Genomic DNA, 288,358 nt, shown 5'->3' with positions numbered 1-288,358 from the left:
GAAAACCTCAACAGGGAACCTCAGGGAATTGGGAGAGCTCTCTGGATCATAGTATTCAGTCATGGCCTCAAGATCAGAAGGGATCAGAAGAGATTTGCCAGCCTCTGCCAGATTGCTTGCATTGTGTTTTTCTTCTTCACAAAACAGGACAAATGTAGAAACTGCAGATACAGAAGAAAACTATTGGCTCTCCTTGGCCTGCATTGCTTCTTGAGATGAGCCAAATTGGCAATTGAGCCAAGTTTTAATGTAGCATCTGTATGAGCTGTGGATTCTTCCCTATGGGACCAGTGCTGTCCAAGGTACTGGAATGCAGGTAGGCCTTGACTCTCAATCATTTGTTGGTGATTGTTCAAAGTTACAACAACCCTGTAAAAAGTGACTTATGACAGTTTTTCATACTTCTGACCATGGCAAGACCCCCATGGTCATGTGATTAAAATTCAGACTCTTGGCAACTGATATATATCTGTGTTTTCCCCCAAAATAAGATCCAACTGTTGGGCTCCGACTGTGGCAATGCTTACCTCGGAGCCTGCCAGTTCACCAGAGGTCAGCAAGAGTCCCCTTCAGCAGCTCCTCGATGATGAGCCACCCTAGCTGCAGCTGAAATCGCTCTACATCTGACGTAGCAGATGCAACATGGCTCCACGCTCATGCCGACAGCTGAGGAGATGACAGCTGAGTGACTGATGGAGCGGAAGCTGCGACGAGAGCTGGTGTTTGTGACAGCTCAGCTCAGGACTCAACTGAGGGGCACATGGAAGTGGGTTGGAACGCAGGGTCACGCCGGGTGGACGGTGGAGGGTGCACGAGGTGGGGATCCATTAGGAAGAGGCAGTCTGAGACAGGGGGTTAGGTGATTACAATGATGTGATGATGAGATGGCAGCAATAGGGGATAATGGGCTAGGTGGGTGCACCACAGCTGCAAGTAGACGGGGCTGTGGTTGTTATACTAATAAAAAGAAACGGAGAACAAAAGCTCTCAGTGCTAACCTTACTTGGCTTTGAGCTATTCTTGCCAGGAGAGAGTGTTTGCTGTTTGCTTGTCATGGGATAAACCATCATTGGTCTACATAGAAGCTGGTGGCTTTATTCACTTTGGCGAGGCAAATCTTCAAGACTCAAGGGCCGGCTGAGACCAACTGGAAAATAAGCATCCCTTTTCAGGATGCTCATAATATAAGTCCTACCCTCCAAAATAAGCCCCAGTTAAGATCGTTGGATGCATTTAGTGCTATTTCCCCAAAATAAGACCTAACTGGAAAACAAGCCCTAATTTGTGTCTTTTGGAGCAAAAATTCATATAAGACCCAGTCTTATTTTCAGGAAAACACAGATATTTATGACAATCTCGGTGTTGTGTGACCTCCTTTTATGACCTTCTGACAAATAAAGTCAATGGGGAAGCCGTGTTTGCTGAACAACTGTGTTCTTAATGTAACAACTGCAATGATTTGCTTAGCAATTGTGGCAAGGAAGGGGCAAAACTCACTTTACAACTGTCTTGCTTAGTAACCTACAACTATCATTGTAAGTCAAAGATTAGCTATAGTTGTCAATCTTGGACCACAGCATTTAGAAACTTCAACACCTAAGTTTCTAATCCTTTTTTGTTCAGAATTTCCATGCCTGTATTGTTACTTCTGTTGAAATTGGTTTTTGTGAAGGCACAGTTGGATAGGATTCTTCTTCTCCAGTCTGGCTGGGATATTCTGAGAGCTGAAGTCCACAAGTCTTAAAATTGCTAAGTTTGGAGACTCATGTTCCAGAGAAAGCCAGTGTAGAATCCTGCTTCCATGTGAGAGACAAAGCTTTGGGTGATGACCCAGAGTGTACACAAACATAACAAAATCTAAAATGTAAATAAATGTCCTTTATTGCCTCCAATTTGGTTCCACTGTTCAAATAATTCTCAGTTGGAAATAAAACTTATTCAAAAATAGTCTTCAAAAGAAAGCAATACAGTCTGTACTTAATGAGAAGATAGAGGTGAAATAAAAAAACCAAAAAAATTACAATGATGAAATTTCCACAACAGACCAGGATAAGTAATTACCAACTTCAAGGAGATAACAAGGCACAGTCTGTTGGAAGGATGCCAACCAAGATAACGTCAGCCCAAAATAAAACACACTTTGCTTCTGACAACGCTGTGTTTTAACCGTCTCTCTTATATACTATTCTCCCCAGCTGCAACCAATGAGGAGGATCATGGCCGCTTCCTCTCTCGTAAGCCAATTTGTTTCTTTCTCCGTTCCTCCCTATATGTCCTCGGATGAAGAGGGGATGGGCCTGGTTCTTCCTCTGACTGCCCAGCCAGCTTCTGCCCTTCCCCAGCCTCCTCCACAACCTGTGGAGCCACACCTCCACATAACACAGAGCTTCTCTGCAGTCATTCCCATATACTGTTCCCAGATGTTGCATTTTCATCGCTGTGATTGTGCAAAAAAAAAAAAAAAGTAATAAATACATGGAAAGTGTGTATGCTAGGTTTCCAACTTTAGGAAATGGTTTTTTGTGTTGGAACAATGGAGGGTGGGAAATTCCTCCATTTTCTTTAAAAATTATGCTACGGGCCAGAGGAAAATGTAATCCTACAAAGGCACCATATAAAGAGTAAATTCCTTCAGCTGTTGGATGAAAAATGCCAGATGGACCCACCAGATGGTGCACTCACAATGCCAAGATCTTTTCTGTATGTTTTAAATGTTTCTGTAAAAGTGATATTGGTAAGTTTTCCCTATTCCAGTTTAGATGTAATCTAACTTATTTCCACCTTACTCAGCTGTGTCAGCCCAGCCAATTGCATGGGTTCGATTTATAGGTTTAAATAAACCATAGTTAGCTGAATGTTTTGGGTGCTGTTTGATTAAAACATGTGTTTATTTTTTTAGACTGCAAATGAAGGCAAATAGACATGTTCTAGCATAATGTTGCAAAATACAATATGGGTTAACCACTGGGACCAGTGGTTTAGTCTTTTGAGTTTTGGGTGTGGAATTGTGTCTTATGGCTGGAGCCCATCCTACACAACATGGATTTTCCTCATTCCTTGTGCTCCCATCTTCATCACGATACTATACTCTCTACACTCATCACGCTAATTCTGTAAGGACCTTTGATGGAAGTACATTTTTTGGAAATTAAGACCAGATCTTTAGCATCAATATTTAGTTTTCCTGAACTCTGTGAAACAGGGAAGACATGTCTTGAAAAATCTGTGCCTTGGCCTCGGAAAATCCTGCTAGTTCACTTAAGGCATGTGCGTATGTGTGCGTGTGTGTGTGTGTGTGTCCATTTGCTTTCACAAAGGGCTAAATTAAAAACTTGCTTTCTCAAAAGAAACCAAGTGGAAGAGTTTAGATACCGAAATGTGAGCTTTACGCACACAATCAACGCCTTCCTCCTTTTAAAAAATGGAGTTGTTTTGTTTTGTGAGCATAATTTGCTCATTTTGCAGAATGTTTAAACATCCTCCTACCTACTTTATGCAAATGTAAAGCTATGCACAACATTACCATGTTGTGCAGTAGCTGGCTTAATTTGGGAGAAAAATATGTTTGATTGTCGAGCATCTGTTTCCCATGTTTGAAATTCTGGGAGTCTATCACGATTGTTTTGTCCTTCTGGAAACCAATTCATACACCATCTCATTTCTCTTGCCTCCCTCTCTTACACATTGCTATCCTTTTTCCCCTCTTTAAAAAAAAAAATGTGCTGAGCGGAAGCAAAGCTAACTGATTCATAATAACTTTCTGTCTCTGAGCTACCTAGGAATGCAGCTGTGAGAAGCAAAAAGAAGGGGGGAAAACATACACACATCATTCAAAAGAAATCCTACCCTGAATTCAGTTTCCTAAATTTCACCAACTGGTCTTTTGTGCGTATTTGACTTTCAAATTCTCTCCAAAGTTCTGAATGATGGCAAGATCATTGCTCTGCTTTTGAACGTGTGGCTCACCTGTTGCTCATCCAACAAAATATTACGAATCTTGGTCACGTCACCCTGGGAATGCTTGCAATGTGTTCTGACCCAAACCCTTTTCCAATAAAACAAACAATAACCAAAGGGAACAGGAACCTTTTAATGAGTCTTATGACCCCCCGGTTAAAAAGCTGCTGCAAACTAATTAACTTTGATAAGCACAAACCTTGCCAAAACTGTACGAGACTGCCAAAAATCACAGATAAGAAATATTTCACAACACAAGACTCTTCAAATACCAAATTAAGATACTGTAATGTCCATGAGGTTGAGTTTCAAAACGTCTTTGCTTCCTGCAAAGAACGTTCGCTTCACAGCTGGCTTTTATCTTCTTGAAGGAGGGGCCATTACCTTGCAGCCTTACTCCCAAGTCACTCATGCTGTTGCAGCTGCTCTTTCCTGCGAGCAATCCTGCGTGCATGCACACTTGGCACAGGCTCCTTGGGAATCTCCTCATCGCTGCTGCCAGCCCCCACAATCTCTCAAGGCAGCAGTCCACTCCCTAATGGTCCTGGCCCCTCATCTGAGTCCTCACTCTCCTTAGCCATCTGCACCTGTTGCCGGCTAATCACAACAAAATGGTCCTAAGTGTGAACACTGCAAGTCACCTTTTTAGTGCCGTTACAACTTTGAACAGTGTTGGGCACAATGAACTGGGATCGTGTATTAAGTCCAAGCACAGAAGGTTTATTATTGCAATTGAATGGAACGTACCTCTCTAGGAATGTAACATACCTCCATTCGGAGGAATCTTTGAAGTATGCTGTTAATAGCCTCCTTAAGTGGTCAATTGTGACCAATTAGATGGACAATAGGAGAAGAGATAATGAAAGGTAAACAGAGAGAGATCTGTCTTTTGCAGGAAAGATGTAAATGTAAGAGAGTTTTACAATGCAGTTACTCAACTTCTAAGAATCTTAAAGATATAAAAAGGATAGGGCATCTTTCTGTATTTTGAAGAATTTTCCTCCCATGTCTCTTGGGATGTGCTAGGAACTTCTTCCCAGATCTTTAACTTTGATCAAAGAATAAAAGTCTGCTTTATTTAATTTGCAAGCCTCCATTTAAGTCTTGGTTTTGGTTCATTTTTGGCTTAAGCGTACTGCCAGAACTTACACCATCTTACAGTCATCCCACAATAGTTGCCATCAACATAGACCCAAGTATACGAAAAAATAGCTATTTTTTTTAAAAAAAAGAATAAACTGTTCGTTGCTTCTAGCGGTAACATCTAAATCCTCCCGTCATTCCATTTTCAGTAACAGTGCTATGCTGACCCCTGGGAGAAGGAATGTAACAGTTGGCAGGAGTTTGGCTTCTAATTGGGGATTTTTTCCCCCTCCTTTTTCTAATTCCTTCTGGAGGATGACAGAATCCGATGACACACGTTGATATTTGGGGATAAGAATACATAACGGAGCCAATTAGCACTTTCTATCGATGTCAGGTTTTATCCTCTGTAAAATAAATTAGGAAAGAGACACTGTGTTAAAATGCACAGTGAACACCAATCACACTCACTCCCCTAGCAAATTTTTCCTGGTGTGTGTGTGGGTATGTGTGCGTGTGTGCGTGCGTGCAATCTCTCTTCCAGGCTTGTGTAAGTGACAAAGCACTAGTGAACAGGCAGGAAATGAGAACAGCCACTTAGTGTCAATTGGCCCTCTAATATTGAAATCATCCTGTTGATGCAGAGCTAGTAAAATGTACGAGAACCAGTTTGCAAGTCAAGTGCACTTTGTATCCAGTGTCCTACTGCGAAAGATATCTCTTCCCTGCCTTTCGGAATAATTGGATTTTAAAAAGGATGTCTGCTTGTACTGAGTAGCTTTGACCTTTGAAGAAGGATGATGGAATGTGCGTGTCTTCAGTAGAATCTTGCTCCTAAAATGAATCTCAGTGAGTTTTAATAGCAACAGCACTTCGACTTATATATCGCTTCACAGTGTTTTTTACAGCCCTCTCTAAGCAGTTTACAGAGTCAGCCTATTGCCCTCAACAATCTAGGTCCTCATTTTACCCACCTCAGAAGGATGGAAGGCTGAGTCAGCCTTGAACCAGTCAGGATCGAACTCCTGGCTGTGGGCAGAGTTTGCTTGCAATACGGCACTCTAACCACTGTGCCACCACACCTAGCAGAAATAGAAAGCGGGGAAGGAAAAGGAAGAAGAAGTGGAAGAGGAAGGAGAAGGAGAAAGGGAAGAGGAAGGGGAGAGAGGGAAGGGAAGGCAAGAGAAGGAAGGAATGGAGGGGAGGAGGAGGAAGTGGGAAAGAAGAAGATGAAGAAGGCAAAAGAGAAGCGGAAAAAAGGGAAGGAAGGAAGGAAGGAAGTGGGAAAGGGAAGAGGAAGAGGAAGAAGAAGGAGAAAGGGAAAGGAAGGCGGGGGAAGGTGAAAGGGAAGGAAGAAAGGAAGAAATAGCAATAGCCCTTAGACTTATATACTGCTTCACAGTGCTTTATAGCCGTCTCTAAGCAGTTTACAGAGTCAGCCTATTGTCCCCAACAAACTGGGTCCTCAATTTACCAATCTCAAAAGGATGGAAGGCTGAGTCAACCTTGAGCCTGGTGAGATTTGAACTGCCAAATTGCAGGCAGCCGGCAGTCAGTAGAAGGAGCTTGCAATACTGCACTCTGACCACTGCGCCACCACAAATGAGACTCTCTTGTTGTTTATTACTAAATGATTAGCGTTCTGCTTGCTGGTGTTCAATTAAAAACCAATCAGGGAATGAAGCTCAAAAGATGTTTGGCCAAGAGAAATCCAGCTGTTAGCTGGAGAAGGAACATCTGCAGGGGACATACTTTGATCCTTCCTGTTAAAAAATAGACAAGAAGCGAATACGCTCTCAAACTGAGCTAAGATGTCTGATATCGGTGCCATCATTTTGACCGTGATGAAGAAATTGCTCTTTCGTTTTTCTGGATGCTTCTTAAAATTTGCAGGAGGACCACTTGACTTCCCTCTCCTGTTTTTTGGTGCTGGTCGTCCATGGCACGCTCCTCACTGCATGTGGAGTTTTGCATTCACCTTGGAAAGAGTTCATTGCCCTCTTTTACAGAACAACAGAGTTGGGAGGGACCTTGGAGATCATCTAGTCCAACCCCCTTCTCAAGGAGGAGATCCTACACCATTCTGGACAAATGGCTGTCCAAACTCTTCTTTAAAACTTCCAGTGTTGGAGCACCCACAATTTCTGGACAATGTCAGGAAATTTCTGCTTAATTCTAGGTTGGATCTCTTTGTGATACATTTCCAGTGGTGGGATTCTTTTTTTTTCTTTTACTACCAGTTCTGTGGGCATGGCTTGCTGTGCATGGCAGGGGAAGGATACTGCAAAATCCCCCTTCCCTCCCTACCTCACTAACCTGCTTTCCAGCTCCCTTCTCCTGTGCAGGGCAACGAAAGAAGACCCAGCCGATCAGCTGGGACTCAATGGGAGGCAGAGAATAGATGGGGGTGGGGCCAGTCAGAGGTGGGATTTGCTGGTTCTCCAAACTACTCAAAATTTCCACTATCGGATCTCCAGAACTGGTCAGAACTGGCTGAATACCACCTCTGTAACATTTCCATCCATCAATCTTTAATTCTGCCTCTGAATATTCCTTGATTAGGTTTGTAAGCTAAATAGAGTTGGGTCTAATTAGTACTTATATAGGATGTTGTGTAGGGAATCCTGAAATCAAGTATGGGTAAAAAAAACTACGTCTATAATGCTACCAGGAAGACTTTGTGGACCTACCCATAAAGCCCCCAAGGGCAGATCTTGTTTTGAAGGGCACTTTATCATCCTGGATTAATATTTGTTATTAGCCCTTTCTGCTTTTGAAATGTGGATTTACAGATGGCTGTTATGTATAAGTTGGGTAAGAAACTCAGAAAGGAGGAGGTGATAAGCCACCTGGGAAATCTAAGGGAAATCATCAAAACCATTAAAAAACAAAAATTAGATGGAGCAGGCCTGGAGAAAGTGGTGACTTTGGTCACATTAAAGATGAATGAGAAAACAACCGGAGTCTGTTACTGCAACCTTTGTGCTGATGACGTTAATACAAATTATTATATCTGACTTTATTTTAAAACATCGACACCGAAGCCGTAATCTTCCCCTCTAGGTTGCCTTGGCTATAATCTTCTGTTGTGGGATACAGAAATGATTTTAAACACCAGACTTAATGGGATTAAGGCTTGATTGGAGACGTGTCTTTAGATAATAATGCACTTGATTTCACTTATTTTAAAAATGCGGAAAGATAGCCCCGGTGCATTGCGAGGTGGGAATTTCTCCAGAGTGGGCCCTAGATTTCTTCTTGATAGTTTAACTGCTATTAGCGGACTGGAGGGTAAAACATGTGATGAACGGTTGCAGGAACTGGGCCTGGCTAGTCTAGAGAAGAGAAGAACAAGGGGAGACATGATAACAGTCTTCCAATATTTGAGGGGCTGCCACAGAGAGGAGGAAGGGGTCAAGCTATTTTCTAAAGCACCTGAAGGCAGGACAAGAATCAATGGGTGGAAACTAATCCAGGAGAGAAGCAACTTAGAACTAAGGAGAAATTTCTTGACAATTATAACAATTAACCGGTGGAACAACTATCCTCCAGAAGTTGTGAATGTTCCAACACTGGAAGTTTTTAAGAAGAGATTGGATAACCATTTGTCTGAAGTGGTGTAGGGTTTTCTGCCTTGGCAGGGGGTTGGACTAGAAGACCTCCAAAGTCCCTTCCAATTCTTATTTTTCTATTCTATTGCAGAAAGGTCTAATATTGTAATATTTTTCAAATGCAGTCACTCGCAATTTGAACCCTCTGCCCCCAGATATATCGTTGGAGCCTTGATTTTATTTTTCCTTCTTGCTTATTGTTGGCTTCTGGAAGAAAGTGTTATTGAACAAATAATAAACACATCTATCATTCCAAGGTGGCAATAAAAGCGTTTGGATCCAAAACCCCTGAAAAATGACAAGTTTCATGTAAGAGAAATTTATAACGGCACTAGAAAAGGCTATCTATTTTCTCAAAGCGTGGCACTCGGTCTGATGCCAACCACTATCCAGACAGAGAAACAAGATGCTATTTTTTGTTTTGTTTTTTGAGTTGTACATTTGTCTGGAACACAAAGAATGCCACGTTCTCTATTGAATTAGACCTCGTGCACATCAAAGTCAGAAATCTAGTGCCATTTAGCCAGAAGTGAGTAATCACATCATGGTCCTCGTCTCAGCTAACCTACATGGGAGGTGATCCTAATTGGGTAGGAAAATATATCTTGTTTTTGTTCTCTTCTCGAAAGAAAAAAAATGGCATAAAAATATTGAAATAAGTGGGTTTATTAGATTCGCGCTGCTTCCTTTTCTTCCCTCCAGGTACCGGGCAAGATTTCTATTTTTTTGGAATAAACTGAGAGCATCTACTGTTTAATTCAAAAGGAATAAGGCTGAGTTTCTGGCTTTTTCTTCAGAAGAATTGGGGGATGCATAATGGACCAGGTTCAGAGGTGGCATTCAGCAGGTTCTGACTAGTTCTGGAGAACCGGTAGCAGAAATTTTGAGTAGTTCAGAGAACCAGTAAATACTACCTCTGACTGGCCCCGCCCCCATCTATTCTCCGCTTCCCATCGAGTCCCAGATGATCGGCTGGGTCTTCTTTGGTTGCCCTGCATAGGAGAACGGAGCTGGAAAGCAGGTTCGTGGGGTGGGGAGGGAAAAGGATTTTGCAGTATCCTTCCCCTGCCACGCCCACCAAGCCACACCCACAGAGCTGATAGTAAAAAAAAAAAAAAACCGAATCTCACCACTGACCATGTTGCCAAGACTTTGTCTGAAATGATGTAGGAGGTAGAAGATCTCCAAGGTCCCATATGAGCCAGAAATGTGCGGCGGCAGCCAGAAAAGCCAATACAACCCTAAGTTGCATTAACAGAGGGATAGAATCAAGATCAAGAAAGGTACTAATGCCACTCTATAAAGCCTTAGTAAGACCACACCTAGAGTACTGCATCCAGTTTTGGTCACCACACTATAAAAAAGACGTTGAAGCTCTAAAAAGTGTGCAGAGAAGAGCAACCAGGATGATGAGGGGACTGAAGGCTAAAACATATGATGAACGGTTGCAGGAACTGGGCATGGCTAGTCTAGGAAAGAGAAGGACCAGGGGAGATATGATAACAGTCTTCAAGTATTTGAGGGGCTGCCACAGAGAGGAGGGGGTCAAGCTGTTTTCCAAAGCATTTGAAGACCAAACAAGGAATAATGGATGGAAACTGATCAAGGAGAGATTCAATCTCAAAATAAGGAGAAATTTTTTGATAGTGAGAACCATCAACCCATGGAACAGAAGTTGCCTTTGGAGCTTCATCCCTGGAAGCTTTTAAGAAGAGACTGGACTGCCATCTCTTAGGAATTGTGTGGGTCAGGGATCTTCAAACTTGGCAAGTTTAAGACTTCAACTCCAAGAATTCCTCCTCCAGTCATGTTAGCTCAGGAATTCTGGGAATTGAACTCCACAAGTCTTAAACTTGCCAAGTTTGAAGACCCTTGGTGTAGGGTCTCCTGCCTAGGGTGGGGAATTGGACTAGATGACTACAAGGTCCCTTTCAACTCTGTTAATCTATCTGTCTGTCTATCTATCTATCTATCTATCTATCTATCTATCTATCTATCTATCTATCTATCTATCTATCTATCTATCTATCTATCTATCTATCTATCTATCTATCTATCCATTCATCCATCCATCCATCTAACTGTCTGTCTGTCTGTCTGTCTGTCTGTCTGTCTCTCCTTAATGAACTGAAGAAGCTCCTAGGATGAGAAGTGAAACCTTTTCAAGGACTATAAACCAAGAAAGCCCAGTTGCCTTTTGGAAAAGCACTGCAGGGAAAGCCATGACCTGGAGGATGGAGAAACTCCATAGACCATTTGGAAAGTTCCCCAAACAAATGATGGGAACCGAATAGGAGAAGAAAAACGAACTAGCAAGCCTTTCTTCTTTTTCTTTTTTGCATTTAAGCCCATAAATCCAGCAGTGACCGTTCCTTTCTTTCTAGTGACAGTTATGTATTGTCATCCTGAAACACCTGAAATGCGATACTCTTTTGAGCAGTTGGAACAAATGGACTTCGTGGCCAAAGAAGCTGCTCCAATTGTCGGGTTGTGCTAACACTCTCACTCTGTCATAATTAAATCTCTCTCTCTCTCTCTCTCTCTCTCTCTCTCTCTCTCCCCCTCCCACCCCTTTCTTCCCTTCCTCCCTTGCGTTTCCTCCACCCTCCTCCCTTAGATAGGCGGATGAAAGTTTGCCTTCCCTAGCCGGCATCTTTCTAAGAATAGCTTCCCACTCAAACCTTATCAGGCTCGTTCCATGGAGATGCCGGGCTCCAAAAATAAAAAATAAAAAAATAAAATCACAAAAATCCACTTTACAGCTCCCTGTTGGTTTTGTTTCCTCGGATCGGGTTACTTAAAAGCTACGGCATCCTGGAAGGACGAGACATTTAGGGAGATGGATTGAAAGTTGATCTCCAGAGGTTGGGAAGACGCAGGCACCCCCCCCCACCCCCAGGCACACCACAACACACACACACACACACACACACACACACACACACACACACACACACACCACAGCTAGGACGGAGGGGGACAGGCTGCACTGCCTTGCTTCCCATAGTCAGCCGAGGGTTAATCCAGCGAAGAGCTTCTAGGCGTGAAGGTTGCTCTTGGCTGCGAAAGGTAGATCTCTGCCTGGATGTCAAGAGATCGGTCCTCTCTTCCAAGCACCAGAGGGGCTTCAGCGGATCCCTTCTAGGATAGTCTACAGAGAGCCAACTCTGTACCCTCCAGGGGATCTCTTTGTTCCTGCCCAGATGGGAATCCTCTCCCCTCTGCCTGGGATTTAACTCCGGGGAGGAAGAGGAGGAGGAGGAAGAGGAGGAGAAGCTCCTGCTGGGAAGGGTTTCCTGTGACCATTGTTGGATCTCCCCACCTGGCCTGGATTAATGAGCGCCTTTCTCAGCCACTCCAGGTAAGTCTCGGGCAGCAGGATTAGAAGCTTCCAGGTTAGCATCCCCAGGTCCCTTGTTGGCCAACCTGGTGGGAACGTCACCGAATCCAGTGGGCGTTTTCAAACTGGAGCAATGGGTGGATCCTTATCCTCACCCTGGCTGCGAAACCAGGAAGTCCTTACAACCTTACCACGACAACTGAGCCCCCAAACGTCCACTGGTAAATGAATTTGTCCCATTGGATGACCTTTTGGGGGGGCCACCGTTGTTAAGCGAATCAATGCCATTGCTAAGGACATCATGCGGTCATTAAGCAGAATCTGGCTTTCCCCATTTGGTTGTCGGAAGCCGGCTGGGAAGGTAACAAATGCAAATCACTCACCCCGGGGACAGTGCAACTGGCAGGAATACATGCCAGTTGCCAAGCCTTTGAATTTTTATGGTGAGACCATGGGGATACTGTAGCGGTCGTAAGTGTGAACCCCGATCACAAGTCCCCCATTTTCAGTCCTGTTGAAGGGTCCCTAAACAAATGATTGTAAGTCAAGGATTACCTGCTGATTCAGTGGTGGGATTCAATTTTTTTTTACTACTGGTTCTGTGGGCGTGGCTTGGTGGGTGTGGCAGGGGAAGGATATTGCAAAATCCCATTCCCTCTCCACCCCACTAACCTGCTTTCCAGCTCCGTTCTCCTGTGCAGGGCAACCAAAGGAGACCCAGCCGATCAGCTGGGACTCAATGGGAGGCAGAGAAGAGATGGGGTTGGCGGGGCCAGTCAGAGGTGGGATTGGCCGTTTCTCCAAACTACTCCAAATTTCCGCTACCGGTTCTCCAGAACTGGTCAGAACCTGCTGGATACCACCTCTGTGCTGATTGAGGGGTGGAATATAGGGATGATGTTGATAAGCATTGGTTAGGTGTTTTGAAAGGGACAGCAAAGCTCTGAACCTGGGTGCATGGCAAAGCCTGGGTGGAAGGAAATTGACGCCACTGTAGGACGTGGGCGACAGTAGCAAACAGGCACATCAAAAAAGAAAGTTTTAGCCTGAAAGTCTCACAAGGCAAACATTTTCCTCTTTGATGTTATCTGAGTGTGGCAGGACATTTCCTCCCACTGATGTCCTGATATGAGAAACCAAGCTTTCCATGCCTTGATCTGAGATAGAAACACACGCACACACGCACGCACACACGCACACACACAGACAGAGGGAGGGAGGGAGAGGGAGAGAAAGAGAAAGAGAGAGAGAAAGAGAAAGGGAAAGAGAGAAAGAGAGAGAGAGAAAGAAGAGAGAGAGAGAGAAAGAGAAGGAAGAGAGAGAGAGAGAGAAGAGAGAGAGAGAGAGAAGAGAAAAGAGAGAGAGAGAGAGAGAGAGAAAGAGAGAGAGAGAGAGAGAAAGAAAGAGAGAGAGAGAGAGAAAGAGAAAAGAGAGAAAGAAAAAGAGAAAGAGAGAGAGAGAAAAAGAGAGAGAGAGAAAGAGAGAGAAAGAAAAGAGAGAGAGAGAAAGAGAAAGAAAGAGAAAAAAGAGAAAGAGAGAGAAAGAGAAAAGAGAGAGAGAGGAGAAAGAGGCAGAGAAAGAAAAAAGAGAGAAAAAGAGAAAGAGAGAGAGAGAGAGAGAGAAAGGGAGAGAGTCAGAGAAAGAGAAAAGAGAGCATAGCTGGTGGAGTTCATGTTTTCTGTTGAGGCATTCACTGGTTGCTTTCGAACTATTCCATTCAGAGTAAGATATGCATCGATAGGCAGTCCTCAACTTATGACCACAACTGAGCCCAGAATTTTCTGTTGCTAAGTGAAGCCTTCGTGAAGTGTGTTCTGCCCCATTTTATGACTTTTCTTGCCACCCTTGTTAAGCGAATCGCTGCCGTTGGTTTTTCAGTCACACAGGGGATTCAGTGACTCTGGCTTCCCCCCGACACCCCCCCCCCCCCGTGTACTTTGCTGGTCAGAAGCTCATAAAAGAAGGTCATGTGACCTCTGGGACCCCGTAGCCCTCATAAATATGAGCCAGTGGCCAAGGGTCTGAATTGTGACCGTGGGGATGTGGCGACGGTCGTCCGTGTGAAAAATGGTCCTAAGTTGTTTTTTCCCCCAGTACCGTTGTAACTTCAAACAGTCGCTAAATGAAAGGCTGTAAGGTCTACCCGTACATCCAAATTAAGAACTGCGCAATCATGTCATCCTATGAAAAGACCGTTTGCTGTTTCCTCTCCTGCGTTCTTCTTCAGCTATTGTCCCACCCAAAACTGTCCTGTTGTGTCTTTGTCCCTTCCATACAACCTCTTTGAATCATCATCTCCTTTGAACACCCCATAATCCCTTGCGAGGTGGAGTCTGGGCAACTGAATGGAGCTAGCAGAGTGTTTTCTGGCCAGATGCCCTTCCTGTCACCAGCGCGGAGTTTTGTTCAGCAGATATATTCCCATTGTGCCCAGAGAGAGAAGAATATCTGCCTCTACCTAGGATTGAACTCACAACCTTCTGATTGTAAGGTGAGAGCTCCACTTCTAGGTCACCGCACCACTCCCATGCAATCTCTTTTGAATGCCCACCCCAAATTTAATTGCACCATCCTGATTCTCTTCCCACACTCTCCTGACCTCTGCTTTACGGCTCTGCAAGGTGAAACCACCAAGAAGGTTTTTCATTCCGATGATGAATCATTAGAGATAAAAGAGAAAGGAAATTCTGAGGTTTTCAAACGGCAACCTGTTGTGCTGTACAGGAGGCATCAGCGTTTCCTGATAAGGCAACCATTAGAAATTCTCTTGCATGTACAAAGCCCGGCCTTTTGATTCTATGAAAAGCTTTGGAAGGCCAGAAAAATGACATTCTCTGTCTCTCTCTCTCTCTCTCTCTATCCATCCATCCATCTCTCCATCCATCCATCCATCCATCTATCTATCATCTCTGCCTGCCTGCCTGCTGCCTGCCTGCCTGCCTGCCTGATTTTCTGCCTCCCTTCCTCCCTGCCTGCCTGCCTGCCTGCCTATCTATCTATCTATCTATCTATCTATCTATCTATCTATCTATCTATCTATCTATCTATCTATCTATCTATCCATCCATCCATCCATCTCAGTATCTGCTGCTGCCTGCCTGCCTGCCTGCCTGCCTTCTATCTATCTATCTATCTATCTATCTATCTATCTATCTATCTATCTATCTATCTATCCATCCATCCATCCATCCATCATCTATCTACCTACCATATGTCTGTCATCTGTCATCATCTATCTACCATTATCTGTCTGTCTGTCTGTCTGCCTGCCTGCCTGCCTGCCTGCCTGCCTGCCTGCCTGCCTGCCTATCTATCTATCTATCTATCTATCTATCTATCTATCTATCTATCTATCTATCTATCTATCTATCTATCTATCTATCTATCTATCTATCTATCTATCCATCCATCCATCTAATCTATCCATTCTGAATCCATCCATTGCAGGGAATTCTCTTCACTGAAGATTTGTCTGTTGTGATCCACTAAGCTGGCGCTTAGTTCATAGGTTTGTTTTCAACTTTTCAACTAAAACTTCCAGGGAACGACTGGCCCAAAGTCACCTCCTAGACAGCCCGTTGCCATTTATATCTCTGCCTGCCTGCCACTCTACGCCTCCCTCCTTCTCTTCTCTCTCTAAAGCCTTTTCTGCAGACCTGGGACGCAAACCTTTATTAGATGGTAAGCTAAGCCCTGCTCCTGCCTTTATTACTTTCCCTTTATTTAGCACTATCAGGAAATGAAAAAGAACCTTTTCGACCCCGGTTTAGACATAGTTCAGAATTAAAAATTAATCAACCCTCCCAGCTGCAGATTGTCCAGATTCTCAGGGGAACACAATGGACATCCTGCTATTTATTCCTTCACAAACAACTCTCCCCTTTTCTCCCGAGGGCTCCCCGTTTCCGTCATTAAACTGCTCATCACCTGAAAAAAAAATATAGTGGGAAGGAAAGGAAATGGACTGGCGCAAAGCATGGTAGGATAGCAAAGAGCTCTTCTTAGCCTGCATTAATCTTCCGATATTCCTATTTATGTATTTTTTTTTCAATTTATATAGCTTACCTGACTCACGTATGTAACTCTAGGTGGCTCACAAAGATATCGGGAAAGAATTGGGAAAATGGAAGGGGGAACATCACCCCTAGAAAACTGCATCCAGTTTTGGTCACCACACTATAAAAAAGATGTTGAGGCTCTAGAAAGAGTGCAGAGAAGAGCAACCAGGATGATTAGGGGACTGGAGACTAAAACATATGAAGAACGGTTACAGGAACTGGGCTTGGCTAGTCTAGTGTGGAGAAGAATCAGGGGAGACATAAGAGCGGTCTTCTAATATTTGAGGGTGGGGGAGTTGGACTAGATGACCTACAAGGTCCCTTCCAACTCTGTTAATATCAGTTTTGGTCACCACAGTATAAAAAGAGGTTGAGATTCTAGAAAGAGCGCAAGAGCAACCAGGATGATGAGGGGACTGGAGGCTAAAACATATGAAATATGGTTACAGGAACTGGGCCTGGCTAGTCTAGGGAAGAGAAGGACCAGGGGAGACAGGAGAGCAGTCTTCCAATATTTGAGGGGCTGCCACAGAGAGGAGGAAAGGGTCAAGCTATTTTCCAAAGCACCTGAAGGCCAGATAATGGATGGAAACTGATCAAGGAGAGATTCAACCTGGAAATAAGGAGACATTTTCTGACAGTGAGAACTACCAACCTATGGAACAGAAGTTGCCTTCAGAAGTTGTGGGAGCTTCATCACTGGAGGCTTTCAAGAAGAGACTGGACTGCCATCTGTCAGAAATGTTGTAGGGTCTCCTACTTGGATGGCGGGGTCTGGCTAGATGACCTACAAGGTCCCTTTTGCTGTTAATCTGCAATCTTTCTACAGTCATCCCATCCAGATCTAACTCTTGTCTGCCAGGAGTGGCTTCCCACAGCTTTTTCAAAGGCCATGCAGGTCACCCTCAACTTACAACCACAATGGAGCCCAATGTTTCTGTTGTTAAGTGAGACCATTGTTCAGTGACGTTCACTCCATTGCATGACCTTTCTTGCCACTGTTGTTAATAGGATCACTGCGTTTGTTAAGCTGCTAACCTAGTTGTTAAGTGAATCCAGCATCCCCATTGACTTTGAAGGTCGCCAATGGGGATCCCATGACCCTGGGACATTGCAACCGTCATAAGTATGAATCAGCATCCAAGCGTCCAAATTTTGATCACTTGATCACGGGGAATGCTACAAGGGTCGTAACTGCAAAAACTGGTCAGAAGTCCCTTTTTTGGAATGCCGTTGTAACTTTGAACTGTCGCTAAATGAACTGTTGTACGTCGAGGACTTCCTGTGTCCTGTTCCCTTCCCCCAATAGGACATTGCCCATCGAGATTCGTCTTAGAAAACTAGAAGTAGGTGTGGAGATGCATGAGTCACTCATGCCGGAAGAACTATTCCATCCGGTTCAGTTCCAAGCAGGAAGAAAGACACTGGAAACATGGAGGCTGACTGGAAAGATGGTTTAATGGTGGACAGGACCACCTGCAAGAGTAGGGCTCAAAAATCCCCACAACTGGTTCTCTGCCCGGTTGCTGGGTGAGCGTGGCCTACCAGAACTTCCGGGAGGGTCATTTTTTGCCTTCCCCAGTGTCCGAACACTTCCCTTGGGCTTCCGGGAGGGCAAAAACAGCCTCCCACACACTCCGGAGGCCCCCCCGGAAGCTGGAAACAGGTCCGTTTCTGGATTTGGGGAACTTCGGGAAGGGCTTTTTTTTTTTAACCTTCCCCAGAGTCCGGAGGCTTCCCTTGGGCCTCCAGGAGGGTGAAAATGGCCTTCCCCGGGCTTCAGAGACCCCCCGGAAGCTGGAAACAGGCCTGTTTCTGGACTTCCAGAACTTCTGGGAGGGGTTTTTTCACCTCCCCCAGAGTCCAGAGGCTTCCCTCGTGCCTCTGGGAGGGTGAAAACAGCCTCCCTTGGGCTCCAGAAACCTTCCAGAAGCCGGAAACAGGCCCGTTTCTGGACTTCCGGAACGTCCGAGAGGGCTTTTTCTCACCTTCCCCAGAATCCGGAGGCTTTGCTCAGGTTTCCAGGAGGGTGAAAATGGCCTCCCTTGGGCTTCAGAGGCCCTCCAGAAGCCGGAAACAGGCCTGTTTCCAGAGTTCTGGAACTTTCACCTTCCAGAGCCTCCATGCACTTACCTGCATCCAAAACGGGCCATGTGGAGACTCCTGGGGGTTCAGGGCCCCCCCAGCCAGTCGGTTCAACTACCAGTTCAGCGAACCAGGTGTAAATTTAATATCCGGTTCACCCAAACCCACCTGAACCGGCTGAATCCCACCCCTGACCACATGGGTTTGAGGTCCTGGGTCAGTTGACCAACTGGTTTGAGGAGTACATGGATTTTTGTACAGTTTTTTCCCCACAGCATTTTGTAATTTAGAGGTTTGTTTTGTATATTTTGTTATTTGGTTTTAATGAGTTTGTCTCGTGGCAATGAGTTGAGGTTTTTCACCTTGTTTAACAAATATAATGAATCCTAGATGCTGGCTTACTTTTGGGTTTTTAATTCTGTCTTGAATGGATTACCAAATCTCCATTTTTAAAAGGTGGCCTCCACAGTTTCTTTGAGGGGAGGGAGTCTGCTTTCTGCCTTTTAAGAGCAGGTTTCTCTATTTCTCAACTAGGGAAATATCATATTCTGCCTTTTTAATATTTCTCAACGTAGTTCATGCTCCTTGGAGGGGGGCTTCCCACACTAGAACATATTTTAGCTGGAAATTCTCCATTCCTGATTCTTACCACTGGGAGTCGGATTTAATATTCTGATGGAGGATTGATGGAGAGGTGAGGAAGGATGTTCTAAGCAGGAAAGGAAGGAGGGTAGGAGAGAAAGAGGAGGCTAAAGACTCAGAGAAATAACAGATCAAAGAGATCAAAGGGCCTCAGCTTCCTCATTTGGGTTTTGACTTGCTGATAAGTAAACTAGATAACCAAGATTAAGCTGGTGATAGGATATTCCTTATCTTTCAGCCGTCTAATGTTGATCCAGTTTGCAATTCTTTAAAGCAAGGATTAAAATCTCTTCTCAGTGCCTCTTGTGCAAGAGAAAACAGGTTTTTTTTAATCAAATGCAAAATATTCTTCAGAATCTACTACTGCAGGGAGCATTCTCAGAACTAGGAACCCCTGGAGAGGCTGATAGAATTTGTAGCCATTCAGGCAAGAGGCCGATGGGCTCTGTAGCCATCCAGGACTAAATCGTGAAGATTAGATTGGCCCAGCTGTACATGAAATGCTGTCACCAATTAGAAAAAACTGCCATTGTTTCTTTTTGCTTGTTGGTGCCCAGAATGAAATCATTTTCCACCCTGAAATTTAATTGAGTGAAAGAAGCTCAAGGCCAGAAGACAAACTTATTAAATTAATGGGGGACAATCCTATTAACTTAAAAGGGGTGCGGTGGCCTAGAGGCGGCGTTCTCGCTTCACAATCAGGAGGCTGTGAGTTCGATCCTAGGGAGAGGCAGATATTTCCAGGGGTGGGATTCAAAATTATTAACGAAGCAGTAAGACAGCGAGTAGGATCCTGGCACAGCTGATCATTGGAACAGCCGATCATCGGGGGGAAAATGAAATACCTTAAGGAATGATTAGGCGGGGGAGAATGCTGTCAATGATATTGAGCATGCACACGATGTCATGCAAGTGAGGTCAGGACTGACTGAGTGGGGAGGGGAGGGGCTGGCAGAGAGGGGCGGGGCCAGCCAGGGGCAGGATTTACCGGTTCTCCAAACTGTGCAGAATCATAACAACCGGTTCTATAGAACCGGTCTGAGCTGGTAGAATCCTACCCTTGGATATTTCTCTCTCTGGGCATACTGAAAAATATATCTGCTGAATAAAACTCCACATTGGTGACAGGAAGGGTATCCGGCCCGTAAACATTCAGCTCCATTCAGTTGCCCAGACTCCACCCCGCAAGGGATTATGGGGTCGTTAAAAGAGGATGAATCATATTAACTTGGATTTAACATAACATTAGCTAGTGCCACATTTATAGTAAGACAAATTAGCTTTCATCCACATCTGGCCCGTTTTTTTCTCACACTAAACCATTTATTTGTTTGTTTGTTTATTAAAGCAAAGCCCTTGGTGTGTCACTCAAATGCAACAAATGCTGTTTTTTGTCGGGAATACTTTTGGAAGAGAGTGATTAGATTCCCTGAAACTTTTTTTTTTTAAAGAAAGAACTTTAAAACACTTAAGCTGTCACCTTGAAAATATATAAATTCCGGAACAAAAGAAGATTTATGATTTTTAGGCCATAGAGATTATTCTCATTTTGTCTTAGGGCGCAGGATGATGGGCATATTCACTCCAGTGAGGGTCCTTACCTTACCCGCAAACAGAACTCTGAAATGAATTTCTTAAACCGTTAGCAACACGGAGATACCAAAATTATATATTTGCTCTGCAAAACAATCACATGCTTTCCACATTTTTCCAATAATATGTTTGGAAAGATCAAAGTTAGCTGAGCTCATTATTCATGGATGGATAATAAGTTCAGCTAACTTTGATCTTTCCAAACATGTTATTGGAAAAATGTGGACAGTGTGTGATTGTTTTGCATAGCAAATATGTAATTTAGGTATCTCCGGTGTTGCTAGCTCCCTAATCTGGAGAAGAAGGCAATTAAATTAAGAACTGTTTGCCTTGCTGTCAATAAACTGCAAACATAAAACTTTTAGACTCAATACGTTGAACGGAGAGCATTTTTCCCCCTCCACTAATGAGGCTTAACAGGATTGTAAAAACAACAATAACAACATATCCCTAAGGATTAACTAGAAACGATTTGAATGGCGAATGAAAAAAATAATAATAACCAGATGTATTATCTCGCTCTTTCTTTCTCCTCTGTTCAAATCTTCAAGGCTTTTTAAAGCAAAGTTTCATGCATTGTTGTAAAGTATTTGAGGTCCTTGACTTAATTATCACAACTGGATCAGAATGAGGGGATCCTTGGTGGTCTCTGAGCTTGCTCGATTTCTTGCAGGCATTTCATGACCCAACTAGGTAACATCATCAATGCTAGAGGGGAAAGGTTGCAAAGAGGAGGAGGAGGAGAAAGAGGAGATACAAGATAGCTAGATAGCTTTTTAAATTTTTTTTTATTTTTACAACAAAAACAACAAATAAAAACCATCTTTCAGATACTTTGTTTTCAATTATTATATTTTATTGAGTTTTCAAAATTTAAAAACATAAAATAAAACTTTATACTTCATTATATCAATGTCAAGACATATTTTACATTTCATTATCACCTTTCTATATACACATTTCTTTCATTATACAATTTCAACTTAATACATAAATAAATATAGATAGATATAAATATAGATATAAGTATTTTCATAGTTTCTTATTCTTCATATAATTGCCATTTTGATTTCTTTTTATTTTTAAACCGTTCATACCAGGCATCCCAGACATTCTAATATATCAACTCTTCTTTGTCTCTTAATTTCATTGTTAGTCTGTCCATCTCTGCACAGTCTAAAAAATGTTTTTATAACAACGTCCTCTGATGGTACATTTTCCTGCTCCCAAAATCTTTCAGTTATATAGTGTGTCATCTGGATACATATATCTTATGCACATAAAAATATTTGTATCCATTTCTCATTGAGTTTACATTCATATTATATTCTAGTCAACATTATATATCATATTTTATCATTATTACAATATCATTAGGTATTTTTATTTCAATTACCATCTATCTTTAACAGCAAATCCAACTCTTATTAAATTATGTTCATGTCATGACATATTCAAAATAATCATTTACAATATGTCATTATTACTACAGTATATCCTTTGATTTCTTACTCTACTTTCTAACCATCCATCAAATAAGTCCAAAATCTTATAATACTCCTTCTCTTCTTGCTCTCTAATTGCCAGTGTTAACCTACTCATCTCTGCACATTCTATTGTTTTCTTAATTACTTCCTCCTCCATTGGAATGTTTTAATTTTTCCAATTTTGAGCAAATACAAGTTCTAGATGCTGTTAATACATGAATAATCAAATCTACGGCTTATGGCCCTTAGGGAAAAATAGCATTTATTTGGGGCTAGTACCTAAAATATCCGCAAGATGGCATCTTCCCTTTTAAGCAAGAAGTCACCTGTTACTGTACATCTGGAGAGGTTTCGATGTTCCGCTACACTGGAAGGTTTTAAAAAGAGGTTGGATAACCATTTGTCTGAAAGTGGTGTGTAGGGTTTCCTGCCTAAGCAGCGGGTTGGACTAGAAGACCTCCAAAGTCCCTTCCAACTGTTATTCCTATTCTATTCTATTCTATTCTATTCTATTCTATTCTATTCTATTCTATTCTATTTAATATTCTATTCTATTCTATTCTTTTTATTTCTCTATTCTATTCTATTTAATATTCTATTCTATTCTATTTATTCTTCTATTATATTTTATTCCATTCTCTATTCCATTCCATTCCATTCTCTTCTCTTCTCTTCTCTTCTTCTTCTCTTCTCTTCTCTTCTCTTCTATTCTATTTAATATTCTATTCTATTTATTCCTTTATTCTATTCTATTTAATATTGTATTCTATTCTATTTATTCTTCTATTATATTTTATTCCATTCTCTATTCCATTCCATTCTCTTCTCTATTCTATTCTACTTATTCTTCTATTCTATTCTATTCTATTCTATTCTATTCTATTCTATTCTATTCTATTCTATTCTATTCTATTCTATTCTATTCAATATTCTATCCTATTCTATTCTATTTATTCTTCTATTTTATTTTATTCATTCTCCATTCCATTCCATTCCATTCCATCTTGCATTATTTCTTTGAGTTTTAATATGCACTGGCTGGTGTTAACTTTAATGAGTGTCCAGCCACCATGTTTTTTTTGACATCCTGCTTAATTTTACTTTCTCTCCCTTATATGTGCCAGGACTGCAAGGCAGTGTGGTAACTTGTAACCCACATGACCAATGCTGGATTGCTTTCCAGAGGTTACCGCCGCTTTGGGATGGGCACGGAAACTTTTCCAAGGTGACTTTAAATCTGAAAAGGAACATGATTTGATAAGACTTCTAATTACTCCGTACTAGAAATAGAACGCCAGAAAAGAACTTATGTCATCAATAGGAACCATTCTTCTTGGCACACTAATTTTCCAACTGAGGAAAGAAAAGCTTTGCCGCTTTAATCTCCTGAGCATTCTTCCTTCCATTGAATGGATAAGGTGATTGCTGAGTCAAAAAGAAATAATGGAATGGAATGGAATAGAATACAGAATGGAATAGAATATAAAATAGAATAGGAAATGGAAATGGAATGGAATGGAATAGAAAATAGAATAGAACAGAACAGAACAAGGAAGGGAATGTAACAGAGTAGAATAGAATAGAATAGAATAGAATAGAATAGAATAGAATAGAATAGAATAGGAAATGAATAGGAAATGTAAATAGGAAATGGAATAGGAAATGAATAGAAATGTAATAGAATAGAATAGAATAGAATAGAATACGGAATAGAATAGACAGGGTTAACTACCGGTTTGGGATTTACGAACTTTCCTGCAGGCTGCAAGCCGTGCTCCTGTAAATCGTCATCAGCAGCTGCCTGCAGAGAAGCAGCCTTTGGAACAGCCCTCTTTTCCTGCTTTTTTAACTGCAGCTGGGCCTTGCACGGCAGCTGAAGTTGAAAACGCAGGAAATAAAGGTCAGGTAAGAGCCCAGGTGGGTGGGTGGGCAAAAACATCAGCAGACATAGAACCAGTTCTATGTCTGCTGCTCTTCAGAGCTACCGGTTCTATAGAGATGGACAGAACCGGTAGAAACCCACCCCTGACCTGTGTGGCTGGATGGTTCATTGCAATCCCGTTTCTCTGTCGCCATTTGGCGCATCTTCTGCAGCCCTTAGAGTTGGACTCAGCAGGGTTATCTCTATTCCCACCAAAGCTTTTGTGAAGTGCTGGTCCTTTTTTTTTCTTTTTTTAATCCCCCCTGAGTGACAGCTAACTCTAGTGTGTGTGGTGCTAATTTCAAGGAACCAGATAATTACCCTCTCAGTTTCTTCCTACACAAAATCTCTTTCCTTCATCTCCTCTGACAGTAAGAACCAGTTTCCATGGAGCTGTGATATCCATACCTTAGGAAATTTTCTCCCTATAGAATGTAGGTAGTATCCATGGAAACCTCTGGAAAAGGGGACAAATTGAAATATCTCGAGAAAGGGAGGCTTGCTTGAGGATTCAAGGGGCTACACCTGGGGTGATTCCTCCTGTAGATAGTACTATGTCCAGGATAATTGTTTTAAGAGGTTGAATTGGATTAGCAAGTGTTGGTAGAATTCTCCTTCTGGGTTCAGTTCCAAGTGGGGAAAAAGACACTGGAAACATGGAGGCTGTTTGGAAAGATGGTTTAATGGTGGACAGGACCACATGGCTTGGGGCTCCAAAGTGAAAAGGACAACCACATGCTCCAAGATGTTGGGTGAAGGAAAAGAAGAAGGCCTGAGATGCTGAGAGACCCTTAGTTATATATCCTCTGTTGGGCCTCACCTTACTGTTTCCTGTTCCTGTGTAAGAAATGTATCCCATTGGCTGTCAGACTCCAAGGGGCTGGGGACTTAGCTGGACCACATGGCCTCACCTGAGTGCTGTCTGATGCAATCTTCCCAGGCCAGGTGGTAAGATGGGTAGAGGCCTTTGTTATGTAGAATACTCTGGCCCAGGCCTTAATGACCCACCCATTAACAAAGGAGGGAGGTGAGCTTCTGCCTCTCTGAGTTTCTACTTCCCTTTTAGGGGAAATATTTCATCTTTTTAATATTTCCTAGGATATTTCATTTTTCTAGGAGAGGGGTGGGTGTTAACTTCCTACACTAGAATATTTTATTTTTCTAGGAAAGGTTTGGGTGCTAACTTCCTACATAATGTGGACAGTTAACATTTAAGTTAATCTACATCTATCTATCTATATATATAAGAGCGAAATATCACTCATTCATCATCACAAAATCTCCAGAACGGTAAAGCCTAAAAACTTGAAATTTGACACGTATGTGGGTGTGGGATTCAAATTTTTAACAACCAGTTCTGTGGGCGTGGCTTGGTGGTCATGTGACTGGGTGGACATGGCTTGGTGGTCATGTTATTGTCTGGGCGTGGACAACTCAATATCACTCACATTGAGGCATCTCCTCACCTGGTGTAAGTGTGAAAAATGTTCATAAGTCACTTTTTTCAGTGCCATTGTAACTTTGAATGGTCCCTCCACACAAGCAAAGTACTAGCAAAGGAGGGGGAAAAAGCTCCAGAGAAGTTCCTGAGACAGGAAGTCTAGTCCTGCCAAGAATGTAATAAGGGTTAACAGAGAGGCAGTTTCTGTAAGCAACACCAGAATGTTTCCTTCCTGCCTTCCTTACAGGATTAGCCCAGTAATTTCTTCCAACAACTGGTTCTCCGAACTGCTTAGTATGTTAACAACCAGTTCTAGCGAATAGGTATGAACTGGTAGAATTCCACTCCTGCACGTATGTTCCTTTTGGCTTCTAGGTGCTTACCTAAGAAAGGATTTTTCAAAATGGCCATCAGAGCATTAGTATTTCCTATATTATTTTATTAACACACTCTGATGCTAAGGAGTTCTACTCCCCCTCCCCACCTGAAAAGAAATCTGTTCCAAATGCAAAACACAAGCAGAGGAGAAGAGTTTCAATTTCAGTTTTAGTTTCACAGCACCAAGCAGCTTTAGTACAGAACAGTTGAGCTAAGCCACGCCCAGGCTCCTTGCTGTCTCCTTTTTGCTCACACAGCAAACACAGTTTCAGTTTCCAAACGGTCCTCAACTCTCTCACACACTGACAGGACACTAGCCAGGTGAATACTGGTGGATGCTGGTAGGCAGAGCCAGAATTTCCCTTCCCCCCTTATTTTCCTCCCCCAAAACTAAGCCCGACCACATAGTTTCGTAGCAAAGCACGGGTATCGAGCTAGTAGTTTTATATTATCTAATTTGCAATTGTTTGGGGGTTGATATATTGAACCGAAGAGGCTTCCATACTCTCCAAAGTTGGGATAACACACGTTCTTTAACTATCGAGATTCTCAATCATCTAGTCAAGGTTGTCCCACAATTGTTTTTTTTCTAAAAGGCAACTGGACTTTCTCGTTTTTTGTTCTTTTCTTTGAAAACGTTTTGCTTCTCATCCAAAAAAAAGAAAAAAAGAATTGAAGTAGCTCATTCAATGAGAAATGAAACATTTTCAAAGGGGGAAAAAAAAAACCCAACCCAAAAAAGATTTTTGGAAAAAGCATCAAATTCTTTGAATCTCTCCTGGTGAACCAAATTTCTGAATATTTAGCCAACCCAGAGAAAAGCTTCATTGATGGTCTTCAAATCTCAGGTGTTGTGTCTCACGTGTATTGCAAAATACCAGCTGAAGACAGAACATAGAACATCAGAGTTGGAAGGGACCTTGGAGGTCATCTAGTCCAACCCCCTGCTCAAGCAGGAGACCCTATATCATTTTAGACAAATGGCTGTCCAGTCTCTTCTCAAAAGCCTCCAGCGATGGAGCTCTCACAACTTTTGAAGGCACTGGTTGATTGTTCTCAGTATTTCTCCTTAATTCTAGGTTGCTTCTCTCTTTGGTTAGTTTCCATCCATTGTTTCTTCTCTGCTTTCAGGTGCTTTGGAGAATAGCTTGACTCCCTCTTCTTTGGGGCAGCCCTTGAGATATTGGAGTCTTATCACCCCTAGTCCTTATTTCTCCTTTTAGGTCCTTCTCTTTTCAAAATGATTTCTCATTGTCATTTTTAGCTCTTCTTAGCTTTGCCCAGGAGTGATTTGTGAGTGAGATCAACCAACCAAGAGAATGATTGCAACCACCCAATCACACTTTACGCACACATTGTACACTTGAACCCATGTCTTTTTTGACACCCCACCCCACAACTGAGGTTGGCCCAGCCTTTGGTGCCCTTCTAACATGTTTTGATCATCATTTTGACCCTTTGTAAAAGGATTGGTTTGTAGAACTTTCTGGAGAAGCAAGAAGCACCTGAAGAACAGGCAAGGAATAACGGATGGAAACTGAACAAGGAGAGATTCAACCTAGAAATAAGGAGAATTATTCTGATAGGGAGAACAACCAATGGAGCAGAAGTTGCCTTGAGAAGTTGTGGGAGCTTCATCACTGGAGGCTTTCAAGAAGAGACTGGACTGCCGTTTGTCAAAAATGGTGTAGGGTCTGCTTGGCTGGGGGATTGGACTAGGTGACCGACAAGGTTCCTTCCAACTCTGTTCATCTGAGTCTATCTAAGATGATCAAAGGCCTGGAGACTAAAGCCTACAATAAATGGTTGCAGGAACTGGGCATGACTAGTCTAGTGAAGAGAAGGACCAGGGGAGACAGGATAGCATTTTTCCAATATTTGAAGGGCTGCCATAGAGAGGAGGGTGTGTGTGTCAAGCTATTTTCCAAGGCACCTATAGGCCAGATAAGGAATAATGGATAGAAACTGATCAAGGAGAGATTCAACCTGGGAATAAGGCAGAATTTTCTGTCAGGGAGAACAATTAACCAGTGGAACAGAAGTTGCCTTCAGAAGTTGTGGGAGCTTCATCACTGGATATCTGTCAGGAATGGTGTAGGGTCTCCTGTTTGGTCAGGGGGTTGGACTAGATGACCTACAAGGTCCCTTCCAACTCTGTTATTCTGTTATACTGTTAACTATATGCTGCTTCTATACATCCAACATATTTTCGCTTTAGGGAGTACCAAACTATCAGAAGAAAATTTCTTAGAAACAAAGCATGTCCCTATTTTCTCCGGAGAATTACTGACAATCCAGCACTGTTTCAAGTCAGATAAGGACTCAGGGGCCATTATTATGTTTATCGCTCTGACAAGCCAAAGGTGAAGAAGGATGTTTTAATGAGGTGGTGTGGTTTTACCAAAAATATCACACATCTTCTTTTATTGCCCTGGGGTGAACTCAAGGGAGGGTGGGAAAAAATGACAAACCCTTTCATTTCCTGAAGCAGACGCACAACTGATTTTAATCATTTCTGTAAACACACACACACACACACACACACACACACACACTCTGAGGTAATGTGAAGGAGAAACCATATGTATCTCCTTAAATTAAAAATAAAAATGCGAGTCTTCCAGTCCCAACCAATTCAAAAGCGCTGAGCCATTTCTTTGGAGAAAGGGACATCTTGTTTTAACCAAATGTTTGATGTGTTTTTGAGAACATCTGGAATTCAGCTTCCCAAACTGGGTTCCTGATTCTTTATTTCCTTTGAAAACTCCAACGCTCAACACATCTCCTCTCGTGATGACTGAGGATACACAATACACAAAGCCTGGTGACCGAATTGTTCTGCTTTCTTGGTTCACACAATACTTTGTACAATTCGTTTGTTTGCCTTCAAGTCAGTATTGGCTTCTGGTGATTACCTGGGCTATTCCTTATAGTTTTCTTGGCAATGCCTTTTTTTTTAGAAGTAGTTGTTATTGCAGTGGTGGTATTCAATTTTTTTTACTATCAGTTCTGTGGGCATGGCTTGGTGGGTTTGGTGTGGCTTGGTGGGCGTGGCAGGGGAAGGATATACTGCAAAATCCCCATTCCCTTCCCACCCCACTAACCTGCTTTCCAGCTCTGTTCTCCTATGCAGGGCAACAAAAGAAGACCAGCCAATCAGCTGAGACTCAGTGGGAGGCAGCAAATAGATGAAGACGGGGCCAGTCAGAGGTGGTATTTGCTGGTTCTCCGAACTACTCAAAATTTCCGCTACCAGTTCTCCAAAACCGGTCAGAACCTACTGAATACTACCTCTACATCATTGCCTTCTTCCCTGAGAGACACACACAGAGAGACTGGTCCAGGGTCGTTTAAGCTGGTTTTGTGGCTAAAGAGCACTAGATCTCATGATTTCCCAATTTCTAGCCTTGATACCTTGACCACTATACCAAACTGCCCCTCCCTTTGTACCATAAGTACAAGTGCTCTAGATTTGCACAGTAGCCAAAATCCAAGACCGTAAGCAAGAAGCTTTTGTAGCTGGACTTCAAAGGTTCCATGGTCAAACTGTTACCGTCGGAAGTTTACATTTTTCAGCTTATTTGGTTGAGGAAATAATCAAAAGAATAAGTAAATAAGTTGAGCCCAGAATAAACTTTTTTTATGACTCTATAACCTTTCCATCTACCCCGGGGTGGAGTCAGGGTGATATGAGCATTTACTGGCCGGATGCCCTTCCTGACGCCTACATGGAGTTCACAGCAGATATTTTCTCTTTCCGACCTGATAAAGAAACATCCGTCACTGCCTAGGACTGAACTCTGACCCAAGTGTGAGGTGAATGTTTTCATCTCTAGGCCCCCATGCCGTTCTTAAACAAAAGAACACGCTATTGGGTCCTGATTTTATTTTTTTAAAGGACTAAAAATATAATTCTACTGAAAATCGACAAATTATGATAGAATTTCAGTGATTTGATTTACAGTTCTAAAATCTGCAAAATAATAAGTTGCCGCTTACCTTTCCGTATCCTAGATTGTAGGGCCAGAACGGAGTGATATTGGTTAGTCCTGAGCAAACAATAGATAAACACAGCTTGTGTTTTTTTTTTTTTAAATGTTCCAAATATTTTCATTGTTATACCTCTAGAGACAAAGCAGGGAACATACTCTGTGTGCTTTTTTTAAAAAGCTTAAATTCTTTTCCAGGTGACATTTCAACAATACCAAGATAAGCAGCTCAGGAGGTTTAAGGAAGGGAAAGGGTGGGAGGGCAGATGAAGTGATTTATAATAGGTGAGTGGGAAGGCATATTTTGAGGTTTAAAATGAACAATCTGTGACAAGGTGGCACTGCAGGGCAGCAGCAGATGCTTCTGTAGGAAGTCATAAGGTAAGACAAGCATTGAAGTGATGTCTATTATAAAGCCACGTATGATCTGTTTTGCGCGCCGATTTTCCTATGCGACTGTCTTACTTTGAAGGGGTCTCGGAATACGTAGTATAAGTTCAGCAACTTTGCATTTAATTATCCCAAGCAAGCGTGTCTTTTTGTCTAAGAAAAAGAACAGGAAAGCTCCTGGGGAAAAAAAAGAACAGGTTTCCTTCACCTGGGAACCTTCAAACAGTGTTGGACCACAGACATCATTCCATGATTCTCAAACCCCATGATGGTTGCGTTGGCTGGAGATATCTTGTGATTTAATATACCTGGAGGTGCAAAGTTGGAGAACGTTGATTCTAGAGAACCTCTTGGAAGTGGAGTGGGCAGCCTGGTGGTCAGTGGTTCTTGAAGATTGATAGGTGGGCTCTAGGCCACCTTGAGGGATATTCCACACATGGATTTGACATCCATTTCAAAGCACCTTTCAGACCCTTCTCTCTTTAACTCAGCATTAACTCAGTACGATGTAGTCAAAATGGCCCTGAAATTGGTGCAAGGTGGCAGTTGTATTATTGTATGAGTTTCAGAACCTGTATATATACCTGGAGGTGCAAAGTTGGAGAACGTTGATTCTAGAGAACATCTTGGAAGTGGAGTGGGCAGCCTGGTGGTCAGTGGTTCTTGAAGATTGATAGGTGGACTCTGGGCCACCTTGAGGGATATTCCACACATGGATTTGACATCCATTTCAAAACACCTTTCAGATCCTTCTCTCTCCTACATTAATGGCATTAACTCAGTATGATGTAGTCAAAATGGCCCTGAAATTGGTGCAAGGTGGCAGTTGTATTATTGTATGAGTTTCAGAACCTGTATATATACCTGGAGGTGCAAAGTTGGAGAACGTTGATTTTAGAGAACATCTTGGAAGTGGAGTGGGCAGCCTGGTGGTCAGTGGTTCTTGAAGATTGATAGGTGGGTTCTAGGCCACCTTGAGGGATATTCCACACATGGATTTGACATCCATTTCAAAGCACCTTTCAGATCCTTTTCTCTCCTACATTAATGGCATTAACTCAGTACAAGGTGGTTGAAACGGCCCTGAAATTGGTGCGAGGTGGCAGTTTTATTATTTTATGAATTTCAGAACCTGTAAGGAAAAATGTAAATTTGATAGGTTTTTTTTTTTTTTAACTTCCCCTCAAGAGCCCAGACAGAACAAAGTTGACCCCAAACATCTGTTGGGTTGGTTTCCTCCTTCTCTTCAGCCATGAAACGATGTGCAAGCAAGCGTATTCCTCTCCCTTTGTAGAAGATTTTTGTTGCTACCAAGAGTAGTTAATCACCTGTGGGAGCAGGCGTCTACCTTCCTTTTTCTCAGTGTTTTAGTTCTGCAAAAGTTAGTCTGCTTCACTTGAAGTCACCGGAACCAGTAAAGTTTCACAAAGAATAGAATTTAATTTACCCTACAGGCAGTCCTAGTTACCCCAGTTGGTAACATGGTTGTTAAGTAAAGCCGGCTTCCCCATTGACGGTTGCAAAAGGGCATCAGGTGACTTTGGGAAACAGCAATGGTCGTAAGTATGAACCAGTTGCCAAGCGTCGAAATTTTGACCGCGTGATCATGGACACACCTAAAAAGGTTGTAACTGTGACAAAGGGTCACACATCACTTTGTTTGGTGCTGTTGTCATTTTGGTCACTAAATGAACGGTTGTAAGTCAAGGACTACCTGTATCATGTTTATATCATTTGGGTTTTCTGCCAAAGTTTTATCTTTAGGCATTGTAAGCCATCCAGGGTTACTATGTGGTAAGACGGGTGGCTAATACATTTTATAAATTAATTAATTAATTAAAAGGAGTCTGCTGTGGGTCAAAACCTTTTAAACCAAAGGACTTCCTGCCCCCCCCTTCCCCCCTTTTCCATCAATGGGAACACAAATTGTTCAGCCGGTGAGCAAACAAAGATTCAACGAGGCAATGCAGTTTCTACAAAGTCGTGATACAATTGTACAATCGATATTCCACTAGGAATATTACGCAGTGGCGCAGTGGTTAGAATGCAATATTGTCACCACGCTCAAGGTTGACTCAGCCTTCCGTCATTCCAAGGTGAGTAAAATGAGGACCCAGAATGTTGGGGGCAAATATGCTGACTCTATAAACTGCTTAGAGAGGGCTGTAAAAAAGCACTGTGTAGCGGTATATAAGTTTAAGCCTGATTGTTGTTGCTGTTTCCTTTCCAGAACAGCTTTGTCTGTGTGCGTTGTCAACAAAAATAGACCGAGGGTTGGTGTTTGCACAGGGACTCGGTTTGAAGAAGCTCAGTTTGCCAGAAGCTTGTGAGCAACTGTTGGGGTGTATTCATGCATATGCAAAGACATATGCAAATATAGACACATACTGGAAGTCTGGTTACGAGTACAGATGGATGGGGCCAATCAGTTATGGAGAGACAATCACAGTTACTGTAGAACTGAATCTGGAAACTATTCTACGCTGTGCTTCCATAGACATGAGCTGTGAGGAAATGATCCAGGTGTCTTTATGGCAGAGATTTTGGCTGCAGTTAACAGTTGTAGGAGACAGGTGATCAAGCAAGATGAAGGAAAGACAGGGCTGCTTTAAAGAGCCGCTACCAAGATTGATCCAAAACGTCTTTTTGGAAATCACACCTGACGGGAGGCGCTAATCTATAGACTTTCAGGGGTTCCCATCAATCTTGGCAACTGTATGACTGGTAGATTTCAACTCCCAGAATTCCATGCCCAGCACTGGTGGCTTGGAACTCTGGGAATTGAAGTCTAGAGGTCTTAAGACTGCCAAGATTCAGAATCCCTGTTCCAGAGAACCATTAGTTGGTGGCAAAAGTTTTAAGATTCAAGGATAATTCGTCTCTGCCATTTTACCGTTGTTTGGAGCTTTGCAGCCCAGATCTGATAGAGCTAGCTTAGCCCTTCTGGTCTTCATCCAGAAAATAAATTAATCCCATCACCTGGTTAAACGCGTCGTATGAATTCAACCAGTGATGGACTCCACATCTTCTTCTAAGTTGTGATTTGCGTCTCCAAACTTCATTGCATCAGCTATAGCAGCATTAGCAACAACAACCGATAAAGCTAGAAAAAGGAAGAGGGGAAGATCATCCCATCAATAGCAACAGCACTGACTTATATACCACTTCACCATGCTGTACAGCCCCCTCTAAGTGGTTTACAGGATCAGCCTATTGCCCCCAACAATCTGGGTCCTCATTTTACCGACCTTGGAAGGATAGAAGGCCGAGTCAACCTTGAGCTGATCAAAATCGAACTGCTGGTGGTTGGCAGAATTAGCCTGCAATATTGCATTCCAACCACTGCGCCACCAAGGCTCTTAGAAGACCATGGAACGGTCATAAGTCACCTTTCTCAATGTCATTATAGCAATAGCCCTTAGACTTATATACCTCTTCACGGTGATTTCTAGCCCTCTCTAAGAGGTTTACAGAGTCAGCATATTGGCCCCAACCATCTGAGTCCCCATTTTACCGACCTCGGAAGGAGGGAAGGCTGAGTCAACCTTGAGCTGGTCCAAATAGAATAGAATAGAATAGTTGGAAGGGACCTTGGAAGTCTTCTAGTCCAACCCCCTGCTTAGGCAGGAAACCCTACACCACTTCAGACAAATGATTGTCCAATCTCTTCTTAAAAACTTCCAGTGTTGGAGAATTCACAACTTCTAGAGGCAAGTTGTTCCACTGATTAATTGTTCTGACTATCAAGGAATTTCTCCTTAGTTCCAGATTGCTTCTTTGATTAGTTTCCACCCATTTCTTCTTGTCCTGCCCTCAGGTGCTTTGGAGAATAGCTTGACTCCCTCTTCTTTGGGGCAGCCCCTGAGATATCAGAAGACTGCTATCATGTCACCCCTAGTCTTTCTTTTCATTAGACTAGCCAAGCCCAGTTTCTGCAACAGTTCTTTATATGTTTTAGCCTCCAGTCCCCTAATCATCTTTGTTGCTCTTCTCTGCACTTTCTCTAGAGTCAGGATCGAACTGTTGGCAGTCGGCAGAATTAGCCTGCAATACTGCATTCTAACCACTGCGCCACCGCAGCTCTTAGTAGACTGGGTACTATTTCACTAAGCCACAATCTCAATCTCACACAACACATTAAACCTAAACAACACCCTCTCCCCCCTCCCCTCAAATCCTTATTATTTACTACAAATCAGGCAAAACTCTTGATTTACGAAGGCAGCCGTTGCGGAACATTTATGCACGCTCCCGTGCCTGAAATGGAAGGTAGCAACAGTTGTTTGTAGGGGGAAGTGAGCCCATTTTAATGGCTTCACTTTGCAAAATAATAATAATAATATTATTATTATTATTATTATTATTATTATTATTATTATTATTATTATTATTATTATTATTATTATTCCAGGGTTTTGCAAAGTTTCCACAGGAAGCCTGGGCTGCTTTGGGAAGGATAACCATCACGGGTCATCCCTGGAAGCTTTCAAGAAGAGATGGGACTGCCATTTGTCAGAAACGGTGTAGGCTCTCGTGCTTGGGCAGGGAGGGTTGGACTAGATGATCTACAAGGTCCCTTCCAACTCTTGTCATTCTGCATTCTGTATCGATAGAAAACTTTCAGTCCCTGTAGCATCCGGAGGAAAGGGCTCGCGCTCTGCAAGACCGCGTGGCCCCTTTAAGATACAGGGCATCCTGATGAGACGGCTGGGTGGGCTTCCTTGCAGTTGCGCTTTCCCCCTACATGCCTGGGCGCTACCCAACCTGGGTCGGGATGTCCCGACTGCAGCTTGCAGTCCTGGGGAAGAGGGGAGGTGGGGGCTGAAGTCCTTGCTGCAGGAGACTGGCCCTCTCTTTTCCCCTTGCAAGAAAAGCCGCAGTGAGCTGTGAGTGACTGCAGCTTCCAGCCAGATTAGCAGCAGTTTTTATTACCGCCCTCTCTTCTCCCTTCCAGCTGCACAAAATTCGGTGGCCAGCTAGGATGGTTGACACCAAGAACTTGATGCAAGAAGAATGGGCTGGGGAAAGCACCAGCGCAAGATTTTACCTATAACTCCTTTTTTTTCACAATTTGTTACTTTCCTTAGACCGCCCACCCAGTTCTTGTTCTCTCTTTCTCTCTCTCTCCCCCATTCCCATTTGCCCAGAGATAGTCTTTCATCTCAGTATCTCCTCCCTTTGATCATTGATTGTCAGCTCCTGCGAGGGCTGGGATGAACCCAATGCTCTGTTTTAGAGGCACCCCCGATGAAGACAGAAGACTTCCCGTCCTCCCAGCGGTTCATTTAACCCCGTAAGTGCCTCCCTTTATTTTGCTTCCTGGGCAGATAAGTTGTAGGGGTCTGGAAACCAAAGCCAACCTTGCAGGGTAGAAGGTAGGTCAAGTTGGAGGGCTTTTTGGGGAAGTGCATCCGAAGGGAAGGAGGGTTGTAGGAGGCTGCCTGCCCTTGGGGAGCTTTCCAGGCTGTGGTCTAGAGAGAGAAGGAGGGAGGGAGGGAGGAAGAGGGAGGCAGGCCTTATCAGGGTTACAGCCCATCCTTTCTATAAACCGTGGGGAGAATTGGTAGGCGTAGAGCTGAGCATGTGTGGAACGCTGTTGTCCTTTCTAAAAATGGTGTTCTGGTAAATTTGCCACTATTATTAGCCTGATCTTGGTAAATGGTAAATGCTGCGAGTTAATAGAGGGATAGATTAGCATTGGGAGGGATGGTTAATGAAGAGGTTAAGTGGCCGTCCAGTTGGGAGTCTCATGTAGGAATCATGTACTGGCAGTTTCCTCTTCTTGGAAACAAAAAATAAAATAAAATAAGAAATTCGACTTGCACATTGTCCAGGTTCGAACTGCTTAATCTCAGGCTGATAGGACCCAGTCTGAAGTGATGGAAGGTTTTGGATCTACCGGTCTGTCAGATATTGCTTCTCCGTTGTTTAGACAGATGCATGAATCAGCTTCCTTGGGGGTGGGGGTGTGGGGTGTGGTAGGGCCAGGTTAATGCAAGCACAATTCAGGATATGCTTAATTCAGTTAATGCAAACACAATTAAGAATGTACTTGGTGGCTAGCGATCCAAATTCTCCCTTTTAAGGTAATTCAAAGTTTGTTTGTTTGTTTGTTTTATGCAGAAAAGTGGAATGGTTTGCTTTTTTCAAATCACCCAAAGCAAATGAACTCCAAATGAGTTGATTTGAGCCACATTTTGTAATTCCTTATTACTTGTTTTGCTGGGATACCGTAATTTTACTTGTTTTGCTTGTTTTGCTGGGATACCGCGCGATTTTACTCTGCAAAACGCTAAGGCATCGCGTAGGTCTGTGTAATTGGCAGTTGGTATTGTGCATTTAAAGTTCCTGAAACTTCACAAAAGCTGCTTTTGTCTGGGCTGTATCTGTTGAGCAATGTGTTCATAAGTGTGGTTCTACCACACTTGGCGATGAATTTAATTGTGCTGCCAAGGAGCTTTTCAGATTATGACTGTCTGAGGTAACAGATAGACCATTATGGATTTTTCCTGCGCAGAGTCTAGAAATGTCTGAGTTTGTGTGAACCTGGGAAAAAGTTGCAGTGACTTGAGATACAGGTCAAGTCCAAAGTAATTTCTAAGGCAGTCTTTCTCAGCCTTGGCAATATTAAGAAGTATAGACTTTACTTCCCAGAATTCTCCAGCCTGGGAATTCTGGGAGTCAAAATCCACATTTTTAAAAAAGTTGGCAAGATCAAGAGACATTGCTCCAGAGCAAGGGTCACCAAACTTTTGGACCTCAGGGACCACCAAACTCATAATTTTAAATCCCATGGACCAGAGACCCTGAGAAAATCCCCCCAAAAGTCTGCAGGAAAATTCCCTACTCCATTTTCCTACCGATCAATCATTCTTTATTTGGGATCACAGGATACCAACTCCAGCTCCATTCTCAGGGGGGGAAGAGAGAGAGAGAGAGAGAGAGACTTTTGGCTTCATGCAAGGAAAGCAGCAGAAGCAGCAGAAGTCTTTTTTTTTTCTCTCCCCCAAACTCTGCCAGAAATGAGTCTTTGCCGGCGCAGCCTCTTGGAGCAGGAGGCCGTGCAGGGTCCCAAAGACTCATTTCTGGTGGAGTTTGAGGGAGAGAAAGAAAGACTTTTGCTGCTTTCTTTGCGTGCAGCCAAAAGCAGAAGAAGAAAGAAGCGGAAAGAAGCAACCTGGTGGCCAGGCCAGGCACATGGGGTGAGTGGGGCAAGTTCCCCACCTCTTCCCTTTCCCCCTCCCCTCACTATCTTGTGTTGCTCTCAATGCAAGCGATGCAAGCCTCGTGTTCCCGCGCCACCTGGATTATTTGATTTGGGAGGGTGACATTTCTCTGTAGACCACCAAAATTTTCTCGTGGACCACCAATGGTCCCTGGCCCACTGGTTGGCGACCACTGCTACAGAGTGTATTAACTCTGCATTTTTGAACTGCAACTGAGCGGTCCTACAAATTCAGGGAGCCGCTTAACTTTGGTCTAGACATCCGAGTCAATCCTAACTGGGTTTCTAAACAACTGCCATCAGCAATTACCCTCTTGATCTCATATACGGCATTGATATAATATGATAACTCTCAACTGGCCTGTACATCTATCTAACATTGTTAACTCTCCCTTTCTCTCTCTTTTTTTTTAACAAAAAGAAGCAAATCTGAACTTGCAAATCTGGCTTTGTTTTATTCTTTTGGCTTCACTTATTGGATGCTTTGGAACATCAACGAACTGTGGGAAAGCTGTGATCACATCCCATGTTAGGAAATCCTTCAGGGGCAGCGATGAATGAAAAGTCCAAAGGGTATTTGTGTATTTCTGTAGTATTCTGTTGACTGAAATCCTATGAAGCTGCCTGGTGTCCCCGGCTGAAATATTCGGCTATAGAAATCAAATCAATCAAATAATATAGGTGTAACTCTATTATAGGCAGTCTTCGATTTACAGCCATTCACTGAGTGACCATTCAAAGTTACAACGGCCCTGAAAAAAGGACCATTTTCCACACTTAGGACTGTTGTCATATAGTGTTCTGATCAAGGCTCCCTGAGACCCTAATTTAGCACACGCTTAGTTGAAACAACTGACTTTTTATTACAACGGCTGGGAATTATGTTCTTTCCTAGCTTGTAATGAGTCCCCAACAGTTTCTCAAAATAAGCACCCACCTTTATCTCCTTTGAATTGCTGCCAACAGCTAAAGTGCCAAATTAACTGTAAAAAGCCAAACAGAGTACAAAGTCCATACAGCTTCAAGATTTAATCTGAACAGAGTAAACAAAGTTGCTTCCTGCAAAGGCTCCTGTCCCTTTGCCCCTCCTTTATGTCTTATGGGCGGGGCCAATCTTCTCCAAGCCTTACTCCTGAGTTGTCCCTTTTGTCTTAGATGTTCTTGCCTTCTGGCAGCTCTGAGCATGCGCACACTGGGAACAGGCTCCCCTTGTTCCTCTGCCTCACTGATGTCAGATTCTGGAGGCTCTGGAGTCAGCACATAACTCCAGATGGCCCTGGCCCCATCTCTGCATTGGATGCAGGACCCTTGTCCGAGTCCTCCCCAGACTCCCGGCCTGCCCCATGTTCCTCCCCACGGTCCGACTCTGCTGCCAGCTCCCCAGGCTGCCAAACGCATAGTGTCACTTGATCAAAATTCGGGTACTTGGCAACTGGTTCACATTTATGATGGTTGCAGTGTCCCGGGGGTCACGTGATCCCCTTTGGTGACCTTCTGATGAGCAAAAGTCAATGGGAAATGGCTGAAGGTTGACTCAGCCTTCCATCTATCCAAGGTCAGTAAAATGAGGACCCAGATTGTTGGGGGGCAATATGCTGACTCTGTAAACTGCTTAGAGAGGGCTGTAAAGCACTGTAAAGCAATATATAAGTCTAAGTGCTATTGCTATTGCAGGAAACTCTTTCCACAACCACAGTTCGATTCTGACCAGTTGAAGGTTGACTCAGCCTTCCATCCTTCCAAGGTGGGTAAAATGAGGACCCAAATGGTTGGGGGCAAGAGGCTGATTCTGCAAACTACTTAGAGACAGCTGTAAAAGTACTGTAAAGCAGTCTATAAGTCCAAGTACTATGGCTATTTTCCTTCCTCCCTTCCCTTCTTTTCATTCCCATCTTCCTTCCTTCCTTCCTTCCTTCCCTCCCTCCCTCCCTCCCTCCTTCCTTCCTTCCTTCCTTCCTTCCTTCCTTCCTTCCTTCCTTCCTTCCTTCCTTCCTTGTGGTTAGAATGCAGCATTGCAGACTAATTCTGCCAATTGTCAGGAGTTTGATCCTGACTGCTTAAAGTTGACTCAGCCTTCCATCCTTCCAAGATCAGTGAAATGAGGACCCAGATTGTTGGAGGCAAAATGCTGACTCTGTAAACCACCTAGAAAGGGCTGTAAAAGCATAAGGGGTGGTATACAAATCTAGGGGCTTTTGCCAAGTACTATTAAGAAGTGCAGGATTGTAATTTTGAGGATTATGGTTGATTTGGTGTGTGTGAATCAAAGCCCATTTATTTTTGCGTCGTTGATTTAGCTAAATTACTGTATAATCAGCCTTTTTTAAAAAACCAAAAAAACCCAAAACGGATTTCCCTGTTTAGTCTGCCCCTTGTTCTAAGAGCTTCCGTCACCTTCACTGGTTTGAAAGGTGGGATTTAGGCAGAGTTAAATGTTCTTAGAAAAAGCCACACTTTGAAGGGCAGGACTGTCTCTTCAGATAAAATATAGGGTGCCACTAGAGAGCGCCACTGAGATGGTTTCATTATGTTTTGCAAAACAAACGGGCCCGAGTGCCAGGAAAGCAGCGGGTTGCTTTAAATCATGCAGATTAAACACTTTTGCATTTCTTGGTTTCTTTGACAGACTGCACTTTGCCCATTATTCGGTGTTTTTATATAAACATGGATCTATTTACATGGATGTAAATATTTGGTCTAAAATATGCGTATGAGTGAACCTCATCTAAATTTTGGACGATTCGCGTGAACTATTCGGTCTAAATATTTGTACGGAGAGCATAATTTTCTTTTTAAAATTCAGCTTTAATCTAAGCAGGCAAGGAAATCCCCTTGATTCAGAAGGTCCTACTTTTCATTTATGAAATCTCTATTATCTTCCTCCCACACCAGTAAAAAAAAAAAAAGGCAGAGATTATCACAGTTTCAAATTCTGTATCCACTGTTTTTCGATCAGCCGTAGCCGCCGAGATTCTGTTGCTATTGTGCAGCATTATACATGTGGTACCGACAGAAGAAATTATTCATAGCTCAAGGTTGAACTGGGGTCCGTGGTGCTCTCTGAGCTTGGTGGTTTTCTTGCAGACATTTCATTACCCAACTAGGTAACATCATCAATCCTAAGAAGGGGGTAGGGTTTGCTCTCTGTTTATATGTAGTTTGACATGCCAGTGTTGGTGGGAGTGTTTTTGGTGGTTCCCGATGAACACTTTTACCGACACTGACAGGGCAAGCCAAGATATATAAACAGCGAGAAAACAGTCCCCACTCCCTTCTAGCACTGATGATGTTACCTAGTTGGGTCATGAAACGTCTGCAACAAAAATGGCCAAGTGGGGATTTTGGAGAGGAGGAGGAGGAAGAAGAAAAGGAAGTGTGTGGTCTTCTTCCTCCTCTTTCTCCTCCCCCTCCTCTCCACAATCCCCACTCCTTTCTACTACGGAAGATATTACCTAGTTGGGTCATGCAAGGAAACCATCAAAAGAACAATAAGGACCTCATGGTCTTCTTTCTCCTCCTCCTCTTCCTCCTCCTCTCCGCAAACCCAACTCCCTTCTAGCACTGATGATGTTACCTAGTTGGGTCATGAAATATCTGCAAGAAAACTACCAAGCTCAGAGAACATTAAGGATCCCACAGTCTTCCTCCTCCCCCCCCTCCTCCTCCTCCTCCTCCTCCTCCTCCTCTCCACAAACCCAACTCCCTTCCAGCTCTGATGATGTTACCTAGTTGGGTCATGAAATATCTGCAAGAAAACTACCAAGCTCAGAGAACATTAAGGATCCCACAGTCTTCCTCCTCCCCCCTCCTCCTCCTCCTCCTCCTCCTCCTCCTCCTCCTCCTCCTCCTCCTCTTCCTCCTCTCCACAAACCCAACTCCCTTCCAGCTCTGACAATGTTACCTAGTTGGGTCATGAAATATCTGCAAGATAACTACCAAGCTCAGAGAATATTAAGGATCCCACAATCTTCCTCTTCCTCCTCCTCCTCCTCCTCCTCCTCCTCCTCCTCCTCCTCCTCCTCCTCCTCTTCTCCACAACCCCTACTCCCTTCTACCACTGATGATGTTACCTAGTGCGGGTCACGAAACATCTGCAAGAAAACCCCCAAGCTCAGAGAGCATCAAAGACCTCACATCACCCACGTGTGTTACACCTCTGTTACACCACGTGTGTAACACACACCTCCACGCTATATTTCCTTTTCTACTTCAGCAATAACATCCACCCCAATGGCTGGCCTCACGGGATATCTGGAAATGTTCTGTGTTGAGTTTTAGTTTGCTTTTCCGTCCGTCCTTCCATTTCAGCGCCCAACCCGCCTTCCTCGGACGAGACCCGAGACGTGAAAACGAGCATCACAAAAAATAGGCCTTCCCCCCCCCAAACGCGCATCCCGCGGCCGCGCATAGCGCGCGAGATGCTTTCCGTGCTCAACTCAAATTACATTGGCGATTGAATATTAGCTCTCCGTCTTGCCTTTTTCGGAGCCCATTCATAGAGTAGTCAAGGAAACCAACGCTCTGCTTGAATAAAATCTCCGTTAACAAAACTGTGAAAAATGAGCATCTGGCTTGGTTTTCCTTTGGCAGTTCACATTTTGGGGAGTCCCGTTTGGTTTTTGCTTGGTCCCAAAGGCCCAAAGAAGAGAAAGAATATTGAGACGAAGTTAAAGAACAGATGCTGGGAGATTAATCTAAATGACAGATTATCCATGGCCACAAAGGGGTCAGATTGTATTCAAGTTACTATGGACGTAACCCCCCCCCCCCACCTCATCCCCAAGGCTGCCTTTGATGCTGGTGATGTAGAAATAGATGTCTTTGTTTTGCCAAGGCTGACAGCCCAGGATATTAAATTGCTGGTTATTAATTGTGTTTGTTATTTGGATTGCAGATGGGAGATAGAAATGTGGATAGAACGTCAGACATCCCTGGCTGAGCCTTGGGGTGTTTGCATCCTTAATATGGTGAGAGAGTCCCAAGCATTGTTCTAAGGGTAAATAATTATTTTTACTAATAAATAAACAAACCTAGTCGGAAAAGAAGAAGTGTGGGATTATCGGATGGTCCATTTTGGCATCGTTTGTGCTGGGTTAGTGTTGCCTAAAAATACGTGCTTTGTGAAACAAGCGTCTTTTTTATTTTTCATTTTGGTCTTATCCGTTAATATCTTTTTTGAAAAATATAATTTGAACATTTTTATAACTTGAACACATGCCACAGAAGATTTCTGGGATAGCAGAGGGGCTGGACTAGAAGACCTCCAAGGTCCCTTCCAATTCTGTTGATTCTATTCCTATTCCTATTCTATTCTATTCTATTCTATTCTATTCTATTCTATTCTATTCTATTTCTATTCTATTCTATTCTATTCTATTTATTTCTATTCTATTCTATTTATTTCTGTTCTGTTCTGTTCTGATTTCTCTATTCTGTTCTGTTCTATTCTGATTTCTCAGTTCTGTTCTGTTCTATTATTCTATTCTATTCTGTTCTGTTCTAGTCTATTCTATTAATTTCTATTCTATTAATTCTGTTCTATTCTTTCTATTCTATTCTATTCTATTCTATTCTATTCTATTTAGTTCTGTTCTGTTCTATTATTCTATTCTATTCTGTTCTGTTCTAGTCTATTCTATTAATTTCTATTCTATTAATTTCTGTTCTATTCTATTCTATTCTATTCTATTCTATTCTATTCTATTCTATTCTATTCTATTCTATTCTATTTATTTCTATTCTATTCTATTTATTTCTATTCTATTTATTTCTGTTCTGTTCTGTTCTGATTTTTCTATTCTATTCTATTCTATTCTATTCTATTCTATTCTATTCTATTCTATTCTATTCTATTCTATTCTATTCTATTCTATTCTATTCTATTCTATCCTATCCTACCCTACCCTACCCTACCCTACTCTACTCTGCCCTATTAATATAGGGTCAATAAGGTCTTTCTAGCAGCTTTTTATCTTTATAGTGGTAAAAAAAATGGGACACAGTTTTACCGTTGGTGCAAGTTGTAGTAAAACAAACCACCCGTTTGGGTGGATTATTGCTGAAGCACAAATGAAATGTATATCATGGAGATGGCTTCGCTTTTTCAGGCAGAGAACACCTGAGTAGCTATGAACCTTCCTGCAGGATTTGGGTCTGGCTAGTCTAGTGAAAAGAAGAATTGGGGTGACATGATAGCAGTATTTGAGGGGCTGCCACAAAGAAGAGGGAGGGGGTCAAACTATTCTGCAAACCACCAGAAGACAGGACAAGAAACAAGGATTGGAGACTAATCAAAGAGGGAAGCAAGCTGGAATTAAGAAGTAACTTCCTGACAGTGAGAACAATTAACGATGGAACGGCTTGCCTTTGGAAACCGTGGGTGCTCCGTCACTGGAGGTTTTTAAGACTGGTGGGCTCATTTATCTGAGATGATATAAGTTCTCCTGCTTGAGCAGGAAGCTGGACTGGAAGACTTTTAAAGTCCCTTCCAGCTCTATTCTAATTCTCCTCATTATTAGTGAGACGCAACGGACGCAATTCTTCTTTAGAAATTGTGCTTAACCGCAGCTGACCGGTGTCACTTAAACTGACTAGCAAGAATGCTTACTGCAGATCCCCAGAGGCAAGGACAGTTTATCTCTACACAACCGTTTCTGAGTTCCCCCCTTCGAAGGGGTAGTTTGCATAATGGGCCAGAGGCCCCGAGAAAGCTTCAATTCTCACTCGGCCGTGAAGGCCGCTTGGAATCCTTGGGAGCAAGACCGGATGACCTTGGGACCGTGGCCATTCTCCTGGGCCGAAAGGTATCCAGTGGCTTCTGGGTTAGCGAATGCACGAAGAAGCTTTGAGAGCGGGGTGATAAATCGAGTGGCATGACATTGGTACATGATACGTCTGCGGCACAATGTGTTCTAGGAAGCCGAGTGCAGAGAATGAGGTCCTGATAACCCTCTCAGAGTGGGGACATCCGATCGGAAGAAAAGGTTGCCTTTGCAGGCTTGGCTTTTGTAGGGCTTCCTAGTTTACAAAAGATACTGATTAACAGAGTTGGAAAGAGCCTTGTAGGTCATCTAGTCCAACCTCCCCTCTGCCCAAGCAGAAGACCCTACACCATTTCTGACAGATGGCAGTCCAGTCTCTTCTTGAAAGGGATGAAGCTCCCACAACTTCTGAAGGCAACTTCTGTTCCAACAGTTGATTGTCTTCACTGTCAGAAAATGTCTCCGTATTTCCAGGTTGAAGCTCTCCTTGTTCAGTATCCATCCATTGTTCCTTGTCTGGCCTTTGGGTGCCTTGGAAAATAGCTTGACCCCTTCCTCCTCTCTGTGGCAGCCTTTCAAATATTGGCACACTGCTATCCTGTCTCCCCTGGTCCTTCTCTTCACTAGACTAGCCAAGCCCAGTTCCTGCAACTGTTCTTCGTATGTTTTAGTCTCTAGTCCCCTAATCGTCCAGGTTGCTCTGAATAGAATAGAATAGAATAGAATAGAATAGAATAGAATAGAATAGAATAGAATAGAACAGAATAACAGAGTTGGAAGGGACCTTGGAGGTCATCTAGTACAACCCCCCCCACCCCACCCAAGCAGGAGCCCCCACACCATTTTTGACAGATGGCAGTCCAATCTCTTCTTGAGAGCTTCCAGGAATGAAGCTCCCAGAACTTCTGAAGGCAACTTCCATGGGTTGATTGTCCTCACTGTCTGGAAGTTTCTCCTTATTTCCAGGTTGAATATCTCTGCTATGTCTCCAGTTCTCCTGCACTCTCCTTGTTCAGTTGCCATCCATTGTTCCTTGCCTGGCCTTTGGGTGCTTTGGAGAATAGCTTGACCCCCTTCCTCCTCTCTGTAGCAGCCCCTCAAATATTGGAAGGCTGCTCTCCTGTCTCCCCTGGTCCTTCTCTTCCCTAGACTAGCCAGGCCCAGTTCCTGCAACCGTTCATTGTATGTTTTAGCCTCTGGTTCCCTAATCATCCTGGTTGCTCTTTCTGGCATTCTTTCTAGAGCCTCAACATCTTTTTTTTTTATAGTGTGGTCACAAAGAAGTGAGCAGTCCGACATTTTTCTTAGAGGCACCACAAGCTAGAAGAGATTCATTTTAAAATCCCTGCTTAACTGCGAAGTTATTTGCCAAGTCGCTCCCTGCCAAAGGGAGAATTCAAAAGGGAAAATGGCACACATGTGTAGAATATACATTTGATTTTGGAAATTTTTCTCTTATGGCTCCTCTGCTGAGATTATGGGCAATCAAGCTCATAAGAGAAGCAAAGCTAAATTTGAGGAGCGATATCCGGATGCTTGTTATGAAATGAGTTTACCACGGGGACGGAAAGCGGTCGCTCTCTTTTGCTAAGTCTGTGATTCCAGGGGATTCAGAATGTGTTGGAAAAATTTATTCGCTTTTTCTATGTAAGGAAATCAAACCCACTATTTCTTTATGGATACAGTTTTCAGGGCTTAACACATTAAACATTTTTGCAAGGAAAGAGCGGTGCCAGGAGGGATTTTTTTGTTTCAGAAAGGCATTAAGGGTTGATTCACAGCCTTGCACGGTAACTAAATCTGTTTTTTCAAAGTGTTATTGATTCCAGAGGCGTGAAAATTCTGAAGATGTTACAACTGTGGAGGGAAGAGTCAAAAATTCAGATGCACACCTTTCCCTGCCAGGGGAGTGAAGCTCAATTGAAAAGAGAATTTAAAAAATTGAAAAAGAGACCAAAAGTTCTTCCCAAACTTATTTTTGATTTACAACTGTAAAAACAGGTAGTTCTTGACTTACAACCATTCATTTAGTGACTGTTTGAAATTAGAGCGGTGCAGAGCTGAAGAAACTTCTTGAATGAGAAGCAAAACGTCTTCAAAGAAAAACCAGGAAGCCCATTTGTCTCTTGGAAAAAGCACCTTAGAACCACACTGAAAAAGGTGACATGACCATTTCCCACATGTGTCATGTCCCTGTCAGAGTCTGAATCCGAGGAGGAAGCCAGACAGCTGACAGGGAGCCGGAATGTGGCTCCGTCGGCTGTGGAAGAAGCTGTGGAAGGGCAAAGTCTGGCTGGGCAGAGCAGGGGAGAGGTAGAACAAGGGAGAGGGAGTTCAGAGGAAGATCCAGGCCCACCCCCTCTTCATCCTAGGGCACGCAGAGAGGAATGGAGAAGAGAGCAATGTCGGTTGCATGGCTTACGGGGGAGGAAAGGGCCCTGATTCCCTTCATTAGCTGTGGCTAGGAACACAGTGTATAAAAAAGGCAAGCTGCGTGCAGCAGGCTGTTGGGAGCAAACGTGACTTTATCTTGTATGGTTGTGGCTTATCTGTGTTCTGGGGTCTTCCCGACCATGTGAGTTTTGCTGTGCCTTAATGTCTGGAATTCTTGCTCCTGTCCTGCCAAACTTATTACTTCAGTTTGGCTTGTTTGGACTTTAAGTTACAGTTTGTGTTGACCATGGTTGGGACTTGATTCTCTGCACCAAAGGCTGTTCCTGGGAGAGTTCTTCTCCAGCCAGAAGGCAACCTGGACATTGGGGGCAAAGTTGGAGATAAAGGGACTCTTATTGATTATCTGACTGTGTTGCCTTTGTGCCACATCCCGGGTCATCACGTTATGTATGACCTTTGCAGCATCCTCAAAATTTGGTTGCTTGGAAACTGACTCATATTTATGACGGTTGCATTGTTCCTGGGTCATGTGATCTCCTTTTGCGACCTTCTGACAAGCAAAATCAGAAACCCTTAACAACGACTGTTATGAACAACAGTTGTTACTAACTGAACCACTGCCGTAATTCAAAACAGCTGTGTCAAGAAAGGTTGTAAAATAGGAGCAAAACTCACTTAACAAGCGTCTCTCTTACCAACGTAACTTTTGGACTCAGTTATGGTCATAAGTCAAGGAAACAGATTGCCTCCAGAAGCTGTGGGAGCTTCATCCCTGGAAGCTTTCAAGAAGAGACTGCACTGGTATCTGTCAAAAATGGTGTAGGGTCTCCTGCTTGGGAGGGGGTTTGGACTATGTTCTGACCCAAACTCTCTTCCAATAAAACAAACACGAACCAAAGGGAACAGAAACCTTTTAATGATTCTTACGAATCCCCAGTTAAAAGGCTGCTGCAAACTAATTAACTCTGATAAGCATAAGCCTCACCAATACTGTGCGAGGCTGCCAAGAATAACAGATAAGGTTACCTAGAAATATTTTACAACACAAGAGTCTTCAAATACCAACTAAGATACTGGAATGTCCATGAGGCTCGAGGTTCAAAACGTTTTTGCTTCCTGCAAAGAACGTCTGATTCAACAGCTGGTTTTTATCTTCTTGAAGGAGGGGCCATTACCTTGCAGCCTTACTCCTGAGTCGCCCGTGCCGTTGCAGCTGCTCTTTCCAGCGAGCAATCCTGTGTGCACGCGCACTTGGCACAGGCTCCTCGGGAACCTCCTCATCGCTGCTGCCAGCCCGCACAATCTCTGAAGTTAGCAGTCCACTCCCTAATGGTCCTGGCTCCTCATCTGAATCCTCGCTGTGCTCAGCTGTCCGCACCTGCTGTCAGCTAACCACAACAGACTAGATGACCTACAAGGTCCCTTCCAACTCTGTTAATCTGTACCTGTAATCTGACTACTGGCAGAGGAGTAACCTAACCAAACGTACATTTGCTGTATCTCTGAAAGTTCATAGTACACCAGAGTAAAACTGGAGTTTATTGGAACCTGTGTTCTATAGAAACACCTTTAACAATACATTTTGAATTCTAGAAATGTCTTTCCATTAATTGCTTGTATGTTTCGCTTCCTAAACTGAATTCATTGAGAGCTTAATTATGTATAATTGGATTACAACTTTCATGTTTGTTTATTTATTTATGAAACTTTTTATCCCACCTTTATTATTTGAGGGTGGGTTGGGGGGGCGTTATTGGCTTTTTATACGTGAGGGCTCGCTTAGGTAGATATTTTCACAGAACAGGAAGAAAATGTGCCGTTGGAAGGTGTGCTGTTGTGTACATTGGATCCTGTGTGATTAATGACATAGGTAAAAATTACTTGCAAGCATGGGAGACAGATGAGGCTTCTGCATTCTCCAAACGGTTGGGAAATACTAATTGGTTAAAAAAGAAAAAAGAAACCCCTGGGAAACAATTACTGGAATTGCCATATAGCCTTTATTATAAATATTGTAAATGATGCTGTCTGGGTGGATACATCAATTCTGATTTATTGCGGAGTCTGGAGAAATACCCAGAGTCTGGAACTTCAAAGTGGATAGATGTGCCTCTCTTTGGTCTTTTACAAACAAGTCTTAAACTGCACTTCAGTTCCTTTCTTAGCTAATTATGCCATGAAAGAGAAAGCCAAAAAGGGAAAGCAATTACAATGCAAATAAACAAAACTTCTGATCGGCAGAGATTTTACCTGATGCATTTGTTCTGACTCGTAATTCACACCTTGTTGTTTTTTTTTTGCTTGGAAATATAGACATATATATACAGATGTACGCATACAAGCTCATTTTGTACAACTTGCAAAGTCAGGGTTTCACGAACCATGGTTGACCTATTGCTGAACCCCAGATAAACAAACCATGTTATGCAGTGATGGGATTCAAAAAAATTTACTACCGGTTCTGTGAGTGTGGCTTGGTGGGCAAGGCTTGGTGGGCATTGCGTGGCTTGGTGGGCGTGGCAGGGGAAGGATACTGTAAAGTCTCCATTTCCTCTTCACTCCAGGGGGCAGGTTACTGCAAAATCTCCATTCCCTCCCCCACCCCACTAACCTGCTTTCCAGCTCCGTTCTCCTGTGCAGGGCAACCAAAGAAGACCCAGCTGATCAGCTGGGACTCCATGGGAGACAGAGAATAGATGGGAGCGAGGCCAGTCAGAGGTGGGATTTGCTGGTTCTCCGAACTACTCAAAATTTCCGCTGTTGGTTCTGCAAAACCGGTCAGAACTGGCTGAATACCACCTCTGACACTGTGGCCTAGCAATATACTATCTCTCCTCTTTTTCTCTCTCTTTATCTCTCAATCTCAAATCACCTCTTCTTCAAGTAGACTTGTTTAAAATATTATTTGTCGGCGTGGGATGGTTTTCTGTCTTTTGCAGAAATGCTTGGGTGGTGGAATCGGCGTGGCTTGTATGGCGCTTCCTGGATATTTGCATGAACAGGTGGAAAGAGCTCAAAGAAAACCAAGGGCTTTTGTTTATCACCAGGTCTCTCTTCACAAAATAGGAATTGAGGTTCTCACAGTTTCTGCCAGCCTAACCAAAAAAAAAAGTGAGCTGCTATACAGGAAGTCTTCAATTTAGAAGGATTCAATTAATTAGTGGCACTTCCGAGTTCCATCGGCACTCAAAATAGTGACTTAGGCCAGTAGTGGGATTCAAATTTTTTTTTACTACTGGTTCTGTGGGTGTGGTGTGGTGGGCGTGGCAGGGGAAGGATACTGTAAAATCCCCATTCCCTCCCCACCCCACTAGCCTGCTTTCCAGCTCCGTTTTCCTGTGCAGGGCAACAAAAGAAAACCCAGCCAATCAGCTGGGACTCAGGAGGCAGAGAATAAATGGGGGTGGGGCCAGTCAGAGGTGGTATTTGCCGGTTCTCTGGACTACTCATAATTTCCGCGACTGGTTCTCCAGAACTGGTCAGAACTGGCTGAATGCCATCTCTGCTTAGCACTCTTTGTTGCGTCTGTTGAAGCATCCCCAGGATCACAGGATCAAATTTGGCCACTGACTCCTATTTATGATGCTTGCGTAAATATGACCTCCTGACAAGCAAAGTCACTGGGGAAGCCAGGTGCCAGCATTCCAATGAGCAAACTCCAACCCAACAAACTCCAAGACAAGCATCTTCTCAAAGTTCCGTTTTATTCGAGTTGTCATATTGGCACGTCTGGGAAAAGCCGAATTTGAGAGTTCCGTTTTTTTCCCTTCCCAAAAGAAAAATCAAAGATCCATCCCCTGAACCCATCAGTCCATCCCACGGCCCAATGAAATCATCGTCCCGTCTGGAGACCTTCCCTCAGATCAGGGGTCTGCCACTTTAAATACTCAAAGAGCCATTTGGACCCGATTCCCACAGAAAACACCAGGAGCCAATAATTTTAACAACTTGTGTGACTGGGTGGGTGTGGCCACCTCAACGTCACTCCCACCCAGTCACCTCCTACTCTGGAATATGGAGTGAGTCTCCATCTCCTGCCATAATCCTTACTGTCTCAGGCCAGGCGGGGAGTGATGGGGAGGGGACGGGCCAGCCAGTGGTGGGATCAGCTGACTGGGTAGGCCAAACGAGGGCTGAAGGAGCCGCATGTGGCTCCAGAGCTGCAGGTTGCTGACCCCTGCTCCAGACACTCCTCTCCAGGTACAGGGCCACATGTCCTTGACTCTCTGAGAAAGGATGTTGTTAAATCTAATCTTCCACCTCACAATGAAATCTCTCCCTCCCCCCCCAAATTCCCAGGCAGACAAATGTGGCCACCTCGAAGCGTCCAAGCAAAAAATGGCTTCCAAGGCTGATGGCAGTTCACTTGACAGCCATGTTACTAACTTAACAACTGCAGTGATTCCCTTAACAAGAAAAGTTGTAAAAGAAGGCAAAATTCAGTGAAGAATTGTCTCACATGGGACCGGAAAATTTGGGCTCAATTTGGGGTCATAAGTCGAGGACCACCTATGAAGAAAGGCATGAAGCTGGTCCTTTCCAGCTTTATTCTGATTAAACATCTCTCTCTCTCTCTCTCTCTCTCTCTCTCTCTCTCTCTCTCTCTCTCACACACACACACACACACACACACACACACACTGTAGAAATGGTGCAACTCACTTAACAGCCACCTCATTTAGCAATGGAAGTTTGGGCCCCAGTTGTCATCATGTTGAGAACTTGAGACGAGGCGGCGGCTGACTACGCCTGCAAGAATGCAACTTGGAAGCCGAGGATGTTTTTATGGTTGTAAGTCAAGGACTTCCTCTGTCCCAGCAGGAGTGTCAAGGTTTCAGTTTCAAGCAGGGGAAGAGAGATCTCAGAGGCATTTCTTGAAGTCTGCTCGCTCTCCTTTTGGAAGCAGAATCGATGGAAACTTCCGGAGTCCAGGAAGTTGAAGACCCGTCAATCTATTCCTGCTAAGCTTCTCTTTAGGGCACCAGCCCAAATTCCTTCCGGTCCAGATTCTTTGCCAAAATCTTGCCCTGCTCCATATCTGTGCACGAATGTCCTGTTTTTCATCATGCCATGATCTCTCTAGGAGTCAGAACAGAGCAGAATAACAGAGTTGAGAGCGGGGCCTTGTAGGTAATCTAGTCCAACCCTCCGCAGGAGACCTGACCCCATTTCTGACAGATCTATTTCCAAAGACAAATGCCGCTTAAGGTGGAAAACAGAAGGCCTCTGGTCCTCAGCTTGATAGGGCTCTTCATGGTAGTCCTTGACTTATGACTACAGTTGAACCCCGAATTTATGTTGCTAACCAAGACATTTGTTAAGCGGGTTCTGTCCCATTGTTATGACCTTTCTTGCAACAATTTAAAGGTCGCCAAAGGGGGTCCTGTGACCCTAGGACACTGCGACCATCGTAAATATGAGTCAGTTGCCAAGTATCTGAATTTGGATCATGTCACCACGGAGACGCTGCAACAGTTATAAGCGTGGGTGGGATTCAACTGGTTCTTTGGGCGTGGCTAGATGGGCGTGGCTAGATGGGCATGATCATGTGACTGGGTGGGCATGGTTTCCTCTTTTTTGCAGCAACCCCCCCCCCATTTTTTGTGCCTCTTGGGCCTCAGGGAAGCCTCCTTGGGGGGCATTCTTGCTCCCCAGGAAGCTTCTCTGGGGCCCAGAAAGGCAAAAAGGATTATTCAGGGTGGGGCCGCAGCTCCCCCCACCCCCTACACCCCTTTTTGCCTCCTGGGTCTCAGGGAAACCTCCTGGGTGAAGCAGTAAGACAGCGAGGGGGATGCTGGAACAGCTGATCATCGGAACAGCTGATCATTGGTAGGAAAAAAAAAGAAATACCTTAAGGAGTGACTGGGCGGGGGTGAACGCAGTCAGTGTTGTGCGATGTTGTACATGCGTGATAAGGACTGACTGGGTGGGGAGGGGAGGGGTGGGAGGAGAGGCGTGGGGCCAGCCAGGGACACGATTTGCCGGTTCTCTGAACTACGGCAGAATTCTACCAACCGATTCTATAGAACTGGTCCCAAGCGGTAGAATCCCGCCCCTGGTTATATGCATGAAAAATTTACAGCTCTGTTGTTGCTGAGTTACAAACGTGGCAAAAAAAAAGTCGTAAAATAGGACAAGACACAATGAACCAATTTCTCACTTAGCGACATAAATTCCGGGCTCGGTTGTAGTTGTATGTTGTAAAGTTGTAAATCTGAAATGAACTCGTGTAATACGGGAATAAACAACATACAGGTTGCCTTTGACTTCCAACGATTTGTTTCGCAACCGTTCAAAGTTACCACGGCACTGAAAAAAAGCTGACTTTCAACCAGTCGTCACACTTATAAGACCCTCGCAGCATCCCCAGGGTCACCTGAGCAAAATTTGTTGGTTGACAGTTGCAATATCCCGGGTTCCTGTGTATGTCATTTGCAAACTTTCCCAGCCGGTTTCCGACACGCAAAGACAATGGGGAAAGCAGAATTTGCTTACCGACTGTATGATTTGCTTAACTGCTGCCGTTTCGGTCAAAACCTGCATTAGGAAAGGTGATAAAATTGGGGGCAACTGAGTCAACAATGGCCTCACTTAGCAATGGAAATTCTGCTCCCAATTCTGGTCATAAGAGGAGGACTACCTATAATTGGGTTGGTGATGCGTCAGACGGCATATATTTCTTCTCTGGAACGATGGAGTTTCTCCTTGTCTCAACCAAAAACACATATCCAGATAAACAATCTAAAAAGGCTCATTGTTTCTTCTGATGAGCTTCTTGGCATCTGTGATTGATTGACGAGGCAAAATACATGTTGCCTAAGAAGACTCTCATCCAAGACTCTCATCTCCTTGCAGGACAATAAACCAAGCAGAACTTCCTTCTTTTGGGTTCTAAGGAAGGAACTTCATTTGGGTCCTTGGTCAAGAGTAGGGAGAGATGGTCGATACAAGTCGGCCTGTCTTCTTCTCACCCTCACCAAAACATCTCTTGAGCCAGCAGGAGAACCTCCCACCATCTTGAATCGATCCTTACCATATTTGGGACCTTGGGGAGGTCTTCTCCAGCTGTTCCATCCCATGGAACAGAAGAGATACCAGTCCAGGGATGGGCTGCTGGGGGTATGTAGGGTTTCTGGAGTGCCCTTAGCTAAGATTCTGTGCAGTTTGGAGAACCCACAAATCCCACTCTGGCTGGCCTTGCCCACCCCTCACTCCTCTCCCCTCCCAGGAGTCCCCATGTGGCCTGTTTTGGATGTAGATAAGTGTAGGGCATGTGTGGAGGCTCAGGAAGGGCAAAAAAACCGGGCTGCCCGGAAGTTCGGGAAGGCCGGAAATGGGCCCGTTTCTGGCTTCCAGGGAGCCTCCTGAGTCCGGGGAGGCCATTTTTGCCCTCTCAGAGGCTTGAGGAAAACCTCCAGAGTCCAGGGAGGGCAACCCCCTCCCGCCATGGTGCAGGAGGCTGACTAAGCCATGCCCACCACGGCCACGGCCATCTAGCAACCAGGCACAGAACCCATTGCTAAAATTTTTGAAGGCCACCCCTGGATACGACCTGAAAAAATATATGCCATTTTGGAAGCAGTTCTTTTCACCCTGAAATGTCTACCTCATCCCCCAGCATCCCCAGGCCCAACCTTTAGAAAAAACTCTGCCACGATGCATGTGGCACAATCTTGACCTTGCTTTCCGAGGTTCATGGAAACGCAAAAGGTTGACTCTCCGTTCTCTGCCAATTTTGCCTTCCATGGTTGGCCAGAAACAGGCTGACCTCGAAAGGCTATCGGGGGGGAGCCATCTGCTCCTCCTTTGGCTTGTCCCAACTTACGTCCTTTGAGTCCTTCACTCAAGGACCTGGGGGAGCCTTGAGACTCTAGTCAAACGTGGCGAGCCGGATAACATCTAGTCCTACTTACACTTAATTTTTTCCCCATGTGTTTTGACTCCTTCCTCCTTTGACCCGCCATCTGTGGTGGCTTTCAAGGAGAAACGAGAAAGGAAGAACTCAAATGTCATCGGATAAGGCTCAGGGTCATCTCGTGGCCTTCCTTCTACGGAGCGGGGCATCTAGCCATCAAGAGGCTGAGACAGACAGGGAATCCAGCCAATGGTTTTGTCGGGAAGGCTTGCTTCCAGAAAAACCCCCTCCAAACCTACCCCATGCTTGATTGGCACAACAGCAACAGCCTGCTTGGTAACCGAGACTTTTGTCACTTGGACTTCAGGGCATGGCTCCATTAGCAGCAGCTGTCTGAGCTCATCAGCCTGGGGCAGGAGCGGTGGTGGTGGGGAGAATCTACCCCTCCCACCTCTTCTCCTCCTTGGCTGATTTTATCATCTATCACTGCTTCCTTCCTCCCTTCCTCTCCTCCCTCCCTCGCTCTCTGTCTTTCTGTTTTCTTTTCTTTCCGTCCAACCTCCCCGCAGCTCCTCCACGATTCTCATTCGGTCCCTCCAGAAGGCACCCCAATGAGAGCTTTTCGCCAGAGCTCCAGAGCAGCCGTGCACCAGATCTGTGCACGCAGGCGAGGAAAGAGCGCAGCAGCGGAGGAGAGGAAAGAGGGAAACACCAGGCGACTGGCTTTTGTTGGTCCTCGGGGACAAACCAAGGGGGAGGGGCTGCTCCGGTAGAGAGGCAGGCGTGAGGTTTTTGGAAAGTTGTGCCTTGGAGTTCCTGGACTTGGCTGGGAAGCCAGGGAATAATAAAAAAAAAAAAAAAACAGACTTGCAGCTGGTCTTCTCCATGGACAGGAGGGCTTTTTCGGTTCGATGAGACCACCTGAGGAATATGCAAACTTCTCTCCGAGAGGAAGGCAGCATCGCAGCTCCCTAACCCAGAAGGGAAATAAGGTGGTTTGGGGTTTGGCTCTTCGGGTTTCTCTGAAGCTCTCCTGGAAGTGAGGGCTGAAGAAAGAAGGAGGGGAAGAGACCCAAGAACTCCATGCCGGTGGCCAAGATGAGTGAGACGCTTCAGCTGCCCTCCTTGCAGGTGTCCGAGCCACAGGTGGCGGAGGAGCAGGGAAAAGCCTGGTCCAGTTCCTCCACTCCGACCTTGCGCCGGAAGCGTTTCAGGATGCGCCGTGCCAGGAACGCCGAAGAGCTGAACCCAGAGGCCGCTTCTTCCTCCTCCTCGAAGGAGTTCCTTCAGCTTCCCTCCATCGAAATTACACCCTCCAGTGATGAGGACACCCCTCCTTGGTCCAACTGCTCCACGCCGAGCGCCTCTCCCCGGCGCAAACGCTTCCTCATTCGGAAGTGGTTGACCGTGAGGGAGAAGAGAGAGTGCGCTGAGAACAGGTAGGTGGGCCTCTGTTTATTCCCCTCTGCCCTGTTTCATGGTTTGCCTTCTCCAACAATGGTCCTTCAGGCAGACCTTTCTCTGAAGGTCCTGTAGTCCAGGTGTCCACCATGTTTATGTCGTTCTCTCCTGGTGAATCTAGATCAGAGGTTTCCAAACTTGGCAAGTTTAAGACTGGTGGACTTCAACTCCCAGAATTCCTCCTCTAGTCATCTTAGCTCAGGAATTCTGGGAGTTGAAGTCCACCAGTCTTAAACTTGCCAAGTTTGGGGGACTCCTGCCCTAGATCCATCTGATGTGTCTTTGGTCTTTTTTCGTGGTCTTGTTTCGCACCCAGGACAGCTAGGGTCCTCGACTTATGACCACAATTTGAGCTCCAAATTTCTACAGGTTAAGTGAGAGGCACTTGTTAAGCGAGTTTTGCTCCATGTCACGAGCTTTTTTGCCCTGGCTGTTGTTAAGTGAATCACCACCGTTGATCAGTTAGTAACCTGGTTGTTGAGTGAAGCTGGTTTCCCCCCTTGGACTTTACATGTCTGAAGGTTGCAGAAGGGGATCACGAGGCCCCGGGACATGGCAACGGTCGTAAATGTGAAGCAGTCACCAAGCGTTGTAGATTCTTACTTTCTAAGATCCTTAGAAAGTTTGGGAGGAAAATTGGATCTTGACAGACTTGAACACTGTGCTGTACCTAACAAAATGAAATTCAATGTAGAGAAAAGTAAAGGCTTATACTTAGGCAAAAAAACCCCAAAAGGATACATACAGACTGGGTGAAACCAGGTTTAATAGCAGTAACTGTGACAGGGATCTTGGAGTCTTAGTGGATAACCAGCTAAATATGAGCCAGCAGCCAAAAAAGCCAATGCAATCCTAAATTGCATTAACAGAAGGATAGGATCAAGATCACTGGAATACCACTCTATAAAGCCGTAGTAAGACCACACTTGGAGTACTGCATCCAGTTTTGGTCACCACAGTGTAAAAAGACATTGAGACTCTAGAAAAAGTGCAGAGAAAAGCAACCAGGATGATTGGGGGACTGGAGACTAAAACAGGAACTGGGCATGGCAAAGAGAAGGACCAGGGGAGACATGATAGCAGTCTTCCAATATTTGAGGGGCTGCTCCAGAGAGGAGGAGGAAGGGGTCAAGCTGTTTTCCAAGGCACCTGAAAGCCAGACAAGGAATAATGGAGGGAAAGAGGGAAAAGACATCACAAACCAGGCAAGATAAGGGCTGGAGGACTTCCACAGATAACAGAACACACACTGGGAAGGACGCCAAACTCAGAGAGGAATCATAAACTAGAGATATTTCCACGCTTTGTTCCTAGCACTCGTCCATACACATGTCGGTCCTCTTATTCAGTTGTCACAGCTGAAGAGGATCAAGGCCCTCTCCTTCCAAGTAGACCACATCTCTCCCTTATCCTTTCCTCCCTGTGTGCCCTAGGATGGAGACGGGATGGACCTGGGTCCTTCTCTGACTGCTCAGCCGGCCTCTGCCCTTCCCCAGCCTCCTCCACAACCTCCGGAGCCACACTTCCTCTCCCTGTCGGCTGTTCCTCCTCCTCTTCCTCAGAGTCAGTCTCCACCAGGGGCATGATAACTTGAGCTCAGAAGTTGTGGGAGCACCATCACGAAAGACCTTCAAGAAGAGACTGGACTGCCATTTGTCAGAATTGGTGTAAGGTCTCCTGCTTGGGCAGGGGGTTGGACTAGATGACCTACAAGGTCCTTTCCAACTCTGATTATCTGTTACCTGTAAACCTTTGTTATTTAGTCCACCCCTTTCTGTCTAACAGAAGTTCATCAGACGTCTTCAAGAAGCCCAGAGCGGTATCTGAAGCCAAAATGTTGTTGTCTTCCTGTTTGTATCTATCACCTGCTCTTTAGAAGTATCACATGTCTCAGAGCATTGTGCAACTGTCTTAACAGTTTCTTCTTCTTCTCCTTTTTGATTTTTCAGTTTTTTAGATTAGAGGCTCCCTTTAGTTACTTTTCTTTTTAGATATATGTATATACTTTCTCTTCTTTTTAAACCTCAATTGCGTTGATTTATATTTTTGAAACGGCATTCGGAAAAAGGTTAAGGCAAGGAGGCAGGGATTAGTGAGTATTAGCATACCAAGACCAGCATGCCGCTTGGGCTCTTCCAAATTCCTTCGGCGGTAGCCTTGGAAAATAAACACGTTGGACTTTTAACATGACATTCCTTCTGGGTTCATTCTTGATGCACGAAGTTGCTAGCTTCTCGGGCAGTGGGATGGAGAAAGGAACTCATTCACCCCTGGCGATGCTAAACCAGATGAATCACTACAGTGAGAAGGAAGGGACATGAACTGAAAAATAACAAGAGTTGGAGGGCACCTTGGAGGTCTTCTAGTCCAACCCCCTAGTCAGGCAGGAAACCCTATATCATTCCAGACACATGGCTCTCCAATCACTTCTTAAAATCCTTCAGTGTTGGAACAACTCTAACTTCAGAAGGAAAGTAATTCCTCTAATTAATTGTTTTGACTGTCAGAAAGTTTCTCCTTGGTTCTAAAGTTGCTTCTCTCCTTGATTAGTTTCCACCCTTTGCTTCTTGTCCTGCCTTCACTTCAGATGCTTTGGAGAATCGGTTGACTCCCTCTAAGCAGAGCTAGATGGGCTTGACTGGAAGACCATCTATTAAAGACACGTCAGTCAACCGTATCAATAATAGCGTATTGATGGCAGTTGGAGATCAGGAGGAATGTTGTTTTGGGACCTCCAAGGCATGGAATATCTAAATCAGTATTTCTCGACCTTGGCGGCTTTAAAATGGGTGGACTTCAATTTGCAGAATGCTGGCTGGGGAATTCTGGGAGTTGAAGTCCTCCAGGTTTAAAGTGGCCAAGGTTGGAGACCCCTGGTTTAGTCAGCCGCAGAGTTTTTAAATGAATCTGGATTCTCCCATTGACGTTGCTGGTTAGAAGGTCGCAAAAGCGAATCACGTGCCCCTTGGACATGGCAACCATCATAAGTGTGAAAAAAGGGTCATAGGTCACTTTTTTCAGGGCCATTGTAACTTTGAATGCTCACTAGGTGAACCGTTGTAAGTTGAGGACTACCAGTATGTGTGGTTGGAAGTTGTGATCTAAGCCAGAGTGTCAAGTCTTAAAACTCTTTTGCGGCTGCCCATGTTAGCTGATGCAAGCTAAAAACTCTGTTAGGAAAGAAATGTTTGTTGGATAAGAATGTAATTTAACAGATTAACAGAGTTGGAGAGGACCTTGGAGGTCATCTAGTCCAACCCCACCCCCTGCCCAAGCAGGAGACCCTACACCATTTGTAACCGATAGCTGTCCAGTCTCGTTTGAAAGCTTCCAGTGATGAAGCTCCCACAACTTCTGAATAACAGAATAATAACAGAATAATAGAGTTGGAAGGGACCTTGTAGGTCATCTAGTCCAACCTCCCCACCCAAACGGAAGATCCTACACCATTCCTGACAGTTGGCAGTCCAGTCTCTTCTTGAAAGCTTCTCTTCAGCCTCCAGTGATGAAGCTCCCACAACTTCCGAAGGCAACTTCTGTTCTGTTGCTTGATTGCTCACCGTCAGGAAATTTCTTCTTATTTCCAGGTTGAATCTCTCCTGGTTCAGTTTCCATCCATTATTTCTTTGGAAGGATCTTAGTTTGCCAAGGGAGTTAATAAGTAAACGCGCTGTTCACATAATCACCTGCATGAAACTCTTGCCAAGGGGCATCGCCAGAGCGGCAATCCAAGTCATTGTGGGGCATTGCAAAATTTTTAACACCTCGATCGTGGATTCTTTTCGGGCTCAGAAGGACAAGAGAGTTCACACCGCTACATTTCTCAAGTTGGTTAGATAATTCTTCCGCCACTTCTTTAAAAAGGAAAAATAAATAAAATTTACCTGGCAAGGAATCGCATTCTTTCCCTGCCATGGGTACTGAATAAAAAGACAACTTCTCACCAAGAATAATTGACAAGACCTCAGGGAAGAGATCAAGGGAATTAAAAACAAAAAAGAATGAGAGAATATTTCAGCATTCTGTCCCACCGTCTCGTACAATACAACACGTCTCACTGTTTCTTATTTTTCAGAGACCATCACTCACCCACTAGCTACTAATGAAAGGAAGCGGAGCTCTGAGTTTGCACACCACGTTTTCAGAGTTTCACAATTGGAATAATTCTAAGGCTTTGGTGTTGAGTTGTTAATTAACTTGAGGTGGAAAAGAGAGAGAGAGAGAGAGAGGGAGAGGGAGAGAGAGAGAGAATGGCTTATTAGAGGGAGGGGGAGCTAACCCAGAAGGCAGAAAGGTCATTATACATAACATCTGGATGCAAATTGTTCACATCACAATCCTACCTCTAACCTAGAAAGATGTTCCTTTAGATAAGCCCTTCTATTTATGATTTAGCAGAAGAGAATAGCATTAGCCCCTAAACTTATACATCGCTTCACAGGGCATTACAGCCCTCTCTAAGCAGTTTACAGAGTCAGCCTGTGGCCCCCCTAACAATCTGGGTCCTCATTTTACCCATCTCAGAAGGATGGAAGGCTGAGTCAACCTTGAACTAGTCAGAATCGAACTGTAACTGCGGGCAGAGTTTGCCTGCAATAACCATAGCAATAGCACTTCGACTTATATACTGCTTCACAGCCCTCCCTAAGCAGTTTACAGAGTCAGCATATTGCCCCCCCTCAACAATCTGGGGCCTCATTTTACCCACCTCGGAAGGATGGAAGGCTGAATCAACCTTGAGCTGGTCAGGATTGAGCGCATGGTTGTGGGCAGAGTTAATCTGCAAAACTGTATTCTAGCCACTGGGAAGGAAGGAAGGAAGGAAGGAAGGAAGGAAGGAAGGAAGGAAGGAAGGAAGGAAGGAAGGAAGGAAGGAAGGAAGGAAGGAAGGAAGATGGGAATGAAAAGAAGGGAAGGAAGGAAGGAAAATAGCCATAGCACTTAGGCTTATATACCGCTTTACAGTACTTTTACAGCCCTCTCTAAGCAGTTTGCAGAGTCAGCCTCTTGCCCCCAACCATTTGGGTCCTCATTTTACCCACCTCGGAAGGATGGAAGGCTGAGTCAACCTTGAGCTGGTCAGGATTGAACGCATGGTTGTGGGCAGAGTTAATCTGCAAAACTGTATTCTAGCCACTGGGAAGGAAGGAAGGAAGGAAGGGAGGGAGGAAGGAAGGAAGGAAGGAAGGAAGGAAGGAAGGAAGGAAGGAAGGAAGGAAGGAAGGAAGGAAGGAAGGAAGGAAGGAAGGAAAGAAGGAACATAGCAATAGCACTTAGACTTATATACCACTTCACAGTGCTTTACAGCCCCCTCTCAGCAGTTTACAGAATCAGCCTCTTGTCCCCAACAGTCTGGGTCTTCATTTTACCCACCTCGGAAGGATGGAAGGCTGAGTCAACCTTGAGCCGGTCAGGATTGAACACATGATTGTGGGCAGAGTTAATCTGCAAAACTGTATTCTAGCCACTGGGAAGGAAGGAAGGAAGGAAGGAAGGAAGGAAGGAAGGAAGGAAGGAAGGAAGGAAGGAAGGAAGGAAGGAAGGAAGGAAGGAAGGAAGGAAGGAAGGAAAATAGCCATAGCACTTAGATTTATATACTGCTTCACAGTGCTTTGCAGTCCTCTCTAATCGGTTAACAGAATCGGCATATTGCCCCCAACCATCTGGGTCCTCATAAATAGAGTTGGAAGGGACCTTAGAGGTCTTCTGGTCCCACCCTCTACTCAAGCAGGAGACCCTATACCCTTTGAGACAAATGGTTGTCCAATTTCTTCCTGAAAACCTACAGTTCAGAACTTATAAAGACAAGCCGTCCTACCAATTAATTGTTCTCACTGTCAGGAAATTCCTCCTTAGTGCTAGGTTGGTTCTCTCTTTGATTGTTATTGACCGATTGTTCCGCAGAAGAAACACAGAGTACCAGTTCTGTCTGGGTTGCAGCTTACCAACTCCATCATAAATCTGTTTTTCACACCTGAAAATGACAAAACAAAAAACAAAAACACCATGTGAATGGAAATTTTCTTGGCCCCGAATTAGCAAGGTTGTCTTCATCAGCTTTGCAAAGCCTAGAGTCATTTCTGATGCAGTTTTTCCTGGAACAGACCTTTTCAAATTTTCTTAGGCCATGGGACTTGTTAACTAAAACAATCAATTCCCCAAACTATGATATAGAAAATTGAAATTTTGAGAAAATGGAGGGTTTTTTTTTCCTTTTTGCCCTTGTCTCTCACAGAATCCTATCAAATTATTGTGTAACACAAGAATGCCATAGAATACTGTTGGAGGTTAAATCCGGTCTGTGTCTTATTCCAAGCTGGGAGAGAAATGCAGGCGGAGGAAAATAAGTTGGAGGCAGGCTGCAGTGGGAAAGGAGGTTTATTGGCCCAGTAACAGCAGTGACAACGGCAAAGAGTGCAACTAGCAAATTAGGGTTGTTAGTGTTCAGTTTTGCAGCGTTGATTCAGTGCCAGAAAAATAAACACAGATGGCTGATGCTTCATTTAACATCTTTATAAACATAATAAGTCGATTTTAGAAACCAGTTGTAGATTTCTCCAACATGGAGCAAACTCAGACCGAAACATGTTGCAAGTTCAGAGGAGAGCTCCAGTCTTCAGCAAGCAAGCAAGTTAGTTTCTCTTTTACTTTAGTTCAGCACAAGGAGAGAACAGGTTTCATTTTCAACAGACAAACTCAGAGCTCAACATAGCTGCAGAGTGACAGAGCTTTAATATAGAGCCACGCCTAGACTACTTATAGTTTCAGTTTCCAAACTGTCCTCATTGGCTGATTTAATTGCTATGGCTATTCATTGGCTGAACCTTGTTACCATGCTCTGTTCCAGTTTATTGAACATACTCTGACAGTTAGTGAGTTTTTATATGGTTTGGTCCTTTTGTGACTTACATGTCATCATCTGTATGAAAATGTGTTTGTTCTTTCTGGGTTTGTTTCTGGTTTAATTTCTACAATACCGTTTAAGAAAATCTTCTTTTTAGATAAGAGCAAAGGTTTTTAACCTCAGCATCTTCAATATTTGTGGACTTCAGTCCCCAAAGTTCCTCAGCCAGTTGCTGAGACGAAAATATATTGCTCTGGAGCGCCTAGTTTTGCCAGGCAGTGAAGGGGTTGAAATGGGCAAATTTCACTGGCGCAGGCAGATCAAAAGCGGAGAGCTGCAAGGTGCCAACCTTAATCCGAGGGAGAACAGAGAATATTTGCATCCAATGTTTTACGTCACTGATGCCTATCAAATCTATGTGTGAACATAGCAGATAATGGTCCCCTTGAGGCTGCAATTAATTTAAATTGCCATCAGGCAAATGCCAGTGTGATATTGAATCTGACCCTTGACCTGTCTTCCCTAAATAGTGACTTTAATTGGCCCATCTCAAATGGAAGTCAGCTGACCACAGAAGCATTTCTTTCCCCCCTGTGTGCTTCAGTGCCATCTTCTGACTCCCTTCAAGATATTATCACAGCCACAAACCATCCATCATGGTTAGAGTGCTAGTCAGCGGACTCACCGCTGTTATTTAAATGAATCAAGTTAAGCACAGGGGGGCGATGTCCTAGAGGTGGAGCTCTCGCCTCACAATCAGGAGGCTGTGAGTTCGATCCTTGGTAGATACAAATAGTTCACTCTCTGGGCACGACGAGAATGTATCCGCTGAACAAGACTCCTCATTGGCAACTGGAAAGGTATCCGGCCAGTAAACAACTCACCTCCATTCAGTGGCCTGGACTCTACCCTGCAAGGGATTCTTGGGGTTGTAAAAAGAAGAGGATGGATGTGATTATGCAAATCTGCAACCGCTAAGCAAATGCTTCGGTCATTAAGAGAAGCAACGGTTTGCTACGGGCAGTTTGGCTGGATCTAGAAGTGCTTTTTGACAAGCAAAATCAATTGGAAAGCCAGATTCGCTTAAAAACCATGTTCCTAATTTAGCACCTGCAGTGATTCACTTGGTAGCAAATAAGGTGGTAAAATGGGGCAAAATCCACTTAACGAATGTCTCACTTAGCGACAAAATATTGGGCTTAATTGCAGTCGTAATGGGAGGACTGCCTGTTCAAAACTTGGAGTTCTGCAAATACCTGCTTGGAAGTATCTTCCGAAAGTTTGGCGAGGCCCTTTGGGTTTGGATTGGCTTCTTGTAAAGGAGATTTACACATTTCTCTCTGTGGGTGTGCATACCTGTGCATGCATGCATGTGGGAATGCGAGTGTGTCACATACAAGGTGTATTTTGTATATTTGGCTCTGGTTGCATCAATCTGAAAGACTTATGTTGATTAACAGAGGGATAGAATTAAGATCAAGTGAGGTACTAATACCACTCTATAAAGCTTTAGTAAGACCACACCTAGAGTACGGCCTTCAGTTTTGTTCACCACATTATAAAAAAGATGTTGAGACTCTAGAAAGAGTGCAGAGAAGAGCAATCAGGATGATTAGGGGACTGGAGACTAAAACATACGAAGAATGGTTGCAGGAACTGGGCTTGGCTAGTCTAGTAAAGAGAAGGACCAGGGAAGACATGATAACGGTCTTCCAATATTTGAGGGGCTGCCCCAGAGAGGAGGGGGTCCAGCTATTTTCTAAAGCTCCTGTAGGCCAGACAAGAAATAATGGATGGAAACTGAACAAGGAGAGATTTGACTTGGAAATAAGGAGAAACTTTCTGAAACTGAGAACAATCAACCAATGGAACAGCTTGCCCTCAGAAGTTGTGGGAGTGCCATCACTTGAGATTTTCAAGAAGAGATTGGACTGCCATTTGTGTAGAGTGCCATTTGTGTAGAGTGGGTGGGGGATTGGACTAGATGACCTACAAGGTCCCTTCCAACCCTGATTATCTGTTATCTGATAATATTAACTTTTTTAAAAAAGGTCTAACAAACACATTTTCTCTAGTAGTCTATTAGGAGCAATTAATACAAAGCACCCATTTTGGTTCTTTTATTCACATGGCCTGAAGACAGCCGGGCCCGAGAAAAAAAAATAACTTTCTGGCAAATTCCCACAATAGCATTATGCAACAGATTTGCAGCCTCAAAAAGCTCTCATGGAATATGAGTATAATTTCTCATCTCGTAGGGAGAATATTTTGTGCATCTGTAATTGAATTGCCGTATAAAACGGGGCTCTTTTTGGTTCTCGGTGGAAGTAATTATTTTTCCCTCCCTTGTTGTTCTCTTGGCTGTCTATTGCTATACCCTGCGGAAGTTAGAACGGGTATGCAGAGGAAATAAATAATATATAAGTGTCTTTATATATTCCAAGAGGGAAAAATGATTGTTCCACGTAAGTCATGTATTCTTAAAAATATGCAAAAACCAGGAATGAGTTTGGTTGAGAAGAATTGGTTTTTCAGAGCTTTCTAATTGCCAATAAAATCTCATGGGCTAAAAACATCTTTCAAGCTAGACGGGAGATATTTTACAGCTTTTTCATTCTCATCACGTTAGAGGGACCACATGTCATGCCCCTCTCGAAGTCTGAATCTGAGGAGGAAGATGAACAGCTGACAGGGAGCGGGAGTGTGGCTCCGTCAGCTGTGGAGGAAACTGGAGAAGGGCAAAGTCCAACTGGGCAGAGCAGGGGAGAGGTAGAACAAGGGAGAGGGAGTTCAGAGGAAGAGTCAGGCCCACCTCCTCTTCATCCTAGGGCATGCAGAGAAGAATGGAGAAGAGAGCAATGTGGGTTGCATGGCTTACAGGGGAGAAAAGGGCCCTGATTCCCTTCATTAGCCACACCTGGGAATGGGAGTTTAAAAGAGATGCATGCTGAGTATGGCAGCTTGTGGGAGCAAACATGAGTTTATCTAGTGTTGACTTTGCTTATCTGTGTTCCTGGCATCTTTCCAAGTGTGTTGAATTACTGCCGTGCCTTCACATCTGGAATTCTTGCTCCTGCCCTGCCAGACTAATGACCTCATTTTGCCATGATTGGACTTATAGTTACAGTTGTGTTGACCATGTTTTGGACTTGATTCTCTGCAGCCAAAGGCTGTTCCTGGGAGAGTTTTTCTCTGGCCAGAAGGTAACCAGGACATTAGGGGCAAAGTTGGAGCTAATAAAGGGACTCCTACTGATTATCTGACTGTGTTGCCTTTGTGCCACACCTCGGGTCATCAAACCACACTTCCAAAAAAATCATGATGAGAGTTGACACGGTCATAAGGTCCAGTGGTGGGATTCATATAATTTAACAACCGGTTCACCCAGGGTCAGATTGGCTGTCACGGGTGGCGTGGCCTATCCCCATCCTCAAGCTCCACCACACATACAGGATGAGCCTCCTGCAATGGCCAACCTGACCCTGGGTGAGCTGGTTGTTAAATTGCTCCTCCGCTATGAAAATGGATCCTGGGTGCTGCACTGGAATGAAGAAACTGGCACTGGAGTGGTCAACATGAGGGAAGACAGAGGAGCAGGGGGAAAAAAGAGGAAAAGTGGCCTTCTCTGTCCCTCGTGCCAGCCTCTGTTGCTTATTTCTCCACTGCCGCGCTTAGCATCCACTTTGATAGCAGTGGTGGGTAATTTAACAACCAATTCATCTGAACCGGTGTGAACTGGCTGAATCCCATCATGGCATAAGGATAATGGTTTTATTTATGGATGGGATGTATGTGTGAGAAGGAGAAGGTGTCAACTCGTAAAGCATTCCTGCCCTGCTATTGAGTTGCCCTAAGAAGGAAGGGGAGGGAGAGATCTGATGAAGCAGTTCAGTTGCTATGGCCGGAAGCACATTCCATGCATACCTTTCTCCAGATTGTGTCCCAGGTTACCAGAGCCAGCCAGAGAGGCGTGTTTTCTACAGCCTGCGAAATGGCTATGGTTGGAGAATGTGATTTATGACACACCCTGGGAGGGAGGTAAACAGGGTCATAGGTGGGCAGTAAATGATGTAGGGCAGAGCCGACTGCACTTGGGAAAAGTGCCGACATGTTGTTCCTAATAAATAATTGGATTTCTTTTCTTTCTTTTTTTGTAAGTTTTATTTGAGTTTTCACAAAAAGAAAAGAAATACAAGTAAAACATCTTTTTTGAAAGCAGCATAATCCCAGGTTACATCTCTTCGTACAGACACAAATTCAAGTTCATGCTCATTTTTATATTCCGTTCCATATCTTATTGCTATTCTACATTTTCTACATAGCTTCTCCCCTCTTTTAATAATTGGATTTCTTTTGAAACTTGGCTCGAGGCTAATGAATTAATTAGGGCATCCATTGGAACCCTGACAGCCAGTCGGCTCTGCCCTACAGAACCCTGACAGAAAGTTTGCACATCTTGAACTTCTGTTTTCTCAAAGATAGCAATAGTCATTGCAAGACACAGAAAAGGATATTATTTCAAGCCACCATATTCCAAAATCACATCTGGCTTAATTTGTGTGGGTTTGACTTAGTGGGATGAATGTGCCAGGGGCGAAGAATCAGGGCCATGCGTTAAGTGCCAGTTGGTCCTCAACTTATGACAACAATTGAGCCCAAAATTTATGTTGCTAAGTGAGACGTTTGTCAAGTGAGTTTTGCCCCCATTTTATGACTGCTGCAGTTGTGAAGTGAATCATTGCAATGGATAAGTTAGGAACCCAGTTGTTAAGTGAACCTAGCTTCCTCAACGATTTCGCTTGTCATGTCGGCACTTTTCCCAAGTGCAGTTGGCTCTGCCCTACATAATTTACTGCCCACCTATGACCCTGTTTACCTCCCTCCCAGGGTGTGTCATAAATCACATTCTCCAACCATAGCCATTTCGCAGGCTGTAGAAAACACGCCTTGTCAACAGGAGATCCCATGATCTTGGGACATAGCAGCTGTCGTAAATATGAACCAGTTGGCCAGGCACCTGAATTTTGATCATGTGGTCATGGGAATGTTGCAAAGGTCACAACTGGGAAAAACGGTCATAAGTCACTTTTTTTCAGGGCTGTTGTAACTTTGAATGGTCACTAAATGAACTGTTGTGTGACGAGAACTACAGAGTACAGAGGAATCTAGTCCACTAACAGCCAACACTAAATTGGCGCTGGATAAGAGTTCATAGAATTTAAGCTGGGCTGGATTTAGACCATTTGTGGAAACAGAAAGATTCCAGGCTTATTCCTCTCTTGACTCCACCTCCAGTCTCTTCCTGTCCTTTCCTACAGAATGGGCTCATCCTTTTGGCTTGTAGGTGATGATGTATGAGGAATCAGGGGTGTCAAACTCAAGGCCATCCTGGAAAACATAAGGAGCCACCCCACATCGCTTTGGCCTGGTCTACCCAATGTGAAAAGGAAGCATGCCAGCAGTTTGAGGAGTGGCGTCAAATTGGCCATGTCCCCATCCAGTTGGCCACACCCACCCAGTCAGCCACGCCCAGTGAGTGGCATCAATCTGGCTATGCCCACCCAGTTGGCCACACCCACCCAATCTGAAACACCTCTAGGCCAGACAAGGAATAATGGATGGAAACTGAACAAGGAGAAATTCAACCTGGAAATAAGGAGGAATTTTCCCGACAGTGAGAACCATCAACCCATGGAACAGAAGTTGCCCTCGGAAGTTGTGGGAGCTTCATCCCTGGAGGCTTTCAAGAAGAGACTGGACGGGCATCTGTCAGAAATGGTGTAGGGTCTCCCACTTGGGCAGGAGGTTGGACTAGATGACCTACAAGGTCCCTTCCAACTCTGATTATCTGTTATCAGTCAGACACACACACACACACACACACACACCACACACACACACACACACACCTTGAAGTCAAGCACAACCCTGGTGCAGCCTCAATGAAATTAAGTTTGACACCCTGCCATAGGTCAACCAAGATTTTGTTACACCAAAGCAAGCTATTTCTAATTGTGTTTCTATCAGCGAATACTGGAGCATGAGTTTTCTTGAGAAAGAGATAGCAGCTGGAGAGAAATTGCCGCAGATCAACAATGATTGGGGTCTGGCTAGGGCTGGTGAAGGGGTGAAGGGGCCCTTTGAACTGAGAGACCAGGCAAATCGTCCCTTCTTTACGATAAGGAAGGCTTTATCTTATCTTAACTTGACTTCCAGAAAGGTAATCCTCTGGAAGGGAGAGAGGGGCTAGAACAGGCTATTCAGTAGGATTTTGTCCAGTCACCGGAATGACCTTTGCACCCGAATGGCTTTTGAATTGTGCTTGTTCAGCATCAATCCAAGAGGAAGCCAAAAGTGACCAAGGAAGGTCTGGTCGGAAAAGTTTAATCGTTAAATTTGAGTCAGTTAATTTTTACTCTTGCGTTTTTTGCACACCGCGGTTCCTTGCGGTCACGTGGAGAACATTGAGCGGTGAGCCAAGGAAGAGAATGGATAAACCTGGATGCCAAGCTGAGATTGAGTCAGAGGAGAAATCCCAGTTTGATGGGGTAGAATTTAGTCTCTGCTAGACCTGGGTCAGATTCTAGGTTCTTGCACGGCGTTGATTCTGCTGGGATTTGACAGATGAGGTAAGAATCCTTTGCGATCTCTTCCCTGTGAAAATGCTGGTTCTGTTTCAAGATCAGATCAGATTAACCATGTTGGGAGGGACCTTGTAGATCATCTAGCCCAACCCTCCACTCCCAAGCAGAAGTCCCTACACCATTTCTGATAGATGGCAGTCCACTCTCTTCTTCTTCATCTCCAGGGAAGAAGCTCCCACAACTTCTGATTAGGCAAGTCCTTCTGCTGATTAGAATAACAGAATAACAGAATTGGAAGGGACCTTGTAGGTCATCTAGTCCAACCCCCCACCCAAGCAGGAGACTCTAGACCATTTCTGACATATGGCTGTCCAGTCTCTTCTTGAAAGCCTCCAGGGATGAAACTGCCACAATTTTTGAAGGCAACTTCTGTTCCATGAGTTGATTGGTCTCCCTGTCAGAAAATTTCTCCTTATTTCCAAGTTGAATCTCTCCTTGTTCAATTTATCTCTCTTTATCTGAAGCAGTGGGAAGAAATTTTGCATTTGAAAAGGGGGGGGCGGGGAGGAGAAAAAAAAGGATGCATTAAAAGATTACAGCAGCTCTTGTTGAAAGTTAGTGCATTCCTCCACTATTTTTATCCAAAAGGTGAAATGGGACAGGAAATCCGAACAGCACAATTGATGAGGCAATAAACGGGAAGCACAGAAGCGGATCAAGAATAAGCATTTTTTTTAAAAAAAAAGAAAGAAAAGAAAAAAAATCTGCTTTTTGTGCATTTCTGAATAGATTCCCACAAAAACCAACCCTTGAGAGTAGGTGCTTCCCGCTCTACAATGGAATCTTTGCTTTCTGAAGATTAACAAGGCCGAAGTGGGCGAAAGCGATTACAAGATTACAACCAATTTTTTTTTGCAGAAGGCTAAAAACCAAAAGACAAAAAACAACAACATCCACCCAACAAACCCTGGTGGAGACCGACTTCTCTGTGATGGTAACCAGATGCTGGAGAGGAATACCAGAATTTCACTGTCTTAATTGCTGCTCTCTGGAGTGTGGAAATATATAGTGGATGCTGAAGCTAGAAAGTCTATTAATTACTGCCAAAACGTGGAGCTGTTGATAGAATAGATCCCCTTTCAAAATTTCTCCAGCTGCCTAAATGCATTGCTGAAATGCATCAGACTTTCTTCAGTAATGCCCCGCTGAAAAGTCCCTTCATAGAACAACAAGAGTTGGAAGGGACCTTGGAGATTATCTAGTCCAACCCCCTGCTCAAGCAGGAGGAGTCTACGCCATTTCAGGCAAATGTCCAGTCTCAATCAATCAATCAATCAATCAATCAGAATAGAGCAGGAGAACCTATACCATTTCTGACAAACGTCTCTCCAATCTCTTCTTGAAAACTTCCGGTGTTGGAGCATCCATAATTTCTGGAGGCAACCCACCCCACTGATTGATTATATTCAGAATATTTAGAATAGAACAGAGCTTGGAGGGACCTTGGAGGTCTTCTAGTCTAGCCCCCTGCTCAAGCAGGAGACCCTACACAATTTCAGTTAGGTGGCTGTCCGGTCTCTTCTTAAAAACCTCCAGGGATGTAGCCCGACAACTTCTAAAGGCCAGCTGTTCCGCCGCTTAATTGTCCTCACTGTTAGGAAGTTTCTCCTTAAAATTATTGCAGGGGGTGGCAGTGTGAATTAACTGTTAAAACAAAGGATAAAACAGAAGCAAGCATCCCCCAGCTTGGAAGAGGAGAATGCCAAATCACAGCCATTTCTCGCCCATCCCAAGAGATCTCTATAAATAGCATTGGCCAACCGATAGAAAATAACCCACCAGAATGGATTCCAGAGCAATAGAATCCCCACTAATTGTGTAATAATGACAGCAGGGAGCTTCGAATCACAAGCCATTGGCCTCAAATGTCCTCTTAAAGCCGTTCAGTAATTGCCAGCAAGGAAATGGTGACATCTCGTGGATGGAGGAGGCGATTCCTCCACTGGATTTCTCTTTGGCTCAGATTTTTGGAATGTCTTTCCAAATTTCCAAGGGTTTGAAATCCATTTTAAAAAGAAAAACACAAAGTCCATCTTCCAAGAAAAAATTCCTTTATTTAGGAAAGCAAAGTCCATGGTAATTCTGGATCTGACAGAATTCAGAATTACCCCACATATTAGAAGTTAGAAACAACCCCCCAAAGTCACATTCTCCAATAGAAGTAATTCAACGTTGCTTGATGTCATAAATCTCCACCTCCAGTGCCTGGGCATGGACAGCTCATTTCCCACGGGAAGAAGAACCACCTAGCCTAAACAACTCTCTCTATCTCCACTCCTCCCCCCTTAAGAATGTGGCAAGACTGAAACCCTTCCCCCCATGATTGCAGAGAAAGTAAGAAAAAGAATATATACTAAGCCTCACTAAAATGGCTACATATATGTCAATTTCAGGCCTGACATTGGCATTGCAATTAATTCCTCAGGTTCTCTCTCAAGACTTCAGAGCATTCAATAGTATAAATCTCACCCTATTCCCCTTGGATTCTGGAAGTCAGACGTAGAAAAAAGTGGCATATCTACAGCATTCATGGAATGACGGTTGTATAAAACTCTGTAGAGATTCTCAGTCCTCCAGGTCATGGTTGTCCCAAAGGTGCTTTTTCTGGAGGCAACTGGACTTTTTTTTTGAAGATGTTTCACTTCTCATCCAAGGAGCTTCTCCAGATCTGACTGGATGGTGGGAAGTGCTCCAGGTTCTTGTAATCTGCAATTTCTTTAAAAAAAAAAAGTTTAGCTATACTATTTAGGATGGAGACTCTTTGATTCAGGGGCAGGATTCTACCGGTTCAAAACGGTTCACATGAACTGGATGTTAAAGTTACCTCCGATTCCCCAAACCAGTATTCCAGTAAGTTCTGGTAGGCCACTCCCACCATGGCCATGCCCACCCAGCAACCAGTCAGCAAACTGGTTGCTGGGATTTTTGAATCCCACTCCTGCTTTGAATGGTGTGGGAGTAAGAATGGAATTCCAGAATAAAAATATTGCAGACTACAGGAATCATTTGCACCGCTCAGGTGACCCTGAGGACACAGATAAACCTCCAAGTGGCCTCAACGACCTTCTAAAAGGATGCAAACAACCAGCTGTCTGCAAGGAGTATAAATCCTTCCTTTCCCCACCATCTGGTCAGAGCTGGAGAAGCTTCTTGGATGAGAAGTGAAATGTTTTCAAAAGAAAAAAACAAAACAAGACAGCCCAGTTACCTCTTGAAAAAGCATCTTTGGGACATGATGGTTGTATAATTTTTGGAAATGTTTGTGGTTCTGTAGTAAGGAATTCACAACCCAGACTAAATGATGGTTTAGAATATTGTTGAAATAGCACATCACATATCTGTTTATAGGCATTACTGATCTATGCCTTTTTTTTTTAAAGTCAGGGAAATCAGACTTGTAGGATGCAGCTTGACTTCGATCGAGAGCAGTGAAATTGTGGATGTTCAGATGGGGCTGAACTACAACTCCCAGCATTCCTCCACACCAGGCTGCATTGAGCTTCTGGGAATTGTAGTTGCCACCTCTAGAGTATCTCCTCCTCCACTCTGACTTTCCTGTCCCTGCGGTGGAGAAAATGCAGGTGTGCATTCTTGAGTTGTGTGTCCTAAAAGGCTAAATCACCTTTGGGCAGACTGCAAGCATCCACCTACAGGGTTTATTTCTTGACAAGGTGATTTTGATGCCAGCAAGTGCTGTCATTCTGGGATGGTTTGAAAGCTAATTTTCCGGATTATGCGAGAAACCAGATACTCCCTATACGACTGCAGCTTCCAAATCTTAATGTATTTTAATCCAGTGATATTTTCAGCCTGAGGATCTGTTGCAGTGTGGCTTGAAGGATAGTTTCTGATTTTTTTTTTAAAGACCTGTTTCCCATCATTTCCCTGTTTTAATGGTGTTGTGTTGTGTTTATTTATTGATGCCTATTTTATCCTCCCAAATGGCTCTGGGCATAGTTAAAAAGAAAGGTTTGGTATTTAAAGAATGGGGCAGAGAGAAGGGGCATAATGTATTTGGGGTCCTAATAAAAATTGAGTGTATTGCAAAAATAATAATAATATTACGTTTGGAAAACAAGCTATCTGTGATGAAAAAAGTCTGATGTTTCATGTAAAACAGAGATATTCAGACTTGACAACTTTAAGACTTGTGAAGTTCAATTCCCAGAATTCCCTGGCCACCAATTCTGGCTGGGGAATTCTGGGAATTGAAGTCCACAAGTCTTAAAGTTACCAAGGTTGGACACCCCTGTTCTAAAATTAGTCTTGTAGAAAGAAAAACAAATTCAGGTAAGATTTCAGGAAAACTCTTCCTTACGGTCCGTTAAAATGAAAGACGGGGGCGTTGGAAGAAATATCCTTCTGAGTTCAGTTCCAAGACATTGGAAACATGGAGGCTGTTTGGAAATATGGTTTAATGATGGACAGGACCATATGCCTTGGCGCTCTTAGGTGAAGAAAAAAGGGAAGAGATGTGGAGTCCCTGCGTTTTATACCCATTCTGGCTTTGAACTTCCTGGGGCACAGGAAGAGTATCCTGATTGGTTACTGTCAGAGATCATAGCTAGTTTTGTAGGTTGTCTGTGTGCTAAGTTAGATTGAAACTTGGTGGGTGGTGCAGTGAAAGGCAATTGAATGGCTCTGCCTGAAAGAGGTCGATCTTTGTTATGTAGAATAGACTGGCCCAGGCCTTAATGGCCCATTAGCAAAGGTAGCGGGGCTGAATTTCTGCCTCTCTGAGTTTCTACTTCTCTTTTAGGGGAAATATTCTGCCTTTTTAATATACCCTAAAATATTTCATTTTTCTAGGAGAGGGGTGGGTTTTAACGGGGGTGGGAGGAATAAGAGAACAAGGACGTGCCATTTATAAATGAGCCTGATAAAGCTTTCATTTGTATGTACAGCCAAATGGCTTTACTATTCATTCCCTTTGTGCCTCATATTTTGCTTGTTTCTACAGCGGCCAACACAGCAGTCATGAAGATGACCCCTCCAGATTCCTGAGCCCCCGACTACGTGATGACAGGTAAGTAACCGGAAGAAGGGATTTGTTGACGGGTTGAATAATGCACAATTTGCCCCAACCTGGTACTCTCAGACACATCAAGATTCTTTCCATTCTAATCTGGAAAAGACCAGTTGAGGGTAACCTCTGTTTTCTTGGTGTGTTCTCTCTAGCCTTGGAGAGCTGCATGCAAAGCCTGTTTGCAGCCTAATTTCCAGGTTATAATAGAAGACTTAGACTAACTTAATCATCATTCTGAATGTACACAAATTGGCATTCATTAAAATGAAATTTCATTGCATACAGCTAGCTCTCAAAGGGTCTCCACCTCCAATATACACCACATAGCTAATGTTTTATGGTGAATGTATTGTACAATGACCATGCTAATGATCTATCACTATTGTTGTATGTATATTGAGAGTTTAGACACTGGAAAGAAATTCCTTGTGTATCCAATCATACTTGGCCAATAAAGAATTGTTCTGTTCTGTTCTACTCTACTCTACTCTACTCTACTCTACTCTACTCTACTCTACTCTACTCTCTACTCTATTCATTCTAATTCTATTATATTCTATTCTACTCAATTTGACTATTCTATTCTATTCTATTCTATTTTAAATCTTATTCTACTCTACTCTACTCTGCTCTATTCCAAATTTTCTATTCTGTTCTATTCCCTATTCTATTCTATTCTATTCTATTCTATTCTATTCTATTCTATTCTATTCTATTCTATTCTATTCTATTCTATTCTATTCTAAATCTTATTCTACTCTACTCTACTCTATTCTCCTCATGACAAAATAAATAAATACCCAATCGTGGTTTGAATGAGTGGATGGCAGTCCAACATTTCAGAAACAGACAAAAATAGCATACTAATAGAAGAGAATCTTTGTGACTCAGGGTTGAACTGTGGGATCCTTGGTGCTCTCTGAGCATGGCGATTTTCTTGCAGATGTTTCATTACCCAACTAGGTAACATCATCAGTGCTGAAAGGGGTGGGTGGGATTTTCTCTTTGTTTATGTACAAGTGGCTTTCCCTGTCAGTGTTGTTAGGAGTTGTCAGCTATCAACAGGCACACAGAGATAAACAATATCTACATACTAAGCAAAACATTTTTATATGTTATTTATGCATTGTTCTTTTGCATACATACGTGCTTAGTAAACAGTGTAGTGTCTGGGTCAATTTAGGTATACATAATAATAGTAATAATATTATAATAATAATATAATATTATTTTCTTGTATGTAATGATAATCTTCCAACTTCTAATTTCTACCTCTTTTATCTAGCCATTGGTAAAACAAATCCCATGTTAAAAAATATTCTGTATCTTCTATCTTTAATGTTAACCTATCAATTTCTGCACTATCTAATCATTTTTTAGTTATATTTTCATCTGTAGGAATGTCCTCATTTTTCCAGGGTTGTGCAAATACAATTCTCGCTGCTGTCAAAACATGTAGTATTAAATATATGTTCCCTTTGCCATATTTTTTTTCTGGTAATATACTTAACAGAAATATTTGGCTTTAAATCTCTGTGTTGCTAAATCTGTGTGTTACTAAGCAAGACATTTGTTAAGTGAATTTTGCCTGGGAATTTATGACCTTTCTTTTGACACAGTTGTTCAGAGAATTGTTGTGATTATGAAGTCGATGGTTAAATGAATCTGGTGCCTACTGACTTTGCTTCTCAGATGTTTGGCAAAGTTGATCACATGACCCCATGTTGTGGTTAGCTGGCAGCAGGTGCGGATGGCTGAGGAGAGCGAGAACTCAGATAAAGGGCCGGGACCATTAGAGAGTGGACTGCTGCCTTCAGAGATTGTGGGGGCTGGTAGCAGTGATGAGGAGGTTCCTGAGGAGCCTGTGCCAAGTGCATGTGCACGCAGGGTTGCTCGCAGGAAAGAGCAGCTACAACAGCACAGGTGACTTGGGAATAAGTCTGCAAGGTAACGGCCCTTCTTTCAAGAAGATAAAAGCCCGCTGTGAAACAAACATACTTTGCAGAAGGCAAAGGCGTTTTGAAACTCCAGCCTCATGGACATTCCAGTATCCTGAGTTTGTATTTGAAGGTTCTTGCATTGCAAATTATTTCTTGTCTATTATCTTTTGGCAAGTCTCGCACAGTTTGGCAAGGCTTGTGCTTATCACAGCTAATTATTTTGTAAAAGCATTACAAGGTTTCTGTTTCTTTTGGATTGTGTTTGATTTGTTGGAAAAGGGCATGGGTCAGGACACCCCGGAACACTGCAGCAGTCATAAAATATGAGTCCCTTGTCAAGCGTCTGAATTTTGATCACATGACCGTGAGGAATGCTGCAACGGTCATAAGCATGAAAACTGCCCATCAGTCCCTTTTTCATAAGTGTTGCTGTAACTTTGAACAGTCACTAAACAAACTGTTCTAAGTGGAGGACTAGCTGTAGTCTGTTTTGTTGTTGTTTTCCTTCTTAGCTTTTTCTTAGCTTTGCCTCTTTGGAATGGCATGTGAACAGGGGTGAGCTTCAAAAAATTTAGCAACGGGTTCTCTGCCAGGTTGCTGGGTGGGTGTGGCATGGTAGGTGTGGCCTAGTCGGCCTCCTTCACCATGGTGGGGGGGCAGTTTTCACCCTTCTGGAGGCTTTCCTTGAGTCTCTGAGAGGGTGAAAATGGCCTCCCTGGGCTCTGAAGGCCCTCCGGAGGCTGGAAATAGGCCCATTTCCAGTCTTCCAGAGCCACCGGAAGGCCTATTCCCCCCCCCCAAGCTCTGGAGGCTCCATGGAAGCTGGAAACAGGCCCATTTCCCACCCCCCAGGCTCTGGAGGCTGTCTAGAGACTGGAAACATGACTATTTCCGGCCTTCAGGAGCCTCTGGGAAGCCCATTATTCACCCTGACCGAGCCTCCGTGCAGGCCCTGCATTTAACTGGGATCCAAAATGGGCTGTGTGGAAACTCCCTAGGAGGGGCGGGGGAAACGAGGTCAGCCAGTCGGCCAAACTACCGGTTCGGCAAACCAGTTGTAAAATTAGCATCCGGTTTGCCTGAACCAGTGCGAACCGGTAGCAACCCCCCCACTGCCCTGCGTGTGAATGCCTACGAACCCCCCCAATTCTCCTAACAAAGGACTGGAGATAGAGAGAAAGAAGCAAAGAGAGAGAGAGAGAGAGAGAGAGTGTGTAATTCGAGTAGGAAACCTAATTCACACTCTGATTTATTACAGCCTCAAACTGCAGCGTCGGTAACAAAAGGGGTTAAAGGGGAAACGAAAAATATATATATATATAAGAAGTGAAAATAGTGCACATGACTTTCTTTTCCAGCCAGCTTAGCAAAATATGCTTTGCCTTTCCAGTCTTGAAGTGGTCTTTGAGATTTTCATAAGCAGAAAAAGACAATTGTTCTCCTCCCCGCACCCCATATATTTTACATTTGGACTGCAATTTTCCTTCTGCCACCAAATGCTCTTCCCGTCTGTTTTTTCAGTATTCTCCAATTGTTTTATTTGTTTAACTTCCTTACTGCGTCTTAACCCAAAGCTGTGATTTCCTGGAGGTGTGGGTGCTGGTGGAAATATGTGAGCCAGATGGTTGCGATCACCACACAGACACCATTTGACTTCCGGATACAACAATGGAGGAGGATGAGCCAGGAGGGATTAAATCGAATTTTTCTCTTAATATCCTCAGGCACAGGAGTAGATGATGAGGCTCTTCGTTTTCTACCAAGAGCCAGCTAGTCTTGCTGCAGCTATTCCAATTTTTTTTAAAAAAAATAAAAGTTTTATTTAAGTTTTCACAAAACATAAATACAAATAAAATATCTTTTTTTGAGAACAGCATGACCCTGGATTATCACTTCTCCATACAGACATAAACTCAGTACATATTTATTTTATACATTCTAATCCATATCTTATAACTATTTTCGCAATTTTTTCAGTAGCTTTTCCCTTTCTTTACTTCCTATAGCCTTATTTTAAATTATCTCATTCTTTTCTTAATTCAATTACATATCTTTTTCTAATTTTTAGAATCTTTCTAATCAATGTTTTTATACTTTCATCTGTCCTGTTTACAATTTCAAATTATCTTTTCTCATAAAACAAATTTTTCCCTGTAATTACTAGACTGAAGTGTAACACCTTTGCATCTTTTTTCAAATCTTGTTTAAAAATTTAAGTTATACCTTTACAGATATAACATTCATTTTTTAACCTCTATTTTATAACATATCTATTTTCAATCAAATTCTGCTTGTATCCTTAAAAATACACACTAAACTCTTAAAAAAAAGTATATATGTATATATATCTGTGTATATATGCATAACAATAGTAAATGAAATAATTATTCTATTCAGGTACAGCTCTGCCATTAATATTAATGACAATCTTTTACATTTCTATTTCTTTTAACAAACATTACCTAGTAATAGCAGTTGTTTTTCACTTTAATCATCTATATTTCACATTTTACTTATTAATGTCTTTAAATAAAAAAACAAAAGAATAGTTATTAACAGTAGTCAATAAAATTATTATTATTATTATTATTATTCAAATTCATCTTGTCAACTGATAAAAAACCTTCCATGTTTCTTTTCAGTTTTTTTTAACTTTCTTTTTAAATCATTGAGAACCTTATTCTCTTTACAAACAAATATTCCATTACATATCAATACAATTTTTTTCTATCACTTTAATCCTCTAAACATATTTTCTAACCCTTTTCTATTTCATGCACCTTGCAGAATCCTCTCCTTAAGTTAAATTTTAACCATTGTCTCTGTGTCTTTTAAATAGGTTTATACCTTTAATTCTTGTATGCTTTTCCTGTAAATTTATATCTTGTTTCTGTCCTTTGTAGCTTCTTTTCCTTTCCCTCTTCCCTCTCTTCTTTCCCTTCCCTTTTTATTCCCTTTTCTATCTGATTCTCCCTTCTGTGATCCTCATTTCTGCTTCTTCCTGATGTTATGATTGCTTTTCAAATTACTCTTTTTTTTGGTTGTTGCTTCAATGCTTAAGTTTTTAACTCCCTTTCCCCTCCAACCCTTTTTTACCCCACTTAAAGTTGCTCGGTCTTTAAAGTTGACTTCTTTTTTATCCCGCCCTTCTTGTTCTGCCAGCGTTTCTTGTTGTTTTTCATAGTTCAAAATCTCCATTTCTAAAAATTGAAATATAAAGCCAAAAGATCTTCTTCTCCCTTGTGCTTCTTCTTTTTGTTCTTTAAGTCTCATTTTTAACTCTTCAAGGATTGATGCCATTTAAAAAAATTTTTAAACTAATTTTGTTTCATTAGGACCCACCATCCAAAATTCCAGAAATCATCCAATAACCCAAAACTGTTTCTTGCTTCTTTTCTCACTTTCTCTTTCCAGAGGCTTTATTATCTTGTAACAAAGTTTCAGCTACAACGTATTTTTTGCAAGCCTTGTTAAAATTCCACTATCAATTTTTTTAAGTTCCAGGTGGTCTCCTCCATTTTCCAGATTCCACCCTCTTGTTTCCTTTTTCCCTCCTCTGCTTTCTTTTTTAAAGAAAGTTTTTAAATTATCCAAGAATCTTTATCCCTTTGACACTTTATCTTCAGCTAGAAATAGCCTATTAATGTCAAAGTGGATTAGTATCAATTTCTTATTCAAATATCTTGTTAATGTTCCAAGTCAATTAAAACTGTCAATATAAGAGGAAAAAAAGCCAATTCTGTTTCCTTTCCCTTTCTCTTTTTCCGCTTAAAATCTTTTTTAGGAATAGTATTAGTCTTTAAAATTCAGGTTCCAGGTACCTTAAAAAGATGTTCTCCATTCAACCTGGTCAGTCAAACTTTCTCCTTTAAACTTCCTCCTGTCCGGTCGGGTTCTTCTTTGAGGCGGCCATTTCTGACCGCTGCTGCAATCGCCTTTGGGAAAGGGAGTAATGGCCAGATGTGGCTCTCCTCAACCCCGCTGACAGCTCCCCCTTCTTCACCACCCCTATGGGGTGGCTTCAGCCCCGAATCCAGGCAGCTCGAGGCGCTTCCGCGGTGAGCACGGATCAAAACCGTGCACGATCGTGGATTTTGGTCCATCGCCGAAAAAGCCCGAACCGGAAGTCCTTGCTGCAGCTATTCCTTTGAAGCTCAGAACATAGACCTTAAAAGACCAAAAGGTTCTTAGCTTTTGGCCATTGTTGACCAAGTCAACATCACCATGGTTTAGGTACTTTCCTGGCTTTGCCCAACACCCTGAACCATAGCTAAGGGTTAGCTGGTTTGTGTTTCAGTATGTCATGTAAACCTGTCCTAAGCTTATCCTAGACCAGGGATGATGGTCTTCAGGCAGGTTCTGACCAATTCTGAACAACCTCAATAGAGGGGGGCGGAGCCAGTCAGGGGTAGGATTTGCCAATTCTCAGAACTACGGAAATTGTGAGTAGTTCTGAGAACCGACAAATCCCATCTCTGACTGGCTCCGCCCCCCTCTATTCTCTGCCTCCTGAGTCCCAGCTGATCAGCTGGGTCTTCTTTTGTTGCCCTGCACAGGAGAATGGAGCTGGAAAGCAGGTCAGTGGGGTGGGGAGCGAATGGGGATTTTGAAGTAGCCTTCGATCAGGAGAGGGGTGGGAATGGAGATTTTACTGTATCCTTCCCCTGCCATGCCCACTAAGCCACGCCCACCAAACCACACCACGCCCACCAAGCCACACCCACAGAACTGGTAGTGTCCAATCACACTTGGCCAATAAAGAATTCTACTTCTACTAGGGATAGATGCATGTAAACAGTTAGTAGGGTTGTTTCTTTTCTTTTTTCTTTTTTTAAAAAAAGATAATTACATTACTTAATTTTTAAAGTTAACTTTTGCTGAAGAATTTGAGAGTAGTTTCTTGGTGCATTTGAAAGCCATCTTGTATCACTGGAATTTATCTAACAACTAGATGAAATGGCCGTGAAGCTTCCACACTCATTGAAAACCAGCTATGGATTCAAAAATTGGGCTCTTGATATCAGTCAGGGCTCTTTTCTAACCGTCTCCATACTTTGGTTCTTCTCTCTTGGCTGCAACCCATTTCTGTTTCTTTATGTCTTTGTCACGATAACTCTACCGATGGTAGTAAAAGCTGGGAAGAAAAGTTCCTCAGTCTAAAGAGAACAACAAGTCCCTCTGCGGGCCAATTAATAACCCAAGAGAGAACCGAGTTGCTGAGAATTACTATTCAGTAGCTCAGCCTTTTCTTCCATATGCTTCCCTCCAATTATCCATGCCCCTGTAGAAATGGTTACCCTGGAGGAAATAATAGGGAACCAAGCAGATAAACCATACTCTGCTCTGGAAAGTCCATGTTTAAATCCCCACATCCCTTCCTCCCTCCCTCCCTCCCTCCCTTCCTTCCTCCTTTCCTCCCTCTCCTTCCTTCCTTCCTTCCTCCTTTCCTCACTCCCCTTCCTTTCTTCCTCACTCTTCTTCCTTCCTTTCTTCCTCATTGTCCTTCCCTTCTTCCCTCCCTCCCTCCTTTCCTTTCTCACTCTTCTCCCTTCCTCCTTCCCTCACTCCCCTTCCTTTCTTCCTCACTCCCCTTCCTTTCTTCCTAACTCCCCTTCCTTCCTTCCTTCCTTCCTTCCTTCCTTCCTTCCTTCCTTCCTTCCTTCCTTCCTTCCTTCCTTCCTTCCTTCCTTCCTTCCTTCCTCACTCTTCTCCCTTCCTCCTTTCTTCACTCCCTTTCCTTTCTTCCTAACTCCCCTTCCTTTCTTCCTCCTCCCCTTCCTTCCTTCCTTCCTTCCTTCCTTCCTTCCTTCCTTCCTTCCTTCCTTCCTCACTGCTCTTCCTTTCTTCCTCACTTTCCTTCCTTCCTTTCTCCTTTCCTCATTCTTCCTTCCTTCCTTCCTTCCTTCCTTCCTTCCTTCCTTCCTTCCTTCCTTCCTTCCTTCCTTCCTTCCTTCCTTTTCTCACTCTCTTTCCTTCCTTCCTCACTTCGGGAGAACCGGTTGTTAACTTTCTGAGCAGTTTGGTGAACTGCTTGTTGGAAGAAATCATTAGGGCAGAGAACCAGTGGTTCAATTATTTGAATCCCATCACTCCTCAGAACCTCTTGTTCCTGGAGGCTTGTGTTCATACACGTGTTTGCATGTCCCGAGTAGAACCTCAGTGTTCCCTTGTGCCACCTGCTTCAGTTGATCAGGTGCTCCTACCAACCCGTTTAATCTGCTGATGTTGGCAGGAGGGCGCAAGCTTCGGAGCTCCCTGGGGGGGTGGAAATGTTGTTTTCAGGTGCTGCGTTGGGATTTCAGGCGCCAGAGGCTCAACCCTTCTCTGGTAGCACACTTGCAGCTGACATCCTGCCCAGGTGGAGCTGGGCAGGCAGGGCTGGTTTGTGTCTTCAGAACTGGGACACAGAAGACTTGCTTATCCACCTCAAGACACAGGCACACAGAAGGAAGACTTGAGCATCAAGGGAAGACGGCACCGGAGTTTCCCCGAAAAGAAGCGATCAAAATATCCAGCCAAGATCGTTTTAGTCCTCAGAAGTGGGAGAAACACCCAAGAACGGTCATAATAAGGAGTCTGTTTGGGGAAATCTGGTGAAGATTGCGCCATCCAGGATCTCTTCTGTTCTGGAGACCTGAAACCTATGGAGTTATCCTCTAAGGAATCTTGACTCGAGAAGAAGAAGGCACATGCACCAAGCGTCTGATGCACACATTGCCTTTTGGACCTGTTTCTATGGCCTGGACTCTGAAGCAACGTTTCCTTCAGGACTAGACTGTCAGGGCACCTTGAGAACTTTGGCGAAGCTTTCTATGGGTGGTGGGCTCCTGTGTTACCCACCAGTGCTCCGCCAAGCCCAGTCATGGTCCAGAACCTTCCTTCCAAGAAGATCTCCTCCAACTTGGGTACAAAGCAGACTTGTCATCTCCGGTTAGCTTCCTTGAGGAAAAAACTCTCCCTTCTCAGGCTGATGTAAGTACTAACTCAATACCCGGGCTTCACTACGAAACTATGTGATCGGGCTTAGTTTTTGGGGAGGAAAATAAGGGAGGGAAATCTGCCTCTGCCTACCAGCATCCGTCGGTATTCATCTGGCAAGTGTCCTGTCAGTGTGTGAGAGAGTTGAGGGCTGTTTGGAAGCTGAAACAGTATTTGCTGTGTGAGCAAGAAGGAGACAGCGAGGAGCCTGGGCGTGGCTTAGCTGAACTGTTCTGTACTAAAGCTGCTTGGTGCTGTGAAACTAAAACCGAAATTCATCTCTGCTCGCGTTTTGCATTTGGAAGAGATTTCTTTTCAGGTGGGGAAGGGGAGTAGAACTCCTTAGCATCAGAGCGTGTGAATAATAATATAAGAAATACTAATGCTCTGATGGTCATTTTGAGAAATCCTTTCTTAGTGAGCCCCTAAGAGGAACCTACGTGCCAAATTTCAAGTTGGTAGGCTTTACGGTTCTGGAGATTTTGTGATGATGCATGAGGGGTATTTTGCTTTTATATATGTATAGATATCTGGTTTCTGGAGGAGCAAATATCCTTTGACGGCAGGGGCATCTCTGGCCAAGATAGGGGTGCAAGTGTGAGAAAGGAAGAATGGCTTGATGGGATGCTTTGGGGAAACAAACAGATCAACCAGCAGGTCGAAATGCAATTAGACTGTTTTTCAGACTTATTCTGCTTCCAAACGAAGGTTCCAGTAGCTGCCTTGAATACCCTTCAATGGACATGCTCTCTAGTCGTTTATCTAATCCTTTCTGAAACCATTAATCAGGGGAACAACTTCCTTCCAGAAGTCTGAAATGGTAATTGGGTTTCCTGCCTTAGCAGGGGTTGGACTAAAAGATCTCTAATGTCCCCTTCCGACTCTGTTATTTTATTTTTACATTTATTTAATCCTTTTTGAAGCCAGCTAAAATATGAGCTGCCTTTACAACTTCTGGTGGATGGATTCCGTAAATTGGAAGTAGCTTCTTTCTTTCTTTTCTCCCCATTTATAAATATTTTTATTGTTTTATATCACGAATTCCCTTTCTACATTGTGTAGTGTGTTTTCTAGATGTCCCAAAGTGTTAAAATATAAACATCATTACAATCATGTATATGATAATATCAATCATTATTAGAAAGTAGGCTATCTTCCCTATTGACATCGATTATATAACCGTCAAAATATTTACTAATCAATTTTTTTCTCATGTAGTCCATATTTCACATAAATCCACTCATTCTAACTTCTGTATCTATCCACTAGCCCTTTGTGGAAAAGTTCCCATGTTACAAAATATTCTGAATCTTCTTTTCCTTTAATTTTTAGAATTAACCTATCCATTTCTGCCCCCTCCAGAATCTTTTTAATTATATTATCATCCGTAGGTGTTTATTCATTTTTCCAGTATTGTGCATAAACAATCCTGGTTTTAGTTAGAATATGTAAAATTAAATAAGTATTACCTTTATTATAGTTCTCTGGAAGTAGGTTCTTTCTTTCTTTCTTTCTTTCTTTCTTTCTTTCTTTCTTTCTTTCTTTCTTTCTTTCTTTCTTTCTTTCTTTCTTTCTTTTATTTAAAAAAAATGCATATCTCTATTTACATGGTTAGCAGTATTGTGTCATTAAATAATACATATATTTACATTTATTCCTATACATGAATTCTTATTTCTGTGTTCTACCCATTTATACCATCTACCCCAAACCGCATAGTATTCCGATTCATCCTTGGCTTTTAATTCCGCTGTGAGATTATCCATCTCAACACTGCCCAGTATTTGTTTTATCAGGGTAGGGTAGGAAGTAGGTTCTTTCTCATCATCATAGGGCTGGAAGGAAGGGACCCTGAGGGGCTGAGCAGGGAGGGGGGGTCTGAAGGGGAGGGAAAGATCCCTGGGAGATGCAAAACAGTAAGAGGATGTCAAACTACTATTTTCCCTAAGCATTTGAAGGCAGGACAAGAAGCAACGGATGGAAGCTAACCAAGGGAAGGACCCACTTAGAATGAAGGAATTGATTTCCGGACAGTTAGAACAATTGCTTCCGTGGATTATCCCCAGAAGTTGTGGATTGCTCCATCACTGGAGGTTTTCAAGAAAAGACAGGAGATCCATTTGTCTGAATTGGTTCAAGGTTCCCTGCTTGAGCTGGGGTTGGACTAGAAGATCTCTAAAGGTCCCTTCCAACTCTGTTATTCTGTTATCTGAATCTCCAAAGGGGTGGGTGGGTGGAGGTTCATTTTTTTTCCCCCTTCAGAAAGGTTAATCCTGCCCAGTTTATCTGTTCATCTGGCTCTTAGACTGGGATAATGAAGAGGTGTTAAAAGCTCCGATTTCTCTCGTTCAGTGATGGAGCTTTGAAATTGGACCTTTTCTGGGATATGCAAGGACATTGAGTGGGTGCCTTCAATATTTCTAGGTGGTACAGAAGGTTGGGACAGAACTGTGTAATGCAATTTGGGGTTGTGAAAAAAGACCTTTTTGGTGAATTCCCAGGAGGAGAATTTTGGTGTGTGTGTGTGTGTGTTTGTTTTCTGATCTGTGCTAAGCCTATTTTAGGTCTTGTGCTATGGTATATTTGTGCCTTGGGTGGATGGGAGGACTTCTTTTGATTTTACTTGGGTAGGCAAGAGGCAGCATTCAGAGCAAAAGACCCAAAGGGGCTTTTTTTTTCAAAAGAAAACTGGATTTTCTTGGGTTGTTTTTTTTTCTTTGAAAATGTTTCGCTTCTCATCCAAGAAGCTTCTATAGTTCTGAAGAAAATTGAAAGATGCTTTTTCTAAAAGATAACTGGACTTCCTTGTTTTTTTTTCCCCTTGAAAACATTTCATTTCTGATCCAAGAAGCTTCTATAGTTCTGAATAAAACCAAAAGATGCTTTTTCCAAAAGAAAACTGGACTTCCTTGGTTTTGTTCCCCTTGAAAATGTTTCGCTTCTCCTCCAGATTAGTATTCAGATTAACAGAGTTGTAAGGGACCTGGTAGGTCATCTAGTCCAACCTCCCCCACCCAAGCAGGAGAAGCATCTATAGTTCTGAATGCCTAGTCCTTGATGTACGACCACAATTGAGCTCAATATTTATGTTGGTAAGCAAGATAGTTCTTTGGGGAATTTTATCCCGTTTTACAACCGTAGTTGTTAAATGAATCATTGCAGCTGTTAAGCCGGTTGTTAAGTGAACCTGGCTTCCCCATTGACTTGGCTGTCAGATGGTCGCCAAAGGGGATCATATGTCCCCAGGACATTGCAACCGTCATAAATATGAGCCAGTTACCAAGGGTCTGAATTTTGATCATGTGAGCATGGGGATGCAACGGTCATAAGTGTGAAAAATGGTCATAACTGGCTTTTTTCGATGACAATGTAGGTCAGAGGAAACCTGTAGATATCAGAGGAAGTGACTACGCATATAGAGAGACGATGTGGGAAAACGTCATGGCCCAGCAGTGGCCTTTTGCTGCCGTGAGTTTCTCCCCCTGACACACGGACTGAGTCAATTGTGGTTAAATATTTGCATTATATCTCTCCCACGCAGCGTGCTTCAAGGCAGCCATGCAGTTCACACTATACTTCTGGTAATAGTTGGTGATTTACGAATAGATGTGCCTGGAGAATTGTGGTTCAGAGGCACCTGACCTTGAGGGGGCTGGAGTTTGAGTTTTATCACAAATAAAGTTTGTGATAAAGTTTTTTTATCACAAATAAAGCGACCACAGTCATGAAAACACCTCTGGGATCGGCCCCCATTCAGTTTGTGGGAAGTCCCGGTGGGAGATTGTAAAGATCGGCACCCAGAGCTTCTGAGAAAATATTAAGTGAAGAAGCTCGAATGCTGAAGAACAGCCATGACTTCTCCCAGGGTGGTTGGATTTCCAGCGTTTGACAAACGGAGGAAAAGGTAAAAGGGCTACCAGGCAGAGGTGGGTATTCAGCCAGTTCTGATCAGTTCTGGAGAACCGGTAGCGGAAATTTTGAGTAGTTTGGAGAACCGGCAAATCCCACCCCTGACTGGCCCCGCCAACCCCATCTATTCTCTGCCTCCCATTGAGTCCCAGCTGATCGGCTGGGTCTTCTTTGGTTGCCCTGCACAGGAGAACGGAGCTGGAAAGCAGGCTAGTGGGCTGGGAAGGGAATGGGGATTTTACAGTATCCTTCCCCTGCCACGACTACCAAGCCATGCCCACTGAGCCACGCTCACAGAACCAGTAGTAATTTTTTTTTATTATTATTCCCACCACTGCTACCAAGATGGAGAAAGGACCACAAACCAAAAATCCTGACAAACAGTTGAAACGATCTAGGTATATTTAAGCTGTAGAGGTCCAGATAGTTGTCTTCATCTTATCTGTAGAACTGTCTTCATATATCCATACAACTATCACACTACAGGAGGTTTAGACTTATTCTTGTTTGTTCTAGCGGGGAAGATTAGAAGGACTAATTGGAAGATTGGACACTTCAAAGATCATTTTCATTTAACGACCCCCATAATCCCTTGCGGGATTGGAGTCTGGGCAACAGAAAGGAGCTAGCAGAGTGTTTTCGTGGCCGGGTGCCCTTCCTGTCACCAAAGTGGAGTTTTGTTCAGCAGATATATTCTCAGTGTGCCCAGAGAGAGAAATATCTGCCTCTACCTAGGATCGAACTCACAGCCTTCAAAGACATAGCTTCAAAGATGTAGAAACGTCAAAGAAGTAGCCCCATAACGGATGGATTTTAGGAATACCATAAGAACTGTCAATCAATGGAATGAGTCAACATTTGAAGGGGTTTCTTCCTCTTACAAACCAAGGCTGGATGACGATGATATATTGGAGATGGTGCAGTGAAGTCCACTTTCGGGATAAACCATGACCTGGATGATTGAATAGATCTGCTGATGATCCATAGACTTAATGGGTCACTTCCTCAGATCGGTGGATGGGATCAAAGGATTTGAAAAGGGTATTGAAAAGGGGGGATCAGGCAAAGGGGAGAGAAAGAATGGAGTCATTTGGATGCGGGGCATGTGAGGCTGATTACAAATACCTCATCAATTAGCAATTATAAGGTGCTAAAAACCCATTGTTTGGGTTAATACCTTTTGAGATTGTCAGGAACCTTTGAGTGTCTTTGAGCAGCAGTTTCCAGTTCATTAACACTGACATAGTTTTGCTCTGAAATAATTTTGAAACAGGTATAATTGAGTTTCCTGGAAATGTTAATATGCTTCAAGGTTCTTTGGTCCTTTATAAAAAAAAAAAACCAAAAAAACCAAACCCCTGATGTCAGACTTGTAACTGTTCATTATTTTGCTGGAAGATTGATCACAGAGGCAGATAGGAAAGCACTCCAGAGGGTGAACAGTCATTGCCCAAAAGATCATGGGTTGCCCTCTCCCCTCTTTGGAAGAGCTTTACAGCTCCCGCTGCCTTAAGAAAGTTCAAAACATTCTCAAAGATCCATCTCATTCTGGGCACCCTTTTTTTGAACTATTATTCTCTGGCAGATGGTACAGGATATTAAAAAAAAGGACAAATAGGCTGAAAAACAGGGCAGTAGCTCTTTTGAATTCTGCTGTATAGTGCAGTGTTGGTGTGGTGTTGGGTTTTCCAGTTCAATGTGTGAAGGGTGAAGGATGTGTGTTTGTGTTTATTTTCATGGTCACGATGTGCGCTGAAGATAGTGTGTGATTTCATTGTATGAGATGCAATGACAATAAAGTAAACTAAACTAAACCGTTCGATGGAATCCAGGGGGGCTTTCTTTGCTGGCAGATGATGGCATATGTCACATCCAACATGGGAAAGCATCTCCAATGTGCATGTGTGTTGGTACCTATGTGGGTGATGTAGATGTGCAAGCAAAATAGACCTTTGGCTTTGCAATAGAGTCTGGTTTCCTCCCCATTGTAATGTCATTGTTTCATTGGACTTCTGTGGTGGTTGTAGTTGGTTGTAAGAATCATTTTCCGAGTTGGGCTGGTCATACACAAGAATGAGCCGGCCATTTTCTGAGAAAGTGCAGCATCATTCCCTACTCATAATGTATTGGACTATTTTATTTTTATTTGATTTGTCAATCTCTTACAAGATAATCTAAGTCTAAGTATAAACATGAGTAAGAATACAGGAAATAGGTATGAATAAATGCGGACAATAGGACAGGGATGGTAGGCACGATGGTGCACTTATGTACGCCCCTTACAGACCTCTTAGGAATGGGATGAGGTCAACTATGTTGAGCTGAAGGGGCAATTGGTATTGTTCTGCTGACCTGTTTTTTTTTTTTAAAAAAATCTGTCTTTTAATAGGCCTTTTCTGGGTTTAAATCAGTCTGTATTGATTTGTTTATTGATTTCGTTCGGATGGGTAGTTGGGCCCCCTGAAATGCCTGGTTTAATTCCATCAAAGGAGCATCTCTGTTCAGCGGGTTAGAAGAAATATGGTTGTAGTGTAGGGCTTTAGGAATAAAAGATAGATTTAGTGGTGCAAACTGGGTGAAAGCTGGAAGCATATAGGTATACAGTACGTGGCAACCTCTGAGTTTCCTGACATGGTTTTCATGCATCCATGGTGTGGTTTTACGACAACATTAAGGAAATAGAGTTCTTTGGTGGTGTTGGAAGAATTCTCCTTCTGGGTTTAGTTTCAAGTGGGGAGGAAAGACACTGGAAACATGGTGACTACTTGGAAAGATGGTTTAATGGTGGACAGGATCACATGCCTTGGAGCTCCTGGGTGAAGAAAAAGGGAAGAGATGCTGAGAATCCCTTGGTTTTATGCCCTCTGTTGGGGTTTGAATTTCAGCTTGTATTCTGATTGGTTGTCAAACTCCCATGAGGCTATGCAGGGGCAACTCCGTAGGCCGTCCTGAGCCCCAGGCTTGGTTGAGCCTTGCTGCTTGATGATGTAATGAAAGGGCTTTGGGCAATTCCTATTATAACTCTACCTGGAGTAGATCTTTGTTATGTAAAATAGACTGGCTTAGGCCAGAGTAATGGTCCATTAGCAAAGTTGGAGATGGGAGGGCTGAGTTTCTGCCTCTCTGAGTTTCTGCTTTTCTTTTTAGGGGAAATATTCTGCCTTTTTAGTATATCCTAAAATATTTCATTTTCCTAAGAGTGAGGTAGGTTTTAACTTCCAACAGTGGAAAAGCCAAGAAAGAGGTTGATAGTAGGCTGGAAGCCATTCAGGTCAGGATACCGTGCAACAAAATGTCCTGGTTGGGAAAGGTGATATCCAACTCCTTCCTATTTAAGACTCTGTTATGTAATTGAATTTCATCAACATCAGCATCATCTTCTTTTTTTAAAAAAAATTATTTCGTTTTCAAAATTTAAAAACATAAAATAAAACTTTATACATCGTTACATCAACGTCAAGACATCTTTTACATTTCCTTATCTTCTTTCTATATACACATTTCTTTCGTTATACAATTTCAGCTTAATATATAAATATAGATAGATGGGAATATAGATATATGTATTTACATAGTTTCTTATTCTTTACCTCACTGCCATTTTGATTTCTTTTTATTCTTAAACCGTTCATACCAGGCACCCCAGACATTATAATATATCGACTCTTCTTTGTCTCTTAATTTCATGGTTAGTCTGTCCATCTCTGCACAGTCTAAATTTTTTTTATACCAATGTCCTCTGGTGATACATTTTCCTGCTTCCAAAATTGCGTGTAGGAAATCCTAGCAGCTGTTAAGATATGTAGCATAATATATTTATCTTTTTTTATTATATTCTTCTGTTAGGGTTAGGTTTAAGCATCATCTTTTAATGACCCCATAATACCTTGCAGGGTGGAATCTGGGCAACTGTTGTAGGGAGCCGAGTGTTTACTGGCTGGATGCCCTTCCTGTTGCCAATGCGGAGTTTTGCTCAGCAGATATATTCTCATTGTGCCCAGAGAGAGAAATATCTGCCTCTATGTAGGATCGAACTCAAAGCTGAAGAAGCTTCTGGGATGAGAAGCAAAGAAAATAACCAGAAAGTCCAGTTGCCTCTTGAAACAAGCACCTTTGGGATTTTTTTTTTTTTTTCAGTGATGTTGTAACTTTGAACGGTCACGGAAGGAATTATTGTATTGTACCCGTATAGGACAAATTGCCAGCTGCTAGCTTCCCTGGACCAAAGCTTAGCAACCTCTTTCGAAGCTCTTTCTAATCCTAGAAGAAAGATCAGCTAAGAAAACGGGGAAACTGTTTTTGCCCCAAAGATTTAATTCAACTGTTGGTTTCCTGCCTGAGCAGGAGGGTTGGACTAGAAGACCTCCAAGGGCCCTTCCAACTCTGTTATTCTGTTATCTTACTCAGTTATCTTAAAGAAGTGGGATATACCACGTACTCAGAAGATATCTACAGAGAGGAAAAAAAAACGTACTCTTTTGCTTCCGGAATCTCTCAATCTCCTCACAATGTCAAGATAATCTCTCCACAATAAGACATTTCTAGCTTCTTTTCCTTCCTTCCTCCTCCTCTGCATTTTCAGAAAGCGCCATATGTTTTTAATTATCTTGGGCTCCTGTTCTGACTCATGCCCTTTTCCAACAAATCAAACACAATTCAAAAAGAACAGAAACTTTGTAATGCTTTTACAAAATAATTAGCTATGATAAACACAAGCCTTGCCAAACTGTGCGAGACTTGCCAAAAGATAATGGACAAGAAATAATTTGCAAAATAAGAATCTTCAAGTACAAACTCGGGATACTGGAATATCCATGAGGCTCGAGGTTCAAAACGCCTTTGCTTCCTGCAAAGAACGTCTGATTCAACAGCTGGCTTTTATCTTCTTGAAGGAGGGGCCGTTACTTTGCAGTCTTATTCCAAAGTCACCCGTGCTGTTGCAGCTGCTCTTTCCTACGAGCAATCCTGTGTGCATGCGCACTTGGCACAGGCTCCTCGGGAACCTCCTCATTGCTGCTGCCAGCCCCCACAATCTCTGAAGGCAGCAGTCTACTCCCTATTGGTCCTGGCCCCTCATCTGAGTCCTCGCTCTCCTCAGCTGTCCACACCTGCTGCTGGCTAACCACAACAACTGCAGGTTTCAAACCTCTACTGCCCAGAGGTCAGAAAAGGCTGTAGGAGAGCAAACGTGATTCTTATAAATAAAAATTAAAAAAGAGAGAGAGATTTCAATGCATTGGGAGCCTGGAAGGGAGCACTAAAAATATGATAGAATTATAGGGTGGCTTCACAAGACTGGTTAACCACATCGGAAATTTAGCTTTGCTGAGACGGCAATAAGAGGAAAGCCTTCATTCAGACACATGTGTGGGAGAAGCAAGAAAGCCAATTGCTTCTCAGGATTGATGTGCCAATCTAATCTCCCCAAAACATTGTAAAGCTTTGATTGCATGGGTGCGGGCTCCATTTTAGAACAGAATAGAATAACATAGTTGGAAGGGAACTTAGAGGTCTTCCAGTCCAACCCCCTGCTTAGGCAGAAAACTCTATACCAATTGAGACAAATGGTTGTCCAATCTCTTCTTAAAAACCTCCGGCGTTGGAGCATTTACAACTTCTGGAGGCAAGTTGTTCCACTGATTAATTGTTCTAACTCTCAGGAAATTCCCCCTTAGTTCTAGGTTGCTTCTCTCCTTGATTAGTTTCCATCCATTTCTTCTTGTTTTGCCTTCAGGTGCTTTGAGAGAATAACTTGACTGCCTCTTCTTTGGGGCAACTTCTTAGATAGAGGAAAACTGCTATCATGTCATGCTTGTCCTTCTTTTCATCAAATTAGACATACCCAATTCCAGCAACTTTTCCTAATATGTTTTATCCAAGGGTGTGGGATTCAAAATTTTTAACAACTGGTTCTGTGGGAGTGGCTTAGGTGGTGGGCATGGCTTGGTGGTCATGTTATTGGCTGGACGTGGCCAACTCAACATCACTCACATCGAGGCACGCTTCTCCTCACCTAGCCTCCTATGACTGTGGGGAGGCTACAACAGTCGTAAGTGTGAAAAATGGTCATGTCACTTTTTTCAGTGCCATTGTAACTTTGAATGGTCACTCAACACAAGCAAAGTACCAGCAAAGGAGAGGGAAAAAACTCCAGAGAAGTTCCAGAGACAGGAAGTCTAATCCTGCCAAGAACGTAATAAGGGTTAACGGAGAGGCAATTTCTGTAAGCAAGACCAGAATGTTTCCTTCCTTACAGGATTATGCCAGTAATTTCTTCTAACAACCGGTTCTCTGAACTGCTTAGAATGTTAACAACCGGTTCTAGCAATAGGTGCGAACTGGTAGAATCCCACCCCTGGTTTTATCCTCCAGTCCCCTAATCCTCTTTGTTGCTCTTCTCTGCACTCTTTCCACATCTACATCTTTTTTACATCGTGGCGACCAAAACTGGATTCAGTATTCCAAGTGTGGCCTTACCGAGGCATTATAAAAGTGGTATTAACTCTTCACGTAATCTTGATTCCATCCCTCTGTTTATGCAGCCTAAAACCCTGTTGGCTTTTTTGGCTGCTGCAGCACACACTGCTGCTCATATTTAAATGATTCTCCACTAGGACTCTGAGATCCCTCTTGCAGTCACCACTATTGAGCCAGGTACCACTTATACCGTACCTGTGCATTTTGTTTACCTGTCGCATTTTGACTTATTTGCCCTTCCTCGTGCCTGATTTAGTCTTGGTGAGGCCCTAATTATACAATAAAAAAAGTTACCAAGAAATTATGGTGCAGACCAAACTATGACTTTGGATTGTGACATGCAATTGAAAACATGTATCTGCCTTTTTAATTATTTAATAGCAAGGGATTTAATGTGAAAAATACAAATTATTTTCAAACAAATGCATTTATTCATGACGTATGTATCATTTCTACGTTTTATGTTCTATCTGGCTGGCTTGGTCTACCTCACAGATTTTAAAACAGTATAACGCGGAAACAATGTTTTAATATGTTTTTTTTTTTAAATTTTAAAGTACATGATGGTGGCAAACTGCCATGAAATTAGGGGATTATATATATATATTTGCAGAGGTGGGAATTGGTTTGGCTGCCAGTTCCTTCTCAAGCTTTTCCGTTTGGCTGATGAAATTTTCTCCTGCGTCAGGTTTCACTAACGTTGCAATTGCCTCCTTGTGACTGTGTTTGTGTGGTTTTAAAGCAACTTTCACACTTCGGGAGGAGGGAGGATACATGGCATTTGTGCATGCTCGTTTTATTTTTAAAACTGCAACAGACTCTTTTCAAAAAAAACAAAAACCAAAGAAATGCAAGTTGCGTTGCTGTGCATTTCCCAAAAGACCATTCTGTAAGAAAAAAAAAAGTCATTTGGTGCAGCAAGTCCCAGAACAGGAGAGCCAGATATTTGATCTCTGCCTAGCAGCTTATAGAGCATCTCGTGACCCTGAACAGACAGATATTCCCCCTCTCCCTTACCCCTCACCCCTCCCACTTCCCCATCACTCAAGGGCAGAGCAAGCCCTTCATGTTGTGAGAAGCCTGCTGGTAAATCGCTCACACTTGACTTCATTCCGGTGAACACTCCCCCAACAGCTGCCTTCCTGTGATCAGTCCAGAGGTTGGGGAACCAACCAAGTGGCAATGGGTGAAGTGGCAGATGCCACAGTTTCTGGGAACCTGTGTTCACCCTCTGACATCTTCTAGCTTTGTGGACCGTTTTGCATTGTGCCCTCCTGCCAGCTTTTTCTAAAGGAGACCTTCTGCCCAGCCTTCATCCCTCCCTCCTTCCTCAAGATCGGGTACTGTCTCCTTCCTGCGCCCTCTTGCTGCCTGGAAGATGCCGTCTGCACGCGGCCCTTAAACTTAACCCTCTGGAGAGGGCTGTCAGCTCCGCGCTGATTTGGCCCGACGGGATGGAAGAGCATCCGTCTTCCAAGTGAGTCAGCAACCAGGAGATGGAAGGGAAGTGCCCGAGCGACCTGGCTTCCTCTAGCTCATCTGGACTTGCTTGAAGGAGAACCTGGCACCGTGAGATGGAAGACTGGACCAAGAGCCCTTCCCTTTTCCAAAGCGGCTTCCTCGTTTATTTTTATTTTCCAGACTGCTCTGTGAATTAGTTTTGCTGACAATCAAACCCTCCCTGAGGCTCCTCGGAGAGGCAAGAGTGTGGAAAAAGACGGTGGGTGCCAAACACCAAAACACGATTAAGGAAGGACATCATGACGGGGATTGGAGGAACCTCTCAAGGTGAACTTTTCCTCATTTGGCTGCTCTCGGTCCTGGATTTGATTCTGAACTTCCAACCCTTTTGGGGTTTTACTCCACAGTTCTTCTTTTGAACCTGTCTGCAACTCGGCCTTGGGTGTCTTTGGGACTCTCTTTCTGCAAATTTTAACCTGCGCCCATCAACAGCATCACTAGCAACGCTCCCGAAACAAAAAACCCCCAAAGGCAGCTGTTTCTTTAACATTGATCCTTCAGTGAAAGAGGCAAAGAGTGAGCAGAGGGGAAAAAATAAATGGACAAGGCCAGTTTTCAGAAGCTGTTTTCTCTGCCTTGCACAGGGGGCTGAAATGTGAGTGTCTTTTTTTTTTAAGTACTTCTCAAACTTCCAGAAAGAAAGAAAAAGAAAGAAAAAAAACAAAGAAGGAAGGAAGGAAAAAGAAAGAAACAAAGAAAAAGAAAGAAGGAAAGTAAGGAGAGAAAGAAAGAAAGAGAAAGAAGGAAAGAAAAAATAGAAAGAAAGAAAGAAAAAGAAGGAAGAAACATAAGGAAAGAAAGAAGGAACATAAGGAAAGAAAGGAAGAAATAGACAGAAAGAAAGTAGGAAAGAAAGAAAGAAAGAGAAAGAAAGAAAGAGAAAGAAAGTAAGGAAAAGAAAGAAAAAGAAAGAAAGAAAAAGAAAGAAGGAAAGTAAGTAAGGAGATAAAGAAAGAGAAAGAAGGAAAGAAATAGAAAGAAAGAAAAAGAAAGAAGAAACATAAGGAAAGAAAGAAGAGACATAAAGAAAGAAAGAAATAGACAGAAAGAAAGTAAGGATAAGAAAGAAAGAAAAAGAAAGAAAGAAAGAAAGAAAGAGAAAGAAAGTAAGGAAAAGAAAGAAAGAAAAAGAAAGAAAAACAAAGAAGGAAAGTAAGTAAGGAGAGAAAGAGAGAGAAAGAAGGAAAGAAAGGAAAGAAAGAAATAGAAAGAAAGAAAAAGAAAGAAGAAACATAAGGAAAGAAAGAAGAGACATAAGTAAAGAAGAAAGTAAGGATAAGAAAGAAAGAAAAAGAAAGAAAGAAAGAAAGAGAAAGAAAGTAAGGAAAAGAAAGAAAGAAAAAGAAAGAAAAAGAAAGAAGGAAAGTAAGTAAGGAGAGAAAGAGAGAGAAAGAAGGAAAGAAAGGAAAGAAAGAAATAGAAAGAAAGAAAAAGAAAGAAAAAGAAAGAAGGAAAGTAAGTAAGGAGAGAAAGAGAGAGAAAGAAGGAAAGAAAGGAAAGAAAGAAATAGAAAGAAAGAAAAAGAAAGAAGAAACATAAGGAAAGAAAGAAGAGACATAAGGAAAGAAAGAAAGAAATAGAAAGAAAGTAAGGATAAGAAAGAAAGAAAAAGAAAGAAAGAAAGAAAGAAAGAGAAAGAAAGTAAGGAAAAGAAAGAAAGAAAAAGAAAGAAAAAGAAAGAAGGAAAGTAAGTAAGGAGAGAAAGAGAGAGAAAGAAGGAAAGAAAGGAAAGAAAGAAATAGAAAGAAAGAAAAAGAAAGAAGAAACATAAGGAAAGAAAGAAGAGACATAAGGAAAGAAAGAAAGAAATAGAAAGAAAGTAAGGATAAGAAAGAAAGAAAAAGAAAGAAAGAAAGAGAAAGAAAGTAAGGAAAAGAAAGAAAGAAAAAGAAAGAAGGAATGTAAGGAAAGTAAGTAAAGAGAGAAAGAAAGAAAGAAAGAAAGAAAGAAAGAAAAAAGAAAGAAAGAAAGAAAGAAAAAGAAAGAAAGAAGGAATGTAAGGAAAGAAAGAGAAAGAAAGAAGGAATGTAAGGAAAATAAGTAAGGAAAGAAAGAGGGAAGGAAGGAAGAAGGAAGGAAGAAAAAGAAAGAAAGAAAGAAAGAAAGAAAGAAAGAAAGAAAGAAAGAAAGAAAGAAAGAAAGAAAGAAGGAAAGAAGGAAAGAAAGAAAGAAAGAACGAACAGCAGTTTAGATCTGGCTGGGAAGCCTTGCCTAGGAGGTGCGATCCAAGCTGTCTTTTGGATTTAAGAGGTTCTTTTCATTTTCTTTTCTTTTCTGGGGGTGTGTTTGTTGTGCTCCTGGGTGGATAGAAGGTTCCAGTTGCTCTTGTTTTGCAAAGGCAAGAAGCTTTGCACTTTCCACCACTGAGAACTTGGCACCCCTCTGCTTGCCGCCTCCTCCTCCTCCTCCTCCTCCTCCTCCTCCTCCTCTCCCATCTCCTTGCTTTCTGATCAGCCAGAAGCCTGTTGGGTGCTAACATGGCAGCATGTGCAACCTCACTACATCATGCGCTCTAACAAGGTCAGTCTTTCCCCATCGCCAGCAGTTCTCTTCTCCTTTGCACCGGCCTCCGGCTTTTCCCCTCTTCTCCTTGCCTACTATCTACAACACCCACCCCGCCACCCCCCACCCCCCAAGAGCATTGTGCCAAATCTGCAAATATTTATTTCCTTGGGCAGATTTATTGGCTGCCCGTCTTTCCAACGAGTAGGGTAAGATCTCCTCCTCCTTGGCTCTGGATGAACCTTTGCTGCGTGTCCCTTCTTCTGTCTCTTGAATATATATTTTTTGGGTGGGGAACGATCTCTCTCTCCTGCATTATTTGTCTCTCAAAATAATTGCAGGTCCAGCTAGAAATGGATGTTTTCTCTGCGGAGTGCTTAGTGCTGGCATTTTCTTGGTTGCTGCTAGCCCTGATGCTGTTGCCTAGTTGGGTAATGAAATGTCCGGGAGAAAACAACCAAGCTCAGAGAACACCGGGCACTCCAAAATTCAACCCTGACTTACAAATATTCTCTTCTGTTGAATTTTTCTCTTTTAAATGGTGGAATTTTTTTTGCCTTTTTGGATAGGATAAGCCAGCTCAGTGGGCTTTAACTAAAGGGTCTCACAAAATAATGGAATCCAGCTAGACTTTATTATTTGACAGAGGGGGCTTGTGTACCAGATGACTGACTAGCTTTCTTTTCCTTCCTTCCTTCCCTCCTTCCTTTCTTTTTCTTCCTTCCTCTTCTTTCTTCCCACCTTTCTTCCTTCCTTTTTTCCTATTCTCCCTCTCACTTCTTTCTCTGCCTTTCTTTCTTTCTCTCTTTCTTTCTTTCTCTCTGTCTTTCCCTCTTTCTTTCCTTTCTCTGTCTTTTCCTCCCTCCCTCTCTCCTTTTTCTTTCTTTCACTCGCATTTCTTTCTGTCCCTGTCTTTTCCTTCCTTCCTTCCCCCTCCCTCCCTCTCTCCTTTCTCTTTCTGTCTCTGTCACTCTCTTTTTTTCTGTCCCACTGTCTTTTCCTTCCTTCCTTCCTTCCTTCCTTCCTTCCTTCCTTCCTTCCTTCCTTCCTTCCTTCCTTCCTTCCTTCCTTCCTTCCTCAAGGACGAGTACATCTGTAGTTGACAGTAGAGTAACTCAGTGACAACAGAACATAGAATGTAGGTTTGATTAATAGGGCTGGGAAAAACAGGGCTCACCTGGCCCAGGGCTCTGTTTTGAGCACCAGAGGTGAGATGATTCTGCCTCAGGGCTTCACACCAAGTCTCTGAAGTGATGTGTCTATCAGGGCTTTGAAGCTGTGCTGCTTTACCTCTGCCAGTGGCTTTTGAGTATATCATGCCCAGTGAACCACTGAATGATGAGCTTTGTCTGAGCTAAAGTTTGGTTAAAGTTGCTGAGGGTGATGCAATGAAGGTGCATTGGGCAATTCCTACTTTGGCTGAGGGCTAATCCTACCTTTGTTGGATCTAGGCTGAGAGTATTTACTTAGGAATAGAGCTATCTATCTTTTTATCTCTTAAGTGCTGACATCTGCTGTGGGCTATTAAGGAAGATGAGGGCTGCTTTTTCAAGAGCATGTTTCTCCATTTCTCATCCGGGGAAATATAATATTCTGCCTTCTTAATATTTCTCAACATATTTCATTGTTCCAGGAGAGGGGTGGGTGCTAACTTTCTACTCGAGGCTCTAGAACTCTATGCAGCGGACCAAGTATAATTGCAAGCTGTTGCAGGTTCTTATTGAGGCTGTAAGATTCTGCACACTCATCAAGTCACTCAAAAGATGCATCATTTGGAAGGATCAGAATATCTGGGGTGGGGAGGAGCCTTTGCATCGTGATAATGCTCAAGGACAATTTCATACTCCTCCAGGAACGGAGCCAAGTTATGGCTCTTCATTATGCTTGCATGATTCAAGCCTTCCCAAACACATTTGTGCCCGGTGCACATTTGCAAAGTGTCTGGCAAACACTTTGAAATGTTCGGTGGGAAGTCCTACCTTCCTCTGAACTTAGAAGATACTTCTGATTTCAGATACAGGTACTACTCGATGTACGACGTGGTGGGATTCAAAAATTTTTTACTACCAGTTCTGAGGGCATGGCTTGGTGAGCATGGTGTGGCTTGATGGGTGTGGCAGGGGAAAGATATCTTGCAAAATCCCCATTCCCTCTCCACTAACCTGCTTTCCAGCTCCGTTCTCCTGTGCAGGGCAACAAAAGGAGACCCAGTCGATCAGCTGGGACTCAAAGGCAGGCAGAGAATAGATGGGGGCAGGGCCAGTCAGAAGTGGGATTTGCCGGTTCTCCAAACTACTCAAAATTTCCGCTACCGGTTCTCCAGAACTGGTCAGAACCGGCTGAATGCCACCTCTGGTACAACCGTTGCTGAGCCTGAAGTTTTGTTGCTAAGTGAGATCTTTGAGTTTTGCACCAAGCCACGCCCACCATGCCACCAAGCCACACCCACAGAACCGGTAGTAAAAAAAATTGAATCCCATCACTGGAACTGTTGTAAGTTGAGGACTTACCTGCATTTTGTTAAGAAGTATTGTTGCTTCACTGGGACTATATCTGTCCAGCTCAACAAATGGGAAAATAATAATGTTAGAGAAGACGTTATTGTCATCAGAATCAAATTTTCCCCGCTTATGTTGGTCAATTCCCCCTTCATGCTTAGGAAATTTGAAGTTCTGCAATTCTCCAGCATAAAGCCAACTCGGATAGAAATATTTGACTTTTGGGACTATCGTGTGAATCAATTTGGAGAAGCAATAAACACTGGCAGGCTAGCAACCCAAGTTGTGAATGATCTTTTAGCTGATATTTTAAGCGAACGTAGGTGGTGATGCTGATTGGGATCTTTGTTATAATACGATAGTAAAAGGGAAGTAAAGTTTGAATCCCTCCCTCGGTTTTCCAGCTCTTTATTGTCCAAAATTGGGAATTCTAAACTTTGAAACTAATGGGAGCCAAGAATGCATTGTTCCTAAATAGGGTTAACCGGGAATTGGGGGAAAAAATGGACGCGTATACTTATCTAACTCTGTATCTGGAAATATTTATAACTCATTATTTTTAGGATTTGGGTGTCCTATTTCCCGAGTCTTATGGGAACCTCAAACTGTGCCACCTCTGATTTGAATCTGTTTCCAGTAAATTTATCTGTTCACTCTTTTGGGGTAAAGATGTAGTGGAGATAGATAGAGATAGAGATAGAGAGAGAGAGAGAGAGAGAGAGAAAGAGAGAGAGAGAGAGAGAGAGAAAGAGAGAGAGCTTTTCTGAGAATTCTACACGAGGCATGTGAGATTTTCTCAAGAAACCCTCACACCAAATCAAGATGCATCTTGCAGATGTTCTTCAGGGCCAAACGTAGAGGATAATAACACCGAGTGTTATTTATGGCTCCAGATCGTTGAAGCTAAGTGCTCCCGCCTCATCCTTTCTCATCAGAAAAGCCTGCTTTGTAATTACCCTGTTCCCCCCCCCAAAATAAGACCTACCCTGAAAGTAAGCCTTAGCTTGATTTTTATACATCTGCCCAATAAAAGCCCTGCACTCTCCAAAATAAGCCTATAATTGCTATTTTCATATAATACAGCATGTCCAAATGTTCTGTCTAGAGGCTAAATTGGAATTGGAGGCTAAAACATATAAAGAATGATTGCTGGAATTGGGTATGTCTGGTTTAATGTAAATAAGGATTAGGGGTGATATGATAGCAGTCTTCCAATATCCCAGGGGCTGCCCCAAAGAAGAGGGAGTCAAGCTATTCTCCAAAGCACCTGAGGGCAGGACAAGAAGCAATGGGTGGAAACTAATCAAGGAGAGAAGCAACGTAGAACTAAGGAGGAATTTCCTGATAGATAAACAATTAATCAGTGCAATGACTTGCCTTCAGAAATTGTGAGTGCTCCAACACTGGAAGTTTTTAAGAAGAGATTAGATAACCATTTTTCTGAATGGTGTCAGGCTTGTTGCCTAAGCAGGGGGTTGGACTAGAAGACCTCCAAGGTCCCTTTCAACTCTGTCATTCTGTTATTTGTAATGGCCTGGCTTATACGACAAGCTAAAATGACGGCTACATTCTTACAACTGGCAAAGGAATTGGGAATTTGCAAATCCCTAAACCCCTTTTAATCTAATAGACAAAGTTGTGGGCATCTGACCCAGGACCGTGAAGAAAAGCCACTTCTGTCTGAACACGCCTATGATCTAGATCAGGGGTCTCCAACCTTGGCAACTTTATGACTTGTGGACTTCAGCTCCTAGAACTCCTCAGCCAGTATGTCCATTCCTGGCCCATTCTAGGAGTTGAAGTCCACAAAGTCGTCAAATTGTCAAGGTTGGAGACCCCCGAACTAGATCTTGAGAAAAGGAACTTGCCAGGCAACGTCTTCCAAATTGGGCCCCCTTCAATGTTTCAGGGAAAAGAAAAAAAAAGAACCCCAGGTTGTAGAAAAACCTGAATTGAGGGGGTGGTGGTGTTGGGCTAAGCCAGAGGTTTTTTTGAGAAGAGAAAAACAAAAGAATGAAGGGGGAAAAAATGTAGAAAACAGGCCAGCTGTTTACGTTTGCAGGAGAAAACTAAAGCGCAGTTCAAAGTATTCAAAGTGCAGCTGGCCGTTTCAACACCAACATACCCACAGACACACTTTAAGAGTTGTTGTGTTTTTTTTTTGCTCTCTGGGTTTTGTTTTGAAGAGTTGACCGCCTCCATTTCTGGAGCCCGGCTCTCTGTGAGCATCCTCTGTGAGCATCCTCTCTGAGCATCCTCGCTGGAAAGTAGGGCAGGAAGGGGAACTGCAGGCCACCAACCACGGAGAGATGCTGAATCCCCTGCTGGCCAGAGAAAAAACAAACAAACAAACCCAGGGATGATGACTAGGGCTGGGGGAAGTCAAGTTGGCTCCGCCAATGAGAGGCTCGGGCTGGCTGGCAAAGGCAGGGCTTCTGCTGCAGTGACGCTCCTCCTCCTCCTCCTCCAAGATTTTTTTTTAAAAAAAAACACCTGAAAGGATGACTTGATCTTTTCAGTGGCCAGGGGCAAGGCTGGTGGAAGGGAAGGACCAGTTAAGTAGGGGGTTTTTTTTTGGTGGAGGGGGTGGAGGGGAGGTGTGTTGGGGTTTTCTTCCCTCCCCTTGGCAGTATGGATGATCAAACTTCCTCCTCCTCCTCCTTTCTGCTCCGAGTCCCATTTTAAAAGCATCTCTGAGTTATGGTTATCTTTTCCTTCTGTGTTCTCCTGCACTGATGTGACTTTTCTCATGACCCACCCTTCCTTCCCTTCCTTCCTTCCTTCCTTCCTTCCTTCCTTCCTTCCTTCCTTCCTTCCTTCCTTCCTTCCTTCCTTCCCTTCTTACCTCCCACTGTCCCTTCTTTCCTTCCTTCTCCCTCCCTCCCTCCCTTTTCTTCCTTCCTTCTCTCTTCCTCCCTTCCTTCCTTTTCCCTCCCGTCTTTCCTCCCTCTGTCCCTTGTTTCCTTCCTTCTCCCTCCCTGCCTCCCTTTTCTTCCTTCCTTCTCCCTCCCTCCCTTCTTTTCTCCCTTCCTTCTCCCTTTCTTTCTTTCCTTCCTCCTCCCTCCCTCCCTTTTTCCCTTTCTTTCCCCTCCCTTCCTTCTTTTCTTCCTTCTCCATCCCTGCCTTTCTCTCCTTTCCTCCTTTCCTTCTCCCTCCCTCCCTTTTCTTCCTTCCTTCCTTTTCCCTTCCTCCCTTCTTTCCTTCCTTCCTTTCCCCCCTTCTTTCCTCCCTCTGTCCCTTCTTTCCTTCCTTCTCCCTCCCTAGTTTCTTACCTCCCTCCCTCCCTCCCTTTTCTCCCTTCCTTCTCCCTGCCTCCCTTTTCTCCCTTCCTTCTCCCTCCCTCCCTTTTTCCCTTTCTTTTCCCTCCCTTCCTCCCTTTGTCCCTTCCTTCTTTTCTTCCTTCTCCCTCCCTGCCTTTCTCTCCTTTCCTCCCTTCCTTCTCCCTCCCTCCCTCCCTTCCTTCTCTCCCTCCCTCCCTTCTTGGCTTCCTATCTACAAAGTCACCCTCTCACCTTCCCGCTCCCTATTCCTCCTCTTGATTCTGGAGCATTTCCACCCCTAAGCCGGGGTATTGATCTCTCTCCCTTTCCTAAGAAGGCAAACGATTCTTCCGTTTCCAAAAAAAGCCCCGTGGATGGAGAAGTTGAGACAAAAAGGAGGAGATGCTTCCTCTCTGGCATGTTAGAACTTTCCTCCCCCCTGCCCCCCCCAGGAAGCCCTGAGAAACATCTGTTTGCAGCTGGAACAGCGTCTCTCACGAGGCTCAGCCGCTGATCTTAGGAACCTCTGCTTCTTCCTGGCTCTTTTTAGCTCATGCAAGGCTTCCTTCCCACGCATCCTCTTCCCCCTGAATGACCAAATGGGTTGCTATTCCTCCCCCATCTTCCTCCCCCTCCTCCTTTTCCTTGTCCCCTTCCTCCTCCTCCTCCTCTTCCTCTTCCCTTCCTTCTCCCCGTCTCCCTCCAACTCTTTATCCCTCTGCACAACTCTCGTGTCTTATCCTTAACTGCCACCTCACCTCATGTTTTATTTTCCCTTCTTTTCCTCCCTTTTCTCCTTCCCCCGCTCCTGGTTGGCTGATAGGCCAAGCTGAAAGTATGGAGACATCCGATGGGGCGACAGCAAAGGTAGGATGGAAATGCTGCCGTCCTTGTGCGTAAGTGCCTTCCCTCGGCAAGTTCTTCCTTTTCTTGCATTTCTGAACCCTCCCCTACTGTCTCATCTCCCGCCTTCCCTCCCCCACTCACCCCCAAAAATATCCTTCGGGGACCAGAAAGTGTGCCATTCCAAAATCGGAGTTTTCCAAGAGAACTCTTCGCTCCCAGAAAGGCAGGAGGAAGCTCTTCCTGTCCCTCTCTTACTCCTCCAAGTTCTCCCTTTTGCACCCTACTTGTACATATTTCCCCTGGGGCAGGAGTCGGCAACCCGCAGCTCTGGAGCCGCATGCGGCTCTTTCCTCCCTCTGCTGTGGCTCCCTGTCACTCAAAATATGTGTCACAGCCGCCAATGTGCGACACCCGCCGGCACATGATTTATTGAGCTTTTCACAGGCCAACCATGGGTAAATCCAAGAAAAGCTTCAGAAGAAAAAAGAACATTTAATTCCGACTACATAGGCTAGTTTTGTGGCTGCTCAGGAAATAGTCAGGCATGGGAAGGGTTTCTGTGGCTCCCGGTGTTTTATTTTATGTGGGAAATGGGTCCACGTGGCTCTTTTGAGTGTTTAAGGTTACCGACCCCTGCCTTGGGGGTACCAAAGAGGTCTTCTTCTGCAGAAGTGGTATTCAGCAGGTTCTGACCAGTTCTGGAGAACCAATAGCAGAAATTTGGAGTAGTTTGGAGAAGCAGCAAATACCGCCTCTGACTGTCCCTAGCCCCATCTCTTCTCTGCCTCCCAACTGAGTCCCAGCTGATTGGCTGGGTCTTCTTTGGTTGTCCTGCACAGGAGAATGGAGCTGGAAAGCAGGTTAGTGGGGTGGGGAGGGAATGAGGATTTTGCAGTAACCTTCCCCTGCCATGCCCACCAAACCATGCCCGCAGAACTGGTAGTAAAAATTTTTGAATCCCACCACTGTTCTTCTGAGACAGAAAGAGAGAGAGAGAGAGAGAGCAGGAGGAAAGAAGAGAAAGGGAAAGAGACAAGAGAGAGCGGAGAAAGGGAGAGAGAGAGGGAGGGAAAGGAAGGAAGAGAAAGAGAGGGAGGGAGAGAAAGGGAGAGAGAGAGACAGAAAGAGGGAGAAAGGGAGAGAAAGTGAGGGAAGAAGAGAAAGGCAGAGAGGCAAGAGAGGAGAAAGGGAGAGACAGAAAGAGAGGAAGGGAGCGAAAGGGAGACACAGAGAGAGGGAGAAAGGGAGGAGGGAGGGAGAGGAAGGAAGAGAAAGAGAGGAAGGGAGAGAAAGGGGAGAGAGACAGAGAGAGGGAGAAAGGGAGAGAGAGGAGGGAAGGAGAGAAAGGAGAGAGACAAGAGAGAGCAGAGAAAGGGAGAGAGAGAGGGAGGGAGAGGAAGGAAGAGAAAGAGAGGAAGGGAGAGAAAGGGGAGAGAGACAGAGAGAGGGAGAAAGGGAGAGAGAGGGAGGGAAGGAGAGAAAGGGAGAGAGACAAGAGAGAGCAGAGAAAGGGAGAGAGAGAGGGAGGGAAAGGAAGGAAGAGAAAGAGAGGAAGGGAGAGAAAGGGGAGAGAGACAGAGAGAGGGAGAAAGGGAGAGAGGGAGGGAAGGAGAGAAAGGAGAGAGACAAGAGAGAGCAGAGAAAGGGAGAGAGAGAGGGAGGGAAAGGAAGGAAGAGAAAGAGAGGAAGGGAGAGAAAGGGGGAGAGAGACAGAGAGAGGGAGAAAGGGAGAGAGAGGGAGGGAAGAAGAGAAAGGCAGAGAGACAAGAGAGGAGAAAGGGAGAGATAGAAAGGGAGGAAGGGAGAGAAAGGGAGACACAGAGAGAGGGAGAAAGGGAGGGAGGGAGAGGAAGGAAGAGAAGCGCGTGCACACACACACACACACACACACACACAGAGAGAGAAAGAGAATTCTATGTATGCTGAACAGTCTTTGTAGATATGGGATCAAATTCTACCCACTTTGACTTGTTCACAGTTGCATCACCTAAGAAACCCCCGGCCTCACCTCTTCTCTTCAGCCCAGGTGCGCCTCAAGGGCTGAGTCTTCAGAAGAAGTTCTTTGAAGTCCCACAGGTGATCTTGTGTGGGTGATGGTGGGACGCCTTCAAAGCAACCACAGAGAACTCAACTGCTTAACCTGAATCACGGATATCAAACAAACCCTATGAACTTAGTTTATCCAACCTACCAAGTCCCAGATTCTGGTTTAGATATCACTGTGGTTGGGTTCAGACCATGTTTTCAAAGCCAGGAATTTTAAATTTAAATGATGCATTGTTGAATAAACCAAACTCACCTACTTTGCTTATCTCAATCCATAATGGGCAGGTTCACATTATATCACACTAGCCAATAATAAAGACAACTGCATTGTGTATGAATTTTCATAGGAAAAAAAAAAAAGTAAGTGAATTTTTTTCCCATTCAAAAAACAAAACAAAAAAACAGCACTTGGCCAAGCGAGAAATAAGATGGAAACTTGCACTCTTAATTGAAAGGGGCAAATCCTGAAATCCTAATTGACTTCCTTTGATTGTGGAGCATAAGAGGGAAAAGGATTCTAAAATGTTTAATTACTTCATATAATATGCTAAGTAAGTAACCTCGCAAGACCGGCTTTTCTGAGTAGAGTTAAGGTCAGCTCTTAGAAGCATTTCCCATCCAGTTTGCTTCATGGATCTGAAAGCATTTGTATTTTTTAAAGCATTTGTGCTGTGAGGTTCCCTATCCTTTCCATTACCTACTTACCTACCTACTTACCTATCTATCTATCATCAACTTAATTATTTTTCTCTTTGAACAAACTAAATGATTGACAGATTGATAGATAGAGAGCTAGACAGATATCTAGATAAACAATGATGGATGGATGGATGGATTGATAGATAAAAGCTAGATAGCTAGAAACCTAAACAGACAGATAATCATAGGGAGGGAGGGAGGGAGGGAGAGAGAGAAATCTAGATAAACAGACAAGGATGGATAGATAAATATAGATAGCTAAAAGCTAGCTAGCTAGCTAGACAGAAACTTAACAGACAGATAATGATAGATAAATAGATAGATAGCTCTCCAGGGAGGGAGCCTACTCAAGGGTGACTTTTGCTAAATGGCAAAGAGAGTTGGGTAAGGTTTTTTGAATTCCTCAGACCGTCCTGGCCCGGGATCCAGAGCCTGATCCTGACCCACGTTTTCCAAGCCACCAATTGTATTGAAAGGGCTTGTGCTGCAGTTCTGTCCATCAGTTGCCCGGGGGCAGATGGAGGGTTTCTTTTGGGAAGAAGAAAGGATGTGTGTGGAAAGGAGGGAGAGCAAGTGGCAAGCTTCCCTGCACCCCCCCTGCTTTGGGCTGAAGAATAATTGGAGAGGGGTTTTAGGTAGGAAATAAGACATCCTCCTTTGGGGGCAAAGACGCCCATTGCGAGTTAAAAATAAACTGAAAGAAAGAAAGAAAGAAAGAAAGAAAGAAAGAAAGAAAGAAAGAAAGAAAGAAAGAAAGGAAGGAGGAGAAAAGGAAGGAAGGAAGAAAAAGGAAGTAGAGAGGGAAGAAGAAAGAAAGAAAGAAAGGAAGGAAGGAAGAAGAAGGAGAATGACAGAAAGAAAGAAAGAAAGAAAGAAAGAAAGAAAGAAAGAAAGAAAGAAAGAGAGGGAAGAAGAAAGAAAGAAAGAAAGAGGAAGGAAGGAAGAAAGGAGAATGAGAGAAAGAAAGAAAGAAAGAAAGAAAGAAAGAAAGAAAGAAAGAAAGAAAGAAAGAAAGAAAGAAAGAAAGAAAGAAAGAAAGGAGAGAGAGAAGAAGGAAGAAAGGAAGGAAGGAAGAAAAAAGAAAGTAGAGAGGGAAGAAGAAAGAAAGAAAGAAAAAAGAAGGAGGAAGGAAGGAAGAAAGGGAGAATGAGAGAAAGGGAGAATGAGAGAAAGGGAGAGCGAGAGAAAGAAAGAAAGAAAAAAGAGGAAGGAAGAAAGAAAGAAAGAAAGAGAATGAGAGAAAGGGAGAATGAGAGAAAGAAAGAAAGAGGGAAGAAGGAAGGAAGAAAAAAGTAAGTAGAGAGGGAAGAAGAAAGAAAGAAAGAAAGAAAGAAAGAAAGAAAGAAAGAAAGAAATTTCCTAATAGTTTTAGAACAATTAACCAGTGGAACAACTTGCCCGCAGAAGTTGTGAATGCTCCAACACTGGAAGTTCTTAAGAAGAGACTGGACAGCCACTTGTCTGAAATGGTATAGGGCTTCCTGCCTGAGCAAGGGGTGGGACTAGAAGACCTCTAAGGTCCCTTCCAACTCTGTTATTTTACTTTTACATTTATTTAACCCTTTCTGAAGCCAGCTAAAATAAGAGCTGCCTTCGCAACCCCTGGTGATGGATTCCATACATTGGAAGTAGGTTCTTCCTTATCATCATAGGGCTGGAAGGAAGGGACCCCGAGGGGCTGAGCGGGGAGGGGGATCTGAAGGGGAGGGGAGGATCCCTGGGAGATGCAAAACAATCAGAGGGGATCAACCTACTATTTTCCCCCCAGCATTTGAAAGCAGGACAAGAAGCTACGGATGGAAGGAGGGAAACTAACCGAGGGAAGGACCCACTTAGAATGAAGGAATTAATTTCCGGACAGTTAGAACAATTGCTTGCACGGATTATCCCCAGTAGTTGTGGGTTGCTCCATCACTGGGAGGTTTTCAAGAAAAGATAGGAGATCCATTTGTCTGAATTGGTTTAAGGTTCCTTGCTTGAGCCGGGGTTGGACTAGAAGATCTCTAAAGGTCCCTTCCAACTCTGTTATTTTACCTCCGCCCCCATCTTAAAAAAAAATAAAACAAATGGCAGTCCAATCTCTTCTTGAATGTCATACGTTCAAGAAGAGATTGGGCGGCCATTTGTCAGAAACGGTGTAGGGTCTTCCGCTTGGGCGGCGGGGGTGGGGTGGGGTTGGACTAGATGACCTACAAGATCCCTTCCAACTCTGATGATCTGTTATCTGTAACACTTTCTGGACTTTTCCCCACTGGGCCATTTTTTCAAGGACAATCTTAAAAGTGACTTTTAAGCGGCTTCTCAAGATTTTTTTAAAAACCAAAACAAAACACATCATCGCAACGCCAGCCCCACCCCTCCTCCCCAATTTCTCTGAATTATTCATTCCGGGAAAGGCTACCCCCAGCTGGGGAGTGGGGGACGAGGAGACGGGGTGGCAACTAGCTGCAAGCCAAGGTTGGGGAGGAAGACCCTTTTTCGGAGCACGTGCTTGCATCCGAGTTACTAAGGGTTTATTTATCGAATTATTAAAGCGCCCCCACCCTTCTCCTTCCAAGAAGAGGGGCGGTGGGGGCCCCGCCGAGATGGGGAACCACACCTCCGAGAATGGAACTCAGGATCCGGAGCGAAATGCTTTTCACTCCCCTTTCCAGCCTTTGCCCCACGCAGGGGTCTTCAGCGCCCAGGCGTCCCCCTCCGCTTTCGACCCCTCCCCGACCCTCCCCTCCCATTTTGGCCAGGGAAACTCCAGCTCTCTCCCTGCACCCCCAAGGATAACATCGCAGCCGGTGGGGGGAAGTGCCGCCTGCGTCCCGATCCAAGCCGGCAAGCCTGGGGCCGAGCGCGGTTGGGCGGGCGCGCCAGGACGCAGCCCAATCCCGAGCGCATCCGGCGCGCATCTCCGGGCTCCAACCATTGCCGGCTAGGTTGCGCGCGTTTCTCTCTTTCTCATTTTCTCTCTCTCTCTTTCTCCCCCCGTCTCTTTTTCATTCTCTCATTTTTCTTTCATTCTCTCATTTCTCTCGTTGTCATTCTCTCTCTTTCTCATTCTCTCTCTCGTTCTCTCTCTCTTCTCATTCTCTCTCACTTTTCGTTTCTCTCTCTCATTCTCGTTTTCTATCTCATTCTCTCTCATTTTCTCTATATCTCTCATTCTCTCTCCCTCTTTCTTTCTCATTCTCTATCTCGTTCTTGCTCTCTCATTTTCTTTCTTTCTTTCTTTCTTTCTTTCTTTCTTTCTTTCTTTCTTTCTTTCTTTCTTTCTTTCTTTCTTTCTTTCTTTCTTTTTCTTTCTTTCTTTCTTTCTTTCTTTCTCATTCTCTCTTTTTCATTCTTTATCTCATTCCCTCCCGCCTCATTTTCTCTCCTTCTCTCGCTTCCTCCCCTCCCTCCCCGCCCGCTTTGGATCCCGGAATTGCCGGGCGCGCGCGCGCGCCCGCCGGTCCCGGACGGCCGCCGGGCTGGCAAGAGCAGCTCGGGCGGAGGCTGAGCCAGCGAGGCGGCGGCGGCGGCGGCCGCAGCAGCAGCAGCAGCAGCAGCGTCCCTCCCTCCGGCGGGGGCCAGTGCGGCTCGGCCCCATCTTCCTGGCCGGCTGGCGCCGGCTGCTGCCACTCCGGCTGGCTGCCTCGGCCGGGCGCCTTTAAAGGGCGGGCAGAGGGCTGGCCGGCCGGCCGGCCGGGTGAGTGGGCAGGCCAGCCGCGCTGCTCCGGGGCGCCCCGAGGAAGAAGAAGGAGAAGGAGAAGAGGAAGAGGAAGAGGAGGAGGAGGAGGAGGAGGTTGGGTAGCCCGACCAAGCGGCGTCCCGCGGGAGCTCGGTGGCGGCCCCCACCATGGCATGATCTCCGCCGCCTCCTCCTCGCTGGCCTGCCCGGGCTGCCCGCGCTCTGCCAAGCCCGTGCCCGGCCGCCGTCCACGCCTGCGCCCCAGCGGCCTCTCCTGGCCCGGCTCCACCGGCTCCTCCAGCCGCGGCGGGGTTGCGCGCATCTGCGGCGGCGGCGGCTGCGGGGGGAAGAGCGGCAACGGCAGCCTCCGCTTGCCCGGCCTGGTCCAGTATGTCTTGGGAGCCGCTCCGCCGGAGGCATCCGGGGCTGGCCAAGGAGCCGGGCAGCGCCTGCTCGTGACGGTCCTGATGAAAGGCTTCAAGCTCGCCTGGTAAAGCCGGAGGGGAAGGGGAGGGAGGGGAAGGGAAGGGAGGGGGTCGCCTTTCCCCACCCCCCAACCGCAGTAGTCCCGACCCTGCAGGGGAGAGGGAGGGAGGAGAGCTTCACCGCAGTGTGGGGAGATGCTCCCGGGCGGAGGGAGGAAGGAGGAGGTTGGGAGCCGGGGAGCCCGCAACGTTGGGCATGGATGCTCCTCCGGCTGGACGAAGTCTGCGTAAGGGATGCTGGCGCAGTGGCGCGCCTCGCCTCCCTCCCTCCCTATCCCCCTCTTCCTCCTCCTCCTCTTGAAGCTTGCTGCTTGCCACACCTCTCACGTGTCCCTCCCCCTCCCCGACCGTCGCCCTTCCACCCCATCCCTGGGCCCTTTTGGAAAGAGGTTGGGGAAGGTTGCTAGCTAGGTTAAAAGCCAGACTCTGCCGCCTTCCCACCCTCCCGCCCCGGGGGAAAGTTGCCCCATTTGCTGATGCGCCTTCTTGTTGCCTCCCCCCGCCCCCGCTTTACTCCTCGGAAGCCTTGCACAGATAGATGCCCTTCCTTGGACCCGTCCCAAGGCTGCGCTGGAGAGTAGGACGAGCTTCCACCGTCTCGCGTGGCACGTTTCGGTGGGTTGCGCTTTGGAGCGGTGGACGTCGGGGTTGAGCTGGGGGCAAAGGCCGGGTTGCGCGACGGATTGTGGAGGGTGAGAGGAGCGACTGACCAACTGGCTTGATGTTGATCTCTCTCGACGTTGTGCTTGGGAAAGCTTTTTCTTTTTTTAGAAAGAAAAGAAAGAAAGAGAGAGAGAGAAAGAAAGAAAGAGACAGAGAGAGAGAGAGAGAAAGAAAGAAAGAAAGAAAGAAAGAAAGAAAGAAAGAAAGAAAGAAAGAAAGAAAGAAAGAACGAACTTCGTAATTGCTCTTCTGGGTCTCTTGACGTTTTCTTCCTCCTCCTGCTTGCATAAGTTTGGAGAATTCAGATAGTCCTTTCCAATCCTTCCCTTCCCCCAAAGAAATCCTGATATGATATAATATAATAATTTCCCCGATTGCTTCAGAATCAGACATGTCTTCAATCTCTCTCCAGCCACATTTTCTGAGTCTGCCCCAAATTCCATTGGCATGTTGCAAAAAAGACGAGTGGGTGACCCTTGGCAGGCAATGCGTAAACACCCAGTTGTTGCAAGTTACTGCTTGGGTTGGTTTGTGCTTCTGTCATGAAGGGGTACAAGGACAACCACCCTTTGCGGGGTGGAATTAAATACATAAATACGGATTTTCTTAGCCCGTTAAAACATGCCCCAGGTGTTAATCAGAATATTATACGGTCTGGGATAAGTGGTATAGCTGGTTAGACAATAGAAATAAGAATTAAAAGTATACACAGATGTATTTATGTAGATATGTGAAAATGTTGTAAAGAACGCACGAGTGGTTTGTAACTGTGGAAAAGTACAATAAATTTTTTTTAAAAAACATGCCTCGGGTGCATGGACCTACAGACTTGTGCCCTAGGGTGCCCCCCGTCTTCTTATTATTATACAAGTCCTGATTTAGAGGAGGCGCCGTTTGCATCTCTGCCCTTATCAATGGAAAACCCCAAAATGCATCGGGCTCCAAGAGGAGTTGGTTGAGAGGAAAGGACTAAGTAAAATGCAATAAGTGTTGCCTATTTGTGTCCATGAATTAGAAGGCGGTGGAGTGAGATACTTCTATCATAGGAGGCAGGGATTTGAAAAAGAAAGGAAAAGGAAGGAAGGAAGGAAGGAAGGAAGGAAGGAAGGAAGGAAGGAAGGAAAGAAAGAAAGAAAGAAAGAAAGAAAGAAAGAAAGAAAGAAAGAAAGACTGTGCCATGTTGTTAAAATTACTCCAGAGTGTTATTTGCATATATCTTTTCTGTTTTATATGATATCTTTTCATATATCTTTTCTGTTTTATATGAAAAGGCCAGTGTAAGAGCCAAAAAGGTTCCTTCTCTTTGGAATCCCAGTTGGAAACTTTCCATCTTGAAATGGTCTTTGTGGCAAGGTTGAGATTTACTGGGCCTCTAGAATTAGTGACCTATAGAATTAGACTTTTATGCCTTTGTTAGAGGTAGATGCGCTGATGATGTACTCAGCGAGAAGAATAAAACGCAGGCCTTTTTGGAATGTGTCCTGATACAACTTTTTTGGGGTGAACAAGGGATGCTTTGAAAACACCCATGAACACCCATATACAGAGACACATGGACATACACACGCATGCATGGATAGACAGACGGACGGACTTGAATGAATGAAGCATTAGATACCGCTCGGGAATCAGGGAAAAAAAACGAAACACCTCTGGATAAACAAGACTTTTATTACACACCCCAAGTGTGTTTTGCATCGGGCTTGCAACCTTGTTCATTGAAAAAAAAAAAAAAAAGCACTTATTTATATAATAGCCTCATTTGCTCACATCGAAACCTGTATTGAAAGGGATTAGGATTGTGGAACAGTTGGGATTTAATTCCCCGGATCAGGGGGCCTGAGACGGAGACTGGAGAGAAATGGTACACGCATGCAGAATTTAGGGGATTTCTGGTCAAAGAGAGAGAAAAAAGAGAGAAAAGAAGAACAATTTTGGTGTCTGCTTGACGAGGACTCGGATCGAAGAATGCTAGAGGGCACTGTATTACTACTTAAGCCTCTTCACAGCACATTTTTGGGGGGTCTTGCGTGTCTCCCCTTCCCCACAATCTTTCTAGAACTAGAATCCCAAAACTTAGATGTCAGTTTTATGGGTTAAGTTTCTCCTTTTTCTGACTCTGATTTTCCCTTTTCACAAAGACAATGTCCTGATTAAATATCCGGCATATTGAAGGATGCAGCCAGCCTTCTTCTCTCTGGTTGATGGCAGGAGGATGAAGAGTGGTTGAGTTCAGCCAGGATGTTCTTGGAAAGCTCCATTGAAATAGACCCATCTTCGCTTTTGGGGATCTCTTGAGAATTTGGGGATGGCAAAAAGAGGAAAAGTGTGTGTGTGTGTGTGTGTGTGTGTGAGAGAGAGAGAGAGAGAGGGAAGGAGGGATGGAAAGGAGAGAGAGAGGGAAAGAGAAAGAGAGGGGAAAGAGGGGAGAAAGAGAAGGAGGAAGAGGGAGGGAAAGAGAGGGAGGGGAGAGGAAACAGAAAGAGAGAGGGAAAGAGAGGGGGGAGAGAGGGAAAAAGAGGGGAGAGGGAGGGAAAGAGAGGGAAGGAAACAGAAAGAGGAAAAGAGAGGGGGAGAGAGAGGGGAGAGAGAGAAGAGAGAGAGAGAGAGAGAGGGGAGGGAAAGATGGAGGGAAAGGAGCGAGACAGGGAAACAGAAATAGAGAGGGGGAAAGAGATGGGAGAAAGAGAGAAGGGGAAGAGAGAGGAGAAAAAGAGAGAGGGAGGGAGAGAGAGGGAAAGAGACAGAAACAGGAAAGAGGTGGAAGAGAGAGAGAGGGAGAGAAAAAGAGAGAGAGGGAGAAGGAGGGAGAGAGAGAGGGGAAGGAAAGAGAGAAAGAGAGAAGGAGGGAAACAGAAAGAGAGAAAGAGAAGGAGGGAAACAGAAAGAGAGGGGGAGAGAGGGAGAGAGGGGAGAGAGAAGAGGGGGGGAGGGAGGGAGGGAGAGAGAAAAGTTGTGCCAAAATAATTCCTAGTGATTTTGGAAGGTTCTTGTTGGATCAAGATGTTTCAAAGATTGGAATATAATTATTATATGTGATCAGGGTTTTTTTGGTGGTGGTTTTTTTTTTAATGAAAAGGGGGTTTGTAGTATGTGTGCAGAACTCACCAGAAAGATGGATTTGGGACATCCCTAAGTTTATTTATCATGTTCAGACACCATTGTATCTATTAGTTACTATATATACTATAATATAAATCTCTCTTCTCTCTCTCTCTCTCTCTCTCTAGAGAGAGAGAGAGAGAGAGAGAGAGAGAAGAGAGAGAGTGTTTATTTTGGAGATTATTGCTTTTGCTGTACATTGCCCATAGATGCACTGTGTGACCCTGTAAAATAATTAAACAAAAATGATCCCCCAACTATTGCAAATAACAGTTTAATTTATCCCATTGGAAGCTGTGAACGTGGAATAATCTAATTTTGTATCTGTACCCTGAACTTCAGGGAATCTCAGACCACAAACGGGATAGACCAATTGCTGTTCAAAAGAGTTACATCAAATGTTTCTTTCTTTCTAAAGGACTGTAAAGCGATACTTTTAATTTAATGTTGATTACTCTATGGTATCTTTTTTTCCCCTTTCTCAGCCTGACAGGTTAAAAACAATTACTTGCATTTATTGTTACTATCTAGTTAAGAGATTTCCACAGCAAGTTTTAAAAAAAGAAAAAAGAAAAAAAATAATTTGGGGAAAGTGAATTATAAGGAGCCAGACTTCTTCTTACCCTTTAAAACTAAAACAGATCACAGGGACACAATCGGTTTTCAGTTGACCCCTGATTCTGCTTTGTGCTGGTTAGTGGTAATTTACTTCTAATCCCTGGTTCTTTTTTTGTATGTGCAACTTCCTGCGTGAAACTACTTGTTTGCAAATTACAAACATTCGAAACTCATAAGCAGAATCTTCCTACTTTTGATATTAGAAATCCTTCTGGAGTTTAATAACTTGACTTGATGTCTGTGGGGATTCTCAGTCATCCAGGTCATAGTTGTCCCAAAGGTGCTTTTTTCAAGAGGCATCTGGACTTCCTGGTTTTTCCCTGAAGACGTTTTGCTTCTCATCCAAGAAGCTTCTTCAGCTCTGACTGCAGGGAGGGGCATGGAAGGATTTAAACTCCTTGCAGACAGCTGGACATTTGCACCCTTTTAGAGAGCCATTGAGGCCACCTATAAATGTCTGTGGAGATTCTTAGTAATCCAGGTCATGGTTGTCCCAAAGTTGCTTTATCTAGAGGTATTTGGAGTTTCTGGTTTGCTGGTGGGGGGTTTCTCTTCAGAGTCTCATACGTACCAATTCTGAAGATGGTTCACCTTGGCCTTGTAGTCATCTGTGTTCAGGATGACTGTACATCTTCCTTTATCAGCTGTAAGGACGGTGATGTTTAGGTCTCTTTCTACTGCTCTCCTTTCTTGAATGTGAGGTTGGAAGGGAGTGTGTTGGCCCTGAACGAGGGCTGCAGATACCTTCCTCCTGAATTGTTCTTCTGGTTCTGCCAGTTTCTCACAGACTTTTAAGAGTGGAGTGGGTAATAACAGATTAACAGAGTTGGAAGGGGCCTTGTAGGTCATCTAGTCCAACTTCCTGCCCAAGCAGGAGACCCTACACCATTTCTGACAGATGGCAGTCCAGTCTCTTCTTGAAAGCCTCCAATGATGAAGCTCCCACAACTTCTGAAGGCAACTTCTGTTCCATCGGTTGATGGTTCTCACTGTCAGAAAATTTCTCCTTATTTCCAGGTTGAATCTCTCCTTGTTCAGTTTCCATCCATTGTTCCTTGTCTGGCCTTCAGGTGCCTTGGAAAATAGCTTGACCCCTTCCTCCTCTCTGGGGCAGCTCCTCAAATACTGGAAGAAGGCTCTCATGTTTCCCCTGGTCTTTCTCTTCCCTAGACTAGCCAGGCCCAGCTCCTGCAACCGTTCATCGTATGTTTTAGCCTCCAGTCCCCTTAATCATCCTGGTTGCTCTTCCCTGCACTCTTTGTAGAGTCTCAACATCTTTTTTATAGTAAAAGATGTGGTAACCAAAACAGAATGCAACATTCTAGGTGTGGTCTTACTAAAGCTTTATAGAGTGGTATTAGCATCTCACTTGATCTTGATTGTATTCCTCTGTTAATGTAGTTTAGGATTACATTGGCTTTTTGGCTGCCACTGCACATGGTTGGCTCATATTTAGCTAGTTGTCCACTAAGACTCCAAGATCCCACTCACAGTTACTGCTATCAAGCCTGGTTTCACTCAGTCTATATGTACTTTTGGTTTTCTTGCCTAAGTTTATTATCCCTGATTCTGTGGCTGTGAGGAGATCTACAAATTGTAGCTGTTCTGGTGTTACTGCAAAATCCAGTCTTTTGGCCAAAACCACAAAGTCCAGTTGCCTCTTGAAAAAGCACCTTTGGGATAACTTAACTTGACTGATCCAGTTAGACTCCATTTACACATCCTAATGAGTTGTCACAGTTTCTTTAGTTTTGGCAGTGTATTGTGTGGACGCATCTGTTGTGCTTAGGAAACCATGGTTTCCTCATTGTACAAACCAACCAGTTGTCACTTGCTCAGCAAACCAGAAATATTTAAATTGTGTCTTAATGGACACTTGATTACGAACTTAGAAAACCAGGAATCCTCCATTTTCTAACCATGATAGATTTTAGAGGAGGTTGATATGGCACGTAAGTTGGCTTAGTGCATGCAGAAATATTGCTCAGATATTTATCAAATGCCTCTTACATATTGAAACCTAGTTGTCCCGTAGCTTCTGGACAATCTAAACCTAATCTAAAAATGATTGGATTTCAGTTTTTGTTTAGAAGAACCAAACCATTTGTTGAAGCAACTCTAGGCTGCAAAATTTGCTCCAGCCAGGGATAAATTTAATCTTAAATCACAGGTCTACGTCTTAATCCCACTCCCTGTTCAGTGATCTTTAAAGCAGAATTAATGTGTGAATTGTAATCCAGTGCCGAGAGCATATGGCTTAAATTTTGGAAGGAGTTAGAGAACAGTTCATAAGGTGATCCATACATGAATGCCGGCCTCTTGATCTCTTTCTAGAGTGAGCTGAATAGGGACTCTTGTCTCGGTTATTGATTTAAAAAAAACAGTAATTAAAGAGGGCAAAACTCCTCTGTAGGTCTTAGATGATTGGGGATAAAAATAATCTACTGGTTTGCATTAAACGGGGGGCATCTTGGGGGAAAAGAAATCCCCAATTACTGAAATTGACTAGCTCTTGACTAATTGAGCAAAAGAAAAGGAATAACCTCAAATGACTCCTGCCAGGAATTCCTGTCTGGAGAATAGGGTGGGTTTTTTTTTTAATGAACTGTCTTCATTGGTGCTCATATAAGTCGCTTTCATTTCCTCTTCCCATTGCTGATCTAAAAGGACCTTCATTGTCCTCAAGTGCCCTCAAAACTCCTTCTGATCTCAGGTCCAATGCAAATTATATTTGCTCTATGAAATGGATGTAGGCTGGTAGATTTTCCCTTCAGGTTTGAGATTCAAAACATGTTCACAGTCTTCATCCACCATTGTTGGGTGTATTTAAAGACTTATCTTTTAAACTTCTCTGGTTCCTCCTCCAACTAAGATAATGTGTCCTCCTTACACAGAGGAGCCCTTAAGTCCTCTTTAATGTGTTCAGCCTTAACAGGATAGGAGAATTATGTTGCTCTATAGTAGGGGTCTCCAGCCCTGGCAACGTTAAGACCTGTGTACTTCAACTCCCAGTATTCCCCAGCCAGCCATGGGATTCTGGGAGTTGAAGTCCACAAATCTGCCAAGGTTGGACACCCTGCAAATGTATAGGTGTGGAAATGTACAGCCTTGGAAACCATATTTTACTTGGAAGCTTGGAGGCTGCCAAATTCAGTGCCTGGGAATTTGGGAGGGAGGATTTCGTAGTGAGGTGGAAGATTAGACTCAACAACATTCTTTCTCGGAAAGTCAAGGACATGTTGCTCTGCACCTGGAAGGGAGTGTCTGGAGGAATGTCTCCAGTTGGGACAATTATTTGATTGGACTATGTGATGGACTGGTGGGTGCAGGGGATGGATCTTTGAAGTTCTTTTGCAGATGTGCCAAAATGACAACTCTAATAAAATGGAACTTTGAGAAATTCTTTTCTCAGAGTTTATTGGGTTAGAGTTTGTTAGTTGGAACGCTGTCAATAGGTTAGTTCCACTCATCAGATTCAATTCCAGAAAATGTGCTTTGGATCAATCTTGGCAACAGCTCATTAAAGCAGCCCTATCTTTCTTTGGGATCCTATTGGGCAGCTGAACGATCATTGAAAAAGATGCTAATACTTTAAAGAGCTGCACCCAGATTGCATCCCTACAGAAACATCTTTTCTAAATTATTTCTGAAGGTCCTTTTGGGGGGCACTTTGCATTAGCTTTCAGACAATGAATAAAACAACATTTATTTTCATCCAGAGATTGGGAATCTGGTGTGATGACCCGGGGCATGGCACAAAGGCAACACAGCCAGAATAAAGAGTAGGATCTCTTTATTAGCTCCAACTTTGCCCCCAATGTTCCGGTTACCTTCCTGTCTGGAGAAAAACTCTCCCAGGAACCTGCAACAGCCTTTGACTACAGATATTCCAGTCCAAAACATTATAAACAGAAAACTTTAAACTATGAATTTAGCAAGGCAAGATAAGGTAATAAATCCAGCAGAGCAAGGTAAGGAGTTCCAGAAGTGAAGTAACACGGTAGTAAATCAAATCTATTGGGAGGATGCCAGAAACTCACATAACAGCAGCCAATATCAGATAAACTCAATGTTTGTTTCCGACAAAAACACCTCCCAAACTGCGTCTTCTTTAAACTCCCTCCCCAGGTAGGCCTTATGAAGGGAATCAGGGCCCTTTCCTCCCTCATAAGCCACGCAACCCACATTGCTCCCTTCTCCGTTCCTCCCTGCGTGCCCTAGGATGAAGAGGGCGTGGGTCTTCCTCTGAATTCCCTCTCCCCTTTTCTACCTCTTCCCTGCTCTGCTCAACCTGACTTTGCCCTTCCCCAGTTTCCTCCACAGCCAATGGAGCTACACTCCCGCTTCAGACTCCGACGGGGACACCTGGCCTTTTAATTCTGCTGCATCTTTGTATGATTGCTTTTCCCATGGCTGTTCTGATCCCACTTTAAAAATGATAAGATGATAATATTCCATAATTAAACGTGTCCTGTCATGTCCCCCAGAAGCTTCACATTGAAATGCAGAACATTTCAATATGTGATAAAGTAGGCGTTAGCTTGTCAGCCAGGGAGAATGCAAGGATAAAAGTTGGCTGTCTATCATGATGGAAACCTTCAAGTGAACAAATCTATCCCCCCAAAAAGGGTTTGCGAGAGGATTTCCAATCCTCAGCGTCATTTTTGTAAAAAGCGGTGAGTTCTTACAATGCCTTTCTTCAACTCAGGGATTTTTTGGGATGTACGGAATCATAATTCCCTTCACTCCCAACCATGAGAATTAAGGTAGTTGAAATCTAACATATCTGAAGAACTTTGGTTTGGAGAAGTCTTAGCAATGAGATGGCCCAGGAAAATGTACAGTGGAAAAACTTTGGGGAAACAAACCAAGTAGGTAATGTTGGAAGAAAAATCCAGGTCTAGTTCCAATCCAGGAATAAAATGTAGGCTGATTGGAAAGAAAATGGGTTTATTGATGAAGCAGAACCACCAGCAGCGTGTGGTTCTGGGACAGCTGACAAAATGGAATTGAGAGTGGGTGGGTTTTATACCTTCTGGATTCCTATGGGGTCCTGTAGGGGTCATGGCTGGTGTATAGGCAAAAGGAGGGAAGTAAATCCTAGGTGTTTGTCTGAGCTAATCTTGTATTGCTTATCTGGAGTTTCTGCCTGACCCAGTATTTCTGAATGGCTGACCCAATCTCCATTTCTAAAAGCTGGCCTCCTCAGTTTCTGCTGGGGGCAGGAAGACTGGTGCTGGTTTCTGCCTCCCTTCAGATTTTGTTCTCCCAATTTCTCCTTTAGGGGAAATATTCTATCCTGCCTTTTTAATATACCCCAAAATATTTCATTCTCCTGAGGGATAGTTTCCCACAATAGGTAGGTAGGCAGGCAGGCAGGTAGGCGGGCAGGTAGGTGGGTTCATGAATGGATGGATGGATGGGAATGACAGACACAGGAACACAGAGACACATTTTTAAAATATGCTCATTTGTGGTGGAATCTCCAGCTAGAATGGAGGGAGGTGTTAAGAAGGGTGCCAGCTTAGAGTCCTTGCACTGCAGAAAGTGGCACAGGCCTGACCAACTTCAGAATCCCCGAAGCCTTACCTGGCCATTCCCAAATAAATGTAACCAGTTTGGCGAGATTCTGATAACACAGGTGACTAATAATAAAGCTTTTGTTTGTTCACAAGGGGTCCTGATTGTGTGCGCCTGTCATTTTTGCCTGATCTTTCGATTCCAGTTGTCTTGCTATCACGTTCTCTTTTTGTGAAATCCTGATATATTCCTCCCGCTACTAGAGAGATACTGTGGAATAAATTGAGATAATTGCCTGCAAAAGTCTTGACCTGGATTCTCTAACTGAAACTTCCCGGAGATATTATATAACATATTTTCTCAAATATCCACCCTTCCTTGAAGTTTCAGGTAGAACAGGATGCTACTCCTTCAAATAAATTGGGGGTATAAACCTCTCTGTAAACTTAGGGAGATGACCTTCTGTGATTTGAGTTGGAAGAAGAGGTATTTCTCCTTCCAAGGTTGGCCTGATATCGACCTTTTGTGAACCCGCCTCTTTCCTTTTGCTATCGGGATCAAGATGTTGAGCTCATTTGGTGAAGAACTTGCAAAGTTTAGCCTACGTTTGTCCTGCAATGTTTGGCTATTCCAAGCTCCTTTCCAAAGCTTTAAGACTTCCTGTATTGAGGGGGTCCTTGGTGCTCTCTAAGCTTGGTGGTGTTCTTGCGGACGTTTCACGACCCAAACTAGGCAACATCATCAGTGCTACAAGGGAGTGGAGTTTGCTCTCATTCAGGCTTCTTCTAGCCCTGATGATATTACCTAGTTTGGGTCATGAAACGTCCGCAAGAAAACCACCAAGCTCAGAGAGCACCAAGGACACCACAATTCTCCTCCCCTTCTTCTGCTTGTCCTCCTCCTCCCCATCTCCTCCTCCTTCACCACACAAGCCCCACTCCCTTTTAGCACTGATGATGTAACTCATTTGAGTCATGAAGAAAACCACCAAGCTCAGAGAGCACCAAGGAAGCCACAATTCTCCTCCTCCTCTTTTCCTTGTCCTCCTCTTCCCCTCCTCCTCCTCCTCTTCCTCCTCCTCCTCCACTACACAAGCCTCACTCCCTTTTAACACTGATGATGTTACTCATTTGGGTCATGAAACATCTGCAAGAAAACCACCAAGCTCAGAGGGCACCAACCCTCATTCCATCCCTGAGTGACAGATATTCTCCTTTATTGGTACTTCCTATACTTTTGATCAAATCTGCAAGAAGCTGAGAGAATTCTGGGAGTTGAAGTCCTCTAGGCTTAAAGTTGTCAAGGTTGGAGGCCCCTGCCTTCAACCACCAAAAGAGGTTCAGAAGAGGGCTGCAGGTTTCAAGTTGTTGGCAGGTTTCAGTTGTGAAAGGCAGCTGTGTTTACCCAATTTGGTGGTAAATTTGGGGCAGGAAAACTCTTTCCTTAACCATCAGATGAACTGCTTCTAAGAGTAAGCAGGACAGTTGATTTGATTTATTGCCAGAGGTAGGGAAAAGAATTCTGGGAGTTGAAGTCCACAAGTCGTAAAGGGGCTGTAGTTCCCTATTCCTGATTTAGGTCTCGTTGAGTTTGTGCAAACAGATCATCACGGATTCTAGAACATTGTTGTTGTTTCTTGCGTGCATGGTGCAATAGGGTAGACATTGGGAACACTCCTCTTCCATACTACATCCTGTCTCCATTAGTAGGAACCTGGCTTATTTAGGGATCTTGGTTTGTTGTCTCCTTTCTCGACCATGCTTGCAAAACTAAGGCTGTGTATTTGCACTGATTTCCAAGTGCAACTCAAGAGTGCTTGTTTTGAACTATAATGCCTCATGTTGTAGCCAAAATGGGGCTCACCTAAAACAACCCACTCATTTTGAAGATACAGTATAAATTTATTAGCGGTACAAACCATAAAACAGCATGCGCTGTGTTCCCCCGCAGAGCATTAGCCTCTTGCCAAGCAGTGCTAAACAAAAGCAAAATTTATAAATCTTTGGCCCCATGCATACAAAGAAAAGACTTAGGCAGAGATAGGGTAAGCAGTAGTATGATATTGGAATGTATTTGATAAGCCCATCTGGATGACCTTCTGAAATACGCCTTCCTACTAAGGTCAACACACTAGCCATACTATCTTTCAAACTTGGTCAGTGACTATCAACAGTTTGGTTTATCGGGTTATCACAAGTTTCTTGCTCCACTCTGGGTCAGGTCAACTTAACTGGCAGTGAATGTCTTCTTCACAAGGGCATTTTAAGCCGTTCTCAGGTTTGGAGGGCTATCTCAAGGTCTGCTCTCAACCTGTGGTGGTTGTAGAAGGAGGTCTTGGAGATGTCTCCACCACCCTTGACAGCCAGATGTCTCCAAGGCCATCTTCTACAATCAGAACAGGTCATCTGGGATGTTCTTTGCAGCAGGAACTTGCGGTAGCTCTCACATTCAACAAGGCAGGAGCTAAAGAGCAGCAAACTCATGGTGACGCAGTGGTTAGAGTGCAGTGCTGCAGGCTGCTTCTGCTGACTGCTGGCTGCCTGCAATTTGGCAGTTCGAATCTCACCAGGCTCAAGGTTGACTCAGCCTTCCATCCTTCCAAGGTGGGTAAAATGAGGACCCAGATTATTGGGGGCAAGAGGCTGACTGCAAACTGCTTACAGAGGGCTGAAAAGCACTATGAAGCAGTATATAAGTCTAAGGGCTATTGTTCTTCCTTCCCCCCTTCCTTCCTTCCTCCCTTCCTCCCTCCCTTCCTTCCTCCCTCCCCTCCCTCCCTCCCTCCCTTCTATAGTGTGCAATGGTTAGATTGCTGCATTTCAACCTAATTCTGCCAACTGCCAATAGTTTGATCCTGACTGGCTCAAGGTTGACTCAGCCTTCCATCCTTCTAAAGTTGGTAAAATGGGGACCCAGATTGTTGGGGGGCAAGAGGCTGACTCCGTAAACCGCTTAGCGAGGGCTGTAAAGCCCTATGAAGCAGTATATAAGTCTAAGTGCTATTGCTATTGCTATTTTCTAATTATGACACCAGTTCTGTGGGACAACCTCCCTTGGAAGTTAGATTATTCTCTCCACTTCTTTTTTATTAGATGTCGGCAAAGATAGGCCTCTTCCAGGGAGATTAGAGATAATGCTGCTTGCTGCTTTATTCATTTGGTTCTTTTTAAATTGAATTTATGGATTATATATTGTATATTTTGAATGTTGTGGGGGGGTTTAACCTGTTTTTTTAAAAAAATAACCTTTGTTTTAAAATTGTACCAAACAGAAGCAGCGTACCGCAGTAATAACAAACTGAAGCAATCCGTAAAAATGGAAGCGATACAAAATCTGAAGAAAAAAAACACAGAAAGAGAAACTAATAGATCTTTTCTTGTACGTTGAACATATGAATAACCTTGGTTTACAAATATTTACTAAGTAATATCATGACCAAATACATTTTATTCTAAAGTCATCCGCCTCAAAGATTTTGGGGTATATTTTTATTCGTGGGCAATGCAGACTCCCGAGGCCTGAAGTTAGAATAGGGCAGCCCCAAATTTGATGCAGATACACAGATAACACAAATAAATAAATAACTAATAGAAGCCACTGAGAAACCCAATTTTTATTTTTAGTGGAAAAACTGTTCTAAACTTTCAAACAGGCAGTAACTTTGGCCTATAGAAGGCCTCACTGAAGAAACGCTTCATTTCAAGGGTATCATTGATTAAATTCTAAATTCATTTAAAGCTGTTCTGAAATTTTTGCGAGGGTTTTTGATACCGCTTCATTCTTAAAAGAAGCTTTTTTTCCTCCTTTTTTCTTTTAGAAAAGAAAAAAAAAAAACCCCAACCCTGTGTTTATGAAATACTCTTCGCTGGCTTACCACGAGGGTTGCAAAAAGTAGATGTTTTCAGCTTCTTTTTTTTTTTAAACGTCTGCATTTGTGCATGGATGCTCGTGCTTCTGTTTTGTACAATTCTAAAGATACGCCAGAGAGGCTTACTCAGCAGTTTGTACCTCGCCAATACTACTATAAGCATTTTTTTTTTCACCCTGTCCTCTCCCCCACTCTCCATCTATCTGGACACAAAGCTGCACATGGTTGCAGAAATTCAGTGGGCCTTGCAGAACCCCTATCGGTTTCCTCTTTGGCGAGTGCCAAAACGACGTGCATTCGATGTTGCAGGAGAATATAGATATATACCCATTCAAGGGTCCAGCTTTGCTGCGTGCAAAGGCTGTTCTGGGAAGACGAAAAACGTGTAAAAATAATTTGCAATCCATTTACATGCCTAGAGAGAGAGAGAAGAAAAAAAATTGAATCAAATCAGGATTTCTGTTTGTGCACTCTGGCTAGGCCCTTGTCTCTTGCTAACCAGGCTTTGCTGCATGTTGGACCTAAGGTTAATTTTTAGACCATTTGCAAGATTCCTTCCTGTTTATGGAGCGTGTGCTGTTTTCTGATTATGCATCCGTTGGGGGAGTGGGGGGGTCGAGATGGATGTTTAAGGATCTTCTGTCAAGGAGCCCAATGTCATAAATGTGTAAAACGTGCTGTAGAACAGCATGCCAAAGGCAGGTTGGAAGAGCAGGAGATGTGGCTCAAAGGCCCTTGTGCAAACGTTCGCCTGCTTTCTGTGTCGGTGACAGGAATTGTGGCCTTGCAAACCAATGCCCGCCCCCCCCTCAAAACAAGCTTTCTAAGTAAGCTGCAGAGGGGCAACTGCCATTCAGGATTCAGATTTAGTTTGGTCTACTGTAGGGGTCTTCAGACGTGGCAAGGTTTAAGACTTGTGGACTTCAACTCCCTGAGTTCCTCCTCCAGTCATGTTAGCTCAGGAATTCTGGGAGTTGAAGTCCACCAGTCTTAAACCTTGCCACGTTTGAAGACCCTTGGTCTACTGGTGAAGGCTGTTGGTTAGAAGTGGGAGGCTGTGAGTTCTAGTCCCGCCTTAGCCATGAAAGACAGCTGTTGTGGCCTGTCGGCCGCCAGCCCCTCCAGCAGCCAAATCAAAGGAGGGGGAGGAGGCATGGAAGTCAGGGTCAGCTTCAGGGCAATCTGGGAGTTGGGGGAAGTTTTGAGGGGGAAAAGAGAATGGAGTTGTCAGAGAGAGAGAGAGAGAGAGAGAGACAGACAGAGGTGGAGCCTGGGCCATCCGTCAGCCCTCAAATGGAGAAACAACAGCCCCCAGGTCTGGAGGTGGCTGATGAGGAAGAGGAAGAACAGCTGGGTCCAGTGACTGATGGGAGGATGTGCAGGAGGCAGTGGAGAGGAGAGCAGTGGAAATCTATGGGCCGGTCCTTGGGAAGGATGAGCCACTGCTGCTAGCGAAGCTCCACCCTAGCTCTGGGGATAAAAGGCAGGAGATAAAGATGAATAGCTGTGGCAGACAACTATTCATCTTCCAGATGGACAGACTTGTTAGCCTGCGAGGTAAACTTTTTCCTGGGGCTGCCAGCATTCCTAATAAAGGAATCTTTTGAGTTCATATCAGAGGGTTTGTCGTGTTTGGGGAACTGGATCAGAACACCAGCCGGGTGACTTTGGACCATGTTGCTTTCTCAGCCCAATCCTCCTCACGGCGGAGGAAGGAGCATTGGGTACATTTGCCACCCAGAGTTATTTGTAAAAATAATAGTCGGGATACAAATGAATAAAGGAATAAAAATGTACCCATTGAACAAATAGGGCAGATGGAAAGTCACTGAAGGAATGAACCACGTTTGGATTTGTTCACCCACCCAAATTAAGTTAGAAGAAGAGGGCCACAGATGTTTTAAGTAGTTCCTAGTCCTCTATAACAGGGACGTGATGGCTCAGTGGCTAAGATGCTGAGCTTGTCAATCAGAAAGGTTAGTAGTTCGAATTCCTAGCACCGCATAATGGATTGAGCTCCCGTGACTTGTCCCAGCTCCTGTCAACTTAGTTCAAAAAGCATGTGAAAATGCAAGTAGAAAAATAGGGACCACTTTGGTGGGAAGTGTTGTGGTTCATCGGCAACAAATATGGACGGTTGAGGTCTCGGAGAGTGAGGACTCAGATGAGGAGCCTACCTGTGATGAAGGGATGGGGCCAGGACCATCAGGGAGTGGAGTGCTGCCTTCGGAGATTGTGGAGGCTGGCAGCAATGATGAAGAGGCCCCCAAGGAGCCTGTGCCCAGTGACTGTGCACACAGAGCTGCTTGAAGGAAAGAGCAGCTGCAGCAGCATGGGCGATTGAGGAGTAAGGCTGCAAGGTAATGGCCCCTCCCTTAAGAGATAAAAGCCAGCTGAGAAACTGGTGTTCTTTGCAGGAAGCAAAGAAGTTTTTGCACTCAAGCCTTGTGGACGTTCGGACTCTCTTAGTTTGTGTTTGGCAACTCTTTGTGTTTGAAATGTTTCTTGGCAACTTTATCTAGTGTTCTTGGCAGCCTTGCGCAACCTTGGCAAGGCTGTTTTTTATCAGAGACAATTACCATGTTTCTCATAAAATAAGGCCGGGTCTTATATTTTTTTGAGCCCCGAAAAAACGGCTAGGCTGTCTTTTGGGGGGTGACTTAATTCCCCCCCTTGCATCCTCATCTAGAACACCCCATGGGCAGCCTCGCCACCAGCTGCTCCTAACGGGTGATCATGGTGAAGCGCAGAGAGCTCCCTACTCCCACCAAACACCTTTGCTGCAGACCCAAGACCTTTGGCACCCACTGCTGTTGCTTTCCCTTCTGCCCATTCCGCCGCCACGTTTGGAGCTGCCGCTTCCGTGTTTGGAGTGCTGCCGCCATTTGGAGTGCTGCCGCCACGTTTGGAGCTGCCACTTCTGTGTTTGGAGCTGCCACCGTGTTTGGAGTGGCAGCGGTGCTCCAAAGAGCGGCAGTGCTCCAAATGTGGAAGCGGCAGCTCCAAACGCAGCGGCAGCTCCAAATGCGGACATGGTAACTCCAAACAGCGGCAGTGCTCCAAACAGCAGTGGGGTTCCAAACGCAGAAGCGGCAGCTCCAACGTGACGGCAGCTCCAAATGCAGAAGCGGCAGCTCCAAACAGCAGCAGCGCTCCAAACGTGGAAGCGGCAGCTCCAAGTGGCAGCAGTGCTCCATTTGACGCCCAAGGTAATGAGTCCCAAATCCTTTTCTGATTTTTGTGTCCTCCAAATCATTTGGGATTAAAGTCATCAGATGTTGGGTGAACTTTGTCACATGGGGAAATGGGGTGTACTGTTCTGGAATGAGAACATTTGCACTGGGAGTGTGTGGTTCCTGTAAGATGACTATATATGTTATGGTAGCGACGTGTGACTTAAATATATTAATTGTGCTTAGCTGTAAGAAAAAGGGAAGATAATCATTGCAGAAGAGGGGGGGTCAAAGTGTTTTTCAAAGCACCAGAAGGCAGGACAAGAAGCAATGGATGGAAACTGGTCAAGGAGAGAAACAACTTAGAACTACGGAGAAATTCCCTGACTGTGAGAACAATTAATCAGGGGAACAATTTGCCTCCAGAAATTTTGGGTGTTCCAACACTGGAGGTTTTTAAGAAGAGAGTTGACAGTCATTGGTCTGAAATGAGTATAGAGTTTCCTGCCTAAGCAGGAGGTTGGACTAGAAGACCACCAAGGTCCCTTTCCAAGTCTTCTATTCTATTCTATTCTATTCTATTCTATTCTATTCTATTCTATTCTATTCTATTCTATTCTATTCTATTCTATTCTCTGCTTCTATCCCTACCCTACCCTATTCTATTTTCTATTTTCTATTCTATTCTATTCTATTCTATTCTATTCTATTCTATTCTATTCTATTCTATTCTCTACTTCTATCCCTACCCTACCCTACCCTATTCTATTTTCTATTTTCTATTCTATTCTATGCTATGCTATGCTATGCTATGCTATGCTATGCTATGCTATGCTACGCTAACTACACTACGCTACGCTACGCTACGCTACGCCATGCCATGCCATGCCATGCCATGCCATTCCATTCTACATTCCTACTCCACTCTACTATAATTCTACTTGATACAGTGGATGGATCCCTGGAAGAGATTCCTCAATTTGCAACAGTTCATTTAGTGATTGTTCATATTTATGACAGTCACAATGTCCCGGGGCCATGGGATCCCCTTTTGTGACTTTCTGACAAGCAACATTACTGGACAAACAGGATTCACTTAACAACCAGGTTACTAACTTATCAACTGTGACTGATGATTCACTTAATAACGGTGGCAAGAAAGGTCCTACAATGAGGCAAAATTCACTGAACAACTGTCTCACTCAACGACAGAAATTTTGGACTCCATTGTGGTCGTATGTCGAGGAGTGTCTATAAGGAGGCCTGCATCTTTAACGAGAACTAATCAGTTTCTTTCTGTCTCCCTTCCCAGCAAAGAGGGAGCTGACCTTCGCTTAATCCTAGATTATGTTCTTAACCAGGAAGGGCCCTGTTGTGCTTTGCACTTAAGATGTCGATACGTGGCTTGTTTAGTTTAATTTAGTTTACTTTATTGTCATGGCTCCTGTACAATGAAATTAAATACCTTCTTCAGTGTACAATTTATGACTATGAAAATAAACACAAACACACATCCCTCACACGTCACACACTGAATTGAAAACCCCTGATATTGCATTAATATTGCACTATACAGTAGAATTCAACAGAGCTACTGCGCTGGGATAGAAGCTGTTTGTCCTTCTTTTTATTATCCTGTACCGTCTGCCAGATGGTAATAGTTCCCAAAAAGGGTTCTGAGGATGAGATGGATCTTTGAGATCATTTTGAACTTTCTTAAGGCAGCGGGAGCTAGAAAGCTCTTCCAAAGAGGGGAGAGGGCAACCCATGATCCTCTGGGCAATGACGTTCACCCTCTGGAGCACTGTCCTATCTGCCACTGTGCAATTAGCAAACCAGACACAAGTGTAGTAAGTTAAGATACTATCTATGGTGCAGCGAAAGTTACCAGCAGTTTTGCATTCCGGAAGTCTCAGGAGCATAATCTCTGCTGGACCGTTTTGACCAGGGCTGCAATGAGAGCACCACTTTGTTGCAGATGGTCCCGCTCTTTTCTGGCTTTTCTTAGCACCCCAGAAGCCTGGCTTCATTCCCTCTCTTTTCTGTGACCCACCACGGAAAGCCAGAAATCGGGGGTTTGTATACTTGTACTGCCCTTAGAGCCATAAGGGCCAAGGGCCGTTTGCTTGTTTGTTTTGAAAAAGCCTCATTAAATGATGAGGAAGCTGTCCACCTTCCTCATCCACGATAAACAATGATCCGTCATGGAGATTCCTTGCCAAAGAGGAATGAGCTATGTGTGCCTTAACCTCAGTGGTAGGATTCAAAAAGTTTTACCACCGGTTTGGTGGGCGTGGCTTGGTGGGCACGCGTTGTTTGTGTGTGCACACACTTTGTGGGCGTGCGTGCGCCAAACGCGCCCCTCGTGCAGGTGCAGAGGTGTTCCAACTCACCTCCTGCAAGCCTGCCCACTCCCGATCGCATAAGCAGCTGCTACGCAGCACTCTGCTGTGCCGCACAAAGCAGCTGCTGCACAGCACTCTGCTGTGCCGTGCAAAGCAGCCTCTGTGCAGCACTCTGCTGTGCCGTGCATAGCAGCTGCGCTTCAGAAGTAGGGGATAAAGTTGAGTATGGGAGCCTGGGAGGATGGGTGAGCCCAACAGCAGAACGGCGGAGAGAACTGGTTCGGTCTTTGGTGGTCATCGCTGCTACCGGTTCGGGACAACCTGGCCGAACTGGTAGAATACCCCACCGCTCAACCTTAACTGAGATGGATCATCTCTCCTAATCCCTGGAATCCCTTTCAGATAGAGGATTTGGGCTAGCCTTGGTGTCTGAAATCCATTGGAGACTCTACTTGAAGAGACTAGAAAGCCACAAAGAGACTAGAAGCATTTGAAACGTGGATTTACAGGTGGCCGTTACGTATAAGTTGGGTTGGGTTGATAAAATCGGAAACGAGGAGGTGATATGCCACCTGGGAAAGCCAAGGGAAATCATCGAAAACATAAAAGAAGCAAAAATTATAATATTTTGGACATGTGATGCAACCCCTGGAAAAAATAGGCCATACTTTACTTAATCCTCCAGGGAAAGATTGAAGGCCAACGAGGTCCGGGTAGAAGAAGAACATTATGGCTTCAAAATCTAAGGGACTGGATTGGACAAAACTCAGCAGCCCTTTTTCATGCGGCTGCTGATAAAAATAGGATCGCCAACATGATTGCCAACATCCGATGATGGATATGGCCCAAGAAGAAGAAGAGTCTCCAAACCCAGCCACTTTAAGACTTGTGGACTTCAACACCTGGAAATTCTTCTCCAGTTTTTGGGAGTTGAAGTCCAAAGTCACCCAGCTGCCTTTCAGGTCCTAAGGCCCTTGTTTCAGAGCCGTCGCAACTTTGAACGGTCATCTAAATTATCCGTTGTAAATTGAGGACTGCCTGCCTGAGCCAAGAGCCAGGGAGGGCCAGGGGCTTGTTGAAAAAAAAATCCTATCCTGAAGTTGGTGAGAGTCATCTGAAAACCGTGCCAAGAACTTTTTTGGCTTCTAAAAATTCTCTCTCTCTCTCTCTCTCTCTCTCTCTCTCTCTCCTTCTCTCCCTCTCCCCTTCTCTCTTTTGCATTTTCTTTTGGATTTCTTTTGAATGATTTGGACAGCCTGTCAGTTGCCTTGTTCACTTGGCCCTTTCACTCTCCAAGCTGCGTCGCAGCCGAAAACAGCCCAAGGGGAGAGAGAGAGAGAGAGAGGGAGGAATGGGGAGGTGTGTGTGTGTGTGGGGGGGTCTCCACCAAGCCCCCTTCTCCCCTCCCTCCCGATCAAAGCGTGGGTGCCTTATGTAAACAGGCAGGCCCAGGCCCCCTTGCCTGCTCGCGAAGTGTGTGAGCGAGCTTGTGCCTGACTGTGGGCGCGCATGCATGTGTGTGTGTGAGAGAGAGAGAGACAGAGAGAGAGAGAGAGAGCATCCGTGTAAGGCAGAGAGCCGAAGGAGAAAAGAGGGCAAGGAAAGAAGGAAGACTCTCTGCGGAGCCTGGGTCCCCCAAACCCCCCCCTGATCTGGGTGGGGGAAGGAGGTGGGGGGGCGCGACCAACCGGCCGCAGCTGTTGGGTTTTGGCGATGGCTGCTGAGGATAGGTGATGCTGCTTCCATCCTGCGGAGAGCAGGGGGTCCCTCCTGGTGTAAGAGCCCCCTTCCCTCTTCTTGGGGGAAGAAGGGCTTTGGCCATGGTGCAGGAGGGGCATGGCCCTCCTCACCGGTCCCCCCTCCCCGGAGGTCCCCCCTCCCCGGACTCCATCCCTACCACCCCCCCAACCGCATGAATGAATGGAGTGCCAAGGCTTGGCTGCAGGATCTTCTCCCCGATGGCTGCAAGGTTGGTGCAACTGGCTTCTCTCTTCCTTTCTCTTTCTCTTTCACTCTCTCTCTCTCTCTCTGGATGGGGCATGGAGGCTGCCTTCTTTTGCCCTGGGGTGGGGGGGGACGGAGGCTTTGCAGGGCAGCGCAAGAGCTGCCCGAAGGAGGAGGAGGAGGAGGAGGAAGGGGCAGTGAGTGGCATAAATCCGGAATCCATGTTGGCGGCAGCTGCTTCTTCCTTCTCCCTTCCAGCGCAAAAAAAAAAGGGAGTGTGGCGTTGGGATTGTGCGTTTGTAGCATGGGGGGGGAGGGAAGCAGCCAGTGTGCTATGACATCATGTTGCAGAGAGAGGCATAGACTCTCTCCTTCTCCTTGCGCCCCCCACCAGCCCCTTCAATCAGGAGGGGAGGGCTCCCTCCCCCCCCCCCCCCACCTTTGCCTGGCTGGCCCAGTAGTTTTCCTCTCCCCTCTGTTGCTGCTCTCACCTCGGCTCCCCCCATCCCTAGAATCGTTTAAAACAAAAACAAAAAAAAGGCAGATTTATTTTTTGTGTCCTCCTGAGGGAGGTGGATGGACAGAAGGACCGCGTGTGTGTGTGTGTGTGTGTGTGTGTGTGTGTGTGTGTGTGTGAAGAGAGCACATGGTTGTTTGGGTCTCGTTTCCTTTTCCTTGGGTCCTGAGGATGAGAAAAATGCCCAGCGTCCTCAGATGCTGTTTATTTTTATTTGATTTTGTTTGCATTTTGCAGGAGGGGTGGCAGCGTCTTCAGATGCTTTCTATTTTATATTTTATATTATTTTATTTTATTTGAATTTTGCAGGAGGGGTGGCAGTGTCCTCAGATGCTTTCTATTATTTATTATATTATATTATATTATATTATATTATATTATATTATATTATATTATATTATATTATATTATATTATATTATATTATATTATATTACATTATTTGCATTTTGCAGAGGAGGGCAGCGGCCTCAGATGCTTTCTATTTAATTTCTTTTATTTTATGATTTGCATTTTGCAAGGAGTGGGGCAGCCTCCTCAGAGGCTTTCTTTTCTTTTATTCTTTTATTTTATTTGCATTTTACAGGGGAGGGCAGCCTCCTCAGAGGCTTACTATTTAATGTATTTTATTTTATGATTTGCATTTTGCAAGGGGCGGGGCAGCGTCCTCAGATGCTTTCTTTTATTTATTTATATTTTATTTTGCATTTTGCCAGGGTGGGGGGGGGGGCAGGCAGATGGAGAGAAAGGGCAGCAGCCGGGCGCCGTGTCGGGGTTGAATTCTCAGTGCGTCATGCCACGGCGGTGTGTGGGAGACTTGTGGGGTGGCATTTGTGTACCCAGGCGCTGCTGGGCTATGAAATCCACAGCTTTGGTTTCTCTTCCCTTTTTTTTTTTTTTTTTGCCTAGACAAAGGAGGAGAAAACCCCCACCCACCCCACCCACAGTGGGAATCTTTGATTCCTTTGTGGGGTTGCGTGGATTTATGTGGGTCAAGGGTGGGTTGCAAATATGAAGAGAATGACCCAAGATGGCACAAGGCAGAAATCTGGGTTGTGAAATCCACGCCTGCTTCCCTTTCACCATTCCTCAACCGTGCCTTGAGTTGGTGACCGTCCTGTCTTCCTCTCCCAAAAATCGAGTGTGTGTTGCAGAAAAGGTGCTGCACACACACACCCCTTTTCCTTGAAACGGAGGAGGCAAGGTGGAAGGATAAATCTTTGCTCGAGCGGGTTTGAAGCGGGATGGGCTATGGAAGGGGGAGAATGCATTTTAACTCTGTGGAAGGAATGTCGGGGATAGCATCCTGAAGCTCAGAGTGACTTTATTGCCTTTCATTGATAAACTGTCCTCCCCTCCCAAATAAAAGACGCGTGGCATGAAAACGCAACGCCGGCCAGCTTTCCCGATTGGCTGGATCTGCCGCTCTGCCCACAGTGACAAGTCTGTACAAAATTAACTCATGACGACCCGCCGAAATGGCGTTGCGCTCCATGGGTGCGACGGGAATATGGAGGAGGCCTTGAAGGGGAGTGGGAAGGCGTGTTGGAGAGGAGACCTGGAATAGACTGAATCCATCTTACTTCAGGGACGGTGCTCTATGGTCTTCCATTGGTCATTTCACAAAGCTAGCAAGCATGACTGTCTTCACAGCATTATGGGCCCTTCTGGGCAAAGCAGTGTCCTGCTGCCTCTATGACAACTACTCACGGGAATAAAAATATCAATGGTTGATAAAGTGAAACACCTATTTGCATGTTAGTATTAATTTTAAAAAATGCAGTAAGATAAAGGTTCCCCTCGCACATACGTGCTACTCGTTTCCAGCTCTAGGGGGCGGTGCTCATCTCCGTTACCAAGCTGAAGAGTCAGCGCTGTTCGAAGACATCTCTGTGGTCATGTGGCTGGCAGGACTAAACGCTGAAGGCGCACTGAACGCTGCGTTTTTTACGTGCTTTCGAACTGCTAGGTTGGCAGAACCTGGGACAAGTAATGGGAGCTCACTCCGTTAACGCGGCGCTAGGGATTCGAACTGCCAAACTGCCGACCTTTCTGATTGACAAGCTCAGTGTCTTAGCCATTGAGCCCCCGCATCCCCCGCAAATGCAATACAATGTAATAAATATGTTGCTGTCTTTATATGATACAAGGTGCATTGAAGGGTTAATATACCAAGGTTAGTATGGGGCCCCCTATGCTTGTGGGGCCCACAGGCAAGTACGACCATTAAGACAGCTCTGCTGGCAAGGTGGTCAGAAGCTCCCTAGATCTTCTGTCTCTGAGAAGGACAACTTTCTTGTCCTCCCTTCTCCTTCCTGTACCGGGAGAGGCGAGGAGAGCTCCTTCAGCCTGCATCCAGGAAAGATGCCACTCTAGTGTTCAGTCCTGCATGGCGTGGAAACAGACGGAGAAAAAAAAGGTTCTTGAGAACAAGGATTTGCTTTCCTTAACGTGTACTGTAGCTGTCATTAGTGAGAGTAAAATAGGGAGGGAAGGAGGAAGGAAAGAAGGAGAAAAGAAGAAGGGGAAGGAAGGAAAGACAAAAGAAAGGAAAAGGGAGGGAAGGCAGAAAGGAAGGGAGGAAGAGAAAAGGAGAAAAGGGGGAGGAAGGAAAGACAACGGAAGGAGAAGAGGAGGAAAGAAGGAAAGGTGAAGGAAGGAAGGAAAGAAGGAAGGAAGGGGAAGGGAGGAAGGAGAAAAGGAAGGAATAAAAGGAGAAGGAAGGAAGGTGGAAAGGGAGGAAGGTAAGATGAAGGAGGGAGGAAAGGAAGGAGTAGGGAGGGAAAGAAGAAAGCAGAAAAGAAAGGAGAGGAAGGAAGGAGAAGGGACGAAGACACTTTGGCCTACTTGAGAAGATCAATATTTTAAAAATCCATAATAAGCTATGAGGCAGAATGCTTCAAGATTATTTATTTTACTCAGTCCTGTCTAGGGTAGCTTCTTCTGAATCCCTGCAGCTTCCGAGGGAATTCACACAAACTAGAGCTCTCTTCAAGCGTTGTCTTCCCCTTTAACACCTTTACTAAAAGCTGATAATTGCTGTGTAAATACTGAATCGCTCCACATTCCATGTGGAATGAAACAGTAAAGCCCATATAAAATGATAAATGTTATAACTGAGGTAGTTTATAGACCACAAGAAGAAAGAACTCAACTTTTAGATTGGGTAGGGCAGCTCCTACTTTGAGTATATTGTCCTACGCTGGGCACCCCCACTTACAGGAAAGCATTTGGAGAAAGGCGGCAAGGATCAGTAGAAGACTAAAAGTGTCTTCATAAAAAAGAAATTAAAGTTAAGATTGTTTAGAATTAGAACGATGGTCTCCAAAATCCTAAAAGTTTGTTGCACAGAAGATCAAAGCCTGTTATTTCTCAAACCACAGTGTAGGACGTGAAAGGAATGAAGTTGGCTCCTAAAAGTATATAATCCTAGGACGTAGGTTGGCCTCATGGCCTGGCTAACCACAGAATGCCATCATGTCATAGAAGAAAGTTGTCTTAAGTTGTCTTTGCGTTGGCGATATTTGAAAGCAGCTGAATTGGTTGTCTTAGACGAGTTCAGGTTAGTTGTCTGGACTTTGGAATTAAAACCCAGAAAATGACGGAAGAGCATCCCTTCGAATCGTTTGAATGTGGAATATTGGCTGGAAGAATTTCTTGTGGATATCTCAGAAGTAGCTTGTGGCTTGTATCCTTACTATTTATATTGACTGTTTCCTAGCATGATTTGATCGCTTATTGTAACCTTTGACTATTATTAAGTGTTGTATCTGATGATTCTTGATTCTTGACAAAAGTATCTTTTCTGTTATGTGCACTGAGAGCATTTGCACCAAGACAAATTCCTTGTGTGTCCAATCACGCTTGGCCAATAAAGAATTCTATTCTATTCCTATTCCTATTCCTATTCCTATTCCTATTCCTATTCCTATTCCTATTCCTATTCCTATTCTATTCTGTTCTGTTCTATTCTATTCTATTCTATCCTACCCTACCTACCCTACCCTACCCTACCCTACCCTACCCTACTCTACTCCATTCCCTTCTATTCTATTCTATATTGACTGTTTCCTAGTATGATTGGATCGCTTATTGTACCCTGTGACTATTATTAAGTGTTGTACCTGATGATTCTTGACTCTTGATGAAAGTATATTTTCTTTTATGTACACTGAGAGCATTTGCACCAAGACAAATTCCTTGTGTGCCCAATCACACTTGGCCAATAAAGAATTCTATTCTATTCTATTCTATTCTATTCTATTCTATTCTATTCTATTCTATTCTATTCTATTCTATTCTATTCATAGGAAACCCAAATTGTAAGCTTCCTCTCATGATCAAAATGGATGAAAATCAGGGGTGGGATTCAAAAATTTTAGCAATGGGTTCTCTGCCCAGTTACTGGGTGGGTGTGGCCATGGTGGGCTTGGCCTAGTCCTGTACTATGCCTGGGGGTGGGATCGTTTTTGCCCACCCCAGGCTCCGGAGGCTCCCTGGAAGCTGGAAACAGGAGGAACTTCCGGGAGGCCCTTTTTTCACCCTCCCCGAGCGTCTGCGCATGCCCTGCACTTACCTGCATCCAAAATGGGCCCCGTGGGGACTCCTGGGAGGAGAGAGGAGGGCCAGAGTGGGCGGGGCCAGCCAGGAGTGGGATTTGGGGGTTGTCTGAACTGCGCAGAACCTTAGCTAGGGGGTCTCTTGAACCCCTGTGTAACTCCAGCAGCCCACCCCTGGTGGAAATATTTGTGTCTCCTGCACACATGTCTGTGGGCATGCACAAACACACACACACACACAAACACAATTTTAAGATATTGCTTCCCCCACAAGGCCCTTGGTTGAAAATTCTCTCCGACTACCTATTGCCCGTCTCCTGGGCTGGTATATATCTGAGGCAACTTCTCCCGAAAGCTTAGAGGGAGGGTCTCGCGAGGTTCTGAATTGCCGCTGGTCAGTTAGTTCCATCAAGCATTATTGTTATGATTATTTTCAAAGTGGGTCAAGTTGTTTTGTCATTGCAAGCGGGGATTCCTGGTCCTTTTTGCAAGCCCTGGTTGCTATGGAGACCACGGAAGACATTGGCCATGCCTGTTCCTTGGTCTGGGTCCAAAAAAAACAACGCTGGGGGCTGAGCAGGAACAGTCAAAAGTTTCAGAAGTCTGGAGTGGAGAGTTGTCGAGAAGGACAACCAGTGGTCATAGGTCCCCGAATAGCACTAGCAACAGCACTTAGACTTACGTACCACTCCACAGTGCTTTACAGCCCTCTCTAAGCGGTTTATGGAGTCAGCCTATTGCCCCAAACTATCCGGGTCTTCATTTTACGAACCTCGGAAAGATGGAACGCCGAGTTAACCTTGAGATGGTCAGGATTGAACTGCAGGCAGTGGGCAGAATTCGTCTGCAAAACTGCATTCTAACTACTGTGTCACCATAGCCCTTCCTTCCTTCCTTCCTTCTCTCCCTCCCTCCCTCCCTCCCTCCTCCTTCCTTCCTTCCTTCCTTCCTTCCTTCCCTTCCTTTCCTTCCTTCCTTCCTTTCCTTCCTTCCTTCTCTTCCTCCTCCTCCTCCCTCCTCCTTCCTTCCTTCCTTCCTTCCTTCCTTCCTTCCTCCTTCCTTCCTTCCTTCTCTTCTCCTCCTCCCTCTTCCTCCTTCCTCCCCTCCCTCCTCCCTCCCTTCCTTCCTTCCTTTCCTTCCTCTTCCTTCCTTCCCTCCCCTCCTCCTTCCTTCCTTCCTTCCTTCCTTCCTTCCTTCCTTCCTTCCTTCCTTCCTTCCTTCCTTCCTTCCTTCCTTCCTCCTCCCCCCTCCTCCTCCTCCTCCCTCCTCCTCCTCCTTCCTTCCTTCCTTCCTTCCTTCCTTCCTCCTCCTCCCTCCCTCCCTCCCTCCTCCTCCTCCTTCCTTCCTTCCTTCCTTCCTTCCTTCCTTCCTTCCTTCCTTCTTCTCCCTCCCTCCCTCCCTATTGCAGGCCCTGCTCAAACAGCACTTCTATGACATGTCCCGGATAGAAGGAAGTCCACTTCCAATGATTTTTTTTTTCTGTCGAAAGAAAGATTTAGGAGATCAGGGATCCATAGTCCCTGAGTTAAATGTCTTCACTCGCTACCAGGGGTGGCCTTCAAAAGCTTTAGCAAGGGGTTCTCTGCATAGTTGTTGGGTAGGCGTAGCCATGGTGGGCGTGGCCTAGTCAGCCTCCTGCACCATGGTGTGTGTGTGTGTGTGTGGGGGTGTTTCTGCCCACCCCAGGCTTCCGAGTCTTTCCTGAGCCTCCGACAGGGTGAAAACGGCCTTCTCGGGCTCCGGAGTCTCTCTGGAAGCTGGAAACAGGCCCATTTTCCGCCCTTCCCAAACTTCCGGGTGGGCCATTCTTTGCCCTGCCCCAGCCTCCATGCGCACCCTACACTTACTTGCACCCAAAACGGGCCACCTGGGGACTCCTGGGAAGGGAATGGAGGGGTGAGCAGGACCAGCCAGGAGTGGAATTTGGGGGTTCTCTGAACTACACAGAATCTTAGCTTGGGGCTCTCCCGAATGCCCGTGAACCCTCAGCTGCCCACCCCTGCTTGCTCCTCACTGTGGCTGGCTGAGCCAAGTTCCCGTCCTGGGTTTTTTTTCACTCGAGGTTTTTCTCTCTTCCTTCTCTCCAGCACTGCCAGTAACTCGAACCGCAGTACTCCCGCTTGCTCCCCAGTCCTGCGCAAACGCTCCCGGTCTCCCACACCACAGGACCCCCAAGGAGACACCATGGTGGAGAAGGGGTCGGATCATTCTTCGGACAAATCTCCTTCCACGCCAGAGCAAGGCGTGCAACGAAGCTGTTCCTCCCAATCCGGTCGTGGTGGGGCCAAGAATTCTAAGGTCAGTTGATTTGTTCGTCGTTGAGCACTCTTTATCTTCTCGTTCACCTTCCCCAGTAGGCCTTTCTCATTCTGAGCTTGCTTCCTTTTCATCGTCTCACTTTATCTCGATTTTTGTTCTGAGCAAGGCTTCCACACGCTTATTTTAAGAACAAGTCTTGTTTTATTGCGATGCTGGGAACTGTTTTCATTCCCAGCCAGTCATGAATCTCAGACAGTCCCTCGAGATAAGCATCCACCTTTCCTTTCTGTGAAGTGCTGCCAATAACAGAAGTATCAAATGAACTAGAAAAAACAACAACAACCCAAGTACAAAAGAGCTTCAAGAATGAGTCTGAACTGAGCAAATGACTTTGCCTCCTGCAAAGGTTTCATCATCTTTGCCTGTCCTTTGTCCCTTATGGGAGGGGCAATCACCTCCCAGCCTTACTCCCGAGTCACCCTTTTTGTCTCAGCTGCTCTTGCCTTCTAGCAGCTGTGTGCACACATGCACTGGGAATAGGCTCCTCTGGGCCATCTGCCTTGTTTTTGCTAGACTCCGAAGGCTCCGGGGTCAGCGCCCCACTCCCAGATGGTCCTGGCCCCATCTCTGCATCAGATGCAGGACCCTCATCTGAGTCCTATCCAGACTCTCAGACTGGTCCCCGTTCTTCCCCACTATTCGATTCTGCTGCCGTCTGCATAGGCCGTTGGCAAACAACAACAATTTTGAAGTCTGGGTTTCCTATGTCTAACTCGCCAGTTGTGGTGCTAAGTGCCCAACATCTACTGTTATCATCTCCCATTTTGCATGATGACATCTGGATGGAGATTCCCCAACAAATAAGTTCTGAGATGAACCTTGATGGTGAATGGGACTTTGAATTATTTTCCTCCCTCCTGTTCTCTTTTAGAAGCAACATCCCAAAGGTGCTTTCTTTTTCCAAGAGGCTATTGGACTTTTCAGGGTTTTATTTTGAAGACATTTCATTTCTCATCCAAGAAATGTCTTCAGCACTGAAGACGTTTCTTGGACGAGAAGTGAAACCTCTTCAAAGAAAAATCAGAAAGTCCAGCTGCCTCTTGGGGGAAAAGAAAGCACCTTTGAGATGACCAGGACATGGATGTGAGTGAGCATCTCCGTAGACATTTAGAAGCAACACTTAGAAAATCCCTACCTGTGTATACAGGAGGAATATGAACAAGATGGCCGAGAAGTTCTGAACCATCCAATAAACGATTGTAAAAGGAAGCACTTCAACTTTGAATAGATGTGCAAAACCTAAGAACTTCTGCAACATAGCAAGGTTTTCTATTTGGGGAGGGGGTGGAGAAGCCATTTTTGGCATCGTTCCTTAAATACCATAAGGATATCAGAAGAACCCTACAAGATTAGACTAGGAACCTATCTAAACCAGCGGCCCTCAACCTTTTGGGCACTGGGTACCGATTCCATGGAGAAAGGTTTTTCCGTGGACCAGAGGAGGTGTGGTTTCGTGTGTTGCCTGCACCCTATGGATGGGGCTTGCACGGCGCAGTTTCTGACATGTCCTGGCCTGGTGCCAGTCTATGGACCTGGAGTTGGGCATCCCTGATCTAGACCAACTATTTGCTTTCACTTTGGCCAAGCAAGTGCCCATAAGCAAATCCCAAATCTGATACACAACAGCAATTCTCTGCATTTGCACCATGGCAGTTGAAGTAGGCAACCAATTAAGTATGAGCCAACAGTGTGTGGTGGCAGCCCAAAAAGCCAATGAACTCCTAAGTTGCATTCACAGAAGGATTCAATCAAGGGAGGTACTAATACCACTCTATAAAGCCTTAGTAGGACCACAACTAGAGTACGGCATCCAGTTTTGGCCACCACACTATAAAAAAAGATGTGGAGACTCTGGAAAGAGTGCAGAGAAGAGCAAGCAGGATGATTAAGGGAACTGGAGACTAAAATATATGATGAACAGTTGCAGGAACTGGGCCTGGCTAGTCTAGCAAAGAGAAGGACCAGGGGAGACAGGATAGCAGTCTTCCAATATTTGAGGGGCTGCCACAGCCTTTTTCAGCGTGATGTGGTTACATGACCATGTTTTATGATGCTTTTGCTGAAAAACCAATGCTTCTCCAGCGTTTTGCAAAACCATGCCCATCGTGAACCATGGGTTCACTTAATGACTTTAGCATTTGCTTAATGACTGCTGCTGCCCTCCCGCCAATTCCTGCAGCCGACCCATCATGACATACAACCGTAACGGGCAGGCTCCATTACGGTTGTATGTTGAGGATTACCCATATACGCTGCGATGTTTCAAAATAGCCTGTTCCCCATTTTAAATCAAAAGATCCTTTTTTTTTTCAGAATAGAAGCCGGAAGTAACAGGAATAATTAAGGTCTGTTGGGGTTATGCATTGTTTCTATGGAGGAGGAATGAATAGGCAAGCACATACAGGTGCGTGCCTGCCCATAAATTAGGAGTAGGTGAAAAGCCGTGTCTCACATTTCACAAACGGAGCTGTTGAAATTTCCTCATTCCTCCTTTTCATTCTTTTTCCCTGGATCTTTAAGGCATTATCCAATCAGACTTTGTAAAATTGCATTCATGCCTGTCCTGAATAAAGCAAAATTGGATATATATCATCGCATTGCCCGATAAGGAAATTCCTCCCTTATTGAGCCTGTCATCTGCATCTCTATAACTGTCTGGTTTGCTTCTGCAACCCAACAAGGCAGACGCAGACTCCAGAGAGTAATTAGGGACTGTAGAAAAAACAATTACTACCAACCTGCCTTCCATCAAGGACCTGTATATTCCATGAGTCAAAAAGAGGGCTGTGAAAATATTTACAGACCCCTCACGTCCCGGACATAAACTGTTTCAACTCCTTCCCTCAAAACGATGCTATAGAGCACTGCACACCAGAACAACTAGACACAAGGACGGTTTTTCCCCCAATGCCATCACTCTGCTAAACAACTAATTCCCTCAACACTGTCCAACTATTTACCAAGTCTGCATTTCTATTACTATTAATCTTCTCATCACTCCTTATTGCCCCTCCCCTCCCACTTGTGACTGTATGACTGTAACTTTGTCGCTCCTATCCTTACGATCTATATTGAATGTTTCCTAGTATGATTTGATTGCTTATTGTACCCTACAACTATTATCAATTGTTCGAACTTATGATTCTTGACGAATGTATCTTTTCTTTTATGTATACACTGAGAGCATTTGCACCAAGACAAATTCCTTGTGTGTCCAATCACAGTTGGCCAATAAAGAACTTCTATTCTATTCTATTCTATTCTATTCTATTCTATTCTATTCTATTCTATTCTATTCTATTCTATTCTATTCTATTCGGGAGACAGAATTGCCCGTTAGGATCTTCTTTGCAAAAGCAGAATGTCTCTCTTGTCTTGAGTATTAGACAGCAGTTACGACACTATCGCCAGCTCCGGAAGCAAAACAAAATGATATTTTTTCCCCCCATTGTCCTGGCTGTTGGTACTCATAGCCCACAAAACCACAGGAAGCCCACGAAACCAAGGGTCCTGTTCATGGCATGCCAGCCTGCGGGCCACGTAGACGGGCATGCAAAACCACACCCCCTCCAGTCCACAGGAAAACCTCTCTCCACAGAACCGGTGCCCCAAAGGTTGGGGACCACTGGACTAAACCACCATCCAAATTCCTTTCTCTTCCAATTAGAGATGGCTCAAAGTGGCAAAAAAAACCCCACCCCACCCAAAAAAACCCAGGTTTCTTGGCTCCAAGACAAGGGTGTCCAACCTTGGCCACTGTAAGACTAGTGAACTTCAACTCCCACCGGCTGGGGAATTCTGGGAATTGAAGTCCACAGGTCTTTAAAGTTGCCAAAGTTGATGCGTCTCTGTTCTGAGACTTTTGTGACGTCCTTCCGAGGGACAGAATTTGGGGGCCATCTGATTGGACAGGAGATGATCTTTTGACCCAAGGTCTTTCTACATTTCTAGTAAAAAGAGGCTGACTCTGTTCGTTTTGTTTACTTCTCGGTTGTACGTTCTCATTTAATTGTCCTCTTCTTTCTTCCATGTCTTTTCTTTTTTCCCTATTTCCCTTTTTTTTCTCACTTCGCCACCAAGCACCTATCTAAAACCATCCTTCTTTTTAACTCCGTTCGGTTCCTTCCTGTTTGCAGCTAATAAATTGGACCCCAGAAAAATAGAAGATTTTATTCAGCTGCATGCTTCCCAAAAGAGCACTTTGAACATGACTCTCTGTAGTCTTTTTTTTTTTTTTTCCCAATATGCAAGTTCAGGAAGAGAGTGAACAGAGTGCCTTTTTCTGGCAGCTAAAAAGCCAAAGGAGTATCTTTTTAGTTGACACAGATTGCTGGCTCAGGAATTCTGGGAGTTGAAGTCCACCAGTCATACAAGGGCCTTCCCCTGGTCTAGACCAACCTCCTCGGAGTGGGCCTTGATCCTCATTGAATTGAGAATCTTTAATCTTATGTGGCACAGAAGGAAGACATCTTCCTTCGAAACCTTTTGAATTGCTTCTGCCTCTTTCCTTCTCACCTTCACATTCCAGAGGTGTTCTGCTACCTCCAATATAAAACTTTATGGCTAGGGAAGATGAAGCAGTTTTGGAACTCCATGTTCTGACGCATCAATGATTGACCTTAACAGTCTTCTATCAACCCCCTTATGAATAATTAAAAGCCACCCACAACCAGGCACCGTATGGCTTTCCAGCCCTGTCTAAGTGGTTTACAGTTTTGCCCCCACAACAATTGGGGTCCTCATTTTATTTACTTTGGAAGGATGCAAGGCTGAGTTAACCTTGAGCCGGTCAAAGATTGAACTGCTGCTGTGAGCAGAATCAGCCTGCAATATTGCATTCTAACCACTGGGAAGGAAGGGAAGGGAAGGAAGGAAGGGAAGAGTAGGAAGGAAGGAAGGAAGGAAGGAAGGAAGGAAGGAAGGAAGGAAGGAAGGAAGGAAGGAAGGAAGGAAGGAAGATAGCAAAAGCACTTAAATTTATATACTGCTTCATAGTGCTTTACAGCCTCCCCTAAGCAGTTAAAAAAGTCAGCCTCTTGCCCACAACCATTTGGGTCCTCATTTTACCGACCTTGGAAGGATGGAAGGCTGAACCAACCTTGAACCGGTCAGGATCAAACTCCTGACTGTGGACAGAGTTAGCCTGAAATACAGCATTCTGACCACAGTCCTTATAAAAACACTTATAAATATACACCACGTAAAATAGCCTAGCGCTTGCATTCTGGAGAGAGAGAGAGGTTCCCTGAGGATGGGCTCCAGCATAAGACCAAAACTTTGCATGAATAAACCTTTGGTCCCGATGACTGACTTTGATTAGATCCTGCAACATTAAACACATCCATGTACTTTCCTCCGTGTTTGACTTCTCTTTCTCACAGGCTGTCATGGCGCTCTGTTGCCAACAGAGGGAGCCCTTTCCTAGCCTATCCGGCCCCGCTAAGCAAGCTTGATGCAACTTTTACACCAACCCGTATCCTTACTTCACCCACAGCTCGGTGCCTGATGTATATGAAAGGAAAATATTTTTGAGTCCACCGAAAAGATTTTCCTTTGAGAGAGTAATCCCACCCTTTGGAATGCAACTTCGGGTCATGCAGAGGGTTTGTAAGGGGCCTCTTGTTGTAAGGGCCCTTTGCCAACTTGTGGTCCCAGATGTGTGTTCTTTGTGCCTGATTTTATGCCCTGGAGAATCTCCTGCTCCCCCAGTCAATTCACGGGGAAGACTTAACATGCTTGCTGGTTTAAGCAGAGGTGGTATTCAGTCAGTCCTGACTGGTTCTGGAGAACTGGTAGCAGAAATTTGGAGTAGTTCAGAGAACCGGCAAATCCTACTTCTGACTGGCCCCGCCAACCCCATCTCTTCTTCTCTGCCTCCCATTGAGTCCCAGCTGATCGGCTGGGTCTTCTTTGGTTGCCCTGCCCAGGAGAACGGAGCTGGAAAGCAGGTTAGTGGGGTAGGGGAAGGAATGAGATTTTGCATTAACTTTCCCCCTGCAGTGGGGAGGGAATGGAGAGTTTATGTTATCCTTCCCCTGCCATGCCCACCAAGCCACCCAGAGCCTCCGTCCAGACCCTGCACTTATCTACATCCCAAACGGGCTGTGTGGAGACTCCTGGGTGGGTAGGGCCAGATGGTCGGTTCAACTACCGATTTGGCAAACCAGATATAAATTTAACATCCGGTACAGGCGAACCAGTTCAAACCAGTTGAATCCTACCCCTGTCCTTGGTACTTTCTGAGCTTGGTTGTTTCCTTGTAGATGTTTCATGACCCAGCTAGGTAATCCTCATCAATGTATGTCAGCAAGATGTCTGCAAGACAACCAACCAAATTCGGAAAGCACCAAGGATCTCATAATTCGATCCTGACTGAGGACACACCTCGGGGGTTCATTTTTCATATGCCCCGCAAAATGTCAAGGGTGGAATTATCAGAACTGAAGGAGCCATCAGGGGCTCCAGGAAATGGAATAGAGGAAATCTGTGAATCTGTGAGGAATTCAGGAGTGGCTTTAAGATCCCTCACCATTTTCCATGAGGACAATGGGGGCAGCCATCTGGATTGGCCAGACTGGTACTTCTCCAGACAGGTGATAGGTTGCTCTGAGTCTGCCCTTCTAAAAGATTGCTGGATCCTGGGAATGTTAAGGCACCGAGTTGCGTTTCTTGAGATTCCTGGATTTTGGAATCTATTTGCTCCTCTGCCTCTTGGATAATTGATATGGGAAGTTCTCACCGGCATCGCTTCACCAGTCTCAGCAAACCGACCCGACCCCTCGGGATGTAAACAGATGGAGGGTTGAAGCAAACTAACCAGAGTTGCTCTCCTGGGATCCTGATCATGTGACAAAACTCACAGCCTCGACCCAGGTAAAACCCAGGGAGTCCTTGACTTACAATGGTTCATTTAGTGACTGCTAAAAGTTAACAATGGTGCTGTGAAAAAAAGCGATGTGTGGCCGTTTTTCAGACCTACGACCTTGGCAGCCTCCTCATGGTCACATGATCAAAATTCAGATGCCTGGCCACTGGTATGTACTTAGGACAGTTGCAGTGTTCTGGAGAATCTTGTGATCCAGTGGTGGGATTCAATTTTTATTGGTGGGCGCTTGGTGGGCGTGGTTACTCTAAAATCCTCATTCCCTCCCCACCCCACTAACCTGCTTTCCAGCTCCGTCCTCCTGTGCAGGGCAACCAAAGAAGACCCAGCCAATCAGCTGGGACCCAGGAGGCTAGAGAATAGACGGGGGCGGGGCCAGTAAGAGGAGGGATTTGCCAGTTCTCCGAATGACTCCAAATTTCCGCTACTGGTTCTCCAGAACTGGTCAGGACCTGTTGAATACCCACCTCTGAAGTTTTGTGTCCTTTTGACAAGCAGAAGTCCACAGCCGTGTTACTAACTTTATCAACTGCAGCAATTCGCTTACCGTGATGATAAAGCTCATAAAATGAGGCACAGCACACTTAACAAATGTTTCGCTTAATGACAGAAATGGTTTAACCTTTACAGATGTATTCAACTGCACCTAACTGGCCAAACTCTGTGGAGTTCAGAGCCATGAAAACTCACAATTTAGGAGATGCTGTAAAATGCTGTGGCATTGTTAGAATATATTTTCCCTTTATCCCTCGGTCCCTATAGTTTTTCTCTGTTACAGCTGGCCTTTCACCCTCATGCATAGCTATCCTGGCTTTATATCCTCTCCACCTTTAAAACTATAGGTTCCTTTCCTTTCCTTTCTAATGTTTTCATGGTTTTCTTTTCTTTTCTTTTCTTTTTTCCAGTATGACAGATTAAACCTGATCAAAGTAAGAAGTTGATTCTCTCTTGTTTTCCTCAATACGCCCTTCCCGGTTTTCCTTTTCTCTTTTTTTCCTTCTTCCTCCTTCGTCCTTCCCTTACTTGAATCCGCAAAACTTAGAATCGATACAGAAAGTCGCTCACGTGGTGGGAGGGACAGACTTCAGCGAGAATCTTTGCTAGGACTGAGTATGGATGGAAACCAATCAAGGAGAGAAGCAAACGTGGAACTAAGGAGGAATTTCCTGAAAATGAGAACAATTAATCAGTGGAACAACTTGCCTTCAGAAGTTGTGAATGCTCCAACACTGGAAGTTTTGAAGAAGAGACTGGACAGCCATTTATCTGGAAAGGGTGTCCAACCTTGGCCACTTGAAGATTTGTAGACTTCAACTCCAGAATTCTGGGAGTTGAAATCCGTAAGTTTTCACCTTGCCAAGGTTGGACACCCCCGGTACAGAGAGTTGTATTTGAAGACCTCCAAAGTTCCTTCCAACTCTTCTTCAGGGACCCTTGGAAGTTGATTTGACAAATTTCCTCGAAACCCAGATTTCTTCCCAGCTCATCCTGTCTTTTAGGTCTTGCACTGATCCAACTGCCCAACTAAACATTCTCAGCATTCTTTGCAAGAAAGGCACCCAAGTTTCCTGGCAACTTTAGCCACCCATTTCTTTGTCTTCTGCACATCGATAGGAATGCTGTGGCTCAGTGGCTAAGACGCTGAGCTTGTCAGTCAGAAAGGTTGGCAGTTCAGCGGTTCGAATCCCTAGCACCGTGTAACGGAGTAAGCTCCTGTTACTTGTGCCAGCTTCTGCCAACCTGGCAGTTCAAGAGTACGTAAAAAATGCAAGTAGAGAAATAGGGGCCATCTTTGGCGTTCCATGCGCCTTTGAAGGCATTTAGTCATGCCAGCCACACGACCATGGAGACGTCTTCGGACAGCGTTGGCTGTTCGGCTTTGTAACAGAGATGAGCACCACCCCCTAGAGCCGGAAACTAGCACATATGTGCGAGGGGAACCGTTACCTTTAACTATGCTATTTTTTCAACATAATCTTGCCTAAGAGTTTCAATGACTCTTCGATATACTGCTTATATAAATTCCAATTTGACAACTAATCGGAAGTTTAAATTGAACCAATGGACTCAGTTAACAAAGGATTTTATCGTTCAAATTCAAAACAGAACATTTGGATTCTGTTGAGAAAACAAATACGACATCTTTTACAGTGTCATAAGTTTCTGGTGATAACATTAGAAGATAGTCATCTTTATGATACCGTAGATGGATCATTTACCTGCCTGTATTTCACCATCTCTAGCGTGCCCTTTTACCTTTTTATACGTTCTGCATTTTTTTCTTGTTTTTTTAAATCCTGTTTAAAGTAGTAACTATCAGTGCTTTGTTTTGTTCTTTGCTTGGTTTCCATTGTAGGTTTTAGCTTGTGTGTGTGTGCGTGTAGGTTGTTTGCTTCTTAGTTAGATTATTGTTGCTATGTGTTTGTGTTGTATGCTGCTCAGTGTCACCCTAAATTGAGTGGCTTTATAAATGCCAAAATAAGTAAATAAACAACTGCAACCTTAAAATATACTTGAAGTTATCCCTGTCCTCCCATCTTAACTTTTAATGTTCAAAGTTTTTGTTGTCGTTTTTATGAAGTCCTAAGCTGCCCACAGTTGCTTAACAATGGGATGGGCAGTGTATAATTTTAATAAATAATAAATAAATAAAAATAAATAAATTAATGATAATAATAATAATTTTATTTATTCATTCAGTCATCCAGACAGCATCACAAAAACAACAGCAGAGCCCAAAATTCACCAAGCAAGTTGCAAAATTTAAATAGCAAACTTCGACTTAAAAAAACCTAGGGTGCTACTGTTAATTGGCTGGCAATGCCAGGGTTTTCTTTTAAAATAAGCATTGTCCCAGAACATAAATTTGACCATTTGTATACAATTTTATTTATTATTTTATTTTTTTCTATTCTATTATTTTATTCTTTTTTATTCTTTTATTTTTATTCTTCTCTATTCTATTCTATCCTATCCTGTCCTATCCTATTCTATCCTATCCTATCCTATCCTATTCCATCCCATCCCATCCCATCCTATTCTTCATTCCAATATCTATTCTATTCTTTTTTTAATTTTTATTCTATTTTAATTTTTATTCTATTTTAATTTTATTTTATTTTATTACCTATGTGCCACCCACCTCATCTAGAGTTGACTCTGGCTGGCTGACAAACATTAAAAGAACTGTCTTTAAATCGGGTCGAAAGAGAACCACCTCAAATAGAATTCTTTGGCAGGGGTGTTCTTGGTAGGGAGTCTTCATACAAGATACCATCCCTAAAAGCTCCTCCTTGCTAATCAGATCCAAAACTGGCAGTTAAGCTCTAGTTGCAACCCACGAGGCCAAACCAAATAAGACATCAGAGTGAAAGCATTTGCAATCCACCCAAGGGAGGGGAAGTCTTTATATACTGTAGGTAAAGACTTGCGGTCATGAAGAAAAACACCTTGTTTTGTTTCTCCCACCTGCAGTTGCTAATGTCAGAAGGGACATTAATCTGTGCTTTAAAAAACGATCTCAAGAATTGACTCTCAAAAGAGATCTTTGAGGATCTCAAAAATGAACACTCTAAAACACAGGAGAATGACCGGGAGCCAAAACTTTTGGAAATAAACAAGGATGGGGCACATTCCTTAAAGCCTATCCTTTGGATAACTTCCATTTCTGAATATTTCTCCAAGGTGGATCCGAGGGCTGGAACCGATCAACAAAACAGAGTGTATTTCATCCTAGTTCATCTGAAATCCACACTGAACCTGACACAAGCACCATCTTAGCTCGGGGGTCTCCAAACTTGGCAACTTTAAGACTTGTGGACTTCAGCTCTCAGAGCTCTCCAGGCAGCATAGCAAGTTTGGGGACCCCTACCTGAGCTCTTGATGGCTGGCTCTTGCTCTTGATGGCTAGGGATCCCTACCTTGGCTATGCCGGCTGGAGAATTCTGGGAGTTGAAGTCTACAAGTCTACAAGTTGCCAAGTTTGGGGACTCCTATCTTAGCTCTTGGGAGTCTGAGAGCTGAGTTGGAAAACAGTGTTGGCTTGCAAGCTGGATGGCTCTGGCTCCCTTCTCACTACTACATTTTGATTGTCTTTCTCAACCTGGATTTGCCTACTTTTTTTTTTCAAGGTTGCCACATTCAGCCAGGCTGAATCATCCTTTGTTTCAGGCTGAAAGAGACTGAGCTGAGATCTGTGTGAAGCTGTTCTCATTTGAACAGCCCAAGAAACTGTCTGTGTCTATTGTTTGCTTAAGTAAACAGAAGTGAATGTGGGTTTAACTGTGGAAGGTATGTTTCCCTTCCCAAACTCGCCCAAACCCCAGAAGTACTCTATAACTTTAGAAAAAAGAGGTTGTCTGTGTTGACTTTTTCTCTGTAGCAACAACGATGCCTAAGAAACATCAAGACATAAACATGATTTAAACCGCAGAGTTGAAGAAGTCGGTGAATAGATGCCTTTTAGACACAAACACCATCACAGAGAGAATTGGGTGGCACCTAACTGTGTCATCTAACACTCCCTTCAATTCTGCCCAGGTTTTTATCTGCGCCTTTATTCTCCTTCAGGCAGAAAACACAACCAAGAATTTTACATAACACCGGACGTGTTCTGACAATCAGATTAAATCTCAAAAGTTCTCTTCGAGGGCACCCACTTCCTGCCGTTTATGTATCTTGTATACTATACTGCAAGCCCCACAGATAAATAAATGTAAGATAATTGGCCGTATCATTTCTGTAAATTAAATTAATATCTGAAATGAGTAAGGAACAGGACCCATTTTTGAAGTCTGCACAACATATCCGATTGAACTTCTAGTGTTGCAACACAGGTTCCAGCTTTAAAATGCCTAGTTAAGGTCTCTTGTGTCCCTTCTATTGTGTATTTGGCATTTGATATAAAAACTCAAAAATGAAAGCCCGTTGATCAGTGCTTGGATTTTCCTGATTTAGAAAGAAATTCTGAGTGTAAATGACGTTCCTGGGTAAGACTTGGGACCAGCTGCTGTTGACAATCTATGTTCTAGTTTGGCCAACAGGTTGTGATTAAAAACTTGCTAAGTCCATTCTACAAACCATGAAGTTCAATTTTGTTTCTCCATCGTGTCTAGCTTCACAGATGTTAGCCAATGCTTGGCATAACATTTCCAAAGTTTTAGGTGGTTGTCAAGTTTCCCTCCACCCTCATTCTTCTTCCATTGCCTACTCCTGAAATGTCCATACTAATTGTGTGTGTTTTTTTCCTGTTTGTTATTTTTATTTTCTCTTCACAGAAAAGCCAGAGTTGGTACAATGTAAGTATTTCAGCTTTTTCATGTATGTATGTATGTATATATGTATGTATATTGTTGCTTGCATGAAGAGAAGATAGTTGGCAATATATGAGCTTTTGCAATTTCATTCCTCAGCCTGAAAAGAAGGATACATGAAATGAGTGCAGATTTGGGAGTCGCCATGGATATTAGCTTTTTATTAGCAAGAACCATATATTAAATCATAGATATTCTTTTGTGTAGAGAGCCCCTTGTGACTGCTAGATCCTTAGTCTGTGGTTGCAAAACATCAAAAGGAATCACACGGTCTCTTTTCTAACGAGCCCATTTTATTCAAGTTTTTCTGATTCATTGCGCCTCTGATAAAGTGAGCTGCAGCATAAGAAAACTCCAATAACACTTTTTAATCAAATTTGCTAGGCAGATAAGGAGCTACCTAACACCTCTTGAATTTTTTTGCTAAGTCCTTAGAAAATGGCAAGTTTTATCGAGCCCAAAGAGACAGGAAATCAGACGCAGAATAAGTGGGTGTATTCAGAAGGGAACTAATGTTATGTTTTATACAATTTTTAATACGCTCTTTTCCTTTTGTCCCTGAATTTTCTGTTTTCCACATCTAAGGGTGTTATATAGGAAATACTGATGGATTGACTTTCATAAGCACGCATTAAATGTATGTTGGGGGCCTGTTTGGGTTCTTTTCCTGGGAAAAAAACACATGGAGAATTCTGGATCTAAATAGAAGAAACATTTGCTAGTTATTTTCACTCCATGCAGTGTCTTACATTTTAGCCGAGACACCAGCAAACCTTTCCCCCTCCCCCCGCCCCATATGTGGTCTTAATCCCTTAAATATTGAAGCAACAAGTTTCTTTATTTTAACTTTTGGTTGAATAACTTGACCTCTTCTGAAGCTTTAAATCATGCTTTGTACAAAACAGGAGATAATGTTTCAGATTATCTGACAGTTTCCGCTGCAAAGGGGCCGTGACACACAGACGAAGGAACTTTGTTAAGTTGAAATGTGCTCTCTGCATTCTGCGTGTTTGAGAAACCGTTTTCCTGGGTGGTGAATTGATCCCATGGTAGACTAATTCTCCTTAGGAAATCCCCTTTTTTGCTTTCCATTTAGCAACTTTCTTTGGCTTTGTACGTGTGCCAAGCGAATTAAATTTGTTGCTCTCTTCTTCTTTGCTCTTGTGAATTTGAATGCCCAAAACTGACATTTTGATATAATTTCAGACCTCTCTTCTTCCATCCTTAGTCTTTCATTCAGTCGGATTTTTTTGCCTTGTATTTCATTAATACTTTTAAAAACAGACCATGATCGTATTTATTTATTTATTGAGAACACTTATGCAGCCACTTTTCAGCCAAGTCTGGGAAGCTTCCAATCAAAAATTAAAAGATATGTACAATTGTTAACTTAAAACATTAAAACAACAAAAACCTGGCACTAATCCAGGTATACTGTAAAACAAATTTATCGTGACTATGTTTTAAAGTATCTTATACCATGTCCTTTTGTGTAAAGTTAAAGATTTAAAAGAAAGTCCCCTGAAAGCATGGAGGAATTCAATTTGAATTCTTTTATTTCCTTTATCTGTCTAGATTGTGTGTGTGTACAACATGTACACGTAGATTTTCTAGGCAACCTTTTTTTTTTCAAGTCGTAATGTGACTCTTGACAACCAGAGGAACAAGTCAATGTGTGTTTGTCAGCATTCCAAAGAAACTCCCCAATTCCACTTAGCACTCAGAGACGAAAGTCCATCCAAGGAAGAATTTATTAAAGAAGTCGTGTTGGCACATCTTGGAAAACCCGAATCTGAAACTTCTAGGTTTTCTCTTCCCCAAGTAAAAATCAAAGATCCATCAGTCTATCACATGGCCCAACCAAACGTCGTCCTATCCGAAGCCAAACCTTCACCCACTTCCATCCAGGTGCAGGATGACTTGGCCTTGACTTTTGAGAAGATTGTTGTTGAGTCTAATCTACTACTCACTAAGGATTCCCCCCCTCCCCAAATCCCAGGCACTAACTGTGGCAGCCCCGAAGCTTCTAAAAATTATATGGCTAATACAAACAGGGCTTCCATGGCTGACACCATCTTTGCCCTGCTAAAAGAGAGAAATAATCCAAGGTGGTCCAGTTGGTTCTGGACCTAAGGCCTAGATCTCCCCATGCCTAGTCCAGCACCTTAAGTTCTAGCAAGAACAATAACTATAGCACTGAAATTGGTTCGTAGTGATAGCTGCTTGCCGCGTTACTAAATAATAGTGTTTATACAACATGAGTAATTGTATCGTAGGGGATTATCCATGATTGACAGTTGTCAAGTAGACTCCAATTGACATTTCCTTTTCAGAACCCCAGTGTAGTCAGCCAATAAGACCTCCCAAGTGTCTTTTCATAGATGGTCCTCCCCAAGCATCTTCCAACAAGAACAAATCATTGGTGTGAAGTTTGTGATATTAAGAGGTTGAGGGCTAAAATGTTGCAATTGCTTTCAAAGGCTAGGTGATGGTTTGGCTAACGTTCTGTGGTGGGTTTTGTATTTCATACATGCATGTAAAGCAAGCAGCACTTGTCCTGTCCTTGTTTTTTTTTATTTATGTCACCTTGTTTCTCCTCCATGAACCTTCAGCATGAAAGACAACACATCCGAAGAGTAAGCAAAGACCGCTCTATTGCTGGATTATTATTTTTCCTCGTCCTCCCGCTCGTTTTTCCCCAGATGAAAACAGTGCTGATAGAATAGGGCTGGTTTCCTTCCTTCCCAAATCAAAAACATCAAAATCCCACTTTTCATTATGCTCTTGAGTCCCGAAAGGGTCCCTGGTTCTGTTTTATAATTCTAATAATGGTCTGAAAGGAAACATTAAAAAAAAAATTCTGGATACTATCTAGATTTGAGAGATGCCTATAATTTTAAATTCTGAAGAAAAAACAAAACAAAAGAAACTCAACTAACGTTCCTGCTCATTGTATGGGCCACTTATTACTAATAAAACAGTTATCTATGGCAGGGGTTTCCCACCTTGGCAACTTTAAGACATGTGGACCTCAACTCCCAGGGTTGAAGTCCACAAGTCTTAAAGTTGCCAAGGTTGGAGACCCCTGATCTATGGAGCTGTAGAACCTCTACAGCTTTAGAATGGACTCAGAACTTGTAGCTTCTTAGAAGACCACAGATGGTAAAGCCGTGATGGCACCAGCTCTATTCTTGCAGGTTTTTGCTGATGATTTGACCTCCCACCAGCCTTCCTTCCTGTTGTGATCTCCCTTTTGCTAGTCCTTCCCGTCCTATGGTTCCCGTGAACTTTCTAATCTGCAAAAGTTCATCTCACCTTCCCACTTTTTAAAGAAAATCTCCCCTGTAGGCTTTCATTGGTAGAATCCTGTGTCTGTCCAAGCACTATCCCGCCTAGCTTCCTAGAACCATGTTATTTTGCATGTTTTGACCATTTCACTTGATTTGAGCGTGTTAGCCTGGATTATTAGCAGGCATCTCAGCTTCATAGCTGTCTCCATAGCTCCACTCCCCATGAGGATTTGCTGTGTCAGGTGACAATCTACTACACAGGTGGTCCTTGACTTAAGACTGTAACAGAACTCAGAATTTCCTTTGTGAGTCATGATGTAGAGCCCCCCCACATGACTAGATCCAACTTTAGAACTTTGTTTTGCGACCGTCATTGAACAAATGCCATGGTTGTTTAATGAACACAACAACACATACATAAATGAAAGAGAGAAAAAGAAGAAAGGGAGAAGAAAATAGAAAGAAAAAAATAGAAAACAATTAAAAACATTCTCATCTTCAACAGTTTGTAAGACCTCTTTTTTATTCTTATGTTATGCCATATGCACACATCTAATCCTTACATATATCTGTGTATCACTACTATAAATTTATCCTATCCTCTTTTGCCTTTTAATGTAAAGTCTATCTTTGGTCTATCCATTTGTACCAGCAGTTCCAGCTGTTGTAGTATATTGAAGTGTCTTTATTTTTTAATGCCAAAGTTAATTTGTCCATTTCTGCACAATTTGAAATTTTTTGAATGATCATCTCCTCTGATGGAACATGAGGCTGCTTCCAACATTGTGCAAAAGCCAATCTGGCTGCTGTCAAAATGTGTATTATTATATATTTCATTTTTTTAAAATATTTGTTTATCAAAGATCCCTAACAGAAAGGACTCTGGTTTGAATTCGATCTGTTCTCTTGTCATTTCTTCCAGCCAATTTCTAATTTTCTGCCAATATTTTTGAGCTTCTGTACAGGATCACCACATATGGAAAAAAGTTCCCTCTTTTCTTTTTTTTGCATTTCCAGCAATTCGGACTCATATTGGGGTGCATCTTCACTAATCTCAAAGGAGGAAGGTGCCATCTGTGAAACATTTTATAGGCATTTTCTTTGTATGCTACCAATTTTGTAATTTTATTATTTCTACCCCAGACCTTTTCCCATTCTGTTATGGTGATGCTACGTCCTATATTCCTACTCCAGGCTATCATGTTCCCTTTTACAATTTCTTCTTCTAATTCTACTTCTAATAAATAATTATAACATTTTGTTATATTTTGTTTGCCTGATCCTAATAAAATTTTATCTAATTGCTGGAGTTTATTGTTAATTCTGAATTCTTTCTTGTCCTGTTTATATTTACTTTGAATTTGAAGATATGTCCACTGATCAACTTTTAGTCCCCACTCTTGAAGTTCTTGCCATGATTTCAAATTTCCTTGTGTATCCAATAGGTTCTTATATTTAATCATTTTAGTGATAGCCAGATTATTTGGGTGAATCATCGCCTCCATTGTTAAAATCCAAATTGGTATTTTTAAATAGTGTTTTTTTCCATATTTTCTTCCAATTAGTTAATAATGAGTCTCTGATTAGGTGTCTGTGGAAATATTTCTGGCTAGTTTTCCCTACATCCCATAAAAAAGCATGCCACCCCCTCTGCAAGTCATGGTCTTCTAAGAATAATATTCTCTTACTGGTTAAATTCACCCATTCCTTCAACCATACTGAAATTTTTTTAATGTTAGCCCCTATCTCAGATTAATGCATTCTTCAACTGGTATGAAATGCAGGAAAACACTCTGTTTATAGATCTCTCCTGAAGCACAAATTAGGGGATTGAACTAGACGAACCTCCAAGCTCTCTTCCAACTCTTGTTATTCTGTTAAATATATTTCTGATTGAATGTATTCCAGTATTATTGGCTGTCTCGTCATCTGTCAATACCTGTAACCGAGGCCTTTGGCTCAGTGCAAATAAAAGAAAAGCAGCAAAAGATGATAATTGTGTGTGTTTTGCACTTATAGTTTTTATTTTTACTTTAGCTGAGCTATAGCACAGTGATCACAATCATGCAAGTCTTCTCTTGCCTTGTAGTTGTTCTTGAGGTCAACACGGTAACTTCTCCTTCCCACCATCTTGTGTTCTGATCGTTCTACCTTTTCATGACCCTCAACTCTTGGATCTGATGACCCTCGTCTCTTCTCATGGTTCTTATTGGCTTGGGCAGATTCCCCGCCTGCCATGGCTTCTGTCCCGTGCCCTCTTTTGATTTCCTTCTGCTACGTTCGGCTGGGTTTTTGTGACCAAAAGCGCCTCGTGTCAGCTTTGGAAGCCACATTAGCACCAAACGCTTCCATCCTGCCACACACGCACTTGAAAGAGGTCAACCAACCCAAGAGCCCGAGCCATTGTGTCTCCTGCTACGTCATCCGTCTCACTACCCACCCAGTCATTAACTTTCTACTCTTCCTGTACCAGACTGTCCCAGCTCCTTCTGTTTGCTGTAGAGTTAATGTTTACTCCCTTCTCTGTTTCTTCAAGGGCTGTTTCCTTCCACTTTGGGCAGGGAGAGATAAGATCTTTCTGACCTTTCTAAGGCTTCTCCATCCCTCCATCGATCCATCCCTCCACCCATCCACCTATCCCTCAAGAGAGGAGGAGCCATCAATCAATCCAGCACTGAAAAGACTCCATTGTTTTCAGAAGTGTTCCATCTACCATCTACCAGTTACTCTGGTTTCGCCCAGAGTAGACCAAGGTTGCTTTTAGCAGCTGGTATTCTACATAAACCATGAAGTTGGCTTTACCCCCCAAACTGCAAGGTCAAATACAGGTAGTCTTCAGGTCATTTATTCATAAGTCGTCTATCCATCATATAGTGCCAGAATGCCAAAATATAGAGACTTTGCTGATTTCCTGGCTGTGACAAATGAAGCAAAAAAAAGTGTAATCAGATGTACATTTATAATATTTCAGAGTTTATATTTCAAAGATTTTGAGACTCTAGAAAGAGTCCAGAGAAGAGGAACCAAGATGATTAGGGGACGGGAGGCTAAAACATATAAAGAACAGTTGGTGGAACTGGAAATGTCTAGTTTGATGAAAAGAAGGACTAGGGGAGACATGATAACAGTCTTCCAATATCTCAAGGGCTGCCCCAAAGAAGAGGGAGTCAAGCTATTCTCCAAAGCACCTGAAAGCAGGACAAGAAGCAATTGATGGAAACTAATCAATGAGAAAACCAACCTAGAACTAAGGGTAAATGTCTTGACAGTGAGAACAATTAACCAGTGGAACAACTTGCCTCCAGAAGTTGTGAATGCTCCAACACTGAAAGTTTTTAAGAAGAGATTGGATAACCATTTGTCTGAAGTGGTGTAGGGTTTCCTGCCTAAGAAGGGGGTTGGACTAGAAGACCTCCAAGGTCCCGTCCAACTCAATTATTCTATTCTATTCTGTATTTTGTAACTTTAGTTCTTATGTTTTTATCGAAATTATGATGTGAATGCACTATATGATAAATAATAAGTCAACTTCCAGTAATGATTCTTTTCCATTCCATGGAAAAGTTTCCTCGACTTACTGAACTGTTTCAAGCCAAAGAGAGGCTGACAGTTATCAAAGACGGGAATTGTCATTGAAGTCCCTGGAAAGACCTCAGAATGGCTTCAGACAAGATTTATTCATTGCTCACGTGGATGAGCCTCACTTCACTTTGTGATTTGGGGCTGCACTTTACTATAAACTTGCATCACGCTTTCAAATCCTAACTTTACCTCTCTTAGCGAGTCATTCAAGTTCAAATGAGTTTGAAAAGACCGAGAAGGTGTTCCTTTGAAGACGTGAGCAAACAGCGAAGGAAGTTCTCCAAAGTTCTTGATACGCCTCCTAGAAGGTGGGATAGTGGAGTTGAGTGAAAGGGAGCTCCGTTTCTACTCGAACCCAACCAGGCTGTTCTCAAAGATCCATGCCGAGAGTTCAACCAAAACAGTCCCCAGCGAGGGAGGATTTGGGATTTCACGCTCGGAGATTGGCTCTCGTTGGTGTCGTCTTCTCTCCACCCTCCAAAACAAACTCAGCCCAGCAACTTTGCATTACAGGAAACATCTGCTGGATGGGAGGGCCCTGGCTGGGTTACTCCAGGGCATTGGCCAACACAATCACCCAGAGGCTGAAATGTAAAGCATGTGCAAAACATTTCAGTTGTCTTTTTCCCACCCGCTTCTTCTACAAGTAGAGGGGAGGGAGAAACACACACACAAATAAGCCAAGAACAAAACTGTCTCTTCAGAGAAGAGAGGAAGCAAGGAAAGTCCCCCCGTGATAACTGGTAACGGAGTGAATTCAGAAATTACTGTTGAGCTCATCCTGGATTCAGAGGGGAAAACTTGAACCAGAAGGAATATTTTGCAGCTCCTCCAAAGATAAGTCCCAGATGCGAGAAGATTCTGCAAGATTGATTTTTGTTTTTTGGGGGGGTGGGTGGGAATAAAACATCTGAAGTTCAGTTTGTTTGTGACAGATTTTGTGCTTTCTCGCTACGGTTTAGAATGGCGAAGATTCGACACCGTGGATCTCTGGAATTAGAAGCATGACCCTGTCCAGAGCATAGAACTTGATCCCTGGACACAACTTTTCAGAGAGCAGAAATGTTGGAGCGCCTCCAGCTTGAGGCACCCTTTGTGACGTGCGGTGAAGCAAGGGAGCTGTGATTGGACTCGAGGTTGCGAACGAACGTGGTCTTCTCAAATTGTCCTGGACAAGTGGATTGCTTTCCTTACCCTCTTGGAGTCTCCAAAGCCACCCAGGAGCGGATGGGGAAAATTAGTCTCGTGTCCTCAAGCAAGCATCCACTGCGGCTTCTTATTTTGGTGAACAGTTGTGGAAAGTAAAGGACGTTTGTCCTGTGTGGCGGTGAAGACTTAAGAACAGAAGACGCTGCGGCAGCCATGGATGTCCTCTCCGAATGTGGAATTCTTTGGAGCTTTCTCTTGGAATTGGAGGACCCGTGCCTGCTTTGCCACTTGAAATGGCTGTGCGATTTTCCCGAAGATGATCATGATTCAGCTTGGGAAGAAATTCCAGCTGTGAGTGGTGTCTTGTCCAAAACGGGTCCCCTAAAGATGCCCGTCTCCTTCTTGCTTAGAAGCGTCTTGTTGCTGCTACGCGGAAGGGTTTGCAAGTTCAATCCTGAACTATCGCTTAGTGCTTTACTCTTGGTTAATGCGAAGGAGAAATTATGGGGATGAGGATGAGGATGCGACTCTCAAAACAAGATTTTCTTTAATAAAAACAATGTTCAATAATTGTTTGGTGCAGATAGTACCTTCTTCACTATTCAGTGTTAAGGCATCAATAATAGGGAAGGAATGGATGGTCCTTCTGCCTGACTTAGATTCATTCTTTCTTTCTTTCTTTCTTTCTTTCTTTCTTTCTTTCTTTCTTTCTTTCTTTCTTTCTTTCTTTCTTTCTTTCTTTCTTTCCTTCCTTCCTTCCTTCCTTCCTTCCTTCCTTCCTTCCTTCCTTCCTTCCTTCCTTCTGTCTATCATCTATCATCTATCATCTATCTATCTATCTATCTATCTATCTATCTATCTATCTATCTATCTATCTATCATTGTCTGTCTACATATCAATTGCTTTTGCTTGCTTACTTCAAATCTCTCCCCCTCCCTCTCCTTCTTCCTCTCTCCCCTTTCTCTCTTTCTCTCTATCTTCTTCCCCCTTCCTCCCTCCCTCTCCTCTTTCTCTCCCGTCTCCCTCCTTCTCCCCTTCCCTCCCTCCCTCCCTCCTTCCCTTCCTCCCAGGAGTTGAGCACACCTTGGGGGGAGGGGGGATGAGTCTTTGTAGACAGAGAATAAAGAAGTTTTCCCAGCTTGTTCCTCTGATCTTCCTTTAGCTCCTTTTCCTTCTAACGGTCCTTCCACTCTTCCCAGGTGTTGAGTCCCACCTACAAACAACGGAATGAAGACTTCAGGAAACTTTTCAAGCAGCTTCCCGAGACGGAGCGCCTCATTGTTGGTAAGACAATCCTCCCTTCTTTCCAGGCCGGCGACAAGGCAAAGGTTCTCCAGCAGGGGTGGCCTCCTACTCATTCTCCCTAGTTTGGGTGAACCGATACCAAACTGGTAGCTACCCTTCCCCTCATGCAGCCTGTTTTGGACCCCAGGTAAGTACAGGGCCCACATGGAGGCTCGGGGAGGGTGAAAAACAGGTCTCCTGGAAGCTGCAGAAGGCCGGAAATGGGCCTGTTTCCAGCCTCCAGAGGACCTCCAGAGCCTGAGGACGCCATTTTCCCCTTCCTGGAGGCTCGAGGAAAGCCTCCGGAGCCCACAAAGGGTGAAAACGTCCCCCCTCCAAACCATGGTGCAGGAGGTCGACTAGGCCACACCCACCATGGCCACGCCCACCCAGCAACTGGGCAGAGAACTGTTTGCTAAAAAATTTTGATTCCTGTTCTCAGGAATCATAAAAGCCAGCCTCTTCGGTTGAGGCTGGGAAAAGGTTTGTTATTTGTCCAGGAAGAAAATTTCTCCATCTCACCCTGTCTCACTCAGGGGGTGTTCAAAGGTATCAATCTGTCTGGTCGTATTTATTTTTCTTCAGTTCATCAAAGCGTCCCAATGATGCTTTTTCCAAAAGGCAGCTGGACTTTTTGGGGGGGGGGGGAATTTCCCTTGAAAATGTTTTACTTCCCTTCCAAGAAGCTTCTTCAAGTCTGAAGAAGCCTCTTGAATGAGAAGCGAAATGTTTTCAAGGAAAAAGAAGAAGAAAAAACAAGGAAGTCCAATTGCCGTTTGAAAAACACCTTTCGGCTAACCATGACGAGAATGGTTGAAAATCCCCCAATCCAAGATTGGAGATTTTGAAAATGAGTCCTCTTTTGAAAACTTTTGAAAACTAAATTTCCAACTTCTTCTTCGACTGGAAAAAAGACAGCACTGAATCCACATTTATTGCAGACTAGAAACTCCTTATAGACTTTTGCCTGAAACAGAAAAAAAATGAACTTATGATTAATACAATATTTAAAAAATTCCAGGAAAAAAAATTCATTTCCATATTTAAGGAAAATTTGGCCTCTAAAGCGTTAAAAGTCACAGAGTTGAGTGTCTTGCTCCAGAACAATTACCCTTATCGCCTAATTAGCTCAAAGTCTGAATCAATATTACATTTCGGTGACTTTTTAAAGGCAAGTTTGCTAGATTCTTTATTCAAAGAGGAAATTTACTTCCAGGAGCAGGGAGAGGAAAGTGTTATGTCAGCCAGCTTAATGACAGTAAAAGATAACTAGTTAGCAACTTCTAGTAGTAAAACAGGCCCTATTCTTTTTCCAAGTGGACAGAAGGAAAGTTTCTTTTTAATCGATGACAATGTGAAGGGCCAAACTTGGCAAAACTCCATTTAAACCCATTAATAATTAACCTCAAAGATTTCATTCTTATATCGGTGTAATATCCTGGCTGCCAAAATCTACACCATGACTGGATGTCAGCAAGGAAGGAATTTTCTGTATCTCTTTGTTGACCTTTAATGCTATCTGTATTTCTGCAGCCAAATCTGGTCTCTTTTCTTTCTCCAACGGCAGTGGCAATCTAGATTAAGTCTCAGACTCATTTTTAGAAGTTATGCGTGCCCAAGGGTGAAAAGCATGCCTTTTTTTAGCTTGCAACAATTGTGTAACTTGAATCAAAGTGGGTTAAAAACAACAAATTAGGCTGGTGCCAGGAGCTGCTTGGGGAATTCCACCCACCCTTCTCACCCACCTGGTGAGAATAACTGGTTTGGAACAACCTTAGACCAGGAAGAGGAAAAAGCCTTTATCTATGGATTATCGAGAGATTTTCCAAATTTACGATCTTCTTACTTAACAGCAATACATTATTACTGAAGGGGAAAGGTTTATGTGTCATCCTTGGAAGGCATATTTTACTTAGAAGCTTCGAGGCTGCCGCATTTGTCTGCCTGGGCAATTGGGAGGGGGGATTGCATAGAGAGGTGGAAGATTAGACACAACAACATGATTCTCTAGACGTCAAGGACAAGTGACCTGCATCTGGAGAGGAGTGGCACAAGGGATGTCTCCAGTTGGGACGACATTTGATTGGGCCATGTGATGGACTGATGGGTGCAAGGGATGCAACTTTGAATTTCTTTGGGGGAAGCGAAAACCTGGAACTTTCAGATTTGGGTTTTCCCAGACGTGCCGATATGACACAACTCTAATAAAATGGAACTTTGAAGAAGAGGTTTGTCTCATTTGGACGCTTGGCAACTGACTCATATTTACGACGGTTGCAAAGCATCCTGGTGGGGGAATCACATGGTCTTCTTTGGCTACCTTCTCACCAGCTAAGCCAATGGGGAAGCCAAGATTCGCTTATCAACCATGTTGCTAACTTAACCGCAGGGGTGGGATTCTACCAGTTTGGACCAATTCTATAGAACTGGTTGCTATGATTCTCTGCAGTTTGGAGAACTGGCAAATCATGCCTCTGGCTGGCCCCACCTCTCTCCATCTGCCCTGCCCCGCCCACCTAGTCCTTAACATGCATGCACAACATCGCTGACTGCATTCACCCCCGCCCAGACACTCCTTAAGGTATTTCTCTCTTTTTCTTCTCCTGATGATCAGCTGTTCTGATGATCAGCTGTTCTGATGATCAGCTGTTTTGATGATCAGCTGTTCTGATGATCAGCTGTGCTGGGATCCCCCTCACTGTCTTACTGCTTCGCCCCGGAGGCTTCCCTGAGGCCCAGGAGGCCCCCAAAATGGGGGGAGTCCTGCAAAAAAAAGGAAGAAGAAGCCACACTCCCCCAGTCACATGGCCACGCCCACTTAGCCACACCCACAGAACCGGTTGTTAAAAAATTTGAATCCCACCCCTGCTCAACCGGTGCAGTGATTCACTTAACAGCTGTGGCAAAGAAAGGTCCTTAAAAAGGGGACCAAATTCACTTTAATGTTTCACTTAGCCACAGGAATTTTAAGCTCAATTGTGGCCTTAAATCGAGAGCTACCTGCATTGTAATTTTTTTTTTCTGGGTGTAATCTGTAGTTTGTCCAGGATCTTTGTTAATGGGCCCCTGTTTGAAAGATGCTTCAACAATTCCCGCTGCCAAAAACAGCTTCTTTTTCCCTCCCTTTTATTTATCTTCCTTGTCCATCTACCCAAATTTGTTTTCCTGCTGTCGTTGTTTAGACTGCGAGAAACCTAACTGGTCCCTGTTTATTTTCTACCGTGTACAGAAACATCCAGTTATTTTTGCATCCTTTATAAATATTTATGTCCTTTTGGCTACATCATGTCGCTCCCTCTGCCTGGCTTTTCCTACAGATTACTCCTGTGCCCTTCAAAGAGATATTCTCTTGCAAGGACGACTCTACCTCTCTGAAAACTGGATTTGTTTCTACAGCAACATCTTCCGCTGGGAAACCTTGGTGAGTTGCCTTCTCCGGCCCAGCCCAGCCCACCTCATTGACTTTCTCTGCCATGGGTGAACCCTGAAAGTTTGCATTTGCTCCCCTTATAATGTTGTGGCTTCTATCTTTATGATTTACATTGTTTTATTTAGTTTCCTAGTACGGTTTGTGTTGATTCCATGATTAAGGGGTGCATCCTATGATTTATGATGAATGTGTTTTTATGATGGCTATGATCATGATTTATCACTTAAGCTTTTATGTACAATGAGAACTTATGCACCGAAGATTTTCTTGTGTGTCCAATTACACTTGGCCAATAAAGAATTCTATTCTATTCTATTCTATTACACTCTACTCTACTCTACTCTACTCTACTCTACTCTCCACTCTACACTACTCTACAATCCAATATTTATTCTATTTTGTTCTGTTCTGTTCTACTCTACATTCCAATATCTATTCTATTCTATTCTATTCTATTCTATTCTATTCTATTCTATTCTATTCTATTCTATTCTATTCTATTCGACTCTACTGTACTCTACTGTACTCTACTCTACAATCCAATATTTATTCTATTCTGTTTTGTTCTACTCTACATTCCAATATCTAATCTATTCTATTCTATTCTATTCTATTCTATTCTATTCTATTCTATTCTATTCTATTCTATTCTATTCTATTCTATTCTATTCTATTCTATTTTTCTATTCTACTTATTCTTCTATTCTATTCTACCCTACCCTACCCTACCCTACCCCACTCCAATTCAACCCCAGTCTATTCTATTCTAGTCTACTCTATTCTGTTCTATCTTATTCCATTCTTCTTGTTTCACTTTCCATGATGCTTCTGATCTTTTATCTGTTGGTATAGTTGACTGTCCGTTTGAAGGACATCTGCACCATGACCAAGGAGAAAACCGCACGGCTCATTCCTAACGCTATTCAAGTTTGCACAGACACTGAAAAGGTACTTTCTTACAATCTTGACCATTGGACACCGGCAAGAGCAGAAGACTTCTCTGAAGGACAAATATGGGGGTTGAGGGGACAAGACCGAAGCTCAGTTAAATTCTCACAGTCAAGTAGATCAACCATGACCCAAAGATCAGCTCGTCTAGGAACATGCATGTTTTTTTAAAAAAAAAAAAAACAGCGGAAAATGGCTTAGAGCTCCTGTAGGAGGACCTTCTGACCTTCTCTGGTCTCATTGCTTCCGCCAGTTAAAGAAGTTTTTTTTTCCTCCAAAGGTTAGGGATAAAGCAAAACCTTGCAAAACTTGTTTACCAGTAGCAAAATCAGGGTACCTTCTGGGCATGGCCAGCAAAACATGTTTCCACCCTGAAGACTTCCTGCTTATCTTTTATTCCCAAAGCCTTTACATCATCTAGATCAGGAGTGTCAAACTCAATTTCATTGAGGACCGGTGTTCTGATTCAGGGCTTAGCAGAATTAAAAAAACAGACTCCTTGTCCCGAAAAACCTCTCTTTATTTAGTTACGGTGAATTCATGGCATTCACACAGAGAAAAGTCACGGCAATAATCCTCCTAAGGGTTAATTGCAGGAACACACCTTATCAGTCCTTGGATAGTTGTTGCAGCTTTCAGTCGCAAAGCTGTAAATTCAATACCTGGCAAGGAGTCTCTGTGAAGCACGAACTCTGATTAGCAAATCTTCCAAAAGAAATATGAACTAATGGTCTCCTGCAACCACCACTCCCTTTTTGCTTCTATGTATTCCCCAAGGAGGGCCATTCAGCGTCCACATGTGTCTTTCCTTCCGAATTGGCCCCTGTTCCTTAATTGTCCTCCTCTCCTGACAGCTCTGCGCATACGCGCATCTGGAACAGGCCCCAGCTGTTCTTCTTCCCCACTTATCTCTGACTCCTAAGGCAGCTGGGCAGTGTCAGATTACCTTGGCCCTATCTCTGCTTCTGACATAGCGAGATCAACATTATGGTCACCTTCAAAGGGCCCAGTGGGCATGGCTGGGTGGTCACATGACTGGGCAGGAATGGACAACTCCACCTGGCCTGCTCAACGTTGCTCACGTCGAGGGGCACCTGGGCCAGACAAGGCTGGCTCCAGGCCAGCCTTGCGGATCTAAGGCTGATCACGTTCTGGTCTGGTTGGCCACTACTAGGTTATAGATCAGTGCCCGGTCAGCTTGGGCCGGTCTGAGGCTCTGCGGGCCGATCCTTTGCTGTTTCCAGGGCAACTCCGCAGGCCAGATCTAACCACATCACAGGCCGGATCTGGTCTGTGGGCCTTGAGTTTGACACCCTCGATCTAGATCCTAATCCCTCTTTGAGTGAAAGATGCAGGCTACAAGTCCGTGTTGTTTTATTTCTGAGCAGACGGAGTGGGAAGGTGTTGTCCATCCCGTCGATTGGTCTCCCATCTATTGAGGGAAGATTTGTCTACCTTCCACCAGTTGGCCCTATATTGCTTTGGAAATTTAGAGTGTTGAGCTTGTTACTTTGGTTTGGAAATCTCTTTCCTGAATCTCTGAATAAGAATGGCCAGGGGAAGATTAAAAGAATTGGTATTATCATGGTATTATAATATAAGCAGGGTATTATCATTGGCTGTGTACTGGAAAAGTGGTTGAACTTTAAACCACTTTGGAATAAGAATTCTGTTTTTTTTCTGACCACCCAGCTGCTAGAAAATTAATTAAAGCAGATAATGTAATAAAAAGCCTTCAGAATGGTGCTCATTATATCTTAAATTCCTTCCTCCCAAGTCTTCCAAAAATAGGTTCTTCCCCATGCAGTTGGCTTCACCCATTTGCAAGATGCCTCCAAACAGGCCCTGATTGTTTTTAGAATATTGTCATAGAATATTCTTTTAACGACCCTATAATCCTTTGAAAGCCTGAGCAATTGAATGGAGCTTGCAGAGTGTTTTAATGGCCGGATCCCCTTCCTGTCACCAATGTGGAGTTTTGTTCGGCCGATATATTCTCAGTGTGCCCAGAGAGAGAAATATCTGCCTCTACCTAGGATTGAACTCACAGCCTCCTGATTGTGAGGCGAGAGCTCCACCTCTAGGCCACCATACTACTCCCGGTATAAATCACTAATTTCTTTGCTACGGTAGAGTTTTCAACCTCTGTATCATGTGCACTGAATCTCTTTCTCTCTGGCTAATGTATTTCAATGCAATCATTTAACACCTAATTCCTGATTTATCTCATCTCTCCATTTTTATTTTTGCTTTTCCCAGCACTTTTTCACTTCCTTTGGTGCCCGGGATAGGACGTACATGATGATGTTTCGCCTCTGGCAGAATGCCCTCCTTGAAAAGGTAGGAAGTATTGCTTTTTCATCTTTATCAAATGTATTTCTCATAGATTCGGGCTTTCAAAAAAGCAGGTGGACTTTCTTGTGGAAAAGCCCTTTTCCTCTAGGTTAAGTTGGATGGCTGAATTGTGTCCTCATGCGTTGGTTGTCCTATGTTGCGCCGTGCATTTGTGTAGTAGTTGTTTAGTTTTCCCCAATGTACATGTTCAGTTGCCTTTTTGAAAACACCTTTGGGACTCCCTAGAATTGTGGAAGGTCTCCTGGAAGGCCACAGATGGTGGCAGAGGACATGTTGGCCTTCTGACAAAGATCTCTAATAAACCTGTTGACCTATGGCCACCATGTTCAGAGTGTGCCTCTAACACAAGGATGTCCAATAAGGATATCCTGGATGCTGTGTTTTTTAGAATAAGGATACCACTTAAAGTGGCAAAAACATACACACCCTTCTTGGCTAAGTCAGGGATGTCCAATTTTGGCCACTTTAAGATTTGTGGACTTGGAATTCTGGGAGTTGAAGTCCACAAATCTTAAAGTTTCAAGGTTGGACGCTCCTGTTCTAACATGTTCTCAAAATTCCAGTTGGTAGTTGATCTAAGACTGTCTACCCTTGTCTGTGAGCTATGTAAACTAGTTATTCTTAGTTTTTCATCTGGCTCAAGGGCTAATGACCAGGGTTGACCCTTCAGTATTATCCCCATGGGCCATTTGACACCAGGAAACAAGCTTGTTACCAAATTACAACAGTGCGTTGAAAAATTCCAGCCATAAAATGTAACAGGATTCTGACTGATACGTCCAAATTAGGAAACCTGGTTTGTCCCTTCCAGTCTTCTGTTCTCACCTCTCTTCGTGCTGCTTGGAAGTGATCTGATAACTCCAAAAATTGCTGATAATTTCACCCCAATATCTGCTCGGTTTGTATTCCAAGAATGCATTTTCCCTTCCCTTTCATTCCCCCTTCTAGGGGTTTTAACTTTTTTCACCTGTTAATTTTTGAGAAGGGTATCACCTTTTGCAATAATGGAAGCCTTGTATTCAGTCTGATGCCCTCCAAGGATGAATCAACACATGTACACATGCACGCACATGCACACACACATACACAAATACACAACACAGCTGCAATTCAAATGGTTTTTGTTCCTCGATAATTATGACATGCATTTAAAAACAAAAGGTGGAGGAGGAAAAGCTGAAACTGCAGATCCATTCTGGGTAGCTTCCTGAAAGTGAGTGGGTCCCAATGTCATGTTGCCATGCTGTGAACATATTTTTTTTTCTTCTTCTTTGCAAGCCTGCAAATCCACACACTTCACAACATCCATTTGGGTAGCCCTGTCCCAAAGGTGCTTTTTTCAAGAGGCAACTAGACATCTTCAAAGAAAAATTAGAAAGTCCAGTGTCCTCTTGAAAAAAGCAAAACTGTGACCTGGATGACTGAGAAGCTTCATCGACATTTAGGTAGCCATCTTCTTAAAATTCTTATGAATGAAGTATCAGAGATGCTGTCAATTGCTTTCCATGCGGGATACCGATTCATAGAATGGAATGGAACGGAATGGAACGGATTGGAATGGAATAGAATAGAATAGAATAGAATAGAATAGAATAGAATAGAATAGAATAGAATAGAATAGAATAGAAAAGCAGAGTTGGAAGGGACCTTGGAGGTCTTCTAGTCCAAGCAGTAAACTCTGCACAATTTTAGAGAAATCCAATCTCTACTGAAAAACTTCCAGTGTCGGAACATTCACAACTTCTGGAGGCAAGTTGTTCCACTGATTAATTGTTCTGACTGTTAGGAAATTTCTTCTTAGTTCTAGGTTGCTTCTCTCCTTGATGAGTTTCCATTCATTGATTCTTGTCCTGCCTTCCAGTTCCTTTGAAGAATAGTTTGATTCCCTCTTCTTTGGGGCAGCCCCTGAGATATTGAAAGACTGCTATCATGTCACCCTTGTCCTTCTTTTCTTCAAATTAGACATACCCAATTCCAGCAACTGTTCTTTATATGTTTTAGCCTCCAGTCCCCTAATCATCTTTCCTGTTCTTCTCTGCACTCTTTGCTTTGTTCCTCTCCAGCCCTTGTGTCCAAAGGAGCTTTGGCATTTTGTACATCAGTGTTACGGCAATGAGTTGGGGTTGACGAGCGATGATGAAGACTACGTTCCTCCTGATGAAGATTTCAACACCATGGGGTAAGCTCCTATTCCTGAAGTGAGCCATGAAAACAAGACTGGGAAACGTCAAGATTTAATGCTCACAAACCACAGATATCCTCACTACTCTAGGGTGGTGTTAGTCAACCTTTATAACTTTAAGCTGAGCAGACTTCAACTCCCAGAATTCCCCAGCCAGAATTGCAGAAGACCTTATCATTATCTCCCATCCTCTAAGGTACTTTAAGCCCATGGCAGATGCGAAAAAGTATGTAAATGTTCTGGAGTGGTATCTGGCTAGAAAATGGGTATGTCAACGTAAAAGAAAAGGTGATAATAGAGGTATCAGCTGCACTGTGAGGTGAATGTTTTTATTCCACAAAGTTTGCTCTTCAATGCTTGATAAGAAGACTAACTGTGGGATTGATCCAATTCACCCGGATTTTGCTTATTATTGTTTTTTTAAAGTTACTGTGAGGAGATCCCCGTGGAAGAAAATGAAGTCAACGACAGCTCCTCCAAAAGTAGCATGGAGGTCAAAGCTGAAGTGAGCCCTCAGCTTCCCAAGAAGTCTCTTACCAACAGCAGCACGTTGACTCCTACAACAAACAATGAAGCTCCAATCCCAGTAGGTTGTTGTTGTTGTTGTTGTTGTTCTTCTTCTTCTTCTTCTTCTTCTTCTTCTTCTTCTTCTTCTTCTTCTTCTTCTTCTTCTTCTTCTTCTTCTTCTTCTTCTTCTTCTTCTTCTTCTTCTTCTTCTTCTTCTTCTTCTTCTTCCTCCTCTTCCTCTTCCTCTTCCCCTCGTCCTCCTCCTCCCTCCTCCCTTCTCCTCTTTCCAGCCCCTTCCCCCTTCCCCTTTCCTCCAGCTTACAGTTATAGTTGCGACAGATGGCAGCTCCAGCTACCCCAAGGTAACAGTGATTGACGTTCTTCTTCATGTCCTTCTAGTATGAAGGGATCGTTCCTGAAGAAGAAGAGGTTCTGGACACACCAGTTGAGAAGGAGATGACAATTGCGAATCTCATTGGAGACAAAATTGACATCATCGCCCCTGTGAATTCTCCTTCTCTGGATTTCAATGACAATGAGGACATTCCAACTGAACTCAGTGATTCCTCTGAGACTCATGATGAAGGTGCTTGGCTGGCATCCACAGGTGTCATGGTGGGGTTAGGGTTTATTGTCCTTCTGTGTCTTACCCATGTTCAGTACCATAGTTGACCCAGTTGACTTGGGTTTCCAAGTTAAAGAGTTCCCTGTCCCTTCATATTCAGCATCTCTGTATTCTCACCTTAATTTTTCTCAGAAACATGAAATCTTTTGTATTACTATTTCTGTGTTGAATTACTTAGGGAATCTGTAATTTTAGGTTAAGGGTTATAGGCTCCATGAATATTCTCATGGCAAATTCCATTGTAAGAATTAAGCTATAGAAAAGTTTGATGTTATTGAAGAAAGTTGAGTTGTGAAGAAGCATCTCGAATGGTAGCATTCATAATGATGCATTTTTGGTGGGTCCTATTGTCCTGAAGACAGAGTGGTGTGGCGGCCTAGAAGTGGACCTCCCACCTTACAATCAGGAGGCTGTGAGTTCAATCCTAGGTAGAGGCAGATATTTCTCTTTCTGGGCACGATGACTATATATCTGCTGAATATAACTCTGCATTGGCAACAAGAAGGGCATCTGGCCAGTAAGCACTCGGCTCCATTCCGTTGCCCAGATTCCACCCCACAAGAGATTATGGGGTCATTAAAAATGATGATGAAGATGTTATCCCGAAGACCTCTAAAGCTTTTGAATTTGTGGTTCACTTTTTGAACAGAGTTGGGCTTAGCTGTTTGGACCTAGACTTGTTTCACGTATTGGAGCATCCATGTTATATTTTTGTAGTGAGTTAAAATACTCTTTATTGCTTGACCAGGATAGTTGTCCTAGGAATCTGACCTGTTTAGCTTTACACTTTGTTCGTCAGGGGAGGTCCAGGCCTTTTATGAAGATCTGAATGGACGACAATACATGAATGAAGTCTTCAACTTTAGTGTGGATAAGCTTTATGACCTGCTCTTCACAAACTCTCAGTTCTTAAGGGATTTCATGGAGCAACGACGGTTTTCTGGTAAGCCCTCATCAGCCCATGCAGGAAGTCCTCAACTTACAACTGTTGCTTTTGTGACTGTTACAACAGCATTGAAAAAAAGTGACTTTTAACGACCGTTTTTCACACTTACGACCACTGCAGCCTTTCCATAGTCACATGATCAACATTTGGACACTCGGCAACTGACTCATATTTATGACAATTGCAGCATCCCAGGGTCACATCATCCCCTTTTGCGACCATCGGATGAGCAAAGTCAATGGGGAAGCCAGATTCACTTAACAGCCATGTCACTGATTTAACAACTGCACTGATTTACTTAATGAATGCAGCAAGAAAGATGGTAAAAGGGGGCAAAACTCACTTAGCAACTGTCTCACTTAGCAACAGAAGTTTTGGGATCAATTGTGGTCCTAACTCAAGGACTGCCTGTATACCGTAAGCAAACTTGTGTCAGGGCTCCGGCAGTTACCAACATTTAAATTATGAGTCTCGAGCCAAACAAACTTCCAAAACTTCAAAAGGATTTATTGGGAGTTAACATTCTGGCACTGCCTGGATGTAGCCGACTTGAGACACATCATTCATTGTCACCCTTGACCCTGGTTTCCCCCCGCATCCCCTGGGTGTATCATAATTCATATTCTCCAATGGGACACACCCATAGCCAAGAGTCATCAATCATGCTCTCCAGTTAGAATTTTGTGGCAGAAACTTCACTCACCTAGTTACTATCTTTGAAAACATTTATGGAATGCAGTTTCGGTTTTGCAAGCTGCCGCACTGCTCCCCACTCCCTTTCTGCTGGCAACTCTAAAAAGACCAGGGAATTATTTTATGAGTTGACATTCGGCTCCCCTCACTTCTTGAAGGTGACCTGTACAACACAAAAAGAAAACAAATTTATTGCAAGCATAGGACTTAGGGTTGTGAACCCCTTGTCTATCATCTGGCTTCATCTCACCCATGTTGGATTTCAAGCCCATTTTAGATACAAAAACCGTTTTTGACCTTATCTGCAAAGCTTTTAATGTTCTGTGAATGGACCAGGACTCTTCAATGTATAAACCTTTCTAACCTCCAAAATATAGCAGTTTTAAAGGTTTGGGTTCCAAAAATTTAGATTGGGATGTGGTGGTGGTGAAAATGAATCCTCCTAAAATTCATTTAAATTTTTTAAAAATCCCTGGCCCAAGCAACAATGAGTTCTCACTTCTTTCTGATCTTCCTGCATTGCCTAGTTCTCTTCTCGGATAATGTTAGAAAGCTGTAGTTGTAGAAAATAGCCTTTTTCACCTGCAAGAATAAATATTTTTCCAGTTAACGCAATTAGCATTGGATTATTTCTTCAAGAAGCTCAAATTTATTGTAAAAGGGATTACTAGATGGGCTTCAGCGATGGAATCAGCTTTCCGTTTATTCTAGTGGATTTCCCAGAGAAATGCAATCCTCTGAGAAAGTTCAGCAAGTGGCTTAAAATCCTCTTAGGTTCTTTAAGTCCCTGGACACAATCAAAATTATTATTATTTTTAACTATCTATGGTCTTTGAAAATCCCATCAGGGCTTCTTTCATTTTGACTGAAGCAAATTAAAGTCTTTCAAAACACACTTAAGGACCATTGGAAAAGTGCTTTTTCAAGAGGCAACTGGACTTGGTTTTTCCTTGAAGACATTTCACTCGTCATCCAAGAAGCTTTTTCAGTTCTGGAGTTCAGTTCTTCAGAACTGAAGAAACTTCTCAGATGAGAAGCAAAACGTCTTCAAATGGAAACAAACACGAAAGTCCAGTTGCCTCTTGAAAAAGCACCTTTGGGATATAACCATGACCTGGATGACAGAGAATCTCCACAGATTTAAAGACCATCTTACTCTTTTATTGACTTTCTTTTACTGATATCTCAGAACTTTCCAAATTTTCTTTTTTGTGTGTGTTACTTTGGCTGAACTTGAACAAATCGTGGGAGAAGGAAGAAGGAGAAAGAATTTGGTTTTGAATAAAAAATAAAATACAGCATAGATTGTAGACTTCGTGTAAGACTTTTTTAGATTCCTGAGAGTCATATCAAATTTGGGAGGTATTTTTTTTGACTCTGGTGTCTTCCTCTTAATGCTGTCCTTCAATCTCTGGATCTGAAAGGGTTCAGAAGAAAGTCAGTCTTTACAAGAACAATCATCTATGGCTCAGCATCAGTTTTATTTTTATTTTTAAAAAAGGAAGGACCAAGAATAGACTTTTGAATTAAATGGAACTGAGCCAAGTTAAGAACTCATGCTAAACAATAACGTTCAGTGTCTGTTGTGTTGAATCAGCCAGCTTGAGTGGTGGTGGGGTCATCAGCAACACTTGATCTTGGAGTGGGTCTTGGGAGAATATTTTTTCTTTCCCTTGGGAACTGAAACTTTATCTCCTTCCTTCTATGATGCAACATTCTCCCTTCCCTTCGCTTCCCTTTCTCCTTAGATGTTGTTTTTCATCCATGGAAGAAGGAAGACACTGGCAATCAAAGCAGAGTTATTCTCTACACCATCACTCTCACCAACCCTCTGGCTCCAAAAACTGCCACCGTTACGGAAACTCAGGTAAGAAACTCAGTTTTAGCCTTTGAAGTCTCTTGGTTTGGGGTCCTTCTTGAAATAGGGACCTTGTGTCCTCCTCAGTAGACCAAATGATGACCATTTATGGTGCTGCTTTTCTCTTCTCCCCAGACAATGTACAAAGCCAGCCAAGAAAGTGAGTGCTATGTTATCGATGCCGAGGTGCTAACTCATGATGTTCCTTACCACGATTATTTCTACACAATTAATCGTTACACATTGACGCGTGTTGCCAGGAACAAATGCCGACTCAGGTGAGTTTAAGTTTGATGGCTTCTGTCTGAAATACTTTGGTTGGTGTCTGTTTCTGTGCCTGGAACAATACATTTCTGACAGCAATTTTTGGTAGCTCCTGAGCCATTTCAGTAAAGATCAGGATAGGTTTTTCTTTTGGAATCTCTGTAACTCAGCAATAAATTTTTCAAAGAAGCTACCATGTTTTCCCGAAAGTAGGACCCTGTCTTATATTTTTTGCCACCAAAAAAGGCACCAGGTCTTATTTTCGGGGGATGTCCTCCACCGACTAACCTCACTTGTGTGCATCGCCCCCGGCCTCCTTTTCGCTGTCAGAGGCTTTCAGGAAATTCTTCTTCTGTGGCTGGCAAGGCTTTCCTGTAGGCCTCTGCAATTGATAACAGAGCTCTGGATCAATCCAGAACTTTATTATCAGCTCCAGAGGCCTTCAGGAAAGCCTTGCCAGCCTTGCCAACTGCAGAAGAACTGGGCTGGCAAGGCAGGTATTGGAATGTGTGAGGTCTGACTACAACTGTCTGAAGGTAAGTAGTAGGGCAGCTCCACTTCTCTATCCCCACCCTAGATTATTTTGTGCCCGTGCACTCTGGAGTGGTTGGGATCTTAATTAGGGCTTATTTGGGGGGGGGGGTAGGCCTTATATTGAGCACATGTGTAAAAATCAAGCTAGGACTTACTTTCAGGGTAGGTCATATATTGTGGGAAATGGTACTTTGGATAAAGATTTAGATCAGGGACAACAAACCTGGTGTGAAAATTTTTGCAGGGAAACAGATTTGAGCCAACTAAATCTGAATAGATACTTGGAAGATGTTGGCTTGTTTCTTACTAGCACCTGGACAGCCAACTTATAAGGAAACTACAGTGATAGCTTGGAAGGTCTTTGAGATGCTTTTCATTGCTACAATTTTTCATTTCAGGGTTTCTACAGAGCTACGTTACAGAAAACAGCCATGGGGACTAGTGAAATCCTTCATTGAGAAGAACTTTTGGAGCGGTCTTGAAGACTATTTTCGCCACTTAGGTGAGAGGCTGCATAGCCTATCCAATGGAATTACCTTCTTGACCTTTTCATTCATGGAATTGGACTTGTTGTTGGAGTCAACGCTCAATCTCCAGATCATGGTTGTCCAACCTTGGCAACTTTAAGATCACCTATCTTAAAGCTCCCAGAATGACTTTAGCTCCCAGAATTCCCCAGTCAGCCATGGTTGGACACTCGTGCACTAGATAAATCTGGAGACTTCTTCATAATTCTACATTGATAAATAAGAATTCATATTAAGATTTTAGCCCTGCAGTCTAATACATCAGCACTTTTGGAAAAGAGATACGTAAGAACTACCAAAACAAGGAATTATTCAAAGTCCTTGTCTGAACAGAGGAATAACTACTACTCTCTTGAAGCACTAATGCTGGTCCTGACCTAGCAAATAGATCGGTAGTTTATCACTGAGTCTGCAGGTTCTGATTGAACCTGGGTTTTGCCTCCTATGGGATTTGTTAACAACCTGCCTAACAAAAGTCATGTTTTTGTTAAATTTAGGTGGAAAAACAAAGAACGTGTAAGCGTTCAGAATGGTGCTCATTGTATCTTAAATTCCTTCCTCCCAAGTCTTCCAAACGTTAGGCTCTTCCCCGTACAGTTGGCTTCACTCATTTGCAAGATACCTCCAAGCAGGCCCTGATTGTTGATGCTTTTTAGAATATCACCGTCGTCATCATCTTCTTTTAATGACCCCATAATCCCTTGTGGGGTGGAGTCTGAGCAACTTAATGGAGCTTGCAGAGTGTTTTAATGGCCGGAGGCCCTTCCTGTCACCAATGTGGCGGAGTTTTGTTCAGCAGATAAATTCTCAGGGTGCCCAGAGAGAGAACTAGAATATTGTTGTCTTACCTACAAAATAATTGTCTCCTCTCTAGGAGTAGAGGTTGGGAAGAGACCACTGCCTTTTGACCAAGCTGAACTATTCCTCTTCTTCCCTTGTTCTCTTCTTTCCACCTGGCAGAGAGTGAATTGACCAAAACCGAGAGTTTGTATCTAGCAGAACTTCATAGACAGTCACCCAAAGAGAAGGCGAACAAACAATCCTCAGTGCGGCGAAGGAAACGACCCCATACACACTTGAGGGGGCCTCATCTGGAGGAAGTACTGAGTCCTGTTACCACTCCCACAGATGAGGAGGTTGTAAGTCGAATCAAGCGTGTGGCAGGTATGATGTGAACAGTTGCAACAGATGAAGTGTGGTTGGGATCGATGAGACAGAAAGAGATCTAACAGTATGGTTTCATCAAGGATGTAGCACAGGCATCTTCAGTGGTAAACTGAATCATACTTCTTGGAGGATTATATATCTAAAACAAGGTTGAGACACCTCCAGTTCATTGTATGTGGAGATTCTCCATCATCCAGGTCATGGTTGACCCAATGGTGCTTTTCCAAAAGGCAACTGGACTTCCTTGGGTTGTTTCCCTTGAAAACATTTTGCTTCTGAAGAGCTGAAGAAGCTTCTTGGATGATGTTTTTTTCTTTTGGAGAAACAGCTTTGGGACTCCAGTTCATTGACCAAGTCTAATCCCTCACTTGGCTGGTGTGGGAGATCAGTTGATTTCCAACCCTAACGACAAACTTTTTGAGAGCAAACTTTGTTTGATTTCCATTTGGTAATTTATCTTTGTTCCTTGGCAGTTGAAGACAGTTTGTCCTTGCTCCCTGGCCTGATTCCAGGGTTCCCCTTTTTCTCCCTGTTCCACTCTAAGAGCTAATGTCGGGGTTCTGACTGATGAATATAACCAAAGTAGCACTGTTGAGACAATCCGATCCCTTAATGCAATATTGAGTGCATTATTTTGGCACAGAATGAAAGCAAAACCAGCTCTGGATAATTCCTGGGCAATTCGATATAATTAAAGTATGGAATCCTCTCTCCCTCCTATTAGTGCAGGTCACACTGTCCAATGGAGCATGACAATATTGTTATGAGAAGAGGTCTTGAATGTCTGGCAATCACCTGCTGACTCGACCTTGGTTCTCACGGCTTGACTGCTTACAATCCACATTTCAACTCCCCTTCCCCCTCCCCCCAATAGTTAGTTGGCAAGCTGGGAAGCAGTAAAAGTGAAAGCAGCCTGTAAATTTCAAAGCTTGACAGTTACGTGAGATAGATCTTCAGTATGCTTGAAGGACAGCCTGAAGTTGTGCCTTGCAGAACTTAGCTTTGGGAGGTGTCTTTTCAGTCAACCACATCTGCTCCTTTTCAGGTTCCACTCAAACACGGCACATCCCTGAAGAAAGTCCCAGCAGCTTCCATTTGCAGAATGTGTCCAAATTACTGCTTGTTATTAGTTGTGTGTAAGTAACTCCTTATCCTGGCTTGATTCCTTTCCCCCCCACTTTCCTTCTGCGATGGATTTGTGATGAGTTTCATTCCTGGTCTTACTCTGTTTCATTTCACAAGCCAAGGCTACCAAAAAGGCAAGTCTTATCATCCTGGTTGTGGATAAGCCAACATTGATTTCACTCCCCGTGGGTCTAATTTGAGCGTCTTTTCAAACTCCAGCCTCTGACAGCGTTCACCTGCTGGTACAAAATGTCCCAGCAAAGCATCGTCGGAAAACGTTATTGTCTTCATGCTTGCCCATAGATCACCAACAGAACCTTGGCTTACCGCCTTCATTTTCGCACCACACCTTAATTGATTTTACTGCTCATATATTTTTATTACCTTGATTGCTTTAATGTTTTTGGCTTTTTATATGCAAATTGGGAGTTAGTTGGTCTGAGTTTGGTGGCAGAGACTGGAATTAGAGGAGAACATGTAGAAATATAAATGGCCTACTTACACCAGTGATGGCGAACCTTTTTGGCAACAAGTGCCCAAACCAGACCAAGCATACATGTGCATGTGCCAGAGCACCGGAAAACCGAATACCATCTCGCCGGTGCATGCATGCCTGTTTTGGCTGTTTTTCACTGTTTTCAAGCTGTTTGGGGGGCCATTTTCAGGCTGTTTTTCAGGCCATTTTTTAGACCATTTTTGGGCCAAACATGCCCCCAAAACAGGCTGAAAAAGGCCCCCAAACAGTCTGTTTTTGGGGTGATTTTCTGGCTGTTTTCAGGAGCTCCGATGCCCATGAAGACCAGTTGGCCGGCGCGGGAAACCAGAAGAACAGCTGGAGACTGCGTACGCACCCACTGAGAGGGTTTTACATGCCACCTCTGGCACGCATGCCATAGATTTGCCATCACAGGCTTAGACTGTAGCAGGAGTGGGCAACTTTACGTCCCGTTCTCAGCATGGCGGGCTCAGGGATTCTGGGAATTTAAGTCCACAGGTTGCAAATTCATGTCATAGTTGCCCACTACTGGATTGGAGACTACAAGAGGGTGTAATTCTGACAGCGTTTAGGGGGAAGTTAGAAAGAAGCTACGGATTAGCACCTCTCTCCCACAGATTTTCAAATGGCATGAGTTCTTAGAGCTAGCGTTTTCTTTGAGAGGTGTGATCAACCTGGTCAACTTGTTCTGATAGTTGTCATACTGATGGGTCTAACTCTGATTCTGCCTCTGCTGGTTTCTTGAGGTTGGGTGCTTCCCTACCACCTTGTCACTCTGTGATTTCCCCGCTCTGTGCACGTCCTTCAGAACTTCCCTTGCGATGTTCTCCTCTCCTAATCTTTGCTTTCCCCGTCTTTTCTCTTTCCTGCTCCTGTTAGGATTTGCTTCAGGTATATTCTTTCCCTTTTAACGCTATCCTCATCTGCCTCTTTCTCTCTCTGCATCTTGGTTGGTTAAAGCTGGCTCTCTTTCACCCTGGCTGCCTGATCCCGACTTAGATTTGCTGGTTCTCCATTCTTGGGCTGAAGCTTTTATTATTTATTTTGGCTTTTCCCCCTTTTTCCCCCTTGCGTTCTTTTTTGTTCTTCAAACTGAATGCAAATAGCACCAGCACTTAGATTTATATACCACTTCAAAGTACTTTTAGAGCCCTCTCTAAGTGGTTTACAAAGTCAGCCTCTTGCCCCCAACAATCTGCATCCTCATTTACCAACCTTGGAAGGATGGAAGGCTGAGTCAATCTTGAACTGGTCAGGATCAAACTACTGGCAGTCGGCAGACTTAGCCTGCAATACTGCTTTCTAACCACTGTGTCACCATGGCCCTTCCTTCCTTCCTCCCTCCCTCCCTTCTTTCCTTCCTTCCTTCCTTCCTTCCTTCCTTCCTTCCTTCCTTCCTTCCTTCCTTCCCTTCCTCCCTTCCTCCCTTCCTCCCTCCCTCCCTCCTTTCTTTAGCAGATAACACTTAGACTTATATGAAATGTTAAGTGGCCATTATTGCACATTTCCCAAAGCCTGGAAAAGTTTCATGTCCTGCGGATTTCAATTCTCAGCATGGCTGGCTTAGGAATTCCGGGAATTGAAGTCCCACAGGTCACAAATTTGTCATTGTGGCCCTGTCCTGTTTTGGAGACTACCACAGAGTGTAAAATTCTGCCAAACTTTAGGGAGGAGTTAGGAAGAAGCTACGGACTGGCACCTCTTCCTTCCCCATGCCAGAGGCATGGCGACGGTCCCACAGGTTTTCTGAATACTCCATGGCATGAATCCTTAGAGCTTGCACTAGCAACTGTGCCAATGGTGTGAAACACCCTTTCCATCATAAATGCTACCATTTGCATTGATCGCTTGTTGACGCCTTATTTTATGATTTGAGCCATGCTTTCAGGGATTGTGTTTTTTGTGTTGCAAAATTGCCGACCCTTTTATTGTGGGAGCCCCTCCGAGTGTCTTGATTGCAGCCATGAAGGGAGGGGAAAATGATTGGGGCAGGGAGGGAAGAATTCCTGCTCCCTGTCGATAATTCTTCTTCTTTTCCTCCCCCCCCCGCCCCCCCCGCCTCTATTTTTCTTTCAGTTTGGTGCTTTTGGTCATCCTTAATATGTTGCTGTTCTACAAGCTGTGGATGTTGGAATACACCACTCAGACTTTGACGGCATGGCAGGGGCTACGCTTGCAGGAAAGGTAACCGATGCAGGCAGAGGATTCCGCTCTATGAGGAACAAGCTGAGACTGTCTTAACTACACTCCATGTACATGGGGACTCACAATGTCTTTCTTTCTTTCTTTCTTTCTTTCTTTCTTTCTTTCTTTCTTTCTTTCTTTCTTTCTTTCTTTCTTTCTTTCTTTCTTTCTTTCTTTCTTTCTTTCTTTCTTTCTTTCTTTCTTTCTTTACTTCCTGTTTCTTTTCCTCTTTCTCTTCCTTCCTTCTTTCTTTCTCTTCCTTCCTTCCCTTCCTTCCTTCCTTCCTTCCTTCCTTCTTTCTTTCTTTCTTTCTTCTTTCTTTCTTTCTTTCTTTCTTTCTTTCTTTCTTTCTTTCTTTCTTTCTTTCTTTCTTTCTCCTCTTTCTTTCCTCCCTTCCATGCCTTCTTTCTTTCTTCCTTTCTTTCTTTCTTTCTTTCTTTCTTTCTTTCTTTCTTTCTTTCTTTCTTTCTTTCTTTCTTTCTTTCTTTCCTTCCTTCCTTCCTTCCTTCCTTCCTTCCTTCCTTCCTTCCTTCCTTCCTTCCTCTCTCTCCCTCTTTCTCCCTCTTTCTCTTCCTTTTCCTTCCTTTTCCCTCCCTCCCTCCCTCTTCCCTTCCTTCCTTCCTTCCTTCCTTCTTCTTTCTTCTCTCTCTTCCTTCCCTTCCTTCTTTCCCCCCTCCCTATGGCCTTCCCTCCCTCCCTCTTTCTTTCTTTCTTTCTTTCTTTTTTCTTTCTTTCTCTCTCTCCCCCTCTCTCTCTTCTCTCCCTCTCAACCCCCCTCTCTTTCTGCCACCCATCTCAATCAATGACTCTCAGTGTCTTACAATTAAAAAAAATATCTTGAGAATAGCAAAGTTGCAAGGGGATGCATTTATGTATTAAATTTGTTTGCCACCCATTTCATCATGCTATTACAATCAGGGCATTAAAACATTTTAAAAAATGAAATACAAGCATCCAAACTAAAATTTGGCTGTAAGAAAGATTCCCGGCTGGCTTCAAGTGCTTTCATGTCTCTCTTTGCTCTTCCTGGTCTCAACAGGTTACCCCAATCTCAGACTGAGTGGGCCCAGTTATTAGAGTCCCAGCAGAAATATCATGACACGGAACTCCAAAAGTGGCGAGAGATCATCAAATCATCAGTAGTTCTCTTAGATCAGGTGAGAGCTACCTCCAACCTAGGGGAGAAAACATGGGTTGTGGATAGGCTGAAGGCAAGACAAGGGAAATAGCATGCCACTTTGGCACGGGTTCCGATTTATTCCATTTTTGTAGGAGAAAGAGTGCCAGAACCTGAGGGTAGAGTCAAACAAGGGATCAGCTTAGAATCCCTATGTAGTCACAAATGAACGAAGCCCAATCTCCCTTGAATTCCATTGATCCTCATCTAACTCCTAGCAGGTACCAACTGTTTGCTGAGAATATTCCTGGGCATAGTCATGAGTAGCAGTAAATCAGATTAACTAGATGTTTATGTATGGATATGATCTTTCATAACTGACAATTGTATCTCACCTATGAGATTATCCTTTATTTTATTCTCTCAATAACAATTCCATTAGGTAGGTTGGGTTGAGAGTAAGACAAAGTTATTAAATAAGGCAAAATCATTAGCAAACTCTAAGAGAGGATTAAACTCTGGCCTCTCCAGTCAATCCCTTCATCCCCTCACCACATATTCAGGTATTCTTATGGAATGGATAATTCCAAACCAAAAAACTATGTCCTAATTCCAGGTCTGCTTTGTTCGGTATTTCACGTCATTGAGTTTGTTAGCGTGTTAGAGCAGCTCGGCAGAACTCATCTGCCATCATGCTACAGAAGCCTGATGATGGCAGATGAGATTCTGCCGAAACGCTATGCTACAACTTTAAAAGCACAACTACAATGACGGGAAAATACCCAAACAAAGCTGAATGATATATATATAATATAATAATATAATATAATATAATATAATATAATATAATATAATATAATATAATATAATATAATATAATATTAAACAAAAAAATCAATGTCTATATAAACAGTGTGTTGTCTGAGTACAGTTGTTTTTAAGAAATAGTAATAATAATGATAATATTTATAACATTAATAAGAATCACACCATCATAATAATGATGATATTTGCATATCCATTTTAGTAAATCTTCAATGTCATTAATCCTTTTAAGTTTCTAATTTCTTGTTGTGGCCCACCGGCTGCCAGTGAGGAGGTGGGGGAGGCTCTTGGGCCAGTCCTGGAGTCTGGGGAAGGCTCTGATGGAAGCAGAGATAGGCCCAGGGCTGTCGGACATTGCCCAGCTGCCTTAGGAGTCAGAGATTAGAGGGGAAGAAGAACAGCTGGGGCCTGTTCCAGAACTGTGTATGTGCAGAGCTGTCAGGAGAAGGGAACAACTAAGGAACAGGGGTTGACTCGGAAGAAGAGGCACAAGTGGACGCTGAATGGCCCTTGCCATGGGGAATAAATAGAAGCAAAAGGGGAGTGGTGGTTGCAGGAGACAATAGTTTGTATTTCTTTCGGATGATTTGCTTATTGGGGTTCGTTCCTCAGAGACTCCTTGCCGGGAATTAATGCTCTTGGTCTGGCAATTATCCAAGGACTGATAAGGTCTGTTCTTGCACTTAACCCTTGGAAGGGATTATTGCTGGGACTTTAACTAAATAACTAAATAAAGAGGGGTTTTTCGGGACAAGGAGTCTTGGTCCTTGGTTCTGCTGAGCCTGGGTCAGAGCATTTCTGATCCTGCTAGTTCTGCAGTTTTGTGTTTTCAAGATGGTGTCCTTGCTTTTACAGATGAAGGATTCCCTCATCAACCTTCAGAAAGGCATCGGCTCTCGCGAATATCGGCCCGAGTCGGATGAGAAACGGAAGCGGTTCTACTAGCAGGCGGGAACACCTGTGGCCAGAGGATTTTTGTGCAATACATGTACATAGAGAATGAATATATAGAGAGGTATATATTCATCATCTCCAGATTTTTACAGAAGAAAGGAACAGCTGGCGTAGGCGAGAAAGAGAAGCACGGTGCCGACTGAATTCCAGCCAGGAACGTCCCCCAAGGAAGGGCCAGAATGTGATGGAGGAATTGGGCTTTTCCGGCACTGAGGCATGGTGGGAAAAAAAAAAAAAGTCCACTCTGGCCCTCCTGGATTCATGCACCTTTCTAGGCATTTTCCTGGCTCTTTATTTGTTGGTCTGCCTCTCTTGGGCGGGAGCTGGGGAGATGTAGGAAGCCATGAAACTCTCCTTTGGAGTCGATCCTTGACTGGTCTTGGCACAAACGGCCTATTTGTCCTGGCATGGAGGAACTGTTGTGTTATTTTTTTTCTCGGCAAGAATGCGGTTAGCCGGCGAGTTCTTCACGCTGGTTGCCAAACAGAGCATAGTTGCTTGTTCTCCACCCAGGGTCCCTTTGCGGGGTTTTTCTTTCATTGGCAAGTGGACTTCGACACAGGGTTCCCTTCCCCTCCCCGTGCTGCTACTTCGGCCGCCCCGGCATGTGACAGACAGGATGAGTTTGCTGCTTGAGGAGATAAAACGGGAAGCTTATTCTGGCTCAGGAATTCTGGGAGGAGAAGTCCACAAGTCATAACAGTTGCCATGGTTGCTTGGCCATCCTTGAGTCTCTCCCCCCCACCCCACCCCACCCTTCCTCTCCTTGTTTCAGCTGGACGGCATCTTCTCTGGTTGTTGTTGCATCCTTTGACCTTTGCAGCTTCAAGTAGTTACTTGAGAGAGTTGTCTCTCCGCTTAAAAGGGCTATCTGTACTTGCAGAGATTACCAATGGAAACCCACATCCAGGGCACTTGAACGGCTCCCACGTGTAAATGTCCCGAGCGTTCCCACAGCAAAACAAAACAAAAAGGCAACAACAGAGGTACAACCCAGGAACATGCCTCGGCTCGGCAAGGGGTTTCAAAATGTCTGCTTTGAAGTCCTCGTCCCGAATCTTGTATTTATTTAAGTCGCCTCATTTCTTCTACCCACGTAAAGATGGAGAGTTTGAGGAAGAAATCGTTTTGCTTTTTGTAGTGAGGGATGGGCCTTGACGTTGCTGTGTCTGTCAGCTTGGGCCATGACATGTCACTCTGCATTCACATGAAGCTCTTGTAAAAAAAATTTTTGTTTTGAAAGAAAACTTCTGAAGGTACATTCAGCGACTGCTTGATGTGGACTCCTGTTCTTCTTCAGCAGCTGATTTCAAATGCAAGAATGCAGTTTAATCCTTTAGAGCAGGGGTGTCCAACCTCGGCAACTTTTCAGACTTGTGGACTTCAATTCCCATCATTCTCTAGCCAGCCAGGTTGGATGGAGAATTTCAGGAGTTGAAGTCCATCCATCTGCGAGTCTTTAAAAGTTGCTAAGGTGTTCTCTTTGATTTAAAGAAGGTCCTTCTTGGCAGTCCCCTAGCGATTGGAGGCCGGAGCGTGGCAGTTCGGCAAAACACAGACATGATGAGAATATCAGTTGGCTGAGCCGTGAACAAGAAAAGGCAAAAGTGTTTTATTTTTTTAGGACTTTTCCTTGGGCAAAAAAATGCCTACTGCTTGAAAGAAGCTAGAATTCCACCAATTTTTATTTTTTGGGTGGATTTGGTCAAAGCAAACATTTATCTCATTTGGAATGAAGCAAACTGAAAGCAAGAGCTCAGTTTTATCACGCAAAAGGCCATCGTTTCCTAGAACAGGGGTCTCCAACCTTGGCAACTTTAAGCGTTGGCAGGCTTCAAGTCCCAGAATTCTAGGAATTGAAGTCTGCCAGGCTTAAAGTTGCCAAGGTTTGGAGATCCCTAGACGTCCAAAGCAGAGCAGTAGTAGATTCTCTCTGCCTCCTGGTGTAAAACTAGAAATTTCCTGGCAAGAAATAAAAAGAGTTTTCCCTCTTTCAGGCTTCATCTGGATGGTGCCGATCAGCGTTTAACTGATCTGCACCAAATACCATCCTCTTCAGCAACTATGAGCAAGATATTGTTTATACTCTAGGTAGGTTATTGAGCCAGAAAGAGAAAACATATTTGGCATGAATTATTCATCTGAACTGGGCCTTTTTGTGACGAAAGTTGGCATTTTCTCTCTGCACACTGTCAAAAGATAAACAAAGCAGCAAATCTTAGCCAGCCACAAACTTCTCTTGGATTGACTAGTAGGGGTGCCACAAGTCCAGATAGACAAGCAGGTCAGCCCAAGTTCCAGATATATTGTCCTTGTTTCCAGAGTTGTTGATCAACACGAATGCAGAGTATCTGCATCCAAGCTTCTGGATTTCTGGAGTCCAGCTGTTTGGGAGTGAATGAAATTAAGTTGGTTATTTTATTTTTATTTTTCACATGCTCCAACTGGAGAAGTGGGGGGTGGGGGGGTGGGATTGTCCTGCATTTTGCTTTTCTTTTTTCTTTTGCTAGCTGGCTGGGCTAACTGGCAAGAGATAGCAACTGGAGACAAATATTTCCATAGTCAAACAAAGATTCTTTGTAGGAGGTCAGAATGGCTGGTGGTCACCAGTGAGAGAAAAAAGGGCAGCTGAGAAGATAGTTGACAGTAAATTTGGGACACTTAACTTTCTTAGGTTAATTTATTTGCATTAATATATATCTATTCTTGCACGATTCTGCTGATTGGCAGTCTTTGGGGGATCTCTTTGCTACTTATCTTCGGGCCCTGGATCCTTTCTTGGTGAGCACAGTCAGGTTTGGGGGCCACCAGAGCTTTTCATTCAGAAGGATAGAAGTCTCAGATGAACCTCCTCCTCGTGAGGTTTCGCTTCCCTAAAACTTAACTAGGGCGTTGTGAACTGCTGTTATTGAAACAAACATATTATTTCTTGGAAAGAGTGAGTGGGCACAATGGTTTGCAGGACAGACTGAAGAGAAACTGTTTCGTGTAGACTTTTTATTTTGCTTGATTTTGTTTTTTTTTAAAGAGACATTGAAGAGAACTTGGGATTCGTGGTCATTTCACAACTGAGCGTTCACAGACTCATCCCAACAAAATGTATTCTCTTCCCTCTCCTTCCCCCGTCCCCGGAAACTCTCAAAAATCTCTTTTTTTGGGGGGGAGAGGTGGGGCAGTTGCATTGTTTCTAATCCCTCAAGAGTTTTGCCCATCGGCCTAAACTGTGTTTGCTTCGTTTGGAACAGAGTTAAAGGTATAGGACCGTGATGACAAACCCATGGCATGCATGCCCCAAATGACACACAAAGCCACGTCACCCAGCATGTGCGGCCTTGCCTGTTTGTCTTCCGGGTTTCTGGTGTGCATGTGCATGCAATGATCAGCTGTCCTTCATGTGCGTGGCAGTGCCGAAAACCGGTAGGCGCATGCACACTGGCCAGCTGATTGTCAGGAGTACATACATGCCAGAAGCCGGAAGTTTGACTTTTCCGGTGCGTGGCCCCCAACGAGCGTGCATGCGATGTTTCTGCACCACCTTTCTGGCCCTTGGTGCTGAAAAGGTTCGCCATCACTGGGATAGGAGATGTTCACGGTGTTAAATACGCCTGCCAGAGGGCGGATTTTGCTTAATTTATATGCAGGGTTCAAATGGAGTTTTGTTATCCAGGAGAGGCACATATACGTGTGGGAAAAGGATCTGGCCTTCCTCTCAATTTGTCTTGACTTCTCTCTACTCTTATTGCGCGTCATTCCACCTTTCTTGTGGTTGGTGAGAGTTGTGATCAGCAAACGGAGCCCATTGTTTCATTTTGTTTTGACGATGCCTTCCACACTGGTAAGTTTGTCCGTTCATGGAAAGGCTTTGCCGAGGGACACTTGGTATCTAGAAATAGCTTCTTCAGTCTTCTTCCTCTGCTTCCATTTTTGATTTGTAGGTTGTTGAAGTCCTGGGGTTTTTTATTTTAATATAGCTGACCCTTCCCTTTGGCTCCTGCTACAGTCAAACCCATAAAACCCACTGTTGGCATCTCAATTTCATAGCAGGGCGCACGAGAGTGACCAGAGGGACTTCTTCTGCTGAGAGAACTGGTAGATTGGGACCTCCAGACTTCAGAAGGTCTTGGAGATACCTTCATATTCCCTAATGGTCAATGTTCTGCTGCAATTCTTTGTCTCCTCATGTCCATACTTCCTCCTTAGGGTGTTCTTCATGCTCGGCTGTCTGGCTCACGCTGGTGGAAGCACAGATGACTCTTCTTCTTGTGCCATTCGTCCCTAGATGTGTCAATCAGCCAAACGGGTGGGTTAACTGTCCCAGCTGCAGCCACACACCCTGCTTGTTGAGAACACGTTCTCCTTTTACCCCCTTCCTTGAAAACAGCAACATAGGGACGTTGGCTTCCTTGGGATTTTCGCCCTCTTCGGTGGCTTGACTTACTGCTAATCTTCTGGCCAACAGTGCGTTCTGAAGTGGTCACAGGGAAGGCAAGTCCTCCCTTCTGTATCACCCTCAATCTTCTGCTCTTTTTTGACCATGGCTGCTGTGAGAAGATGACGGTGGTGATGGTGACAAGCATGATTCGCCATGTTTTTACATTACCTCATTTTACTTTGGTCAGTCGAGGTGTGGTAAGATTTGAAGGACAGGCTTCCCAACCTCATATTTCCATTTGGGAGACCATGGGAAGCTCTGGAGATATTTCTCCATGGGTCAAATTCTCCTATTGATTCTGAGGTCTCTGGGGCAGAGTTGGAGGAGCTACTCAATTTCCAATAACTCAGATCCAAAACAGGAACAAGTAGCCATTTCCCAATGGTTCCCTGCATGATAAGGATGGCGTGCATCCATCCGTTCTTCCCCCTTTTTTCCTCACCTCTGAAGCATGACATTTTGGTCCCCACAACTCATCTTCTTAAGCTGCTGCTATTCTCCAGGTACTTTTTGACTCCCTAAAGAGAGGGAGGTTTTCCAAAAAGGGGAACTATAAAGGGACCGGACAGAAGGCCAAGTAATATTTCCTTTCCCACCTTCCCTGCATTCATTACAGGTAGAAGGACCTGGGACGATTAACAGCATAATCCTGGAGCCAGGCCACATGCTAAAGATCTCTTCCCCCACCCCACCCCCCAACCCCGATTGTGTGTACGCGTGTGTGAGGTTGTGTGCGCAAGTGTGCGTGTGCATAGGATCTGTCTGTGCGAATCTGTATCTATACTAAACTTTGCGCTGTGCGCAAGGTCTAATATAAGTTGATTACAAAAATAAAAATTGAAAAAACAGAAACAGGAAATCATCAACCACCACAAGCTTGAGTTGATAGAAGCTAGGAGTTATACAGGCTACAAAGCCAAAATCTTAATGTAAAGTAGCTAGAAAAAGAAATGGAATAAAAGTATGAATAAAATATAATGAACAGAAGACAGTAAGTGTCATTGTTTTTTTTTAATTATTATTATTGATGCTCTTATTATTTTATTGTTTTACCATTGTCTCTTTCTACAGTCTCTATGCCTCATTTTAGGGAATTCTCCCTTAGAGGTAAAATCATTTTAACCAAGTATCTTCTTCAGTGGGCTGATAACCAGGCAAGAGTGATCAGAACTCCACACAAGCTGCTAGATTGGAAGACAGATCTCCCAAATCTTGTCTTAAATTATGGAAGCAAGTAAAATTAGGAAGCATTTATCTCTTGAAAAACTTCCCGAGTTTCAGAACTATGGTCTCCCTTGGACCCTGTAAGTCTAAAAAAGGACTCTAAAACGAGGGTGTCCAACTTGAGGACTTGTGGACTTCAACTCCCAGAATTCCCCAGTCAATAATGGCTGGCTGGGGAATTCTGGGAATTGGAGGTCCACAGATCTTCAATTTGCCAAGGTTGGACATCCCCGCTCTAGTACATGACTAGAGTAGATTAGGAAGTGGGTCTTCACTAATCTCAACATGTAAGTTTGTTTTTGAAAGAAATGAAGAAATAAACTTGGAAGAAATGGTGATAAATCTGTGATTTTTCCCAAGTGAGGTTTGGTTTTGGTTCTCACTAGCTCCATATACATCGCTAAGAGAGGGGAACTCTAGGAGTTGTAGGCCCATGTCTGGAGGATCACAGATTTACTCGTCCATACATTACCACAAAGGTGAGTCCTCTCTACCCTGTAGTAGATGGTTGGGAATCCTTAATTCTCCAAAGCACCTGAAGGCAGAACAAGAAGCAATGGATGGAAACTAATCAAGGAAAGAAGCAACCTGGAATTAAGGAGAAATTTCCTGACAGTTAGAACAAAGAATCAGTGGAATAACTTGGCTCCAGAAGTTGTGAATTCTCCAAGACTGGACGTTTTTAAGAAGAGATTGGAAAACCATTTGTCTGAAATGGTATAAGGTTTCCTGCCTAAGCAGGGGTTGGACTAGAAGACCTCCAAGGTCCTTTCCAACTCTGTTATTCCTATTCTATTCTATTCTATTCTATTCTATTCTATTCTATTCTATTCTATTCTATTCTATTCTATTCCATTCCACGCCACGCCACGCCACGCCACGCCACTCCACTCCACTCCACTCCACTCCACTCCACTCCATTCCATTCCATTCCATTCCATTCCATTCCATTCTATTCTATTCTATTCTATTCACCAAATGATATGGATGCTGTAGACCTATGCAAAGCTATTATGATGAAAAGCTTTTCCTGCCACAGGCCTTGAGTTTTAATTCTCCACCTGAATCCCATATGTCATTAACAGTCACTGAGCACAACCAGAAAATAAGATTGATTTAGCCCTGTTTTTCATAGCTACTTCAACTGTAGCCATATCTCTTCGAGAGAGATTCTTGTATTCCCATTCTGTATGGGAATGTGGCGCGCGATGACCAAAGAGTTGATTAAAATCACTGGCATTTTAACTATCACAAGAGAAGCTTATCTCCAAAGCTGAATTAACAAGCCCCTTTTCAAATGGATACCAGGCACTGACTCATTAGTGTAAGGAAAAAAAAAATGTGCATAGCTGAAGTTGACCTCAGTCAAAGATATGATCAAAAATTATTACCGGAAGGTATCGTTTCTGCCTTAACACATGAAGGAAACAAGGATGAACACACCACTGCTCCAACCTTAGGATAGGGAGTCTGCAAACTTGGCAACTTTTAAGACTTGTGGACTTCAACTCCCAGAATTCCCTACCCAGCAGGGGGAATTTTGGGAGTTGAAGTCCCCAAGTCTGAGGTTGGATACCCCTGGTCTAGGGAAAGCAGTAGAACACTGTAGAGAAGCTACACCTCGTTCTTGAATGTTGGATGCAAAAAAACCCTCACATTTAAAATACTGTGTTGTTTCAAAATATACACGTACTTAAATGTACGTCCCTATTGATCCCTATTTCACCCTAGCAACTTTCTCACCAAATTTAAGTTCCTAAAAACCTGTTCAGGAGGCAGCAGGCCCCATCTGCCAAATTCACAGCATTGCAAAAATGTGATTAAAAATGTTCCAACTCTCCTGAGCAACCTTCAATCTGCTACATTTTTTTTTGGGGGGGGGAGGGGGGGGAAGAGATATCAATTAAATTTCAGAAGTCTAGGAACGCCATCTAGTGGAGATACAGGCCTTGGGTTGTCTATGGAGTGCCCTCTAGTGGAGATACAGGCCCTATGGTTGTCTATCCATATCATGGTTGTCCCAAAGGTGCTTTTATTTTAAAGGCAACTGGATTTTCTGATTTAAGACATTTCGCTTCTCCTCCAAGAAGCTTCTTCAGTTCTGACCACTAGAACTGAAGAAGCTCCTTGGGTGAGAAGTGAAATGTCTTAAAGAAAAACCATTCTTGCCTTTAAAATAAAAGCACCTTTGGGACAGGCCCCTAGGTTGCTCATTCCTTTTAGGAATTATTATCAAGGAATTAGGAATGCTAATTCCTTATCGACCGATAAGGAGAAGTTTGGGGGAAAAAAATTAAGTTTATCTCCCCTGAGCTACTGGTGTGTGATGGGAATCTCTATCAATATACTTCAACTTGCTATTTCCATCATCCAAAACTAGGCAACCAGGAAGCAGAAATTTTGAATGATTTCCAGGCAATGAAACCACCAGCCTTGCTCTCCTTCTAGCGTCAACCAAAGTTGACTAAGACTGTACCTTGTGTAGGTTCTCCTAATCTGGCTGCTTGGCCACTTCAGTGAGTGTCTCAAAGCTCCAAAGGGTGACCACTTCCACTGCTTCAGATATCAGTCTTGGCTACCCTCATTTTAGAAGCTTGCTCTGGACGTTTGCCTAAACCTATGCCTTCCATGATCAGAAACCTATTCTCTAACACTTGGGATTTGCCCAGGACAAGCCCTGCCTGGATATGTCAAGATGGAAACGCATGAAATAATGCAAACAGTGGAAGATTTCTGCTCCAGATAATGCCTGGATGGTGATCGTTTCAAGGCTACTGGGGTTATCTCCACAGCATTTCCAGCTTCCTGAGTTCTCCTCCTGTTTCCTTCTCATAGGTTGAAAATGAACCCAAGAACTTTTCTGATTCTTAGCTTTGCCTGCCTGCCTGCCCCACGCTGGGACAGCGACATGGGACATTAAATTAATTCCAGAACGAAGACGGATGAAGGTCCAGTGTGAAGAATGTTGTCCTGGGGCAGCTGAGATGGCAAAGACTCCAATGAAGGGGGGTGGGTGGGTGGAAATCAACGTTATGGAGAGAGACAGTTCGTATTTACAAAACTGGGACAATGATGGGATGAACGGTGGCACGTCTGCCCTCTCTGTCTGTCTCAGCTTGCCTCAAAGGAAGACCTTTGATCAGTCAAGATGAAAGCCACGGATGCCTCTCAGGAGGAGGAAATAAATTTAGACAGCCTCGTGACTCCAACCTCGTGGAACGGCTCCTTTCAATCCAGCTGCAGTGATTTGTTAGTCTTTGAGTCTTCTTCCAGGCTCCTGAAATAAAGAAGAAACCAGGTGAGGGCGAGCTACTTTTTGCATTATAAAGGGCTGGTTTGTGGAATCTGGTGTGTGAGCCCCTCAACCAAGAGGCTGTGGGAAAAATTCACTCAACATTTTTTTTTTTTTTTTTGAAGGGATAGAGTGGCACGGTGGCCTGGAGATGGATCTCTCGCCTCACAATCAGAAGGCTGTGAGTTCGATCCTAGATAGAGGCAGGTATTTCTCTCTCTGGGCACTCTGAGAATATATCTGCTAAACAAAATTCAGCATTGGTGACAGGAAGGGCATCTGGTCATGAAAACACTCTGCAAGCTGCATTTAGTTGCCCAGACTCCAACCTGCAAGGGATTATGGGTTGGTTAAATGGAAACGTTGAATTTTTATTTATTTTTTTGTAATGGATTGTCATCCAGTTCTCCTTCACAAGTTCCAGGCTCCTGAATTCAGCAGTGCAGCTCCTATTATTTATAAGTCAATAGCCTCCATTTATTTCATCCATTTGGCTATTTATTCTTAAGGGGAAAAAAAACTCTACATAATCAAAATAGAGTTGGAAGGTACCTTGGAGGTCTTCTAATTCAGCCCTCCTCTCAAGGAAAGGATTCTAATTCAGCCCTCCTCTCTATACCACTTCAGACAAGTGACTGATTAAGATAAATATGAATATATCATAATATGATATTAATATTTCCCTTAATACGTTAAGGAAAAGAGCATATTAAAAATGTGGATTTTTTAAAAAGAAAAGTGAAAAGTAACATTCAGAACAAGGAAAATGGTTGCATCAACTGGAGAGGTGACAGGAAATGGAATTTGTAAGTAAATGTTACAAAAAAAGGAATAGTGTAAATTTTGAGGTTGCAAACTGCCCAGGATCATTTAGGTGAGGTGGGCAGCATAGAACACAAACAACCAAATAAATGTTTTGTTCAATATGTAACATTTTTTTTAAAAAAATAAAACCATTCAGATGCATTATGTTCCCGTGTTCTTAAGTCTTCTGCATCACACATGATCTTTTATACCTAATAACCTTTAAGAACCATGGTGGCACAGTGGTTAGAATGCGTTATTGCAAGCTAACTCTGCCGACTGCCAGGATTTCGATCCTGACTGGCTTGAGGTTGACTCAGCCTTCCATCCTTGGTAAAATGAGATTATTGGGGGCAATATGCTGACTCTGTAAACCCCTTACAGAGACCTGTAAAGCCATGTGAAGCGGCATATAAGTTTAAGTGCTATTGCTAACTGCTATCTGGATTTATTTATTTTATTATTTATTTTTACTAGGATGGAATATCCTGAGCTATTTTCTCCTTTATCACGAATAGAGCTTTGTCTCACCTTTGTTGCAAACGGCACTCTGGTGCAAATTCACCTCCTACTCCTCTACAGGTATAGCACAGTTTTCTTTATTTTCCGATGGGATGGCGAGGTAGTTGGTACTAGGGAATAAAAAGGGTGTTGTTTGCAAAAGAACCCTAAATACTCAAGTGCACAATTTTAAGAACCCCCCACGGATTGAGTCCAGCTAGGTGACGTCATCTAGGTCAGGGTTTCCCAACCTTGCCCATTTCCCAGCCATGTGGACTTCATCTCCCAGAATTCCACAGCCAACAGTAGCCATTGCTGAGAATTCTGGGAGTTGAAATCCACTCAATTAGCCAAGGTTGGAAAACTAGGATCTCGAAGAACTTGATTTCAAAGAGCTAAGCAAGGTCAGAGATGGACAGGAGACCATCAAAAAGTACTCAGACTATTAGCTAGTCGGGAAAAAATTCTAGAAATAGTGAGTGGTGTAGCTTTGCCAAAGGAACTATGTGTTCATGAGATGACCTAGAATCTAGTGAAAGGAGTTGTGGGTGATTTTTTAAAAGCTTTTTACTGGTTTTATTCCAAAAGTACTTTTTCAAGAGGCAACTGGACTTTCTGTTTTGTCTTTGAAGATGCTCCACTTCTCATCTAAGAAGCTTCTTCAACTCTCAGAGCTGGTTTTTCTTTGGAGATGCTTCACTTCCTCTTCAAAGAAAAACCAGAAAGTTCAGTTGCCTCGTGAAAAACCACATTTGGGACAACCACGACCTGGAGAACTAAGAATATTCACAGACAGTTACTAGTTTTATTGTTTTTACTGTCATCAGTGAGCTGCCCAAAGTTATGTTGCACTGTATAAGATGTGTAGCTACATACTTGGTTTAATGGAATAAAATATGCTATCTTTATTAAGAATGGATAAAGCAAAAATCCGGCATGCAAAAAAAATACAGGATTGTATCTCTAGAAGATCAGGTGAAACTGCTGTTTCAGGCCCCTTTTCCCTCCCTTTTTGGATGGCCTTGTTTTTCCTCTCTGGTTCTCTTTTCCTTGTCAGGTACGGTCAGAAAAATCAAGATGGCGCCCTCAATGGTGCAAACTGAAGCTTTGGTTGCAGTTTGGTCAGCACCATTGGGACTTGGAACTTTGCCGGTTGGATAGTCTGTAGTTTGCAGGATCCAATCTGGGTTGGTCCATGAGATCAGAGGTTTAGTCTTATGAGCTTTCGGATTCATGCTGGAGCCCATCCTCAGGGAATCTCTCTCAAGCAGAATGTGTTCTTGGGCTACTCCACGTGTGGTATTTATAAGGTGCCATGTTGTGTGTGGCTTTTAAAATTGTTGATTGGGGTGTTAATGGCTGCCTATTGTTTCTTTGTGCTGCTAAGCCCTCGCCTCCTTAAGTACTTGACAAGCTAGTGGTAAATGAGTACTCCTGTTGATGAACAAACTCCGTGTTTGTTCTTCTCTTTCTGGCTGCAGTAGAGAAATAGGTGCATCTTACAAGGGATCTGAATGCTGATTATAGGTTGGCCAACCCTGGGTTGTAATAGCCTGAGCTGCTTCTCCATTCCCCTCCACACACACACACACACATACACACACACACACACACACACACCCTACTGCAATTCTACTTTCTTTTCTTGCTTCCCCAAATGCCCAGATTTTTTCCAAACTCACGCATTTTCCTGGGCGGCTTCCTCAGCTTTGGAAACTTTTCGGTAGCAGTAAATCATCTCGATCAAGAGCCACAATGTGAGGAAGACCAAGAGAATATACATCATTATTGCAGAGATGAGAGCCGTTAAGTCTCTTCCAGCTGTAGAGGAGAGATTTTTTTTTTTTTTTTAAAGGGAGATAATTCCAGGATTGATCCTTATGAGCAAAACCCCTTTCATGTAATCAAGTGTGTGGAGCTTAACTTTGCAGGCAGATCTGGAATGACCCTGAGTTTCTGCAGTTGGCTGAATCTTCCGTGCAATGATGATGAAGGCAAAATATTTCTTACAAACCAATAGAATAGAATAGAATAGAATAGAATAGAATAGAATAGAATAGAATAGAACAGAGCTGGAAGGGACCTTGGAGGTCTTCTAGTCCAGCCCTTTGCGCAAGCAGGAGAACCTATACCATCTCAGATAAGCAGCTGTCCAGTCTCTTCTTAAAAACCTCCAGTGATGGAGCATCCATGATTTCTGAAGGCAACTTCTGCTCCACTGGTTAATTGTCCTCACAGTTAGGGGGTGCCTCCTTAATTCCAGGTTGCTTCTCTCTTTGGTTAGTTTCCCACCATTGCTTCTTGTCCTGCCCTCTGGTGCTTTGTAGAATAATCGTAGAATAATAATAAAAGGCACATTATGATCACCCCCTTCCTCTCAATTATTTTAGGAACAGATCTTTGGAGAAGGAAGGATGTGGACGAATGAAAAATGATCCCAGATCCCATTAGAACTTGGGAAGGAAGCCAGACCCCCTGTTTCATAAAAGGCTGAACATTTCTACCAGTTGTGGGATTCAAACATTTTTTACTACCGGTTCTGTGGGTGTGGCTTGGTGGGCGTGGCAGGGGAAAGATACTGCAAAATCTCCATTCCCTCTCCACCCCACTAACCTGCTTTCCTGCTCCGCTGGGACTCAATGGGAGGCAGCGAAGAGATGGAGTTGGCGGGGCCAGTCAGAGGTGGCATTTGCCGGTTCTCTGAACTACTCAAAATTTCCGCTACCGATTCTCTAGAACAGGTCAGAACTGGCTGAATACCACCAATATCTGGTTTCTACTTGCTCAGTAGCTCCCCATGTACAGCAGGCACCTTCTGGAGACATTGGCATAGCTCATGCGAGCGCATGTAGAACCACTCCAGCAACATACATCAGTGGATAATGAGGGCCACCATGCCCATCCTGATCCGACGGTCCTTTGTTCCTGTCCCTTTACTTTCTCTTCTGCAGAGGTTCTGCTGAAGAGCAGGAAACAGAACCACAGCGAGCTTCAGAGGGAAAGGAAACAGAGGGAACAGAACATAGAGAAGATGTTGCGGGGGAGAGAGCAAAAATGGGCAAAAAGGAAGCAGAAAGACCAACACACATAACAAGTAGAGTGGGAGAAAGAACACATGACAGAAAGGAGCCTCAGCCATCATTCTGCTCCCAAAGAAGAGCTCAGTAAATCAACTGAGAATGATTTGTGGGTAATTACTCTGGAGGATGCCAATTTGTCAAGTACACCCCATTCAAAGGTGACACTAAGCTAAAGGCAAAACTTGGGGGGGGGGAATGACTGGGGTGTGTGTGAGAAAAAAGAGTGGTAGACAAGAGTTTGTATCATTACTGCAATCTTGACCTAAGGTTTGACCTCTTTTCCAAAGAACCAGAAGGCAAGACAAGAAGCAATGGATGGAAATGAATCAAAGAAAGAAGCAACCTGGAATTAAGGAGAATGAGAACAGTTAATCAGTGGAACAGTTGCGGGTGGTCGATCACTGGAAGCTTTTAAAAATAGACTGGACAACCATTTGTCCAGAATGGTATAGAGTCTCCTATGGATCCGCGGTTTGGACTAGAACACCTCCAAGTCCCTTCCAACTCTATTAGTCTGTATTCTGTTTCCAGCAGTGTTCCCAATGTCAGCAACTCGAAGAGGTATGGACTTCAACTCCCAGCATGCTGCTGGCTGAGGAATTCTGGAGTTGAAGGTCACACCTGTTCAAATTGCTGAGATTGTGAAATGCTTGTTTATAGGCTTAAATCTTCCAGAGAGAGCAATCTGGGAGGGATGTGAAGGGTGGGAGGTAACTGAGAATTTCTGAATGTGGCGTGCTCACCGAAGAGGAAGGAGGGGACTAGGATCCTTCTGACTTCAGAGGATTCACTAAGCACATTCCAAAGAGGCTTAAAAACAGAGGGGGGGTTTTGAAAATTGGCCAGCTCTAGTGTTAAAGTTGAAAGGGAGCGTTTGAAAAAAATGACACAAATTAATCCTTATGCCCCCGAGTACGTTTCTTGTATTCCAGACTGAAAATAAAGGATGCATCCTTCTTTTAAACCACGAGTTTTGTTTTAAACCATGAGTAGTGTTGTTAACTTCTCCCTCCCCAAAACCCTGGATTAGCCTAACAGCTTTGCGCTAGTAAAAACATTAACTACAATAATTGGGCTATGTTATTTTTGGAGCTCTTCCTTAATTTGGTGGGGGTTGGTCTTCTGAATTCTTTCTGGGTGAAAAAATCAGATCCTAGAAAATCCTTTTTCTACCTCCTTTATATGGAGAGCAGAAGGGGTGGCATATAAATGGAATAAATAAAGAAATAAAGAAATGCATACTGTACCCCCATTACCCCCTTTTTCCCTTTCTTTGTAATTCTGTATTTCAGTGGTGGGATTCAAAAAATTTTACTACTGGTTCTGTGGGCGTGGCTTGGTGGGTGTGGTGTGGCTTTGTGGACATGGCTTCATGGGCATGACAGGGGACAGATACTGCAAAATCTCCATTCCCTCTCCACCCTACCAATCTGTTTTCTAGCTCCGTTCTCCTGTGCAGGGCAACCAAAGAAGACCCAGCTGATCAGCTGGGACTCGGGAGGCAGAGAATAGATGGGGATGGGGCCAGCCAGAGGTGGTACTGGATGGTTCCCTGAACTACTCAAAATTTCCACTACCAGTTCGTGAGAACCGGTCAGAACCGGCTGCCGTATTTGCAAAATAATCCTTGGCCGCTGTTCATAATTTAACTTCCCAGTTGAGATCTGAGAAAACTGCTGGAAATGGCTTAATCTCGACAGAGTTGAGACGGTTAACTTAAAGGCTTGAGAAGGGACTGACCCCTTGTATTATCTTACCCTCCTTCAACACAGTGAGATGAATCAGTGTTGAGCTGGTGAAGATGGGCCGGTGGGTCTCAAAGAGGAATTCCCGGGTGACGTTACAAGTGTAAATCCCTGAATCGTTCATAGAGATGTTTAGGACCGAGATGGAGACGTCCTGCATATCTGCACTTCCATTCCACTCAAGCCGGCCCTGGAAAGGACTCTCAAGTTCCCGTTTCTCGTTGTTGAATTCATAGATCTGTAAAGGTCAAAAATAAAAATAAAAATGAGACATCAACTTTAGCAATAGCGTTTAGACTTATATACCACTTCGCAGTGCTTTGCAACCCTCTTTAAACAGTTTACAGAGTCAGCCTATTGCCCTCAAACAATCTGGGTCCTCATATGACCAACCTTGGAAGGATGGAAGGCTGAGTCAATCCTGAGCCAGTCAGGATTGAACTACCAGCAATTGGCAGAATTAGCCTGCAATACTGCATTCTAACCACTGGGAAGGAAGGAAGGAAGGAAGGAAGGAAGGAAGGAAGGAAGGAAGGAAGGAAGGAATAACACTTAGACTTATATACTGCTGCACAGGGCTTTACAGCCCCCTCTAAGCAGTTTAAAGAGTCATCATCTTGCCCCCAACAATCTGGGTCCTCATTTCATTAACCTTGGAAAGCTGAAAGGCTGAGTCAACCTTGAGCTGCTCAGGTTGAACTATTGGCAATTGGCAGAATTAGCCTGTAATACTGCATTCTAACCACTGGAAGGGAAGGAAGGAAGGGAGGGAAGGAGGAAGGAAGGAAGGAAAATAGCAATAGCACTTTAGACTTTCATACTACTTCACAGTCCTTTCCAGCACACTCTAAGTGGTTTACAGAGTCAGCCTGTTGCCCTCAACAATCTGGGTCCTCGTTTACCATTCATTGATGCTTATATATACCATCCCTTAGTGCTTTAAAACACTTTCTGGGTGGTTTACAGAGTCAGCATTATTTACATATTGCCCCCAACAATCTGGATCCTCATTTTACCAAATAGAAAGGATGAAAGGCTGAGTCAACCTTGAGCTCCATCAGGATTGAAGTCCAAGCTGTGGGCAGAGTTTGCATACAAGAATACATTCTAACCACTGTGCCACTAGGGCTAAATAAAAGGTGTTCAATACTTGATTGATCTTCCCAAATCTGTTCCTTGCCTGAAAGATGTGCATCATATTCCAACAATCCCTCAATTTACAGTTACTTATATAACACATTGCAGCCCTGGTCAAAAGGGCCCAGCAGAGATTACACTACCTGAGACTTCTCAGGAAACAAACAACGAATGGAAAACTGCTGGTGACCTTCTACCGCTGCACCATAGAGAGTATCTTAACTTACTGCACCCATGTCTGGTTTGCCAATTGCACAGAGGCAGATAGGAAAGCACTCCAGAGGGGTTAACGTCATTGCCCACAGGATCATGGGTTGCCCTCTCCCCTCTTTGGAAGAGCTTTATAGCTCCCACTGGCTTAAGAAAGTTCAAAACATTCTCAAAGATCCATCACATCCTGGGCACACCTTTTTCTGAACTATTACCAACTGGCAGACTATATAGGACAATAAAAACAAGGAAAAATAGGCTGAAAAACAGCTTCTATCCCAGGGCAGTAGTTGTGTTGAATTCTACCATATAGTGCAGTGTTAGTGTGGTGTCGAAGGTTTTCAATTCAATGTGTGGAGTGTGAAGGATGTGTGTTGTGTTTATTTTCATGGTCATGATGTGCACTGAAGATGATGTTTGATTTCCTTGTACGAGGTGCAATGACAATAAAGTAAACTAAACTACTTTAAGTACCTAGCCAAAAGATTACCAAATGTGCTTATTGGCCAAAAATTTTCTGGGTCATCCTTTGCTGTTTCTAAAAAAAGGGGAGGATAAATACAACCCACAATCCCTGGGGATTTACTTAAAAGATGTGAAGGCTGAGCCTCAGATTAGCCCCATCATGAAATGATTTTTTTAAAAATCAGCTCTACTGAGATTAAACCATTTCCAGCAGCTTTCTCAGATTTGAACTGGGAAATTTAATTATTAAGGGCAGCTGCCTTCACCAATGGTCAATCTCATATGGTCTCTGGACCCAGGAAATTCTAAAGCTTCCAGAAAACAGAGCTCACCATCTCTGTATATTCACTAAAAATATTTTTTTTCCCCCAGGCTTTGGATGTGATGTAGTTGTCCCATAGCATTTTAGTGTTGGAAGATCTGAATTTTTTTCCCCAAGCATTTTCACATGATTGCAGAGTTCATGTTGTTGTTGTTTTTGTTCAATCAAGTATTAATTCTGACTGGATTAATTAAAGGAATAAAAGGATCGGGAGATCTGCAACCATTTGCCAAAACAGAGTAGAGAAATACAGGCTCGCTTCCCAAAGCAGCTATTTATCTTTGATGACATCTCATATTTTCTCTCTCTCATTCTGAAGCAGTTGCTTAAACAATTATTATTGTTCGTTGCACATTCATGCAGATATTCAGACTGGATTTGGCATTCTTATCTACCCATTAGGTCCTTCCCAAGGGCTTCCTGGGACAGACCGATGTTGATTTTTGGTGGTGTTGAAGGCATTGTCACTGGATGTAAGCTGTTCCGAGTAAAGCTGCCTTTTGCAATTGACAGACAGTGAAATTGTCAGTGACAATAGTGTTCAAGGGCTGCTCCAGTTGTTTGGGGATTATTGGTATTACCTTTGCTTTCTTTTGCCACAGTCATTCTATTTTATTTTGAGGTCCTCAGATTATTATTATTGCTTATGGATGTCCTGAGTAGCTCTTACTCATATGTTCATTCTATAGGCATTTTTACCATCAAGTTTAGTTTCTGTTTGCTAGAGCAGATTTGGAAAATAATCCATGATTTGGAGCAACATGGAGGCCACATAGCTGGGCAGAGAGAGTTTAAATGCTTCTGTAATTCCTCAATTCTCTTTTCATATTTTTTTGTGACAGAGCCAGATAGGAAGAAGGAACGATGGAGAATATTCTGTGACAATCAGACTGTAATTGCATTTCCCAAATTGAGGGGGGGTGGGGTGATCAAAGTTATCTGGAATGCCATAGGTTTCTCCCTAAATCTAGAAATAAACCCAGCACTATTTTTATTCCCTCCCCACCAAAAAAGCCAAATTAGATTTACATCCTGCCTTTCTTTCCTCTAAGGCAGAATGCAGATCCTTCCTTTCTCCAGTTTTTTTTTTTAAATTTCCACAGCAACAATTCTGTGAGGTTCATTTAAGCTGGCAAGCGGATAGGCTAACCCAAGCTCACCCCGTGGGCTTGCAAGGGTGAGGATGGATTCAACTCTAAATCTCCACAGATTTAATTCATTGCTGCGATCGCTATCACACACATGCACCCTTTATAAAATTAGAATTTTACTCCCCACCCATCTCTTTGCTAGAACACCTCTGGCAAATAGGAGTAGTGTTCTCCTGAAAACTTAAAGGAACAAAATCCTGCTGTTATGGATGAGGTTCCATAAACAAAGTCACCCTTTCACTTCCCTTTCTGAGTGTGATTACCTTCAGAAAGGAGAATGTCTCCAAAACTCCTGATCCTAATTTCCAATTAGCCTGGTCATTTCCTATCGCTGGAGGATCTCCCATGGACAAAATACCCACCAGTGGTGGGATTCAAATGTTTTTACTACCAGTTCTGTGGGCGTGGCTTGGTGGCCAAGGTGTGGCTTGGTGGGTGACAGGGGAAGGACACCGTAAAATCTCCATTCCCTCCCCACCCCACGAACCTGCTTTCCAGCTCCGTTCTCCTGTGCAGGGCAACCAAAGAAGACCCAGCCGATCAGCTGGGACTCAATGGGAGGCGGAGAATAAATGGGGATGGGGCCAGTCAGAGGTGGTATTTGCTGGTTCTCTGAACTACTCAAAATTTCCGCTACTGGTTCTCCAGAACTGGTCAGAACCTGCTGAACACCATGTCTGATACTCACCCTCTTAAAGTCTTTTAAATCAGATCTCCTCTCCCATCCATCCTCCTACAACCTGGAAGTTTCTCCTAAGCTTTAGCTGAAATTGTAACCTGTCAGGATTTTAGCAATTGGTCTAATTAAATCATGATTCTCGAGCCAAACTTCTCCACTTGAGCGCCTTCATGGGCTGAGTGTCATCATTCACATTCTCCAATTAAATATATTTGCGGGCAAAAGCTCTGGTACTTCAGTTACAATCTTTTAAAGATAAGAGTTGGAATGTACTCTCACCTCCAAACTGTTGCACTTCTCTTCCAGATTTCCTTCCTTCCTCCCTCCTTTTTTTAATGGCAACTACTAAAACAGGCATAGGAATGTTTTATGTGTTGGCAAAACCTTTCTGAGACCCTGTTTCCATTTTTTCCCCATCTCCCATGGTCCACACGTTTCATGGTACAGAGGTAATCACTCACAGCTACATCTTGTCCTCCTTCGGGCTTGTAGAACCACTTCACTATGGTGTTGGCCAAAACCTCTTCTCGCTTCATACAGGAAATGCACATCAGCTTCATGCGCGATCCCTGCACGGCCTCTGTCTCCGAAGGGACCTCGACACAAACGGAAGAACAGATGCCCACTGGATAACGACGGGAAATGATGCAATCCAGTTTGAAGGCGGAGAAGATGTGCAGCCAGGAGAGGCCCAACCATTGCCAAGTCAGAAAAGAAAGGAAGAAAAAAAAGGAAGATAAATGCACCAGACACAAGAAATTACATGCTGCTCAGTTTGTTTATCCTGCGGAATGAGAATAAAGCTTTTAATTTACGGTTGGCATCCTTGAAGAAGGATTTTTTTTTAAAGTAAGATTGGAAAAGCTTCCTTTTTCTAGATCAGTGGTTCTCAACCTTCCTAATGCTGTGACCCTTTAATACAGTTCCTCATGTTGTGATGATCCCCAACCATAAAATTATGGCTCAGTTCCTAAGACCATCGAAAATATGTGTTTTCCAATGGTCTTAGGTGACCTCTGTGAAAAGGTCGTTCGACCCCCAAAGGGGTCACGACCCACAAGTTGAGAACAACTGTTCTAGATGAACCTTAGACACACACCCCCAATTTATATTAAGCACCAATTTTGGACAGAATTGGGTGGATTTCTTCAGAACCGATGGAGTCATTCAGGGTGGTTGAATCATGGGAGTTCAGAGTAGATAGCTTTGATTCTGCTCACAGTGCCTAAATTATGGAACATATATCGTAAGAGAAGGATGGGCCCTACAGAAATCGCTGAGCTACCCTTTTCCTCTGTTATGGGAGGACTGGGATCAATTGAGCCAGCTCGCAACAATCCAAGAGCTCCTAATGTGTTAAAAAAGTTATAAATCATTCTAGCAACTGATTCCACCCTCCATCTATAAAAAAACCCCTATTTATAGATTCAGTTTCCAAACTCATGTTTCCTTTAACCGTTCACCATAGCAGAGGCCCTGTTGTCCTCTGTCCTTCCTTTTGAAAATGCTCGAATTTGTTCTAAGCATGTTTGTTTAATTACAGCAGGAGACTTAATTTGAAGCCTATTTTTCAGATCATCAGAGTTTGATGGTACCAATGGAAGATAATATTTGTAGCTCGGGGTCAAACTGTGGGGTCCTTGGTGCTTTCTGAGCTTGGTTTTTTGCAGACATTTCACTACCCAACTAGGTAACGTCACCAGTGCTTTGCCCTCCTAGCACTGATGATGTTACCTAATTGAATAATGAAATATCTGCAAGAAAGCAGCCACACCCAGAGAGCACCAAGGACCCCACAGTTTGACCCTGAGCTATAAATATTCTCTTCTATTGGTACCATCAAACTTTGATGAACTTTGAAGGGTTATAGGATTCTATAAGACTTCTATGAATTTGTGACTAACTGAGTACATTTTATGGCTTAGAAAATGGCTGTCATGGAAGCGATCTACGGTACTGAACAAAACAACACAGTGCTACTTTTCAGGGATACGTAAGTGGGTTTTATTTTCCTATGTTCTTCATATGAACTATTGGAACAAAATACTCAACTATAGAAGAAATTGGTTTGATCCAGCGTGCTATTTCTTGGGCTCGAAACGCTGCTGTTTTTAACTATTTAGATTTTCTTTTTAGTTTAGTTTAGTTTAATTTACTTTATTGTCATTGTACCTCGTACGATGAAATCAAACACCATCTTCAATGCACATCATGACAATGAAAATAAACACAACACACATCCTTCACCCTCCACACAAAAAAACCCCGACACTACACCAATACTGCACTATATAATAGAATTCAATGGAGTTCCTGCCCTGGGGTAGAAGCTGTTTTTTAGCCTATTTGTGCTTGTTTTTATTATCCTATACCATCTGCCAGATGGTAATAGTTCAAAAAAAGGGTTCCCAGGATGAGATGGATCTTTGAAAATGTTTTGAACTTTCATAAGGCAGCGAGAGCTATAAAGCTCTTTCAAAGAGGGGAGAGGGCAACCCATGATCATTATTTTGCAGATGAACAGTAGGTACATATGACGGCCTTTTCAGCCAGCCTCCAAGAGTGGAAGATCCTTTGTGTGTTAGAAACTGGGTAACTGGGTAGCAATTCCAGAGACATGGAATTGATAAAAAAATGCAGATTTTCCCGAGCTGGAACATGTCAGATTGTTCTAGAGTTTTATTTATAGTAAAGGGGATTTCTGCGCAGGATTGTCTAAAATCTCCCTAAAGTCTCTTCTGCCTGATCTAGAGGAACAATATGGACATAATATATCTTGACTTCAACAAATTATTTGATTTGATGTCTCATTAAGATTTTGATTAGCAAAATAAATAAATATGAACTGGATGGCTGCCTAAATTAGGTATATCCATGGTTGAATTGAAAACTGTACTCAAGAGACAGTGGGATCCTATGAGCTTGGTTGTTTTCTTGTAGACATTTCATGACCCAACTAGGTAACATCATCAGTGCAACTCAACCCAGCCCAAGAGACAGCTCATCAATGATTCCTCCATCAGACCTGGAAAAAGGCACTTCAAGCTTCCACCATGAGTCTCATGCCCCTGTATATTTCATTCAAAACTTTACTAAAGAAAGAAATACTTATCACATCCGCGGATAGTACAAACCTTGCTGGAACACCTAATAATCTAGAAGATGAAAACAACATTCAAAATAACTTTGTCAGTTTAGAGAAGTGGCTGAATTACCACCTTCCCCCAATGTGTCTCTCCACACATGTTCGAATTCCAGCAGCCTAGTTAGCATGTTGGCTATTGATTATGTAAGATGAAACCCAAGACAAATCAGATCAGAAAAAAGTCACTCTGTCTTCTAGGGCTGGTTGTATGAACAGTTATGTGTTATATGAACAGCTAAATTCTATTAAATCACAGGTTCAAGAGCATCCAGATCTTGGCAGAACAGTGTCTTTCAACAGATTTGAGGACAAACATTTACAGAGGCCTGTAGGTTTAGTCTCCCATTGGGCCTTTTCTATGTCCAAAGCGATTCACACCACTCTGTGTTTTAATAATAGTGTCAGCCTTGAAAGCCATATTTTACTTGGATACTTTGAGACTGCCACATTTAGTGCCTGGAAATTTGGGAGGGGGGATTTCATAGAGAGGTGGAAGCAGGAGCCTCTGTGATGCATGGTTAGAGTGCAATACTGCAAGCTACTTCTGCAGCCAGCTGCCTACAAATTTGGCAGTTCAAATCCCACCAGGCTCAAGGTTGACTGGTTAGAATGAAGTATTGCAGGCTAATTCTGCCAATCGCCAATAGTTCAACCTGAGCAGCTCAAGGTTGACTCAGCCTTCCATCCTTCCAAGGTGGGCAAAATGAGGACACAAATTGTTGGGGCAATATGCTGACTCTGTAAACTGCTTTGAGAGGGCTGTAAAGCACTATAAAGCGGTATATAAGTCTAAGTGCTGTTGCTATTAGACTCAACAATGTTCTTTCTCAAGAGAGTCACGTTGCCTGCACCTGGAGAGAAATGCCTGGAGGAAGGTCTCCAGTTAGGACGACATTTGACTGAACCATGTGATGGACTGATGGGTGCAGGAGATGGATCTCTGAATTTCTTTTGGGAAGGAAAAACCTCAGAATTCTCAGATTTGGATTTTCCCCAGATGTGCCAATATGACAACTCTTAATAAAAATGGAACATTGAGAAAATGCTGACCTTGGAGTTTATTGATTTGGAGTTTGGTTAGTTGGAACACTGACCAATAGTGACCCATATCTCCACTTTTCCTTCTGCCCAATCACTGCACTTTTTGGCTCTTGTAGGAATTGGGCTTGCGACATTTGAGCAGACAATATGAAGTGCGAACGCAGAAGGGATGTTGTGAGTGGTATACAATCTTTTTTTTAAAAAAAAAGGTCCCTTTCACAGGGAGTGGAATCGAGGTTGCTTTCTATGCTTTGGTTTGTTACTGCAGGCCCTGCAGCCATGGAGGGCAGGATTGTAATTTGTGTGGCTCAGCATTTTGAGGTCAACAGGTTCAAATATGGCCATGGTTTTTTGGGGGGTTGGAACCCTCCAGGCAGTGAGTGACATCTCGTTCGAGCTGCTGCTGCTGCTTGAAAAGGAAGAGAAAGAGACGGGCTGGAGAGAGGAGGGGGAGAAGAGGAACGGAACAAAAGGGGAGGGACTGTTAACCCGTCTCTTCCTCTATCCTCAAGAAACCTGAGTGAACCTGTCAGACCAGAAACAGGAAGAAAGACAATGGCTTTTTCCAATCCTGTTGCCTCAAAAGATGGGGTGATGGGGGAAGGAAGACGAGGCCAAGAGCATGGGCAGAGGGAAGAAGATCGGGGCATAAAAAAATGAGCAGGGACCAGGGAGATTATTTTTTATTTATTTATTTGATTTTTAATCTTGCCTTAATACTCAATAAGTAATTCAAGGTGGTGAAGGTACATAATCTCCTTTCTCCTCCTTTCTTTTCCCACAACAACAACTCTGTGAGTCAGGATGAGGCAGAATGACTGGCCCAGTCACCCATTGGCTTTCATGCCTAAAGCGGGATTAGAACTTGCCATCTCCTGGTGTTTGGCCCAAAGTCACCCAGCCAGCTTTCATGGCTAAGGCAAGACTAGAACTCACCATCTCCTGGTGTTTGGCCCAAAGTCATCCAGCCAGCTTTCATGGCTAAGGCAGGACTAGCACTCATGATCTCCTGGAGTTTGACCCAAAATCACCCATCCAGCTTTCATGGCTAAGGCAGAACTAGAACTCACCATCTCCTGGTGTTTGGCCCAAAGTCACCCAGCCAGCTTTCATGGCTAAGGTAGAACTAGAACTCACAGGGTGACTTTGGGCCAAACACCTGGTTTGTAGCCCCATGCATTCACCACTAGACCAAGCTGGCTTGCTAAGAATTGACATCAACTTGATGGCACATACTCAAAATTGGGGTGGAGGGTAGAGTCGTTAGCCTGGGGTCCCATTCCTAGAAGTGAACCTTTCTGTCACTTGAAATGAACTCAGACCCAAGCTCAGACCCAAGGGGGGGTTTGGGGGGTTGGATTTCTTTACAGACTGGCATCCCCTGTGAAGTTTAGCACTGCCAGATCTAACATTGGCCACTGTGAGTTGGCAAGCCAACAAGAAACCAAAATAGTTTTTGGGTAAAGCTCTTTGAGAAGAAGTCCTCCAGGATTTGTTTGTTTATTTTTTTAAAAAAGCACATTTTGCACAGGGGAGATTTTAATACAAAAAGCTAGTTCTCGGAGGAAGAAACCCTCCAAAATGTCTAAACCAGAACTGGAAGGAGAGGGATTTACAACTCGAACGAGCTGCTTTAGAAGAAGCGTGAAACTCCCCGTAGCGGATCCCCTCCAGATTTCCTGCCTTGCTTCTCCTCCCGTTGCAGCCTTTACCTGCCAAAGCAAACCGCCAGGCGCGGGAGTTGCCTGCCCGATTTCCAGCAGAGAAAAACCGCCACAAAACAACAACAGGCTGCTTTTAATTACAAGCCGCGCTTCTCACCATGGCAGCCTCTCTGTTCCCCAAGGAGCGGCGGAAAGCCACCAGATCGTGCCTCCCAACCGCCGCTCTTCCCCCGCAGGCTCCTGCCTTGCTTGCCTTGCCTTGCCAAATCCAGCCACCCCTCCCCACCGCGCCCCGTCTTTCCACTAGGGCTTCCATTGTTCAGGCAGGAGAGACCACCCCCCTCCCCGGCACCTACCCCAAAGCGCCGTCAGCAGGGTCGAGGCGAAGGCAACCTTTGTCAGCGCAGCCATGATTCCCACAGAATTGGGGACGGGGTCTTCTGGGGGCGGGGGGGAATCTCAACTGAAGAGCCGAGCGGTCCGGTCCGGTCAGGGCTGGGTTCGAACCCAGGGAAGAGCGGATTAGCAGAGCCTTTAGAGAGCCGTAGGGGCGCTCGCAGCCACGGCCGCCGGCGACGGGGCGCGATTCAGCACCACGGAGAGCGCCGCCTTAGAGACTCCCGGCGCGGGCGCCTCCGGGTCGAATTGGACACCGGCCGCTCCTTCGGGGTTCCGGCGCCGCGCCTGATGGGCACGAAGCCCCGATCCCCTTTCCCCGGGGGGAGTCGGCTCGGCTTTTCTCGCGGCGGGAAGGGGGCTTTCCGCGCCCGCCGCTGCTCCGGCGCGCCGCCCAGTCCGACCTCCGACGCCTGGGGCTGCGCGAAGACGAGCGCGGAGAGGTTGAAGCTGGAGCAGCCTACTTGGCGGGTGGGGTGAGGTAGTGGGGGGTAGAGGAAGCCTCCCTTCCCCCCGCACACCTCCCCGTGGAAGCATGCGCAGATTTGTCCTTGGCAAAAAAAGCGGGCACGCCCCCTCCGCTGAACCCGCGGCTCCCTTGCCTTGCAAGCCATAAGGGCAGACGCGCGCGCAAACTCGGGTGCGCCTGGTTGCCAGTCGCCCCCGCGCCTCTTTCTCCAGCTAGGCGGAGAAGCGGGGCTTTCTAGGAAACCTGGCATCCGCAAGTGTGAATGGAAACCGTTACTCTACCACCAGCAGGTCGGTCTGGGAAGTAATGCAGTTGGCACGGAGAAGAGATTGCGGAGGAGCCAAAGTCAAGCCAAACCGAGCCAAGCCAAGCCGAGCCGAGGCGAGCCAAGCCAAGCCAAGCCAAGCCATCCCTTTCGCAGCCCCACATTGTACCTTTTGCTAACTCTGTGTTGTGGTTTTAGCCCTTTCAGGGTTGCATTTACATTTGCATGCTGTTGGGTTCATGACCTGGAGGTTGTGTGTGAGGCTCCTTAGGAGGTTTTGTTGGGAATGTCGAATTTTGATCACATGGCTGTGAGGATGATGCAATGGTACAGAGAAGAGCAACCAAGATGATGAGGGGGTTGGAGGCTTAAAACATACAATGAAAGTGTTCCAGGTATTGGGCCTGGCTAGTCTAGTGAAGAGAAGGACCAGGGGAGACATGATAGCAGAGTTCCAATATGTGAAGGGCTGCCACAGAGAAGAGGAAGGGGTCAAGCTATTCTCCAAGGCACCCAAAGGCCAGACAAGGAATAATGGATGGAAACTGATCAAGGAGAGATTCAACCTGGAAATAAGGAGATACTTTCTGACAGTGAGAGCAATCAACCCATGGAACAAAAGTTGCCTTCAGAAGTTGTGGGAGCTTCATCACTGGAAGCTTTCAAGAAGAGACTGGACTGCCACCTGTCAGAAATGGGGTAGGGTCTCCTACTTGGGTGGTGGGTTGGACTAGATGACCTACAAAGTCCCTTCCCACTCTGTTATTCTGGTCTGTTATTCTGGTCACAAGAGTGAGCTTCAGCTATAGTCAGTTTTTTCAGTGTGGTTATAACTTCCAGTGGTTTCTAAATGAATGATGATACATTTAAGACCAGCTGCACTCAACAAGAGGCCAGAAACGCAATCTGGAGTCAATGTGCTTGACGTTCTTTCTTTTAATTTGATTCCCTTCCACTCTCCCTTGTGTACACCTCCAATTCCAACTGATGTGTTTTATAGATCTGCTGAGAAGCTGGATAGGAGATGACATAAATTGACTCCCAGCCATTTGCCACCAAACACAGACAGCCAAGGAGGGTCAGACTATTTCTGCAACCTGATAATCGCAGGATGAAGAGAGGCTCTGCGATTGAGATGGGCAGTCTCCAAATATGACACCTAAAGGAAATAAAGAAAGATGGAAATCTGGATATCTTCCTCCTAAGTCATAATGTCAAGTTGGTTTTCCTGGAAGCATGGAGCCAGGGAGTGAGATTCTAGCTTCAGCACCACAATTTCCATGGCTGGGGTGCCATCCTTGCTTTACTGTGCATTTATGCTCAGTTCAATGCAAGTACAAGGGCATAGAAATGTAGACAGCTGTCTCACACCAGCCAGTTGATCTCTCATTGAAACATCAAGGTCTTTTCCAAATATTTGGACCAAAACCATTCTTTATCAGAGGATGTTAATGCAGAGCATTCAACAGAAACAGGATATTCTGGTTGTCTTTGCCAAGGATGAAATCTGGACTTGCTGCCTTAAAGGCAGAGGTGGTATTCAGCCAGTTCTGAACAGTTCTGGAGAACTGGCAGCGGAAATTTTGAGTAGTTGGGAGAACCGGCAAATACCACCTCTGACTGGCCCCTCCCCCATCTATTCTCTACCTCCCATTGAGTCCCAGCTGATTGGCTGCGTCTTCTTTGGTTGCCCTGCACAGGAGAATGGGGCTGGAAAGCAGGTCAGTGGGGTGGGGAGGGAAGGGGGATTTTGCAATATCCTTCACTTGCCATGACCATCAAGCCACACCCACCAAGCCACGCCCACAGAACCGGTAGTAAAAAAATTTGAATCCCACCACTGATTTAGGGTTTTATTTGGGCAAGCTGCCCTGAGACATTGTGAGTGAGTTGAGCAACCATGTGCATTTTCTAAATCAATCGATCGATCGATCAATCAATCCATCGCTCTTTCTCCTGCATAACAGACTTTCATACATCTTGGGAAATCAGCTGATTTGTCCCAGAAAGAAAACATACAGTACAATTAATCCTTTCTTCTCTTCTGCTTAGCAGCCTCAAAGAAGGAAAAGAGCTAGTAGTTTCTATAAAAGGCATGTTAAAAAAATAATAATAATCCTAGTGTTGATTCAAGGATAATCAGAGTTTCCATCGAGATGAAGCGAGGACGGTGTGCCTTGAATTGTCCCTTAATGTTTGTTAGATTTTAACTGGGATCATTACGTTACATTTTTCTTTTAATCTACTGCTACCCAGTGTTGCAATTATCAAGTGGGCTAGCTATGTACCTTCTATAAATAAAACAATAAATCAATAAATATCTTCTGGAAGCACCCAAGACTTTCCCCTCCCGATATTGGCAGAGATGCAAACGAAGCCGCTTCGCTCTCTCTCTCTCTCTCTCTCTCTTTCTCTCTCCATGCCCAGAGTGGAGAAAGCCACAGCTAAAAAAAAAAAGGTTGCTTAGAAATTGCAAATGCTAGAAAGAGAGAAGCCGTTCTCTGTGCAGGGTTGCTATAGGAACCAACCCAGCCGGGGCAAAGTAGGCAAATATTATTATTATTATTATTATTATTATTATTATTATTATTATTATTATTATTATTATTATTAGTAGTAGTAGTAGTATTAATATTATTATTATTATTCAGTTGAAAAAGGGATCTGGCTCTTTTGTACCAAAACAAGGAGGTGAGATGATGAAAGTCAAATAAGGATAACCTGAAGATCTACCTGCAACAGAGGGAGGTGAAAGCGGCGATGGGAGTCCCCCGTGGGAGGCCTCGGGGTCCCTCCGATCTTGTCAGAATGAATTGTCCTGATCGCATCAGCCGAAAGTGTATTAAAAAGCTTCCAAATTGCAAGAATAAGGCTAGCTTTCTGTGTGTGTCTTCCCCAGGGGGATCAGTTGCAGAAGGAAGGAAGTTAGGAAAGGGAGGGAGGGGGGGGAGAGAGGAGGGAAGAAAGGAAGGTGGGAATGAGAAGGAGGGAAGAAAGGAAGATGGGAATGAGAAGGAGGGAAGAAAGGAAGGAAGATGGGAATGAGAAGGAGGGAAGAAAGGAAGGAAGATGGGAATGGGAGGGAAGGAAAGAAAGATGGGAATGAGAAGGAAGAAGGAAGGAAGGAAGGAAGGAAGGAAGGAAGGAAGGAAGGAAGGAAGGAAGGAAGGAAGATGGGAATGAGAAGGAGGGAAGGAAGAAGAAGATGGGAATGAGAAGGAGGGAAGGAAGGAAGATGGGAATGAGAAGGAAGGAAGGAAGGAAGATGGGAATGAGAAGGAGGGAAGGAAGGAAGATGGGAATGAGAAGGAGGGAAGGAAGGAAGATGGGAATGAGAAGGAGGGAAGGAAGGAAGATGGGAATGAGAAGGAAGGAAGGAAGGAAGATGGGAATGAGAAGGAGGGAAGGAAGGAAGATGGGAATGAGAAGGAGGGAAGGAAGGAAGATGGGAATGAGAAGGGAGAAGGAGGAAGGAAGGGAAGGAAGGAAGATGGGAATGAGAAGGAGGGAAGGAAGGAAGATGGGAATAAGGAGGAGGGAAGGAAGGAAGATGGGAATGAGGAGGGAAGGAGGAAGGAAGGAAGATGGGAATGAGAAGGAAGGAAGGAAGGAAGATGGGAATGAGAAGGAGGGAAGGAAGGAAAGATGAGAAGGAGGAAGGAAGGAAGATGGGAAGGAAGGAGGAAGGAAGGAGATGGGAATAAGGAGGAGGAAGGAAGGAAGATGGATGAGAGGAATGAGAAGGAAGGAAGGAAGGAAGGAAGATGGGAATGAGAAGGAGGAAGGAAGGAAGATGGGAATGAGAAGGAGGAAGGAAGGAAGATGGGAATGAGAAGGAGGGAAGGAAGGAAGATGGGAATGAGAGAGGAGGAAGGAAGGAAGATGGGAATGAGAAGGAGGAAGGAAGGAAGATGGGAATGAGAAGGAGGGAAGGAAGGAAGATGGGAATGAGAAGGAGAGGAAGGAAGGAAGATGGGATGAGAAGGAGGAAGGAAGGAAGATGGGAAAGGAGGAAGGAAGGAAGGAAGATGGGAAGGAAGAAGAGGAGGGAAGGAAGGAAGATGGGAATGAGAAGGAGGGAAGGAAGGAAGATGGGAATGAGAAGGGAGGGAAGGAAGGAAGATGGGAATAAGGAGGAGGGAAGGAAGGAAGATGGGAATGAGAAGGAGGAAGGAAGGAAGATGGGAATAAGGAGGAGGGAAGGAAGGAAGATGGAAATGAGAAGGAGGGAAAGAAGGAAGATGGGAATGAGAAGGAAGGAAGGAGGGAGGGAGGGAGGGAGGGAGGGAGGGAGGAAGGAAGGAAGGAAGGAAGGAAGGAAGGAAGGAAGGAAGGAAGGAAGGAAGGAAGGAAAGTTCTCAATTGTATCTTCCTCCTCCTCCCCACTTCCTCTTTCCCGTTCTCCTCTCCCTTATTTCCTTCCCCACTTTCTGCAAATAGCCAATTTCTAAACTGAAGCAAAATCCCTTCTTTTGCAGGGACAGGAAGGAAACAAAATAACGGGTGAAGCTTTTGAATGACTAAGGACTCCTTGTCTAACAACACAACCTGAAAAGGCTTTAGGTGTAAATGGCAATTCATGACAGAGCCACATCCACATGGGGGCAGCACAGAGCAAACCAGAGAACAGTGCGGAAGTTTTCACACCCAGAGTTGAAAACAACAAAAACAATACTCGGAGGTTTTGCAAATACTCCATCAACATAAATAAAGAGAGCATCATGAAATATACAACATTGGGATAAACGCTTTCTGGTCTTGCAGCAAAAAAAAAAATGCTCAAAAATGTATGATGCCCACCCGCTCCCTGGCCCTCTCAGTCTCCCCACTCTGACCAGGATTTTATGACCACTGATGATTAAATCAAGCATTTCCCGGCAAAGAAAAAGGATGGTTAATCTCATGGGAGCTTAAACGAAAGCTTAAAACAATATTGGAACTATGGATGAAGACGAAGAATGGAAAACTTGCTTTGTGATATAAAGTCAAGAAATGTCATGGGAGGACCATAAAAGAAATGATGAGAAGCAGGTTGTGTATGCAGAATGTGAAGGATGGGAGCTGAATATGTTACGAAAGAACATGACTGAGGGCCATGAGAAATAGAAGTACAAAAGAGAATGCAAGGTTAGGGTTCTCCACAGTTAATTTGCAAATGCCCTGTGTGAATTCCTCCTGAAAGGAGGATAGTGGAAGTATCTGAGATAGGAAAGAAAAAGTCCTGTATTTAACAGTCAAAAAGGTAAAGGACTCTCTGTGGATTTGACTCTGCTAGTCGTTGTGGACAAAAGGGACAATGCTCATCTCTTTTTCAAGGTCATTGAACCAGTGCTGTCTGAAGACATTTCTGCAGCTATGTGGTCAGCATGGCGTCACGGGGCACTGTTACTTTCCCACCAAAGTGGTACCTATTTATCTACTCGCATTTGCATGTTTTTGAACAGCTAGCTTGACAGGAGTTGAGGAAAGAATGGGAGTTCTTCGTCTTCATCCATCGTTCCATCCTTCTCCATTTTTTTTTTAATCTTCAATTAAGTTCATACTTACTTAAACCGCCTCCTTCTTCTGGGAAAAACATTCCCTTCTGGGAAAGCACCTGTTTTGCATAGCAAAGGTTTCAGTATCATTAACTAAACCAAGGCTTGGCAATTCCCATCCAATGGATATATAAAGTTTACAAAGCCAACACAGTGGGTCTATCTGGTGAGGCAGAGAGATGCTCAGGCCGAACAATTTTGGCCCACATTTTGTGGCTTTGGATAACTGGGCAGGGTTTAAAAAGCAACAAGGACCAGGAGCTAAATTTTGTGGGTGTATTTTGTAGCTTTGGAAGGTTTGGAAAATGGCACCTCTGGGGAAAAAAAATGCAGTTCTGTTGAAACATAGTTGAGGGGCAACAAAAGAAGATTGAAGGGGTTGCCTTGGCATCCTATAGTTGAAAGGAACAAGGGAGAAGAAAAGTCATTTCATGGCAAAACTTAATATTTCAATAGACCAGGCTAGGAAACCAAACTATGAATATTATTTGTTTATTTGTTTACATCTTACCCTTATTGTTTTTACAAATCACTCAAGGCAATGAAGATATCCAATGCACCTCCCTTCTCCTATTTTCCACACTGAAAGAGAGTGATCCAAAGTCACCCAGCAAGATTTCATGCCTAAGACGGGACTAGAACTCGCCACCTCCTGGTGATTGGCCCAGAGTCATCCAGCCATCTTTCATGCCTAAGAAAAGACTAGAATTCACTAGTCTCCTGGTGAACTCACAATTTCCTGCTTTTTGTCCTGATGACTTAACCACTGAACGAAACTGGGTCTCAGCTTGACGATTAAAGTAATGACCATTTAATCTTTAAATCTGTTTTATACTCTACCTAATTTTCTCCTCCATAGTACTGCAATCATACCATTAAGATTCAGCTTGAAATACCTATAGATGTTAGGAATTTTAGTGAGATTATATACTCTTAGCCATGACATTTAATCATTTTTATCAGTAAATACATAGTTACATAAAATAGTATATAACTTACATATTTTTTTAAAAAAAATGTAATCATTGTCAACTTTGAAATTCTTTCTATGACCTTAATGGTCTTGGTACTACCGTATATTTTTACTTTGATGCTAGCATCTTAAACCAGAGGTGGTATTCAGGAGGCTCTGACCAGGTCTGGAGAACCAGTAGCGGAAATTTTGACTAGTTTGGAAAACCAGCAAATGCCACCTCTGACTGGCCTCACCCCCATCTCTTCTCTGCCTCCCAAGTCCCAGCTGATGGGCTGGGTCTTCTTTGGTTGCCCTACACAGGAGAACGGAGCTGGAAAGCAGGTTAGTGGGGTGGGGAGGGAATGGGGATTTTGCAGTATCCTTTCCCTGCCATGCCCACCAAGCCACACCCACAGAACCGGTAGTAAAAAAAAATTGAATCCCACCACTGTCTTAAACCATATTTATTCTTATAGTAAGTAGGCTAAACTATATACTGTATATCTATACTATACTATAGTACTATACTATATACTACAGATACTTGCATCAGAAGCATCCCAATCAAAATAAGGCATTCTAAATGACATAAAATTTAAATTATTTTATAGATACTAAAGGTAGATAAATAGAAAGGAACCATCTTAAACTAGCTAACTACATACACCTAAATTTATGGAATGTTAGCCAGTCTGTTCATTAGCTCTTTTCCTGGTCTTGGTTCTCCTTCTTTAATTCTCCAGTCGTTTCCCAAATGTCCACTTTCCAGTAGGAAAGCACATGGTCCCATTGCCTTAGAACAGAGGTCCCCAAACCTGGCAACTTTAAGACTTGTGGATTTCAACTAATATAATTGTCCAACCAGTGCCGGTTGGAGAATTCTGAGAGTTGAAGTCCACAAGTCTTAAAGTCGCCAAGTTTGGAGACCTCTTCCTTAGAAGAAGGTGAGGTCTCCATAAATGCATTCAAAATAGACCGAGGGAGACACACCTTCACACAATGCGGTTAGCCATGTAAAACATCTGAAAGATTGTCTTTGGCTACAGTTGAGCTCTGAGGAGTGAATCACTTACTCTTTGATATCGCAAGAGTTGTTCCCTTGACCGAAATCACCCAGGTTGTTGACTCTCATTCACTTTAAGTATGGGAATGGGCCAGATTTAACTGAGAGCAGGCCAATGGAATTTAGACTTGACACCAACCAAAGTATAAACAGGATGGAGATTCTGGATGACTCATGATTGATGGCTGCCGATTTTGGAAAGAACAACCGGTATTTAGGTCAGTAGTTCAGAACAAATGCTTTGGTTGGGGCGAGAATTCTCTGCTGTTGGCATGAGAAGGATTCTGTGGTCTTGGGACCTAGTTTTCACCTCTCACCATCTATGAATGAATAGATAGTAGGAGTATAGGCTACAGTACAAAACTAGACCTCCACGACTTTGATAAGATTTGTTTGTTTGTCTGTTGTTTGTTTGTTTGGAGATGACTCAATCCCTAAAACAGAGCTAGCAAATTAGCAACCACTTGGGTCTTAGTGTCCTGGTTTGGAAGCCACATGTTGAATTTTTATGTCGAGCAACTATTCAGGCAAATGAATGTGTCCTTCATTTGAATCATACTGGCCTACAGTATGAAGAGTCATCCATTTTTATGATGAGGTTCTTGACTCGTTCAGAAAGAAGCTTGCTTAGTTTCCCTCAAAATCCCCATAAAATGTCTTTCAAGCCACACTAAGATACGCTAAGGTTCCACCATCTATTTTTAGATCATTTGGTGGCAGATCTTATTGATGTCTTACCTGCGTCATGACCTCTTAAGATTTGTGGCAAGATAGCCAATATTTTCTACTTCCTGTAGGGAAAGTTCAGGTAAGGGTGAACAAAGGATATCTAATGTATCTTCCAAAGATCTAATGCCTTCTCAGGAACCTGTGCAATCAAAATGGTTGGCCAGATATTGAAGATATTTGCAAAAATGACAAACAATGTCCCTCTTCTCCCTATTGTTATTATTTATTTGCTAAAAATATAGTTTTTCATGAAAAGTAGTTTATTTACATTAATATCTATCCTATTAACATCATTATTATTTTTATATGATTCGATAAATATTCTGTGCATCAATTTTAATTTTTAATGCAGCGAATACAGGTAGCCGGTGATTTATGACACAGTTGAGCTCAAATTTTCTGTTGTTAAGTGAGTTTTGCCCTCTTTTATGACCTTCCTTGACACATTTAGTAAGGGAATCACTGCAGTTACTAACTCAGTTGTTAAGCGAATATGGCTTCCTGGTTGACTTTGCTTGTGAGAAAGTTGCAAATGACTTTGAGACACAGTAATGGTCATAAGTATGAACCAGTTGCCATGCACCTGAAATTTGATCACGTGATTATGGGGATGCTACAAAGAATCAGTCGTAACTTTGAGTGGTCACTAAATAAACTGTTGTGAGTCGTATTGATAAATGTAATCCATACAGTCAAAGGTTCTTTGGAGAGCCTCCTTATTTGGGATGGCCAAAATTAGCTCCTCCATTTTAAAAGAGCAGCTTAAATTTGTCTCACTCAGGGATTTCCAACCTTGGAAAATTTAAGACCTGTGGACTTCAACTTCCAGAGTTCAGGAGGGCTAGTTATGGAATTCTGGGCATTGAAGTCCATAGGGCTTAAAGTTACTAAGGTTGGACATTTATGTCAATCGTGGGTGCCATCTTCAAGAAGCTCTTCTGCATCTTTTTTGTGGTATCTTCCATGAGATGCTGCCCAAATTCCAGATGTGTCCATTGTCCCTGATAGATAGGGCAAAATACATTGAAAAAACACAGATCAGTCTGGGACAATATTGATATAAACAGCCTAATTGGTTAATATGCCTCCATGACCTTGTTTGAAGCCACCAGTTGGGATAAATTTAAGGTGTGGCCCTCACTCTTAGCATCTGCTAGTTTAAGGCTTGCTGACTTCCCATCATTCATTGGAGGATGTTCAAATGATATTTACATCTGGATCCTTTCCTTCTTGCTAAATACATAATTGAGAAAGGAAATCATTGGGATATTTTTTTAATTCAAGGAAAGAAGAAGAAACAATGACTTGAGCCAACAAATTATTATATGCCAGAAGTGGGTCAAGGCAATTATTACTATTTTTAAAAAATGGGGACAGAGGATACAGGAGTTGAATTCACCAGAAGTGAGGGGTCACCTTCTGTTTCACGTAAAAAAGTGGAGAATATAGCAGTGTCAAAAATGATGAGAACCTTCCAAAGGTTGGAACCGTCCTTCTGGTCAAAGGAACAGAACTCAAATGGTTTCCAATCAAATGAAAGTCATAAAGACACTAGAAACAGTTGATCACAAGACTGAATCACACAATCACAGGGCTGGAAGGGACTGTAGAGGTCTTCTAGTCCAACCCCCTGCCTGTGGGGAAAGACCTCATCCTGGACAAATGGCTGTCCAATCTGGGTTGCTCCTTGTAGTATGCACAGACACACCAAGATGTAAATGCAGTTGCAGCTTTTGCGCTCCTTTGCTGAGATTTTCCCAAGATGACTATTTTAAGCAACACAATGAATGGTCTAAGCCCATGATGGCAAACCTATGGCATGCGTGCCACAGAGCCATTTGTGCCAGCATGCGAGCTGCAGGCAAACTTACCTCACTGCGCATGCGTGTGCCTCATAGCTGATTTTCGGCCAGTTTGAGGCCTTTTTCAACCTCCCAAAGGCTTGAGGAAGGCTTCTGCAGACTTTGCAGCCCCCAAACTAGCCCTATTTCATCACTTCCTGTTTTTCAGAAAATACCGGAAGTGATGAAATGGGCCTAGTTTTCAGCCTGCAAAGCCTGCAGAAGCCTGCAGAAGCCTTCCTCAAGCCTCTGGGAGGCCGAAAAAGGCCTCAAATCAACCAATAATCATCAGTGAGGCATAGTACAGATAAGGGGGTAGGGGGTGAGGGGGATTGCATGCGCATGCATAGAGGGCATTGCCTTCTGGGTGCTGGCACATGAGTGTGAACATGCAAGCGTGCACACAATTTTTGGCACAGGAGCCCCCAAAGGTTAGCCACCACTGGTCTAAGCCTTGCAAAAGACTAAGGTGCCCATCTCATCTTTAAGAAGCCTAAAATGACTCCAATCACTTGATGCCAAGGTGCCCAAGGCCATCTCAACAAGCCACACCAAGAAAGGCTCGGCCCTCCAGTTCTCAACAGGAGTCGTGTGCTCTTTTTTCAGAGGAAGTGACAACCTTGGGCAGCTCATCCAGATCAGACCCCACATTGTGCTAAGCAATTTATTTCAAAAAGAACTGTCTCCCCAAAGAGAAAGTCGAAAGCTTTGTACCACGGGGGAACTGTGAATGACGGTGGGAGAGCTTGTTGACTTTGTCGTGAGAAAAGCGGCATGCCATGAAGGTCCATTTGATGAGTTTTCTAAGTAGAGTTCCCATGGCAACTTTCCTGATTCCAAGATGAAGTTTTCTTTGGGAAGAGAGAAAACCTGGGAATGTGACTGAACTTGGTTACTCCTGCTTCGGTCACAAGTCAAACATCCTTCTTGCCAGGATGCAAACTTAACCAAGGAGAGAAGCAACCTGGAACTAAGGAGAAACCCCCTGATAGTGGAAAACAAAGAGCCAGTGGAATGGCTCGCCACTAGAAATTGTGGGTGCTCCAACATGGGAGGTTTTCAAGAAGAAATTAGACAGCTGGAATGGCATAGGGTCTCCTGCTTGACCAGGGGGTTGGCCTAGATGAGCTACAAGATCCCTTCCAATTCTGTAATTCTGTATAATACACTCTACCTAGGGCTGCCCTTGAAGAATATTGGCACAGAATGCAGCCTGCAGGCATAGTTCTTGGAGGGCCCTTACAGTGGCCCATATAACACCTCTGCTGAAAGAGCTCCACTGGTTGCCTATTTGCTTCTGGTTCCAGTTCAATGTGTTGATTATGACCTTTCTGAGACAGGGTCAGATTATCTGAAGAACCATTTCACCCCATTGGGATTGGCCCACCCACTCATTTCGGCAGAAGGGGCACATTGCGCATCCCATTGGTCAAGGAATTCTGGCTGGTAGGGTCCATGAGATCTTTTCTGCTGTGGCTCCCATCCTCTGGAACATCATGCACCTCAAGGTAAGATGTGTCCCCATCAACTTGGCTTTCCGGAAAGACCTCAAAATTTGGGTCTGCCAACTGGCTTGGTACCCTGATTGGGGCATATACATTGGAGATGGTTGGTAGATTGGAAGATCTCACCTCCAACCCATTTATATGTTGTTTCCTAATGTTTATACCCAGTTCTCTTGTGTTTTAATATTTTAACATTCTTATATTTTATATTTTGGTGATATTTGTAAGCTGCCCAGAATCTCTTGATGATGAGATGGGGAGCACATAAATTTGGAATAATAATAATAAAATAAAATGATAAAAATTTAAATGAAATAATGAAATAAAACAAATCATAAAATGAATAAAATAAAATAAATAAAATATAAAATAATAGAATGAAATATAAAACAAATAAAATAAAGTAATAAAATAAATACCGTGGTCTGGGTCAGCCCCCTGAGTTTTCAACACACCCCATGATTACCAATAAACCCCATTTTATTTTGTTCACCTTTAGTGCTCTTATGTTCTAACATTTTAATATTTTACACATGGCTGTTTTGATGAGCTTATAAGCTGCTCAACGGTCGCTCGATGGTGAGATGGGTGGCATATAAATGTAAGCAAATGAACGAACGAATGCAAAGATGAATAAATGGATATGGTGGGATACCCACAGATCTGGGCCAGCCCCTCGGTTTGGAATGCCCCATGCACAACAGCCCCCCCCCCCACACTTAGCGATAAACCAGAGATGTCTGAGAAAAACATGCTGGCATGTTTTTCTGTCTGAAATGAGGCCAGCCCGGGCTGGTCCCTCAGTTGGTATTTCCGATTGCAGCAATAAGAGCGATATTTCCCGCTTTGCACCTGGAGCCAACAAGTTCTTGGCTCACGTTCCATACAACATCTTTTCTTCCAAAGAAGTGTGTGTGTGTGTGTGTGTGTGAGTGAAATGGGAGGGACGGGCTGAGGCAGGAGTGTGCGGGATCTGTTGAAAGATCTCTGGGCACGGTGCTCATGAAACAAGAGCAGGAAATTGTATTTTAATTCTTGATTTAAGAGACGGAGTGGATTTGGCCACTTTAAATGAGCCTGGGTGGTGTGCAGCCATAAAACCAGCCCCGATAAAACAGCCATAAAACAATTAAGTGATAAAATGATCAAACAGATTCAACCTTTGGATTTGGCTACGTACTTATCTACCACCCATAGACCTACTTTCCACAAGGTAAAAGTAAAGGTTCCCCTCACACATATGTGCCAGTCGTTTCCAGCTTTAGGGGGCGGTGCTCATCTCCATTACAAAGCTGAAGAGCCGAAGACGTCTCCGTGGTCATGTGGCCGGCAGGACTAAACACTGAAGGCACGCAGAACGCTGTTCCTTTCCCATCAAAGTGGTCCCTATTTTCCTACTTGCATTTTTACATGCTTTCGAACTGCTAGGTCGGCAGAAGCTGGAACAAGGAACGGGAGCTCGCTCCATTATACAGTGCTAGGGGTTCGAACCGCTGAACTGCCAACCTTTCTGATCGACAAGCTCAGCATCTTAGCCACTGAGCCACCGTGTCCCTTGGATTTTCAACAAACTCAAGGCTAAATTAAAGTCAAGTCTAAAGCCAGAAAATGAAAACCTACAGTATAAGCAGAAGAACCATCCCGTAGTTTAAATCATCGTGTTAGAAGGGAGTTAAAAAGACAACATTACATTGTCTTTTCAAGTCATTTATGATATTCGGGCACCAAATGATAGTTTTGGGATGGGTTGGGGTAATCTCTGAATAGCTCTCCTATTGGAGGAGACACAAGGATCCAGAAGCAAATTATTCCCAAGAAATAGGGAGATTGGGGGGTGGGAACCTTAGTCACACACCCCCAATGTTCTGGAGAGAGGGAATCTACAGCAGTCTCCCTGTTCAATCTGGTTTTGATTTACTTTGAGAAATGATAACAATAACAATAGCAATAATAGAACGACTTTGGCAAAAGAAAGCAATGGTAGTACCAATATTAATAAGTACCTTGAGGGCAATCTCAAAAACATCTTGAACAACATTGCCATTGACAAAATCCTTGTCAGTCAATTACAAAAGGCAGCTTTCTTCAGAAGAGCTTACACATCCTGTGATTCTAGCACTGATGGAATTACCTAGTTTGGTAATAAAATATCTACAAGAAAACAAACAAGCTCAGAGTGCATCAAGGACCCCACAGAATGAGGGAGAATGAATGAATGAATGAATGAATGAATGAATGAATGAATGAATGATAGCTGCATTGCTTTACTCTGAAAACTTTTTCCTCTGTTCTAGTAACCTGAAGAAGCTTCTGTGCATATATTTCCATAGACAGATGACTCTCAGATGGTTCTTTCCATGATATTCACTGGAGATGCTAAAAGAAGATTTGAGGTGCTAGGAAGCATCTCAAGATGTGTGTTTTTTCTTCAACTCTTAGCTGTTTGCGATTGGTCAGATCAAGCCCACAATGGCTCCTGGAATTCTGTTATATCAGGATACACTAGTATATATTGAAAGTTTGATAGAGATTTTTTTTCCCTGGTCTTATATACAAGAGAATAACTTTCTCTTTCTTTCTTTCTTTCTTTCTTTCTTTCTTTCTTTCTTTCTTTCTTTCTTTCTTTCTTTCTTTCTTTCTTTCTCTCTCTCTCTCTCTTTCTTTCTTCTTTCTTTCCTTCTTTCTTTCTTTCTTTCTTCCTTCCTTCCTTCCTTCCTTCCTTCCTTCCTTCCTTCCTTCCTTCCTTCCTTCATCCTTCCTTTTCCTTTCCTTTCCTTTCCTTTCCTTTCCTTTCTTTCCTTCCTTCTTCCCTTCCTTCCTTCCTTCCTTCCTTCCTTCCCTTCCCTCCCCTTCCCTCCCTCACCCTTTCTTTCTTTCTTTCTTTCTTTCTTTCTTTCTTTCTTTCTTTCTTTCTTTGCTAAGCTGATGTTTCTGGACCATCTTTGCACGCCTTCTTCAAGATGAACTACAATATCATCCGCATCAACTTAACAAGAAGAATTGCGTTATCTAAAGGGCGTGAAGCACCGTAATGAGGTGAAGCCAAGTTGTCAGGCAAAGGACTAACATTTGCAGTGCCCCAGGTCACCTTCCCTTGTATTAAATTGCAGATCGTCTTTCACTTACAACCCTTTCTTTAGTGACTGTTCGAACTTACGAGGACACTGAAAAATCTTATTTATGACTGGATTTCACACTTACGAAGGTTGCAGCATCCTCATGGTCACGTGTTCAGAATTTGGGTGGTAGGCATCTAGCATGTATTTATGATGATTGCAGCATCCATGTGATCACCATTTGTGATCTTCTGAGCAGGCTTTCAAGAAGCAAACTAAATGGGAGCAGCTGAATTTCGCTTAACGGTTGCATGGTTCACTTAACAACTAGGGATTGGCTTAACCAAAATGGCAAAAAAGACCATTAAACTAGTTGCCACTTACTTAACAATCATCTCCCTTAGCAACAGAATTATGGCTGTAAATCAAGGACTACCCATATACCTCTATACTGCACGAATCAAAAAGAAGGCTGTGAAAATATCTACAGACCCCTCAAATCCTGGACATAAACTGTTTCAACTCCTTCCCTCAAAATGATGCTATAGAGCACTGCATACCAGAACAACTAGACACAAGGGGAGTTTTTTCTCCAACACCATCACTCTGCTAAACAAATAATTCCCTCAACTGTTTACTAAGTCTGCATTTACTATTACGATTAATCTTCTCATCATTCATTATCACCCCTCCCCTCCCACTGTGACTGTATGACTGTAACTTTGTTGCTTGTATCCTAACAATTTTTATTGACTGTTTCCTAGTATGATTTGATTGCTTATTGTACTCTATGACTATTATTAAGTGTTGTACCTTATGATTCTTGACTCTTGACGAATGTATATTTTCTTTTATGTACACTGGGAGTATTTACACCAAGACAAATTCCTTGTGTGTCCAATCACACTTGGCCAATAAAGAATTCTATCTATCTATCTATCTATCTATCTATCTATCTATCTATCTATCTATCCATCCTCATGAGTATCCTAAATTGAAATAGGCAAGTTGACAATAGATCAGTTATATCACATTGAATGCTGATCAGTGGTGGGATTCAATTTTTTTTACTACCGGTTCTGTGGGTATGTTTTGGTGGGTGTGGCAGGGGAAGGATACTGCAAAATCTCCAGTCAGAGGTGGTATTTGCCAGTTCTCCCAACTACTCAAAATTTCTGCTACTGGTTCTCCAGAACTGGTCAGAACCTGCTGAATACCACCTCTGATGCTGATCAAATGGTCTTGTAAGGGTTGCTGTCTTTAGACTGCATGGTATAATTGGTGACACCCTAACTCATTAACCTACAAAGTCTTTTACTATTGATACCACCATTTGTATCTCCTTTTCTTATTGTACACAAAGTTCTGAATTCCAAAGGCAACTGGACTTCATTTTTTCTTTGAAGACATTTTGCTCCTCATCCAAGAAACATCTTCAGTTCTCACTTGGATGAGAAGTGAAATGTCTTCAAAGAAAAACAAAGTCCAGTTGCCTTTTGAAAAAGCACCTTGACAACCATGACCTGGATGACTGAGAATCTCCATAGACAAAATTCTTAATCCATAGACAAATTGTGGGCATCGATCCTATAAAACTTCATCGAGTTCTTTCACATAACCTTCCGTACAGAAGAGCCAGCATATAAGAGTGCATAAACAGTAGCAGAAACTTTCCGACTTCCGTGCAGAAGAGCCAGCTTATAAAAGTGCATAAACAGTAGCAGAAACTTTGAGTAACATGTTCTGAAAGGATGAGATGGTCAGAGAAAGTCAGGCTGCATCAAGTATTCCACTAGACCTAATTCTCACCAAGAAGGGGGTCAAGCTATTCTCCAAGGCATCCAAAGGCCAGACAAGGAATAATGGATAGAAACTGAACAAGGAGAGATTCAACCTGGAAATAAGGAAATTTCCTGACAGTGAGGACAATTAACTAATGGGACAGAAGTTGCCTTCAGAAGTTGTGGGAGCTTCATCACTGGAGGCTTTCAAGAAGAGACTGAACTGCCATTTGTCAGAAATGGTGTAGGGTCTCCTGCTTGGGGTGAGGGGTTTGGAGTAGATGACCTACAACTTTCCTTCCAACTCTGTTAATCTGTATCTATCCATATCTATGATTCTTCAGTGGAGAAGAACTGTGTACTGTGCATTAATGGGCCGCATGCTTTAGATTTGTGGAGTCTTGCATTTGCTATTTATGAACATGCTGACTCCCTGGAATATTTAAATGTAGGGCATCCAGTTACTCCAGTGTGATTATAAAACACCTCCCACTCTTCACAACAGTACAATCGTTTGGAAAGGTGATCGATTGCTCTGAAAATTTCCAAAATGCTTCTTGGTGAGTCCAGTGGATTTCTTGCCCCCATCAGATTATCCGAGGATACCGGCTGCTTTCAGCTGCCTTCTCAATGACCTACATAACAGACCCAAACAAATTGAGTTGACTCAGACTCTCTTTCAGTGTAGGAGGTGGTATGATTATTTTGATCTTGGGAAATTAATCTATGTCTACTTCCTGATAGAAAGAACTAAAAGAATTAGAGGAGAGAGAGAGAGAGAGAGAAGGCAGAAAGCAACACACTTGAAAAATGAGCTCGCTGAACAGCAGAATGCACAGACATCCTTCTGAGAAGAATCTCTAGAGAACGTTGACTTTTCTTGAATTTCCTACTGTGAATTGAAGCTTTCCTTTAATGTATGAGACAAAGAGCAAGAGAGAGACACACACACACTGAGTAGAAAAACAGGTTTTCTAAGCTCCTGGCATCAGCATTAAATCGGCTGCATTCAGCTGCACAAAAAATCGGCTGCCTCCTGCAGAAGCCACATCAAGATTCATTTTTAAGAATATCAGATAATCCTTTGCTGTTTTACAGATAAAAGTGGGTATGGTGCCAGTAGATTTCAACCATGTGATGCATTGGAAATGAGGGAAATCATTCATTAAGTCCATTTTTGGCCATCAATACTGTACACATTTGTTGAGCAGGCATGAACTGGAAATATTTGATGTAACGATTGAGATATATGGCTTGACAGCTAATCAAACCATGAATCATGCCATTTATTGGGCTGCAGAAATCTTTATATACAATGATAAAAACTGAGGTGTCTGATCAATTCTGCACACAATCAAAATGTGATGATGCTCATTGTTGGGAAGAGATTTGCTGGCATTTGCTGCAAAAATAAAGAAGTCATCGACCTAACATGACAAAACATTATCACTTAAACAGCACCAAACAGAGGCTGTCATATTCGGTCATGTTATGAGAACTAACTCACTCGATATTACTCTTCACAAGAAAGAGAAGCAGAGATGGTCAAATTGATTATTTTTTATCCAGAGAAGAGAATATATTTAACCTTGTTTCTATTCTGAAATTGCTTCTGGTTTTTTGTGGTTGCAAATGAAAAAAATAATAATGAAACTTTGATTTTGTTAACTAGATAAGCTTATTGTTATAGAAATGGCTTGTACATACTGTTGTGTAAAAGCAAAAAGTTGTGATTGCAATGTTGTTGTCTTCCACTGTGCTAAAGAGAGTCAAAGTTGTTGTCTTTTTTTTCCCCCTTTCTCCTTCCACACACTGTTTTTTCCCTTCCTTTTCTTCTTAGTTTTCCACTACTTTTTAAAAAAAAATCTTTGTATTTTATATTTTGAAAAAAAAAATCATACATAAAAAATAGAGAACTAACTCACTCAAAAAGTCAGTCATGCTGTGAGTAATCAATGGAAAAAGGAGAAGAGGCTGTTCTAATGACTGCTGGCTGGACAGAGGATATAAAGGATGACACCAGGATGACTATGGTGGATTTGAAGGAGGTGGGGGCAAGATAGAGGGGCATGGAAAGTGCTAATCCATAGAGCAGCCAAGAGTTGAACATGACTGAATGACTGATGATGATGAAATTAAAAGAAAATACTTGGGCAAACTTTCAGTGAAAGAATAGAATAATAGAATAGAATAGAATAGAATAGACAGAACAGAACAGAACAGAATATAGAAAAACAATACGATAGGATAGGATAGGATAGGATAGGATAGGATAGGATAAGAAAAAATGAAATGGAATAGAAGAGAAGAGAAAGAATAGAATAAAAATAGAACAAATAGAGTAGAGTAGAATATAATAGAATTAGAATGAACAGAATAGAATAGAATTAGAATGAATAGAGTAAAGTAGAATAGAATAGAATAGAATAGAATAGAATAGAATAGGATAGAATATAATTAGAATGAATAGAGCAGAGCAGAATAAATAGAATTAGAAAGATTAGAGTAAAATAGAATATAGAGTAGAGTAGAGTAGAGTAGAGTAGAGTAGAGTAGAGTGGAGTGGAGTGGAGTGGAGTGGAGTGGAGTGGAGTGGAGTGGAGTGGAAGGGAAGGGAAGAGAAGAGAAGAGAAGAGAAAAGGAGAAGAGGAGAGAAGAGAAGAGAAGAGAAAAGGAGAAGAGAAGAGAAGAGAAAAGGAGAAGAGAAGAGAAAAGAAGAAGAGGAGAAGAGAAGAGAAAAGGAGAAGAGAAGAGAAAAGAAAAGAAGAGAAGAGAAGAGAAGAGAAAAGGAGAAGAGAAAAGGAGAAGAGAAGAGAAGAGAAAAGGAGAAGAGAAGAGAATAATAGCACCAGGTCTTGCTTTGGCTCATTTAATTATTCCAGAAACCACTTGAAGGCTGATGACTTAGAGTTCCCTTATGTATTACCAAAGGATCATCGAAGCCAATGAAACACCATCCTCATTCCTGGCTGAGGAGCTCCCTGAAAAAGCAAGTCAGGTTGGCAGAAGCTGGTTTGAATTTCACCTTCCTTCCTAAAATGATTCAGTAAAAATTAGTTTTCTGCATTTGGGAGAGACAGTCTAATCCAGGCTGTTCACTTCTAACCTTTCCTCCTTCTTTTTAACAAGAGAACAGAGTGTGTGTCCACAAGCATAAAGAACATTCAGGGAGGAAGGAAGGAAGAAAACAGCTGAGCGTTTGCTTTATTGGAAGGTTTTGCATACACAGTGATGGGAAAAGGAGGGCTCAGCCTCCAAGAAGAGGACCATAACTTAGAAAAATAAATAAAAATCAACACGTCTAGCTCCGCGTCTTTTGCCAATGTTTAACTTTGCTTTCCAAAGAATGCAACAGGTTCATTATCAGTTCATAACAGCCCAACCCTGAAAGGAAATCTATCAAAATAAACATTCTTCTTTAAAGCAGAAGAAAAAGGTGTTGATAGACTACACCTTAGATCATCTCTAAATCAAAATGCGGGTTGGGCTGATTTGGTTTGGTGAAATCACTGGTGGGATTCAAATTGTTTTACTACTGGTTTGGTGGGCGTGGCTTTGTGAGCGTGGCTTTGTGGGCATGCATTGCCTAATTTTGGCGTCCAGCTTTCCCCACACCAGCTGAGACCTGCAGCACCAGTCAGCTGAGAGGATAAAGAAGAGAAAAGCGCACGGGTGGGTGGTAGGGCCGATCCTATGCTTTTCTCTTCTCCTCTCAGCTGATTGTCAGAGGATTTTTTTCCCCTCCTTTCAGCTGATTGTCGGCTTTTTTTAAAACTACCGGTTTGGCCAAACCAGTCCGAACCAGTAGCATACCACTACTGAGTGAAATGATAGAACTTTAACTATCATGGTTTGCAAAGGACAGCTTCTGGCTTAGCGCAGGGCTCTCCGAACTTGGTGACTTTAAATCTTGGTGACTTCAGCTCCCAGAATTCCTCAGCTAGCCGTGCTGAGGATCTGAAGTCCACAAGCCTTAAAGTTGCCAGGTTTGAAGACACCTGCTTATCCTTAGCAAAGTGTGTGAATCCAACTAATAATAGTGCATTAAGCAAGCTTGTGGCTTCCTACTAATGCCATACTCTTGTCTTCTATTTTCTCTGTTGCACTTGCCCAAGGCTATAGTAATCAAACTCTTGATCTTCAGCTCACCTGTTTCTAACCTAGAGTTAGGAAGACCTGTTTGGCAGTTCCAGCATGAAGTAACCAGCTTCAATTTTTCCAATCATCTACTTACCAACCTGCAAAGGAGCTCCGGAGAGAGTAATCCTATTTATCTGTACTGTATTTCCTGGCAAGAGCCCTATTTACTCACCACACATAACCACATGTTAGCAAATCCTATTTTAAGCCCGGAAGGTTGTGTGAATCCCATCTACGTACAGGTAGTTCTTGACCTACAACCACAACTGGAACCATAATATCTACTGCTAAGCAAGATAGTTATTTGAAGTGAGTTGAACTTGAACCCAATTTCATGACCTTTCTTGCTACAGTTGTTAAGTGAATCATATGGTTGTTAAGCCAATCTAGCCTCCCCCATTGACCTTCCTTGTTGAAAGCTGCCAGATAAAGCTTCAAACAGTGATCACATGATCCACATATTTTATTTATTTTATTTTTTAATTTTTAATTAAACATAACATTAAAAACATTGAACATGGTGAAGTTGTTCTGACATAACTTTTGGTTCTCATTCTAGTATAATATAAGTATATACATTCTTATATACATTTGTTTATGTATTTGCACATAGATACATTTAATCATCTTTACATTACACCCTCTGACATCCTTAGTATTATTTTAGTCTCATAGTCTCAGTTATCCTCTCAATAGCTCTTTTCCCACTTAAATCCTTCCTTTCTGGCCACACCAGAGGAGGTATTCAGCAGGTTCTGACCAGTTCTGGAGAACCAGTAGTGGAAATTTTGAGTAGTTTGGAATCCCACCTCTGAGTGGCCCTGCCCTCGTCTATTCTCCGCCTCCCATTGAGTCCCAGCTGATTGGCTGGGTCTTCTTTTGTTGCCCTGCATAGGAGAACAGAACTGAAAATCAGGTTAGTGGGGTGAGGAGGGAATGGAGATTTTACAGTATCCTTCCCCTGCCATGCACACCAAGCCACACCCACAAAGCCATGCCCACAGAACCAGTAGTAAATTTTTTTGAATCCCACCACTGGGCCACACCCACTCTGGCCATGCCCCCTCCCAGCCTCCCTCCCCGCAAAGTCAAACACAACCCTGATGAGCCCCTCATTGAAATTGACTTTGACACCCCTGCGCTCTACCATTCCAGACAAGTGGCTGTCCAATCTCTTCTTAAAAGCCTCCATCATTTGGAGCACCCACAACTTCTGAAGGGAAGTTGTTAGGTTGATTGTTCTCACTGTTAGGAAATTCCCCCTTAGTTCTACGTTGATTCATTACATCTCTCCTTGATTAATTCTAGACTGATTTTCTCCTTGATTATAAATGCATGCTGATTGCTAAGTGTCTGAAATTTGTTCACATGACCATAGGGATGCAGCAATCATCCTAAGTTATGAGGACCGGTCACAAAGCACCTTTTTTTCCCCAGTGCTCTCGTAACTTTGAACAGTGACCAAACGAAGGGTTTTAAGTCAACGACTAGCTGTAGAAAGTTTGGTAACGTGATGTACAAACCGTCAGCATTCCAACTAACAAACTCCAAACCAAATAACTCCAAGGACAAGCATTTCCTCAAAGTTCCATTTTATTAGAGATGTCATATTGGCAAATCTGGGAAAAACCGAATCTGAGAGTTCTTCTCCAAAGAAATTCAAAGATCCATCCCCCGAATCCATCAATCCATCACTAACATGCCTAACAATGGCACAATCAAACGGTTGTCCCAACTGGAGCCATTCAGAGGTGGTATTTAGCAGGTTCTGACCAGTTCTGGAGAACCAGTAGCGGAAATTTGAGTAGTTCAGAGAACTGGCCAATCCCACCTCTGACTGGCCCCGCCCCCATCTATTTTCCAACTCCCATTGAGTCCCAGCTGATTGGTTGAGTCTTCTTTGGTTGCCTTGCACAGGAGAACGGAGCTGAAAAGCAGGTTAGTGGGGTGGGGAGGGAATGGGATTTTGCAATATCCTTCCCCTGGAGTGGGTTGGAAATGGAGATTTTGCAGTATTCTTCCTCTGCCATGCCCATCAAGCCACACTCACCAAGCCACACCACGCCCACCAAGCCACACCCACAGAACCAGTAGTAAAAAAAATTGAATACCACCACTGGAGACATTCCTCCAGACATTCTTCTCCAGGTGCAGGGCAACATGTCCTTGACTCTGAGAAAGAATGTTGTTCAGTCTAAACTTCTACCACTCTATGCGATCCCCCCCCTCCCAAATTCCCAGGCTGTAAACGTGGCAGCCTCGAAGCTTCCAAGTAAAATATGGCTTCCAAAGGCTGACACAAATGTGGAAAACAGAATTGAGCAAAAAAATGACTTTGGCTACATTAACATTGGGGGAGTGGGCTGAGAGAAGCAACTTGGGCTCTGAAAATGCAGCCAAAATGCAATTTTAACTCATCAAGAAGCGGCATGCAATTCTCAGATAACTGAGGAACAATTTCTTACTTTGTAGCGGGTTCCCCCACCCCCCTCGGTTTGCTTCTACTAAAGTACCCGGACTGGTTTTGAGCACTGATAGAGTATAATTAAAATAAATCCCATTACAATTGTCATCCCAAAGAAAGGAGGCGAAAGGTTAGGAGTAACTTGATTAGTCATAGCATAGCTGAATGAAGTTGCAAAGGTAAATAGAAACCAAGCAAAGTGGCATTTAGAGGAAAGAAAATAGAGGATTTTATTTTTAAAGGATTTCATTTTTATTAAAACTTTTAAACCGACAGATGAATGTGTATCACAACCTGATAGAAAATAAGGAAGAAAAAAAAAAGAAAAAGAGTAATTTAAAATTATTTAAAAATAATTTTTTAAAAAGAGCAAAAGTTGCATGAAAAGAAAAAAAGTTATAGGAAATGAGGAAAGAAAAATGTTTAAGGAAGATGTTTATGATACTCTTCACAGCAGATATAAAAGCAAATATATTTCTACCTCTCTCTAAAGTTACACTGCATTGCTTTTCTTTCTATAATCAAAACCGTAAATCTTTTTTTTTTATTTTCATGCAAAAAGCTTCCATTCAACAATAAATGAATAACTTTTCTTTAATCAGAGAAGTTAATTTATTCATGTCACCAAATCTGCCCACTTCAGCAACTGTTCTTCCATAGTGGGTAGTGTTAAATCTTTGCACACGGTAATCTCACAGCTGCGATCATATATTAAAATAATGTTTCATGTTTTTTTCTTCTGTTTACCCCTTAATCCTCAAAGGAAAAACTCTGAATAAGAGCGGTGGGAAATGAATATTATCTTTCAGATCTTCTGTATCAGTATTCTTGGATCCAATTTTTTAAAGCTTTTAACACTTTTAAAATTTGTCAGAGGCCTTCTCTGAATTTAAGAATATCAACACAGCTTGTTTTTCATTACATTGCTCCGAGTATTCCAGAATATTCAAAACATTGCTAATATTATCTCTTTGTTGTCTTTTAGGGAGAAAACTCACACTGATCTTCAGGAATAAAACCCTGTAAATTGCTTTTAACCTCTCAGCCAAAATCATAGACGACAAGTGATAATTGTCATTCAATAAAGATACCAGTTGAAAGTTTTGTGTTAAAGTTGAATCTTGTCCCTCTTTAAATTGGATTCAACAGTGGGGAAGATTTCTGGATTGTATCATACAATCAAAGGGGTGGGAGGGGTCTTGGAGGTCTTCTAGTCCAACCCCCTACCCAAGATAGGAGTCCATCTTGGAAAAATGGTTGTCCAATCTTTTATTGCAAGCCTCCAGTGATGGACGTCCCACAGGTGCTTTTTTAGGAGGCAACTGGACTTTCTGTTTTTTTTTCTTTTGAAGACGTTTCACTCCTCATCTAAGAAACTTCTTCAGCTCTGACTGGATGGTGGGGAATGGAAGGATTTATACTCCTTGCGGATAGCTGGTTGTTTGCATCCTTTTAGAGGGTCGTTGAGGCCACTTGGAAGTTTATCTGTGTCCTCGGAGTCACCTGAGTGATGCTCCTGGTTCCTGCAGTCTGCAATTTTTCTCTCTGGAAATCCCTTCACACTCCCACACCCTTCAAATGCTGTCCCTCCCAAATTGTATTAACTAAAAGTCTGTAGAGATTCTCAGTCACCCAGGTCATGATTGTCCCAAAGGTGCCTTTTTCAGGAGGCAACTGGACTTTCTGGTTTTTCTTTGAAGACATTTCGCTTCTCATCCAGGAAGCTTCTTCAGCTCTGACAGGATGGTGGGGAATGGAAGGATTGATATTCCTTGCAGACAGCTGGGCTGAGAATCTCTACACGCCTCCAGTAATGGAGCATCCTGTCCCATAACTCTGGTAGGCAAATTACTCCATTGACTGATAGTTCTCATGGTGAGACATTTCTCCTTAGTTCCAGGTTGGAACTGCTTCGGATGATCTTCCACGCTTTATGTCTTGTCCTGCTATGGAGAATAAATCAACCCCTTCTTCCCTATGACAGGCCTTCAAGCATTAGAAGTGAAGGTGGTATTCAGCCGGTTCTGACCAGTTTTGGAGAACCGGCAAATCCCACCTCTGACTGGCTCCACCCCCATCTCTTCTCTGCCTCCCAGCTGATTGGCTGGGTCTTCTTTTGTTGCCCTGCACAGGAGAATGGAGCTGGAAAACAGGTTAGTGGGGTGGGGAGGGAATGGAGATTTTGCAGTAACCTTCCATTGCCATGCCCACCAAGCCATGCACACCAAACCATGCCAAGCGCAGCAAGCAATGTTCACAGAACCAATCGTAATTTTTTTAAATCTCACCACTGATTGGAAGATGCTATCAGGCTCCTCCTAAGCCTTCTCTAGGTTAGACATTCCTAGTTTCCTTAGATGTCCATTGTAGGGTTTAGCCTCCAGACCTCCAGATCATGTTTGTGGCTCTTTTCTGCACCAAATTCTGCTATGCCCCATTGCTAATCGTTTCATTTAGGAGAAAAACAATGTCAGCTGTCACTTCACGCATCCGCTTCTCAGCCATTCAGTATCAGGCTGCCATGAATTCTAGGGAGGCCTGGATGGGAGGGAAGACGCTTCAAGGAGATGCTTCAAAACTTAACCGTGTTTCTCTGATATGAGCTTCAATGTCAACCAGCTGAGAACAGAAAGCAGCTGCTTGCCAAACCTACGCCTGATGTGACCATTCTAAAAACATCTGGTTTGAATTTGATTGAAGATGATAGTGGGCAACTGAGACAGGAAAGGGATGCAGTGGCTCAGTGGCTAAGACGCTGAGCTTGTCGATCACTAAGGTCGGCAGTTCAGTGGTTCGAATCCCTAGCGCTGCGTAACGGAGTGAGCTCCCATTACTTGTCCCAGTTTCCGCCAACATAGCAGTTCGAAAGCACGTAAAAAATGCAAGTAGAAAAACAGAGGCCACCTTTGGTGGGAAGGTAACAGCGTTCCATGCGCCTTATCAGCGTTTAGTCATGCTGGTCACATGACCACGGAGACGTCTTTGGACAGCACTGGCTCTTCGGCTTTGTAATGGAGATGAGTAGCGCCCCCTAGAGCCGGAAATGACTAGCACGCATGTGCAAGGGGAATCTTTACCTGTATCTTAAGAAAGGAAAAAGAGTTAGACTTGGGGATTTTGGCACGCTACTTTCAGTTCCGGCTATGCATTACTGACATTCCCTTGACTTCTAGTAAACGATACCTTTCTCGATAAATGCAGTTGAGGATTGTTCTTACTTAGAGGTTCAAGCTGAGGCAGAGCTGACAGATTTCTACCCTGATCTTGTGCTAGCTAGTCCTGATTGATGGTGGCTAAATTTCTAAACTAGTTTACCAAAAGTAGTTCTCCACTCCTTTTTTTTTTTTTGAAGCGTGAGGAACACACCGGGTTTGGGGCACTTTGACCGGCAGCTGTTGCACAACATACAACAGTATGAAGCAGCATTCTGGATCTCCCAGCTCCCGTGGGGTGAGCTGGTGTTCTGGATTCATGGAATCCACCAAGGTCAGGTTACAACAACAGCCTGCCTGTGATGGAAAAATAAATTGCCTCTGTCAAGGACCTTGATGTGTCAATTGGGTTCCTCCTATGCCACCCTCGAATAGTGTTAGTCATCCACTGCCTAATTCATTAATTAATGTACAACCACACATCCAGCATCCCAACGGGGTATTGACAGTCCAACCTTTCTGTTGCTAAGCGAAACATTCGTCGAGGAAGCTGTGACCCACTTTGCAACCTTTCTTGCCGTCGTTGTTCAGCAAATCCCTGGCGGTGGTTAAATTAGCAGCCATGGTTCTTCCTTGAATCTGGCTTCCCCGATGACTTTGCACATCAGAAGTTCGCACAAAAGGGGGGCCCGTGACTTTGGGAGACAGCAACTGTCATAAATATGAGTCAGTTGCTAAACGTCTGAGCTTCTATCATATGACCCGGGGAATGTTATAATGTCAGTAAGTGTGAAAAGCAGCCATAAGTCCCTTCCAACCCTAGGATTCTATATTTTATACATCAATACTGAAGTTAGCACTTAATTAATAGTTGACTAGCACATGGGGTTGCCAATCTTTTGGACCTCAGGGACCACCAAACTCATAATTTTAAATCCCGTGGACCACTAAGATGAATTTTGACTGGCGGTGGCTTGCTGATGTTTTTCCAGGGTCTCTGCAGAAAGCAGCAGAGACCCTGGGAAAATCCCCCCAAAAGTCTGCAGGAAAATTCCCCACCCCGTATTCCTACCAATCAATCATTCTTTATTTGGGATGTCAGGATACCGTCTCCACCTCCGTTCTCAGGGGGGAGAGAGAGAGAGAGAGAGAGAGAGAGAGAGAGAGAGAGTGAGTGAGTGTTTTGGCTTCATGCAAGGAAAGCAGCAGAAGCAACAGAAGGAGCAGAAGTCTTTCTTTCTCTCCCCCAAACTCCTCCAGAAATGAGTCTTTGTGAGACTAGTCGTGCCGGCACAGCCTCTTAGAGCAGGAGGCCTTGCAGAGTCCCAAAGACTCACTTCTGGCAGAGTTTGGGGGAGAGAAAGAAAGACTTTTGCTGCTTTCCCTGCGTGCAGCCAAAAGCAGAAGAAGAAAGAAGCGGAAAGAAGCAACCCGGTGGCTAGGCGAGGCACTTGGGTTGAGTAGGACAAGTTTCCCCCTCCACCCTTTCTCCCTCCCCTCACTACCTCGTGTTGTTCACAATGCAAGTGACACAAGCCTTGTGTTCCCGTGGGCCATGTGGGTGGCGCAGCCTTGTGTTCCCACACAGCCTGGATTAATTACTTTGGGGGAGACATTTCTCTGAGGACCACCAAAATTTTGGTTGGCGACCACTGGACTAGAAGACCTCTGAGGTCCCTTCCAGCCCTTTAAGGTAAAGGTTCCCCTCGCACATACGTGCTAGTTGTTTCTGGCTCTAGGGAGCGGTGCTCATCTCCATTTCAAAGCTGAAGAGCCAGCGCTGTCCGAAGACATCTCCATGTTCATGTGGCCGGCATGACTAAACATCAAAGGTGCATGAAACGCGGTTCCCTTCCTACCAAAGTGGTCCCTATTTTTCTACTTGCATTTTTTACGTGCTTTCGAACTGCTAGGTTGGCAGAAGCTGGGACAAGGAATGGGAGCTCACTCCATTAATGCGGTGCTAGGGATTCGAACCACCGAACTGCCGACCTTTCTGATCGACAAGCTCAGCGTCTTAGACCCTGAGCCACCGCATCCCTCCTTCCAGCCTTAGGATTCTATATTTTATACATCAACACTGAAGTCAGCATGCCCCTCACTTCTAAAGGGCCTTCACTAGACCTTTGAACAGTTTTAGCTTCACAGCCCACGTGATCATTTATTTGTGGTATTTCCTTTGAGATTCCCTTGTTTCATCTACAGGGATTTCCCCCAAAGCACTGAGTGAATGGTAGAGTTTGTCTTCCCTCTCCCCAGCCAGACTAAGTTCTGCAAAGGAGGAAATTACAGGCGTGCATGTGTCACTTTTCTCCCTTCCAGGGCCGATCCATTATCTATCCTTTGAGCCTAGAAGGCACCCGCCAGGCAGTGACAAGGGCCCTCATCTTCCCTGAAGTAGTCGGGGATCAGGGTAGCAATGACAGCCCAAGCAATACCAGGAAGAAGAAGGGAGAAGAAAAGGGATTTGCTACAGCATTTTTATGGCTGCCGTTATTTTCGTACGAGGGGGACTTTCACATTTTTGGAAAACGCAACCCATCCGACAGGCCAGCTCTGATGAAAGAAGACCTGCCCTGAGATATTCCTCTTAATGGAAGATGTCATCTATTTTTCTGGGATGCTGACCAACAAAGAAAAAGAAGAAGGAGGAGGAAGGGAGATAGGCTTTGGGCAGAGGGTGGGGAGCCAAGATTGTCTTGTGCATCATGACATCAGAGCACAAAAGATGTACCTTGGATACTCCAGTCAGACCTGATGATGCAGAACACAAATGCACCATTTGTCTGGTGGGTTTATGATGCACTGTTATCATTTCGACAGGTGACTGTGGCTGCGTACACATATTCCTCGACTCATGACTATAGTTGGGAGCAGAATTTCTGTTGCTAAACAAGGCAGCCTGCAAGAGAGTTACACCTGTCCCAAAGGTAGACTTTCTGGTTTTGCTTTGAAGACGTTTCACTTCCCATCCAAGAAGCTTCTTCAGCTCTTTTCAAAACAGAGTTACGCCTGATTTCCCAGTCTTTCTTATTTTTTTTGACATGGTTGTTAAGTGGATCCGGGTCTGTCCTCCGCCACACCCATTGAGTCGAGAAAGTTAAATATGGCAAGCACATGACCTTTGATGCTGTTGTAAATAAATGGTGGTTGCTAAGCAACTGAGTTTTGATCATGTGACCTGGGGATGCTGCGATGATTCAAACCACAAGGACCACTTGCAAGTTGTGTTTTTCGGTGCCATTGTAACTTTGAATGGTCATTAAATGAATGGTTGTAAGTTGAGTATCCGTATTTCCCTCTGGGCCTAAATTCTTGAAAGTAGAGGAAATTATCTGGAATGCAATTCCGTGTGGCAATTTTTTACAGCATCTAAGCCGGGGTGTCAAACTCAAAGTCTGCAGGTCAGATCTGGCCCATGGGGTGCTTAGATCTGGCCCAGGGTTCTGCCCTGGAGATAGTGAGGGACTGGCCCAGGGTGCCTCTGGCAGCTGAACTTGGGGCGGGGGGCATTGCCCCACCTCCTGTGCTCCATTTTTGCTGGCAGAGAGCTATCCAAACAAACTAAAAACAAAACAAAAGGAGAAATGTTTCCCCTTTTGCATTTGAACTTGCAAGAAAGGGCAGGAAAGGAGAAAGGGAAAGACAAAGGAAAAGAAGGGAAGATGGAAAGAGAGCAAGGAAGGAAAAATAAGGAAAGAGGGGAAGAAAGAAGAAAGAAGAAAGGAGAAGGAAGAGGGAAGGAAAGGAAAGGAAGGGAAGGGACAGGAAAGGAGAAAGGGAAAGAGGAAAGAAAAAGAAGGGAACATAGGAAGAGATAAAGGAAGGAAAAATAAGGAAAGAGGGAAAGGAACAAGAAAGGAGAATCAGGAAGGAAGGAAGGAAGGAAGGAAGGAAGGAAGGAAGGAAGGAAGGAAGGAAGGAAGGAAGGAATGTGATTATAATGAGAGGGAGGGAGAGTCTAAGGGAAGTCCTGCCTTAACACTTGGCCACCACAGGTGCCCCCCGACACAACTGACATCGAGCTGGCCACACCCAACCTGACCATGCCCCCTCCACCTCCCCCCCCCCGAGGTCAAACACAACCCTGATGCATTGCTCAATGAAATCAAGTTTGATACCTCTGATCTAAACCATTGTTTATTTAAGTAGGACTGGTGAAATAATAGGCTGATTTCACCAGATATGCGTATCTGTAACTCTTAAACAAACCAAATGCTTTGTATCAAAACATCATTCCACATCTCTTAACCACAATGGCTGAACTGATCCCTCATAGTAAACTAAGCTATATTAGCAGAAGAAAATACTGTGCAAACTCAAGTGAGAATTAATGTCCTTCAGGGTTTCCAAGGAAATCAGTGTTAGGTGATTTCCTAAGAAGTGTGGTGAGGTGTGGCTAAGAAGAATTATCCTGATATAGCAGCAATTATTCATATGGCAAGAGAGTCATGGAGTGTGAATCCTTGGTCTTGACCAACATTTTCTTAGAGTTCACCAAGGTCAGAATTCGAGGTCATCTCTTGGTGAGAGAAGAATATTCTGTGAGGTTCAAAGAAAACCTGGTGAGCTTGGGACTTCCTTTCTTCAAGACAGGGCCTCAACAGAAGAAACTCAAGCCAGGGCCTCAATGAAAGAAACTCAAGCCAGGGCCTCCCCGCCTCCCTCAGAGTGTGTTAAATCCTCTAGTTTTCCAAGAATACCTTTAGATTATGGTTATTTATTTACTTTTATTTCATTAAGAAGATGTATACAGCTACCTCACTCACTCACTCACTCATGAAGACATGGTGGTTTACAAAACTCCAGTACAAAAACCAATAAATTCCCATCCCGTTGACAACAATGAGATCAGACACTTGATGGGGTCCATAGCATCCTGCGTCCCCAGACCTGTTGGCAGAATCCTGTCTTTAGGGCCTTGTGGAAGAGTGTCAAATTGGGGACCAATCTCATCTCTGCAGGAATGATGTTCCACAGGAAGGAAGCCACCAGAGAAAAAAGCCCTTCTTGGTTTCACCAGAGTGGAGTTCCTAAGAGAAGGTAACATTCTCTGCTTCCCCACTGGCGGGTTGGGTAGATATGCCTGGGGAAATATGGTCCTTCAAAACAAATCTGGTCTCCGGCCATGTAAAGCTTTAAAGGTGACAACTGCATCTTGAATAATAATAATAATAACAATAATACTTTATTGTCATTGTACGTATATTTTGGCATACTGTGTAACGGTGTGGTAAGCTGGATGCTCTGTAGTGGATAAGAAAATGCTACAGAGAGTTATAAACACAGCACAAAAAATCATCGGTTGCTCTCTTTCTTCTTTGGAAGAGATTGCGAAGACCAGACTATTCTCTAGAGCACTAAAAATCTCCACAGACAGTTCCCATCCCAGACATTCATATTTTGAACTGTTACCATCAGGGAGGCGTTATAGGTGTCTTAAAATGAGGACTAATAGACTGAGAAACAGTTTCTTTTCCAAGGCAGTAATGGTCTTGAATCAAACAATGTATATCGTGGCATTTTAAAACTACCTAACTTACTATATGTTTTAGATAGGTTTTAGACTAGGTTTTTAATTATTATTTTAATTATTTTAATTTTTAAATACTTTGTGGTACGATTGTGATGTGATGTTTGGGACACTGAGCTGGAGTAGCTTTCAAATTTCATTGTATTTGCATGCAATGACAATAAAGGTATTCTATTCTATTCTATTCTATTCTATTCTATTCTATTCTATTCTATTCTATTCTATATACACAGTATACACATACAACGAAATTTACACAACACCCAGAGACCAGACCCAACACACACACACATACACACATACCTCCACCTGCCAAAATTCCCCACCCCTTAAAAACACGCAAACATCCACACAATAAACTAAGTAACACTGTCCAACAGCTCACTGATGGTGGTCCTTATATCCATTGTTAAGTACAATTATAGCTCTGGGATAAGAACTATTCAGAAAACGTGTGGTCCGAGTTGAAATGGTTCTGTACCTTCTGCCAGAAGGCAACAGTTCACAAAGATTGTGAGCAGGATGAGAAGAGCCCCTGAGAATGTCGTGCAACTTCCTCAAATAGCAAGATGCAAAAATGTCATCCAGGATTGGTGATTGGAGCCCAATGCTGTTTGGGGCAGTTTTAATGATTCTCTGTAGAGCTTTTTTGTCTGCTATAGAGCTGCTCCCATACGTTGCAAGAATTATATCAGGACACTTTCAATGGTGCTGCAGTGGTAGGAAAGGAATTGGACCCAGAAACAAATCAGCAGCCAATGCAGTTCCTGCAAGACACATCTAGACGTGCAGAAAACCATGCCGGTTACCACATCTTGAACCAACTGGAGCTTCTGGATATTTTTCAAAGGCAGCCTCATGTAGAGCACGTTGCAATAGCCAAGACCAATCGAGCTCATGAGATTGTACATGCAGCATAATTAGGGATGATAATAATAATAATCTCCCAAGTTGAGGTACCAACTTGACATGGCAGTGGGGCTTGCATGCTCCGAGGACCTGAGGAGAACGAGACCTATGCCAGAGGTTCAAGATACCAGACAGGTCTCACCAGTAGAGCCAAAGATTGTCTCTCCCACAAACAATAAGAAGAAACCTAATTTACAGAAACCCACACCAGATTGGTTGTCCGCAAGGACTTTCTTCTGTATTGGAGTTTCTTCTGCTATGATACGGATTGAGGCCTTCAGAAAACAAACTGGGAGTAGCAATTACGATAGAAAAATCTGGAGGTGGAATAGCTTTCCTCCCTCTTAACATTTCTCTCCTTGCAGCAAAGAACAATCTGGCTTCCCTCCCTCCTTACAAAAAAAAAAAAAAAAGGCAACTAAATCAGATACTAAATCTTTCTTTGACACTGGCAGTGGGATGGCATTCTTCTTTGAAGGCAGCAGGAGTGGCAGCCTTCTTATGCAAAGCAGATCTCGCTTTCAGCATGTTTCCATGCATTAATCGCTCAATCTGTGTCAGGCTCAGGCAACCAGATGTGCACCTGTAGGGTTCAAGCTTGACTACTTCATTTCATTCTGCCTATAATACAAGAATCTTCCCAAACTGTTTGCCTTCCCTTGGGAATGACTAGGTCCCATGGAACTTAGGGAAGGTGGGTCAATTTTGGGTTTCTCGCGGCTATGCAATGACTCAAGGTTAATTCCCTGCTTGATCCCCCATCTCCTTGCCTGGCTGGCAGTTTCCTAACAATCTGCCATTTCAGGTGATCAGATGTCTGTGGTGTGGTTGAGTTGTCCATACAAGGTCTAGGCCTTCTGATATTTTGCTTGGCTTTCTGTAGGTGATTCCAAGCTGCCGATAGATAGGCAAATGAAACATGCGATTTTGAAGTTTTGAAGTTGGCCACCAAAGTGGTACCCATTAATCTACTTGCAGTTGCCTGCTTTCAAACCACTGGGTCAAGCTGGAGTGCGTGACCAGAGCTCAATCTGCTCTGAGGCAGCAATGGGTCTCGAATGCAAGGCTGCTGTGCTGATCATCATCAGCCCAGTGTTCTAATTGCAGGAGCCACTGTGCCTTTCAGATAGGTTGATATATCTGGAATATACACTCTGGCGCTTGGATGAATTCATCATGCCAATGACAGAACTGACAGAATAGAACAGAGTCCGCCAACCTTTTGGACCTCAGGGACCACCAAACTCATAATTTTAAATCCCGCGGACTAGAGACCCAGGGAAAATCCTGAAAAAAGTCTGCAGGAAAATTCCCCACCCCATTTTCCTACTGATCTATCGTTCTTTATTTGGGATCTAATAATTTAGATCGCTGACTTTTGCTGCTTTCCTTGCATGCAGCCAAAAGCAGAAGAAGAAAGAAGCGGAAAGAAGCAGCCCGGTGGCCAGACAAGGGCCCCCTCCACCTTCCCCCCCTCCCCCCTTTCCCCCTCCTCTCACTACCTCATGTTATTCACAATGCAAACAATGCAAGCCTTGTGTTCCCGCGGGCCAGGTGGGTGGCGCAGCCTTGTGTTCCCACGCAGCCTGGATTAATTGCATTTGGGGGTGTGTGCTTTGGAGGTTACATTTCTCTGCGGACCACCAAAATTTTCTCGTGGACCACCAGTGATTCCCGGCCCACTGCTTGGCGACCACTGGAGTAGAACATTGTGTTAGGTAGGATGGGAGAATGGAAATCTGTCAATAGATTTCCGAATCTCCTAGAATAAGGGATTAAATGCAATGTTCTGGGAAGCCACACAATGTTGACCTAGATATCTTTTTTTTCTCAATGTAAGCAAATAATCTTATCTTCAGATAGAAGGCTTTGGAAATAAAATTATTTATTGGCCAAATGTGATTGGACGCACAAGGAATTTGTCTTGGTGCATAAGCTCTCAGTGTACATAAAGAAAAAATAAGAAATGCCCTAATTAAAATTTTGGAGCTGAGTTGTTTTGCCTTGTAGAACATCTGGCAGGGAATTGGACATTCAAAAGAGGGTGCTTCAAAAAAAAATTGCTCTCACAAAAGAAGTGAAGCTCAACTTTATCCATCTCTCTCTACTTGTGCATCAAGGAAATTGTAAGTGTGAGTCAAGCTGTAAGAAGTAAGAAAGCAATTCATTCTTACGTTATTCCCCATTCACCAGCATCCACATTTAATCAGGTTTGAACTAGAATTATAGAATAACAGAGTTTGATGGAACCTTGGAGGTCATCTAGTCCAACCCCCTTCTCAAGCAGGAAACCCCTCTACCATTTCAGACAAATATTTTTCCAATCTCTTCTTAAAAATATCCAATGTTGGAGCATATACAACTTCTGGAGGCCAGTTGTTCCACTGATTAATTAACGAATTTAATCCGCTTTCGTCCTATTCATATCAATTGAGACTTCCATAGGAGCATGGAGTCTAAGGTATGTTCTTTCCCTCGTGATGTTGTTTTAGACCAGTGGTGGCTAACCTTTTTGGGCTCCTGTGCCAAAAATTGTGCACGCACTTGCACACGCGCACCCAGAAGGCAATGTGCACCCCCACACCCTACGCATGCATGTGCAATCCACCCACCTGCCCACCGCTGCCCCCTTACCTGCACTGCACCTCACAGCTGATTTTCGGCCTCCCAAAGGCTTGAGGAAGGCTTCTGCAAGCTTTGCAGGCTGAAAACTAGCCCTGTTTCATCACTTCCCGTTTACCGGAAGTGACGAAACAGGGCTAGTTTTCGGCCTGCAAAGCTTGCAGAAGCCTGCAGAAGCCTTCCTCAAACCTTTGGGAAGCCAAAAAAAAGGCCTCAAACTGGCCAAAAATCAGCTGTGAGGCATGCAATGCGCAATAGCTCACGTGCTGGCACAAATGGCTCTGCGTGCCACCTGTGGGATGCATGCCATAAGTTCGCCGTCACGGTTTTAGACAGTGCATTGGAATAAACCTGCGCGTGTTGATAATGCTACATGCACAAGTAATAAGTCTTGAGACAGTGGGGATAATGTATGAACAGCTGAAAGGACTTCCTTCAGTCTCTTGAAGTCTAGATTCAGGGTTTCAAAACCGTTCTGTTGGCATCATATGCACACCTACAGACTTACGCTCTGAAAAATCTTTCTTACTGGATAGCACTACATTGATGGGAATGTTCATTTGGTTATGCAAGTGCTTTCAACACTTCATAACCTAAAGGACAACACTTTCGCCTCAAGGATTGCTTGTCCGTAACTACATCTTTGACTTCTAAGGTCCTGATTGGTCATCTGTGGTGGAATTCACATTTTTTTTACTACCGGTTCTGTGGGCATGGCTAGGTGAGTATGGTGTGGCTTGGTGGGTGTGGTGTGGCTTGGTGGGTGTGGCTTGGTGGGCATGGCAGGGGAAGTATATACTGCAAAATCCCCATTCCCTCCCCACCCCACTAACCTGCTTTCCAGATCCCTTCTCCTGTGCAGGGCAACCAAAGGAGATCCAGCCGATCAGCTGGGACTCGATGGGAGGTGGAGAATAGATGGGGTTGGCGGGGCCAGTCAGAGGTGGGAATTGCTGGTTCTCTGAACTACTCAAAATTTCCACTACTGGTTCTCCAGAACCGGTCAGAACCTGCTCAATACCACCTCTGCTTACCATCATATCTTTGGTCTCCATTGCTTTTTAAATTCTCTTTAATTTTTTTTCCAGAGTTTTCTTCAATGACATTAATCTTCACGTGACAGATCTCCAATAGTTAAGCTTTAGCCTCACTGTTCATTCCGCAATTGAATGAATAAGTGTGGTTGATTTTATTTCATCCAGGACTGAGTTTCTTCTCCTTTATTCCAAATTTGAATTGGCAAGGCCTTGGGTTAATTGTTGTTATGTTTTAAAGGGAAGGGGGCGTATTTTTAGCATTAGGGCTCTTTCCTTAACGTTCTTTTAAAGACACATTTTCCTCTTTCTATAGTTAGATAGTGTCACCTTTTATCATTTCATATTAGTATGACAATTAAAGACAAAAAAAGAGCCAGTTTGATGTACTGCCGTGGTCAAGGTAATAGATTAGAACTGGGGAGAGTATGAGTTCTAGTCCTGCCTTAGGCACAAACATAGCTGGGTGACCTTGGGACAGTCCCTTTCTTGCAGCCTTAAGAAGGAGACAATGGAAAGATCTTTCTGAGAATCTTGCCAGGAAGGAAGGAAGGAAAAGAAGAAAGAAAGAAAGAAAGAAAGAAAGAAAGAAAGAAAGAAAGAAAGAAAGAAAGAAAGAAAGAAAGAAAGAAAGGAAGGAAGGAAGGAAATGATAAGAATACAAAAAGACAATGCTAAAACCACTTTCAAAAGTAATACTGCAAAAGTAGCCATTGAAGCTTTAAAGAATGGCAAATGATAGCAACTCTTTAAATGTACATTTCCTTTTGAGACAATACCTTCTGATATAAAACTTCGGCTTTCTTCTAATTCAAAGTCGGTTCCAGGAAGTGTAGCAATATGTATATTTAATCAGAAGTTTTACACAATGCAAATGAGCAAAACTACTAATTAAACAAATTCAAGATGCCAAATGATTCTTAAAGCAACCCCTTGTGTTAGAGAGAGGGGATAATTGAGTCAAAATCCCATTTCCCTAGGCCACCCTCTATTCCAATATCAAAATCTGCACCCCCTTTTTTTAAAGTTACACTTTGCTTTTGTTAACAGAGTATTAGAAAGAAAAGAAAAGGAAGAAATCATAAAAATAATATACAAAACTCTAAAGACAAAACAAATGAAAAGAATGCAAACTATGACTGGAAAGAAACACACACACACACACACACATACACACACACACACACACACACACACACACACACACACACACACACACACACACACAAAACCTTGCAAGGTAAATGATCCCAGATTCAGAGATATAATCTGCACAAGCTTTTCAAGAACCATTCCGCATATTTTAATACAAGAAAGCCTAAAGGAAAAATATATATGTATAATTTTGCACTGTTGTGCAATCAAAACCGTTGCAGAAACCCAGTGAAAAGGAGCTGGATTCTTCTCCCAAGCTGATTGCTTTAGTACAAACAAGACATTGATCGCAATTTAGCTCATTTCTTTCTTTTGCTTAAGCAGCTGTGTCTGTTCAGACTTTTTAAACAAAGTACTTTTCTTGAAATCCTGATAGGAATCTCCAGAATTGGCTGGGAATAATAAATAGAAGTAGTCCTTGAATTACGACCACAATGGAACATTTATGGTGCTAAGTGACAAGTTGGTTAAGTGAGTTTTTCCCTGTTTTACGACTTTCCTTGCTGCATTCGTTAAATGAATCATTGCAGTTCCAAAATTAGTACCATGGTTGTTAAATGAATTAGGTTTTCCCCATTGACTTTGCTGGACAGAAGGTGGACAGAGGGGACTCTTGCGTGACTCCATGATGCTGCAGTGGTCATAAGTATAAATAAGTCCTTCACTTATGACTACAACTGAGCCCAACATTTATGTTGCTAAGTGAGAGATTTGTTTTTGTTTTTTAAAATATTTTTTATTAACTTTCCATTATTACAACATAAAACATCATGTTTTCAACAGCATTTGTTGACATCTATACATGGTTTTATCTTATATATCTTAGCACATTGTATTTCCATTTATCTAATATTAATTAATGACTTTTTTCCATAATTATTATTCTTACATTCTTGTATATTTTACAAATTTACATTTTACTTTCTTAAGGCTTCTTACAGTTAGATTCCTTGTCTTATTTCTTGTTTCTGTTTGGTACCCAATCATACCATTTATTCCAAATTGAAAAGTATTCAAAGTCTTCTTTTTCTTTCAGTTTCAACATTAACATATTCATTTCAGCACTTTCCATTATTTTTTTTTTTTGTAATATTAGTTCTTCATTAGGAATATTGGGAGTTTTCCATACTTGTGCAAAAGCTATTCTGGTGGCTGTTGTGTATGTAGCAGTAGATATTTTACTTCTTTTGGGATTTGATCTTTGATAATTCCTAGAGGAAACAATTCCGGTCTGAACTCAATCTAATGACCAGTGAAAGTGAGAGATTTATTAAATGGGTTTTGCCTCATTTTACAACCTTTCTTGCCCCTGTTGTTAAGTGAATCACTGCAGTTGTTAAGTTGCTATCATGGTTGTCTCACTTCGCCACATAATTGCTAAGTGGTCATAAGTGAAGGACTTACTTCTACTTATGACCGTTGCAATGTCTTGGAATCATGCCATCCCTTTTTGCAACCTTCGGACAAGCCAAGTCGATGGAGGGAAATCCAGATTCACTTAACAACCAGGTTACTAACTGAGCAACTGCATGAATCCACTTTAAAACAGTGGCAAGAAAGGTCATAAAATGAGCCAATACTCATTTAACCACTGTCTCGCTGAGCAACAGAGACCTCAGTTGTACGTTGAGGGCTACCTTATAGATAAAACCCTTTCTGGAGTGGCACCAGGTAAATATTTCCCCTTCTTTTGTTCTTCTTCCTGATCAGAAAAGAAAACTCAAGATCTTCAAATGAATCTCTTTTGTTTTCATTCATTTAATTCCAAGACCCAGGAAGAAAAGGTGAAGGAAACGAATGGCTCAATGCTTTTATGGATCCCGGAGAAGGGAACAAAGTTTGCAAAGTTATAATTAGCATCTTTGACCTGGGACTTTACCTATTATTGTGGTATGCTTCCACCTACTGCTGAGTGAAGCCTGGAATGACAAGGAGAAGACAAGGGGGCGTGGCTTAGCTACCTTCATAAAAAGGCCAACAAGCAACAGATGCTCCCCACAGGGAGGTGAACCTGTCTCAACCAAAGGATGCCTAAATTTGAAGAGGACTCCAGCTCACCTTGGATCACCTGCTAAGGAGGTTACAAAGCCTTGAGAGCTCTTTCTTTCCAGCACTCTTCCATTCCAACTTCTGGGTTCTAGCTGATTGACACCTTCTCTGGTACTTTTGAGCCAAGTCTTGGTGGTCCACCAATCCACTGATTTGAGCTGCCTTCCAGAAATCCATTGTCCTCCCGTTGCCTTCCCTGGTCCAAGGAAGAGGAAGTCCCAAAATGGGGAAGGTGAGTAAAAGGGGAATTTGGGAAGGAAGAAGAATCCGCTGTTGGCTTCTCTTAGGTTTGAAGATGTATGAGGGTTTTTTTTGGGGGGGGGGGTGTGCAGCGTGCAGCGAAATATTACCAAGAGAGTTTTGGATTAAGGAGCTTGGATTTGGGGCAACCTGAAGACATTTTTGGAAGAGAGAGAGAGAGGGAGGGAGGGAGAGAGAGAACAAGAGAGAGGGAAGGAGGGAGGGAAAGATAGAGGGAGGGAGGGAAAGGAAGGGAGCAGGGGAGAGAGGGAGAGAGAGATAGAGGGAGGGAGGGAGGAGGAGAGGAGAGAGACTATATAAAACTGACTTTGATGCAGAATTTTAAATCTGAGCATTAGGTGGATAGAGAGTAGTCTCTCTGTCTCTCTTCTATCACTCAGGATCATGTAGATTAAATGACAGTAGTTCTCCAAGATCTCATGTAAATGATAACAGAACAAATATAACAGAATAGGGACCTTGAAGGTCTTCTAGTCTAACCCCTCTGCCCCAATAGGAGGCCCTGCCTGCATCATTTCTGACAAATGGCTGTCTAATCCTTCTCACTGTCTGCAACTCAGCCCTTTGGCTGGAGCAATCAGATCTTCTTCTGAGGGATGGTCCTTTCTTTGAATTCAATCACTTGGAAAGTATCTGCTGCGAAGGGATCGTGATCAACGACTCATTTCAAGGGTTTTTAAAAATCCACTTGGCAAACTCAGCCCCTCTCAGAAGAACGACCCTGAGATTGTAGTACCTACAAATGAAGGCTATGTTGTGTTCTAGGAGTCCAGGTAGCTGAGATCATTGGTTGATTCCCAGGAATTCATAGATGTTGCTCACTGTGTCATAATACTCAACGGAGTTGCTGATCTGTTGCTGCAGTGCATATATTTAGGCTTCCTGGTGGTGAGATATGCATAGAAGTGGGGCAATCTCTTGGTGATAGTTGTGTATCTCTGGAAAATTTTAGGGAGAGGAAGGATGTTTAGTCATCTCTAATGATGGGTTAATTAATTGCAGATGTTCGCATTAGATAATCATTGTGGTCTCTTCCAGCTTTATACCTCTAGGTTTCTATAACTGTAACTCTTAAGTGTTAAGGCAGCATAAGAAAAATCTGGTCCTGTCCAAGACAAAACAATTGGATGGGACCTTCGAGGTCTTCTAGTCTAACCCCCTGCTCAAGCAGGAGACCCTATACCATTTCAGACAAATGGCTGTCCAAACTCTTCTTAAAAACCTCCAGTGTTGGAGCATTTACAACTTCTGGAGGCAAGTTGTTCCACTGATTAATTGTTCTAATTGTCAGGAAATTCCTCCTTAGTTCTAGGTTAGTTCTCTCCTTGATAAGTTTCCATCCATTACTTCTTGTAACCTTAGGTGTTTTGGAGAATAGACGACCCCCCTCTTCTTTGTGGCAACCTTTCAAGTGGTAGAAGATAGCTATCATGTCACTCTGAGTCCTTTTCTATTAGTCTAGAATGACATACTTAGGTCCCTTAATTGTTCATCGTGCAGTGTATCCTCAGGGGTGTCCCTGCAACAGGCCACACTCACCCAGCTCCGTGAAGAGGGAAAACGTCACATGATGGCAACATGACATTGTGAGTTTGATACTCATGCTTTAAGTCCCAGTATCGTCTTTGTTGCTCTTTTTTTTTTTTGCTGAGTTTTCAGCAAAGGGTGAAACTGAGTCCAGTATTGTGGAGCAGTGCTTTGCTAATCCCAAAGAGGAAAAGATGAGGTTTTGAGATGATATGGAGGATAAATGAATGCCCGTAATTGAAAATATTTTCCTTTTTTATAAAAAAAAAAAAAATCCTCAAACAGTAATTAAACTTATGAATATTTAAGCTAAATTATGGGATTCCTGGTAATACTAATTTGAGGGGAAAAAAGGTATGTGAGGGTTATTAAAAAAGAAAGAAAAGAAAACCACAGGAAGAAAAATAATTAAAAGACCCATCAATCTTAGACAAAAGGAAAATAAACGATATGAATAACTGTTTGAACAATGAAAACAAAAGAGTTTTTTTTAAAGGATTTTTAACTGCATCCCATAATCAATTGCTATGGCAACCAGAAATGCAGTTGGTAATATGATCCTCTACTGCCAAATATGACCATGCCTAGCAGTGCAATCATCTAAGTCTCAAAGAATCTGGAAAGGAATGGGGTCAGCCACTTGCTGGTGGTTTAACAGAGTGGATTACAATTTTATAGATCAATTACGATCTGGGAAGTTATGTATATAAAAAGGGTGAACTCCATCCCACACAGTCTACCCATAAAACATAAACGATTCATTGAGTTCGTAGAAGTTTATTTCTTTTATCCACTTTGCTTCCCTGCCTGGTTTTTCACCTGATCTGATTCGGTTTGCAAAGAAATGTAGAACATATAGCTCATCAATCCACCGTTGTATTGTTTTTGGCTTATGGTGGCCACACTGATGTGATTGTTGTACCTCAAGAGTCAAAGGAAGGCACGATCCCCATTCTAATAAGAGCTAACTCAGAACACATTTCGAGATAAAGTTTTGCAGGATTGTTACAAAAAGGGGCTGTAGACTCCCGCACAGTTCTCCAAGTAGTGAGGAGAAAATGAGCTAGTAAAGGCAGAAGGGAAGTTTTGTGGGTTGGCTACCAAAATGGAGTCCTTTTAATCATGGACTCATGAAAATAAACTGGTGACTTCCCCAAAATAAGTCAACCTAACTTTCTTGCTAAATTACATTTTAGAAAAATCCAGATATCTATTCAATAGAGATAAGTGGGACCAAGGATGTGGATGATGGATACAAGGACGATGAAAAGGGAAACGATTTGAAAGGCAATAAGAAGAAAGACAAAACTGAAGAGCTTAAGAAAGAGCTGGATTTGGTAAGTGACTCACAGATACCGGTATACATTCTTGTTAATTCATGGTTGCAATTCATGGCTAAGTAGAAAGATCAGATATAAGATCTCTTGTTTTCCTGATTTTTTTTTTTTTTAAAGGAAGACGATTATTAATACAAAAGTTTCAGTCTTGGAACAGAAAGTAATTTGCTTCTCAAATGACTCATCTCTATGACAACGAATAGTTTTGTGCCTTTACTGTCCAAACGCAAATGGTGTTCCATATGAAAGTTAATTGCATTTCAACTAGGTAGGCAAATACTGTCATTATCCTAATTTTGTTAAGCCGATGCCTCTATCCACAAATCCTCAGACTTCGGTTCCAAAGCAGATCTGCTTAGAAAGCTGTCTTTGCCATTGACAAATTGGTCCCAGATCTATGAATGAAGGCAACAAGATCACACAAAGAGAAGAGACGTAATCCACTTCCGGCCCATTCAATTAAATTAGGAAAAATTGATGTCTTCTCTGGCCACCGCATTTCTGCAGTGCCGTGAACCTTATAGCCAGAAAAACACTTTGAGATGCCTCTGCAAACAATTTGCAATCCTCGTTACAATGAAGATACTTTCAGTGCAGTCTTGAATTTTCTCCTTCCTCCCTTCCTTCCTGCAAAGTCCTGTTTGTCAGGCTCCACCCAAGATTTCATCAGGAAGATTAATATTCATTTGGATAGAAACAGGAGAGGGGAAAGGAGAGAGAGGAATTCTGGTTCCAACTCTTCAACATATTACTCCTTGGAAGTGCTCCAATGTCTTGGCTCAGAGTTCCTGCTGTTTTGGATGGCTTCAAATGTGTGTAATCGTACTGCGTTAGCCAGGTTCAGCTAGAGCAAAGCTAACGCTGCTCCAATAACATTATCACAGGCTTTGCAACCATCTAAATTAGATGCACGTCTGTCCAGCTGCTGACATGGTGTTGCTTTCAGCAAATTGCTCTTTTGGAGATGCTGCTGTGTATTTGGTGGTCAGTACAAGCTCTCCATAGGGGACATAGTGGCTCAGTGGCTAAGATGCTAAGCTTGTCGATCAGAAAGGTCAGCAGTTCGGCAGTTTGAATCCCTAGCACTATGTAACGGAGTGAGCTCCCGTTACTTGTCCCAGTTTCTGCCAACCTAGCAGTTTGAAAGCACGTAAAAATGCAAGTAAAAAAATAGGGGCCACTTTGGTGGGAAGGTAACACTGTTCTATGCTCCTTCAGCGTTTAGTCCTGCCGGCCACATGACCATGGAGACATCTTCAGACAGCGCTGGCTCTTGTGGAAGGGGAACCTTTACATTTACTTTTTAGAAGCTCTCCATATCACCAGGTTCATCTCATGCCACCCCTAATCCATTAAACCACCCTCATTCAATGAAAGACATATGTGTCTTATCCCAGGTGTTTCCAAACTTAGCCATGTGAAGACGTGTAAACTTCAACTCCCAGCTGGGAGTGGAAGTCCACACGTCTTCAAGAGGTCAAATTTGGAGGTCCCTCTCCTATCCCTTGCTCCTGAGACAGTGGGATTGTGTAGGACGATGGGAATGAAAGGATAACACATCTTGAAGATATCTAATCGGGAAATGTTTTAGATTTGGACTAAAAGAGACCTTGGAGTTTCAAAGGGGTTGGGGGGATAATGAATTTGAGAATAAGAAGGTATCTTAAATGTTGCAGGATCTCCCAAGCCCCTTCCTTGATGCTATATTTGTGAATAAGCTTTATCCAGTTTGAAGGATCGTAGTTAAATCCATGCGCAACATTCCTTTATATTTGTTCCTCTTCATTCTTTGCAAAATGCAAACTTTCCCTCCAAACTGGATGACTGTGTTCCCAGTCAACATTTATTCCTAGTCCCTCTTTTACTTTAGCAAGCATTAGACAGCAGGAATCTATCTATCTATCTATCTATCTATCTATCTATCTATCTATCTATCTATCTATCATCTATATCATCTATCTATCTGTCATCTATCTGTCTATCTATCTATCTATCTATCTATCTATCTATCTATCTATCTATCTATCTATCTATCTATCTATCTATCTATCATCTATATCATCTATCTATCTGTCATCTATCTATCTATCTATCTATCTATCATCTATATCATCTATCTATCTGTCATCTGTCTATCTATCTATCTATCTATCTATCTATCTATCTATCTATCATCTATCTATCATCTATCTATCTATCTATCATCTATCTATCTATCTATCTATCTATCTATCATCTATCATCTATCTATCTATCTCTCTCTATCTCTCTATCTATCTATCTATCTATCTATCTATCTATCTATCTATCTATCTATCTATCTATCTATCTATCTATCTATCTATCTATCTCTAAAAGCATTCTTTTCATTTAGCCAAGATTAGGGTTTGGGTTTTTTTGCTGATTTGCAATTCCCATATATGCATTAACCTTGGTGAAAATTGGCCCTCCTCAGATGCAACTTGCTCCCTTCCAAGAATAAACAATCAATGCAGAGAGACATTTTCTTCAAATTCGGTCTAGTGGTTGGAGCGGGAGGGAGGAAACTATGAGTTCTAGTCCTGCCTCAGGCACAAAGCCTGTTGGGTGACTTTGGGCCAGTCACTTTCTCTTAGACCAGGAAGAAGGAGGAGGAGGAGGAGGCAAGGACAAAACACTTCTGAAAATGCTGCCACGAACTGCATGGATTTGTCTCTAGAGCCATAAAGATCAGGTCTGACTTGAAAATACCCAAATCAATACTGACAACAACATTTCGATAATTCAGCAAGATGGCAGCACTTAGCTGACCATGGTTGGTGTAAAAAAAAAGCTAAACCGGATTGTACCTACTTAGTTTTTTGAAAAAGGACTATTGGAAAATCAGAGAAGCAAAGGATAATTGGGGAAATATATCTTTTGGGAGAAGACAAGGTCAAAGTCCCTTTGATATTGTCAAGAAAACTTCAGGGATGTTTTCATGAAGCCTCCAGAATTTAAACTTGACTAGAGAGCGAATGTATTTAGAATGTTTATGCTCTCCAGTTGGACCTTAAGCTGAAGGGTTTTTTTAGTATTGTTAGGTGAGATTTCTAATTTATGTTTACTTCATTATCTATATATATAAAAGGTGAAATACCACTCACGCATCATCACAAAATCTCCAGAACAGTAAAGTCTACAAATTTGAAATTTGGCACATATGTTCCTCTTGGCTTCCAGGTGTTCCAGGTGTTTTCAGCTGATGCTTTATATTTATCTTTTATCTCGATAACAACAGGAAGAATTACAGCACAGCTTCCATTTTAAGTAAGACATCATTTCAAAGTTTTGCCAGGGCAGAATTTTGGAAAAATGAGAGATTAACATTTGTGAATAACCGTAGGGGGATTTTTCAGTAAGTTAAAGAATTTTAATAAGATAGGGTACCTTAATATATTTTGGGAGAGCTGTAATCTGCAGGTGGACCATAACAGGATGTGACAAAGGAAATGAATCAACTATTTTACGTGTACGTATTTTGTATTTGTGACAAGTGTGGAGTCAGTTGTGTGTTTGGACAAGCACATTATCCTAATGAAACCAACAAATAAATTTTTTTTAATCTAGTCTGCCTTTTTCTTACTCTTTTAGGACGATCATAAACTCAGCATTCAAGAACTAGAAGAAAAATATGGCACCAGCATCATTAAAGTAAGTAAATATTGGCCAGAGAGAACATTCATAAATGTTACGGCTGAGTAGTGCAATGCTATTAAAATCTATTTAGTTCAGTGTGTCGCTAAAAATAGAATGTATGTATTCTTGTCCTTGAAGAAGCTTTCTTTAAATGTTTGTTGGAATTGCAATGCATAATTGCCTGTTCTTAGGTTTCAGGCCATCTGTGAGTGTGCTGGGCATGTGTATGTGTGTGTGTTTGTATAAATGAATCGAATCTGTATAGACAAGCACAGAGAGATAGACTAACATCAGCTCAATGTTCAATTGCGTTCACATTTCCTTCCCCCAGTGCATGGTTTTGTCAATGTCCCACCCGGCTCATCAATTTCAGAAGTGGTACAAGCGCTGAGCTGTTGATTTTAACCCTCTCCTTTGTCTGCTTAAAGGGTCTCACAAGTGCAAGAGCGGCCGAGATCCTGGCCCGCGATGGTCCCAACGCTCTCACCCCCCCCAAATCCACCCCCGAAATCATCAAGTTCCTCAAGCAAATGATAGGGGGCTTCTCCATCCTCTTGTGGGTTGGAGCCATCCTCTGCTGGATTGCTTTCGGCATTCAATATTCTCAGAAAGTAGCTTCATCGTTTGACAACGTGAGTTTTATACCGCTTTCTTTTTTTCTCTCCCCCCCACAATGATACAAGGGGTCTTTGACTTTCATTTAGTGATGTTCAAAGTTGCAAGGACTTTCAAGAAAAGTGACTTATGACTGGTCCTCACGCTTATGACTGCCACATCATCCTCACAATCTGTTCAGAACATTATAGCATAAATTCAGCGCCAGAAAAGTAAATACAGCTTCATTTAACTTCTTTATAAACATATAAAGTAAATTTTACAATACCAGTTGTAGATTTCTCCAACATGGAGCAAACTCAAACAGAAGCAGACATGTTACAGGTTCAGAGCAGAACAGCAGCTCAGGAGCTTAACATTCCTTCAGAGCTGCAAAGTTTAATATAGAGCCATGCCTAGGCTACTTCTAGTTTTGGTTTCCAAACAGTCCTCATTGGCTGATTTAGTTGCTATGCCTATTCATTGGCTGACCTTGTTACCATGCTCTATTCCAGTTCATGAATATACTCTGACATGATTGCCTGATCAAAATTCAGCCCCTTGGCAATCAGGTTGTATTTACAATTTAAGAGTTGTAGCATCTCGGGGTTATGTGATCACCGTTTGCAACCTTCCCAGCCAATTTCCGACAAAGAAAGTCAGGAGGGGAATGGAATTCCCTTCACAACCAAAAATTTACTTAACAACTGCAATGATTCACTTACCCATGCAAAAAAAGGTCATAAAATCAGGTGCAAATCACTTAAAATCAGGTGTGAGCCATGGTGGCCACAGTGGTTAGAGTGAGGTCCTGCAGGCTACTTCTGCTGACTGCCGATTGCCAGCAATTTGGCAGTTCGAATCTCACCAGGCTCAAGGTTGATTCAGCCTTCCATCCTTCTGAGGTCAGTCAAATGAGGAGCCAGATTGTTGCGGGCAAGATGCCGATTCTGTAAACCACTTAGAGAGGGCTGTAAAACACTGTAAAGCAATATATAAGTCTAAGTTTCAACTGAAAAAAATACTCTTTGGTCTTTTTAGTTGCCAGCAAAAAGGGAGTGGGGGAAAGCAATGCATTCCTTAAATGCCTCAGATGCCTCTTTGGCAGCACAAAGCTGTTGGCGCACAATATTACTGGAGAGAATGATTGATGACTCTCGGCTATGGATGCATCCCATTGGAGAATATACATCCAGGGGGTGGGAGGAAGACCAGGGTAAAGGGGGAAATGAATGATGTATTTTAGTGTTGGCTACACCCAGCTAATGCCAACATGGCCACTCCTAATAAATCATTTTTTTTTTTTTAACTCTGAGAGATGCAGCTAGAGACTTATGATTTGAATGGGGGTGGATTTCTTGGATCCCCGACACTAAGTGCTGTTGCTAAGTGCTTGGCAATGGAAATTTTGGTTGTAAGTGGAGAACCGTCTGTAGGACATTTTTATCAGGGACTCCATGTTTCATGATTGTTGCACCCAGGGAATAAAACGTTTCTTCCTGCAATAGAGAAAGTTGGCACGATAAAGTTGTAATCTTTATTGAATATGGCAGCAAAGACTGTGTCAAAGATAAAACAAGATCAGGTGAACTTGATGGTAGACGGCCAATAGCGCAAAGTTTTATGGAAATTTTTACTGTTGTTCTTGCAACATAAAGCAGGTAAGGCTGCCTTGGGTCTAACTTGGTTTCCAGGAATTTCATGGGCACGTCCATGTATGATGATGTTGATGATGATTTTTGGCAGCCATAGATGAGGTGTTTGTTATGGTTTTGCCTTGTGGTGTTTTACAACCTTCTCGATCTAGCCTACAACCTACCCAACAATCAGCTGGTTTTAACCAGCTTAACTGTTCAAATCTCCTAAATGCATCCACTTAGCTTGGCCCTTCTTGGATATGAATCAGCTACAACAAAATGTAGATAAAATTAAGGGACAGTGAGTTTGTTGCGGAGAACTCTCAAGTAATCAGGATAAAGGTGCATATATTATGGAGGGAAGGGTGGATTTTCAGCGCTGCTTAATTTTAAGACCCCATTCACCCTTTAGCAAACCTTGAATTCTCCTAATTTTTGACTTCAACCCCTTCTGGAGAATAGCATCACGAGGTCTGATTAAACTTTTAAGCAGATGGAAGTTATACTGCTTGGCTGAAGATCATCAGAGAAGTTGTATGTTTCCATCACACTGTTTTGCAATTTCTTATTTCTTCTTCATATTTATTTAATAGAGTAGAATAGAATTTTTTATTGGCCAAGTATGATTGGACACACAAGGAATTTGTCTTGGTGCAGATGCTCTCAGTATACATAAAAGAAAAGATACATTCGTCAAGAGTCAAGAATCATCAGGTACAACACTTAATGATAGTCATAGGGTACAATAAGCAATCAAATCATACTAGGAAACAGTCAATATAAATCATAAGGTTACAAGCAACAAAGTTACAGTCATACAGTCACAAGTGGGAGGGGATGGGTGATAAGGAGTGATGAGAAGATTAACAGTAATAGTAGTGCAGACTTTGTAATAGTTGAACAGGGTTGAAGGAATTATTTGTTTAGCAGAGTGATGACTTTTGGGAAAAAACTGTTCTTGTGTCTAGTTGTTCTGGTGTGCAGTGCTCTATAGCATTGTTTTGAGGGAAGGAGTTGAAACAGTTTATGTCTGGGATATGAGGGATCTGTAAATATTTTCACAGCCCTCTTTTTGACTCTTGCAGTATACAGGTCCTCGCCTAAAGGCAGGTTGGTAGTAATTGCTTTTTCTGCAGTCCTAATTATCCTCTGAAGTCGGTGTCTGTCCTTTTGGGTTGCAGAACCAAACCAGACAGTTACAGAGCTGCAGATGATAGACTCGATAATTCCTCTGTAGAACTGTATCAGCAGCTCCTTAAATGATCATGAGTCCTGATTCCCTTGTAGCTAAACCACACAATCATACAATCATAGGGTTGGAATAGACCTAGGGGGCTTTCTAGTCTAACTTCCTGCCCAGAAGACCTTATTCCATCCCAGACAAGTGGTTGTCTAATCTTGTCTTGAAGACCTCCGGTGGTGGACATGTCCTCTGCGTGCAGATTAGAAGATGCCATATCACCATTTCCTTCTGACTGATTTGTTCTCCTGGCTTTCGAAGACTTCTGTAAAAGATTGTTTCTGTTTCTATCTAACCTGTACGATCTTCCTTTTGCAGCTCTACCTGGGTGTGGTCCTTGCACTAGTTGTCATCTTGACCGGGATGTTTGCTTATTATCAAGAAGCTAAGAGCACAAACATAATGGCCAGCTTCGGCAAAATGATCCCACAGGTGAATTTCCAATAATGATTAGTGTACTAATGCATCTAAAAAGAGGTACTTAGACATTTTATTATTATTTTTCCTAGAGTGGGTAGAAGAGACAAGATTGTTCTAGGAGTCAATACAATTAAAAGATAAGTTAGCTCTTTGTTCCCGTTATATATCAGGTTTCAAAACAGAGCTTACTGTAACATCTGGAGAGCAACATACAACATTGGCTACGGAGATTCTCAGTTGTCCAGGCTATGGTTATCCCAAAGTTGCTTTTTCCAAAAGGCAACTGGACTTTCTTTGTTTTTTTCCCAGAAGACATTTTGCTTCTTATCCAAGAAATTTCTTCTTCTTCTTTGCCAAAGCAACTTCTTGGATGAGAGGTGACATGTTTTCAAGGAAACAAACCCCAAGAAAGCCCAGGTGCCTTTTGAAAAATACTCTAACTGTTCATATTAATCAATATGGAAATTGTAAACACAATTGTTCCCAGTTCATAAAGGTATGAGAAGGATCATGCTCAGTGGTGGGATTCAAAATGTTTACTACCGGTTCTGTGGGTGTGGCAGGGGAAAGATACCGCAAAATGTCCATTCCCTCCCCACCCCACTAACCTGCTTTCCTGCTCCGTTCTCCTGTGTAGAGCAACCAAAGAAGACCCAGCCGATCAGCTGGGACTTAATGAGAGGCGGAGAATAAATGGGGGTGGGGCCAGTCAGAGGGGGGATTTGCCGGTTCTCCGAACTACTCAAAATTTCTGCTACCGCTTCTCCAGAACTGGTCAGAACCTGCTTGAATACCACCTCTGATTCTGCTGGGTCACACCAAAGCCTATCTAGTCTAGCATTGTGTTTCTCACAGAGGCCAAACAGGGGATGGAGACATCCTGTATCTATTTCCCACAGTTATGGCCTGCAAGATATTTGGAGGCAGGCTACCCCAGATCTTAGAAATTAAACGTGAGGTATCAGGACTCTTAGCTCTAAGCAGATCTGTACTCTATGAATTGCTTCAAATACATTACAATCGGTAGGTCAATTATCCAACTAAGGCACCCCTATGTTTCCCTTACTAGCAAGCCCTTGTCTTCAGAGATGCGGAAAAAAGGGAAATTCCAGCTGACCAACTAGTGGTGGGTGACATCGTTGAGATCAAAGGTGGAGACAGAATACCAGCTGACATCCGACTAATCCAGTCTCAGGGTTGTAAGGTAAGTTTACAAAGAGAGTGAAAAAGGAAGATGTTAAGTATGGTCGGTGGGTCCCATTAAGACACAAGGCTTGAGTAGTGAACAGCAGCTCTTTATTAAGGAGGCAGATTCTGAGACAACAAGCCTAGCCACGGCAGCCCTTTATATAGAGCTGGCCGCAGCCAGGCAGCCAATGACAGTTGCCGCGCTTGGTTTTACCCAATCGCGGCAAACCCCATACGAACCAATCAGGAATGCGTATATCGTCCAATCACAGCCCGGCTCTTCTGGACCAATAGGAATGCAGGTCTACAAGCCTGCTAATATGGAACAGAAGAGACGATTTATCAGAATTTTGAATCTTTTTATGGGATCCTTGATGCTTTCTGAGCTTGTTATTGTTTTGTTGCCGGTGTTATATCACTTAACTAGGCAACATCATCATCCTAGCACTAATGACGTTCCCTAATTGGGTCATGAAACATCTGCAAGAAAAAAAAACAACAGACTCATAGAGCACCAAGGATCCCACAGTTCAACCTGAGATATCTTTTCTATTGGTAGCATCTTTCTGTTAATTGGGAACAAGTGATGAGATTTAAAGCACTTAAAAACAGGTTTATTCAAAAGCAAAGAAAAAAAAAATTGCAGAGACTCTTTCAAACTTTTATAAGAAGAATTTCTTTTTTTTTTTTCCTGTTTACAAGAAAAGTCTTCCCACACGAATTATCATGTTATGGCTGGAATTGAGTAAGTTGTTCCCTCTCTGAAGTGTTTGTGTAGTTGCTTAAGACTGAGATGACAACAGTGTAAACTCTACTTCAACTTTGGATTTGTTTACCTGATCAAAATATTTTAGATGAAGTAAGTTAAAGATGAGTACCAGGGAGTAAAAACATTTCTAAATTGCTGTCCTATTTTGCAGGAAATGCCAAAAAGTTTGAGAAAGGCACATATGTATTTTTTTTTAAAAAAGCTGTTAGTTTGAGTGAAAATATAAATAAACCATTAGGTCACAATGAAGAACAATCCAGCGTTCATCTCTAATAGAGATGGAGATAGAAAGGAAACAGGAATAAGGGAAAAAAAACATGAAAAGCATTTTCTCTTAACACGTTGCTGTTCTTTATTGAAAATACATCTCACTTGCCTTCAACTAAAAATTATGATGTTTTCTCCCTGATCCAACTTCTTGGACCATTATTCTTGGAATCCTAAATGTTGTAGTTCAGTTTTCCTTGTCATAGTTTTGCTCTTTTTCAGCCAAGTTCTACCGTAAGGAAGACCACTGAGAAATGTTTGTGTAACATAAAAATAATATGGTGAAATATAGCATAAGATAAAAGTAATTACATGATTATTAGAATTGTATAATTTGCTAAACGTAAATAGGATGAATATTATTTTGTTTGTATTAAAATGTGACTAGAAAGGGATTTTACCTTAAATATAATAGTGGCACAACCAAGAATTAAAAAGGGGATAAATAATGGAAAATATAAACTAATATGAATTTATGAATGGTTAGTAGAATTATATAATTTGTTAAACACTGCAAATATGATTATTAATATGCTGTAGTATCTATAATAAAAGAAGTGATGTTAAGAATATAGAGATTGACACAAATGCAACATATGGTAATATTGAATAATTAAGATTGATAATTTAACAAAACATGTGTATCAATATCGAATTATATAAGGATGTCAATAGGATGTCAATAGTATTTGACTTTCAAGAAGAGATTAGACTACCATTTGTCAGAAATGGTGTAGGATCTCCCACTTGGGCTGGGGCTTGGACTAGATGATCTCTAAGGTCCCTTCCAACTTTGATTATCTGTTATCTGTATTAAACATGAAATTATTGTCATGTTTGTTCTAAAATGTAAGGCACTTTGGAACCACGCTGCTCACACAATGATATGTTTGTTGGAACAAAAAATAAAAAAATGTATTTTTTAAAAAAAAGAAATGTTTGTGTAACACGATACCTGAACATCTGGAAGGTTCCCATCATCTCATGTGTGGATCTTTGTTTCACAGGTGGATAATTCTTCTCTGACTGGGGAGTCAGAGCCGCAGTCCCGCTCCTGTGAATTCACTCACGAAAATCCACTGGAAACTAAAAACATTGGTTTCTATTCCACAACCTGCTTGGAAGGTATGTGTGTCAGAGGAGTGACTGAGACAGGGTGAAACTTGTCATCGGGGCTCAAGGCAGTTTGCTCCTTCACTTCGTACCTCTGTTGTATAACTCAAAGAACATTCTTGGCGACTCCATTTTTAGTTTATCTTTGACCTGCAAGGCAGAAAAAAAAAAAATCCCCTAAGCCCCTTCTTTTGGGAAACAGAACGGCCAATAAAATTCAAAGAATGGTAACGAGGCAATAAAATTGCAATCAAACAAAAGTAAATAACAATTTCCTGCCTCAGCCATGCCACTCAGGATCTGCCGCCTGAGGGAAGTTGCTTCACTTCTGCCTCCTGTTAGAGCCAGTTCAATTCTCTGCCATGACAATCTCAAATGTGACCTGAACTGATCTTATTCATGTTGTGCCTATGTAAAATTGCAACCAGGAGAAAGATTCTGCTATGTACAGGGTTTTTTTTAAATATACTTTGGGGCTGAACCCAGTGAGGTTTAAGGCTGGATTTCCTACCCTTAATCATTATTTATATGTTATAAAAGGCAAAACATGGACATTCAATCCCACATACATGGTCATAATTTTTTGAAGTTGGAAACTAATATACAGGGGAAAAATTAAAGCTGATCTTTGACCCCAAATCTTCTGGAACATAGGAATCAGTGGTGGGATTCAAAAAAATTTTACTACTGGTTCTGTGGGAGTGGCTTGGTGGGTGTAGCAGGGGAAGGATACTGCAAAATCTCCATTCCCTCCCCACCCCTCTAACCTGCTTTCCAGCTCCGTTCTCCTGTGCAGGGCAACCAAAGGAGACACAGCTGATCAGCTGGGACTCAATGAGAGGCAGAGAATAGATGGGGGTTGGCAGGGCCAGTCAGAGGTGGGATTTGCCAGTTCTCTGAACTACTCAAAATTTCCACTACTGGTTCTCCAGAACTGGTCAGAACTGGCTGAATACCACCATTGATAGGAATCTTTCTGATTCAAAGTCCAAGAGGTGGTCTCTGCTTGTATTTGTGCAAGAAATGTACAGAAGAAGTAGCAGGAAAAGGCAGGGTTGCATGAAGAAAACTTGAATGGAAGGAATGTTCAATTTATCAATGTACTGTATAGTTTTTTAGGGGGTCCTTGATGATATCTGAGCTTGGTTGTTTTCCTGCAGATGTTTCCAACTAGATAACATCATCAGGGCTACAAGGGAATTGGGTTTGCTTTCTGTTAATATATCCTGGCTTGCTTTGTCAGTGTTGGTGGAAGTGTTCACCAAGAACCACCGAAAACACTCCCACCAATACTGACAGGGCAAACTACTTGTATATAAATAGAGAGCAAACCCCACTCCCTGCTGGCATTGATGATGTTACCTAGATGGGTAATGAAACATCTGCAAGAAAACAACCAAGCTCAGAGAGCACCAAGGTACACCCCTGAGGTACAATTATTCTCTTCTGTTGGTCTAGTTTTCTTGCTAATCAATCCTTTTTCTTAGGTACCGCTACGGGAATCGTGATCAACACAGGTGACAACACTATCATTGGCCGGATTGCCTCTCTGGCATCTGGAGTGGGGAATGAGAAGACGCCCATTGCTCTCGAGATAGAACACTTTGTCCACATTGTGGCTGGTGTTGCTATCTCCATTGGAGTCCTTTTCTTCATCATTGCGGTCTCAATGCATTACCATGTCCTGGATTCCGTCATCTTCCTCATTGGTATCATTGTGGCCAACGTGCCTGAGGGACTGTTAGCTACAGTTACGGTGAGTATGCGTTACTCCCTTGTGCCATCAGTAATTCTGCAGAACTCTGGGTCTGTATGTGAAACATTGTCTTCTACCAAACACAAAAGGATATGAACTTTTATGAGAAGACTCCTCATAATGCTGGGTGGGAATCTTCTCCAATGCTGGCATCCCTTATAATGAAGCTTCTATTCCGCTGCATCCTCATGGCCTTTCAACTTCCAATATGTTGTGGTGGACCTTTAGAATTTTCTTAAGTAATGCAAAGGTTTTGGCACATTGTTGATTCTTCTTATTCCCTTCCTGACAGATGGCAGTCTAGTTTCTTCTTGAAAGCTGCCAGTGATGAAGCTCCCACAACTTCTGAAGGAACTTCTGTTCCATGGGTTGATTGCTCTCACTGTCAGAAAATGTCTCCTTATTTCCAGATTGAATCTCTTCTTGATCTGTTTCCATCCATTGTTCATTGTCTGGCCTTCGGGTTCTTTAGAAAATAGCTTGACCCCCTTTCTCTCTATGGCATCCCCTCAAATATTGGAACACCGCTATAATGTCTCCCTTGATCCTTCTATTCACTAGACTAGCCATACCCAATTCCTGTAACGGTTCTTCATTTGTTTTAGCCTCCAGTCCCCTAATCACTTTGGTTGCTCTTCTCTGTACTTTTTCTAGAGTCTCAATATCTTTTTTATAGTGTGGTGACCAAAAGTGGATCACATCTAGTTAGAACACTGAGTAGGACATTAATTGGAATAATAAAGAAACTTCTTTGGTGCATGTGGTGACAAACCATGTCTGTCAGGGTACAAAGTACCCTGGTTTCATGGTTTCTCTTAATGACTGTGCTGATTTGCTTAATAACCACCGCAAAAAGGAAAAATTGGGTCAGTCACATGGCCAGCCCATTTTGTCACTGTCCTGACTTACAACCACAAAGTCCCATTAAGATTGTCTGTAGTTGGAAAGAAGAATGTACAAAGAAAGATAGACTATTCTATGCAAATGTGCAAAACCACACAGAACTGTAGTCCGAACTGTACTCTCTAGCCAGGTTAATTGCCACACTACCCATGAGAATTTCACTATTTCTCCCTCTTCTGCTCATTGACAAAAATAATGCTGGGGAAAATATCAGTCTAGCACTAACCTCTATTTCTAGCACTTTAAATGATGTATCATGCATTTTTAAAAAATCCCACGACTTCTGAATCTGGATTTTAGCTCTCTTCCTTGTTTGAAAATTTGAAAAAGTCAAATGGATCATGTTACATTTGTCCTGTCAAAAAAGATGGGATAAATTATTGCATTCTGTGTTGGTGTCCTTCAATGAACTCTGAAATGGAGTTTCAGGTGTTTCTCTTGAGGCGTTTCTTGATTTTTGAAATATATTATCTAAAAGAGACATCTTGTAGCCTTAGACAAGGCGTGTTTGCAATAGGATGGGAATATCTGCTCAACCAAATATTAGATGCGGATTTCATTCCAGATCGGCATAACCCTAGAAAGTCGATCTAAGTTGCATAGTTTTTGTACAAATGGGCCATTATGGAGCTGAAATGATAAATAAAATGAATAAACGAGGATCATGATGAGCCATAGTGGTGCAGTGGTTAGAGTGCAGTACTACTCTTTCTGACTGCTGGCTGACTGCAATTTGGCAGTTTGAATCTCACCAAGGTCAAGGTTGATTCAGCCTTCCATCCTTCTGAGGGTCATAAAATGAGGACCCAGATTGTTGGGGGCATTATGCTGACTCTGTAAATGCTTAGAGAGGCATGTAAACACTGTGAAGCGGTATATAAACCTGTGCTATTGCTATCATGGATGGAATGGTGGGAAAACCTTGAACCTTGGTTACAGACCTCTCCTTAAATCACTTGACTGTAAAAGACAACTAGGCTGTGAATGAAGGTGGGGTCAAAAGCATCATCAGTTTGGAGTCTCTATGCCCCCATAAGAGACCTAAGTCCTGCCTCCCTTGAAATCCATTGACTGTTATCTGGTTAATTTGTCTTGACCATTAGTAGATCAGATTCTTGTTATAAGTAGCATGAAACAGTACTCTTGAACTCTATCCCAGTTTCTGACTTTTTGTACTTGACATATTCCATCCCCTTCATTGATAGGTAAGCTTGTCCTTGACTGCCAAGAGGATGGCCAAAAAGAATTGCTTGGTAAAGAATTTGGAAGCTGTAGAGACCCTGGGATCCACTTCTGTCATCTGCTCCGACAAGACAGGGACGCTGACCCAAAATCGAATGACTGTAGCTCACCTGTGGTTTGACAACGAAATCTACTCAGCGGACACCAGTGAAGATCAGTCAAGTAAATAATCAGCCTAGGGTTAGAAGAGAAGAGCAATTCACAAGGGGGTGATGAATGTAGTCTGGATTCCCAGGAGGGAGGGGCTGAATTCCAAAGGAGCAAGAGACAGCTTAGCTTAGATAGTTTGTGTGGGAGAAAGAAGGTGAAGACAGCTCCCTCCCTAATAGTTCCCAGAGTATATATTTTATGATGCAAGTAGTCTGCTTTAGTTTAGCAAGATTTCTGTCTATGGGTGAAGAACAATATAAGAAGCTGCTTAGAAGACTCTTATCCTGTCTTTCTTGGGTTTTGGAACTCAACACCTTGTTATAAATCAGAGAATAATTGTTGCTCCTTTTGTTTTCAGGTCAATCTTTTGACCAAACTTCAGGCACGTGGGCAGCATTATCCAAAATTGTCTCCCTTTGTAACCGGGCTGAATTTAGGCCAGGCCAAGAAAACGTACCCATCATGAAGGTATGAAGGACTCCATAAAAACTGTTTTGGATTTCTGAATTTAATTTGGAAACAGAAAGTTCATTTTGCAACCTCTAAGAGATGAGTAGGCAACCTTGGAGTCTGCCAATAGATAGGGATAATGGGATTTGTAGTTCATCAAGCATTTGGAAAGACAGAGCTTTTCTACCTGTGAGTGACTGCTTAAAAAAAAAAAAACAGAAAATGTTCTCTTAAAACAATCTGTTGGTGTTATGACAAACACAGTCTGAATGTGTTACTTTCCGATCCCAAATTCAGACATATCACAAATGGTCTAAAAGCATTTTGCCCTTCAAAATCAATAAAATACCAAATGAGCTGCAGCAATGCCCTTGTGGTGAGGGGAAAATTTAAATTGTGGGCTATGTATTTAATCATATTAACAGACTATTTGGAAGTGTTTAGAAGCTACATTACTTTTAGTGTGGAAAGTAATTATTGTTGATCATAAGAAAAGATAGTATTTTTCTTCTATAATGGAGGCTAAAATCAGAGATACAAGATATAATAAAGGGGATAGCTAATGTTACAAAAATGTACACAATAATTTTGGAATGTGAGATTTTTACTAAGGTAAATTTTCAAAATCTCCAGAGAATAGTCGTGGGAGATGCTTCAGAAACAGCACTTGTAAAGTTCTCAGAAGTGGTTTTGGGTGACGTCATGGACATTAGGAAGAGAAACCGGAAAGTGGCTGAAATCCCCTTCAATTCCACTAACAAGTTTCAGGTAACGTTTGATTTTTCTGGGTTGTCCTGTGAACTAAAGCACTGCAAGATGCCTGGGTGAAAAATAGATCATCTTGAATAAACTGAGGTAGTATTTTAGCTGGGGTAATGTATCATTCAAAAGCATGCAAATGCGAGTAGATTAATAGGTACCACTTTGGTAGGAAGATAACAACAGCATTCTGTGCACCTTGGGTTTATAGTCATGCTGGCCATATAACCATGGAAAATGTCTTCAGTCAACGGTGACTTGTATGTATGTGTGTATATACTGTGCATATATACTCTGTACATATATACTCTGTGCATATATACCGTGCATATATACTGTGCAACATTGCAAAGCAAAGGTGCTTTTGTTAAAACTGGGAAGGCAAGTTTCAAGTCTATCTTCTGCATTGGAAAATATTGGCCGAAGCAAGTTTGCAAATTTATTGTGGGGCTAAAAGAAGGGAGATCACTATGTTAGTTATTTTAAGCTGCTAAATCAAAATCGATTATGAATCTAAAAACTAAAAAGAAACCAGCGTGGTCACTTGTAATTTTGAAGACATACGGAATCAAATTAATTTGGGAGTCAGCCACGTAGCTGTAATTTAAATTTTCAGTTACATTGTAAATTCACTAAATAAGAACTAGTTTTTTTTTTTTCCTCTCTCAGGCCAACTTTTTCTTTTCCTGGTTTTACCGAATGGTGGGACGATGGTCCCAGGCTTGATGTGTGCGTGTCTCTGTGTGTGTCACTGTATGTGTCTGTGTGTCTGTGTGTATGATCAACAGTGCATTTCAATCATTGTTTCTCCTTTGACTTCAGCTCTCCATCCATGAAACTGAAGATCCTAATGACAAGCGTTTCCTGCTGGTGATGAAAGGTGCTCCTGAAAGGATTTTAGAGAGATGCACAACCATGCTGGTTAACGGAAAAGAAGAGCCGCTGGATGAGGAGAAAGCTGAAGCATTCCAAACAGCCTATTTGGCCCTAGGTGGAATGGGAGAGAGAGTTCTTGGTGAGTAGAAGAAGCATGTTGGGTACAACTGTAGCTCTGGAAGGAGGCAACATAATCATTCTAGAGCAGGGGTCGGCAACCCATGGCTCTGGAGCCGCATGTGGCTCTTTCATCCCACTGCTGTGGGTCCCTGTTGCTGGTCAGTAAAAGGAAAAAGGTTGCCACACTAGGAGGACACCTCTATGGTGAGGAAACCAGACTTCTGGTCAGCAGAGGAAAAAGGATGCCAGGCTAGGAGGAGATTCTATGGTAGGGGAACTGGACTTCCAGTCGGTTCCAGAATCGAATTCCCAGTTATGACCATTGTGACTCTTTGAGTGTTTAAGTTGCCAACCCCTGTCCTAGAGCATCTTCATCCACTAGGTATCCTTCAGACATGAAAATGGCCCTCTTGGTGCTCTGAGCTTGGCTGCTTTTGTGCAGGTGTTTCATGACGCAACTAGGGAACATCATCAGTGCTAGAAGGAACTGGCGTCTGCAAATATCTGTAAGATAATAACCAGGCTCAGAGAGCACCAAGGGCCTCATAATTGAACCCTGAGCTACAAATATTCTTTTCTATTAATAACCTGAGAATTCCAGAATATTAATCATGTCTCCAGTGAACTGTTTAGCAAGCTTCAGCCACCAGCATCCAATCTCCCATGATAGGTGAAAAACAACATGACCCCAAACTATCCTGAACTGTTTGAAGATCAAATTCTACCCTTTTCGGACATCTCTATGCTCAGAATTTGGAAGATCTCACCATTCACCTGAGACTTCTGTAAACAAACAAATGTTCAGTTGATGTTTCCGTTTCCTGCTCTGCCCTAGTGAAACAGTCATAACTTTTATTTGGCAATACTGTTGGGTGGCATTTATTTATAAGACTGTGCTAAATCAAGCAGAGGAAAGTAAATACGTAAGCTCAATTACTAATTGGCCACCCACTTACTTCTTTTTAAGATACAAGCTTTGAGTTGCTTTAGTTGCTTCTACAAATTGATTCCACTGGGTAGTTTTTACTGTACATTGCTTGCATAAGTGCTTTGCTGGCTATTTTCCTGGACACATTGAACAAGATAATGTGTTACACAAGAGATTAAACTCATCTTAGATATTGTTAAGTGCAACTTAAAGAAAGCTGGTGAGGATCACAAATAACTTAGCGGGATACTTGATCCATAAAACGTGACATTTACTAGAATATTATTTTCCCCCACTATTAACATAGTTTCTTTTGTGGTTTCTTACTTGAATCTAGGCTTCTGTCATTTACATCTGCCAGAAGAGGAATTTCCAGAGAACTATACGTTCAACACTGATTCCATGAACTTTCCAACCAATGGCCTTTGTTTCGTGGGACTCATGTCCATGATCGATCCTCCTCGATCTACCGTCCCAGATGCTGTAATGAAATGCCGTAGTGCTGGGATCAAGGTAGGTTTTCCCCAAAGTGACAAAGGACAACAATATCCAAATCTTCAGAGCAATAATTCCTGAGAACAAAGGAAGCTCCAAAACAATCACAATATCAAAACTCAACAAATCCATCCATCCATCCATCCATCCATCCATCCATCCATCCATCCATCCATCCTCTTAAATATTATGGCAATACTAAAGGGCAATTCATTGTAGATCTTTCATACCCAATTCCCCAAAGGTGCTTTTTCAAAAGGTAACTGGACATTCTTTGTTTTTGCTTGAAGGCATTTCGCTTCTCATCCAAGTAGCTTCTTCTGTTCTTGGAGAAGCAAAACATTTTCAAGAGAAAACAAAGAAAGTCCAGTTGCCTTTCGAAGAAAAAGCGACTCTGGGACAACCATGACCTGAGGACCGAGAATCTCCATAGACGTTCCTACTCAGTGGGTTTTCCTATTTCATGTTGAAATTTTCTCTCTGAAAAGGAATGGGATACCCAAATTCACATCCAGTAGCAGGCAGTTGATTTTAGTGGGCCTGGAAAATATTTAGGAGAGACACATCTTGGACATATTTTTTTTCACCATTAATCCATTTTTTTTCCAGGTAATAATGGTGACAGGTGACCATCCTATTACAGCAAAAGCCATTGCTAAGAGTGTGGGGATCATTTCAGCTACCAGTGAGACAGTGGAAGACATCGCCAAGCGCCTCAACATTCCAGTTGAACAGGTGAACAAAAGGTAAGAGTGGTACAGAAATGGATGGGAGAAGGTAACCTCTCCTTCTAAGGTTTTGGAATGGTATGTGGGAGTCACCTTGGGAGACAGGAGGAAGAGCTGCAGTTTAGACAACAGTCTGATCAGAAGCAGCTGAGTCTACAGAAGGAATAGGAAACATCTCGGAAGCGACCCGCCCCTAGTTTCTTAGATGTAAAGATTGAAGTGTGGGAGATGTACAATAGTTACCCTGGTACTCAACTGCTTTTGAAACTCATCCAATTTGGTACTCAATGCATTCTGACATGAAACGTTGTCCTGGTACTCTTCATTCGTTTGATGCTCAACACACGAGCTAAAACTTGTTGCTGTCAGCTGCTATGTAACTCACTAACTTATTCCTTATGGGAAAAATTGGTTTGGTACTTATTGTTTTTGGTACTCATCGTGTCTCCTGGAACCAATTAACAAGGAGTCCTGAGATACTACTGTGCTTCTAGACTTGCAAGATTGTTGTCAGTTTTGCGAGGTAGACCAGCACACCCAGAAGTACTATCTCTAACTTTATTGCAAGGTTACATCAACACAATCTCGCTTACAAATAACACTAAGCCATGGTTTTGCAAACTGTGATGACTGGTATTATTTACATGGTATTCCAAGACAGAACTAAACAAGCCAGATTGTTGATTATCACCTAATGCTGACCAGTAAATTCTTTACCTTTATGTCTGGTTTTGCAGAGAGGCCAAAGCAGCTGTGGTTAATGGCATGGAGCTGAAGGACATGACTTCAGAACAATTGGACGACATCCTAATCCACCATTCTGAGATTGTCTTTGCCCGTACTTCACCCCAGCAGAAGCTGATCATTGTGGAGGGCTGTCAAAGACAGGTAAGGAGAAAAGAAGAAACTCTTTTTGGAGAAGGAGGCTCCACCACTGTCAACTTTTCACAATGGATGACTTCTAATCCAAAGGGAACAAATTATAGTAGACAAATGAGATCAAGGTTGCTTCATCTATGCTTGTTTGTTCAGTGATGCTCACTTAGTTTTGCTCTTTGACTTCTTGTTCCGAAAAAGCCACTCTTCTTCTTTTGCTACTAATTACATCCAAGGTAGCATTTAGCTCTGGCAAAGCCAAAGAATCTGTGGTACACATTCTGTTTGCATTTAGTAGCTCCATCCTCTAAACTGTTGGGCACTATGTAATTTATGACAATGTCAAAAGTGCTTTCCAGATCAGATTCTCTGCCTCTGTTTCCATCTAAGACCTTCTCTCTACTTCAGCTCACAATACTCTAAACAGTCTTTCATTGCAAGTTACTACCATGTCATGTGTAACTCTATCTGGAGGTGGACTTAACCTTTAATTTCATATTAATGAGAAACAAATGCCAGTTCTAATATTTTGTGATCCCATTCAGCAATTAAAACCAACAGGGCTTCCTTGATGCCTTTAAACCTGAATTGTTTGAGAGGCTGCCACAAAGAGGAGGAGGCCAACTTATTTTCCAAAGCACTAGAAGGCAAAAGAAGAAACAGCAGATGGAAATTAATCAAGGAGAGAAGCAACTTGGAATTAAGGACAAACTTCCTAACAGTGAGAACAGTTAGCCGGTAGAACAGAAGTTGCCTTCAGAAGTTGAATCACTGGAGGTTTTGAAGAAAAGACTAAACAGCCACTTGTCAGAAATGACACAGGGGCTACTGCTTGATCAGAGGGTTGGACTCCAAGGTCCCTTCCAGCTCTATTTTTTTTTAAAAAATAATTTTTTTATTGATTTTCTATTATTTACATTCCCTAGTGCTTAATAAACATCATGTTAATTTGCTTAACAATACAGATTCCATTCTTACTCTCCATTCCTTTTTTCCAATCACTGGTAGAATAAGTTCCATGTCTGATAATATTCCATCTCTTCTTTCTGCTTGATTTTCAATGTAAGTCTATCCATTTCTGCACAATCTAGTATCTTCTTAATTATATCGTCATCTTGTGCTATTTCTTCATATTTTCAATATTGTGTGAAGATAATCCTCGCTGCTGTTAAAACATGAAATGCTAAATACAAACTTTTCTTATCAATTTTTTTTCTGATATCGTCCCTAATTAAAAAAAAAAAAACAGTTCAGGTTTAAAACCTACATGTTTCCCTATTATCTTTCCTAGCCATCTATGTATTTTTGCCCAGGTCTATTCTGATTAATTGATATTCAGATCTTTTTTCCCTGCTATTACAGAGCTGTGTTATTTTCCACTTGCAAAAGGCAAAGCGAGAATCAAAGTTTAGCTTCATTCCAGAATGTATAACCACTTCCTTCAGGAATGATTAAGAGACAATTTGGGGCAAGGTTAACAGCTCTTTCGTAACCCTTTTGAAATGTTAGTAGAATTCATACAATGGCTTTGCTTTTCCAAACTGCCTAGAACAGGATCAGGCATCAATCTGCTTGGAACGAGCAAAATTTATTTAATTGTTCCAATTCTGTCTCATACTGAAATTATAGATTTTTTAAAAAAATTGAAAAAACAGATCAACGGGGAGAAAAATATTTGAAAACAAAATTGTAAACAAAGCAAGTACCAAAACTACAATCAGGGAAAAAAATCGAGTTCAAATGTTGACACATCATGCATACCAACAATCTGTTGCAGAAGATTAGACCTTTTTGAATAGTAATAATAATTATTCCAGCTATTCCTGTAGCAGAATAGTAACATTTTTGATACCATAATTTTTCTTCAAAATAGTTATCTGCAGATCTCAAATCACAAATGCCAACACAACAGGACTCAAGAAAGGGAAGAATTTGGAAGATAAATATATATCATAGTGGTCAACCTTGGCAACTTCAAGACTTGGGGACTTCAACTTTAATACCTAGGGACTTTGACTCCCGGAATTCTGGGAATTGAAGTCCACAAGTCTTAAAGTTGACATGGTTGGACATCCCTGGTGTATATCATACTCTTCAATCTTTGTGTCTTCCAGGGAGCGGTAGTTGCTGTAACTGGCGATGGAGTCAATGATTCACCAGCTTTGAAGAAAGCAGATATTGGAATTGCAATGGGAATTGCTGGCTCTGATGCAGCTAAAAATGCAGCAGATATGGTCTTGCTGGATGATAACTTTGCGTCCATTGTTACTGGAGTTGAAGAAGGTAAGATCAGCAGACCATGATTTGAAGATTAGTCATATACCATGATTCATTGGTATACCTTTAAAGAGGGGGGACTTCACCGCTAAAGCTGGATGGATCACAGAATTCTGATGTATCTGAGGGCAAGCTGGACATATCTAGAAAAGAATCCCTATGAAAGTATGAATACAATATCATACCCATCATTGCCACAATATTTGATAGTCAACATCCTTTATCCAGGCCTATTGGCTTTTAACTTGTCATGCGCCCCAATCAAAAGGGACGCAGTGGCTCAGTGGCTAAGACACTGAGTTTGTCGATCAGAAGGGTTGGCAGTTTGGCAGTTCGAATCCCTAGCATCGTGTAATGGAGTGAGCTCCCATTACTTGTCCCAACCCAGGTTCTGCCAACCTAGCAGTTTGAAAGCATGTAAAAAATGCAAGTAGAAATGTAGAGACCACTTTGGTGGGAAGGGAACAGCATTCAGTGTCCCTTCGAAGGCATTTAGTCATGCCGACCACATGACCACGGAGATGTCTTTGGACAGCGCTGGCTCTTCGGCTTTGAAACAGAGATGAGCACCATCCCCTAGAGCCAGAAACAACTACCATGTATGTGCAAGGGGAACCTTTAGCTTCGTGCCGCAATTATGGCCAAACTCAGCCCAGTTTATTTCAAATTCATCCATCCATCCATTTTTAAAGAGCTTTATGGTCTGTTGCTAATTTTCGTATAATAGCAGGAATTGGTCACATTTTGTAGCATTTGAATACTGTTCTCCATGAAATGAATCCGATATTGAGAACATCACCTCTGCAGTAGATATCTGAAGTTGTCCACAGTTGAGGTCTACCCTTGTTGCAGTTTGAAAGGGAAAGACATCTTGAAAATACTAATGACTTAGCCCTGGAAATATTTTCTGGAAAGGTGATTTTTCAGTGCAAGTAATGACATGCAAAGAAACATGGGCTTCCTTGGTGTTGTACTCTAGCAGACACAATGATCAACAATGTTTGGATTAAACTGATAAAGCAGTTGTAGATTTCAGAAGGTGGCATGTCATATTCAGGCAGCTGTCAATGATCTTTTTGGTTCCCTGCTCTAGGCCGCCTGATTTTTGACAACTTGAAGAAAACGATTGCCTACACGTTGACCAAAAACATCGCCGAGTTATGTCCTTTCCTGATTTACATCATTGCCAGCATACCTCTCCCCATTGGCACCATCACCATCCTCTTTATTGACCTGGGCACAGACATTGTGAGTTCTTGACTTCTGAAAGGCAAAGCTTCTTCTTTCTCATATGCATGTTCACCCAAACAATTGGGCAACACCAGACTTAAAATCATACTGCTATCTTCCTGTTTCCAGCTAATATTTTTTTTAAAAAGGGGGAAAGGATACCCAAAACATAATGAAAGAAGACCTCATTTAACTGCCAATGTCAATATGAAATTATTTTGAGTCCCTCTGAGATCAAAGGGGCTAATTCTTGTAGCTTAATCCTAAACCATTTTCCCCAGTCTAGCGAAAGAAATCTTACTGTCCCAGTGCTAGAATTTCTCAAATTTATATCACCAATCATCTCACGAAACAAGTGATTTATCACATCCAAGTTGGAGAAGGCTAGGGTAGACTTGTGGGGTCCTTGGTGCTCTCTGAACTTGGTGGTTTTCTTATGGATGTTTCATGACCCAACAAGGTAACATCATCAGCTCTAGAAGGCAGTGGATTTTCTCTTCTTTGTTTATACATTAATGGCTTGTCTGTCAGTATCCATGAGGATGTTCGTGATGGTTTCTCTATTAGGCTGTTGTTTACTAGGTTGGTACTTCCTTGAGTATCATCCTAGGTTAGTAGGGGTATTGTAAGTTAGACTTTCTTGGCGTGACTTCTTTCTGTGTACAGTGAACTCAAGTCAATCAAATGTATGAGTATGCCCAACAGCTTGTTGTCTTTCCTCTTACAGATTCCTTCTGTTGCCCTGGCCTATGAAAAAGCTGAAAGTGACATCATGAAGAGGAAACCAAGGCACAAAAAAAGAGACCGATTGGTCAACCAGGAACTTGCAGTCTACTCCTACTTGCAAATTGGTATGATAGGGAAATTCTTATCAGAAAGGAATGAGTAGGTGTTGGGTGGACCTTTGTGGGTTAACATGGAGACTATTTTTCATCTTTAATGACCAGGATCCTACTAACTGAGATCCAAATGTCTCCGGAGAAAACAATGTGGTAGACATTTTCCATTCTTTTTCCATCAGCCTTCTTCTCCTATAAAAGCCAGTCCTTTCTTCTCTCTTGCAGGCCTTCTCCAAACCATTGGGGCCTTTTTGACCTATTTCACTGTTTATGCTGAGCAAGGCTGGCTTCCTCACTCTCTTCTGAATATCCGAATTCCATGGGAAGAGGAAAATTTGGCTGACTTGACGGACAGCTATGGACAAGAATGGGTAGAGTATTGCAAATCTCTTTTGTTAAAGGCATCAGTTACGCTGAGTAAAAGACAAGGACCAGTCCAGGAGAAGAGAGATTCCACTTCATTATGTCCCACCTTAGCCCCAAAGCCAACTGGTGACCTTGGGCCAGTCACTCCTTCTTAACTGTAGGAGGAAGGCAAGGTGTCCATGGAGATTCTCAGTCATCCAGGTCATGCTTGTCCCAAAGGTGCTTTTCTAAAAGGCAATTGGACTTTATTGGAGTTTGTTTTCTTGTAAACGTTTTGCTTCTCATCCAAGAAGCTTCTAAAGAACTGAAGAAAGCTTCAGTTTCTTCTAAAGCAAGGACTAAACTTGCTCTAGAAGAAACAAAGACAAACTTCTTCCAACAACGATGCCAAGAAGACAGCAAGGACTAGCCCAGGCAGTTGTCATTAGTCAACATTGATTCAAACCTCCCCCACACCCCAATATCTATAAGTACAGCAAGGGTAATAATTTGTTCAGTGCTAAATTCATTAAGATACAGTAACTGTATTTTTTTTACCTCCTAGTCTCTTTGAAGTTGACTTCTGTAACCTCATAGTTTTCTTCCATAGAGTCTGGAAGTATTTTAGCATTGCCGTTTTTCGAGATAGTTTTTTTTTTTAAATTTCCCAACCTTGCCTAGGGCCTTGAGTCTTTCAACCATGTCCTAACCAAGTCCATCACTCTCTTTAACCTTCTGAGCTCAGACAAGATTTGACAAACATACATCCATAACAGAGCCAAATGAGACGGCCCTGGGGCTGCTTATGTAAAACCTATATCAGCCTCATCCACTATATCATATCAGTTTAGAGTTAAACAACATTAGTTAGTAAACTCCCCCAGACATGGAATGACACTGCCTGCAAAATTCTGCTGGTTGTTCCACTCTACAGCAGATGATCTACCAACAGTTTCTTGCCACGACTCTTCTCCGTACTTTTTGGAAATAGCTCTGTGTGCTTTCATGTTGCCAATGCATCCTTGCCCCGAAACTAGTGATTTCTGCTTCCTTCAGCACCCATTGGCAAATCCGTCTCACATCCTTTCCAGTTGGTTGCATGTCCGCACACAAATATGTAGTAATTAATGTTAGGAGATTAAGCTGTTGGTATGGACATCTGAAACCCACTCCTGCATGGCTTATTTCCTGGTTTTTCAGCTCCTAAGTGTTTTGACCCGACTCCTCAACACAACAAACGAATAGTCCCTGTATTAGGAGTGCCAGCAGCCCTAGCAAAAAAATTCTCTCCCACTGCAGGCTAACAAGTTTGTCCAGCAGGGAGATGTACAGTTGTCTGCCATATCTATTCACCTTCGCCCCCTGCCTTTAATCCCCAAAGCTAGGGTGGGGCTTCGCTAGCAGAGGCAATTCTTCAATCCCAAGGACAGGCCCATAGATTTCCACTGCTCTCCTCTCCTCTGCCTTCTGTGCATCTACACATCAGGCACTGGACCCAGCTATTCCTCCTCTTCTTCATCAGCCATCTCCAGACCTGGGGGCTATTGACTCTCCATCTGAGGGCTGATGGATGACTCAGGCTCTGCTGCTGACTCTATCTCTGACAGCTCCATTCCCTCTTCTCCCTCAGAGCTCTCCGATTGTCTTAATGTTGGCCCTGATTCCCATACCTCCTCCTCTTTTGATTCAGCTGCTGGAGGGGCCGGCGGCTGACAGGCCGCAACACTAAGATTAGATTTCATATGAGAAATGTTCAGTCTACATTGTTCTGCCTAATCACAAAAATGCCTTTCTTATGTTGTCTAGTAATATAGGATGTATTGGGTAGAACATCTAAAAATAGTTCCAGTGATTCATTTCACAGGAATCTCTCTAATCCACTTACTGAGCTGGTTCAAGTATAAATCTTGAGGTCAACCATCAAATCCCAGGAAGGATCAGATAGATTCCTTCACTCAGTGCAGCTACCAATTTAGAAGACACCTTATAAGGCCATCATAGTTAGCTGATAAAGAAAAATAGCTTATACTCTTGGTCTTCCTTGGTGTGATGACCCAGAGTGGGATACAAAACAAACACAGTCACAGAAAACAGGTGAAGCCCCTTTTATTCCTTCACTTTGCTTCCAAGCTCCAAATATCTTTGACAGAAGGTGGAAGACAAAAAAACTCCTGCACATTTACACGAAGAAGGAAAAAAGCAACACAAACCAGGCAAGATAAGGGCTGGAGGATGTCCACAGATAACACACACTGGGAAGGATGCCAAACTCAGAGAGGAACTATAAACTAGAGATATTTACATGCTTCGTTTCCAGCATTTACCAGTATGCAGGTTCAAACTCTTAGTCAGTTGCCTTACCTGCAGCCCCTGAAGAGGATCAAGGCCCTCTCCTCCTGAGGAGACCACGTCTCTCCCTTATTCTCTTCTCCCTGCATGCCCTAGGATGGAGACAGGATAGGCCTGGGTCCTCCTCTGACTGCTCATCTGGCCTCTGCCCTTCCCCAGCCTCCTCCACAACCTCCGGAGCCACACTTGCACTCCCTGTTGGCTGTTCCTCTTCTCCCTCAGAGTCAGTCTCCACCAGGGGCATGACACTTGGATCAGAAGCAATGGGCCTGTTCCACTTTATATGGCTGCTACTTATTATTCAGTTATACAATGACATTTGTATTATTTCACATTGCAGTGTTTTTCTGTACTGTGGCACCATTTATTTTAAGATGATGCAAACAAACCTGTCATTCAACAAATACGGATTGAATGTCTGTAGAGATTCTCCGTCATCCAAGTCATGGTTGCCCCAAAAGTGCTTTTTCAGGAGGCAACTGGACTTTCTTGTTTTTTCCTTTTTTCTTTTGAAGACGTTTTGCTTCTCATCCAAGAAGCTTCTTCAGCTCTGACAGGATGGTGGGGAATGGACGGATTTATATTCCTTGCAGACAGCTGGTCATTTGCATCCTTTTTGAGGGTCATGGAAGCACTTTGGATGAGAAGCAAAATGTCTTCAAAGAAAAAAATATCCAAGTAAGACCAGTTACTTCCTGAAAAAGCACCTTTGGGACAGCCATGACCTGGATGACTGAGAACCTCTAAAGACTTTTAGCTGTACAATTTGGGATGAACACCCTTTGAATGGTGGGGGAGTAGGAACGGATTTCCAGGGGGAAGGGAAAATGCAGACTGCAGGAACCAGGAGCACCATTCAGGTGTCCCCGAGGACACAGATAAACCTCCAAGTGGCCTCAATGACTGTCTAAAAGGATGCAAATGACCAGATGTCTGCAAGGAATATACATCCTTCCATTCCCCACTATCCTGTCAGAGCTGAAGAAGCTTCTTGGATGAGAAGAGAAACATCTTCAAAAGAAACAAACAAGAAAGTCCAGTTGCTTCTTGACGAAAGCACCTTTAGGACATGGCATTCTGAATAAATATCCCAATTTGGTTCTTGTCCACCAGCTGCAATTTCAAAACTATGGGAGGCAAAAATGCTGAAGCACCGGTTAGACCACTAGCCACAGTTTAGCAAGAATCATTTCTATATCCTAGACCGCCGTTCGCTATGAAAGTCTGTCTTGAGCTCAGCAAATTTAACTTCTCTTTCTTCTCCATGTTCTGCAGACCTTTGAGCAACGGAGAAACTTGCAGTTCACAGGCTACACGGCCTTTTTTGTCAGCATAACCATTCAACAGGTGGCAGATTTAATAATCAGGAAGACCAGACGGAACTCCATTTTCCAACAAGGACTTTTCAGGTTGGTGTAGATACAGATTAACAGAGTTGGAAGGGATCTTGTAGGTCATCTAGTCCAATCCCCTGCCCAAGCAGGAAACCCTACACCATTTCTGACAGATGGCACTCCAATCTCTTCTTGAAAGCTTGCAGTGATGAAGCTCCCACAACCTCTGAAGGCAACAAGCTAATTGCTCCTCACTCTTGGTTGCTGCTGAGAAGGTGGCCTCTGAGAACCCCCAGAGAAACTAAATTACAAAGTTGTCCAAATGATTTTGGAACTCAAACTTGGGCTCAAGAAAGCCTCAGGAGATGCAGTGCTGGCACCACTGCCCATGATCGAATCATAAGATTCACATTTGGACTCAGGAACACAACTAGAAATATATATAGTCCTTAAATTCAAAACCGAGGAGCTCTGGGGCCTAGAAGGAAATGCATCTATGCACAGAGAGAAACCATATCTAACAGGTCAAGCATGGATTTTGTAATCTCTTCCTGACCACCCACCACATATTTGTGCATAGTAACAGCTGCGTGTGAACAGCAGTGGGATCCTACCTGTTCCACTACTGGTTTAGTGATCGTGCACGCAGCTTTCCATGCATCAGCTGAAGTCTGCAGAGCCAATCAGCTGAGAGGATAAAGAAGAGAGAAGTGCAGGGGCAGGTGGAAGGGCCAATCCTGTGCTTTTCTCTTCTTTATACTCTCAGCTGATCCTCGGAGGCGTTTTTTTACTACCAGTTCAGCCGAACCGGGCCGAACCAGTAGCATACCACCACTGCGTGCAAACTTTCTATTGATACTATCAAAGCCTCTTCATGTGCACCCCTCATAAATAACGTGATTATCCTTAGCTGTATTTTATTTGTTTTTTGCAGGAACAAAGTAATCTGGATCGGTATATTTTCACAGTTAGCGATAGCTTTGATTCTCTGTTACGGTCTTGGAAGCATCAATGCCTTGAATTTCACACCTCTTCGGTAAGTTTGGCTTCTTGTGATTAGGCGAATGAATTAATCAATTAAAACAAATTTATAGGACTGCCCAACTGTCATGTGGGGACTCTGGATAGCCCATAACATTAAAAATTACACATTGCTATGTTTGTAGTATAGTATCATCCCTGTTTTTTCAAGCTTGTATCCATGAAATATATTGGGCTTTATTTTCTAATTCCCACCCAGAAGATTTCCTTAATTCCCGCCCAACCTTCTCTTTTGTAGGTTTCAGTATTGGTTCGTCTCCGTACCTTATGCCATCTTGATATGGGTCTACGATGAAATGCGCAAGTTATTCATCAGGCGATATCCAGGAAGTAAGTGGCATAGCGTTTTAGGCAAAATTTAAATTTCCACACCTCTTTCCAATCCAAGCCAACATTACTGGATCTGCAATTTCAATTAAATGCTTATTATCACAGGGAATATCGCCCTTGCCAAAAAAAGAAAAGATGTAGGAGGTTCCTTCAGGTCAGGAATTTTTATTTTTTGGTCTTGGCACCGGGACTTGCAAGCCAGTAGACTTGGCTCCACTTAGCTTTCTAATAAAGGGTTCGTTGGTTTGGAGAGAGGCCAAAAGTGGCATGAAACATTCAGTTAGCCAGTTTTAGAGCCATTGTCATTTCAACAGAATTTAAAACTGTGCATTTCTGGTTGCCCTGATTAGACAGTTCTGTCCAGGCTCCAAGATTGATGTCATAGCTGGTTTTTTTCAACCCCACCTGATTTGGATAGGAAAACATTTATTTTGCATCAAAGCACCAAGTTGGGCATAGCTCATTGAGGCCATCAAGCCTAACCCCCTGCTCAATGCAAGGATGTAAAATGAAAACATCCCAACTAGATAGTCAACAAGTGTTTGACTAAAACGATCAGCCAAGGAGTCCTGAACATTTCGTAGAGTTTCTGTCAAATTATACTTAGTCTGGTGATGCAGTGGTTAGAATGAGTACTGCAGGTTACTTCTGCTGACTGCCGATTGTCAACAGTTCGGCAGTTCAAATCTCATCAGGCTCAAGTCTGACTCAGCCTTCCATCCTTCCGAGGTGGAAGGTAAAATGAGGGACCAGATTGATGGGGGCAAGAAGCTGACTCTGTAAACTGCTTAGAGAGGGCTGAAAAGCACTGTGAAGCAGTATGTAAGAGTAAGTGCTATTGCTACTTGCTAAAGGCCTCAGTAGGTCTTTAATTATAGCTCCTGCTGCCTTAAGAAAGTTCAAAACATTCTTAAAGATCCATCTCATTCTGGGAACCCCTTTTTTGAACTATTACCATCTGGCAGACAGTTACAGGAAAATAAAAACAAGGACAAATAGGCTGAAAAACAGCTTCTATCCCAGAGCAGTAATTATATTGAATTCCACTGTATAGTGGAATATTAATGCAATATCAGGGGTTTTTCAATTCAATTGCATAGAATGTGAAGGATGTGAGTTTTTGTTCTATTTTTATAGTTTTCTTATGTATAATGTATACTGAAGATGGCATTTAATTTTTTTTATACACAGGGTGCAATGACAATAAAGCACTACTAGTATTACGAATTGATAATTCAGGTGGTCAGAATATTTATAGTACTTAGACTTATGTACAGCTTCCTAGTGCTTTACAGCCTTCTCTAAGCAGCTTATAGAGTCAGCATCTCACCCCCAACAATCTGAGCCAGCATGAAGTGGTCAAAACAAAAGAAAGGGAGGTGACCAGCCCCCAAATTAGATTAGACTGAATTTAAATGAATGAATGGAAAACATTAAACTCAGTGCTCCCCTTCTTCTGCATGCAACACGACAATTTTATTGCAAGTTGGTACTGATGGTAGGACTCTCACTGGAAGCCCACAAGGTTACACAAGGTCTTAGGAGCTGAGGTTTGTTCCTTTCTCAAAACTTTGGACCCTTTTACAGAGTCCTGTCTTCTGGAACAATACCAGTGGTGCCCTTCTGAATCCTTGAAATCGGATGCATCCAGGAAACTTGGTTTCAGGGTCTATGTACATCAGGGAAGAAGAGAGAGAGGAGATACCCCATAATTCTCTCAATGGATCAAAGAGACCTGTTCAACAGCATTCAGTGGGGTCCTTGGTGCTCTCTGAGCTTGGTTCCTTCTTGCAGACATTTTATCACCCAACTAGGTAACAATGTCTCTGTATATATGTGGAGAACAAACCCCGTTCTCGTCTAGTACTGATGAAATTACGTAGTTGGGTCATGAAACCTCTGCAAGAAAACAATCAAGCTCCAAAGACCCCACAATCCAACCCTGAGATACAATTTTATTCTATTAATAGCATTCATTAATGCCAACCGAGCTGCTGATGAAAAGAAATGTTTATTTCTTCCTATTTTTTTTCTACTTTGACTACAGGCTGGTGGGATAAAAACATGTACTACTGAGAGTAATGGATGGCATAAGTCAGTGGTCTTTTTTGGCAGCTCCTTCAAAGTGATATTTGTGCAATATTAATGGGTAGCAGGATCTTCTCCCCGGAGAGAACAAAAGAAGAGAGAAGAACCACGGGACTGTAAAAGAATTTACCTGGGATTACCAACTTGATTACTTCCTGTTTTTATTGCCCGATCTGTTAAGTGTTGAATATGTACAAAACCGGAAGTCTCTTGTATATAGAATGAAAGAAACCAAAGGATTGTTCTTCCCATGACAACAAAGGATGACCCTCAACTTGCACTAGGTTTCTTCAAAGTTGCATTTTTGTTGTTCAGCATGACCAATGGCATCTTCTCCAGCAATCTGAGTGGAAGCTAACAGGTGTCGATCTCATTGCGTGGCCATGGATTGCAGTGTATAAATATAGTTTGATAATAAAAGTCTTTTTCTAGAAAGTCTCCGTTTTGGTTTCTTAACAGAATAACAGAATTGGCAGAAGCTGATTCAAAGCTGAAGTTCAACAGAGTTAATTGGTCCTCCAGAAGAGTCCATCGACTCCTTTGGACCAACAATATGTGGGTGACACAATTCTAATTTATTTGAAGGGCGCCAGGTTGAGCAAACTGATACAGATTAACAGAATGGGAAGGGACTTGTAGGTCATCCAGTCCAACCCCCCAACCCCACACCATTTCTGACAGATGGCAGTCCAGTCTCTTCTTGAAAGCTTCCAGTGATGAAGTCCTCATAACTTCTGAAGGCAAGTCCTTCTGCTGATTAGAATAACAGAGTTGGAAGATACCTTGTAGGCCATCTAGTCCAACCCCCCCATCCAAGCAGGAGACCAAACACCATTTCTGACAGATGGCAGTCCAGTCTCTTCTTGAAAGCTTCCAGTGTTGAAGCTCCCACAAATTCTGAAGGCAACTTCTGTTCCATGGGTTGATTGTCCTTACTGTTGGGAAGTCTCCTAATTTCCAGGTTGAATCTCTCTTTGTTCAATTGAAGAATTCAGTTGAACTGCTACGCAGAGTCATTCTTATTTTTATTTTTCTCCTACCTTTACTTATAACCAAACATCAGGTTTATTACCACTATTTTAAAGTGAAAGATAGCTCGAACTAAAAAACTATAAAGCTTTTTGTGTGTCAATGCATAATATATATTTATCTGTGTGTAAGTGAGTCTATGAGCATGTATGTGTGCACCAGATGGCAATGAATGGGTTTGTACAACGTGCTAATATATGATTGATTTCAAACATAATTAGTTAAAGAAGCTGTAGCCATCTGATTCACCATGTGTATTTTACAAAGCCATGACAGGGGTTCGCACATGGCATGAAACCACATAACAGTTAATGCACAATTTAGCAGAATGCATAAACTTAACTTTCATCAACTGAATATACCTGTGTAATTACAACGATTCAGAAAATTAATGTTCAGGGATTTTGGCAGCTCTGCAATAGAAAGCAAAGTGAATTGGCAATTTATTTTAAGATATTGAGCAAATAGACTGTCTACTATTGACCTCTCCCCTTTCCTAAGAGGTCTGTAGGGGGCGTGCATAAGCGCACCATTTTTCTTATATGTACCCATTTCAGGTATCCCTAACTATGTTTATACTTATACCTGTTATCTTATAATTGCTTGACAAAATAAATAAATAAACAGACAGACAGACAAACAAACAAATAAATAAATATCTGAATTTTGTATGTAAAAAAAATGAAACACCACACGCAGATTAACTTCTCCAATATAGAGGAATCCTCTGCTTCTGGCCTCTGCTTCTTGAAACCCAATTTACCTCTTGTGTTGGATATTTTCAAATGCTACCTGAGGTACCAGGGAAGTGGGTGTTTTCCTACATTTATCACTGTCATAAAAAGAAGCGTTAAAATCTGTGCTCAAATGACTCACCGAAGGAAAAGTCAGATATCTTGTACAGATGCAAAAAAAATCTACTGTCTGTGCCAAGACTGAAACTGCCTAAAAAAACCCACCCCTTTTAATTAGTACAAGGTAAATATATCTTGTTATGAATTTTGTCATGAGCCAACCATCTGCTGCAATAAAATATGGAATTTTTCCTCTTAATAAACTTGCTCCTTAGGATCATGTCCACTTAACATGAGCAAGTCCAGGGTCCATCAAAACAAACATAATGTCTTGGAGATGTTATCCATATATGTCTCTGGAGAATGACCTCAACATGGTTTGCTGTTGCTTCTTCAGGATCCTGCATCATGTGACTACGGGGATGTGAGTCACTTTTTTCAGTCCCATTTTAACTTTGAGCAGGTCACTAAATGAAGGATTGTAAGTCAAGGACTGCCTGGATATTAACAATACAGCCATAAAAAAACCAACCTAAAATTAATCTGTACAATTAACTCACGTGTTCTCCAACAGATGGTCAAATATCAAGGATAGCACAGGAAGTCCTCAACTTAACAACAGTTCATTTAGTGACCATTCAAAGTTACAACATCCCTGAAAAAAGTGAATCATGACTGTTTTTCACACTTAACAACTGTTGCAGCATCCCTATGCTCAGATCCTCATATTTATGATGGTCGCAGCGTTCCAGGGTCATGCCATCCCCTTTTGCTACCTCCTGACAAGCAAAGTCAATGGGAGAGCTGGATTCACTTAACGACTGTTACTAATTTAATGATTCACTTAGCAACGGTGGCAAGAAAGCTGGTAAAACGGGGAGAAACTCACTGAACAAATGTTTTCACTTAGCCACATAAACTCTGGGCTCAATTGTCATAGGTTGAAGGCTACGTTGGTCATATGTTGAGGACTACCCTCTTCAAGGACATTCCTGCAGAGGAAGCCTGGTTGGGACAAAGCAATGTTTGTGGTGTATGATGCAAGGGAAATGAGAGAGACCTAATTGCCTATTTTCTTTTCCTTATTGCTTAATTGTTTTTCTTTAATGTTGCGTTGCTGCTTTAAAAGAATGAACTCTTTGGCAGCTGCTCCAACTTGCAACTGAGGTTCCCTTCGACATCTATCATGATTTACTACTCCAGGTCTAAAATAGCAACATCAACCTTGAAAGAGACACACCCCTATTTATCTGCCTGACAAAACTTGATGTCCGCGTAAACCTTTTCATCCAATGTGTTACACTGAAGGAAAAGGTTGGATGTCTCCAAACCTCCTCCAGCCTCATCGACAACACTGCTTCAATTGAGGGACTTTGAAATGAAATGGAAATGACAGCAGCAATACTTGGCGGATCAATGGTCCATAGTAATGATCGTGGAGTAAGGATCGAAAGCCGTAACACAAGGCCTGCAAGAATCTCGGAAGCTTCCTTTTCAGAGCTTGCAAAGTCGCTGCAATTGAAATAGAAAAACAGAGTTGGAAGGGACCTTGTAAGTCATCTAGTCTAACCCCCTGCCCAAGCAGGAGATCCTACTCCATTTCAGACAGATGGCAGTCCAGTCTCTTCTTAAAAGCCTCCAGTGATGAAACTCCCACAACTCCCAAAGGCAACTTCTATTCCATGGGTTGGTGGCTCTCAGTCAGAAAAATTCTCCTTATTTCCAGGTTAAATCTCTCCTTGTTCAGTTTCCATCCATTATTTTTTGTCTGGCCTACAGGTGCTTTGGAAAATAGCTTGACCGCCTCCTCTCTGGGGCAGCCCCACAAATATTGGAAGACTGCTATCATGTCTCCCCTGATCCTTCTCTTCACGAGACAAGCTATGCCAGGAGCACTTTCCCCAGAACTGGCAACCAATATAGTAGTTCAAATCTCACCAGGCCCAAGGTTGACTCAGCCTTCCTTCCTTCCAAAGTTGGTAAAATGAAG

General features: G+C 43.1%; 3 protein-coding genes across 16 annotated transcripts; 2 read left to right on the top strand and 1 right to left on the bottom strand.

Annotated features, from left to right (window-relative positions):
* Nucleotides 1-55,249: 55,249 nt before the first annotated feature.
* GRAMD1B (GRAM domain containing 1B) lies at nucleotides 55,250-189,291 on the top strand. Of its 14 annotated transcripts, none has more exons than XM_087939134.1 (22): nucleotides 55,250-55,649; nucleotides 74,120-74,185; nucleotides 139,403-139,613; nucleotides 147,423-147,446; nucleotides 151,794-151,814; nucleotides 154,442-154,465; nucleotides 161,051-161,135; nucleotides 164,453-164,556; nucleotides 165,418-165,513; nucleotides 167,773-167,853; nucleotides 169,932-170,047; nucleotides 170,477-170,636; nucleotides 170,957-171,164; nucleotides 171,982-172,125; nucleotides 174,570-174,688; nucleotides 174,815-174,957; nucleotides 175,876-175,979; nucleotides 176,965-177,168; nucleotides 178,217-178,307; nucleotides 180,869-180,976; nucleotides 182,016-182,133; nucleotides 183,774-189,291. In XM_087939134.1, the coding sequence occupies exons 1-22, from the start codon at nucleotides 55,294-55,296 to the stop codon at nucleotides 183,861-183,863; spliced, it is 2,673 nt and encodes an 890-aa protein (XP_087795260.1). In that variant the 5' UTR covers nucleotides 55,250-55,293; the 3' UTR covers nucleotides 183,864-189,291. The 14 variants fall into 14 exon arrangements, with proteins under 14 accessions (XP_087795260.1, XP_026564800.2, XP_087795262.1 ...); XM_087939135.1 differs by having other exon boundaries at nucleotides 55,254-55,649; nucleotides 170,957-171,143; XM_026709015.2 differs by lacking the exon at nucleotides 147,423-147,446 and having other exon boundaries at nucleotides 55,251-55,649.
* Nucleotides 189,292-192,550: 3,259 nt separating this feature from the next.
* Nucleotides 192,551-209,673, bottom strand: SCN3B (sodium voltage-gated channel beta subunit 3). The gene is made up of 6 exons (XM_026709016.2): nucleotides 209,121-209,673; nucleotides 203,376-203,539; nucleotides 198,963-199,188; nucleotides 195,808-195,946; nucleotides 194,156-194,256; nucleotides 192,551-192,805 (listed from the first exon to the last, which is right to left on the bottom strand). Exons 1-5 carry the CDS (start codon nucleotides 209,173-209,175, stop codon nucleotides 194,193-194,195), a joined length of 648 nt encoding a protein of 215 aa, XP_026564801.1. The 5' UTR covers nucleotides 209,176-209,673; the 3' UTR covers nucleotides 192,551-192,805; nucleotides 194,156-194,192.
* A 39,692-nt stretch (nucleotides 209,674-249,365) lies between these two features.
* Nucleotides 249,366-284,974, top strand: ATP12A (ATPase H+/K+ transporting non-gastric alpha2 subunit). Its single transcript, XM_026709034.2, has 23 exons — nucleotides 249,366-249,651; nucleotides 252,404-252,544; nucleotides 256,157-256,216; nucleotides 256,630-256,833; nucleotides 259,991-260,104; nucleotides 261,162-261,296; nucleotides 263,324-263,441; nucleotides 264,917-265,185; nucleotides 267,294-267,492; nucleotides 267,839-267,948; nucleotides 268,564-268,698; nucleotides 269,512-269,704; nucleotides 270,951-271,126; nucleotides 271,718-271,854; nucleotides 272,574-272,724; nucleotides 274,827-274,995; nucleotides 276,083-276,237; nucleotides 276,947-277,070; nucleotides 277,284-277,429; nucleotides 281,028-281,161; nucleotides 282,021-282,122; nucleotides 282,366-282,457; nucleotides 284,505-284,974. Exons 1-23 carry the CDS (start codon nucleotides 249,643-249,645, stop codon nucleotides 284,531-284,533), a joined length of 3,102 nt encoding a protein of 1,033 aa, XP_026564819.1. The 5' UTR covers nucleotides 249,366-249,642; the 3' UTR covers nucleotides 284,534-284,974.
* The last annotated feature ends 3,384 nt before the right edge of the window (nucleotides 284,975-288,358 follow it).

Source organism: Pseudonaja textilis, chromosome 9, assembly GCF_049901715.1.
Source record: "Pseudonaja textilis isolate UNSWEBS1 chromosome 9, rPseTex1.2, whole genome shotgun sequence".
Classification (NCBI taxonomy): Eukaryota; Metazoa; Chordata; class Lepidosauria; order Squamata; family Elapidae; genus Pseudonaja; species Pseudonaja textilis.
This window is presented reverse-complemented; position numbering and strand designations above follow the sequence as displayed.

Coding starts and splice junctions, on each gene's coding strand:
- ATP12A (XM_026709034.2), top strand. Junction 276,238..276,946: donor TTGACCTGGGCACAGACATT/GTGAGTTCTTGA, acceptor TTCCTCTTACAG/ATTCCTTCTGTTGCCCTGGC. Junction 282,458..284,504: donor CATCAGGCGATATCCAGGAA/GTAAGTGGCATA, acceptor CTTTGACTACAG/GCTGGTGGGATAAAAACATG.
- GRAMD1B (XM_087939134.1), top strand. CDS start 55,294: ATGCCGGTGGCCAAGATGAGTGAGACGCTTCAGCTGCCCTCCTTGCAG. Junction 164,557..165,417: donor TCTTCCGCTGGGAAACCTTG/GTGAGTTGCCTT, acceptor CTGTTGGTATAG/TTGACTGTCCGTTTGAAGGA. Junction 174,689..174,814: donor CCACCGTTACGGAAACTCAG/GTAAGAAACTCA, acceptor TCTTCTCCCCAG/ACAATGTACAAAGCCAGCCA.
- SCN3B (XM_026709016.2), bottom strand. CDS start 209,175: ATGGCTGCGCTGACAAAGGTTGCCTTCGCCTCGACCCTGCTGACGGCG. Junction 199,189..203,375: donor AAGGAGGACAAGATGTAGCT/GTGAGTGATTAC, acceptor TGACCTTTACAG/ATCTATGAATTCAACAACGA. Junction 195,947..198,962: donor TCTCACTGTGTTGAAGGAGG/GTAAGATAATAC, acceptor TCTCCTCTACAG/CTGGAAGAGACTTAACGGCT.